This window comes from Apostichopus japonicus, chromosome 5 (assembly GCF_037975245.1).
Source record: "Apostichopus japonicus isolate 1M-3 chromosome 5, ASM3797524v1, whole genome shotgun sequence".
In the NCBI taxonomy this organism is placed as follows: Eukaryota; Metazoa; Echinodermata; class Holothuroidea; order Aspidochirotida; family Stichopodidae; genus Apostichopus; species Apostichopus japonicus.
The window spans coordinates 19,148,293-19,429,798 of NC_092565.1; the positions used below are offsets into that span (position 1 = coordinate 19,148,293).

Genomic DNA, 281,506 nt, shown 5'->3' on the forward strand with positions numbered 1-281,506 from the left:
GTGCGTTATAGGACTGATCGATCCAACTCATATCTCAGTATTCAAGTGGGCGACAGAGCCACGGGTACGTACCCGCCAGTTATGTAAAAAAAAAGAATAAAGAGTGCCCTTTTCATAAATTACAAGTGCCCCTTTCTGGTAGTGAAAGGAACCATATTTTAATTAAATCCTGTTATTAATTAAACTTGCCCTTTTGTTGAAATTTTAGAAATATGTAATTGAAAAAGTGCCATTATATTAAAAAATTAAGATAAATGAGTACTACTACTTACAATATGCTCTTTTCTTGAAAAACAGTCAATTACCAGAAATTGTGGTGCAAAATGCCAGTAGATCCAGCAAATTCAAAGTAATATATGGCCAACTGCCCCCTTGATTGATGTTTGTGGCTATCCAGATTGAACCCTCCTCCACCACCTGTGTATCCAAGAGCATTCTTGAGATATTTATCTTATTGATGATGCCCTCTGACCTATGCCTTACGTACCCCACACTTTAAATAGCATACTTTCTGGGGGAACCCTATCAACACCATGACCAGGTAAAGAAAGGCCACTTTAGCCCCTCCATAAGGTACTTTAAAAATGAAAGCACTGAGGATTCAATTAGGTTTCTTTATTTAGAAGAAAGCTTGACAATGAATGCCTGATATTGTCAATGCTCAAGTTCTCTTTATAAAACCTGGCGAACTTGCCAACTCTGTGTACTCCTCTATCACCCACTAGCTACCATAATATGGTGTTGGTAGTGGAAAATGCAACATCACACCAGAATAGCATGGGGCAAAGGGAAAATATTTTTTCCTTAGAGAGAACAAATATGCAAACAAAATCTTTAGTTGTTAAATTTTCTTTGGTTTATTCTGACTAAACATCAGTTCCAACTGTAAAATGTATAATAAATGAAAAAAAAAAAACTTAAAGAGTAACATTTATGTTGAAATCTTCAAAATCCCAACACACAGAATTAGTTCTCACATTTTTTCATCATTTGCAATGCACTTGTTTCAAATTCAAAATAGTTGTAAAAGAACATATTTTTTTGGTGGTCATAAACTTTTAGGTTTACTTTTGTATGTACCTATAAACACTTGAGCACTATTTGTACTAAATGTTGACATGATGTTTGGTCTTACCATTGTCAGAGCAGAAAACAGTTCAATTAAATTGCTAAATTCAAATGGATTTAGTGTCAAAGAAACCCTAGAAGTTATTCACATTTCATCAATTTACAAACATAAGTTAGTCGATTGGCTCAAAATAATGCTAAATATAAAGAATAAAACAAGTAGCTTCTGAATGAGTTCTTAAAAGGTAAACACTTCATTATTATTTAATAAAATAATTTTAAGTCATTGAAAGAACAAAAACAGATTGAACTTCATTCATATATTGTGGAAATACACAATTTGTCAATTAAAAATGTACGTAATTTGAAGTAAGGTGGATACATGCATTGAACAGTAAGATGCAATTTTTCCCACTAAAAAAGTAAAGAAAAAAGAACTGATCCCTTCACAATTGTTTAATGACATACTAAGTATTGGAATGTTATGACATTTTTTGTCTAATATTTTATATTAACGAAATGAATAATCCATTTCAAGACATGTCAAAGGTCAGTTTCAAAGTTTCAACAACATTTACATATGCAAGATAAAAAAAAAAGTTCTTGTTTAAAGACCAATCATAAAATTTAGTTGAATTCACCAACAGTGTTTCTTGAATTATGTATGACCAACAAATGTTGATTGCAACTTAGATATGGAAACAAATGAAATTTTCTCTGAGATGCTTCAACTTTATTTCAGGTCTTACATCCCCCCTCCCCCCCCCCCCCCCCCGAGAAAACAGGCATTTAACTAGTATGGCATAAATTTGATACATTCCACAAAATACTGACCTTCCAAAAACTTAATCTTAGAGATAAGAAACATTTGAAATATTCTAACAATTCTTTTCGTCTCCTTGTAGAGATATTGAACATTAAATTATGTAAGTTAACTATACAAAACAGGTCTCAATCCTATTATGTAATATTGTCAAAGTTTTAGCAGTTAAAAAAATGTTCTTTCTGATAATACAACGTTGGTATAAAAGTTATACATGTTCAGTTATAAATTTTTCTGAAGCATCCATAAACCCTACCAAAAATGCCTGGTAAAAAAGAAAAAGAACATCCTTAAACTTTCCATTAATGTTTGTAATATTTATTGAAGTACTTAATTTGTATAACATTTTTCATTTCTTTGCTTCCTCGAGAAGGAACACTTCTGTTGCTCTTGTGTCTTTTTTAGGTTCTAACAAAAATCGTAACTCCTAACTCTCTCTGGAAAAAATGAATGTTTATGAGCAACGGATTACAGTTCAATCTATCCAAATGGGAATCAGTCTCGTCTTCAAAGGACCAAAAGTTTACAAAGAATGTTCGGCCAGGTTTATAAAAGGACATTAAAATATTTCATCAGTCAAACCTTTACTCATGACATGAATAGACAAGGCTTACTGCATCCACACACTTGCCATTATAGACAGACTATTTAAACCTCCATGCGATATCTACGATAGATAAAAATATCCGAAAATGCCTTCGACTGACGGACGCTGATCAAGCCATCTTTAGCGTATTCTACGACAAAAATAGGGAGAAGAAAATTTATAGCAAGATTTAAAAAAAAAAATTCAGGTTTAAAAATCAGGCTAAAAAGGAATACACAACACTGAATATATCAAAACTAGACCAGTTACATATTTTAGTGGCAAAAAGCAAAAAACTTAAAATAAAGGGATCCCCATGCTGAAGTGTGCTAAATTAGTTCCAAAATAGTATTGGTAGACAAGGGCCCACCCCTCCCTAAAACTACCCCTCCCTAAATCTACCCATACAAAATGCATGAGGAATGCCTTTTTGGACTCTCAGAGGTCAAGGAATGCAAAGTAACACTACATATACATCTTCTTTTTCTTTATGGTCAGTTTGTATTTGAAATTCACAGGTTATTTTGGCCACACAGTTCTTGTATTGATCCCAGGATTTTACAAACAAAGACAGCAAGGAAAAATCCAGGAATGTTATTTTCAAATTACGCCCTCAAGCTACATAAGAAACAAAGTTGAGATCGTAACTCACCTAGACACGTTGCAAAAATTTTGGCCGCAACTTTTCTATCGGTGGATAACGGCACTAGCTCCTGAAATGATGTTCCCTCATCTCCAGGTGTAAGCTCTGCTATTTTTCTGTAAATATGAACACCAAGGTTATGTTTAAAGCAGGTGATGAAAGGATTTGACTTCCCCATTGAGATATTACATAAAGGAGAAGAACCTAATCTGAAGTTCATTAACAGAGCTTTTGCAAAATAAGGGCAAAGTTACAGGATGTTCAGGCAAGATTATTACAGAATATGTTACTAAATTCTTATATTCATGTAAGACCAACGTAAATTTAAATGACGGGATATTATCAAAACTTTACGTGATGAGAGAGACCTCGCATAAAAAAATAAAAACACCCATTTAATGTGTTGGTTACATTAATACATGATATTAGTGGAGTAGAGGAATTTTAAATCAAACCCTGAATGCTGGGTTAAATTGGTTTTAACATTCCTTTCCATATTGACAAATTGTGTGCCTCTCTAGTATGCTGCCTTATAAAGTTTTCATAACCATAAACTGTATTATTGTATGTTGCATCTGTCTCTATTCACTCAAAAGTTAAAAGTAAATATATCAGCTGAAACAACATGAGCTTATGCTCCAATGCATAGTAGTTTCTTGATTCCAGTTTCAGGTCTAAATAAGGTATATGGGAGGGGCCATTAATTGTTACAATTGCTGTGTTCAAGATGGTGCCACTTCCACTGGAGGGAAGAGTGTGTGTGTGGGGGGGGGGGGGGAAGGTAACTGAATACCAGTGACAGTTTCTAACAGTCTGCAAACTCACTGATATAGCTGTTCATGGGGAATTCCCTTGTCTTCATCTTCTGAGGTACTCATTTCCATCGCTCTCACATCAAAATCTTCACCTATCTGCACCGATTCTTCGATCAGGCCTAATTCCGGTCCTTCTGGAATCAAAAGCTCATCCAGCTGAGGCAGAGTCTCAATGAGACTGCCATCACGACCAATCAAGCCTTCCTCTTCGATACTCTCTTCGGCTCTTCTTAATCTTTGGACGAACAAACAAGAGATTTTGGAGGTTTAGGGACGGCTGAATTATCACCCATAATCCTCCTCCCCACCACAATTTTAGCTTGTTGATAATATGGAATGCTTTCAAAAACTGCATCCTAACCCTAAATAATTATTCCCAGATATTGAGGAGAGAACACTTGCAGCGGCGTATCCAGGATTTTCTAATCCGGGGGGCGCAAATTACTATCTAAGCGGAGCGCCACCATCGGTTGGCGCGGAGCGTACAAGAAAATTTCTGGGTTTGATACCCACCAGATCACCGGAAATGGCACTTCTCGGGTTTGAAAATGACCAACCAGATGTACATTTTTGCCTGAGAACCAAGTAGTTCCCAATTGTTTTTTTTTCCATCCATAACCTTTTGGAAGATTGTCACCAGTCACACATCATGTTCGACCTCATTGCATGTCCTGTGGATCATTCATTGCTTCTGTAGGTGATTCTACGTCACGGCCCACAATATCCGAAAGCCCCACTTTTCAAAGTTTTAAGCCCATTATTTGTTGAGAATTTGAAAATTCACATTTCTCGTGAATAAAATCACTTCAAAATAGACCCATAATGTTGCACAAAATGTCATCTATGGACAACCAATATAGAAAAACCTCCTTGAACCCCTAACAGACAGGTCAAAACTGCACTAGTAGAAGGAAGTATGATGAAGAATGTTGGTGAGGAAATTTTCGAAAATTCAGACACAGTTAATTTATTGGTGTAGAAATATTGCAACCTCTTATAACGGCTATTATAAATCTTGGTTGAAGGAAATGAAAAATAGCAGATATTTCCGATATCAGATATTTCGAAACCGAACACTACACACATAGGCGTAGGAGGCGGGCGGGGGCTGCAGCCCCCTCCCCCAACCAATTTTTCCCACTGAAAATTCGGGCAATATGCTGAGAATTTTCCGGGCACCTACTGAAATAAAAATAAATAGCAATAATGTAGGTTAAGGAAATGAATAGTATAAAAATTATCTCCTCGGTAATTAAAATAAAGTTCTAAGCTTGGCCGACTAATTCGTCATTACTACTGTAAAAGAGAGTTTTGACATAATTGGACCTGTATGCTTTTTTCTCCATCTACATAAGACATTTGGTTGTTTACATTAGCATCCCGCGGTACACTGCGCAACTTTCACGGACCGTACGGTACACGTTGCCATGCGATGTAATGACCGATGCTTGCTTATATGATATTGACATTAACATGTTGGATGCGCGCTTCGCGCGCGAAAAATTTTAGTTGTATTTTTCGGGCAAGTCGTTACAGCCCCCAAATCCAATTGGGCTCCTACGCCTTTGACTACGCACATAGACAGTTTTGAGGCTGTTCATCCTGGAACATGCATTTTCATGCTCACTGATATGATGTGATATCTGCTCTTTGCTTTAGAAATTCGAACAGGCGTGTAGCGAGTAATTTGCCAAGGGAGGAGCGAAGCCTGTAGGTAAACTATCTAAGCGTAGCGCCACCATGAGTTGGCGCGAAGCGTACAAGAAAATTTTGGCCGAAAATGCCTCCCAGATCGCTGGAAATGACACTTCCCATGCCTTGTAAGTTGCATCTAATCATTGTCTATTTTAAATTACTATAGCGATATCTTAAAGAAAATTTGCTCAGAGGGGGGGGGGGGGCGTCATGCGTCATGTTCCCCGACGACTCGGTTGAGTTCAAGACCAGCCACAGTTGGTTCCATAGCACAATTGCACAATTGTTTAAGGCGTCCATACACACACACGCGTTATGATAGACCATATATAGTATATATATAGATACATTAATGAGAGAGAAAAATTGAAACGTCAAAAATGGAGTTGTCGGTGTAAGGGGTAGGGTGAGGCGCACGTCCCCTACGTAATCCTCGATCTGTCACTGGCTACCCTGTGTATATAATAGCTATCAGCGCTGTTATTATAACTGTTCCTCTTTCTCTTCCCGAGGTCTTGGCGTTTATCTTTTACTCCCTCTTTTTCTCCTTTTTCTCTCTTTCTTCTTTTTCTTTTCCCTTCCTTCCTCTCCTCCTTTTCTTTTTCCCCCCCTTTTTCCCTTTTTTCTTCTCTTTTTTTCTCTCCTCTTTTCCTTACCCGGGGGGCGCGCGCCCCCAACGCCCCCCCCCCTGGATACGCGCCTGACTTGCATAGTCTGTGAGAAAATGGTCTGAGAGTAAGGCAGACAATTTACTATCAGTAAGTTACCAAAGCATCCTATTATCTATTTATGCATAGCCCCATCTATTACCATAACTTTCTTACCTATCTGCTCTGCACACTGAGAACGTCCTTGAAAGATTAAGTTCCAAATGACTAATTCCACTGTCATTTGGGTGAATAAGATCACATTTAAATAATTCTGGCAGGCATGTGACACTATTTGTACCACAAGATCTAGTACTAACAGTAGACTTATGTATGTATATTAGATCCTCCTGCAAGCAGGAACTCGCGAAGAAGCCTCATTGGCTTATCAAAGCCTCAAGCTGACCGAAGCCAGTCTCTTACATTCATATTTAACGTCCATGATTATGAATTGTTAATTGTCAACAACTCTGTAACTGGACGACATACATTAAACTGGGAGTGACTCGAACCAGGAACCTTATGATTGAAAGGCACCGGCGTTAACCACTGAGCTAATACTCCACTGTAACAGTAGACTTATTGTAATTTTTTTATCTGGTGGTGCACTAGTCATCCCAATCCTAATGTCACTGCCAAAAGTGTATTTGCTTCTCCAAAATACAGTGGTTATAATTTCCCAATCAGTTTAAGTTGTTCATTTACTATCAAAATTTAACCAGATAGATTACCTTGGCATGCCCGGTTCAGCAATGAAGCTACCCTGTCTGGACCCCTCTCTTGATTGAGAAAGTCTGGCTACATCTTTAAGAAAACAGAATAATAAAACAGTTCCTTTCAAAAAGGACATGCATGTTCTGATTTTGAATTTTCCGACGACGATCCTTTATGAAAGTACCAAAATTTGAGAGACTACACCTGATCACTGCATTTGCGATTGTAGGCCACCTACCAGTACTGAGAAAGTAATGAAGGAGGTTCTGTGCATTTATTATAACCGAAGGCATAAAGGGAATTAAAATAGAAAGATGTGTTGAATTTGGTTGAAACTGTTTTTATATTTCCAATTGATACTAGCTTATTTCTTAGCTTGACTGCACTTAAATTTTTAATGATGTAAAATAGAAATTCAAAACTACTAAATAACCTATGACTATTTACTAAGCATTTGAACACAAAAGCTTCAGGATAAAAAGGAACAATACATCATATAGTAATTTAATATTCATTTCTTGCAGCATTTCTTCTTGGAAATATATCTTGCTTGCCTTATTGCTTGGTAAAGATATTAGAAAAAAACTCCATTATGAGTTAAATGAACAGAATACAAAAGGCACATGCATCAATGCTTTTCCTCTGTGGACTAGTAATGATATCAGGGATGGGAGGGGGGGGGGTAGGGGTAATGTCACATATTATTTAACTAGTATACCTCTTCTGTACACATACACTGTTCCACTCTATTACTATCGGACTACCTGTTATATTGAGAGATGCATCAATGCTCTTTCTATGTGTAATGATAAAGGGGATGGGGGGGGTAGGGGTAATGTCATATATTATTTAACCAGTATACCTCTTCTGTACACATACATTGTTCCACTCTATTACTATCGGACTACCTGTTATGTTGAGAGATGCCGGTGTGTCATCCATCTTGGAAGACATTCGGCTGTCTTCTATCTTTGAACTGTGTCCTCTCAACTGTTCCGTACTCACATCTCCCCTTCCCAGCTCTGGTACCTATCAATGATAATACATCCAGAAAAAAAGTCACAAAAGTAGGAATGCACGAAACCATCCAAATAATCGCCACGTGCAGCAGAACGTTTGAATGAATTGAACTGACAAGAACAATGCTATTAAGTAGATGATTAATAAACGGGAAGAGTTTAGCGTTTCTTCTATTGAGGTAGTTGCTACAAATAAAGATGTTTGCATTAAGTATTACAAAACAGGTCAGAAAGTTAAAAAATTATGAAAAAATGGAAAACAAAAAGCAGACAAGTAGAAAAGAGCCTGTGTGCAATAATCCTGTTTACTTGCATCCATAAATGTGTCCACGAAGGAACTAAAGAGTACGTCGTTTTTAATCGTCAGCCTAATCGCTTGACGATAAGCACCTTACCCCCGGATATAAATACACAAATTAAAGCAATACATGAGAAAATATGACATGAAAATTATTGTAGACCTAGAACTTTCAAATATTTGCTTTTGAAAAAGTAACTGACTTTATTGCAGAAAAATTTGGATTATAACACTTTTTTCAAAAACTAGCAAACCGTTTTGCACTCGTGGATATGAATGGCAGAAAAAAAAAATTACCAACACAATCTGGTGTTTTTAAGTTAATAACTAGACAAGAAAAGGGATTGATTACTACTGTTCATTGTTACAAATTCTACGATGGAAGTGGTTTTAACAGATAAAGAACTTAATCGTTTTCTTTTTCAATAAAATGCCTTTTGATATATATACAGCATACCTCTGGAAGGTCATATTCTGGTGAGGAGGACAGGCCTGGCTCTGGTTCTCGAAGGTAGTCCAAACTCCAAATCCTGTCCTCTGGTTCATTGTCTAGGGGAGGGCGGAATTTTGACCCTTCACGCCATAACTCCACCAAGGTTGGTGACATCTTTGCAGCTGAAATATGTAACCATGTAACAGGATAATGAAATCCCTGGAATTTCATATTGTATATTTGCAACCGCTATCAGAAATTTGTGGGCACAAATATATAATAATAATAAATAAGTTCTTAATATAGCGCCAAATACTAAAAGGCCTCTAGGCGCATTAAAAAACCTAAAACAAATATAAAAAATAAGAAAATAAAAAAGTAAAAATATAAGAAAAAATAATAAGAAAAAAAAAAGTAAAAAAAATAATAATAATAAAAACAAGAAGACATCTCAAAGTTCATCCTGTCGTACTTCAACTCACTACTAACATATTTGATCATTCAAGTCTATTTTTATCCACATTTTCTTTTCAAATACACCCACTTTGTCCCCACTAGCAGTTAACTTTGATCATGAGTGACCACTGTTTGACCTCCTGGCACAACTGGGGACTACACTGCTGACCTCTAAAGCCCTCCACACATCACAATCCGACTCAACTTGACTGTGATGACCTTGTTTTCTATCGTCATAGAGCACACCTGCTGTTTGCTACTAATGAATGGAGCCCTTTTAGGCCTCATGAAAATTTATTACCCGGTGATTGGTCACATTTGTTGAAACGGTTCAGTTTTAGTCATGAACCCTGCCCGGCTACCCATCATTTCCCACCTAACCACAGATGAGTTGAGTCTGGTTGTGATCAGTTGGGCAGTGTACGACAGGCTTTAATGCTACAGTCTGCTCTAACTTGGAATACTGCCCGGCTACCCATCATTTCCCACCTAACCACGGTTGAGTTGATTTGAGTCTGTCTGTGATCAGTTGGGCAGTGTGCATCAGGCTTTAATGCTACTGTCTGCTCTAACTTGGAATACTGCCCGGCTACCCATCATTTCCCACCTAACCACGGTTGAGTTGATTTGAGTCTGTCCGTGATCAGTTGGGCAGTGTGCATCAGGCTTTAATGCTACTGTCTGCTCTAACTTGGAATACTGCCCGGCTACCCATCATTTCCCACCAAACCACGGTTGAGTTGATTTGAGTCTGTCCGTGATCAGTTGGGCATTGTGCGACAGGCTTTAATGCTACAGTCTGCGTTAGTTTCTCAGAAGAGTTGATACATTTTAGTTGAAGGACCAGAAATGGAGGACTTAATAACAAACCACACACAACACCAAAATGGGCTAAAATGACAGAGCCTCACTCATTCAATGACATAGTCTCACTCATTCAGTCATTCCTTCATTAATTAATATAGTCATTCAAGTGCATACCTTTTCTTCCTGGTTCACTAAACAGTTCCTTGACACTAGGCAGAGGATCTGGATTTGCAAGTATCTAAAGAAAATATTGATTTAAAAAAATTCCTTAACAGTCACTTTCAGAATGTTTCCATAGACATAGATAAAACTACATTTAATGCACTTTTTTGAAAGAGAAACATCTTCAAAAATGCTGGGAAAAAGTTGCTATAATTTTAAACATTGAAGTAACAAAGATTTTATCGATGTCTTAGTTTGTTATGTTTGGGGGAAATCCCTCCCCCCGTTCACTTTAAATTAGGGCCTATTACAAGCTACATGTTAAGAAACAAAACAATTCAACCCACCATAGTCAAAAAACATATTTAGAGGACAAATTTTAAGTCTTGCAAAAATCCTGAAAAGTTACATTTATGTTAGGCAAAATTTGCTGATAACTAGAAAATCACTTACCATCAAAGAAAAGACTGCAGCCAAAAGCACAACACCTGTCTGTAGTCAGAAACACTTAACGCTTTTGAGAAATAACAAGCAGAATTGAACAAACAGTGAAATAATAACGGAACACAATATCAACCAAAATTCCTTCTGTGGTGGAATAAATTTTGTTCAGTTAGTAAGGAAATGCTGCTCGGTCTCACGTTTATCTTCCAGGTTGGCCAAACAAATCAAAATAAAAAAGTAAAAAAATCGCAAAAAGTGAAGAGAATTTTGCAATGAACCTTTCATCAACAATCGTCGAAACAATTTCGCAAAATCAGCTTCATGAAATATGCCAGTGAAGAAGGAACAAAAAAATAATACAAAACAAAACAAAAAACACACACAATGTGAAACACTTCTCAAATTCTATCAATTGTGAACTAAAAATGGAACATAAGAGACAAACACAGCAATAAATGGAAGCAATAAGATATAGAGACAACACTACCAGGGGTAACCTCAGCTAGCTTTAAATGTTCAAGACTATTCTGTAGTTTTTATTGAGTTCTCTTTCAAGCCCTTTTCATTCTTTGCTCAAAATTTAACACCATTTGCTCTCACACTATAAAATGGATAAAATAAATCATTCCACACGGGAGTTGAAAATCCTCGGGGTGAAACTAAAATCAAACTAAAGTTTGTATTCTGCTGAACGTCATCATCACACCTTATTAGAAGTAACTTTAACACCTCACTCAGTCAGAACAAAATACGGCGGGGTGGGGTAAAAACATGGGATGAGGATGACATAAATGTCCACAGGGCACAAACTGGATCTCCAAGCCTCTGCCAAGGGGGTACAAAGGTGGCTTGATAGTATCTCATGCATCTTCTGTTTTGTATTAAGCTTAGTGCGCATTAGTGATACAAAACAGTCAAATTGTGCTTTAAATCGGACTCTTAGAGATGTAACACTCACCCCACATCTCCCCCATTTTATATCAAACATTTTTTTTACCAAAATGCATAAGAGAATTAAGGAGCTCAGTTGTACAAGCATTGATTTGAATTTAACACAAGTGTTATTAGAGTAACTTACATCTCTTTCGAGGGTTTTTTCAAAATCCTCCATACTGGACCGGATCTCAGTTTTACTCAGCTGGGTTTTCAGGTCCACAAAGAGCAATTGTCTCCTCCTCTTCCTCCCCCTCTTGGGAGCGGAGGGTGGGGTTTCTTCCTGCTCTCGGATAGCTGCCAGACGCAGGATGGGGACGTCCACCTGGTATAAATGAAAGGGAGGACCACAACTAGGGCATAGTTGGCAGAGAATGACAGACGTTGAACGATAAATTTATTCACCAAGGTCTGCATCCATAAAAAATAAAAAAAACAGAAATCAGCGAGGATAACTTACCATGACTACGCTGGCTGCACTGCCTGACTGAATGCAGAATGACTCGACCAACTTTAATGTGAGTAATTGTGGATAGTCGGGAAGTGAATGTGTGTACATGTGTGTTTGTGATATGACTAAGTTAGACATGAATATTGAGCCTGTTGCGTCAGCTAGCTTTAGTCGTGGAAAGCTTTGCAGATGTCAATGACCGCCATGCAGGGTACTTTTGACCGCCGTGCAGGGTACTTTTGACCGCTGTGCAGGGTACCTGTAAATTTCCTGACAACAACTGCAAAATTAAAACAAGCGTGACCAATTACGAGGGAATAATTTTGCAAGTGACCTAAAAATGCACTGTTAACAGAAAACAGTTGTTCAGAGTGGGAGAGTCATTTGTAGGACTATGTGGGTATTGACGATTACTGAAACCTATCTAACGTATTCAGTCAAGCTGAATCTTTATCATTCTTTTTCAGTCAAGCAGCGTGAGGTTAGCTTGATGAAACAACCTGTAACAAAGTACACCTTCACGGCTAGTTTGCCATTATTATAAAACAAAAACAAAAAACATGTTCTATGTCAAAGAAGTTTTCCCAACTGATAAACATTTCAAATCAATTTGAGTCATAAGAACAATATAAGCAGTTCTGGTTTCTAAAGCTGTTTGCAAATTTTTTTCGTTGCATGCTGATGTACAATTTAAACCAGGAAATAATTTCGGATCAAAAGTTTTGTGTACGTAGCAGATCTCAAGTTGGCCATTTGCATAGCATTTCGTTACAATACCAAATAAATAATATCCTGTTAAACTGCTCGTCAACACAGATCTTCATTTAGTTTAGAGCTAGTGATTTTTCTCATTTTTTATCGTGTAAAAATATCTATACTCTGTATTTTTCTGAAGAAAAATATCATGATACAAGCAAAATCCAAAAATTGTAACCATCTGTTTTATGTAACCATCTGTTTTATTGATACTTACTGCCTGACCAGAGGGAGACTGGGGTGTTTTGAATTCAGGTGGTCCTCCCTCATCGCTACTCCTCTTATCCAACCCATCTCTATCTGCATCAGGAGACAAGCTTCCTTCACGGGTTAACGATTCTTTGGTCGATTTTGCAATCCTCTTTGAACTCCTTTTCTCAATTGGGCTCAGGACAAGTTTTCCTGTTCCTTCTTCAATCGTCCACATTTCACCGTGTCTACTGTGAATTTGAAAAGAAGAAAAAAGAAGGGAATATAAAATACAGTAAATGAATACTACATACCTTTTTTTTTACAATGTTTTAATTTGAATACAAGAGACTATTAGGGCAAAATTCCTGCCATCACTCAGTAGATGATGAACACTAATTATATGTTGTTTGATTATAGCAAACAATGAATTTTACTAGACCCTGAGAAAATCTGTTCCTTTTCAAAACGAAGACTAACAATAAGCCCATATCTCTGGTTGTCCACAGACATCCTGGTCTAATTTTCTGGTTTTCCAAACAGCATCATTTTTTATCCTAAAAAAAAAGACCAATATGTATAGATGTGTAGCTTTGGTGAATAGAACACAAGCTTTTGGGTCAGTAACACCTCACTCTGGAGGATTATATTGTAGGCCTACAACTATATTTTCCCTTTATTTCAGTATCTTCAAAGTGATGGGAGGGTGAATACTAGTTTAGAGGGTGTGAAGACTGGCACAAAAGTGTTAGACACCACCATCGATCCCAGAAAATACAAACACAGCTTGCTACCGTCGGTAATTAGACCCTAGTGTACAGTCACTACATACAGCTGCGGTCAATACCTACAGCACAGTATACAAACGATACAGCGATGGACATCTCAGGTCCAGCTAAAGATAACAATTAAGGTCTCACATTTCATTACTGTCTGCATTTTGTAGCGACACAAACAAAACACCACTTGCAAGCAACAGAAAGTTAACTTTTTCAGATGGCCGCACGCGGTTTGGGGCGAGTCTTCAATGCCTTTAACATTTCACCTATTTGGGAGTATTTAGTTACAGTGCAATCTGAATTTGATGTATACAACTACTCCTCCATAGGACAACCACCAAAGCTGAGTTTGGTTGTACAAACAGAAATTTGTTCATCTCAGACGATCGAACTAGTACTGTTAATTATTTGCCCTGTACAAGAATCATGACAGAAGGTTATATTGCAATCACTGGTAAGGCTTAAAAAAAACAAAGAAAAAAGAACCACATTGATCTACTTAATACAGCTAAATGTGCGACTTCTATCCCAACATCTTGAATGTTATTCCTGATAGGGTTCACAATAGGTTCTATTTTGGGATCATTACTTCCTACTTTTTCGTTTCTAGTACTTCTTAATTTACTTATTTTGTGTTCTTGTTTCCTCTCAATGGTCACTATCTTTCTTGGAGGCCATTTTGTTTTAGTGAAGCCCGTCATATGCTGGTCACAAATAACTCTGTCTCAGTTAATCTTGATACTTCTTAATGATTTGTAAATATCTATATAAGAAGATGACTTTGAATCGAACAGCTATGAATGAACAATCAAGGACAGAGACTTACCTTTGTGGCGAGGTCAGAATGTTGTCGCCGTCTCCAATCCCAGAAAGGATAAATTCCTCGTCGTCAGGTAAGGGCACACTGGCTAAAGTCTCTTCCATATGATCTCCTATCAATCCAGTTAAATCGTCCAGTACCCCTTCCTGTAACAACGCAAGACACGGATATTAGTGGACTTTTGTGAGTTTGTAAGTGTACAGGTTTAATAAACATCTTATTAAATCATTTTTTACTTTCATGAAGCCTCTTCCTTCACGTTGTTGACTGGAGCACTGCATATTTAAATTATATTCACATTTATTATTAGTTATTTGCTATTAAAACAAAAACTCAAGTCCAAATATGTGTAACTTCTTGTATGCTTGCCATCGAGGAAGGAAATTCTGATTGTCCAAAAGTTGGTCTGGTGTTAACCAGAGTCTGTCGAAACACTCTGTATTATGGTTTATTATGGTTCCATTTTGGTCGGTTAGCAATCCTATCTCAATTAGCAAGATGAGTTGCTGGTAAGTGAAACAATTACTGCATGCAATCTTGGTAACAAGCATGCACGCAAATAGGTCGATCAATAAATAAATTAATAGATCGAAAGGCAAATCAGATGGGTAGGAAGTTATTAAAGTGGCATCATTTCTTTCTCCAGGTGTTAGATCTGTTGGAGGGTTTCATTATGTAAATTTATTTACAAAGTACTATCTGCCAGTGGACTTGTACAATACTCTGTATGAATGCTATCAACTATTTCTTCTCTGTCATAAAGGCTTATTACTGAGTAATTGTAACTGTAAATAACAACATAAACTGCAACACCAACTCTCCAACACGTACATGCAAAAAACAAAACGGAAAAAAAAAACAGGTGGTCTATCTGTTATGAAAATATTAATATTTATGATGATATTTACTTGAAAAGATCATGAATTTGCCCCCGGGTTGGTGATGCAGTCCTATCTTGTAGTAAGTGCACCGCACCTTATAGGGGCTTGGGGCTATTTTTGAGTGGATGAAAACACAACCATCTTGTACTCATCAAAAGCCACAGGACACACTGCAGATGCACGTTATGACCGTCATAAGATGCAAATAAGTGAAATGGCCTTGATGCACCAAGAGAATGATAAAAAATATATATATATAACAATGAATTTCCAAGCCTGGTAATGATGTTGTTTCCTACCTGAAAATCTACAGGAAGCAGGGGCTCCTCTTCTCTCAGTGTTATCTCGTTAATATTGGATACGACGTGAGGTTGCACGTCTGAGACTGAAAATGGAAACAGAATGCTGTGAAGATATTTCAGGTACACGTGTGATGGAACTAGAAGATGTATAGGCCTGCCATTTCTATTGTCTATGAATATATTATGTTTACAGACATCAGTGATGTGAAATCCATGGTTAAACAGTTTACAAGAACTAGAGAACAAGAAAACTCCAAAACAGAAATAATTGAAAGAGCGTCAGCTTAGTTCGCCTGCGTTACTGCTAATGATATCGAAAAATAAAAAGTAGGAAAATATGATGCCTGCACTTATAAACAAAGTAAATTCCTATGTAATCAAACATTTTAAGATTGTATATTTTGCAGTGTACTTTAACAATGTGTCAATATCTAACCAAGCAATTCAATATGCACACATAATTGAATACCCCCATCAATTTCTTGTCACCATCACTTAGTGGTTCCTAATGAGTAAAGCTATGACTCATTTTCATGGAATACAAAACAGAAAAAAAAAAAAAAAAAATGTCCAACAAATTTAAGGTATTTGTTTTGTTCCCTTTATAAACAACTTCTCTAATAAAATCAGTCTACTTTGGTCGACTAAAATACCAGAATCTGTCTTCTCAGATAATATCAGACCTTTAACATGGTTCTTGCAGTTGAAGCATATAAGTGACCAATGTATTTTGTTTTAATTTCTAGCATACTCTGGCCAGCTAATGTACTCACATTCCTCAAGTTCCTGGATTGGCGAGACTGGACGGTCTGGTGATTTGAAAGAGTGAGAACCCCTCATAGTTCCGCTGTAGAAATATTCCTGACGATAAGAAAGTGCAATACATGACAAGTTGTGTGTGCTGTATCAAAAGATATTAGAAGCAACATGTAGGCTACATGTATTTAAGATGTCTCAATCTTTTAAATGTTCCATGCTGTAATGTCAAAGAGTATAATTATGACTAACTGATCTTCCCAATGATTGAAGTTTAAAGGGTGTAAAGACTCGCGCACAAAGAAACGTCTCATGCCGGTAATCTGACCTAGTTTCGAATGAGGTGTAACAGAAGTGTTAGACACCACCATCGATCCCAGAAAATACACACACTGCTTGCTACCGTCGGTAATTAGACACTAGTGTACAGTCAATGCATACAGCTACGGTCAATACCCACAACACAGTGTACATAGCAGCGATGGACATCTCAGGTCTAGATAAAAGATAACAAGATATCACATTTCATTACTGTCTGCATTTTGTTGCGTCAAGAAGAAAACGTCATTTGCAAGCAACAGAAAGTTAACATTTTCAGAGCGCGGCACGCAGTTTGTGGAGAGTCTTCAATGCCTTTAAAGAAATAACGAAGGCAAGGATCAAAGACAATTTATATTATTCAGTTTTTCCTCTCTGACATTATCAAGATGAAATTTTAAGCGTATTACGTAATCAATGGCGGCTTACTGTGCATTGTGGTAAAGGCCTTAGGAGCCAATTTTCAAACATTTGAAAATCCGCCCTTTAGTAAGACTGCTGTTCATTTTTCTCCACTGGCCACTTCTGCACCTTTCAAGGTTATTAGTCTGGAACATTAGCCTGTGTGTTACGTAATCAATATGCCTGGCCTAGCAAAGGGAACGAGCATGGCAAAGTCACTTCCTCAGCACAAATTTACCCCGATCTACTGCCAGAGCCTATTCAAATGCCCGAGGCAGGTAAACTGTTATGGCAGTGATATCAAAGGGCGCATTTTTTAATGAAGCGAGTGTATTCAGTCATACAGGAAGTGGTTAAACTAAAAATCAAATATTAGAGAATATTGAGGTTACTGAACAATATAAATTTTCTTTGATCCCTGCCTTCATTATTCCTTTAATAGAATTCTTGTTATTATCTCTATGAAAGTTGATGATTTTCTTATATATCATTTTTAATGATTTTTATTTTTTATTTTCCAAGTCATATGTCACACCTCTCATAACATAATTTGCACTAGAACAGATATTTAAAAACATGCTTTAAAGTCTTAAACCAAAACTGAAGATAAATTAGGGGTAATCATGGTAGAACGGCTCACTATAGATAGAATATATGGTTTTGTACAAACAAACTGGGAAATCTTTCCATTGGTCCGATACTGCGGGCATAAGATTATACCTTGTATCCCCTAGAAAACCATAACTGTGTAGAATTGATGTACCCCAATGATAGTGCTTTCTTAAACAGAATATTAACAGTTTCAGAAATTTCATCATAAATCAAATCAACCTCCAAGTTGCAATGCCCCCCCCCCACCCCCCTCCCCTGGAGTGTTACAAGCACTCTTTTAAGTTTCTACTTCTGTACTTTTTTATTTTTAAAACTTTCTTTACTTTTTTACTTTACTAAAGAGCAGACTCTTTTACTTTTCTTTCTTAATTCCAAACTTACTTCTTCAAATACATGAGGTGGAGGCATCATTTCCTGGTGCCAGGCACCAGAAAAATGACCTAGGTCTGGCGATGGCAAAGTGCAGGCAGTGGCGGTTCTGGAATAAGAAGGAGAGAATTTAAACGTTGTCACCGAAGAAAATCATTAGCACAGATTGTAGCCAAATTTCTGATTATGATTAATACAATTCAAGAGAGTGGATCACGAGAGGTATCTTTGGTCATCAGTGCAAACTACATGCATCTTGCACAAACTGAGGTCTGTGGACCTTGAGTGGGCCTGTGAAATTTTTATAAGGGCGTTCCTAAGGGGCGAATGGGTTCAAAGGGGATCTGTGGAAAAATTGGGATCTGTGAAAGTCGAACTCAGGATCTACAAGACAATGGAATGAAGACTATGTCTATCTCTAATAGACAGTGATGATAAAACTTTGATTCCTCTTATTTTTGATTTCCTTATTTTGGGGAGGGGGGGGGTGGTGGGAAGGGTGGTGGGAGCAGCATAGGATTCTACATGCAATTCCACGACCACAAAGCCTCAAAGGTCACTACCTTAAAACAAATAAATGTCACCTTGTTACATAAAAAGACAACTGTTTTATTTAAAACATATGAAATTACCAGGAAGAAAATTGCAATCAATGAAATAGGTTCTAGTTACTTCTCTGACAAACAGACCTTGATATTAAATACAAGGACCTCTGTACTGACTTATAAACTGACCTTGATGTCTTTGGGAGCTGGAATGGATCATTGATAAAAGACTCGGACAACATGAGGCGAGTCGAACTGAACTGACGATGCAGCCGCTGTACCTCAACTGTCAAGATAAATATGGATTTCATGTTACTGGTTGAAACTTTCATTTGACAACTTGAACCCTTTTGATCCATCTTCCCAGTGGACAAAAAGAAAACTCTATCCATTTAGTCTGCATATTTTGCCCTTTTTGAAGGATACAGCATAGTCTACCTGATATAGTTAAAATACATCTTACAAATTTTACAATTATAAATCTCTGAAGTAGGTTAAGATTACTTTGAATATGTTTGATCGGCTGAGTTTACTGTTTTGGTTGAGAAGAAATACTACAAAGTATTCAATCGGAAGAAAAGGAGCTGCAATATAGTGGAAGCTAAGTGGATCTCAATGGGTAGTGCACATTAGCTGCTGCATGACATAATTAACTTTGCCAGCTCTCCATTGGCTTATCTTAATTTCAATCTTTGTACCAAGCAACTTCAGGGCTATGCTGTCTAATGGAATGCCTGCAACTATAATACACATTTAATTAAGGTAGATATGAATGGAAATAATTATATTTGAGATGGTTTACATAGAGATATTTGAATTGTAGTCTCTATTGGTGGGTTGAGGGGTGGGGGTGGGGGGTGTATATAATGCTCAGTGATATAGATATCCTGTCTATGTCCATGTTTAAACCAATGCTCTGAAAAAAACTTGGGTCATGATTGACCTTTGATTGAGTTTTAAGATAGGAAAGTTTGTAGAACCAGAATTATTCTCTTTGTGTGTGTGTTAAATTACAAAGGAGGTTGCATAAAACTAACTCATGCAACTCACAAAACTCTCCCTGAAACCTAAAAATTGAATGCTTGCAAATTGATAAAAACATAAGACACTTCTTTCAACCTAATTTGAGGAAAGATCTTTTCTTTTGCACCTATGCCTAATTTTCCTTGGTTATTTTGAAAAATTAATAATGTAATCGAAATGTGCTGTAAGATGAATAAAGCAAACTTAAACCAATATCACAGAACGTTCTCTTCAAAGATCTTGAAATCAAGGCAGTGAGTATGGTAGCATACCAGTAGTGAACTTTAAGTCCTTTAAATAGAAAGAAGTAACCAACAGAACACCTACTTAAGTACTATATTCAGACTGTCCATAAAAATTTCATGGATGGAACTCACCAAGCAAATAACTAGCCTGTTTTCCATGCACCTTGGTAATTCCAAACATGAGCTGAGAAGACAGGTAAAGTGAGAACCTCTGCTTGGCTCCACGCTGGGATATACGCAGCGTAATGTGTTGCAGTAGATCATTGCTACAAATAGGTAAAGTAGAATTTATTTTCCAAAGTCCAAATCATTGAAAAGAAGTCAGTGCTCTGCATATAGTATTTTCAAATATCTATTAACAGGATGAAGAATTTTAAATTGCCATTCATTTTCAACTGGATGGAACTTGATTGAGAGCCAGCTTAGAATGCCAACCTTTTTGTTAATTCTAGCCCCGTTTCAATAGCATTGTGAAAATTCATAAAATTTCCCAAACATTTGAATTTTCAATTTTTTTGAAAGATTTCTGTCGTTCAAATACAAAAAATAAGCCTATTTAAAGAGGCTTACGATCAATTTATTGAGCTGCAATGACAATCTCCTTTTAGTCAACTATTGTACATTAAAATATGCTCATCCACCCATTAAATGTACTGACATATCCTAAGTTTATCTCCTACCATGTATGACAAATATTAAGGAAAATATTCTGGCATTATTAGTACTCACAAACCTCCACCACAACCCAATTTGGAAATGTGTGGAAATTGATTACTGAACTTACCAAATTTTTGCAACCTGCACAGAGTAGTAATCTTTCTTGGTTAGTACAGCTGCTCTTGTTGCAGCCAACCTGAAAGGGCAAAATTGAATGACTTCAACTTTCATGTGTAATTATTGATATTATATTGCATCACCATGTGTTGGCTTTTAAAAAAACTGGAATATTCTGGTGTATTCTTTTATATTTTTATTAAAAAGTGTTTAGAGAACGACTTTGAGCTCTGACTGAGCAAGTCTACTTATATGCCCCTCAGTTTATAAGAATTTAAATAAATTTAATGCAATTTGTTATTTGGATGATGTTTGCATTGCTTCAGAGTTGAAAAATAAACATTAGTACGATGAACACATATCCTCCTTTAATGTTTCAGGTTATGTTATTTTTTTTATAGTTAACACATGCATAGATAATGAACTGGATAAAAAGAACTGTAATACTTCTAGGCCTAGCATATCCTATCCATGTTGCTTCACTCTTTCATTGCCAAAGCAAAATAGCCTATGACGAAGTGTAGCTTGCAGTTGTAGAAGTATGACTCTATCATACACAAAACACTAAGTTATGTCATATTATTACACTTGGCATCAAGCCTATTGTGGGATGATTGGTTAAAGAAATTCTTTTATTAATGTAATGGCAAGGTAAACATTTGATTTTGAGTTGCAAATAAAACAACAGATTGACTTTCCTGCCAACAGCAGCAATTTTCCTGATTATCCTAGCAGAGTTTTGAGTCTGTAGACTAGAGCCAGTAACTTGCAGTAGTATCAGGAGTTAACAGTGTTATCCCACAGAGGAATGTCATGCAGGGCTAGGCCCGACCTAAGTTAGGCCTAACTAGGCTATGTAATGCTAATGAGTCAGAACATCACAATTACAGCAGCCTAGGAGTAGGAGTCTGTTGTAGTCAAAGCCAATACCCAACAAAATGTCCACTTAGTTAGGCTAAGCCCTGACTTGTTAGTTGTATGTTACTTGTGATGCTTACCAGTCAAAACGTCCCTTTACCAAAACGTCCCCGTACCAAAACGTCCCCGCTTTTGGTCAAAACGTCCCTGTTGGTCAAAACGTCCCTGTTGGTCAAAACGTCCCCGTAAGTCAAAACGTCCCCGTCTAATACATTCATTCACAGTTGTTAATATATATTAATTTTAAGTTATTATTTGGCTAAGTTATTGGCATGCAAGTTGGATTACAGGATTACAGGCGCTAAATAAATCATGAAGAACTATATATCGTTTAGGACATAGACGGGAAAGGGGCTGGGGCTTTAGCCGTAGTCCCACTTCTAGACCATCAAAATATAAGAAGGCAAAGTAAATTCTGGAGAAGGGTAGCAAAATAGGCAAACAATCACGAAAATCAAAAATATAACGTGTCTTCAGAAAAAAAAATAAACGTATGTGCTGTATATACGAAAATATATATCACTTTCATCCAGTCCGTCTCGCACATTCTAAAAGTAACTTGCACATAAACAAAACAAAAAATTTTTTCCCCTTCCCTCAATATCGTATATATTCATTCATTCAGAAACCAACTCGTGTTTAAAAAAATCCTATTACCCTACAGCCCTCTTGCATTCCCTTTTCTAGTATCTTACCTCAGAAAATTATACTCAAAAATGTTTCCGCCCTCATACCCGGCACTTCCCACTCCTTAAAAACTGTGTTTTCATCCTAAACTATACCTATCCTTACTCTTTGATTTGAACTAGAAACATCCACACTTGCATTCCAACTGATTATAAAAGCGGGGACGTTTTGACTCACGGGGACGTTTTGACTGCGGGGACGTTTAGGTAAAAAGCGGGGACGTTTTGGTCTTAAAAAAGCGGGGACGTTTTGGTAAAGGGACGTTTTGACTGGATACCCTTGTGATGTTAGATTAGGCTAGACCATAGCAGTCCTCATAAAATTTCAAAGGCGTGCCTGTAGGCTTGACATGAAAACAATGTTGCCAACGCACTAGGTAAGGTATTTAAAAGTGTAACGTCTACATTGTTTATATTAGCCTAGGCCTACACCTAAAAGTTTCTTAGCCTAAGTTTGGCTAAGTTGATAAGGTTTAGCCTAAGTTAGGCCTATGAACAAAATAGTATTAGGCCTACCAAACGATTCCAAATTTGCCACCCCTCTTCTGAAGAATCTCTTGTGAGTAAAACATAATAGCTGGTGCTTCAACTTTTTCAAGTAAGAAAACTCAATGCCGGAGGTGTGGTTTGAAAATTTCGATACAAGCACAGTAGTAGCGAAATGAACGTGCAGTCAGATTCAGATGCGACAGCGAGACATCGAGTTTCAACGATTGAGCTGAGTTTTAAAATGATACTGCATCAGTGTATTAGGCCTAGCCTAAACACAGTAACGAAAGGCTTTGCTGATACACTTCTCCTTCCAGCTTTAAATATCAGAATTACGGAAACAAAACTGTTCAGTAGACTGCGTAAAACGCGAATTTATATCTTATCAGGGACTTCGCTTCCTTTGAAATATGGCAGTACAATTCTGTGTGCAAAATTAAAAATGCTTGGTATACAGTTTCAGGCAGGTGAGTGCAACTGGACGTGTACGTTGATGTACTGCGATTATTAGTGCATAATTTACGTGTACAGTATAGTAACTATACTAACTCTAAACTGCGAACGAGAGCATAGTGCCCTGAATATTTGACCAATTAGGTAAGGTGTTTACTTACGATTAATCGCTGAACCAATCACATTTCAGCAAGCAACTTTAATGGCGGGAAAAGTTTATGATCCCGTCACGTGATACACGGCATCACTTTGGAACGGGTCAAACTCAATGATCTCTAACCAAAGACTGGATCCATCATCTTTTGTTTCAAAACTGAAGCCACAGAAGATTCGCAGCGGCCATCTTGTTCGGACCACTTTGGAGACTTCAACACATTGTTTAAATATTAGTTCAGATCACTGTTTTTGCATGAAAGATAAAAATTGTGGGTAAATTTAAATGAAAGTCGAAATCGTTACAAGGTGTTATAAGTTTACGTCTCAGTATCCGAAGCTGTACCCCCCTCCCCCACAGGTTCAGAGGTAACAAATAATGTAATACGGTCAATTTGCAAATGGTTGTTGCAGTTATGCGCATGTGGCGTGGCGAATTCTACAATATTTTCGGGGAGACCCCACCACGATTCCCCCGATTGGGCAATAATACGTATTTTGGGCTGTTAGGTACCTGGTAATCGCATGTAAAGGTATTGAATACTAAAATTTCACGGTAGTCCACTTCCCCTTCCCCCGTCGGGAAATCAACGCCTTCAGTGCTTCGATTGTAAAATGTCCTTTCATCACCTCTAAAAGAAAAACCCCTTGTCCGGTTTGAGAAAGTTCCTACGCCTATGGTTCCCTCACCCCCACACACTCTCTGAAGACAAATCCACGCCCTTGCATACGATCGAAAAAGGCGTGGAGGAAGAGCTTCTTAAAATGTATTTTCATCTTCGCTGCCTTCACTGTGACTTCGACTGCTCTCCTGCTCTATAGTTTGCGTTTCTTATGCTTGCTGCATCCAAATAGCACAACACTGAGTCCCGTTCTTACCCATAATATAAGGCACTATATAATACACAGCTTTAGCACGAGAGTGGTCCCAACAACTTTATGACGCCAATCAGAAATACGCTGGCTTCAGTCCTCATGGGTCGAGAACAATAGGTTTCTCGATCCAGTCTTTATTTAGAGATCAGTGACCAAACTGCTTTTTCAACAAAATAACCTTCTTCTGACTGTCTTCCTGTTATATCCAGTGTTTAAATAAGTCAATGGATTTTTACGAGCACTTGGTGCTGCCTTGTTAGAAGTCAATAGTACTGCAGCTAGTTTTAGATGGGTAGGTAAAGAACATGTAAGCTCCTTACTGAGCTGTTTGAGGCAGTTCTCAGTGTTCGAGTGGTATAAGTTTTGTGGAATTCAGACATTATTTGTTAGCTCACAATTAATTATTGCTTGTTATCAGTTCTGGTTCCAAATTTGAGCATGCTAAACATTGCTAGAATTTTGGCAAAGATACTACTTTCCTAGAGGCTCTGTTGCTCTAAATATGCCCCTGACATTGAAGATTGTTAAAACAAACGATTAAATGTCTCACTGCGCATAACTTCTTAATAAATGACAGTAAAAAAGCGTGTTAAAATTTAAGCATGGTGACCATTATCTGTGTTTCTAGCATATTTGAGAGTAACTGCTACTGGACTTTATAAATATAAATTCTATACATAACTTATTACAGATATTGGGCACACAACACTCTAGATATGGAGTGGGAAGGGGAAAGGCTGGGGAGGAGAGGGTGGGGATCTAGAGGGGGGTAAGGAGAGATGTTGGGGGAGATGGCTTCTAATTTGCTAATTAGGAATATTCAAATGATTGTAACCATTAAACTAGATCCAGATCAGATGCCCTGATGTTATCAGATGATCATCTCTCCTTGGGGTAAACTAATGCATTGATCCAGACGCATTTACACTTGAGTCTTACTCTGATCGCTCCCCCCCCCCCTGCTATTCACCCGATGTTGGTGAAAAAAGCGGATTGGACATGTGTTAATGTGACATGAGGTCACAGGATATCTTGGGTCACTGTTGATGCGGGAACGTTCACATTGCCAAATTGATCCTAAAGTCGAGATCTGATCCGGATCTAGTGTAAAAGCACCCATAGAGTTATAAGTTATAAGAACGAAGGGTATGGAACTATGTGTGTTTATTATATGAATTAAGTTATATCTGTTTAATATTTACATATATAATTTACAATATTGAAGATAAACATGGGGTAGAAGTTTGACCATCATAGATGCCGTATACACAAGCAAGGACAACTATAACTTACTTGTAATATTCACGTTGTAATATGTATATTTATATTGAGCATTGAACAAAGACATCCATGGACACCAAGATCCTGTTTAGGTTTTGGGAAAACTGATTTCACCTGCCACTGTTGGAACTCCTCATTTTCCTGAAGTATATTATGGAAATGAGAAAATATTATTCCTTATCCCATATTTCCCTTGGCTCACCAATTGAGCTAAGGGTCAAGGGTTGTAGTCCCAATTCCCCCCCCCCCCTCCTCCCCCTAACTCTCCCACTCTCCACAGGCCTGAACATATCAACTAAGTCTTATCTTCAAAAACTCAAAGTTCAACCCATTTTTAAAGCAAAACAAGTAAAATAAGAAATAAAGAACAACAAAAGACACCCTTCAATCATATTTATCATTTTCATATTTCAACTTTTGAAATAAAAATGGGAACAAAGGTATGTTTGTATTTTACAAGAGGCCGATCCTAGCCAACTATTTACAAGAAAAAAAATATATATATTGACAAGTACTGTAATATACAGTGAACATTCAAAAGTCATTCCATCTTGGAAGAAAAATAAATAATAATCATAACCCAACCTGCTTAATGCAAACATGCATGTGCACTAGTCAAACACAACTAAAAATATGTTTTTTCCTTTTCCCAAAGCATTTGTGAGTTCACATACGAAGTCTAACAATTTACCTGCAAGCAATAGGGAAGAACACATTTTGACTGACTGTAATACATGGTCAAAGAGAGGCCAGCTTATGATAGCAGTTTAGAGAACGCAAAAATTGAGCTAACTGTTAATCCTTATGTAGAGACAGTAATCAATTGTGAACAACTGAACAGATGCTGAGCATATACTATGCCAACAGTTGATTTTCATTCTACCAGGGGTTCGTTAGTCTCATATTGTTCTTGTGATTATGACTAAGGAAACTCTGGAGTCCACTCAAAGGTGGCAAAAGGACTGTCAAATTGAAGAGATGTTCTAAGTGATATTTCTTCGGTTAGATTCCAAAGACCATCTTTTTTTTACTTATGCAACCTATAAATTATTTTATCCCAATGCAATATTACTTCACAAAACAAATGATATCACACAAGAGTTGCTTCGATTTTCAGTAGTTTAGCAAACAGAGAGACTAATAATAATGGCAAGAAAAAAGAAATGACCTGTTTCTTGCAAGAACTACTACTTTCAATGTCACATTTTATCACCTAACTACTACTTTCAATGGCCCCAATCATCAACTAACCCCCCCCCCCCCCCACTCCACCCTCCCCATAAATGATACAGCTTGGTTAATTATTGAAGCTAGACCATTCATCAGCTGAGACCAATGCTAAAAGTTAAGGAATTAGCAGAAAAGTAAAGCTTCTTTTCAGTTGTCTACAAATTTCAAAAAATATTTTCTGCAAAATACAAAAGGATAAACAAACGGAAAAGAAAATTAAACTTATAACAAGAAGACAAAAAAAAAACACTATGTCCTAAAGAAAACAAATGAAAGAGTCTAGTAAAAAAGAAAGAAAAAGACGTCTGAATGAAAATGGAATAAAAGTATGAACAAATAAATAAGAATGGCATATTGTTGTTAATAAGATACAATGACATTTTGAAATGTTCTACAAAAATGAGCTTCCCAATTTGGATATATGAGTGTGTGCAGTTATGAAGTTTGGTAAATATTGAAATAGTCTGGAAGCACTATAGAATACTTTTTTTCTGTCTTTAATAATGCTACTCAAAATGGCAGTGATTATAAATATTTATACCATCTTTGTTATATCCAACTAGAGTATCTGTTCTATTTTTTTTTTCTCTTATTCACAATTTCTTACAAACTCCTTATCCAGCACGGAAGATATAGAAACTCTATTTAAGTAAACATACCATACCTTTTTTGTCTTCCTGACATGAAACAGTGCTTTGTTTTTCGTAAAAACCAAACTTAGTTATAAACATAGAAACAAGATACACGGAGGTCATTAAGAGACCCATCGAAAATGCTAGATTTGCTAAAAATGATCATGTTTCAAATTTCACAAAACAACTCAGACAGAATTCAGAGACCTACTGAATCCCAAAAGAGGGTGATATGGAGATTAAATCTCTCCTCATCCCCCTCCCATCCCCCCCCCCCCCCCCGGGAGAATGGTTTGACCAGTTTAAGATGTTTTGAACATGATTTTGAGATGTGAGCTAGTAATAAAAATATGAGAGTTGGCAGGTAAGTCTACTCTGTATTTATAGCTTGACTAAGCCCTCCATTTAGAGCTCAGTCTTTCACCAAACTAAGCCACCATCATGCAATTGAATTGCTTCATTTTCCTTCTTAACGGTTAACCTCCAAATCATAGGTGCGTACATAGGATACACATCTTACAGTTAGTAGTAACACAATGATGATGAACAAGATCTGACCAAATCCTGTTTTGTCTTATTAAGCAATCTATATACTGAATTATCAAAACAAATATATAGTACTTCCACAAACTGCAAATGCTTGAAAAACCATCTTACCTTCGATCAAGAGAAGGAAAAAACATGCTAAATTTTTCGTCGGCAAGTCACAAGCTCTAACTGGTAATCAATGGGAGAACGATGTATTTACAACAGTTTTTACCATCGTTAATATCACAACGAATGAATTAATACTTTCAACATGGCATGTTAATTGGAAGACTTAATGGAAACCCCTTAATTAAGTTAAACACTGCTATATATTACAACAAGTCATACAGAAACCTTTGTGAATTTAGTGAGAGACAGGACTCTCATATGCCTGCTCACACAAATATTTGAGAATGCAATGGTATTAGCAGTAGTTAATTGAGATATCCACCCGTCGCAGAATCATATATATTCAAAAAATCATTATTCAGAAACAATATATGGAGCAACTTTTCAACATTTTGAAAAAGAGAGAGTGAAACACACATAACACATTCTCAACATAGTTATTACATCATTCCATATTTATGATGCTAATGTACAAAATTTCATTCTTTGAAACAGTAGTTTAAGTTGTTATTCCAAAATCCAAATCCTGTTTCAATATAAAGTTTCATTTGATATTTTGACTAGTGATATTTCACATTTAAATGCTCAAAATCGGGAATTCTTTATAATTCACATTTCACATGCGGTTGGTCAATGCTTACACGAACAAGTGTCTGGTCGACAAAATGATGAGAACCGAATGGAATTATTTAAATAAATTGGCTTGTTTATCCTAATTTGGTGAACGAATCCAAGAGGGCATCCTACCTTAATAAATTGCCTTACTTAGAGTAATACTATAGATTTGGAAGATTTGGGTAATTCACAAGGAAATGCAAACAGCTGGGTTTAGAAATAACAGAAGCAATTTTACTCCATCAGGCTTGAAATAATCCCCAGTAGGGATGGTTGTTCAATTTTCCAGTCTCATGTCTCTTCCTTCCCAAACCCCCTCCTCCCCCACCCCCCACAAAATTGTACATATACGTTCACTAAGTCCATGGAAAAAACCTAGCTATATACTCTTGACAAAGTTGTGACTTTGAATCCCTATTAGCCATTTGTCAAATAATTCTCCCTGTTATGTTATTACTAAACTTGCATTATTCAAGTTTTACAGTATTACCACAATAATGAAGATACTTAAAGCTTTAGTTTCCAAATTGCAATTTTTGATTAATATATATAAATATATATGAATTAAGTTGTAGAAAAGTTAAGTCACCCCCCAAAAAAATCATATTTCTTAAAAAGTTTTTGTAAAAGATGCATAATTAGTGTTGTCAATGACCGTAGTCATTCCATGGCAGTAAACTTCGTCTTCATACTGTAGATAAAAGTTTTCCAAAAATTGTGTGCAATGAGATAGATTATCTGAAATTATATCCAATCCATACTTTTTTAAATTATTGCTTGTCTTCAGAATTCAAATAAATTTCAAATGCAGTTTATGTTAATTTCATACACAAATTCGCCCACTTGCTTTATTCTACTTCCTCCTCAACCTATACACAAAAATATTACATTAACCCTGAAAACAAAGAAGAAGGGACCTTTTAAGGATCCCTTTGTGTGACCAGTGAAATTTGTCTATCGCCTATTAAATATCAAATCCCCTACTTCATGAATAACTAAAAAGATTGTCCAAATGAAAGACAACGTCTCAAAGACAATGTCTCCACATAGTTAAAGTGTTAACCCCATCTCTTCATTCCCCCATCTGGCCACCTCCACTTCCCGGGAGTTACTCAATTATTGTCATCTTGGCATATGAATCTCCTTGGGTCAACAGTGATTTGTCCTTGAATAATTAATACCTCTGCAACATTCCATTAGACCATACGAGAGGCATGGAATACATTTTTTTCGGATAAAAAATTGGAAAGAGAACCCTGAAAGCTACTTTAAGGCTTTTACCATCCATACTCCAAATCACTTAACATTATGTCCCTTCCCCACCTTACTTTGTTTATCTTCATCTTAGCAAAGAGCTCTCTGAGCCTTCTTCCCGTAAATTCAATTCACTATCACTCACATGCTGTTATTTACAGCGTTTCTTTTCACACATTAGATAGAATACACTCAGCAAAAGGTACTCGGTCCAAACATTCTAGTTGTAGTGATCTAAGTAAATTACTCTCTTCCATTAGAAGTTTTCGCACATTTGCACTCTGCTCCAAGGGATAAATATACAAAGAACTCACAGCCAACTCCAGTCTCAATAAGGGGGGGGGGGAAGGGGGGGAGGAAGCAGAAATGGTTCAATAAAATTATTATCAGAGTAATTACATTCCAATTTTAGTTTCAAACTAAAGCACAATCCAACACAAGAGTAATCGATACAGTATCATTCCATCTTTTATCCTAAACTTGCAGTACAAAATTATCATAAAATAACATAAGTAAATAAAGAACAATACAATAAAAAAATAAAATGGGTATCCTTCAGATGTTTTAATTGACAATTTTGGTTTACTTAAGCTTTTCCTATTAAAATGAAATTACCACCACTACAGATTTCAACTTTTCCTAGCCTTCTTTCTGAGTAATCACAACATTATCATGTTTTAATTTGATCCCAATAGCAAGGAAAAAGCTTGTTATTTTATCCATTTTAAATCATAAGTGGAAGTATATCCTTGCAGTCTATAGAAAGATCACCGCACATATCAGTGAGACTTTTACTAAAAGGCAACTTCTTGCTCACGATACATTCTACATTGTTTCCTGATAAAAAACAAAAACCACAACATTAATAAGTGATGATTTCTAGGGGTTTTTCTGTTTTGTTTTTTGGCCTTGTCTTTTTTTTTAAATAAAAAAAAAACAGGTTGTGTATTGCTTACTTTGCAACAACCTGACACAGAAAAAATGGCTTTACAGATCAAGTCACAAGATTTTTAATGTTTTATCATCACTTCACTTGTCACATTGTAGTTTTCAGCATCACCAAGTACTTGTTTACTACTCAAGTATACTTAAGTAGTACTCAAGTGTACTCAAGTTCTCAATCAAGGTTGGTTTTTAACCTTATCCATAACTCAAGCAACAACTGAAGAGTATTTTTCTTTAAAACACCTTCAGGTGCAACACGAGGACTTTCAGCAGTCAAACTATATCAGAATGTGTTACTTGTGTTGGAAACCGGTCATACAACACACAGACAGACGAACGAAATATCGACGGACGAAATTTCTTGTTTGGATTATGTGGTTTGAACTTGAGCAGACTGCATTCCTATCAAGCTACACCCTTTGTGATGATAACATTTTCAAGAATGTAAAAGCACATATAGATATGGAGGGAAATGAGAATTACTCAGTTAAAAGGAAAGTCCAAGAGAGAAACCAATTTCTGACCGATGAAGAAAGTGGAACGTATTCTAAGCATTCTGGTGAACTTTGCATCTAATTTCTACATGATGTTATTGAGATGTTGGTAATTGAAGCTGTTACAGTTTGTTCTGTAAGTGACAATCCTTTTAAGAATTCCAACAAGACCAAAAAAAAAGGAGGAAAAAACAAAGGAAAAACAACAGAGAGAAAATAAGGAAAGACGGCCATTTATCAACAGCATCTGCAACTTTTCTCAAATTATTAACTGTAGGAGGCTTCCTAAGAGATCCTGTCTTAGTTTAAAACACCTATCAGTTTTACTCCCATGACGAGCTTCTTTGTCCTTTGATAGTAGTGATACCAAACAATATCTTGGTAAAGGGACCTACCGTTTTTGCGATGCCCTGTAAACCATCCTACACTGCAACCTGACCCTGAGTTGTTAATTAATTAAGAACTTAACTTTACATCGCTAATATGTCCATTACCACTTCTTAATCCCAAAATAATTAGTCACTTACAAAGACAGCTGTTATTATGGATATAAATAGCACACATGAGGCAAAGTATTACACCTTTTGAGCAAACAGCTTAAAGCAAATTTGGAGGTTGTATTCCTTCCAATTTTACTGTGCCATGTTTTATTGTACTTCTCTGGTGTTTGCATGGCATGAATTTGCATGGGTCTACATTGCATACAGAACTGTTCTCAACAAACAATTGAGCAATATGTATATACCGCCCTCTTCCCCACCCCTCCTTCAAAATCAGTGTCATATTAGGACATGAATGTCTTCCAAAACCTTTAAGACTGGCCTTCCTTTCACTCCGTAGTAATATAAGAATGTGTCACAATCATCTTACGCATACACAGTATGCCTCAGATGAACAAACCTCGATCACATTTCAAGATTTTTTTATCACCCTGTTCCGGCCGCTTTCCTGGCGGAGACGGCATATTCGTTACTCCGCAGAATACTTCCAGCGTTGAGTGAGCTGCACTGTCTTAAAACCCGCTTTAGTGTAATTTATAACATCCATGCAATTCCTGAGATTTAAACCTGTAAAAGAAAAGACGAGAAGAAGAAAATAAAAATCCATTGACCGTTTGTGTAGTACTTTAAATACTTTAAAAGTTACATGTTGCTATGCATAGTAACTTTCGTTCTTCTTTTGTCACACACACATAGTCGGACATCTCTCGATCTAAACTAAGCAACCTACACGGTCACTACTCAGTGGCTTCTTACTCCGAATAAGTGAGGTTACTTAAACCGTTCAGTCCAATATAGAAAGGTTTGGTCCGACCAGTTTTAATGTAACTCTCTGTCATTTCAATTCAAGAACCAGTCAAGGGTATGATAACTTTTGTGTTGCAAAAAGCATCTAATGAATGCCAGGTATTCTCTCCTTTGGTGCCGCAGCTTTGATGCGATAAACACCAAATTGTAACACTTCACACAGTCCGGAATCTTATCTCTCTGCTTATGGTTGAGTTACTCAAGAATGGCACTACTTGCTTATACCTGGCAAAGTCAAAGCATAAAATAGCTTTAACTTCATCGCTCCAAATTCAAAAAAATTAAAGATTCAACTACAGAAACAGAATGAAACGTTATTTATACAATGACTTGCTGGAATTATCTTGTTGTAAATATCAGGTCACAAGGATAAAAAGACACATTGAACGACCGATGCAACTTGTCTCATCTCTTTGCAAACACGAAATGAGCTAATCTACACGAGAGGTTTTAACACACACATACACTGCAGTAGTAATGGTTAACGAATGATTATGAACAGAACTGTACCGTTTATGATCTGCATGTCATAGACTGCAGTTTGTCAAGTTGCCTGGAGCTAGATAGGACCCATAGCCATATATACAGCTCTGATAGGACGAGTACGACAGCACCCTCTTTTAATTCTGTGCGTGGCTGGACAGCCCCCCCCCCCAATTGGATATGTGCTTCAATTCTGATGTAATTTCAATCCCATGTAACACTTTAATAAACGTTAGTCTAATACGGAGAAGCATTTCATATTTTTTCAAAGTGTGACCAGGATTAACTCCACTTTCTGAATTAATACCCTATTCATTGCACTAGCAACAATATGGTTTTACTACATTAATGTAAGATTTGCTGGCTCTTCACTTCAACATGAACATCAAACCTCAAATCTGATATGGTACTGTATGATACACAATGCACACATTCACGATTTCCTGCATTCACCATAGCAACGGTAGATAAATTCAATCAGCGATCTGCTTTGTGTGTTGTTCACAATAGTGAAGTCAAACCAGGAAGCCATTTTGCAAAACTCAAACCCTATCATGGAACATCTAGTGTGTAAACGGATACTATCATCTATCCAGTGCCAGTCGGTGATTCTTGGCTTACATGAGGTCAACCGGATTGTTGTTCTATGCGTTCTATGTAACAGATGAAGAAAATGTTCCATAATAATTATGCCAGACCCTGCTAACACAAATGAAATCGGATCATTTGTACAACAAAGTAAGGCGGTACACCCAAAACTAAGCTAATATAAATTATTTGTTTAAACAGTCTTGACATAAAATCAGTCAGTGAGTCCACGAGTGATTTACAATACGTAAAATGGCATCACTGTGTACATTACGACTGTGTGGGCGGGCTATATGCTTCTGTACTATGAATCTTAAATGAAGTAACTATGTAAAGAAATAAACTGTAACAGGAAAAGGAGTGAGCTTGATTTGCTGAGTTGTTTCAAAATAAGTTTACAAGACTTGATATGTCATCATATCTGAAACCTGTTTTTAATAGCAACCAGGGTGGTCATAGAAGGAGCAAGGGATACCTATACAATCGACCCCTCCCCCCCCCTCAGCCCCCCATCCACCGGAGCAAAAAATACATATGTGAAGAAGAAAAAATTTAAGAAGGAAAAAGCAAACAAAAATGTTATAGGTGAGCTCTTGCTTTGGCATGGCATGTTTTATGCTGCTTTTGGTACATTAAATTGCTTCTGTTTTTGGTAAATTCAGAATAGAATTGATCAATATGCTACAGCAAATGTTACACAAATCATTTTTAAAGCAATCTTTTGTTTGGTTCATAGGAAAGTACAAGAATCTCAATTCAAATGCTTCCATGGATACCAACATCCTTTTAACAAAATAAACTAGCTGTGGTGACAATATTATTTATCCTACTCCAACAGGCAAATCTTTATTGATACTGTTTTCCAAAACCACATTTGTTATTTCCTTGGAAGGATGGGATTTGTTTATGCTCATGAACACATTCCATCCTAACCAATCAACAAAACATGACCACAACATTATCATTTTCCATCCACATGCTTCCTTTTATCCTTTGTACATCCTACAAAATCCTCTCTATGGGTCTTTGTTTCCTAACTAGAGCCCTGCCTATCCAAGCTAAAATCAATGCTACTTAGTTCACAACGAACACACATACAGAGTCCCATAGCCCTGTCCAGAGCAGCCTACACTGAACAGCACTCAAAGCAATAAGGGTTGTTGTATTGTGTTGATCATGCATAGTTTGCATGACTAAAGTTGACCTCAAAACCATCAAGGTCACATACATTGGCATAGCTGGCAATCAAAGTCTTTCAGCACAGCTCCACAGCAGGCATTGTGTCTCCTCCAATGATGAGACACTGCCAGGAGTACTAATAGCATTACATTTGTACTGCCTTGAGAATTAGATATCTGAAAACAGCTACCAGTGATGAATGAGGGAGCAAAGAATTAGGTCTGGACACAAAGAAGGGAGCCCCACTTTACTTTGAAAAATCAATGAAATATATGTTCTAGCATTCTTTTAAGCTAGTATGAGACCATGCGCAACTGTTGCTTTGCAACTTACAATTCACAAATAATGCATGGCAGCTGTGTTTACTGATTTTAATGCAATGTTTTCAACATATCTTTTGATGACATGTTTTTTGTCAGGACAAACACAACCGATTCATCTTCAAATGTGCCAGTATTTCTTTTCTGTCAAAGTTAACTTAACTCTTTTTAAGGCTCCCAGTGGGGACAAGATTAATTTACTCTCTCAAAAGATCCAACTCTTGTTCCTTGGTATTTATACTTAAACATTCGCATATCATACAACTGACATCACCCACGAGAGAATTCAGTTAAACTTCTCTACTATAAAACTGAAATGTAACATAATCTATTTCAAGGCTTTTCAAAGTAATATTTGTAAATGAGAAAAATATGTCACAAATTTGGCTCTTTACCAATTTTGCACAGTTTAGTAGAAATATTATGTCATATATTTGTAAACTGGAATAGTATTCCCACAAACCCTCCTTTTTATTATTCCAAAGCATAAATTGATTATCATATCAGTATCAATGCACTATGCTGTATCCTACACGTTTCCTACAAGATGCACTAGTTTCATCGGCTCATGTTTCTATATTGCTGCGTTTGGTGTTAAATTTGTCACAACCACATCCTCTGCTCATCACCAACAATTAAGGAAATATGTTACTTGAGAATAATGTCTTAGTTAAGCACGTCAAGCCACCTTTTTATAAATATTTATATTTATACTGGAAATAAATTTAAAAAAAAATAAAAAAACCAAATCTTATTTAAAAAACATTTTCTTTCAGGCCTGTGCTGTTGTACTCACACTACAAGACTTTTAGATATATATATATATATATATATATATATATATATATATATATATATATATATATATATATATCACTGTGCTATGTAAGATATGTGTACAAGTGAAAATAAAATTGTTAGCAAACTGCTTATCCACTAGAGAGCCTGTGTAAGAGAATGTTTAAAAGTAAGTTGGCCTGACGATTCGATCCTATCAGGATCTTCTTCAAAGGCTAAATGACAAGTAACAGTAACAGAAGGGACAAAAACACACACAGAATACAGATAGGTTAATGAGCATGGTGAACACAAAGAGATAGATGTAAGGGGATTAGTAAACTACCTCTACTCTTCCCCTGTTGGTTTCTTTCTTTCTTCTCTCCATCCCTATTCCCTTGTCTACTAATCCCCTTACATCTATCTCTTTGTGTTCACCATATTAATTACCTGTCTGTGATCTGTGCGTGTTTTTGTCCCTTCTGTTGCTGTTACTTGTCATTAAGCCTTTGAAGAAGATCCTGCTAGGATCGAAACGTCAGGCCAACTTACTTTTAAACATGTGTAAAAGTGAAGAGGACCTGACATTTCTATCCTAACAGGATCTCCTTCAAAGGCTAACTGAAAGGAAAACAAACTACAGGAAGAACACAAGAAGTGGCAGAGATGGACAGACAGTTAAATTAGATGATACGAGCAATGCATTCTTATTTATTCTTGTTTCAGTTGACCTCTGAAGGAGATCCCGCTAGGATCGAAACGTCAAGAGCTTTCGGCTTATACTTATTTACCAACACAGGCTTCTTGCAGTAGATGAGCAGTTTTGCTAAGAGTTTTTATTTTTCTCTCATGGAAGAAATGATGGACACATGCGCTTCTCTGCAGTATCTGTAAACTATGAAATTAAAGCAACATCATGAACTGAATCTGGAGAGCCTTCAAACCGATGCTACAAATCCTATAAACAATGACAGCTTCTTCACACTTCACAGATGTCAACTTTAATATCAAATCGTCACAAACTTATATATGTATTTGAACCAGACTTTCATTTAAGCTTGCGTGTAATTAATTCTATGTCGTGGCCGACAATAATAATATGGAATGAATACTGTCAATTACAAGCTAATTTATAGTGTGTGTTGAATGCAACGAAGCCACCAGGTGGTTGTCCTTCACAGTTTGATTAATCAGATTTGGATCAATACTGGTTATGTCCATTCAAAATACAACACTTTTTGAGCATTTGCAAAATGCTGCTGCTTTAAGGAACAAACAATTTGAGGAGATTGGTTTTGATAACGTTTTGGATGACTTCATATGTTTAAATTTTGGGGTCAATATAAATGTTCTTCAAACTATTTCACATGTGGATAGTTAGGAGCACAGTAGTAAATGGTAAGGAAATCCCCATCGAACATGATGCATGGTGATATTTCGAGGCTCGGCCCTTAACTCTCACTACCTTTGGAATATTTCTCATAGCAGGAGACAGTCAGGCCTGGTTAAGTTGAACATAGAACACATCATCACATGCATGTCGGTTCCATGATTCCACCTACTGTGGTTATTACACTCCAGATGTATGCCACATGGAAAGTATTTGTAAGTCTGTTGGGGTCACGTACATAATTTTCCACCCTATGGTTATCTGGAACATCTCACTGTTATGATAAGTAAAACTGTACAACAATGAGTAGTTTTCAAAATCCGTGCTATTATGTTTTAGTTGTACATACATTTAACGTTCCATGTTTATGGTTCGGTTTGAATGATGATCAGCACTGACTTAAGGAAACCAATTTTCTGTTTGAAAAACCACAACTAAGTAGAAATAAAATTTCATTCATAGTCACTACCGGTAAAGTCATCACTTGTTGCATGTGACGCATCTCAAAATACTGTATGTCTGAAATAGTTGCCATCTATGTTCAGACAAGCTCTGAAGCTGATTACGTGACTAAATCTACAGATATCACTTCAAGATTACGACACTAAATATCAATCATGTATTCAGAATCTAATCAGAATATAAGGAAGCAGGCCTACTTATTTACAGTAGTTCTAATGACTATTCTCAGTCAAATTATCTTTCTATCTATAGTGAATGCAGCTGACAGGATTTTGTGGGCAAATTTTTCTCCAGACTTTGACCCTTTTTCTCTCTTCTTTAATTATTTTGAAATCTTTACTTCCTGAACATATTTACTTTCCGACCTCAATGAACAGAGACACATCGGGAGCATCTAAATTTCAGAGCCCACAAACAAAGGGAATTGTGAATTTGTCAGAAATTGAACTTGCAGTGAGTTAATAGAAGTCTTAAGTACCTGTATCACTATCAACCAATCAGGGACAAGACTGTTAATTTGAATAATGCCAAGTCTGTACAAAGCTATAAAGATGGCAGAGTGCAAAAACTATTATATCACAACTTCATATAAATTTCTTTCCCTTTCAATGTTGTTAAGCACAAAACCCTGCTCTGCGGTATTTAACTTGGCTTAAACCATGCTACAGGGTACAAGGGATATTTTAATCTGTTTTTTTGGCACTGATATCTATGTAAAAGGGTCTCCCAAACTTTCTACGAGGGCCAGAGAAAAACATTGGTTGGTGCAAAGGGCCTGGCAGAATTGATTGATCAATATGGACAGTAGGCCAGTATTGTGGTCAAGCCCGAACCCCCAATTATCTGCATACCCAAATAGTGTAAGATTGTGGGATGGTCTTTATTTCCCACTGGCTAGGTGGAAATCTTTCGCTGGCCTAATTCGGCTTCAGGTCGCCAATAGAGAACCCATGGTTGATGGCAATGACTGATGTAAGTGATAAATAAACTCAAACTTTGTTACACTTTTGGAGTTGTCATGGTAAACGATGGTTACTGATATTTATCACTTAACATTAATCATTGACCATAATCACATAAAATTGATTAAAAACTGCCCAAAAATCTTGCACAAAATATTATTTAGAGGGTAACAATAAAGTTTTGAAGAATCTTAAAACACACTCTTCAGTGGCCTAAGTGTTTGTGTGTCATGTACCTAATGTTTAGCACCAAAACTACCAGTCCTTTACTGCGAAAAATGTCCCAAGATTTGTATCGTTGTGCAGTTAGTGACAAAATAAAAGCACTGTGGTTGTTTTTCTTTGAAAGATAAGAGTGATTGCACAATAACAACACTGCTTCAAGGAACAAAGGCCAGGAAATACACACAGACCACACAGATCGTTAGTTTAATTTTTTCCTGAGTGGTTTTGGAGTCTGCAGACAATGGTTATGCAACGTGAACACATTCTTATAATACAAATACCACTGGGTAAACTTAATACAGTGTCTTGAACAAAACCAATTTTAATGTCTGGCATTTAACTCAGTATCTAGCCCAGATTAAACAAGTCACAGTAAGTACAATGGGGGAGGGGGTGTGGGTGGGGTGAGTGAGTGAGTGAGGGAAATTATATATTTTGCTAAAATTCTACTACATCATTTTTCACATAATGCCAATACATGACAGGAATATGAGCTTACTTCACAGTCATCCAAGAAAAATTTAAAGGTCATCGAATACAGAGAACCGTAAAGTTACGAAAACTTAAGTCTCTGGCTCAAGTTTTGATGCACAATTTATGATTACTCAACACTTATTACAAATGTGCATGCTTTATCCTTATGCAAGAACTACTCAAACCACACAGAAAAAACTTCCACTACAAGAATCAACGCAATGAAATAGGACAGACCTATCATGCACAACTTTTAACAAGCACTTGAGCTTTTATATGGAACCCCGCCCCCCCCCCCTCACCCTCTCTCTCTCTCAAAAAAATGTATCTTAACACTTTTACAAACCTGGAGTAGTGATCCAATATGTTTGATCCACTGTGTTCCTGCAGGGCAGAAAAAAAAACAAACACAGGAAAGGTTAGGTAAGGAACAACTTTCTCAGACCAATATATCAAGATGAACAACATCAGCAATGCAAGCTAGTGACCAAATGGCCTATCAAGGAGGGCAATTTATAAACCAGAGACATGACTAGTTGATTGGTAATCAGCAGCAACAAAGTCAAGAAGACAAAGACTTAACAAATTGTTACTTTTTGTATTTGAATTTTATAGAACTAAGGTGTGGAATACTTACAATATCTGTAAGCTTCAGAGTTCTTTATTTAGCTTACTCTAGCTTACTCTATGGAATCATGTGATAATGTAAGTCCAGGTTTAACTTTAATATAAATCTAAATGATGAAATATATACATTTAAGTTTTCCATGAAAGTAACCATGGAGATAACCAGAAAGCCAGTTGGCTTTTTGATTCCAAGTATGAAGTTAATCCACTATGAACTTTTCCTTCTGCTTTGAGCAAGGATTTAAAAATGAGAACTGAAAGAAACAAATATTGCATGATGTCACAATAAGCACACACTCAGTCCAAGTCCTTTACACCACACCTGTAATCATGAGGAGGATGTTAAATGCCATTGCTTGGTTTTGTATTTCACCTCTGTATATTCCTCCCTTATGACTGTCACAAGTTCTGTGGGCCTGCTGCAACTCAGTTGTTAAGGTAAGGGTACTAGCCTGTGTTAAAGGGTGGGAAGACTCGCGCAAAAAGAAACGTCTAATGCCGGTTATCTGACCTAGTTTCGAATGAGGTGTAACAGAAGTGTTAGACACCACCATCGATCCCAGAAAATACACACACACAGCTTGCTACCGTCGGTAATTAGACACTAGTGTACAGTCAATACACGCAGCTACGGTCAATACCCACAACACAGTGTACGTAGCAGCGATGGACATCTCAGGTATAGATAAAAGATAACAAGGTATCACGTTTCATTACTGTCTGCATTTTGTAGTGACAAAGAAAAACTTCACTTGCAAGCAACGGAAAGTTAACCTTTTCAATGGGGAGGGGGGGCACGCGGTTTGGGGCGAGTCTTCAATGCCTTTCCTCGCTGTAGAGAAGATACTATTGTAACTAGGAGATTTGAAATATGCTCATGCAGGGAAATGTCTTTGAATAATATATTGAGATGACACAATTTTGGCAAAATCATATGGAAAAGTATTAAACGGGACAGACAAATAACCTACAAGAGAGACCAATATTTAAACATAGAAATTGTATACTGTTAACAGCAACAGAGTAAACCTTGCAATACAATGAAGACTTATGAGCAAGGCATAATCTGGCCACGACTGAGTTCTTTAAAGAGAATGCCACTGCTATTTATTTATGCAACTGTACAACTTGACTGATTAAAATAACTTGTTGCAAGTAGCCAAGATGAAAATACCTCAAAAATCATAAATCTGAACAATCATTTCAAATTTATGACTTTTAGCACATTAATCATCATAAAACACTGAAATTCATGGAAAGGAGGTAAAACCAGAAATCCGAAAGGCTAAGTGATTCCTTGCCCATAGGAAATATTTGTTTAAGTAATGTGGTTTCAAATTGACATGTTTTCATTGTGAAGCTGCTGTGTTTTTACACTTACTGTAGATATGGAATGTTTAAGATCCTTGGGCATTAATTGACACGTTTGTGAACCATGAATCACATAATGAGTCATCAAAGTTTTACCTCTGAGATATCATGTTTACAAGGCTTTCACAATTTGACCTATGATCTCCACCGTTTTTAATAGGGTTGTTGTACTCACCATGGGTCTTTATTAATAATTTAATGAGAGCAGCTCAAATGGATTGATGTCATGTTCATTCATACTTAGTAAAGATTCCTAAATCCTATTGGTCCATTCAGGTCAGCTGACCGTGGTTAATCCTGTGAGTAACGCACGGTAAAATTACGGGGCATCACTTTAATAAATCTTTGGTTATATGTAACCAAAAATGTTTTGTTTTATGATTTTTCCCCCACACAAATGGTAGTGTATGAATGAACGGGGTTAATCAACGGTCTAGCGTGCATTACTCACATGATTAATGCACTCCGGGTGTTAATGCTATCGCTGGATGCACTCGGGCTCCGCCCTCGTGCATCGCTTGCATTATCCCCCGATCGTGCATTAATCCTGTGAGTAACGCACGCTAGACCGTTGATTAACCCCTTATTAATATGGTCATTATTCAGCCTCTAGCATTCAGTTTTGGGCATTAAATGCCAGATATAAGTTCCAGAAGTATTTTCCTGCTTGATATATCGTGCTTACAAGATTTGACCTTTGGTGACCTCACATGACCTTTGAGTTCCATCAAAAACAATAGGGTTCTTCTACTCAATATAGTGCACCCACACACCAAGTATGAGATTCATTTAAAGTTTCCTTCTTGAGATATCGTGTTCACAAGGTTTTCCAGTTTGACCTCTGGTGACCCCAAATGACATTTGACCTCCACCAAAACCACTAGGGTTCTTGTAATCGATATGGGTCATGCACATGCAAATTGTGAGATCCTTTAAGGTTACCCTTCGTCAGATGTCCTCTTCACAAACAGCATCACATACACTTGCACACAGACACACACAAAAAACTGCCATCACAAAAAAAACAAAATCAAAGACATTTTTTGACACATTCTTCATAAACATAGAGATGATTGACTATGGCAATAACAAGTCAAAAAGATGAAATTCATGTTCACTGTTACCAACGGGCAATTTAACATGGAACTTTGCACTTGGTTTTATATGATCATATATTAAGGGGCATCAGTGAAAAAAATTCAACTTCTTTTTCAAATATATAAATCACTTTTCTAAACTTTCAACAAACTTTCTTGTATCCCAATAGACACGGAAGAACATCCTTTTTCTTTTCATCCTTCAAAGGTCTTCTGTTTTTTCCTAAGACAATGACAATCTTTAAAACATTTTTTCTACTCCGTTGTGCCCTAAAGCCAATACCAATTCCTTTCACACAAGCCATGCATACAGTGGGTGGCCTGTGCCTTCGTCAGTGATAAAATACTTCCAACATGTGATTGATCACAGACTTACATGTATAGCATGCCATCTTTAAGGATCTCCATTTTCCAAATGAATACTCACCCTTTCAGCAAATTTGGGAAGTTTCAAACATGGTATTGAGTTCCCGGACCTCTGTACTGACAGATTTGGCTTCTTCCATCGCCTCCGAGATGGCATTCTTGTAAACACCTCTCCGTTTCTTGTTGTACCTCTCTTTGAAATATGGCAGGAATGGGTAGAGCTTCTCTAGGGGCATATGTGATATGGTGGTGGCGCCCAACCAGCGGATCTGGGCCTCCTGTTGGAGCACGGCCCCGTTGTCTCGTCTGCTGACCACGATCTGAGATATTCTACCTGGCCACCACGGGAAGCCAATGATCTTACCCCAGACGATGTCCCCCAGACACATAGTTCTCCCATCTTGCAGCCTGTACTTTGTCACATTTTTCTTGTGAATTTTTAGATTCAGAGGCGGGACTTTCCTCAGCTGCAAGTTTTCGTTTGAACTGCTCAAAATGTCGCTTCTATCCGGCGGCAGGTCTTTGAATTCAATTTCCCTGTCCGAATCGTTCGTCTCTTGTTTCAAAAAGTCTGACGGGGCCACGCCGGTGTTCTTCCTCGATCGCTTTGAACTTACACTGCTGGAGTAGGAGGACTCGCTGGAGGTATCTGACAACCTCCCTTTCGAACACGGCACGAAGAGATCTTCGACCAGATGAACTTTGAGACTGTTTGTGAGAACCTCCTTTGCAGCAACTGCCGACAGAGAGTTCTCGTTTTCTTTCTCCTTCTCCACGGAAACTTTCAAAGTTGTGAATTCTTGCTTTGGGTGTAACGTCGTGGCGGGACCGATCGAGTGGACGTGCTTTGGTTTCTTGATATTGTGATGGAATCCATTAACTACCATCTTCTTCTCCTCCCCGATTTGAGGCTTTCCATTATCCTGTTTGGTGTGCTTAGCACCCTTGGGAATGCCGTTCACTTTCTTGCCGTTTGGCTGCGTGTTATTAACTCTTTTATCGTTACCCGAAGAACGTGGCGAAATCGTTACGTGATCTTTACCCTGAGGAGTGGCATACGAAATCTTGAGAGTCTTTTTCAGAGAGTGTATTTGTCTCTTTTTCAAACCGTGAGGTGCGTGTTTCTTCAGAGGATCTAACCGGCTTTTTTTCTTTGGCAGATTACCTCCATTTGTCAGTAATTTCCTCTTTGTCGTATTTTTCTTTGAACAGTCTTGCTTACAATTGCTACATAGAATCTGCCGCGGTCGCAGTTTCAACGGTCTAGTCCTTGTGGTGTAGGACGGTCCAAGCTTTGGCTTAGGTGAAGGCTGAGGTTTACCACATAGGAGTGGTCTTGGAGGAGGTAGGGGCATATTTTGAAAGTATGACTGCCGGTAGCTGAGGGCTGAATGTGGATCTCTCTTGACGATGTCGGCTTCGATTGTAGCTATCTCGTTTTCGGGAACACCAAATTTATCGTTGAGATCCCTCCTGAGGATGTCATTGCTTGGCAAGCCAACTGGGCAGGACCTGGGAAAAGAGATGGTTGGAAACCAAATGAGAAAAATATTACACTACAGAATTTAGTAACATGACTGAAAAATTGTCATAGGCCCAGCCTGGGCAGGACCTGAAAACAAATGGTTAGGAACCAATTAAGAAGAATAGTAAACTACAGAATTTATTAACATGATTGACAAATTGTAATAGGCCCAGCCTGAGCAGGACCTGATAAAAGATGATTAACTCCAAATTAGAAATATATTATACTACAGTTTAATTTGATAGAAGGTCAAAAATTAATTTCCCTCCGGGCTATCCTTTTAATACTGTCAGTTACATAACAGGGGTCGTCAGTTACATTACAGAGGTTAGCAAAGTGCAATAGGGCCTAGGACCTATTTTGCTGCCCCTTTTGAGTCCAACCTATTCTTCTAGCCATGTTATGTATGGTCCTTCTTCCAACATTCTTGTCTCCCATGGCATTCGCCATTCCGTAAATCTGAAACTTGAAGTTAGCTGGAAAGGCAGACTAAAATGTAATATGGAAATTTAAGAACTTAGCAGTAGAACAGTATATGTTTCATGGTCTGGGCTTGAAGTTCTTCCGGTAAGACTTGTTTCCTTTAGCTCTAGATTGACTAGACAAGACTAGAAAGGGTTAATAGGTCACTTCCTATACTTTATTATATTCATGTTTATATAATAAAAGGTTCCACAGGAATTGCACTAACTTGTGTTGTCTTAAAACACACCGCCTGTGCAAAGCAGTTTTCAAAATGATACAACTTTTAGGAGAGACCCTCCTAGGGCAATTTATTCAGCTGCCAAATCCTCATATCGAACTGACAAGCAATAAAATACAAATCTTCTCATTGCCTATTTGTATTTTTGGAATCTCCTCGACTTGACTGCAAAAATCGAGTTGGGTCAAGTTTTAATAAGATGAACTTTCATGACACGCATTATAACTCTTGTACTGATAGTACTAGGAGCACTATGAACAATTGAATATCCTGTTTCTATTATATAAAGGTTCGGGATTAATCTTACTCTCAGTATGCATACTATGAGATGACAGTATAGAGTGGTATGAGCATTAGAAAACTGTCCCAATTGGGCGGGGCTGGCATACTGAAGACATGCATATTCAGTTTTCAAGAATTAATATTCATGATATGACTAGCGCAGTTATTTGATTGCACAATTTATAAGAGGCATTGCTTTTCCTACTGACAATTTTAAACGATAAAAAATAATATAAAGACATTTTGCAGTGCAGTTCAAGTACACTACGTTAGCTCTCGGTTGCATTTCGTTACTAATGTTAAACAACACGGTTTACTCATTTCTCAATTATCTCTACATAAATGAAGTAGTTTGTCTTAAATCCAAAATATAATACACTATGCTGGAAGTAACTAACTAGTAAGTGTTATCAATTTTAAATCAGCTTCTTGAGTCGACTTGGAGACATTTATTTGATGCTTCCAATTAACCAAGATCCCGTAACAACGTAGTTCTTAAGCTTGACCAGTGAAGTCTCACTTTTAGAAGTGACATAAAAGGTGAAAATCTTGTTGCCGAACATATTTAATGTGCTATTTGTATACGACTTACATCAATATGAAATGTGTCTGGGTGACAAAGTGTTAAGAATTAAATCACATTTGTTAACCCCTTGCTTTATTAGACTTCACCTCAGAGAAATATATGCCCGTGGCTTAGCTTGATCAACTGCATACTTAATTTGTGGATTTGGTAAAAAAATTCAGCAAACATAAAACTCTGCTATAAGTAATGAGACTAGTCTACTGTAAACATCAACCCCTGCCTTAGAAATAAGGCTAGGTCGAGATGAATCAAAGCTCTGTGAAAGTGTTGAGTGTTTGAGCAGCTAGAAGTATACTTTGAAAGTTACACTACTGTCTGTTATCAAAATTTCAATTACCTAATTTTGGCATTATCATTACCTCAGCAGTTAACAATATAACAGACAAATTTATATTATGCCTTTCTAAGCAATTCAAACACCTTTTCACTCCTTAAAAAAGTAAACAAACAAGTTGGTTGTGTGGTTGTGAACAACATCAGATGCTGATAAAAACTCATTTGAAACTATCAGAGGCAAAAAATATCACTTTAAGTCTGTGATCAATACATGCTGGAAACCCCAATATTAGCTTTGTCAAAGCGAAGCCACTGTACATTCTAGAGACCTAATCCATCAAAAGTGGAAATCTCGTGAGAAAATTCAAACTCTGCTAGCCTGAAAGTAAACAAAGAATAAAGCAAATTAGACATGAAAGAGTGTTACACAACTAGTTAAGTACTGAATGCTGAAAACAAGCACTATAACAAGTTGCGACTTAATCCTCCGTCTTCCAAAATCAAAAGATCAACATAAATTTGTGAGGTTTTATTCCCAAAATCAATATATACGGCACAGTGAGTCAGAAATAAAAATATCTTGCAAGCATGCAATAAGGAAACCTAAACAATTGTCTTTGAGATATTTTCAGTCACAAGTTGTTTGCTTGATTGTTCAGTGGATGGTTTGGTATCACATTTCACAAGAAAACTTTGAGGTTTTTGGATTTGTATTAACCTTAAAAGACAGTGAACACTGACAAATAAATTAAAATTCATTTATGTTTTGTGTGCGTTGATTATGAGGTACTGAAAGCTTTGACATTTTTCTGTTATCAAACCGTCCTACATTACATTAGCTACAGTTCACATGCTTCTCTCATAGGAAAAATATCATGTAATGCTGAATGGATTTCCTCTCTTGTTTATGAGGTACTGCACACTTTGACATTTTCATGTTATCAAACTGTACTACTTTACATTAGCTACAGAACACATGCTTCTCTCATAGGAACAATGTAATATAATACTGAATGTATTTCTCCTCTGTGAAGCCCTTTTGCTGTGCACCATGCAGCTGTTATTTTACAATGTATCAAACATAATTCAGAACTGGTTGACCAACTCTTCTTTCCTCAAAGTGTCACTTCAATGTTTTCAGTTATTTACTTGTAACTAGCTAAGTGTAACAAAATGTTGATTTAGAGGAATGATGTAAGCATTTACAGGCAATCCAGACATGTTCCTTCCAGAGAAACTGCCTTTCATATAATCACCAAATGCCAGCTTAGCCTGTGACTTACTTATGCATAGGCAACTGTTGGCAATGTTAGACATCACTGGAGTCAGTTACTGTCACTTGTCAAATGCAGTGACATTTGACTTGTCTTTACAATTAACAGTAGCCTTGGCCCTACGCACATTTATTTGCAATAATAACTAGCTTTTTTTAACATGGAAACTGCCGCGACAATATTGTCTGATCACACATGTGTACGAATACAACGATCGCGCCAATACAACATTTAACCGATGCACTCGGTTGGTTTTGCAACGCATTCCGCTACAGTACAAGACCAGCCCCTGTAATCCAGCCCTGTTCTTTCCAACACTTCGAAGACCTGTCAAACCTACAAAACGCATAAGCGCTAAAAACTTATTCTTACACCAATTCTTACCCTTTGTCTGAATCGAGTAGGATGCCCCTTAGAGTTCTGCCTTCGTGTCTGAGACAAACCATGACGACACCGTCGAGGGCATCTTCGACTTCAACGTTGAGTATTAAACCGGGTTTTAAAATGCTCTTGTCCTCTGTGGTTGCCATTTTGTCATTTCTACACAAAGCATTATATATAATATGTTCACTCCTGCATAGGGCTATGCACTCTGTATGGAGTACATCATTGTGCATATGTACGTGTTTCTTGTTGTTGTCATCATCAATGCGTTTACTCCTTACAATGACGTCACGGTGTGGGGGTGAATGAAAGAAAAGAACGTCGTAGTAGTATTAGCAATTCACGTTAACCCGCGCTTCGGGCTCAAGGGTTAATTTTGTGCTTACACACAGCAGAGGATGACTAACAATGCATTGGCAAATTTCGTGGAAACAATTAGGGGTTTGTTTCTTTGGTTACCACCATCCGTCACTTATGAAGAAAATGATAAGCTGCATAGTGAAGATTCATGACTTTATCACAAGAAATTTTTCTATCATCAGAAGGCATTTTATAAAGGTTACTTTTGAACCTCAATTTGAACCTTATTATAGTGACAGTCCATTACAATGAAAGCAACTACTAGTAAATTAGTTTGGGTTGGTTGGCAACACAACTATGCATCATACTTTTGTTTCACACCTAATGATCTCTACTAAGATATTTAAAATTGCTGCAAAAAAAGAGAGAAAGCAGAAAATTATGAACTGCAATTAAAATATATTTTCTACAACCATGTATTTTTTTTTTTTGAAAATTATCTTCAATATGTACATATGTATATGTACAATATCACTTATTATTAAATATAAAACAATTCCTATTCCCAAAAACAAAATGACGGCATCTCAAAATCGCTTGTTTTTCATAAAACCTTGAACATTAAATTTATGCAACAATCACTTTTTATTCAGGCATAAATACATTCGATGATTATAATCATAAAAGCAACTAGCAGCAAATTTTGCTGACTACAATGTGACCATTAGTATACAGGCATTTTTCACATGGTATAAACAGGATTGAAATCAGAACATGGTCTCATGACGAGAGCTTCATCTGACCACGAGCCAAAAATTCCATCTGAACGAACGCAGAATCATGATCACGAACTTGTGACTTTATTAAGAAGCGACACACGATGCTTCTCAATTTCTGAGGAAAAGACATTAACAAGTCACACATGTATAGGAACATCCCTAGTGTCATGAGATCACCACGAAAACCTAATAACCTGCGGTTTTTGATAACAACCATGTTGTCCCTTGAAAAAAACAGTGTTAATTATTACTGACTGTTTGTACTGAGAAAGTCGACACCCATGAAAGAAGAAAAACAAAACACCCGAGCTTGACCTTGCAGGAATTGTATCTTATGTAAGTTGGCCGTATAGTGGGTGTTTTGTGGTTAAGACATTTGTAAAGGCGATCAATTTATAAAATTATAAGCATTTGGAATGGGCTTTCTTCTGCATTTCTATCGGTAACATCTAGATATTCGTCCACATTTCAGGAAGTTATAATCCTGATATCGATTGAGAAGAAATGTACACTAGGGAGTAAGTACACTGTTTAGAATTTCAGAACATGCTTGGCTCTGTCTTCCAATTACCTTCAAATATTAAATTATCTCACACATCAAGTCATCTTACACATCAAGTCATATGAACACTTCTGTGTAATCCCACCGAATTTTGAGGTAAAATAAAGGTATAATGTTATCGTTTTTAAGATTTCAAGAACAAATTAGTGACAACCTATACCCAGAACCCTCATCTCATCAAATTACATGAAACAAGGTCAATTACCATTCCTAAAAAGTGATTCCCAAAGCCGCCAAAACGTTACCAACTTCAAAACCAAATCTTTTATTTTCATACCAGATCTATCACCGTGCATCACCCTATCAACAAAACTTGATACAGGTGAAAGATGTTCAAACGTAGTAGAAAAACAACTATATGAAATAATGCAGATATTAATTGCATTCTGCTCTGAACACCAAGGATAATTAATGATTCACTGATACATCTGTTGTTTCATTAGTTGTTGATCTTTCCCTATTAATAACAAACTCATGATATATAGATATCTTGATTTAGCACCCGATGGGGCATCTCCAGCCCACCCTCAAATGTTGACCTGATTTACAATATTTCTGAACATGAGAAATGTGCAGAACAAAAGTATATTTGAGTTTAAAAGCAAACAAAGTATTAAGAATAATAATATGAAGCAACCAATTACTTTAAAGAAGTATATCGTGATGAGAAACTCAAATTTTCCAGTTTCAAGTTGAATATCAATCAAGTTTCCACTTTAATTACTCAATTTTTTTTATCCAAAGTGTTCAAATTCAATAAATATACATTTGTAAGGTCTTTATTTGGTTTGAATTCGTATGCAATTCTTTAGACCAGGACAGATACCACACAATACTTCTGAAAATGCAACAGAAAACAAGAATTAACTGGAAACACAGGATGCTCCTAAATTCACAGCCCATCAAAATAAGCATCTAATGTTAATATTAATTTATTCTGATAACAATAAGAGAGTTATATCTGTCAAACAAATCATGTAGGGGTGCATGAACAATGTAGGAATTTACTGCATATAACCATGTAGGAATCTACTGCATATAACCATGTAGGAATTTACTGCATATACCATGTAGGAATCTACTGCATATAACCATGTAGGAATCTACTGCATATAACCATGTAGGAATCTACTGCATATAACCATGTAGGAATCTACTGCATATAACCATGTAGGAATCTACTGCATATAACCATATAGGAATCTACTGTATATAATGACATGTGACATTAACCCTGTCTGTCTCATGAACAATATGAGGCTAATTCCCTCAGATAATCTGAAGCTAATTCTGTCTGATAACTATACGAAGATCTTAAAAACACAACTTTGTATTTCTGCCTTCTGAGGCTAACAATCTTTGGTTGTCGTAAAAGGCTTATTTTCTGAACCAGAATCTGAATCAAACTCCATTTCATTAGACACTACTGTTCAAGGCTCAAATTCCCTGTTGATCTCAGCAGGCGCGTAGCGAGGAATTTGCCAAGGGAGGGGCGAAGCCTGTAGGCAAACTATCTAAGCGTAGCGCCACCACGAGTTGGCGCGAAGCGTACAAGAAAATTTTGGTTGAAAATGCCTCCCAGATTGCTGGAAATGACACTTCCCAGGCCTTGTAAGTTGCATCTAAGCATTTTCTATTTTGAAAATACTTGCCCCCCCCCCCTGGCTACGTGCCTCAGTTAGTTCTCAGTTAGTTTAACTTTCTTCTGATATTGGTCATTGACAGCTGGACAAGATCATCTGAGATATAACTTCATATTTCGGCCATCAGAGGCTAATAATATCTGGTTACAATATGAGGCTAAACTTCTCCTCTCAATACTCCACAGGGTTCAACTCCATCTTATTCCCATCTGGTTCACTCTCCTCTGAATCTGGACTTAGACAACTGGACAAGAACTTGACACAAGTACTGATTGCACCTTTGAAGTATTCCTCTGTGTTTGGTATTTTGAATTGGAAGTCTCTCTGGCCAAAGTTGACGTAGTAGCGAGAAGAACTCAGGCAAGGCATCACTGGTATTGTCACATGGCCACCAGCAAACTCAAAGAATACTTCTAAAAAGATAAAGAGAATTTGACGTTAAGTTTCTTTTATTAAATAAACAAACAAACACAGACAAGTTGTAGATAAAAGCTGCATATTGAATAACAGATAAAGTGAATATTATAGAATCTCTTTCAAACGTGTTTTTTTGCGGGATAAACTGTAGTACTGTGCGACAGTATTATCTGCCCACATTTCGTTATAAAGAAAGAATAAAAATTCCATTTCCTGTCTTAATTAGGAGGTGGGAATGGTGGGGCAGAGTCTGTGAGAAGGCACCACCTTAGTTCCTGTGCAAACATCTTTTCTCTGTGAAACAAATTGTTCACCAAATTTAAACAGGAAATGCAAGTTTACAGTTGGATAGTAATGCATGAGAATCACAGAGAAACAACGCTTTCTAATCACTTCGCCCAACAACCATTTCGCCCAACTACCATTTCGCCCAACCAGCCTGGTCATTTCGCCCAACCAGCCTGGTCATTTCGCCCAACCTGCATGGTCATTTCGCCCAACCATCATAGTCATTTCGCCCAACCAGCATGGTCATTTTGCCCAACCGTGTTGGTCATTTCGCCCAACCTTATTTTTACTAATATTCAGTCAGAATAATATTACTTTTTCTATTCCACTAGTTCAATTTGATTTTTTGGGGTTAGGTTACTTCGTAATAGGTAAATAAAAAAGTGAGGTCCGCTCGATATCGATCGGAGTCTGAGCAGTTATTTCGGGTATAATGGGAGAATTACACTACTTTAGGCGTTTACGCAAAAAATGGAAGTTATATTATTATACAAACACAGGGGAATCGGTCTTCATAAAAACCTATCAAACCTAACCCCTAAAACACTGATCCATCCTACTGACTAACAATTCCCGAACGTTTCCTTATTAAATTGAAAAAAAAAATATATATATATAAAACCCGTCCGTAATATTGAATTACTATATTTAATCAATGTAACCACTTTATCAATGTAACCACATATGTAATCACATATGTAGGCCTAATCAATTTAACCACGACTTCAAGTTTCCTTAATACTCGGTTCGTATCCCGTAACGTTAACAATTCCCGAACGTTTATATCAAACCTATCAAACCTAACCCCTAAAACACTGATCCATCCTCAAGATTCCTTAATATTCGGTTCGTATCCTGTAACGTTAAAAATTCCCGAACGTTTCCTTACTAAAGTTATACAAAGTAAAGGACTTCAAGTTTCCTTAATATTCCTTAATATTCGAACGTTTACTATCAAACCTAATCCCTAACACACTGATCGATCCTCAAGTTTCCTTAATATTCAGTTCGTATCCTGTAACGTTAACAATTCCCGAACGTTTCCTTTTGAAGTATCATATTTAATCAAGGTTGGGCGAAATGACCAGGCTGGTTGGGCAAAATGACCAGGCTGGTTGGGCGAAATGACCAGGCTGGTTGGGCGAAATGACCAGGCTGGTTGGGCGAAATGACCAGGCTGGTTGGGCGAAATGGTAAGGTTGGGCGAAATGGCAGTTGGGCGAAATGGTTGTTGGGCGAAGTGTCCTGCTTCCGAAACAACCACAATCCATAGTTCTTTGCATATTCTCTAAACTGATCTTCAAACAATGCTTCCTGTTTGGTGTTGAGGACTATGGTTTCAGTGTTAACTGCTACATACATAATGAAGTGCACACAGCTATGTGAGGTATTTTGCAGTTGTTTGAAGAAAAAAAACACGTACATGTTGCAGCATAGAACATTTGGAGTTTGAATGACATGTTTTGGATTAATTAATTAATTCTCTGATCTGGGTGATAAACATTCCCCAAAATAAAAGATTGTGATTTTTTAAAATTTTATATTAATTTATACAAACTTTCCTTGCATCCTGTATTTATGACTGTAGTCTTGCACTTCTTAAGTGTGTACCCTTGAAAGGGTTGGAGTGGGGGGGGGGGGTCGGGGGGGTTGGGAGGAGGATGACTGAGTAGCCAAAGAATATGCCAAGGAAGAACACAGAATATGGAGGCTCCCATCTCCTCCCTCCATGGATATTTCTTTTTTGCTGTAGCACTGAAGATTATTGCACGACCAACCTCAGCGTGATTTGTTCTACATATATACGCACTTTTTATGTGTGATTAGAAAGAACGTAACCTTTTCTGTGTTCTCCTTCAAACAGAGTATTATTACAGAGTATTAACAAAGCTGTGTAAAAGTAAGTTGGCCTGACGTTTCGATCCTAGCAGGATCTTCTTCAAAGGCTAAATGACAAGTAACAGTAACAGAAGGGACAAAAATCATACAGAATACAGACAGGTTAATGAGCATGGTGAAAACAAAGAGATAGATGTAAGGGGATTAGTAGACAAGGGATGGAGAGAATATTATATTAACAAAGTTGTAAGATTTTGTGGAAAAATTCATTCTCGTTTGTAAAACTACCACATTCATGACATCACTAACTACTGCTTTATAATAATAATTTATAAAAATCAAAAGAAAATACAAAAAACGAGAGAAAATATAATTTTAAAATTAATGATAAATTCACAACGTACCTATTGCTTGGCCGTCTATCGTAAAGAAGACATGATTGGTCGAGGCTACGTAACCACATCCAATAACAACACTTCTTTCCACAGAGACCTGCAGGTAGAGAATGGACAATGTTATGGGCTGATATTCACAGAAAAACCACAAGAAAAAATGTTGTCAGCTACCTGGTCATTTGCATTCTGCAAACATACAAAGCACTCCATCCCACCCTACCCTACCCCACCTTCAATATACATAAATAATACAAAGAAAGCCTGCTCAGGTCAGTGGACAAAATTAAGATCCTGCTGAGATTGAAATCATTTCACTTTGACAAATCCATTAACAGCTAGTTTAATCATAAAATTAGTTAAATAAGTTTTATTTAGTTTATTTCCTTTCTTGAAAAGAGGCTGGTGGTATTTTATGACTAAAATGATACCACCTTAATTAATACTCTTCCTACCTGATATGAGTATGAAATAAAATCACTACAAAGTATTTCTCCCTGTCCAGAAATGTGCAATCATTTGATTATTAGCTTGATCAATTCAGGACAATACAGACAAAAAATTGTAAGCCTAGATAGCTCTACTGAGAAAGTACCTTTGAGACAAAATGAATGGACCATCATCTACTTTGGAAGTCAATATTTAACATTTTTTGCTTTTCATATAAATCACCCCAGCATCCGAAAGGGTGATGAGGGAGGCATAGGGTGAACCAGGTGCTTCCACAGAATTTTTACATTGTAGCCAAAGAACAGCTTTCCTTTACCCAACATTGTCTCCCAAATTTTGCTAATGAAAGTCTGCACCTCTGGGGTACTGGAACAGAGAAACACCCTTTGGTGACATCTTCTTCATCATACCTGTTTAATTGATAAATCTGGCAGTACTATTTCAGAGTCCTTTATGACGGCTGTAACCTGGTCAGTGAAATTCAATGTGTTGAATCCAAGGCTGACAGGCCTGTAAAACCATGAATAAAGGGAAATACTTTTAATACATCATCAAAAAATACAATAAAATAAAATTTGGTGAGATAATATCCTCATAGGTAATACCTAGGGAAGTAGGAACTAACACGGTGCTTGACGGTCAGGGATGGGGGAAGAGGGGGTGGGAGGGGCGGCAAGGGGGACATTTTTTTTTGGTGTGTTAAATTTATAAATGTCATATCTCAGATGCTAGAATTATACCTTACAGCAACACAATTCAAAAGTTCATATTTTTTGCTAGATTCACTAAAGTAATTTGTGAGAAGTTCAAATAGTCACATGAATTTTAATATTACATTTAAACACTTTTTAATTAGCAAGTAATTAGGCTTCAAATTTTAATGAAATCCAAACTTCAGACCCGATTCTAATATGCAAATAAGGCTGTATCTAGACTAGGTTAAACTACTCTGAAAATGTTACAGGTCTTTGCTGAGTGTTGATGTTGGTTTGGAAGAATAGAGAGTATTCTAAGGATTTAAACTTCTAGGTCAACATTCTTGGCAACGAAAATAGGGCATGGCAGTTGCTGACAAAGCATTGCACTCCAAGAGTTCTGTAACTTCTGTTGAATAACAAATAGTTTGTACCTGATACAAGAAACAAGCCCCCAAAAAACTGACAGTCAGCCAAACCCCCCCCCGCCCCCCCAAAAAAAAGAAAGCCCAGAATGGTCACACCAGACATCCAATCAACATCAAAATTTCAACCATACCCACAAACACGAGACAAACAAAATTAAACGCACCGAGCGTCATTAGAGTCAAGTTTGATTTCAAAGTAGAGAGATGGGAGATAATCCGTTGAAATAGGTCTAGCGCCCTCTAAAGGCAGAACAACGTTGGCAGCTGAATCCCCTGCCTCAGGTTGCCCTTTGACAGCACCCTCTTTCTCTTCTTTGGTATTTTCTTCATCTAAACTTTCTGCAGTTCCCTCTTTCTCGTTGCTTGTAGCAGGCTCATCCACGGAATCGATCAAGGGTTGGTTTGTGTTGCTTACTGGATACTGTGGTGGATGCTTATAGTAAGATATAGGCACAAAGCCGTCGGGAATGGACTCCGAATACCTGTAAGAGATCACACCATGGTGAAGATTTGTATCACAAGCTTGAAGGATGCTAGAATGTTCGATGCACCAATGACTGGTATTCTCCAACTCATTCAACGGAAAGCTGTTTTCAAGGATGTCTCTTTAAGATATTGCTTAGTGTCAGAAATGGGCACTTAGTCATACATACACACACACACAGGTGGGTGTTAAATTCAGACTGGTGTCACCATTGTTTTTTCCATTGTTAAAATCCAGCTTAGGAACAGCATGGCCACTGTGGAGGCCGGCTTTTTGGATTATCTGTTTCCCGGAAGGGTGGTCTAGCCAAATGTCAATATTTAACAAGTAGTGAGCTGCTCTACATGCATGTTACATAATATTCTTGAGCTAGGGTACTGCAATTATTAGATATAAAGCCAATTGTATGATAGTAAACAAGTTGTTTTGGTATAATTATGCCAGGCCTTTTGGATGTCTGCTGTGTAAGGATCATTAAGTTATAAACCAACATGTGCTATCATCTGTTTTGATGCTAATGATAAGCTTAAAACAAAGCACTAACCTGACTGGAGAGTCTCCGAAGTTAAATCTCGCCCACTGATCAGTACATACTGAACATGCTGGGTACCAGCAGTCTTGCATGTTAATGGCTGTTCATAAGAAAACCCAATATGTTATTATATAAAAACCTTTAATTAACATAACGAAACTATGATATCATGTTCAAGGATAGTAATAGATATAGATATAAAGATATATATATATATATATATATATATATATATATATATATATATATGAATGCTTTTGGGACAAGGTTCAGTTCAGACTGTGACTTTCCAATTTGCATGAAAATGCATTGAAGTGCCATCATATTTTCTTCATACTGTAATGTTTATGTTATATTATTATAATATACTTTTCAGTATATTATAATAAGCTTTTCAGTTGTACTGTTGCTTTTCATAGAGGCAAGATAGAACTGCCAGAGCTTTAAGCCAAAAAGAGCTTCTATGAGTCTCACATTTTTATTTTCTTTGCTTTTGGCTGTCAGCCGGTATGACATTTTATTCACACATATTAAGAAATCCCTATGACCTTATACAAAGAAAAGTTCAATTCTTCCCAAAGTGCAAAATCTCTTTAGTCAAATAAAGTGTGCATAGCGGCACACACTAGGAAGTAGAGTAATGACTTAAAGGTTGTCTCTCTTTCACAACATGAATGTAATATACCCAACCTATTAGAATGTCTGAAAACCATGATGCATAATTTGCAACTATTTCAATGTTAAACTTAGAGCACTATACCAGAGCACTATACCAAAGGAATTAAACCGAAATACCATTAACATCATTCATATTCAACTTCACTGGCATAACTCAGCAAATTGTTAAAGATATATTCTTGAAATTTGAAAAACAAAAAAAGACATGTGAAATTCTGCTTGTCCAAATATTTTCCTCAACTGAAGAACCTTTAGTATATATTACCTTAGAGAAATTGCCTTTTTAATGTATGGTGTGGATATGGTGTTTTCTAAATGTATGGTGTGAATAAATGCATAAATGCAAAATGTATGGTGTTTGTCTAACTGTATGGTGTGGATAATGTACAGTGTTTTTCTAATTGTATGGTGTAAATAATGTACAGTGTTTTACTAAATGTATGGTGTCTTTTAACGTATGGTCTTTTTTATGCATGGTATTTTCCTGAATGTATTTTTTTTTTTAATGTAGTTGTATTTTATTTCTTGGTGATAAATTAACTGCTGACTAGGGCCATATAGTATAAAAAAATGTTAACTTCAAGACATAAATAAACATCTTACTTAGCACAGAGCATAAATCACCGATATATCACAGACTGAAGATGGTACACAACATCACAAGGTCACTCCTTTATTGTAAAACTCTCTCATAAAATCTGCAAACTTTTCTTGGCTCTACTACAAATGAAACCTAACATAAATTAAATTTGTAGACATAACTAAGAGCTGGTACCTGCAAATGCAACTCCTAAATTCTTTCCGTTGTGATGGTAACTGATGTTGCCATGGCAATCGAGTAGACATGTGACAATATCACCTGACTTCCACAGCTCCCCATATACATTCTCCTGTAATGAAAACAATTACAAAAAAACCAAAACCAATGATCTCATTGTAGAATACGAAGCATAGTTGTTAGCTTTCAAATCGCCAGACTTAATGAAACAATGTCCAATGCAGGGCCCTGCTCTCACCCTGGAGATGTCCCATTCTCATTCCTACACCTAACCTACACCCCTACCTACACCTACCCTACACCCTTTCCATTCCCCACTCCCACTTCCTGCTCAAAAAATTGATATGATGAATACATAACGTACGGCATCAGTCTTTTCTTCTCCTAATGCCAAAAGTTGTGTACATGAGACAAAAACTTGGTGGAAAAAAAACCTGATGTTTTCCATTAGGTACTGTTGGTGTCTTTGTGATTTGAGAAAGATCAAATCCTGGCTATGCCACAAATGAAGCAAAAAGGGTGTCTCCATTTTCATCAGAGGGAGACTTACTTTCAAATGAAATATTTGAAAGGATTTGATTTAATTCATACCTCTGTTTGTTCTGCCACTGGGCCATGCCATTTTTTCTGCCGGACGCCATCAAAGGAGTAGGAGTGATAGTCGTCCCCTACGCCTATGCCTGCCCAGAAAGGAAAGAAATTTTGGTTAAATTAATTCATTAGCCTTCATTAATTAGCCTTAGTTTTCATTCCATAGTGAAAATGTGGGCAGCAAAATGTTCAAAATGGGAGTATATCACTAAAAAAGTCCACAACTTTCAAAAGGTTGCTGGATGAAGAATGTCTAGGATGGTTTGACGCCGAATCTTCTCGTGAGTGGTATTCAGCAGAGTTGAGTGAAATTGTGGCATCCAAGCTCAAAAAAGTTGCTTGTTTACAGTAATTATGTTACATGTCAACAACATGATCTGTTGACATGAGGTAAGCTGACTAAATGAAAACCATCTGCAATAATGTTATTTGTGGCAACATTCAAAGGTTTAACAAAGAAAGAATGTTCACCACATTATTATTCAGGTGACAAAGAGTTTCTCGCCATTCGACTGATTGGCCAATATCACGAGTCATGAGTATTAAATTGCGTAGTAAACAAAATGGATCTCCTTGTTAGTGTATGGGGTATTACAAGGGGGTCAAAATAACACCAATTTCTTACCGATGACAAATAACAGTTTTTCCTATAAATTCGTATCTGGAAAACAAGATGCACCCATGTATAACAAATATAAACAAACAAATAAATAATGGTCAAGACACTGGAGGAGATTTTTAGAAAGTTGTTTTCATCAAAATTACCTTTCTGAGGGGAGTACTGACATTGTTCACTACACCAACCGACTTGGATCAAACCATCTGAGAAAAGTTCCATCTGTGAGGAGGAAAAAACCGAAGAGACATTACCAAAAAGAATCTAGAAAGGGGTTAAGTTGAGGGACTGTTATTAAACATCTATTTAAGTAAATAAATTAAGAAGTGAGAGAGTGAACCAAAGGGGTTCTTTTTATAGACCATCTTTAGTGGTAATTTAATACCCCCCTCCTGCATGGGCTTACTCTAATCCCATCCCAGGGGTAGGCTAAGGGTGCCAGAGTCTTGTCCTACAGGGGTAACATATTTTCTTTCTTTATTTGATATCATCAAGCAGATGCAGAAACCTAGCCTCATTGTGCTATAGTGGAGTTATTTTAAGTAAAACATATGTTCTATATTTACGAGAAGATTAATAAAATCTCAACCTGTTAACATTTTGTCTCTGTGTTTCTTTGTTAAGTATTGATGGATTTCTTATACGGTTGATTCTAAATCTTCAAAATAAATAATTGGCTAACACTAGATTAATTAATGAATCAATCAATCTATCATCACTCAAAAGAGGCCTATAGTTGAAGCAAAAACACCTGGTCCTTAGCAAATGGTTGCTTGCTGTAGGAGCCCCCCTGGTCCACCAACTTAATTGTTTTGCCGCTGCTTAAACGATCATACCAGTGAGGTATACATTGAAAGCTGAATGTCTTGAAAACTGGAATAGCTATAGAATCATTAAAATACCAACACTCAAATGTTTTGTTTTTGACACTATGAACTATCTAGTCTAAAATGTCTGCTTATAGTCACCCATTAAAAGCACTACTGTTAAACGCTGTAAACATATTTGAATAACACGCAAACTTATCATGTAAATGCAACCAGCTGCATATCTGATTAATTGTTTCAGATTAGATGATTACTTTGATAAGCACCAGAACACTGAGCAAAGTTAATGACTCATAAACCTCACCTGGTAATACCAGCCCTTAGGATGGTCCGATGGGGAAGGGCTGGATGGCTGGGAGACACCAACGTTAGCGCGGACACTCTCAAACGTCCAGTTATAATTTAGTACCTGATTCAAATGATTCAAGCAGCAGAATGAAAAACAAGAAGGCAAATCATGGCATGTAACATGCAAAGATAAACTTAGTAAAGTCGAGAGTTGGCTGTATCAATGAAACCTCTAAACTAACATTCAGAACTCTTCTACACAGCAAACCTATGAAGAAGTCGAACAGTATGCTACTGCATGCAAAACTATTGATACTTCTGACAGGGTGGAGTTTGGTGTGAAAGGAATCTGGGTAGAAGATAAAGACCTTTGGTTTTGCTCTATTGGTTACATACTAGGGAGTATGATGGTATGCAGTAAGTTTGCGATAGTAAGGACAATGTTATTCTTTTAAAGGATTGCGGTGATGAAGATCTAGCTGATTTTGCTCAGCTGTTTAGATCTATCTTACAGCTATGTGATTTCGTTCACCGTTTGACAAGATTCTGGTGTAAATAGATAGAATTATACTTGTAAAGGTCAGGAGAGTCAAACTGCCAAAAGCAATGAAAAATTTAGTTATATATATTCGGCTAAATGTGTGAAATCATGCACAAAAACGATTCCAAATACAAAACTGATATTTCCTAGTTTCAAAGTGGCAATTTTGGCCGCTTCCATTAAGGCTTTGTACATTAAAGTTGTGACTTGACTTACGAACACAGAAACCACAATGTCTATCAGTGCAGATATATATGTATGCGGATTAAGGAAACACGCAAAGTTACTAAAGCACCAAACCCTTCTTTTTTGTGACCCTTAGTTTTGTGATCCCACTATCTTTCACAACATATTTTGATCTCACTTTTCTGTTTATTTATATTGTGAAATATTTTAGTATTTTATTGTGAAAAAGAGAAGGAAATACAAAGAAATGGTACAAACAAGGCTTACCTCTAAGTCATCAGTGCTCATGAACATCGTCCTTGTTACATCCTTACGATCAAATCGCACCTTTGTATCAAACGCAGTGTTCTCGGTAGCGATTGTTTCGGACAAAATCGTTATGGAATTTGCGATTGGGACCTAAAATGAGGACGAATGAAATATGTTAAGACAGGATTTAGGCAAAATGAAGATGGGTTGATATTACATTAAATTGAGAGATACTTTCTGGAAAGGTTTATAACTCAATATTTATCATATTAATATGTGTCATATTTTTAAATTTTGTTTTTTATAAAATTCCTTCACTGCAACTTCTAGGTCATATCAAACATAAAATTGGGTAAGATTTTTCAGTTACACAGTATAACAGGTCCTATTGCACAATGCTGCTGGGCCCCATACAACAAGACAGCTCACACCAATGGCCCTAAGCTGATAGGCAAGATAGCTCAGTTGGGATAGCACAGGGACTGTTATCTTGTGTTCACTGGTTTCAATCCATTTCTTGCCACAAGTTTTTTCTGCTCTCTCTCTCTAAATATATTTCTAATTTAATTTGTAACATGTGATTTATATCTCTAGATATGTGATTTGCCATTTACCAAGTTTTGCATCCAAATTATGCAGTACCTGTAATGCTTTTAAGTCGTCTTTCGAGGTTAACAGATACGACCAAAGTGTGTACACGGTCCCTGACGTACGTAGGCTAGTAGCAAATTCTTTATATTTTCCTGCAATGGAAACAGAAAACAGAAAGAAAGTCAGTATTTAGAATCTGATGCTCTTTTTTAACCATATCATCCACATCTTTGTTTGATTATGTCCTCTGAGAATCTTCTTGTTTGTGAAGGATATACGCGAAGGAAACGCAATCTTTTGCTCCAGGAAATGTCTTCTCTCCTTTGGATATATACTTAAATCTAATCCTAACTGTGATGAGATGGTGTGTTCATGCATAGTTATTTCTGCAGGAGTGTAAATTCGAATGCATAAATATTCATGAGGCTACTACAAAATTTAAAAAAAAAACAGTATTGCAAATCTATAGATCAACAGAGTACAGACACGGTTGCCTGATTGGTCTGAAACAACTAACTACAAATGTATTGTTGTTGGATAACCAAAACCATCATCAGAGGTTGCAGTACCAATAACCCAACAGTTATCACTGAATTTCTGGACATCAGACTGAGAAAAATAGCATTGGACCAAATAGCAGGGAGAAAAGAAAAAAAACTGCACCAGGGTTAGGACCATGCCGTCTGTAACACAGATGGAGCCTCAAAATACAACAGGTTAATAGCAAACTTCACAGTGAGAATGGTTAATACCAAAGGCAATATTTAAGTATCACAATTGTTGCATCCTTGACTCAGGATCATTTTGGAGTGGTAGTAACTGGCATGCTTGAAGGCAAGCAGAAGGCAGTAGAAGGGATGCACTTTTTCGTTAAAATTAAATTGCAGCATTGCCTGAAAAACCTTACGCTCAATCGCTATTGCCTCCAAACAATGTCTTAAAATGAAACTCCATTTACATGAAAATTCTCTCTAACTAGGTTAAGTGAGAAGGGCACTTTCCAATTCTCCCACACCCGTTGAAGGGGCTAGAAACAATACTTCTCCCCTGTGATAATGAACAATGAATATTAATTTCCTGATAGCTCCCTTCCAGCCAGTTGGGAGAATTTTGCAATGCTAATAGCACTCCATACTGTCACCTGATAACATGCTTAAAAGCACTTGTACTGACAGTATGAACAGTTTCTATGAACCTACTGATAGAAATAGGATATTCATACTGTCAGTACAAGTGCTTTGGAGTGGGACATGGAAGTACAGTTTAAAAAAAATAAAATCAATTAATTTGTTGCTCACTCTTTTGCTGGTGGTTGCCCTCTCTTTAAGTACACTACTGTTATATTGCAATTAAAAGACGGCTTGCAACCAGTTCTTTTCCATGCTCGAATAATATTTCTCTATTTTCAAACTCACCGTCGTTTTCATTGTGGTTCATTTTTCCACTTAATATTTTAGCAAGGCATGAAACAGCATTTTGAATGACGACCGATGTTGTCGGTCCTGTAGTGTTAGAATTATCTGTGAAAGAAAGAAAAAAAAACAGACCAAAACTCATTGTAAATACGTTTTGATAAAAAGAGCATGCTTTAATAAAAGCAAAGTATAGTTTTTTTCTGGAAGTATCATCTAAATCTAGTAAAATGTACTTTTGATGAAACTTGCATTAACATAAAGCTTGATACTTTATTCATTGGTCAACTAACAAGAAACATTGAACAGGGAAAATGTAAAAACAGCCAAATTGAACTAGATTCATAGTCATCAACATTCAAGAGTACTTCTTGCATTTACATTAGTAAAGTAATGATATGCCATTACTTAAAAGTTTCTTTTGGTTCATTCGATTTTTGTTTATGCTGTTTGATAACTAATATTCCATAATAACGTACTTGATTATCTTGACTACTCACCATCATTTGGGGAAAATACCTAAGAGGGTGTCCAAAATTAATCAGTTACAACCTTATTTATATAAATTGCTGACAGTTGTCCATTTATACATACAAGTTTGCCATCAAGGACTTCAAAATGTGTGCAACTTAGTTACATGCAACCTCTCAGAGTGTATAGGCCTTTGTGCAGCTAAAAATCTGTGTGGTGATGTAACTTAATTGGAACTGTGCATACAGTGATGTCATACATCACATAATGTAGATGTCTCTGTGCAGCTGTACAGATTGAACGTACACACTGAGGAATGTAACTTGATAATGATACTTGATTCAATATGATGATGATTGGTGGATGTAGTGATGTCATTTATCATAAAGTGCACAGGTCTGTGTGCAGCTGTACAGCTTCAACATGGACTGTAGGGTGTCTTTCCGGATTACGCTTTACTGAATATGACTAATGGTGGGTGTAGTGATGTCATTCATCGTGCAATGCATAAGTCTGTGTGCAGCCGTGCTCTTTACGGAATCTGTATTGAGAATGTCTTGAAACATTTATTTTGCAGTAAATATAACAGCATTTATTAGGAACAGAACCAATGGAACAACACAAGCCTTTTAACATGTAATATTCAACGTTCAGTACCTCCTTTTCTGTTTTCATTCTTCAAAACTTCCACAGCAGAAGAGACGGCTTCTTCTATTAACCCAGATAGGCTATTGAGGCGAACAGCCTCGGCCGTTTCGCCCGCCTCTGGAGCGATGTAACCATCCTCTGGTATGACAGGAAGAGGACCGTTAGTTGAGGATGAGGAAGCTTGACTTCTGTTGTGGGTGGCATTTACACTGCCATCATCCGTCCTCAAAGGTCGTGGTTCAGCACGGCTCTGTGGACGAGGTGGCAAGGAGCTGTGAGACGGAAAATGAGTTGGATAAATATTTTCGTTGAGAGGAAAAAGGCGATCAAATTTGAAGCGAAAGACAATATTCATATTCCGTGTTCTGTGATCACCGATTAAATTAGATAAAAAGATTAACTTAAAAGGGTCGACCAACTTGCCATTACAAAAGAGTGAAAGGTGTAGAATTGTCCATCTTTAAGATCGACCCCTTCCACCTCTGATATAAAATGGGAAATAACTGTTTCTAAGAAGAGAGGGAGTTACAGAACAATAGTTTAAGACTACAAATAGATAAAGATTTAAGACAAAACTTGTTAATGTACTTAAATTGTTCGACAGGTTAAGTGTACTGTGTATATTTTTCTTCTCTCTTGTCAGGGTTTCATTAAGGATAGACAGTTATGACGATTGTCACCATGGAAACAGTCAATTTACTTTATAAATGCTGCAACACTGGGAGGACTTACTTTATAATAGCTGCAACACTGGGAGGACTTACTTTATAATTGCTGTAACACTGGGAGGACTTACTTTATAATTGCTGTAACACTGGGAGGACTTACTTTATAACTGATGCAACACTGGGAGGACTTACTTTATAATTGCTGCAACCCTGGGAGGACTTACTTTATAATAGCTGCAACACTGGGAGGACTTACTTCATTATTGCGACAACACTGGGAGGACTTACTTTATAATAGCTGCAACACTGGGAGGACTTACTATATAATTGCTGCAACACTGGGAGGACTTACTTTATAATTGCTGCAACACTGGGAGGACTTACTTTATAATAGCTGCAACACTGGGAGGACTTACTTTATAATAGCCGCAACACTGGGAGGACTTACTTCATAGTTGCAACAACACTGGGAGGACTTACTTAATAATAGCTGCAACACTGGGAGGACTTACTATATAATTGCTGCAACACTGGGAGGACTTACTTTATAATTGCTGCAACACTGGGAGGACTTACTTTATAATAGCTGCAACACTGGGAGGACTTACTTTATAATAGCCGCAACACTGGGAGGACTTACTTCATAGTTGCAACAACACTGGGAGGACTTACTTAATAATAGCTGCAACACTGTAAGGACTTACTTTATAATTGCTGCAACACTGGGAGGACTTACTTCATATTTGCGACAACACTGGGAGGACTTACTTTATAATTGCGACAACACTGGGAGGACTTACTTCATTATTGTGACAACACTGGGAGGACTTACTTTATAATTGCTGCAACACTGGGAGGAACTGGAGCTACATCAATGTCAAAAACATCACCCTTAGGGCTCCCAGAGAGGTCTGTAACAAGGCGGTCCCTTTGATGGTTGATAAAGTTAACTAACACCAGGGGAGCTCCCAGTGAGATGAGATGGCTGCGACCAGATTCTGCAAGAAAATTGAACAAGTCGTGACTTCTCTCTTGTCATAAAATTGCCTTGCCTTGCCTTGTTGGCATGTGTTGTCAGCCAACAGCATGAACCCTGTCTCTCACATGGAGACTCTTTAAACAAAGACTCGTGAGACTAAAGATGTTACCTTTTAAACTTCTATTGGGGATTATCTGTGATAATACAATCAATATCTAAATTATCTTGTTTACTTATACAGCAAGCAGACCACAAAGTATGGTTGGGGTGAGAGGTAAAGCAATGTAGATATTTACTACATATTGTTTGGGTTAAACCCTTCTGGAGGGAGGAAATTTGCATCTTCAAGTTCTGTCCTACCAATGGCGATTCTGGAATTCCTGAGAAGAGGTGACCCAAGAGTCAATATCAGTAGATACAGGAATTACTACCCAAATAGCAGTCAACGAGGGAAAGTGAATTAAATATAAGGAATTCCAAATCACGGAGCATGCTAAATTCTTTCAAAATGTAAGTTTTTCTTTGAGAAAAATATTACTTACAGCTAATTCTTCAAAACTTCAAAGAAATATCAGGAGAGAGGGCCGAGATCCCCTGGGTCCGATTCCTGTATCTACCCCTGCGTCCCATTCCTGTATCTACCCCTCTGTCCCATTCCTGTATCTACCCCTGCGTCCCAATCCTGTATCTACCCCTGCGTCCCATTCCTGTATCTGCCTCTGCCTCCCATTCCTGTATCTACCTCTGCGTCCCATTCCTGTATCTACCCCTGCGTCCCATTCCTGTATCTACCCCTGCGTCCCATTCCTGTATCTACCCCTGCGTCCAATTCCTGTATCTACCCCTGCGTCCCATTCCTGTATCTACCCCTGCTTAATACTGGGGTTATGTTTTCTGTCTGTTTTATTTGACTACTTCCCTTCCCCACCCCCACCCCCCCATTCCAATCCCCCACTTGATATGACGATGTGTAAAAATGGAAGACATTTAAACATTCTAGGCGTTGCTGATACTCACCAAAGGTAGCCAGGGTGACAAGAACTCCAATGATTGATTGCAACACTGTTAAACTATTAGATGAAGAATCTCTGGAATAGCAAAAGAGAGAACAGTAATTTTTAACAGACCAGACAACGGTCACAATTGAACAAACTTTCTGTGGTTATTGCAAAAGGCACTTTTCAGATGGATATTAACTGGACATTTTTCTTTCCCACAGGATGTATATCCTTCATTAAACTCAACTGACCAGCTGTTTGCTCTTTTCATAAACTGCGATCAAGAAAAATAAGTGTTCCATCGTACCCAAAGGATTACAAATTTAACTACCACAATTAATTAGAAACCATAACTAGAGGAAAAGTTTGGATACAGTGGTTCTCTGGAAAAAACCATCTCCTTCCATGCATCTCAGGTGTTGAAACAATGAACCAGTTGGACTGAGTCACAAAGGACCTGCTGTATTAAATGGGGGTATTAATGCTCAAACTATTTGGGTTTGAATTTAACTTCAAATTCTGCAAACCCATTCAAAGGATGACCGAAGGCATAAATGGTCATTCTGATTTTTTTTGACATTCCTGGTAAGTTTTTTAATTGGCCTGAAGAGATAGGGAATGTTTCCAGGTACCTTTTCCTTGATAGAACAGTCGAATATGGTATCACAACATTGTTAGAAGAGAACACGAAAAAAAGAAATTTAAAGAGTTGAAGTGGCTTACTGAAGGGCCATCAGAAGGTTTGAAACTGCCGTTGGTGAGGAGATGAAATTGTTCAGGTAATCTTCCAGACACAGTAAAACATTTAAAACTTCTAATGCTTTCTTCTTCAGAGGGCAACCGTCTTGAGAATATTTTTGATTCAGAGGATCCATGATCAATGGTAATATCTGAGAAAATGTCCTATGTTGAAAAAGTTCCTCTACGGAAAACAAACATATTTATGTATAAGTTAAATCTTAAAATAAAACAAAATCAAACAAAAATAAAAATAAAAAAGACAGCCTCACTTTTGTGACAAGTAACAAAAAATGGGAAGTCTCCATATGGTGCAGATAAAAAATAGCCATGATCTCATCACTTAATTTACCCGGCATTATTAATTACTTCAATTTTCAAAGAGCGATTGTCACTTATATAATGACGGTCATTCATTCTCCACTATCCCCACACTCCAGCTATGTATGTCACTAACAATACTGATTTGTCTGTTCATGAATAACTGCATTCTTAATCACTGCCTCGTTTTGTCTAGATTTAAATTACTTTACTTGGCAGGAACCCATCATTATATAACATTTATTTAAATTTGATGCTTCAGTGTTGCCCATAGACAATAATTTTTAGCAGAATGTCCCCACCAGCCATAAACAGCAAATGCTCTGATCGACTGTGCAAGTTTATCAACCATATCCATTTTTCATCAAAACAAAGGCAGGGAAAGGTTGAAGGGAAGGGGAGGGGCTGGGGGAGGGTTATTGAAGATAGATAAAGGAGAGAACAATAGAGAGGAGGCTCACTGTAACGAATGCTGTGACTGGCTTCAGTTTCCGAAGATGCTATGCTCATCTTCTTCAAGTTTAAACAACCATCATTATCCACTTCAGCGATTAAAACCGCAATGTCATCTTCTGCAAGGTTCAGACATTGATCCTGGTCATCTTTCTTCATTTGCATGTACTTTAGTAAACCTAGGAGAAATAAGAAAATAATGAGCAAATAATGAGCATCAATAAGAAAATGAAGAGCAAGCAACCATCAGTAGGAAAATAAAGAGCAAGCAACCATACATAAGAAAATAAAATGCAAGCAACCATGAATAAGAAAATCAAGAGCAAGCAACAATAAATAAGAAAATAAAGAGCAATAAAAAAAAATTAGAAAATAAAGAGCAAGCAACCATCAATAAGAAAATAAAGAGCAAGCAACCATCAATTAGAACATAAAGAGCAAGCAACCATCAATAAGAAAATAAAGAGCAAGAAAACAAATTAGAAAATAAAGAGCAACGATAAATAAGAAAATAAAGGGAAAAAAGTAACCTTAATTAATGCCAACCAATAACAAAATATTACATGTGGAATTTCAAATTTTGGTGTGTTTACTCAGTGATGGAACTTAAAAAAGGGGTCTATAACCACAGAAGAAATTGATATAACATTTTATTCCCAATTGATAATATATTCACAGTATATACTTGCATCTTACCTATAGTATCTCCTAACTGTTTTTGGATAATTATTTCTTTGTTGGAATGCTCTACGGTGCAACAAAATATTCAATACTTTGATATTTCTTACAAAACATGTTTTTAAAGGAAGAAATAGAGGACTCTATTTCAACAGTTTTTTGTTTTAATTTGCTGGATATGTATTAGGATTGCATCTTGTGAATTCTCAAAACAATAATTATAACAATCTCCTACATAAAAACAATAGTATATTAGTCTGTCCCACAAAAAAAAAAAAAAGGAATATAACTTATAAGGAATTTAAAATGATCAGTAAAACCACTTCAAGGGCAATTCTTTTGCAGAAGAAATGCAAGGAAATTCATTGGTTCATACCTTGAACATACTTTGATCCTTCGGTCCCACAGAGGGCGACAAAAACTACCTCTCCTGAATTTTTAGCGCTCAGACTATCGAAACGAGAAACTTGGATGCTAATTTGATCTTTAGTGGAAGCCAAAGCTTTCTTCTTGATTGGAACGATGGTGATTTCGTTGACAAAGAGGCTATCCCAGTGAAATATCCTCAGCTACAAAATTAAAAAGTGAATATGTAAGATTGTGCAAAGAAAGGGGTAACCATAGAAACCAAACGAACATGTACTGAACACTTGTCAAGCATTCTACAGCTCTTTACATTACCTATAACATATTACCTCTGCACATTACCTATTGTGTGTAGGTATTGTATTCCACAGAGGGTATATTCTGACATTCACTGTATACACACAGTATCAGTCTAGGTGACACAAGATGTACATGCTGAGCTTACAACCATCAATAACCAAGGTTACATGAGACCGCAAAGACAAAGTAATTGTCTTTATTTTGTTGTTCCTTCTTCCAGTTTCTCTCTTTTATCCTTTGAGGAGATTTGTGGGGGGGGGGGGGGGTTGGGGGAGAGGAATGGGAGGGAATGGGTATTTGCTACATTCAACAAGCAAGTCAGTTCAAACTCAGGAAAAACATGACATTTTTCATAAATGAATGACAGTTAATTCATGTCTAGGGTAATAAGCAAAGGATTTTTGTTTGTCGAAACCAAGATGTTTATTTTCATTTTCGTTTTGTTAATGTTTTCTTGGTATGGAGTGGAAACATTGATAACTGCACTTACAGAACTGTGTTGTGTATCTGTGAAATGAACATCGCCAACATCGATCTGGGTTGTTTTACCATCTGCGTTGATTGAAATCTTCACCAAGTCTTCTGCAATGTATTAAACATGAAATGAGTAGGAAATGAAAACTCTAGACCAAAAAATGTCTGTTGGATAATGGCAGGAACTGGGTGATTACATGCAAGTAGTAGAGAGAAAAAAGAAAGATTGTTACTTTGTCCAAACCAACAACAAGAAATATTATTAAGCTGTTCTGTTGAACATTGACAGGGATTATCATGTCCAAAAGGGGAGGGGAGGGGAGGGGAGGGGAGGGGAGGGGAGAGGAGGAGAGGAGAGGAGAGGAGAGGAGAGGAGAGGAGAGGAGAGGAGAGGAGAGGAGAGGAGAGGAGAGGAGAGGAGAGGAGAGGAGAGGAGAGGAGAGGAGAGGAGAGGAGAGGAGAGGAGAGGAGAGGAGAGGAGAGGAGAGGAGAGGAGAGGAGAGGAGAGGAGAGGAGAGGAGAGGAGAGGAGAGGAGAGGAGAGGAGAGGAGAGGAGAGGAGAGGAGAGGAGAGGAGAGGAGAGGAGAGGAGAGGAGAGGAGAGGAGAGGAGAGGAGAGGAGAGGAGAGGAGAGGAGAGGAGAGGAGAGGAGAGGAGAGGAGAGGAGAGGAGAGGAGAGGAGAGGAGAGGAGAGGAGAGGAGAGGAGAGGAGAGGAGAGGAGAGGAGAGGAGAGGAGAGGAGAGGAGAGGCGAGGCGAGGCGAGGCGAGGCGAGGCGAGGCGAGGAGAGGAGAGATGTTGTTTTTGAAGTTATGACATTAATTGCTATACCTATCAAATGCAACATAACAAGGGTTTTGGTTGCAAACACTGCCACCTTCTCGTTCTTCGCATTTTTGATCCAGTCATATATGGTCGGCAAAACGTACATCTTGGCCAGCTGACCTTTGACCTCATCTATGGTTAATTAGAAAGAAAGAGTATATAAGCAAAAGAAAGTAAGGGGAAAGACATTACCAACAACAACAAGATTTGTGTACACATACATGCTAAACAAGAAAGTAGTGTTACCAACAACATTTAAAATTGGATTCTACTATGCAAGAGAATTCCTCAAGATACCTGACCACTAAAAATATTATTCCACTTAACCAGATCTCAGCAAGATCAAAGAGTGGTACCATCTTCTCTCATTATAAATTTCTAATCGCATATTTACCTTATGAATCATTTTAATTTCATGTTATTCCTTACCAGAGATCATGGCCATATCAATTAACATGGCCGAGCTGAAGAAGCTAAGGTTGTCCTCATTGTTCGGCTTGGCCAACACTTTGACAATATCTAAGCCACCATTTTGGACAATTCTGCTTACAAATTTTTCTGAATAAAAAGAAAAAATTGAAAATTGAATATAATTTTTTTTTAAATGGTGTTGATCTTAATCAGTATGGTTGTTTTGATCATTATAGTGGTTGTACAGCATCACAGGTTATTCCTAACCGAGATATCGGCAAGTAATTGAAACTTAACTTGAAATTGTTCAGCCAAAGGAATTTGAAGTCTTGCTGAAATTGTTGGTCAATTATATCACAACAACTTTCAATACAACATTGCAATGCTAAATCATATTTAAGGGTACCAGAGTGTTTGTACTGATAACAAAGAAGGGTGCAGGGTGAGGGTGGTCGGGGGAGGAAAGAATTGATCAACCAAATCATTAGATCTTCATTGAAAAGAGTGAGCCTGTACATGTAGGATCAAGAGGGTCCAGTGGAGGACCTCAAAAGCTGTGAGATATTGGTAAAAGGATAAAATCTTCTGATAACCACTGACATGTTTGGTGCTACTACAGAGCACAAGATATAATATTCCTATCAGATGGACGTAAGTGTAATGTTTTCAAGATGTGTAATTTCTCCCTGACTCCCTCCCTCTGCCCACCCCCCCCACCCTTCCCTATCCCACTTTACCATTTACTTATAAATCCTGTAAGAGAATAAGACACTTAATACCTACCACTCATCACAAACTCTGTTAATAATTCCGTCATCAGCACTTTGTTCTCTATTTGTCCTTCTTTAGCCACGTGCAACAAACCTTTCAATATTGAATAATCTGATATGTTCAATAATTTCTCAATAACCGAATGACCTGTGGACGTAAAGAATGACGATAAATGATATCAAAAAAAAAGGAAAATAAAGTTGCTTAAACATCTGCTTTACCAGGTTCCTGGATTCCAACAGACTAATCGACATATATCAGTGTTAGCACAGTGGTTAACATTGGTGCCTTTCAATCATAAGGTCCCAAGTTTGAGTCACTCCAAGATTAATGTATGTCGTCTAGTTAAAGAGTTGTTGTCAACTGACAATTCATAATCATGGACGTTAAATATGAATCTAAGAGACTGACTTCGGTCAGCTTGCGGCTTTGATAAGCCAATGATGGCTTCTTTGCGAGATCTTGTTTGCAGGAGTATCTAAAATACATACATATAAATACATACATATGAAAAGATATCTAGCACAACATGATATGATAGATATGACATTACATACAATTTAACAAAATATAACATTAAATAAGGAAACACAAGATAACATAACATACCATAAGATAAGATATCATAACAAACTATAACCTATCATAACATAACATACTAACATTCTATTGAATCAGCAAAGAAATTATTACATAGAATTTATCATTTTTTCAACCAAAGTATAAAAACGGATTATAACAAAGTTAGAAGGGCAGAATAGTTCAGTTTGTAGAAATAAAGGACATACATATAATACAATGTATGTTTGCAATGCAGTTACAACATACAACTACAGAGTAGTTTATCCCGTTTTCAAGCCTCTGGTCTATACGTGAAGATTCAAGATCTTGCCATGACCATAGTACAATCTTACCTCCTTGCATTAAGATCTTGAAGAATCTGATGCAGTAGTTCACGACGAGATCGTTCCGATTTTTCAGTGATTCAGACACCGTCTGGAGCAATGCTGTATTTTCGGTCAGGTCTTTCAAGAAACTTGCTAGAAATGAAAACGATAAAGCAAAGAAAATCCACCATTTCTTTTCTGTTCCATAAAATACACTTGCAGGTGAATTTGCAACTGATGCAGCTTTTTCTTTTACGACAAAGTGCCTTAGTGAAAAGTGAACAAACTTGAAAGAGGATTGGAATTTATATATATTGCAAGGCAGTGAGTTACCTTTAACCAAACCAAACAAGATACTGTATTCTAAATAAACAGAGAGATGCATTCTAGAAAGGACAAACCTATGAATGCCTTACCTCGTCTGTCGCAAAGGCCGCCCAGCATCTTTAGAACAAAGCTTTTGAATGCTCCTTCCTTTGTTTTAAGGATGGTGTGAAAATTTTTCACCAAGTAGGTCATTGTTGTGAGCTCATCTGTGCAAAGATCTGAAACAGTTTGAGATAAATTTTTTATTAAAATTAGCATCTAAAAAATGTAAGCACATAGTTGCTCTGTGGTGTCATGAATAATCTTCCATTTGAAAGAACATCATGACATTCATATGTAACCAGTATTTTACTGTTTGGGAGCCACTTTCATCATTTCTCTCACATAGGTTATTGACAATGAGTATAAAGTTTTAACATGTCTTCTTTAAGACTTTTTCCCTTCTACATAAAGTAATCTTCCTTCGTGTATGTGTGGGTGTGTATTAAATATATATATAAATTACACATGTGTGTTTTCTGGGTCTTAATCAATTACTAAAGGTTCAGCTTTGTCATTTAATAGAATCCTTCTTAAATATTTAGTATATCATTCTTTGTTCCTCAAAAAGCAATACAAAGCTAACACTACATTAAAAAGGAAATAAACAACATTAATAAACAAATAGGAAATAAATTGTCCTCTTATATATTCACATAGTTGATGGTAGTCACAACTGAAACATGATCATTCTGTTTCTTTTTTTATGTCAATAATCTCATTTCAGTTCTGTAATTTTTCTTTTTACTTCTATCATGCTTTTAAGTGAGCAGCAAATTCTCTTGTGGTTTATGCATTAGGCAGACTAACTGGTCATAACTATGATAAGAAATGTTAAGTCTAGCCAACACCTTCAGGTCAAAGTTCACTTTACAAGGCTATGGTCTAGATGTATAACAGTGTTTAAAAGATCATATTTACACTTTTCAAGAACCTTTTTAGAAACTTTTGAAAGAGTTAAAGATATTTAAGGATACTTAAAAATACACACATGGACCAAATCAAATCATGTTCCTTTTGATTGCATTTGTACTTGAGATGTCTTGTCAAGGAAAGAAGAGAGAACATGAAAAACTTGACAAATTTTGTCAAAGTTAATCAACACAGGGAAATGTTCTTAATGAACTGGGTACTTATTAAAGTACCCTGACATTTCCTAGCCAGAAGGATTGTTTGCTGGCAGATCTTTTATAGACAGACTGGTTGGTTTAAATTTGATAAAGCTTTAAGAAAGATCTGCATGAATAATAAAAAAAACAGGCCTTCTGTACTGACATAAAATAACAATAAATTTACCATTATTCACAAAATCTTGGATGAGTGCGAGAGACCAGAAGCTGAGTTCCACATCATCCGATATGCAGGAACTGACTACAGGCATGAGGACCATAGGCCTAGCTATTTCTGCACAAAGTGGCTTTGAATCTTTCGGAGAACGAAAAAAAAAAAGGTTAACAACTTTGGTGGAAAAAGTCATGTTCTTCTTCTCACTGAATTCACTTACAGGTAAGCAACTTATCTTAAATGTTATTTTCATTCCTTTTTTCATTGCTATATATATAGGGTCACCTATGAGTAAGCGAGTAAGCGAGAAAATCAGCTTCATACGATGATAATGGTAACAGCTTCAGCCCAGACTCTTATATGCAAAGTAGGTTAGGCTAGTTACATCTGCTATGAAAATGTTACCAGTTTAAACTGATTGTTCTAGAAAAGAGATCTGTTGGTTTGACATTTACTGGACGAGTTATAAACACATTGCATACGAGAACCTTTCAATAAGGAAAGACACTATGTTGAACAGGCAACATGCTACTTCAATATTGGCAGACCCTATTTTGATGAGATGGAATGAAATATATTCAAGTTATGACTGATTACCGTCCACTGATCCGATCAGAACAACAATGGTTTGGAGGGTGATCCTTTGCATTATCTGGTCGCCATGGAAGGTGATGATTCTACTTGCGAGGACTGGGATGGCTCCTGCCTCTCTTACTTCTAGTGTGGTTCCTTCAAGGAGAATGATTAATTATGAAAAAAAATACTAAGAATATGGAGAACGACCAATAGACAATATGAAAAGTAAATATTTAGGGCACTTCTCAAAAGACCCTTGTTAACAACCTTCACTATAGAATCACTTTAGCTCTACACCCACTTTCTAACCCACTCCCAGAAATACCCAAATCCATACAACGTTTCTCTTTCTCAATAGAATCACTTTAGTTCTAAACCCACTTTCTAACCCACTCCCAGAAATACCCAAATCCATACAACATTTCTCTTTCTCTATAGAATCACTAAGCGCAGTTAGTTCTACACCCACTCCCAGAAATACCCAAATCCATACATTTCTCTTTCTCTATAGAATCACTAAGCATTTTCAGTTCTAAACCCACTTTCTAACCCACTCCCAGAAATACCCAAATCCATACAACATTTCTCTTTCTCTATAAAATCACTCAGCACTTTTAGTTCTACACCCACTTTCTAACTCACTCCCAGAAATACCCAAATCCATACATTTCTCTTTCTCTATAAAATCACTCAGCACTTTTAGTTCTACACCCACTTTCTAACCCACTCCCAGAAATACCCAAATCCATACAACATTTCTCTTTCTCTATAAAATCACTCAGCACTTTTAGTTCTACACCCACTTTCTAACTCACTCCCAGAAATACCCAAATCCATACAACATTTTATTATTAATCATTATTTAACAGTGTAAATGCCCTTTTTCATGAAAAGTTCATGAGACTGAGGTTTCTGATGGACCTCCACCAAGGAACCTTATGAATGAACTTGACACAGACATTCCAACTCACTGGTTGCTGAACTATGGGTTGCAAACCAAGAATATATACAGTGCATAACTTACCAAGTCCTCTCTTTGTCCCTCTACTGTTTATCTCCCACCTCTCCTCTTCCCCTGTTGGTTTCTTTCTTTCTTCTCTCCATCCCTTGTCTACTAATCCCTTACATCTATCTCTTTGTGTTCACCATGCTCATTAACCTGTCTGTATTCTGAGCGTGTTTTTGTCCCCTCTGTTACTGTACGTTACCTGTCATTAAGCCTCTGAAAAAGATCCTGCTAGGATCGAAAGTCAGGCCAACTTACTTTTACACATTAACTTACCAAGACCAGCAATCTGGAAGAGGAGAAGTACGCTGTACCGTAGAACTTCCTTATTCTTGCCTTCCTTAACCAGCCGAATACAGACCGGAATAATGTCAGGGCAAGAAGAAACTAAGACATCTTTTCTGTTGACTAAATAAATTAAAGCAAAACCTGAAAGAGGTTTCTTAGATTTAAGTTAGTTAAGCTTTAGAAGTTTAAGGTATGAATACAAATAGAAAAGGTCACAATGAACAAATAGAATTTTCCAAAAGCTTAATCTGAAGATTTGTGCTAGAGAGACTGTAATTAATTCAGATAAGCCTAGAGGTTTGTTCCATTAAATGCTACATACGATATGGAATGATTGTGGTACTGTTAAATTAGCCCAGAAATACAAGAAGACAAGAACATTGTTGCATTACATAGCATAACACTTCTTGTTTGAGTTACTCACTTGCATTTGTGTAAATAGACACCGTGCTATGTGTCCCAAAATGGGTAATTTATCAGTGTGTTATTAGCCCCCCCACCCCCTCCCCCACAAAAAATGTTTTATAAAGAAACAGTGGTTATATAGACGCCTACATGCAACAAGGTTAAAAGTCCATCTGTACAGTTCCAACGCTAATGCTAATAATTGCTAACATCATTCATGAGTAATTTCCTGGAAGTTCAGATCTTCTACTAATCACAGACACTGTAATTAAATTAGAAAATTTAAATGACTCAGGAAAAGGGGAAAATGTACAAGAGCATGGCAGTGAAATATATGTGGAACTTTGGTGGGCTATTAATTCTACTATCTTAATGACCATCATATACCTTACTTGCATACATACAATTTCTTTATTCCAGTATAAATTATAACATTTACTACTTATATATACATATACTACTTATGTTCTTTTAAGCCCAGACAGTTCTGCTGTGAATGTCTTTCGGTCTTCACCCAGTAATGAAAGATAAAACAACTCTCTTAAGTATAGATTATCTGATGAATTACAAATGCAACAAACCTATTTTAATTTATTTTGCTGTTTTTCAAATTGAAAACATGACCTTGTTAGCATAATTAGCATTCTTAATTAGCATTCTTAATTAGTCACACTGTGATATGCATAGTTAACCCACTTACTTGAATCAGACAGGAAATCACAGATAGTAGCTAGAGTCATCCTTTGAATCTTCACAGAGAAGATGCTGTCTCGGCTTTTAGCTTCAGAGTCTGATTCCCGATCTAAAGACCTTTGAAGGCAGGAGGTTAGGAGCTTGACGATCTGACTCAGCGACAGGGGTACACTAAAATTAACTGAGAGGGTAAATGTATTACATTAGAAATAGAATATATCAATAAATGTTGTGTATTGATGATTTATCTCAATTTTTGCATTGCAACAATTTTGTATCTTTGCAACATGTGACTTGGGAGATGATACCAAAATTGATCATCATTAAAGGGTGTGAAGACGAAGAAACATCTCATGCCGGTAATCTGACCTAGTGTCAAATGAGGTGTAACAGAAGTGTTAGACACCACCATCGATCCCAGAAAATACACACATAGCTTGCTACCGTCGGTAATTAGTCACTAGTGTATAGTCAATACATACAGCTACGGTCAATACCCACAACACAGTGTACATAGCAGCATTGGAAATCTCAGATTAAAGATAACAAGGTATCACGTTTCATTACTGTCTGCATTTTGTAGTGACAAGAAGAAAACTTCACTTGCAAGTCGCGGCACGCGGTTTGGGGCGCGTCTTCAATGCCTTTAAGCAATATAACTTTCAATTGAGTGTGGCAGCTGCCACAGACAGATATATCCATTGGCATAAAGACATTTTCCTTCCTCTTTGGATAAAATTTATTCAGAAAATGAAAAAGAAAGAGTTTTTCAATTTATCTACCATGAGGATGTAGTCACTCACCTAACACTTCACTTTACACTTTAAGTTAAAACATTACAAATTCTACACAATGCAGTACTAGTGCTGTAAAATAAGTTTGGAATAAATGACTTCTGCCTTCCCATCAAAGAATCCCTGACCTTATTGAACTTACCACTTTTGAGGACTACACAAAACACAGAGCAGGCTTGGTAAAGTTTGTTTTCATCTTTGCTGTAGCAGCCTTGAACAACCTCTGTGAATGCTTCTCCTTTGGTAGAGATAGAAAAGACACTTGGTATGTACATATAGTTAAAGGCTTCAGCAAATAATGTCAAGAAATTCATGTTTCATTGTTTCTTAAATAATAAAAAGCGCATCCCTTCAGGATATTGTTTTCTGTTTTGCATAGAGACATGAAGACATTTTGAAGTGTGACCTTTAAAGGACAACAGTATCAAAGCTGAAGTTATTTTCAACTGCTCTTTGTACATTTGGGAAAAGAAGCAATCTATTTTACATAATTTCATTTCAATGCAACAACCTGCTAGACATCATACTTTCCTTCACAGTGTTCTACAATTGCACAAAAATTAATATATTAGCAATGAAATCTACCCTGGGCACATGATTCTTTCCAGTTCTGATGAATATATAGATGTAAAATTTGCCAGGCAATAAAGAGTCTATATGAACGTAGAGCACAAACTAATTCGGGTACTTACTCTCTAAGATTCTGTCAAGAAGCATTTGTTCTGCACTCTGTCTGAGACTCACATTAGATGATTTGGCCAAGACAGCCAACTGCTCATTTGAAATTGCTGGGAAAAGAGAACTATAGTTGTAACTATCGGGTGATAAAGCAAAAGAAACTTGAGAAGCAGTTAACAGCTCCATGTCAACAAAGGTAGGCGATTGATAGTGGTGAGTAATATTAAGGGCAAGCTTCTTCCTTAAAGGGTGTGAAGACTCGCGCAAAAAGAAACGTCTAATGCCGGTAATCTGACCTAGTTTCGAATGAGGTGTAACAAAAGTATAAGACACCACCATCGATCCCAGAAAATACACACACAGCTTGCTACCCTCGGTAATTAGACACTAGTGTACAGTCAGTACATACCGCTGCGGTCAATACCCACAGCACTGTGTGCAAACGATACAGCAATGGACATCTCAGGTGCAGCTAAAGATAACAAAGTACCAAGTTTCATTACTGTCTGCATTTTGTAGCGACACAAACAAAACGTCACTTGCAAGCAACAGAAAGTTAACTTTTTCAGATGGCTGCACGCGGTTTGGGGCAAGTCTTCAATGCGTTTAATATATAATTACTGAGTAGCAAATGTTGGGCCCGCCTGTATAGCTAGCCTAACTTGTTTTTGATCTTTTCCTAGCCTAGGTCTACTGACACTGTAACTGTTTGGCTATAGGCATAACAGTAAAACCAACAGTCAGCCTAACTACAGTGCTGGCTTACCTGTTGCAATTCGATTTGGAAACTGCTGAGATCTTAACTCTCGTACACGTTTATAGATGTAAAACGCAAAAAGAGCTCCACCAGAAGCAGAAAGTGCAGCAAATGCAATCGCCGCATTATTTCTTCCAGGGCTGGGTGCCATTGTGGGCAGTCGAATGTTTTCCGTTCGCGGCCTTTGACAGTCTACCTTGTGGATATATATCCTTTACGACCGTCACGCAATGCCAAAGTAATTTTCGTAGAACTAGTACCCTCTTGATCTTTGTAGTTTATTAACGACTTGTTACAAGTCCGTTTTTTTCGTAATCTATCAAAACAACGTAATCGAGGCTTGCATGGTACACATTGCTGTACACACTATCAACGTACATTGCCACTCGATGTGACAACCGAATAAACGTTGGATTTGTAACCTGTGGGAGTTAGATTCAGCTTTTTGAGAATTTTGCTTTTTGCCATTTCTTGACTTAATTAGCTTACGTAAGTACGCAGTAGGTGAGTGGAAAGAGCCTTATAACACTTTCAGTAAGCCATTAAGTGTGGGCCATATACAACTTAGTGTACTTCACTCAGTGTAGGCCTAACTAGTCTAGGCTACAGGATTACTATAGGTAGTTAGCCTAGTAGTACTAGTCGTTGTAGTAGTACACTTCTTGACTTGAGCCAAGGCAAAGTTCGACCAGATCAAGGATTTTGCACAACTACCCTTCACCTTGGTGGAACCAATCTATAGCCAATGTAGCCGAATCGAAATAGTCTAGGTCTAAAGTAATAGTTCTGTTTCACCGGGCCAGCCAAGGAAAGATATAGAAAATGTCAAAAGCATTCTTGACTTTCAGTATCTTCATTAAAATTTAGTCTAATTGAAGGTTTTTGTTCCTATGATTACGTTGTATCCTAATATGCGCTTAAGTTCATGTTTGCTAATAGTAGTTGTACCAGAGGTCATTGTTTTAAACTCCAAAAGTCACAAAGTTGGATTAATATTCGGCATAACATTTTTCCTAATATGGCTGTGAATGAGTGAAACGGTTTGCAAAGAGTGTGAATGGGTTTAGGAATGCTTTGGACAAGCACTTTAAGCATTGAAATCGGGTCTGAGTGTTTGTGTCTTCAGTTTTTTTCTCTCTCCTATAGGGTCCTTGATGGGGACTTGAGTGTCCCTCCTGATCATTTTTTTTGTACTAAACTAAACTAAGTCCATACTTCATTCTATGTGTTGCCTAACCTAGATGCAATACTGTTATGCTTGGTTTGCAGACAGGAGAACATGGCAGGGATGTCATCTATCCTGCCATCTAGGGCAGCAAAATCCCAGAATCCTCCAATCGGTAGCAATGAATCCAGGAGAGAAGATTGGAGGAAAGCTAAAGAATTAGAGGAAGCGAGAAAGGCTGGAACAGCCCCAGCCCTGACTGATGAAGAAGGAAAGTGAGTTTGGTTTATCAATTAAAAGAAACTGAACAGAGTGAAACTTCTGAATGATGTGATTAACTGGCCTGTTTTATTTTGGTAATTTTGTCAAATAAGGAAAACTGTGACCTATGAAGGCTTAGTTATATAATTTACAGATTTTAAAAGATAAATGGATGGTACTAAGATAACGTACTTCAGGTGAAGTGTCTGACACTGTTTCTTCAATATCAGTCCTTTTGTTTTCTCTTTTTTTTGGGGGGGGTGGGTGGGGTGGGGGCGGGGAGAATTGACAAACAGTTTGTGGACAAGTAGCATCTGTTATGGTTACATAAGTGTTGACATTGTTAAACTACATGTTTGAGTTGTGACTACCAGAAATAAAAGAAGCTAGTCTAAGCAGATCGGAAGGTAGTTATTATCCAACTTGTTATTACAGTAGCTGCATAACACCAACAGAGTTACGTGCTATAGTACTTGGCCATGCTATGTGTTCTTTAGTTTTCCATCAAAATGATGACTTTTTCCTACTTTTGCAAATTTGTTACTTTGTATGCCATAATTTCAAAAGACTGTAAATTGCTGTATGTGTAACACCTGTCCGATATATCTGATTATGAAAGTCAACTGTTAGTAGGGATATAGGAACTTTTGTAATTTGTTACATCATATGTGCCAACTGAGCACCATGTAACATTCATGAACTATGTGTTGACTTTTTCTTTTGGATTCACACATGTATTTGTGTATCCTGCATGAGCAAGAATATTGTAGTATGTGTCTGTTTCGTGTCTGTTTCCGTCCTACTTTCGTAATACTGTGTTTACCTTCGTAACACTGTGTAATACTGTGTTTATCTTCTCACTTTCTGTCTCACTGTCTCTACATTTTCATTCCTACATATTTGTCCTACTGTCTCCTATGGGGGTTTCTGCTCAGCGTGGACACTTTCTGTATGGAAGGGATATATACAAGCCATGCTTGAGCACTAAACTCTTTTATCAAGTTCTCTCAAATTCTCACATTTTTGATACAATCTTTATATGGTATTAACATTTGTTTCATTTCAGGGACATCAATCCTCACATCCCTCAGTACATTGCTACAGTTCCATGGTATGTCGGTATCGACCATCCTACACTCAGACATCAGCGGCAACCGGAAGAGAGCATTGAACATTTTAACAAACTTGGAGATTGGTATAAAAAAGGCGTTTCAGAGGTAAGCATTCCCCTTTTTATTTATTCTTTTTAAAAAACAACTGCCTGTAAATAGCAGCATCCTAAAGCATATAGCTAACAAATTTAAGTTCAGTTTTAATCACTTGGACTGCAGTTAGTCAACTCCTTATCTTTTGGTTTCTGCTCCCGTAGGGGCACATAACCTTCTTCTTCTTCACATTATTCTGTTCTTCCAACTATGTTACAATTTGTGATCATTTGTAAACCATTGAAATTTTGATGAAGGTATCAGTAGATTGAAATGTTTCTGTTTAAATTGTTATCAGGTGATATCGACAAAATTTCGAAAAGGCGCTTGTGCAAACTGCGGATCCATGACACACAAGAAGAAGGATTGCGTGGAGGTAAGGCTGAACAGCTGTTTATCTCTCGAAGAAAGTGATCATTATAACTTATAACTTGTAGATCAAATTTAATGTGTCAGATAATAGCCCAGGTACTGTACATATGAATGTCAAAAATAAAATTTTCTTTGTTTCTTGGAGGGGAGTGTGGGTTAGGAGGTTGTAACATGATTTACACAAGGGATGCTATCTTACTAATTCACTACCAATTGGTTGAAATGTGATGACCCAATAGGTTCAATCAATGGTTTTATGTTGCAAAATTCATATACTCATTTATGAAGCTGGAAACCATGTCACCTGAAAAAAAAGTAAAAAATTGTATAAAATAATCAAAACTGCTGCGGTACTATTCATCAGAGGCCAAGAAAAGTCGGGGCACGGTTTACAGGAGACCAGATTGCACCAGACGAACACCTTCAGCCAAACTTGCACCTGGATTACGACGGTAAAAGAGACAGATGGAACGGCTACGACCCTCAGGAACACGAAAGAGTCATACAGGAATTTGCCAAAGTCGAAGAGGTATGTCATCGTGTTACTTTCAAGAATAATTGATTCAATTTGCATGGTCAAGCATTCAGGTGTTCAATGATTCAATGTGCATGGTCAAGCATGCCTTTAATTAAAAGTTTTTATTTTCAAGTGGTCAATTGCATGAAACCTTGTGATTTATCCCAGACATGGAGACGTTCAGTTATACTTTTTTAGTAATTTTTAGAATGTTGTTACTATAAAAATATGGCAGATCTTACAGACAATTACCTCATGTCGATGCAATACTTCTTCCGATGAATAATTAGGGTTACCTTGGTGATGGATAATCTTATTTTTATTGTTTTCAGAATTTCATTACTCATTTGTCTTTTTTTTTGCCTTCCAGGCCAAGAAACATTTGAAAGTCAAGAAACTATATGACGATATGCTTTCGGGAGAAGCAAAAGAACAGCAACATCAGGTACGTAGACATATTGGGAAGTGAGAGCCACAGATCCCTGAGCTTGGACATAGTGAATAGTATGAAGTTAGGACAAGCTTTGCATGACCCAACACCTGCTTAAGTTACAACATTCATAATAATAATAACGATGACAACAATGAGGTTGATCATAATAATGATGATGATGATTATGATAATAATGCTCATGGTAATGGCGATGACGATGGTCATCATCGTAATCAAAGTAACAATAGAAGCAACAACAATAATGACATTTTAAGTAGCACCGTTATCTGTTCAAGGCGGGGTATAAAATACAGACCCCAAAGAAAATATGACACTAAAAATTTCATATTCCATATGAGCCGTTAATCTTTCTTCGTAAGAGCCTATTGAGTTTGCGAATCTGACATTATTAGGGAAAGAACTTGAAAGCATACAACATTTGGATGAAAAAGATAAATCACCAAGCAAAAGACCTGTTTTTGGCACCTTCTCTACACTAACTTAAAATGAATGTCAACATAAGATAAAACTGTTAGCAAACTGCTTATCCACTAGAGAGCCTGTGTAGGAGAATGTGTAAAAGTAAGTTGGCCTGACGTTTCGATCCTAGCAGGATCTTCTTCAAAGGCTAAATGACAATGAATGAATTACAAATGAATGTTGCAGCTTGCGTGAAGTTTTGCATCGATAAAACTAGAGTTGTAAATGAGTGGTTACACTTTCCCCATCATATGGAGTCATTATTATTAATTAAAATACGTTGGACTAGATGAAACATTTAGAATCCCCTTGTATGAATATTTAAAAAGCTTTTCGGTCTGGACAACGTTGTTTATTTTTGCTTCTTCAGGATGCTGGTAGCGAGGATGAGGAAGATGAAGATAAATACGCAGACAACTTTGACATGCCGGGGACAAACTTTGACAGCAAAAGGTAGATCTAGAACTCATCTTTTTTCTCTTGCCATTTTGTCTGTTTTCATCATTACTTGATTCCTCGTACCACAAAACTCCCCTGGAAAAGTCAGGGAAACTTCAACATCAGTGATTTCAAGAAAAGTCTTCAATAAGTGTATATGAAGCAGTCATTGAAAAATTCATATTTATTACATATATCATCATGGTCTCTGTTAAACGCCAACTTAAAAACTTTACATTGAGTAACTCAATAATCTCTTGACCAATCTGAAATAGAGGATTCTCTGTCAATAAGTTCTTCCGATCGTCCGGCCGAAACTTTTTCTGTTCGTAACGATAAACTGGAAGATTTTAGTCTTGCATGTGGATTTGAATACATATTGTGACATAAAGTGCAGGGATCCAATCAGACAAAAAATTCGCTCTCGTTTTACATGTTAATGCAATAATCTTTAATCAATTTCTTTTCTTTCTCTTTATCTGACAGACGGATTACAGTTCGAAATCTCAGAATCAGAGAAGATACAGCGAAGGTGAGAAATATCTAGAGAGCTGTTTGAGATTAACAATGAATTAGGTTTTGAGCCTGTGATATGCTAGAATGAACACAAAATGGTCACTGATAGTTGGTCTTTCACTCTTGCTGGTTATTACACAAGGTCTAAATCTGAATCAGGTTTTCCTGACTGGGGCCTTTAATTGATTATCTCATCACATATCCATCAGTTGCCCAGATGGCCACTAGTTATGATAATGATGATGTTATGGAAATTATACCTTCTGTTTTAGAAATTATTGTTGTAAACAATATTATTAGATTTGTTGTAGAGATGACAAAAATTCAGAAAATTTAACCATATAATGCATTTGTCTATTCAACAGTATCTGCGTAACCTGGACCCAAACTCTGCATACTATGATCCCAAAACCAGGTCCATGAGGAAGAATCCTTACGTAGATTTAGGAAAACCGGAAGAACAGTAAGTTGAATTTAATCGCCTCTGAAAGCTTTTAAAGTCTTTTTTTAGTCCGATGATTGTAGTATCCTCAGGATATGAGAATTACATGGGTACTTCTAGTTCAGTGATATTTTAAGTCTTTGTGGGGGGGGGGGGCTATACTAACAGTACTACTTTTAGAGTAATAATTGTGAAAGATCCAAAGTAACAAGAAGCGAAGTAAATATTGGAAAATTAAGACTATATTTTCTCCTAAAAGTAATACATCATTTTGACTGTTTGACATTTTCTTTCTTCGGGTAGTTAAAATGAATTTTGGTTCATTTTTATTTCAATGATTTTTCCACAGCAATATTACATATAAACATCAATTTAAAAAGTGGTATTACGTAGTTGTTGAAGGAAGTTTTCTAGGATCCCTTCAGGCTTAACAAGACTGGACAGTGTGCCACTCCCTATTATAAAAAGGATCAAGTGAAACAACAAGAAAAGGAAACAGAACACAACAAAAAAACAATTAATGAAGTTACAAAATAAGTTAAGGAAGGCTTATGGCGCTTACTAGAACATATTGCACAACAGTTAGGTAATGCCTGGCATTTTTCAGTGGTTAAATATTGTATAAAATATATGTATATTGATATTGTCACATGTTCAAGATGTATGATCATGGTTTCAAGTGATGGTATTGAGGTTTTTCATTTCTTGTTCTTAATTTTTACACAGTCTGGAATTTGCAGGAGAAAACTTTGTGCGATCTTCTGGTGACACCCTTAGGATGGCTTCTGCACAAAGTAAGGCTTTAAGATATATCTATACAAGATTGTTAAAAAGAATACTGATATATCACTTTCAACTTCAAAGATCTACAGCTGCAAAGGTTTTTCAGTTGCTGAGATATCGTCTGCTGAAAGAAATTTAAATTTGATTTGGATAGGTAGAACATTCTGCAGCAGTCTGTGATTCTACAAAGGTACTTCTCCAGCTCACTGAGGTATTTTTTTAATTATTAATGTTTATATAACCTTGGAAAGTTACGGATGGCAGTAGTAAGATTTAGATAAGTGGAATCATGAAGGAACATTACCCGAGGTATAATACAGACTATGATTTGTGAACGAGCTAAAATTACACTAAGTAGTACGGAGCATAACCAGCACAGGTTTTAATATCCCTTTAACCAGACATTTGCAATGTTGATCATGTCCATGTGTTTACAGCAGAAGATATTCATGTATGTGCACATTAGCAAAATATCACCATTTTGCTATGGACATCATATTCGGGAACCTTTTGGACATGCAATATGTGACAAGATATTTCAAGAAAGAAAATTTGAGCACGTGCATATTATCCATTAAGGATAGGATGTTACTGCCAATCCATCTTCACTGTTTGAAATCTTGATAAATCGTTTGAAAAGTTGAAGACTTTACTACAAATTACAAAAAAATGTTTATTGACTAGCCTGAAGAGCAATTTTCACTGTCTTTATAGACACAAGAGCGATTCTTCGAAACATTTTTGATGATCATTATTTGCAGTGTCTTCCGCTCCTCAAATGAGTAAAATTTATTTATTCTACTAGATTTTAGTACTTTGGTAAAGGAAAAGAAATATAATGGCTAGAACAGGATACCAACTTCCAGTGACCTCTGGGTTACAAGCCCAGGGGTCTAACAAATGAGCTATCCAGCCCTTAGATGGTAGCGATCCCTATATAAAAGCCATTTCTTTGCTGGGGAGTGCCATTCAGAAGCCACAGTACCTTGCTTCCTGTGTTACCAGGGATCACGCCCCAGTTTCATTCGATACGACCCAGCAAGCCGCAAGGGAAGGGATCTTCATGAGAAATTTGGCTTTTTTATATATAATTATATATAATTTTAGTACTAGTAAGTTTGAAATCTTTATCCATTTCCTTTGTTTTTTACAGTGTTTGCTTGGGATGCGGAGAGGAAAGGTACAGATGTCCATCTTCAGGCTGATCCAACGAAACTAGAGTTGTTGCAGACGCAATTCACCACAAAGAAAGAAGACTTCAAGGAGAAGCAAAAATCATCCATTTTAGACAAGGTAAACTTTTAAATCATAGTTAGTGGTCTGCATCGAAATGGGACTATAGCATGTTAAAATCTTCAGGTAGCAAAACACAAAAGTAGCTTCGAACATTAAATGAATACGACGAAGTAAAAACGTTTGAAATTATCTCTAGTTTTGAGACATGTGAATTGACAAGATTCCCAAATCCACTTTCATTGCAAAGAACTGCATTTCAACACAACTAATCAATTCTCCATCAGGCAGAATACACAAGTTGAAGAAGAAAGGTTGGCTGTCGTTAAAAGTTCGGTTTAGACTTGTATGGGATCAACAGTAATGTTGATATTTCTCTAACTTGTGTAAGTGATTTGACTGTTGTAATGTGTTTTGGTAAAGTTGTTTAGATCTTTCAAGGAAGGCAGCAGTTATATTTTGGTGATCTATCCTTGTTTTTTTCAACAAATTATTATCGTAGGACCTATTTTAGTTAGGGGATTATATTATCTGGTCCTATATTCCAAATGTGTCCTGACCGAAGAACTGACATGAATACATGGAGGGCAATTCATCCAGCCTTCTGAGGGTTTCCTTTATGAAACCCATCAAATATGTTTTATCCTTTGTTGTTTGAAGATGACTTGGAAAATTCTTGTCTACAAACAATCATATAGGTAAGGGTGAGAGCGATGTAGTCAAGTGGTTAAGGCAGTGGACTTAAGATCTAAGGCTTGCAGTTTTGAGTCCTTACCAGATCATTACTTTGTGTCATCAGGCAAGGCACTTTATCTCCATTGCCTCTCTTCACCCAGGTGTATAACTGGGGACTTGCTAGGTAACTTGTAAATATAGTTGCCTGCGCCGGTTTGTGGCTGCCCCAGTGGACATGTAGATGTGATACACCTGTAGTGCCCCAGGAGGGATTGTTTGAATTTGCGCACACTTTAGTGACCAGGGGTTAGTGTTGTAAAGCCGTGTGAGGGGGCCTTGGCCTCAAACAAGACTGTAAACCTTCAACTTCATATGAACTGAAAGGTCCTATTCGAAGCATTACTTTATTTAACTTTCAACTCATTTATTCTCCTCTCCAGTATGGTGGAGCAGAGCATTTGGACGCCCCTCCAAGAGAACTTCTACTGGCACAAACGGTGAGTCTAAAACAATTGTTTTATTCCATTAATGCGCTTAAGAACATTCCCTCATTTACATATCTGACTTCAATTTACTTTTGATTTGATTTATTAATCTATATTTCATATGTACTATATGTTAATATGTCATTACTTTTATAGGTTCTAAAATTGTGATGTTGAATCCTCATTTGATCTTACATATATATATAGTGTATACTATTACATATGTCAGAGTTGGAAGTTTTTGTGTTACTGATTTCCTACTACTAATTTATGCAAGTTTTCACATATCATACTGATTTTATTTTAGCAATATGATTATAATTATTATTATTATTAGTATTATTATTATTATTATGATTATTATTATTATCATCATTATTATCATCATTATCAGTATTATTGTGATTATTTTTTTTATAGTTTTAACTGTTTTAAGGAAATCATGTGATAAAGAAATGATTTGATTTATTACATTTGTCTGTCACATATCTATGCTCTTCTTATGCACTTTTCCATCCACCTTGCTAACTTGAGAAGCATTCACACTACACCCATCTCTCTGACCTCTCCTTCCTCTTCCTTGTAAAACTAATGCTCCAAATACATATGAAACATGGTATATTTATATATTTTCCCTTTTCTATTTTACATGAATCATCTTAGCCTATTTCTTGTTGTTGTTTCCATATCTTCTATTTATAGAATTAGTAGACTCTCTAAATCTCTTAATTCTCTTAATCTTCTCTTAATCTTCTCTTAATCTTCTCTTAACTCTCTAAATCTCTTAAATCTTCTTCTCTCTGTCTCTCGCATACAGGAGGATTACGTAGAGTACTCTAAGCACGGTACTTTAATCAAGGGCCTGGAGAAAGCCAAGGCCAAATCAAGATACGAAGAAGATGTTTACATCAATAATCACACGGTAACATTTATGAAACATTATTCAGCATTTAGTCTATCAGTCGATACTAAAGTATATTACTCAGTGCTTATCAATCGGGGTCGATGTGGCGGGGGGGGGGGGGGGGGAGGGAGGAGGTTACAGCTCTTAAGAATGGGGGGAACCTGCTTCGAGGGACAGACTCTTCTATTGTGCTATAAGGGTCCCCATTAATCATTGATCTGACCACTTGTAGCCCACTGTTATTATTCCATATCCAATGATTACAGATAAACATGAACATTTTATGTTGTGTATTGTAGAGTGAACTGTAACAGATAACATGACATATTGATCGAATCGTAATGTTCGTGGTTACAGTATGTGAAAGAAAAACCCCTGACATATCTCTCGAGCTTTTTCATTGGTTATTTCTGACGTAGAGCGTCTGGGATTCCTTCTGGAAAGATGGTTCATTCCGTGGTGTATTTGTGTCTCCCTGTAACCTTTTATGGTTTATTTCTATCGTAGAGTATCTGGGGTTCCTTCTGGAAAAATGGTTCATGGGGGTACTGCTGTTGTCACTCCATGGTTAAGATGAGTTACTGCGTCGGAGAGGCGGGTCGGAGTGCCCGGGAGTCATCAGCTCCTCTGGCACTGATGGCCCCGGGGCTGGAGGAGGAGGAAGAGGAAGAACCAGTCAAGTCATTGATGGAGGTAACATACTCTTTAACAACTAAGAACTTGTTGCTAGGCGATATAGCATCTCCCGCCATCCAAGTACATATCAGTTAGTTATGTTAGTTTTCACAAGAGTTGTTCAATTGGGTGGAGATTAAGAAGGACAGCAATAACATCAAGTAGGTCTTTGCTGTTATCGTATATCTCAAACTCACCTCTCGAATACAATATGTGCACTCTTGTACACTACATAACATTAGTCATGCATAACAGAAACAGAATGTGAGTCATGTATCTCATCATTAACTTAACATTAATAATAATAAATAATAATAATAATGAAGAAGAAGAATTAATGAATGAACCATTTCTGAAGAAATGCAAAACTTTGTACGTTCAAAAAAGTTAGTTGATTATAATGTGAATGTATCCAAATGGGAAGATTTGTATAATATGATCAATAAAATTTAACCAGCTGTTAATGGTATTTAGGAATTGTTTATCTCAAACTTTGTCACAAGCCCACCCAGTTCTCTTCAGTTTATACAGTTACGATGGGCATATCAGGCAGCTTTTTGGAAAAAACTGTGGAATTGATAACATTTTCATCATTTTCTGTCACTGATGCTGAATTGTAGCAACATAAAGAGAAGTTACAATCAGAGAGCTTAAAGAAGAAGGAGAAGAAAAACAAGAAGAAGAATAAGAAAAACAAGAAAAAGTCAAAGAAAGTTGAATCGTCCTCATCAAGCAGCAGCAGCAGCGAGAGTGAAGATGAGGAGAAGATACGGCAAGAAAAAATTCAAAAGGTAAAAGTGGAAAAAATGGTGCACTTTCTTCTCTCATTCACCCCTGTGACTTTACTTTGTCCACTTTCCCATGCCTACCCCTCCCTTTCATGCCTACCCCTCCCATTTATGCCTACCCCTCCCCTCATGCTTACCCCTGCTCTCATGCCTACCCTCCCCTCATGCCTACCCCTCCCTTTCATGCCTACCCCCCACCCTTTCATGCCATTCCCCCCATGATCAGAATGCTTGATGAGTCTTTACAAAAGCAAGCAATAAATTTCAAATATTATGAAATTCTAAAAGATGTTTGAAATCAGTTTTATCCGAGTCATGAAAACATCTCTTCTGTTATGCTCATTATTTGGAGAGCAGACACTTTTCCACATGGATCATCCAAATATTGTTTTATATGTTTTATATTGCTTATGGTTTTTTCATGGTTTACATGCATTGTTTATTTCATTGTCTTTTCCTGTGATTTTTTTGTGCTGATTTATACATATCATATACATGTCATGCTTGATTTGAAACCCATTTCCTAGCCAGCCACCCCAAGCCCTTGCCCCTTGGAAATATTCTAATTTCCTTGCATCAGGTTTTACGCCACAAAATTTCATAAAAATTTCAGGCAATCAAAGAGCAAGCCCAGCAGGAACGAGAGGCAGAGCGTCTGTTGAAGATTGACGAGAGGAAACGTCCGTACAACAGCCTAGCCAGCATCAGTAGCTTCAAGGAACCAACGGAGGAAGAGATGGAAGCTTTCAGAATGAAGAGGAAAAGATCAGACGATCCCATGGCTCAATTCCTTTAGCATCTCTGCAAACGAGACTTGGATTCAAATCGGGAAAACTGATCTGGATGAGTACGTAGGCGAGGTCATTTGGAGGATTGGAATTTCAAAATCAAATGCCAAAAACGACGAAAAATGTTTGACACAATGATCCGTGGTAGTATAAGAAGTGGAATATCGGACACAGTATCATTAATATGGCAATCACACGGAATGTTGGAACTGTCGAAGAGATAGCAGAAATTAAACAGGAAAAGGACATACGTTGAGCTATCGACATCTGGTTTTATATCTGTAAATAAATCAGGAGTAAGTCAGGCATAAGGTCATACATAAATAGTTTTACAGACCAAAGGAGAATTAAGTAAACCAACTCTCACAGGTAGAATATTCAAAAGTGTGTGACCCCTGACCCTCTGTATTGTAGCTAACATGGAATAGAAAAGTAAGGTAAATGATTTTTTTTAATTCCTGACTCGTTACGACCTTAGATGTGAATTAAGTTGTTTGAGATAAATCACAATTACAGATAGGTCATATGTAACAGACCTGACAGTCTCTCATTAGCAAAATACTGCAACTGGGGTTGGGTGGGGGAGGGGGGGTATAGATGCCACAGTCTAAGGAACCAGCAGAGGCCTAGGAAAACATGGGATAATGAATAACGCATTTTCATAATATACTTCAATGTGAACTTCCAGAAGAGGACCAAGTGAAATTATTTTCCACAGGGCCAGATCAGTTTGTTACTTTAATGAAAGGTACATAATATAATGTATTTCACTGTGTGTAATACTGTACAGTGCTTAGTATGAATTTCACTATGTGTAATACTGTACAGTGCTTCAGCATGTTATACTGTGTGTGTCCATGAGCTATTGTGTAATGCTGAACATTAGTTTGGATTTATCTAAACCCGAATAATCTGGAATAATCTGATCTGGATTGTAGAGGTATGGTTAATCCTTGCTGTAACATATTTGGATAATTGCAATTTGTCCTGTTAGTACAAACTGCTAGATAATCCAGAATAAGGTTTCAGTGGAGAATATTATTATTCTTTTAATCACTTAAATAAATTTAGTTTCAGCATTTCTGCTGCTATTTATTAACCTTTCTTTGTTTTTAAGTTTTGTGTGTTGAGTTTATATCACAATTTTGATCATATCATGTGTTTGAGAGTTAAATGAACTAGAAGAGACATTGCAAGCTTTGTAGGAGGTAAGTTAGGTGAATGCTACCCCTGGCATAGTAACTAACAAATATTATCAGAGTGTCCTTCAACGTCCTATCCTATAACAATGTAGCATGTTAGCTACCAAGCCTCACAAGGGAGTTCTTTCCTGTACAGACATTTCCATAAGTTATCTTAAAAGTTGCTTCCATTGCCCAAGTTTCAAATTAAATTCACTCCATGGTAGAAACACTCACATCCAAGTGAAAGGGAGGTGAAAGAAAATATTACCTGGAAAAATTGCTAAACTTTCCCCATGCAGCCAAGCCCCACTCCCTCCCTCCCCACCCCACCCCCTTAAAACAAAAGGGAGAAAGTGTTGAGAGAAAATGTTATTCTGATATTCTAAGCAATCATACTATCTTTCCTTCCATTTTCTCAAGGGTGTGAGTGTTCAGCTTTTCAAAGGAAGATACTTTTGTGAATTCCCCTTCTTTGGGTCATGTATGTAAGTCCAAAAATCATCATAAAAATGATGATGTCAACAAACAAATAACTGAGGAAAAGAAAATACACAATATGTAGAAAAATCCTCTATATTTCACTCTTATCCAGTTTTTTATATACACTTGTACTTTTTATGCAATTAATAATTTGTATAAATGAATTGTAAACTTTCAACTGTACAGTTTTTGTAATCATATATATAAAAAAAAACAAGATAACAAAAGATTGGCAAAGAAATTTTGTGAATTATCTATTTCATAACCAGAGAGATAGTCCACTGCCTCAAAACAGATATCCAAGGATAGCTAAAAATATTAGAAACTTATTTTCATCTTGGTACTCATTGATTATTAATGCTTCATCTTACTAAAAATGAAAAAGTAGGGGAAAACAATCTTTTAAGGACTCTATTTTCTACCTCATACACTTAATGATCTTTGTTAAGTTCATTCCTAAATTTCTTTGGTATAATCTTTATATATGTAAGGCATTAACTTGAAAGTTGTTTTTGCTTTACCTGAAAACAAATCAATTTCTTTCAGACAAAGCTGTTTCATAAATTAAAGCAGCAGCAAAAGTTTGAACCTTTTGATAATCATAAAGGAAACAAAATGCACCAATGGAGACAGCAATCTTGCTTCAAATTAGCCCAAAAACAAAAATAAATATGTATATTTACACCACCTGAATGTTAAAAAAAATGCTTCAATTTAGATTAAACTAGGTATCTGGCAACTGCCAAGTTAACTTCTTAAAGACTGTGCATACCATCCATCCAAGCAGGTTTCTCTAATTCCAAATGTCACCGCTCACCCCGTTTATGTTATGACTTGAAAGATTTTAATTTTGGCAGCAGTTTAATACAGCAATTCATTGGTTGATGGGAATGATCACAACAAATCCTAGGTTCTTCAGTTTCAGGCCTTGACTTTTTTCCATGTTCCAAAGGTGGCATTTGAATTCCTTTGGGGGAACATTAGGGGGACCCTAGATAAGTCTGTGACAAATGAACTAATTGTCACCTTTTAACCTCATTCTTTTCCCATCAGGAATTCTGTAGTCGTACAAATACTATTTCATCATTTATATCTTAATTTTTCAGGCTAGATCGTGATACGGCCAGCAAGTTTGACCAACAATTGTCAAATAGTTCAAAAGGAGCTGATACACAACCAGGTACAACTTGCAAGCATTTCAGAACCACGAAACAATGTCATGATTCATTTTCAATTCAGTGACTTTGTTTTATGGTGCAAACATCAAAAGTAGGAACTTATGGTCACTTTTAGTCCTCTTAAAATTACTTCCTCAAACACTATTTATTTTATTTATAATATTTAAGTTATTAGATTTAACAGTGGGACAAAGACTTCCAAAATGTAGTTAATTTGTAAAGCACAGGCTGACATTCATTATCTTTCATAAACTGAGTAAAATATTTTTTTGGGGGTGTGGGGGGGGGGGTGGGGGGAACTTGCATGGAGGTGATTTCTCAGAATCCCATGTATCTAACTCTGTATAGATTTGCAACATTCCACCGCATCAAAATTCGTTTCTGCATTATAATACTTAATAATATTATGAAAATCACATTGACATTTCTTGAATATTAAACAAGAAAACATTTTTCAAGAAAAAAAGAAAAAATAATTTTAAAAAAAGTTAAGAAAATTGATAATTTGGATAACTTTAATTCGTTTAAATTTTAATTAGTTAGTATAAAGTACTTAAAGAAACATAGCGACCATAAAAGGAAAGACTTTCTGTAGCGATGTGCTAAAAGTGACAATAAGGGTGTTTCTGTGATTTAGTGTTATATCCTATAAATAAACTAACATCGACTCAAAGCTACAACAGAACTGCTATCTCGATATTTCAGAAGGTATCTCACCACGACGTGCCCACTTAAAACATAAAAGAATTCAATTGAAAGGTTTGCAATATGCATGCTAAATAATTTGCCTTAATTGACAATAAGAAGACTTACATGCATCATTATTATGAAATCAAATCGGATGACAATTACGACCAAATAAATTTCCTTAAAAACCGCAATAAATTTTTCCATTTCTTTCACAAAAGTTCCGAAATTTTTGCCTCTCCTAGAGAGATGTCACCCAACTTTTGCCATTCTTCCAGCAAACTTATGAAAATTTAAATCATAATATTAATTATGAAAATTTCTATAGAATCAAATGTCTCTGCTTGCTTACACAATCTTGTATTTAAGAAACATAAAATTACCTCCTGTTCTTTGTTAAAATAGTAATTAAAAAATTAAAAGATAGAATCTGAATGTAAAGTGTAACAAAACTTATTTCTGATAAAACATAAATTATAAAACTATCTTTAAGAGAAGAATATTTGGGAGATCTTATGAGAAACATTCAAGACTTTGGTTAACAATTTCAGACTGGCCTCATAAAAATAATGTTCATCGGTGGTTTAAAATAATCCAAGTATTTCACTATATAGCTCCAAAGTCAAGGACCTCTTTTGCGACATTACCAAGTCAAACACTAAAATAAATTGAGAACTTGGGCATATTTGATTAGCAACTTAAAAGTAAGAAATTCTATTATTATCATATGTGATAAATATGTAAAAATTTATTTTTGGTTAAAAGGTTTAGTTTCGTCCAATACAAACTAAGAACCATTCTTAAAGGCAGAAAGAATGAGCCATGGATGAGGTCAACCAAGCTACCAGGCAAACCACACCCATACGTATAATAAGAGTTTAGACATATTAAGCTGTGTAGTGAGTTTATAAGAAGACAAGACAGCCCCTGTGTCTAACAGGGAAGAGAGCAAGAAAGGATGCCTGGTCCACAAGCCAGACATGGCTCCCAACAACTCTGGTTACTTTCAGAGATTTCACACCTTCTCATAAAGCTTTGAGGTATCAAGGTAGCACCATTTGATGAAGTGTGAATGTTGGACACAATCTCCCAAAACCAGTGACTAGAATTTGCTAACTATTTGAGGGCTTATTTTCTAAACTGCTGCATTTTCTTGAACATTGGTAAAAAAAAAAAAAAATTAAAAAAAGGTGCAACCAATTCAAGAAAGAGTATTTTGTTTACCATAGGTGACCATCTACATATGCACATAATATGTCAAATTCTGCTATGATTTATAACATTACCTAATCAAACCCTCAAATACTGAAACTTGTCTTTAACATTCATGAGTTTGCAATACTTAGTATGTATAATCACATACCTATCTACTGCATATCTCTCCTCTGCCTACTTTCAATCCATTCACTACCCCCACCCCCCCCCCCCACCATGGTAGCAGGTAACTCCACGCCCTTCACATGGAAAAGGAAATAGTGTCCGAGATATACTAACATTCTCACCACATAACTGTATTGGAACTTTGATCAAAAATATTTTTTTTTGTCTTGCGTGTTATCAAGGAAATGGCTGAAAAAACTCTTCTACCTAATCGTTTAAATAAACATGGTAAAATACTTGTATCACAGAGGTAAATGTTTTTATCATGACATTTTTATAAATAACAGAAAAACCGTTAAAATATGTCTTTGCAAGTAGTGTTAGAAAACATATATCATACAGCGCCACCAAACAGGCAATATTGACACACATAAAAAGAGTTATAACATTAAGGAGCACACAGTGTTCAAATCTATCACTTTCTCTTCTTACTTTCTTCCTTCCTTTCTTTTTCATTTTTGGTTTTTATTGAAAGGGAGTAATTTTTTTTGTCTTACACAAACTTGAGTATTGTTATAAAAACAAAAGGGTAAAAATGCTAGTTTGTAAAAAGCCCTGAATAGTAAAAGACTGAACATACAAAATCGGTTCAATCAGTAACAATTATTTGCAGCAACGGTGAACCAACTACTTCAGAAACTCCAAGCTGTGATGGAGTGGATTAATAACGACAAGTAGAACCGACCAATACCTGATTTACCTGCTTTATCAACTCTGAGCAGAGAGATTCAAGCTGACATGTGTAGCCATTATTTCACAAAATTTCACCAGCTATTTAAACAAACATCAAATCCCTTGTTTCCATTACATCTATATCTTTGTTCTGAACAAGACATCTTGCCTTGCCAAATGGCTGTTCCGAGAGTGTATTCTTAAAACTGTCAGACAAGCTAACACATAACATTTTGAAAACGTTTATTCCAAAATACTGACCTTAAAGATAACTTCAAGCAACAAGTAAGGTCACTTTTGTGGCAACTTACTTTGTCAGGCATCTTGTTTTTTACACACTATTTGGTCATTACATAGTGATAACGTATTACCAATGTTTTTAACATAGGACAACATCGTTAATAGGCTTGGTAAACGTTCCGACTACGATCACAGGAATCTACAAAATGTCAGTGTAATAAATTTATAAGAATTTGTAACCAAACGTTTTAAAATATGGCACTGTTAGTTGGAAGGCTCTCATCAGCAGAACAAGCTGTAATATCAACATCATGCCTGCTACGTGATATAAATAGAAACCTTCATAGCAGATAACTATTGTGCTATCTTTGTCAGATCTTCATTTTAGTTTTTCGTCAGAAAAAATAAACCAGGACTGCTTATTGAAATAGGCTGCAATATTGCTATAAATGACAATGATCCCATTACACATAGCATCATGGTATAAGGAAGTGTTCAACAAGCCCTTGTTCCCTGTATCCTAGCACACCAACTCCATCCCGATCACCATGGCCTCCTCCTATGACTTAAATTTTACAAAAATGCATATTATACAAAGGGAGGGGTAAATTGGTATGAAAATCAACAAGTTGAAATTGCCTAGAGATTAGGAAATGGTTTTACCTACATATTATGAAACTTTTAGAAAATTGCTCCCCCCCCCAAAAAAAAAAAAAAATTAGAAGGTGTCATGATCCTAGCAGGATCTTCCTCAGAGGCTTATGAAGACTTTGAAGAAGATACTGTTAGGACTGAAACATCACGCCCTCTACTTTTTACACATTTTACCTACACATGATATTTGTAGTAGATAAGCAGTTTGCTAACAGTTTCTCTCTCTCTCTATAATTTCGAAATGCATAACTGAAACACATCCAAACCAGACATTTTCTCACCAACTTATCAAATATTTTGTTAACCTTTTGTGACCCTTTTGTGCATTTCCATGAATTCAGAAATCTATAGAATGTTGTGGTTAGGCTTTGTAGCTAGGCTAGTGGTTAGGCTTATCACTTCCCCATGAAGTGCACATATAAGATCCATACTTTACTTTTACTACTTCTCATATTTCCTGAAACTGTTTGTTAAACCTAGGTCATGTATTAACTCCACACTCAAAGTAAACAATCTTTCTCACTTGAGGCACCTGTGGTTAGGCTACACTGGTTAGGCTTTGTGGTGTCACGAGGCTGTGTGGTAATTCAAATCAAATTTATGATAAAATCTTTCTCTCTGAAAAAGGTCATTAAAAATTCAGGTTGCCACAAGTTAAGATAATAAACTATTACCATCAACTTAGTTCAAGGGTAACAAGTAATGATCCCCGTACAAGACATACTGTAGGTATGGAGGCCATAATTACACAGACAGAAAATGCTACGACACAACAGCACTTTTGGCAGTCAAAAATAAAACTTCACCATTTGGACGTATCTTGGTTCTATGATTTTTTCTCCTTACTCAAATATATTCCTAGCTTATTTCTTACATCAATCAAGTTGACATAATTAAATGTTTAAAATCCAGATGATAGGATACTTCTTTCTTGCATCACAGACAATCATATTTATATAATTTTGCCAATATTACAAAAAGCTAATCTTATATGGTCATGGTAAAGGTTACAAAAGTGACCAAAAAAAAGATGAATTGCCTGATGGAATAGAACTTTAACAGCATGCTGCCTTTCCCATGCCAAAATGACATAACTGTTATCGCAAAGTTTCTCACTGAGATATTAATCTCATGCCAAAATGATATTGCCCAAATTACCAAAGAAAGTTTACAGTTTTTTGTGATTTTATGAATCTTTGCAAACAAATCTAGGCCATAGCCAAACATAGTCCTCTAAGAGTTGTTTATTTATTCTCAAGAGACTTTTCTTAAGCTGAAAAAAAATCAAGATAATATTAGAGTAGAGGGTTACCCAACTGCAGTGGAATGGTGACAGACAAGGTCCACATTTCCCACAATTTGAACTGAATTTCTCCAGCACCATCCAGAAATATTAAAAGGAAAAAAAATTACTAAAGCTTCTTCCCCTACCCCAACAACCATTTAGAAAACCATGGAACAGCCTTGCCATAAGACGGACCATTAATTTATTTTTAATTAATGATTAAAATCAAAGACGTAAATGTGTACATGCAATTGCAACAGGTAGGCCGTTAATTCAGTCAACACATGCTAAAAGGACCAAAATCCTCAAACATCACAATCACAAATTTAAACCTGTGTTATTTTTGTGATATTTGAATAATTGACTTCATGATTGCTAACAAGTTTGCTTTATAACTTAAATACTTAATTATTACCACTGTACACTTTTGGTAAATTTAGAATATTAATTATCTGTCAAAAATACTTCCAAACTGTAAAAGAAGTCTTAGAAAGGGTTGCCGGTGTAATGTAAGAGCATGGACGAATTCTGTTGGAATTATTTTTATAGATATATCAACATCACTTAACGAAGCCAGACATCACACACGCTAACGAGCCTGGAATTAAATACTTCTCTTTTCACACCTTGGATTTACAGATGGAAAATAAACTGGACAATTTTTGTGAACTTTTTCATCACTTAAACTGACCTTATTATTTACCCAGGTGCTTCTATAATGTGATAGACTGTTTAAAACTTGGCCACAAAGTTACCTTATGCTTTAAAATTACCAAACATTTTTTCTGTTTTCAATAGCACATTCTTCAAGGTTGATGTCTATCAAATTCTATTCAGAAAGTAAGAAGAAAATAGACATTAGGGAAATAAATATGTCAACAACAACAACAGCAAAATACAACAACAAAAATCCCATTAGTAGGCCTGAAAAATGGTGACTAACTTTTGTTAACAGGTGACCAATTCCTGGTCCATCTAGCATAAATAGTAATTCTGCTTGCCATTTAGTTTGTTTGCTGATTTTGTCCAATAAATTAATGCAGGTATTATATCGGATAAGAATCACTTGTGTAGTGATGAGCAAAATGGAGGATTTTACTACCACTTTTAAATAGTTAAAAAGATGTACCACAGTAACAAATATCCACTGCGAAGGACAAGGACATACATATCGTTGTGCCATTCAAGCAAGGTGCTCAGATAATCCTTCCACCGCAGCTACCCATACATCATACAGGGTTACAACCATGGAGGTGTACATATCTCTTACGACGATCAGACAAATCTCTCCATTCTTTCCTCCGGTAGGCCACGGTAGGCGGCCTAAACTGACCACTTTTGTCCCCGTCGCAATTCCACAGAATGTGAATTTTCTTCATCTTGATCCAAAATGACGAAAGATTCAACTGAAAGCTATTAAATGCACTTTTTGCAGCCTTCGTCAGATTCCTCTCCCCACACCCCCGACGGGGTGGGGGCTTGGGCTAGAGGCCGTAAATTTCTTTAAGTAGAGGCGGCGGCCCTGGATATTGGGGATCGTCCATGAGCATAAACTTTTGTACTTGTTGTATGTGCTCTAGCACCAGTTGTCTGAGGTCCACTAACAAGTGCAGAAGTCGAGGCAAGAGAATCCTATGGTTAGCGTGAGTCTGTCGAAGCTCCTGTTCCAAAGCCTCTAAGATAACTTCTTGAAACTTTTCCACTTTGCCTCTCTCTGCTAGATCGTCTCTGTCTGTAACCAAAATCAGATCGAGAGGAATCTTAGGTAAGTGACATGAACACATTTTAATATTTATCATATTATATTTAATACATATACCGGTGACGGTGGCCGAGTGGATAAAGGCGGTGGCATTTGAAGCAATGAGGCTCAGCAATCGGGAGGTTCAAGGTTCGATCCCCGGCCAGGTCATAGTATGGTGGGTGTTCCATCCAAGAGCAATCTATGTTTCTTCCCATCTGTTGAATTAAATTGTTGAATTGGAAGCCACCTAACGTGAAAATTGTAATCCATAATCCATAAGCCATTGCAGCCTTCTCCCTCATTCGTGGTCGCTAAGTGTATGTCGTAAAAATAACTGCCTGATTATTATTATTATATTTGTTCTTGTCATTTAACAAATATTTCTCTCATACCTAAATGGAGAATGGGGATGGGAAAAGGAAGATGGGGTGGGCAAAGGGGATGGAGTGGGTGGGATGGGGTGGGGTGTGGTGTGGTGAAGGCCTGCATAATGATTTTCCAGAAGTGACCTCATGGAAATGGTGTGAGTAGAAATATGACCTTTCCTTTCTTCAAGGGATTGTAACAGAATCCAACAACTTTTTAGACTGATTTTTGGGTGACTTCTGATTAGAACTTTATACTCTAATCTAAAAAACTACAATCAAAGTTCAAACAAAGAATCTTGTAGGTACATGAGCTATTGGGACCACCAGTATGTAGTTTTATTTACCTTTAATTTAATTAATCTCCACATACATTAATAAACAAACATGTTTATCTTAATCTTACAATCAGGTATAACACCAGCAGTCAACGACTCTAGTCCGTTACAAAGTTCAAACATATTCTACTTCTTTCAACTAATATCTCAAACTGTGTTAGGCGACGTGACATGTTCATGTAGACGTGATCTAGTCGGCTCACATAATAAACTCTACATTCAGAATTTCAAGTTTTAGTATGTATTCAACAACGAAAAACATTCACAAACTAACAATCTAACTTGCAATGACTGCCTAATCATCTCAGTGCCCAAAGGTTTCCTGCAAAAGACATTATCATTACCACGACTCCGCAAAAGGCAAATTTAAAAGAAAATTGAAGGCACAACTGACAGGTGGATACAGTTTTAGTTTGAAAACACAGCAAACGTGCCATTTGTTCTGAACACATATATATCAGAGAAATGCAATTAACCTTCAGGATGGGAAATTTATTTTACCAATCCCCCTCCCCCTTCTCCCCCCCCCGCAATAAATTAGACTAACAGAGTACTAGAAGTGAGAGTAGGCATAAAACTAGTAGCCAAAGACAATGGTTCGGTTTGTTTCCCCTTTACATAACTGTTGTGAATAATGGCTGTAATGATGAAAGCCATCATACAATGCATAGATCTGTGTACATCTGTGCAGCTTCTTCCAGGTTTCAGGCAGCACAAAATATTGATCAAACAATCAATCACTTTAAGTGTAATCTCACATCAAATTCAATACTCTCAGAAGTCAAAATTTCTTTGGGGAGTATCTAGTCCTGTTTGTATGCATTGTATTTTACTAATGCTTATTTGATGACATTTATATTAATAGATGTGCTTATCACAAACTTAGCAAATAGAGGAATCCATAAAAAAAAGCTTTGCAGAAGATGGCTCAGATGGGAGTTATTCCTATTCAAAGGTTTCCTTGTTTGATCACTCAAGTGATGCTGCATATCAAGTCTTTTATGAGATATAATTGCACTACTGTGTTATACTGTACATTGTCATTTCAAGTAATAAGATATATCACTCTTTGAAAAGAATGCACTGTACATGATCACATGGCAACTGGGATTATGGCTGTCGCATTTTACACTCTGTCTAAAACACAGTGAATTTTTCAAATGTTGTACTTTATATGATGGAGGGAAAACAGACATCAAATATAGCTCTCTGATATATTTTACCACTCTCTTGCATCTATCCGATTATTGAGAAAGTCCCCCCCCCCCCCCGATGATCACATTACTGGCAAATCACTTCAGAGTATTTAAAATGTTGTTTGTAGTCATGTCATGGTAATAATAAGCTGAAATGGGACACAAGTATTGGAACTGAGTTTACAAAGTGATTTAGATAATAGTGTGCATAGTTAAGTGTATAAGTGATGTGCTGAAATAATATATCCCATAACTGGCCCAAACTGTGAAATGCCCATGCCCACAAGAAAGTTGCCTAGTGATGGCACATTAATTGAAAGGTGCGATCCCACTAAAGCAGTGCCTCTCAAGGTTACAGATCCAGTCTGCTTTCCTTGTGTAAAGACAAATATACATGTCAACCTAGGGCAGAAATCCCCCTTCCTCCTACCCGTAAGAGTCCAAGGTGAGTGAACCATAGGTGACAGCAGACTGAAACATAAAGGATCGGGCTTGAGATAGGGGGGCCATTGATTCATTGATTAGATATTGATTAGTTATTGTGTAATTACAATACAATAGAGTCCAAAACAATAAAGTTATAAAGAAACGGTGCGGTTACAAGATTAATTTAGTGTGAGATCTTGTGAAAGGAAGCACCCTTAAAAAAAGAACCCAAGGGGTAATTTCTAGTAGAGTTCCCCCCCCCCCAAAATTTTTTTTTTTAAAGTAGGAACAGAAGAGTTAAAAGGTAATCACGTTAGCAAAGATATGTCAGTATTAATTAATTGGCAATTAACATATTTCATTTCCTTATGGTAAGAAAGAAAAAACTTTTAACCCTCATTGCTTATACTGACAATAGCGCACTAACAAGAAAAAAAAACACCTTTACCCTGAATAATTAGATCGACTTACCAGGAGCAGCCAAAGCTAGGACCGAGAAGAGAGCCAATTCTCTTTCGTTGATGTTTAACTTCTTAATTTTTTCAAAGAATTTGACCTTATCCTTCAGGTAGACGAGGTCTAAATCTTGCATGATCTGTTTCTTAATATAAACGCCCTCTAGTGGGAACCACATGGCATCTGCGATGTACCTCGACGAAGTAGCGATCATGGCGATCTCGAAAGCAGCATCTCGAAGCAGACAAACCTTCCAAAGACAAAAATTGAAAATGTGATCACAATAAATTTCTTTCATTTTCTTCCCCCCTTCAACTTCCTCACCCTGACCTAAACAAATCACTTAACTGACAGAAGTACATTACTTACCACTATTGTTGAATACATATTCATTTCTGAGGAAAAGGATGCACTTTCAATCAAAGGAAAAACTGCATGTCCCAGTTGCAAGAAGCTTGCAAAGCTTGAGTCTGTTTTGGTGAAATTAATATTTAAGGGGCATATAATGATGGGGAAAGCATTTAAAGGATTGGTTCAGTTGTCATTCATGTTTATGTTATATGAAAGAGGACAATAAAAGAAACACAATGGTGAAAAAAACTGTTCAAATATCTTTTTCGGTTAAAGAAATATTCAAGTGTAAAGTTTTATCAGATTGTGTAGAAACTGCTGAAATCTGACTAGCTGTGATGTCACATCCTCACATTCCTGAAAAGTCTTTGTTTTTTTCTCTAAATATTTTGTGAGATTTCATGACTTTCAACCAAAAGATATGTCAGGAGATCTCATATTTGTCAAAGGAAGTATTTGAGATTAAACATCTGAAGAATTTTTTATTACATTATTTTCAAATGTGTTAAAAGTATGAACTATCTGGCTAAGTAAAGCCAAATGAATGACAACAGGGGACAATTATCTGAATCTGTCTTCCAGTTTGGTTCTGATACCACAAAAATCATTCATTCATGTAAAGGATGATCATATTCTTTCACTGCATCTGAACTTTGACCATGCCTCAAATTCAGGAGACTGACAGCTAAATGCCAATATTCTTAACATGTAAGGATTCAAGGCAATATAAACAACAACAGTTTGACAAGGAAAACATCAAGCCTTTGGAAAACTTTGATGACATGTTGACATCACACACCATCTACTATCGTTTATCTCAAATGGTCTGAGAGGTTCTACCTGGCACTACCCAGGCTATCTTCCAAACAGATTTACAAACAAGATACTGACATAGGGAGTGACCATACTGTGGAATATTCTACAACACTGTATATCAATTTCAAAGGTTATAAATTTTTTGTTTACGTGCGAGTAAATCAACAACGACAAACAAGGAATGCAAAGTTATATGACAAAATTTGACAAGAATAAAGAAATCATTGACCAGAATGAGATTACAGCATTACCTGGTAATCTTTGGGTCACTAGTCTGAATCCCATTATCATTCAAACAAAACTTTACAATTTATATCATTTTTTGTTTATTATAATTTACTAGAAAAAAATAATGTCTTATGCATAAAACTACATCACAAGTATAACAAGTTTGCCCATTTTTCATACCAGTGTGCTATGTAATACCAGATAAATTGTTGCCCGGAAATTATATCACGTCCCCTGAACTTGTCGAACTGACTGCCACCAGACTATTATATGCTAGTAAGTCAGATAATGGTCACTCGTGTTAAAACGTCCAAGCATTTACTGCCACCCTTGGGACAATTGCCCCTTCTCTTAAGTTATCTAAATTGACAATTCTTGTAATTCTGTGTATAAATTTGGAGACCCAGAACCTCAACCAGAGCAGTTCTGAGAAAAATTTTGCATTAATTTGATTATATGCTCAACCTGGGTGAGGGCAACACTGATCAACTTAGGCCGGATTGTCTTGATATATAGATTCGTAACTACCTGCATCGCCCACCATGAACCACATGACCTCTGATCACAGAAAATATTTATATAGGGTAACTTTCAGTTTAACCCTCTACTTGATCTCAAATAACCTTTGGCTTCAAAGAAATACATTAGGCAACCCTCCACTAGTATTAATTGGGTTTTAATCTCTATGAGTGGGATACTAACAAGCCAACGAGGAGTCCTTGAGCTATTGTTTCGACCATTCACTTGACTTGTTTCTGGCATTTCGGTAATTTAGTACCGTGTGCTGGGCTGGATCAAGTTCTCAATTTTCATATGCAATTGGATTTCGTATAAAGAGCTCGTATGCTGGAGTATGGTTTCTCTTAACAGGAGAGACATTATTACAAGATATGTGACGTTAGTATGTTAACGTATGTTGAGGTGCTGTATCATGCATGCACCAGTTTTCATGCCTGTTTTCCTTTCATTTCCTATCTCGTATTTGAGCACAATGGGAGCGATAAAATTACTGGAAACTAAAAGGGAAACCTCAACAAAGAACACACAAAAATACAAAGAGAAAAGGAGGCATAAAAATGATGAGGCTTTGCTAACTACAGATCCAAATCACTATGGGGAGGAAAATTATTTATCCAACGGCCTTAAGGCCATATGATCTCAGACAGTTCTCCATAACAACCAATGTGCAATGGATAGGATATAAGCAAAGTCAAATTACCTATGTCTAATCCCAAATCCCCAAACCCCTAGTCTACCTCACCCAAACATCATTTCTTTAGCCTCCATTCACTCCAAGAAAGTCACATTTGCAATCTTTACCTGGTCATTAAGGTCTAGGTTTCGAAACTCGGCCAGTTTCTTTGCAAATTTGGCTAATCCTTCGACTACCGCGAGCAATGATTCTGTGCAGTATTTTGCAATGTCCTTGGCTTCTGTTAGTTCCTGCATTGGTTTTGTATCTTCGATGTTTTCCTTTAACGAAAAATTATGTGAAACAGCAGTTACGTCGGTGATTTGAAGGGGGAAACTAAAAATGTATGTATAAATTAGAATAAGTAGCATTGATTTTCTGAGTCTGCAAAGGATGCATAATTTGTGGAAAAATTTGTATAGAAAAGGACTATCCCATCCTCATCCCCTTTTCCTACCCTTCCCCCCCACCCCCACATACAGTTACATACTTTTAATTGCAAATCTTGCAAATTTCAGCTTTTTGTTATTTTCCTCAACCTGTTTTCCAAAATAAGATAAAACAGTAAACAGCATAAAACACTAGTGTGTACAGGAATACAAATATTCTTAATGCATGTCAATTTTTTTTTTTTTTAAGTACAAGACTAAATGACATTAATACCAGTTTTACATCCATCATCTATGTTAAGACTTGGTATGTGTGTTCTTACATCAGTTTTCCGTATTGTTTAATGACAAGTGCCTTCCTTGCAAGGTCATATCTAATTCATCATGGCTAGTTGATTGATGCTCTAGCATTTTCAAAACTCTGCAAAAACTTTCCACTGATATGAACATATACCAATCAACCCCAAAAAGTTGGCATCTATAGCCCATTGTCTTAATCTGTCCATATAATCACAAATTTGCCAAAATAAAAAACCACTCTGTAAGATCAACAAACATGTGACTACATTGTTCTCATTTTCTCATAACAGACATGGTTACGTAGTTCTTGTCAATAATTTGTAAGTTTTGTCACTTTTAGGACACAAAGTAATTCCACTGTCAAAGTAAAAATTTGGCTTGCAGCAAGTCCCAAACAGTGCTTCTAATAGAAGAAATGGTTGTTTTATAATACTAGTACTACATGCATAGGCGTAGGAGCCCAATTTGATTTGGGGGGGCTGTAACGACTTGCCCGAAAAATACAACCAAAATGTTTCACGCGCTTTACGCGCGTTCAACATGTTAGTTTGCATATCATATTCGTGTGCATCGCATGCCAATAACATACAATCATTTTCCGACATAGTACCCTTCCATATTGGTTACAATTATTGGGAAGTCGTTACAAAAATAATGATCCTAACAATATCAATTTAATGTTGTAAAACACATTGCAAATTATTTTTCTTTCAGTAGGTACCCGAGAAATTCTCAGCATATTGCCCGAATTTTCACAAAAATATAAATTGGTTGGGGGCTGCAGCCCCAGCCCCCCCTCCCGCCTCCTAAGCCTACATGTAGCCTACACAGTGATATAGTATTATATATAGTACTGCATGTGGCTTACACAGACTCTGTCTATTGGGAGGACGTAAACAATACTACCTCAAAAGGTTTCTCTTCCATAAGATTTCCCACTTTCATGGTGTAAATCACTTCACAGCCAACTGAATGTTCATATAACCTTTCTGTCTGGTAGGTTAACAGATTTTATGTTTTTTTCTGTCTCCCTTAGCTTAACAAACATCGCATATATCCCGCCTATATACTGGTATATATGCCACACTGTTGTAAACACATTGTACAATAACAGCTCAATGAGCTCTGAGTGCAGTTGAAGATTTTTGACTTATCATCAGGTGGTTGTTATTACAGATTCTGATTTGCTATTTAATATCAATAGCAGGAGTGCAAATTTAATGGAGGAAAGAATTGACTTTTGCAACTTAATAACCGTCCTTAGACTGCGAAACCCTTTCGTTTGTTCAAAGCATACTAAAGGAAAGTTATGTACCAAAATTTAATGAACTGAATATTACGTGGTGATTCTGTTTTGACACTTTGCAATATTAATACTTATAATATGGAGATAACTGTGAAGGTGACGTTACCACAATAGTGGCAAGAGTCTAAAAAGAGGTTGGGGGGGGGGTTGGGGAGGGTTGGGGGAGTGAGGAAGGTTCTGTAACGGTAGTAAAACCTGAAACTAAAAATGTTTTTAGTCTCCTACAGCCTTCCACCACCCTCTCCCCTTCCTTCCCTGACAAATTTGGTGGGCAATATTGTACATATAACATAGATAGGTTACAAACTATGATCAACTATGTAATTCCTGTACATAAGAAGGAAGGAAGTAGTGAAACTTGAAGTTATCAACCAGATACAGCCTTCGACAAAGGAGATGCCTGAATGAGCTGTGTCTGTATTGATTCAACTTCAAGAAAACATTTCATTACCAACTCTCTTTCTATGAAATTGTTAACAGTGACCAACGCAAAGACTCACCTGTCCATCCTCGGTCTTCACCCTGTACGTAGATTTAGCGTGAGGTAAGAGTGTAAATTTCTCCTTAAATATATCGGAAAAAGCCTCGTGTACCCTGTCTGTGAGTTCTCTGAGTTCAGCTCTGTGTTTATCTTCTTCTGTGGCGTCGTTCTCTTCCTCTCTAATCTCTTCAAGGAGTCGAATTCTCTCCTCTCGTGGCATACGGCCGAATCTTGAGGCTGCCAATGTCAACAAAATTAGGACGGAATTGACAAAGATTTAATAGATGACGGATACCTTACAACGAATTAAATAAATGAGCTGAAAATACTGACTATAATTACTGAGATAATCTGTATAAAACCACATACATGGTATTATTAGATATGTATGAGAGGAAAATGCAAGAATTCAACTCTTTATCCCAGTCCAAACTTTACCAAATGACAAGCTTAAGTGTCGCCTCACAAACCCAACATTCTCACACTGCTGTCCCCTAGGGATATCTGGTAACTGTTTTAGCACTGTCACTTATGGTCAACCACAGCACCTGTGCTATGGTACCCACAACAGGCCAAACAAGCAATGGGAAAAGCCCAGGAATTATGGAAATCCCAGCCCCAAAAATCACCCAAACTGGAAAAGCATACTTATCAGGATGATAACAAAACTTTTCATAGATGATTATGGCTTAAAAAGAAATAACTATTACCAAGAATGACGATAGGTAAAGAAAAATTAGTTCAGTTAAGAAAATGCAACTGAACACTTTGAGTGGTAGAAGGGAGGCAGCTGGGTGACCAGTTGCCAAGGATGTGTACATATATATATTTATACATAAATACATATATATATAGAGCTAACATGTTATCAGAAGGAACAGCAAGAGTGCTAAAGTTGTGAGGAAAAGGTAAGTGAGGACACAAAGTGCATGTGTAAAAGTGGAATGCTTTCTTTTAAACCTAGGCCTACATCTCATTTTCATACAAAAAATTTCTGGTTCATAATGTGTTCGGTTCTATTCATGACAGTGTTGGAAAGGCTATAATATACTTGGTTTTACAATGGTGCATTATCAATGAACTGATAACCAATTGGAACTGGATTAAATGGTGCCCTTTACATTGGTCACATAGAAGCAGACCCAACCATAAACATTAGCTCATATGGTAGAGATGTTTATGACAACGACAACGAATAAAAACTCCCTAAAATAGTCAAGAAAACTCTTCTTCTTTTTAGGAGATGCAGTGGCTTAAGAGTGATGTCTGGGAGCTGCCATTTTACCATTGAAGTGTGATGTCATAGTGCCATAACGTACAGAAATCTCTCGTATTCTAAATCTAGTTTACCTTTTGCTAATTCCTTGTCACATTTTCATGGTGAAAATAAACAGTATTGTTACTGACATCCATGCCAGTACAAAGTAATGTTAATTATTAAACTTTATCATTCTGGAAAAAAAAAACTTTTGCAAAAGAAAATAAACAAAGTACTTACAGAAATGAAGGAAAACATTGAAAATTTAAGCACTAGCCGTTCTGTCATGTCATGTTTAGACTTGCTCAAGTCTTTGACCTAATCACATGACGGAACACTTAAAACTAATCTCCTAAATTGAAAGTTGGAAACAGATCATATCTTAGCAGTTTGGAGAACTTATCCCTCATGATTAATGGACGAGCATGCCTATCGCCAGGGTAATAGTGACGATGGTTCGGTTTTCTTCTGTCTCCTTTAAGTTTGCCCAGGTTTATAAACGTCAGAGAAAACCCTAAAACCTAACACACGCACAACACAGTAGAACATACCCAACCCTAACAACACTAGAACATACAGGGAAACATACAAACTTGGCATACCAATGTTCCAATTGTGCATAATCATGATATTAATTAACTCATCAGTAACTTCTATTCTTTCCTGGCTGATAACGAGTGTCATTGTCATGTAAAACCTGTTGATAGCTAATACTTGTTTCCTTAATAGTGTGTGATCAATTATTATTCTACGCCTATACTGATAAAACAGCAAACACCTCATGCATAGCTTAATCAGCTGCAAACGCAGTAAAACCCACTCTGCTTGACTAATAAGTACACACATGCCTAATTAATTCTCCACTGATTCTATCAATCTATTTCAACAAAGTTAAAATTAAAATACAAATAAATATAAGCTTTGTATTGTTTATCTTGCGATTGGTTTTCAAATCCTTTTGTCACCTCTGAGATATTAATCACGGGTTAAGGGAATTGAAACGGTTACACTTTGATTAAACCTCAATATCATGCGACCTCTATCATGTGAGAATGTGACCAGCTTGAATAAAAACCAATATGCCAAATTTGCCATGAACCAGGAAAAACTAACTTCAAGCTCCCCTATCTTCATGAATGAATCCTTCCACATACAAAACATGCATAGGTATACACAGAAAAACGCTAAACATAGATCAACATAGTCCATTAATAGATATTGAAACGGGGTATCAAAAACTCCCATTGAAAGTAATTTACTTTTATATCTGTTTCTCAGCATAAATATTTACATGAAATGAGGACAAGAGTAGAACCAATAAAGCACAAAATATTTTTTTTTATTGAATCAAAAACTTTTTATCACTGATATATTATCCCATTTACAAGGCAGCTGATTAGCTTACATTGTCCATTTTGCATTATGAATATTCATAAATGTGTTTCGAGCATTTGAATGTGTGTTTGTTTGAGCTTTCATATTTGCAAACTACATCCATGTCAACTACTTATGAGCTATATACACCAGACTTGTAGTGTCCAGAGTATGAGTACAATGGTCAGTGTATGAGTACAATGTTCAGCATATGAGTACAAAGCCCAAAGTACAAGTATGAGTACAAGAAGTTTGCAAATTTGGGATACAAGTACAAGTTTGAGTACAAAGTCACTATAGTAGGAGAACAAGTACAAAGCACAAAGTACCAGTAGGAATACATTAAACTTGCAAACTTGGAGTACTTAAAAGAGTTTTGAGTAGGAGTACAAATTCCTGAGTACCAGTACATGTACGGAAAAGCTTTACTCGGGTACGAATAAGAACTCGGGTACTTCAAGTCTGATATGCACTTTATCAATGTAAAAATCTCCAGATGTACAACAATCATGGCACTCAAACTTTATGATATCAACTAGACACACATATATTCTACATCCAATCACAAAACATAGATGTAAACAAAATCCATGTGAGCACGCATATGCTGACCCCCTCCCCCCTACACCCCCATGTACGCTTAAATCATACATTTTCATGACACCCAAAGACAACAAATTTTGTTGTAGATGTGTCTCATGTGCACTGTATCTTTATTGATCCGGTTAGGTGTAGCTTTCAGTACTAAACTAGTGTTAGGCTACTAACTAGTGTTAGGGTATGACTTACCATCATGTGACATGCCAACCATCAGACACTTTTGAAACCTGCAATACTGGCATTTGTTCCTAGTTGTGACATTTATCTTACATGGCTCTGTCTGCAGATACGGGCAAGGTTTGTAGGTCAGCTTCATGCGGTAAGTCCTTCGGAAGAAACCCTGTTACGAATAGAGAATAAGTTATAGCTATTACACAAAATGAAAGCAGCATTACACATAAAATAATAGACAGTATACAAAGTTTGGGATGAATATAACGACTTCCACTACAGTTTACACCAACACTTGTCGGGACGATAGATATTTGATCCAAATTTTTAATTCTAAAAGAAGAAAGTATTAAAGTGTTTTATTTCTGCAAATTGTTCAGCTCCTTTGAAACTACAATATTATAAGGTAAACCACAAAAAAAGTCTTTGTAATTGATTTTTTAAACTTACTTTTTGATTTGTACAAGAAAAACAAAAGAAATACAAGATCAAAATTCCACGATGATCGATCATTAGTAATAACTTTGCAAAAAGTACTCTAAGTTTGAATTAGCCAATCAGAAACCTCCTCTAGATATTTAGTTAGCCAATCGAACCTGGCGATTTTTCTTGCACTACAAGGGTTGAACACACAAAATATCACCTACAGGAGGATTTTTGTTGGTTGGATATGTAGATTGCAATAGCATTTTTAATCAATCCTTCCAAAAGATATATCAAAACTGTTCCATTTCATTCTATTGACCACTATCCGGGGTATTTGATGCAAGAACTACAGAAATTGATGGAAATCTTACGTGATGATGGAAGAACAATATGCTTGAGTTTATTTCCACCAAATATTAATGGTACAATCGCGTATATACAAATAAATACAAAAGGGGCGAAGAGGACTGAAGGAGAAAGGCTTTTTTACGAGCAGGCCCACCGTCAAACATAATCATAAAAGACCCACAATGCATCTCACCTTACAACCCTCGCAGGAATGAACTCCGTAGTGAAAACCGGATGCCTTGTCACCACAGACTCTACACTTCATCGGAAGATCAATGTGATCGGGATATTTGCTGTTATTAGACCCTGAAATAACAACAGGAAAAAAAAAGTAAACAAATATTAAAATAGCTTTTCCCTATGTCTCAGATTGCCCAAACCTGATAAGTTAACCAAAGTTTATGTGTATTACTCCTTGTACGTTCATTTGTTTGTACGTTCGTCCATTTGTCCGTTCCTTCTTTCGTTCATTCTTTCTTACTTTCCTTTTTTCTTTTCTTACAAAGGTTGGCATAAATGTGAGCAGCTAGAACAGCGTTCATCAATGAATATGGCCTCTTCAAGTTCAATCTGATATGCAAAATATCCAGCTTATGAAATAACTCCAAAGCAATTAATTTTTTATTTCAAATTTTTGACTCGCTGTTTTTCGAGACACTTTTTAAGTTTTGGTCTTCTTAAAGGGACTTGTAATCATCAATTCAAGAAACCCTTCCAGAGCAGTACACGTGAAGAAAGGTAAAAAGACAAACTTTATGAACGAAACTATTTTTAGTACATGATGGCATATTCTATCAATAACTTCCACACTATATTAAATGTCATAAAGTTATCAATAGCCCTATCCCACCTATAAATAGGGTAGACTTTGAACAAGCAGACAAGTTGTTTCTGCCAAATTTGAAAGGTTTACATACTTTTACGACAGAGAGCCCTTCAAAATGAGTGCCCATTTGACGAGTTTATATGAGACGCATTTAAATATTGTTTGAATTGGGGCTCAATCATCCCGTTTTATAATGTACAAGGGTTACCGGTTGTACTCACTACGGATATGACGAAGCTGCCTCGAAAAGAAATAAACCCGGGCAAGCCACGTAGAAAGTATCAGATTTAATTTTTTGCTACCAGGCCAATGATAGTTTATGCCAAGCTAAATCCAAGTCTTGGTCAGGACAACAGGACTTGGTCAGGACAACACCTTTATGTTCAGGTTGATGTTATCTTATAGCAGGAGCAGTTATCATGCATAATCCATTGAAACTGTCCGACCAATTATGTTGTGTTTATGCCTTATTCCCACTAAATGTCTTGATAGCACATTGTGATAATAAAGATGAGGCCTAGGAGAGGGGGAGGGAGAAGGGGAAATTACAAGGTCCAAATACTAGTTGTTATATTGGTAAAAAATGTAGTTTCTTCATGAAGTAAAATGGCTGAAATCTCACATAAATGTGTCAATATCACATTATTTCTCAGAGTTAAACTTTGTAGCTAATGAGCACGGTCCATTCCGAGAGTGGTTCCGAGAGTGGTTCACTGTCAGGACAGGGGACTGGGGAGAGCAGGGATAGGAGAGCGGGAGGGAAAAAAAGGGGGGAGGAAGGAGAATGGATATATGGGAAATGTTGGAATCAAAATTTACTCAGAGTCTTTACATCCTTTCACTCTTAAATTACTTACAATAAACATTAATTGAAATCGTTAACAAAGGGACGATTAAGAGAAGCGAGTGAAAATGAAGGGGAATGAGAGAGAGGCATCAAGCTTGGTGGCACCTACTCTATTTTAGAGGTCGAAATGGTACCCTCAGTTTCAGATAAACCAGGAAAGAAATGATGAAAAGTGCACATTATCCAATATCTATTAAAAACGTACTTTCTTAACGATAGAAAAGTTGGATAATAAATTCTGGAGCTAGTTCCAGACAACCTCGGACCATGAAATTACTGCAGTTAATTTCTACCCAACCGCAGAGTTCTAGAATCATTTTTGAAAGGTAACCTTCAAAATTTAAAACATTTTGTGGCATCTGTAATATCCCAATCTGACTATTTGACCTGCTTTTTTTTTTTCCTTCGACAATTGCAAGAATTTTTAGTACCACCATATAACCGTCTTCCTGCTACCAAAGTTCTTTTTTGTTGACTTTCATTTGACTGACTTTACATAGCCCTTATCGAACGAATAGAGCGCTATTTGATGGAATAGACACACAGATGTGTATCTTTGGTAATCATATTATAATATTTCCTTGCTTATCCTTAGTAAAACAACTTTTGGAGAAGATTTATTGAATATGCCTCAACTGTTATCTGTGGTTCGTGACTACTGTACAATTTCTTGGTAAACATCTTTGCTTACCTAGTCCTGACCTTTGCTCATAACTTTTGCAACTGGCACCACTCATTACACCTATGAATTTGACCTGGGATAAGCCTTTTAATAGATTGGGACTGGCTCCTAAAAAGTTGTTAAAATTTAGTGGACATGTCTGGGTACTAGGGTAAACGTACTTCGGTGGTGATGATACAACACAATCTTTTACCTTAGGATGCCGGCTCATATCAAGTGCGGGTAAAGGGGTTAGATAGCGTTCATTTGATATCGTTACCACGGTGACAATGATAAACAATAGCAATCTATTTATACGTGCAATGAGTGTATGACATACTTTATATTGCTCTGATCATTGGTTGGTTCAACAAATATTTGGTGCATTCATGTGCAAAGTACACAGTTAATTATTATACAAACTGACGGGGACAAAATGCAAAGGCGAACAAGATGTTAGGCTTCAGGTTAGTATATGAAAACCCTGTACACTAGGTAACAAAGGTTTAAAGAATGCACGCACAGTAAAAAAGGAGTTTACGTTTGACTAGGTTTTATCAACAACATGACATGTGCCATAAAGATAATTGTCAAGCAGCATGTTATTGTGAATAATCTTACTCTTGCAGTTATTTTTTTTTAGGGGTGGGGTGGGGGGGGATAGTTTCAAATTCCCTCAAGACGTGAAATGCAAAATATTCAACCTCATCATCCCTGCTGCCGGTAGTGTGCAAAAAGGGGAGGGGCCATGGGACACCATGCCAGTTATTATAAAAGGTTACCCATAAAAGCTTGAATTTATGCTGACAGGATTCGCAAACTATTTACCCATGAAAGAGTAATTGTTCAGTTGAGGATGAACTATTGAACAAGTGATGTCACCAGCCTTCCTAACACCCTCCCGTCCTCATAAACCTCCCCTCCTCACTCCCTTCCCTTAACTCTCTCCTCCTCGCAACCTTCCCTTAACCCTCCCCTCCTCACACCAGTATCTTAACCCTCCCCTCCTCACACCAGTATCTTAACCCTCCCCTTCTCACACTCTTCCCTAAACCCTTCATTCCTCACACCTTTCTCTTAACCCTCCCCTCCTCCTCACACTCTTCCCTAAACCTCCCTCCTCCTTCCTTTGTTCATGTCTTACTTCTCCCAAACTACTGCAGCTTACAATATCAACTAATTAAATGTTGTCATAATGAATTCTGATGTGTTGGTACGTGAATTAAATGTAATCATACATGTATGATGTACAGATACTGTAACACAGAATTCATAAGATATTATATATGTGCAACAGATTTCCACAGAAGATCAAAATCCCAGACAAACTGACTGAATGTAATCACAACTAACAACAAAAAATTATTGCAGACATCATATGCACCATTGGTAATTAGCCTAAAAACAGAACCAAAACAAATTAGAAAGTCCATTTTTTGGTTGAATAGAAATACTATTTCCTTCTGTGACTTACATATTACAAAGAAACTCAAAAATTTATTCAAATCAATTTTGCTGTTGCCAGATGTATTCACAAATGTATCACCAAACTTGTCAAAAAAAAATTTTAAAAAATTAATTTCTTTGCCATGCAAAATGCTATGAGGATGAGGCTTTGACCTAACGATTTAGAAAATATCAAGCATTTGTTATACTTCACACACTAGAAGTCAAGAATATCTCTCTGTAAGCTAAAACAGAGGCTAGGATATGATGGGTTTTTCATTTTATATAACATACTTATTGCCACTTACAGGATAAATAACAATATGTTGCTACCCTGTAAGCACTTAGCAGCTTAGGCTAACTTCCACAGATTGACATAATTATCTTCCAACAGGACAAAGTTTTCACAGTTTTATGTTGTGATTATAGAAATGAACAGTAATCTGAACAGCTATAACCGAGTTCAGTCGGTAAAAGAAAATGGCTGCTGACTTCATTTGCTGACATTCCATTCAGATATCAACAATATTATTTAATCACACTATTCTACATGAGTAAATACTTCATGAATGTTTTGTTGATAAAAAATAATCATCAAAATAATTGATTAACAAAATGAGAGAGACAGAGAAACAAAGAAAAAGATAAAAGCAAAAATTATGCCCCACATCTCTCTTAGACTGAAACTCCATCCAGATAGACAAACATGCATTGGGATGCTGATATGTGACATAGCAAGTTAATTGTCAATATCATACAAATATATACCATGCTGTTTTATCATAGAATACACAAGATGCAGACACAGTTAAACAAATAAATCTCCATTTTATAGAGTTCACGCAAACTAATTTTCCTACAGTGGCTGTTTTCAAAACAAACTTTGCCGAGAGAGAAAAATATCACTTATATAGCTGGAGCAGCTCTACCATGCCTTCCCACTTACCCTCCTTCATCCAAAAGTTTCCCTTCCCCTATTCCTTTACCTCCCCTTCTCTGTCCCTTCTCTGTCCCTTCTGTTACTTTGGTGTGCATTCCATTTCTGTTCCTTCCCTTTTGCTTTCCCTCTCTTTTTCTCCTTCCCTTCTCCTTTCCCTAAGTTTCCCTTCTCCTTAGGTCCCATTCTCCTTAGTTCCCCTTCTCCTTAGTGTCCGTTCCCCTCAGTTCCCCTGTGGTCCCATCAGTACCCCTCCCCCTTAGTTCCCCTTCTCCTTAGGTCTCCTTAGTGTCCCTTCCCCTCCATTTTCCTCCCTCCCTTAGTTCCCTTCCCCCTTAGTTCCCCTTCTACTTAGTTCCCCTTCTCCTTGTGTCCTTCCCCCCTTAGGTTCCCCCCTTCTCCTAGTTTCCCTTCTCCTTCGATCTCTTTCCCCTCAGTTCCCCTCCCACTTAGTTCCCCTCCCCCCTGAGTTCCCCTTCTCCTAAGTTCGCATTCCCCCTAGTGCCCCTTCCCCTTCCCCTTAGTGTCCCTTCTCCTCCTTAGTGTTCCTTCTCCTTCCCCATAGTGTCCCTTTTCCTTCCCCATAACAAGGATTAAGTTACTGTTCAAATTGTGTACAGCAGTTTTGAAGGCTGTGAATTGTGTCTCTCATAAAATACTATGTGTTCCTGTGTACAATCCTGTCATCCATCTTTGGACTAATATACAGCAATTTGACCATTTTGCATAGCATTCTCCAATACCGAATAAATTATTCCCAGCATTCCATTTCATGAACGAGCCAAGGATACAGAAATGCTAATGACATGTTACATTCGCATCTTTTGTACGAGAGACCGTAATTACCAGTAGCGGAGCCAAAATAACAACGGTTTTCCACTTAAGTGTTTGCACAGGTGAACTGAAGTCTCCTGCAGTGTGACCTTTGACATAAGTATTTCAGGTTTTTTATCATATATCCGCGATTCATTATGATAAACCAAATGACTGTGTCTGACAAGTACAAGTAGAGAGATCGAGATCCAGTCCATTAATTAATTATGTTACTATAGCAATGTAAACATTTGTATTTGTGATACAAGATATTATAGGATAAAGTGTTTTAAGAAGTGCTTTTCAGCTTTTCAATGCTACCAATTTGCCGTTTAGAAGGAACACTATTCTTCCATGTCGTAAGACAAATGGAAGAGGATCAGTGGTATATGTATGGTAAATTTACAGTGAATGCAGAACACAAAACAGAGAAAAGTAAACACCAGAGCCATGTCAAACTATCAGACTGTACAGCAAACTATGTATGATTTACTGTAAAAGCCAAGAGCACTATATTGCATGAAACTTTCTTATGCAGATCTTTTGCAACTCCAGACAATCCCACATCTAGTGATATATGTTATATTATGTTATATGATATTTTGTTATTCTATGTTATGTTATGATATATTTTGTTATGCTGTCATTTTTATGCTATATTTTGTTATGGTATGTTATGTTATGATATATTTGTTATGCTATATTTTGTTATGCTATGTTATCTTATGCTATATTTTGTTATTCTATGTTATGTTATGATATATTTTGTTATGCTATGTTATCTTATGCTATATTTTGTTATGCTATGTCATCTTATGATATATTTTGTTATGCTATGTCATCTTATGCTATATTTTATTATGCTATGTCATCTTATGATATATTTTGTTATGCTATGTTATCTTATGATATATTTTGTTATGCTATGTAATCCAATGATATATTTTGTTATGGTTTGTTATGTTAGGTGATGTAAGTGAGGAATGAGAGAATAGGTATAATAATGGCCGCTCTTGCAGGGGCTTCCTACAATCCTCTTGGACGTGTGAGACACATCACCTGGCTAACATCTAACATCATTTCATAGGCACTGAAAGTTACACCATCCAACCCATTCACCTGCCCCCCCCCCCCCCCCCTCTAATATCAACTCATACAAATGATCAACAACATGTAGGAACATACTTCCCTTGGATTTGGAGAAGGTAAAATTAAGGCACTGTTCACTTCATATACAAAACAAACAACTTCTCGTATGCTGGGTAAAAACTGCATGGAAGACTTTTATGGCTTTCCACAGGTTTGGCTTACCTCACTGAAGTACACATTCATGTAACTAAGGAGGATGATTTATCACTCTGGCATTTAGAATTTGCTTAGGCAGCTGAGACAATAAATGATTTATGTTTAATATTTTATAGCAATATTAAGTTTCTCTGAACAACAATTTGAAACTTTCCCATTAAAATTAAATTATTCTACTAAATATAATCAGTGGGGTCCACTAGTTATTTCCACCTACTATACAGAGCATCAAAATTTGTTGAATGAATAGATTAAACCAGAGTGAAGACCCTCCCACTGTTTACTTGCCTTGATAGTATATGCAGAACAAGCTTTCAAATAGTTTATTTATTCTCTACTTAGTTGAAGGATAATAACACAAAAACTGTCAACAAGATAATTATTAGTGACCCAATTGCTCTGGAGCAGGGATGGGCAACCTTTTTGAATGAATGGGCCAGATATAAGGAGTGAAAATTTACTGCGCCGCACCTAACCAACGACCTGCTGTTGATTTCAAACCTTTGATTTCGAGGACTTTCAAGCAATAGATGTGTGTTCTTAATCTGTATTCACAAAAACATAATGTCAATACAGTACAGTTGATAATTTATGGGGATAATAGGCCTACCTGACAGCATCATTAGTGTCGATAAATTCTAAGCAGCTAGCTTGTTTTTTGTGATGATGTAAAATAGACTGATTTTTTTCTTTTTCTTGAGACATCTCACGGATCGCAAAAAAAAACCCTGGCGGGCCGCATGTGGCCCACGGGCCATAGGTTGCCCACCCCAGCTCTAAAGGAACCAGTTTACTTCCTAGAGATTTTGTCAAATTGGTCAGAATTGGTTAACACATGAAGCCTGCCACCAGATTGGACATCCCATTTTCACCAGTAAGAAACTAAATTGTGACAATTTCTGTCAATACATCTATAGATTGACCTGTTGTTAAGGTCAAGTGGTGAAAATTTATAAACTGACTTCAGCTTACTGTCTGTATTTAATGGTCTGAAGGAAATCACCATTTAATGGTACTTTGCAGCTATATCTTTGACCTCTCGGCCAGCTGAAAGTAAGGAGGGATTTTGTTAGTTCCATCATCTGTTACCAGTTTTGAATACTTTGATCTGCTGAAATTGAGGACAGCAATCAACGAGACCATCAATGCCCTAGAATTAGTACCTGCTGCGACGATGATCAACTCACTCTCTCTTTGTGCACTAAACTTATCTTCCATTAATCACACAATTCAACTACTAATATATGATTTCATTGACTTTTAACTGACATAAATAAATCTTGCAATTTCATTATAATTCTCGAACAACATTTCCTTCGAAAATTATTGATACTTTCCAAAACACATTTGTACATCCCTGAAACCCTCGGCATTCTCACGTTTCGAGGAATCTAATCGAAGATATGAAAGGAATTATTAAAGGATCGTCTTCGCTTAAAAACGTTACAGTTCTCAAGAAGAAGCTTGACTTTGTGTATATCTCCTTCTACAAAACAGGATTGGTGATCAAAGCAACAACCATCATTGAAAGAATAGGGAGACATTTCTCTGTCACTCTGCAAAACTTTATTACATATTGAATATTATAACAGTAAGTGAAGCTATACCCTTAAACAGTACTTCTTCTAATCCTGTAATATTGTTGATATTTGTTTAAAATATCAAGCATCATTAACGAAACCGTTCAACGATCAATTAAAGCCAAATTAAAGTATGATTTTATTGGCGATTATGACTGTCATAAATTGTCTTGATGACTCCCCGTTGAAGTATTCTATTTACCTACAGTACGATATTGCCAAGGACTGAGTACCACCATGGCATATCTCTACGGGTTTTATTGCATGTGTGATATCGTACTAAATGGTAAGGCAAAGAAAACTCTGAATGGGTCCAGTTTATTTTTACATTCTAAATGATTTAACAATATTTGATAGACAAAGATACAGTGTGCAACTTTTCAGATGACTTTTGGATCAACTTTGGCCAAGTTTAACTGCTGTTGATACTGGAGGGAGGGAGGGAAGGAGGGAGGGAGGGAAGGAGGGGGATTTCAAAGTGTTTACCATTCACGTTTACAATCTCCTGGATGCTCTTTTGTAACAAAGTTGATGGCGGAATTAGCTCTACTATTCTGGTCCAACTAATTTTTAAATTTAAATGAGTTAAATAAGGTCCAATAAATACATCGACAAATGAACTATGCAGGCAGGGAGAGGTGGGGGTGACATTCACCAGACACTAATGGAAGGTAATTTGTACATAACTTTGCCTCAACATGTTGCCATTTAGCCAAACATACTTTTAAAACATTTGTTTTTTTTTGTACATATTTAGAAAATAGCGAAAAGGAAATATGTCATTATGCGGAAATCTCAGATACATGAGGAAGGAATATAGTAAAACTACTTTCTATCAATACAAAAGATATTAAATAGGACCATCAAGATAAAGTTTACACTTAAACAGTTAAAAGTATTTATTGCATATTCCAGAGATAATTATGTCACAAAACTTTTGTATTTAAGGACTTTCCTTCTCACAAACTCAATAGAATAGAAGCGAACATGACAGCAAGCTGCAAAGTAACAATATGATCGACTGAAGGCACCAGTCATATTCATGAGGAAAACTATATTATCTGTTTATCAATTTTGCTCATGGCACTGTGAGGATGCCTTTGAAATGCCCTCAAAACTTGAACTGGGCATTAAGGCAAAGCACATGTTAAAGGGCAGCATATATGTCATGTGATATAGCAAGAACAAAACAAGGCAATGCAGATATAAATTGATGAAAAGATTGTGAATTGAGAGCACTTCACCTGAACAAAAGTTGAGAGTAGGTCAAAAAGCAGAGAAGGCAATCAAAACAATGAATATTCTTGAAAAATTCTTTCAAAAAAATCCTCAAGATCCGAGTTGTTTCATTATGGAATTGCATGAGTAACTGTCAAGCTTTGAAAAATGTTTCCATGTGCATATGGATAAAATTTGAGACAAAGAAGGGGAAAATGATGTTTGTGCTGGTTTATAATGTTTACATAATTTACATAATGTTGAGGATATTGTATATATGGTGCATAAGTGAAAATGAAAAATGGCAGATGCAGATAGTGGGGTGTCACCATTGGAAAAGGAGAACCCACAAAGTAAAATAATTAAATAATTCTGCGTTATTATAAGGCCTCATTCATTCCTCTCCTAGACTGGTATTAATATCAAAGTGAAAGTGAGTTTTACAGTCCTGAAGATTTTACTCGCAGGAATGTAAGTGTTGTCTCTTGAAGCTGTGGTATTTGGTTGGTAGGAGCTTTGTATCATTTATTAATGAGCCATACAATATTCAATGGGGTTCTCCAGCGTTTCAATAGAGGGCGCTCTCTATCGGTCCTTATGGGCTCATCTGTACTGACCGACATGAAAGCGCCCTCACTATAACTAAGAAATACACTAGTTTGCTTACTCCTGATCGGCCAATTATTTGTTTAACTCAATAAAACATATTTATGATTGTTTATTGTTTTCCAAAAGATAACATAACAAATGTTGATTGTTGGTACACCTCTTAAGTTTTATGGCATAATTTCATTATTTATGATTGGCTTTTGGTGGACTTAAGTAAAGGATATTCGTCAAAGTCACTTATTGCTCCTTTACCTGTTCAGTATGGCACTACCAGATCGTGGCAACTTGCAGCCTCAATATACCAGGAAAACTAGCTTCAGCATAATTTGATAAACATTTCCTGTTATTCAATAAACCAATCCTGGATGAATAACCAAAAGTAATAAATATTAGAGATTCAATTTTTGTTTTTGTGAAAATAGTTGTAAAGACACTTTGTGGTGGATTGGTCATGTCGAGAAGACAGAGGTAATTACTTCGAGCTCTAGACATTGTAGAGTGAAATTGTACTTGTTGTGAAGAAAATACTATATAAAAAAAATATACTGAATGTCATCTACTATACACATGACACCGAAGTGACATTGATAGTGGTTGGGTTGAAGTAGATTTGGATGAAATCAGTGGTGTAACCAGAGGGGGGGGGGGGAAGTATCCCATTCTAAAGCAATTTCCAGGGACAAAATGGCAAAAAAAAATTGACAAATGCAAAATAATGAGCTGTGATATGCATGATAGGCTACTGGATAGGCTACTTGTTGTTATTACACTGTGTGATAGCCCCATGTTGCATCTAATCCACGGCCTTTACCGAAACGAAAAAAATTGCTATCTGGACACAGATTAACCGCATCAGTTTTGACAAATAGGTCTTGTGATGTTGCTTGCCCCCTCTAAATTTTCTTCTGCAGATGTCCATGCTAGTCAAGAATCTTCTAAAAAGTTGATGGATCCATGGTTGTTGGTACAGTCTGGCATGACTGCCATGCTTGTATATATGCATGGCTGTAAATTCTTTTCATTCCATGATTGAATCACAAAATAAATTTTCTTGAGTTCTTGAGTATGTGTGGCCATATTTATAATAATAACAATCAGCATTTATTTTTATGACGCTTACGTGACCACAAATGTGGGAGAAGCCTGCAAGGGCTTATGGATTACAACTTACACGTCAGGTGGCTTCCAATTCAACATTTCAACTCAAATTTTGAATCTTTTCAATTTCGAAAGTCATTTCAGATGGGAAAACTGTAGATTGCTCTTGGATGAAAAACCCACCTTACTATGACCCAGCCGGGTATCGAACCCGGAACCTCCTGATTGCTAAGCCTAATTGCTTCAAATGCCACCACTTTTATCCACTCGGCAACAGCACCGGTACAATTATTTATTTTTGTTTATGAATGCTTCACATCTGTGTGGAGAGTTTGAGTACCTTCAATGTATGCACTGTATACAGTATATTCCGAGTGTGAATGAGTTGTTCGCAAGATGCAATGGTACAGCAGATTTGACTTAATATTTCCAAGATTTGCAATACAAATGTTGATCTTTCCCGTATGATCGGTAAAAGACTACGAGCAGGAATCTTCAACAGTATGCAACATATTTATACTCTTATGGTTCGGTAGGTCGTGAGATGTTTGCGGGCATGAGAGGTTTGCAAGATGAATGGTTAGGCTATAGTCTTTAAAGTCCAGAACTACTACAAAAACCTTAATCTTTCAGTTAATTGGTAAACATTGTGTGGTCAAGCTTCATAAAATGCTGTGTTTATGTTGACATGGTCAGGTATGGTCAGGTAGGGTAGAGTGAAATGCTTGGGAGATGCTTAGTATCATATAGGCTTGTCTTATTTCCAAGATGACTAAATAAGCACTAAATTTTCTGGTCGCTGGTAAAAATGTTCGATCAAGCGTCAAAACAAAAGCAATGGTTTTATGTTGAAAAAATTCAAATGATGACTTTGAAAGATCGAGTGAAATGTTTGAAAGATGTAAGGTTAGACTCAGTCTTATCTCCTAGAACTACTTTATAATATCATTGGCAACAGTGTGTGATCAAGCTTCAAGAGATGAAATGTATTTATTTATGTTGACATGATCAGGTAGGGTCCAGTGACAAATTGTATGCGAGATGCATGGTTAGGCTCATCTTTACTTCCAGGACAATTTTATGACTGGTAAACTTTCAGTCCCGGATCATTTGGCAACAATGTGTGATCAAGCTTCAAAAATTGCAACATATTTATGTAGGTCGACATGATCAGGTAAGCAGTCGAGTGAGAAATGCTTGCGAGATACATGGTAACATAGGCTCATCTTACTTATTGCAATATATCGTGTGACCTTTACCATGATTGATCAAAGTCTGTGTTATGAACCATCAAACAGGTGATGGATGTAATTATGCTGATATGGTCAGGTAGGGGGTCAAGTGAGGTGTTTGTGAGATGCATGGAGGAGGAGGAGGCGGGGGGGGGGGGGGGGGGTGTAGGTTGCAATGGTCTTACCTTGGGGGAACAACTGCAACATGATTGGTGATCAGGATGTGTTTCTGATGAGAACTGTTTTACTTGTAAAGAAGAAACTTACATTCTGGGACTGTGGAGACTTTTATCGCAGTAACGGAAGATTGAGGAAAAGGAATGTCTTCTGTGGCGTGAAGTTGAGCCGAAAAATTTTTCTCTAAGGTATGCAGTACATCCATCTTTATTCCATCTGTGAACGAATCCACTGTGAGTGATAAAAGAGCGCTGTTTTAATTGCGGAGGAGCAACCTCCCTACAGGAGTTTTGGAGACGGAAAAAGAAAACAAAAGTTGGATGCTGCAGTCTGGAAGTTGCTGATTTCCCAAAAATTAATCCAACTTCTCGACAGACAACTGCAACCGATCCTTGTGAAACAGTTTCTGTTTCTCTTTCATAAACAGAAGACTAGCGAGAGCTAGCTAGAGCTAGATTAACAAGACGTAGCAGACAATAGATTCAAGAAATTCAAATGCGAAGTATATACGCTTGATATTCTCCTTGATATAAATCTTCTTCGTCAACTCTTTCGTGGTAGGGGTCGCACAAACCGTATACCAGTGTATACTACAAGAATCCTACATACATACATACAAACACAAACATACACACTGCAGTGACTATACCAACTATGGTGTCAAGCAAAGGTACAGTTAGCATACATGTGTTATCTTCAAGTGGAATTAGATTAGAAGCCCACAAAAACCATTTGATTTACTGCAGATATACCAAGAGCCTCCAACTCCTGAGCTTGAAATGGATGGTTTGTTTACAATACGGTCACAGTCTAGCTTCCAGCAATATCCTTAAACACACAAAATGCTAAGAAACGACTTGGTATAGCTTGCGCTGCTGCCTGATCACAAAACACACACTCATTTGTGGCGGGTGGAACTATATTAATCAAAATAAGGTTCTCATATACCTGTCACATTGCTTGATCTGACTACTGTAATACTTGCTACTGTTAGTAAATTCAGCCTACAGTATAAGCACAGCATTGTCTATATTGGGTCCATACAGAAATTTTGAAATATTTCACAATATTATTGTTCTCATTATTGTTCTCAATTATACAAAGCTGCCATGAATTCATGCGGGTGGGTCCGTTAAACACGTTCATGGCTTTGGGTGGTGTAAGAGGTGTGAGGGGAAGGATGGGGTAATCAAATACAGGGTGTAAACAACACGGGAGGGACATCACTGCTAATATAGCACATACTCAAAATACTGGTTTTGTCAGTCAAATTTTGAAACAAGATTCAACACGGTTGGTTTTTCTTAGTGCATCAAATTCAAGTTAATTGGATATAATGATCTTCTATGGGGAATAAGCACATGTGGGTGTTTGTGTGTATGTGTATGCATGTTTGTGTAGCTGACGGAGTGGTACTGCAGAATGGCTGATTGAATTTGTCATCTAACCAAGCTCATAGAAACTCCTTCACAGTATGGTTAACTCTGTTTACTTTATCCTGTTGTGGTTTTCATTCCTAGAAGATGCTCCTTTGGTACCCAATACCACACAGACTATAATTTATGTGCTTGAGAAAAGGATCAACCATCTTTGTGGTTTCATAACTCTCTCCTCTCTATATCCCAACCCCCTTCCCCTCCCCTCTAACCTCCCAACACCCCAACCCTCCCCTCTACCATCCCACTCGATCCCTCTCCCTACTCGGCAACTCGCCCCATCTTAAGTACATGAACTGAGCAGAAGTTGAGCACATATCTCATTTGAACCATTTGCAATTTAACTATAGAAACTTAATGGCAATAGAAATGATGCTCGTTAAGATGGTAACTCTTTCCTCATCATTAGTATTGAACAAATGTTGAAATATTCAAATAATCAATGACATTTGGCACAACCATAAAAACATGCTAACTTGAAAAGAGATTTTGTTCACTCTGGGGAGCCAGTAAAATGGGAGATTTGAAAACAAAATTGCTAGACAAATTGCTACCAGGTAGCAGCCTTGCACAAACACACAGGACCAAGGTGAATTTAATCACACAACCTCAGTCAAATACTGTAAGAGTCCGGAAAATACTCAAGCCATCACCATAAATCTCTTCTGACAACTCCTGGTACAAACACAGATAATTATCAGGTGCTAAAACCATCAAAGAATGTGTTCTTAGAACAAGCAGGGCACAACAAGCTTATCTCGGATTTTCTTAATCCTCAGACACTTACAGGTTGCCACCTATGACGACCAACTAAGAAAGTCTTTAAAGCAAACCTTACCTACAAGATGATGGTGGGAACAAGATGATAGTGGGAACAGGAAGGAGGGGGGGGGAGAAAAATGATAAATATTGGCTAATATAAGAGGTAACACCAGGCTTAGGGATTATGCAAATTTGTCTGAGTACATAGCGTAATTGGTGAGGAAAAATAATGTTTCATAGTTCGCGGAATAATCTTTTTGTTTGAGCAGCTGTTAGCTCATGGTTGCCAGTTTTTGGCAACGTTACCTAATCATTACTCAAAATAAGATGGCAACTGATAAAAATTTAAGACTTCATTTTTGATTTATTGATTAAATGAACAGTAAATGTCAAGAGAATAATCGTTCTGTTTCATTTCGACCGATTTTTTTTTAAGCAAAAATTTTCTCAAGAAAACAAAAGTTGAGGAAACATGAAAAAGAAAAAGAGCAAGCATGATCGAACAACCTTTTCAAAACTCACATGGAAACGGCCAACTGGAAAATGTCAAAATTTGGATCTTTTCATGTAAAAACCAGTCAAATTAATGAAGTGTATCGTAACGGGAAGAGAGTATTCAATCTTCTCGTAAAGTTAACGTTTTACAGAACTTTAGCACAAAAGGTCGCTTTGAGTTTTTTATTTCCTATTATTTTCAAGGTGTAAGGGGATATTCAATAATCAATATATGTCTACTATACTAATTGTTTCTTTCTAAAGCAGGGCTTAATTTATATGTGTGTCGAAGGGTACTGAAAAACACAGTCATTCCTCGTTGCGTACTTGTGTGCCTAAATCGGCAGCAAATCTGATGTATAAACATTCTATGGCAATTACTTGCTATCTACTAAGTATTTGTCGATCCAGGTGGGGTGTATGCGGGAGGGGGCTAGTGTCACAAACCTGAGGGGCACATGAAACCTTTTGTGCCATCAGTCTTTCACAAGTCATAAGAAAGGTTGACATTGTTTTTTGCTTTTTTTTCTCTCAAAAGAATGGCAAGAGAAGCGCCTGCATTCAACAAAATATGAGCTTTTGTCACAATAATTAAAATTAGAAAGAGGGGGGAAAAATTCTCACTTCAGGAAAATGTCACACATAATTTAAGGAGATAAGTTTGACCTATCATACCCCTAAGTTCTAGGTCAACATCATCTTGTAAACCATTTAAGGCCAACGGGGTTCGCATCTTGACGTCATCTTCCCCACTCTCAATCTGAAGGGTTAACCGTGATGTCAGCAGGAAAAAAGTACTTGTAACATAAAATGCTTTGCTACCAATAACAACTTCATTTCCATGGAATCTCCTGGTTACCCCCCCCCCCCACATTACTCAACATATTTGACTGACAGCCTTTCCTCCACTGAGAAAATATAGCCCAACAAAATGTTTGTTGTTGAAATGATAGAATAGATACTGCTAGAGTTGTTAATCACGGTTAATTCTTTGATAATTAAGCGACACTATAAGATCGATCGATCGAATCATATTTCTTGGAGTGTAGTGATTCAAGTCAGGTTAGTATGTATATTTTTTGTATTTTAGACCCTCCCTGCGAACTCGCAAAGAAGCCTCATGGGCTTATCAAAGCCGCAAGCTGACTTAAGTCAGTCTCTTAGACTTTTTTTTTTACCTACAAAATTGTATTGTTTGTATTTCCTACAAATTTTTATTTCCTACGTTTTATTTCCTACGTATTTCCTACGTTTGTATTTTCCTTCAAAATGAAAAAAAGAGACAGAGCTATACTGATCTCCTAATGTGATGGAATAGGCAGTAACAATAGGTGGCAGACATTGGTTTATCTGCAAAGTTCTGCAAAACTTGTGTTCTATTTTCTATTCATATTGATCATCATTTCCCCTAATATCTATTATTACTATTCTTATTATTATTCTTATTATTATTTTTAGTTATGATGCCAGTAAATTCACAATAGCCCTGGTACCAAATATGCTTAACAATAAACTAATTAATGCAACAATCAAACTACTCAATCTTTTTATTTCCTCATCTTGGTTTTTAAACTTCCACCCTCCAGACATATCTCTGGGAGTAGACAAATTATTGAGCGATATGACATTTTTACGTTACCCACTAGCAACTTGGACTTTTTAAAACTCTCATTAGAATGCTCTTGGACAATACTGACAAGTTTTCATTCCTTCCCCCTTTCCTTCCCTTCTCCACTCCCCCTCCCTTCTCCACCCTCCATTCCCCTCCCTTCTTGATCCACACTCCATTCCCCTTTCCTCTCTCTACGCTACCCTTCTCTACACCCCACATCCACCCCACCCTCACCTTTCCTTCCTCCCCTTCCACTGGCCCCAAGCTGTCATATAGCCTGTTAACATACATACTCACCCGACATGGCAGTCCAGTTGCTCACACAACCAATTCAAGTGAACCTTAGCCTCCCTGGGAAGACCTCACAAAAACCAGACCTCTTGTATTTAAATGAAAACCAGTTGGTAGTTTTGGTCATCTAGCAGGTGCTAAAGGTGACATTCTGGTCATCATAATTGATGTTCAAGGAGAGGAAAAAACGAAAGGCTGTCTGTATCCTGGTGGTTGTACGTAAATTTCAAGCACTTCCTGAACTTGAGAGATCAAAGAACGGGTGTATCCTGAAAGAGAAAGATCAATGTTTTTATAGATCGGATTTTGGACATCGATTATAATTATTATTACATCGATTATAATTATTTCTGATGTGATCAGCCTTGTTTTTTTTAATACTGTGGATACCAAATAGGAATCAGACCTCAGGAGTGGGACGGTGAGGGCAACAGCCCTAGGATTCTGAAAAAATTCAAATAGGTAAAATGTAGACATATTTAGCCATATTTTAAAATATCAGAGAGAACACGGGGAAGGTTCAAACACTGGTCCTCACTTCATTTCTATAAATCTGCACCACCTTTGATCGTCAGCGAGTTCTTGCATATTATCATTTCTCCTTCTGAATATTCATAAACTTATAAACACCAATGCTGATTGGTTGATTGTGTCCCCACCTGCATGCTACAAGTACACTGGGAATGGATGACCAATCAAATTCTGAGATACATCACCCAACTGAATATGATTACCCTATCACAAGACCAGAATAGAAGAATACATTTAACATGTACAGTACAACTAAATAAAATATCGTTTTTCACCTATCCCCCAACCCCCCCCCCCCCAACCTATCTTTTTCCTTCCCAGAGAGCAATTTGTAACTTAAAAATTATCTTTGTTTAGCTTCACAGGAACTTAAGAATCCATCATGTATCCCACTGGCAAACAATTTTGACTGGTTTGGCAAAATTTAAGACTTAATAACGACATCATTTGCTCCCCCCAAAAAAAGAAAAAAGAAAAGACAAATCACATACTTTTTGGCTAAATTTAGTCAAAAACCTAACAGAGAAAGGTGAAGGGTTCCTCTTTATCAAGAAGATGGATTTGGTCATTCATCTTACAGGAAACGTTGCCAACATTGGCAAACTAAAAGCCCTGTCCAGTCAGACGAAGGATAAACATTTGGGCAGACAATTTGACTCCAGGTTGGACAGTGATGCATTAACCCTAGAACATGGCTATACCAACCCTAATATATATATATATAGCAGACAGAACAAAATTAGAAAGTCACCACCCAGAAAAACATTTTTTTTTTCCTTGTCAAGTTGGGAATTTTTCTTCATAAAAACAATAGAGACGGAGAGAAAGATTAAAAAAAACTAAATTAATATTACATTTATATTACATAAAGGGAGAATAAATCCTCTCTGTAAAATATCTACATGATTTTAAATGTAATCAATATTGTTTAATAAATGATAAATATTAACTAATAATAAACTACTGCTAGATGTGTAATTTACACACTACCAAATTGGTTAATTTTTTATTAACAAGCAATGCATCAAACACTGTTTGTTGACAGAAAATTATGATGAAACGATACATCAATTGAAAAAAAATTACCACAAGTTGACATTTGCGGTGTTTGTTCCTTGTTTTCAATTCCAACAGAAACACTGTGTCATGCCATAGGCAGCTGGACTGTAAACTGAAGGTTGAAAGATTCTGGCTGGATTTCATTGTGAAAGGTACAGTATGTGCACCCTTCCATTGTTCTTCCTCACCTCCCCCTCACCACCACCCCCCCCTGCAGATAGTCTTTACCTTTTGCACTCAAATGCATAGACATGTGTATTACTTTTCACTAACGGACATAAGGATAAACATGTTTGCAAGACCATGAAACTTCTGGTGGTCAGCTTGAATGGTGAATCACTTCACAAGGCCACAATGTCAGTTTTTACAGAGTATTTTTAAGTAGAGATCTACATTTGGTTGCCAATCATCCCCTTCCCTACTCCCAACTATTATTCAAACCAAGTCGGCTATCGTTGTTCAAATTAAGACATACCGTATCTTACTAACTTCCTTCAGCAATTTATGTTGTATATTAAAACCAGTGATTTTTTTATGAAGTTCCTTATTACTAAAGTTTCTATGCCTGGACATATTGACATAATTAGCAGTTGGTTTGGTGTTTTATTCCCCTTTATTTTTGAGGATGTTATGAACCTCAGCTCCTGTAATTGGGCTGTTATTCCTGTTTGTTCTGTAATTTCAGTCAGGTTTTTAAAGTAAAGCTGTTCTATTGGATGAAATAATAATTTTACCATAGATAAAACCTTCAGTAGTGTTATTACAAGAAATCATAAGGCCTACAGGAATATTTATCCTGTCTTTCCTTGCATTATGAATGCAAAAACTGGGAAGCTTTGTTAAATTAAATGTGTGTGGATGTATCTTAATGGAATGTCATGGATGTAGGAGGTTAAAATTGTCAACTTGTGGTCATCATATAAATACTTTAACAGCTGGCGATACTGCAAGGAGTGGAAAACCTGTCGTAGACCGAATTTTAATTTTATTTAGTCCGTACCTGTTTTCATATTATTTTATACAGTTTAATACCTGTATTATGATGTTTAATTAGTATTCATGTTGTTATACCTCTTCTACAAGTATGAATACTAAACTCACCTGTTGCCAAATTTCTTGTCTGCAGATTTGAATCGTCACGGTAATCGTTTGGCACCCTGTCAAGCACAGATCCTGTTTGGGATGGATGAAAATGAAATTTATCAACATTTCTTCAAACAAAAACAACCACATCTGAGAAGTATGGTTGGTCATTGTCCATAAAATAAAACTTTCTGATGATTTTATTATCTTTGTACTGGCTGCAGATGTTCCCCCTGCACACTTCAAGATCCTTGGAGTAGGGTACATGTCAAAATGAAGGATCCCGAAAAGAACAAACACAACAGGCAGTTTTTCATGGTTTGTTCCATGTTTCTCTTCGTACATTAGGAAAACAACATACCAATTGGTTATATCGCACAACATGGATGACATATATACCAAAAATATTCTTCCTTTTTAGTTTTCAATTTTCACTTTTTGTACTTTTTAACCACTTTTGTTTACCATGTTTTGTAACAGGTTTGCTTTTATTTGGCAAAACAAATAATTTTTAACCCTATGACATAACTTCCTAGAGAATGATGGAATTTTCATTCATAGGAATACTTCAGAATATATAGCAGCTCACCCCTTGACATTCCCAACAAGATTCATATCGCAGACAGTTTTGTATAAAAAGCATTTGTGGAACATATCCCACAAAAAGAATATCCCAGGATGGATGGCAATTTGGCTCATTTGGAATGTTGCCAAAAGTTGGAAACCTCAGTAATGGAGGTAAAAACCTGTGACATGCTTTTACAAAGTTAAGGTAAACTATCTCTTCTTGATAGTAGAAAGGTTAACCCAGGTGGGCTTTTATGAACCTTTGGGACAGGCAATATCTTATCTTTGCCAGAAACAGTCTCTCCCTTTATGGATAATTGGGTGTTATTGGTCCAAGAGGGCAGTCTTCAACAATACAGCCACTTCAAGTTATAACATTGAGCTAGAGAATCCATGCATACAGTTCGGTTTGCCTGGATTCACAACCTTTTTGCCTCCCACCCTTGTCTACTCCCAGGTGCTACTGTACCTTAAGTAGATATAGGACACAGACCTGCCTTTGGAAGTTCATTCACCCACCACTTTGTTGGGCAAAGTTGGGGAGGGGGGGGGGGGGTCGGGAGAGGTGGAGGAAATCCTGAGATTCTTGCTGAAATTGCTAAAATCCACTGTGAGACTGGAGCTTGAGAAATCAGAAAGAAGATGGATTATGTCTTTGTAATTAAGAAATCTGAACCAGATTATTTCAGCAATAGAATGAGAGGGGGGAGGGGGTGGGGTAGGGGAGTGGGTTATAGATCAAAATTGGATATACTACAGTACATGACCCTAGACAGAGTAGTACAAGATTGTCAGAGTGGTGAGTCGACGGGTAAGTGGGGCACCTCCCAGGTTTTAATATCATATTATAAGAATTTGTCTGCATACAGTATGTAAAAAGAAGATTTTCAATATCATTTGTATTGCCTTCAAGACTGAAAAATATTCAAATGATATTCCATTTAATACGAAATAAAAAGGTTGTGGTTAATATCGACAGGTCTTTTTTGCTTTTCTGGAAAATAAATTTTCACCAATTTCGATCTATGGTACAACACTCTGCCTGATAAAGTCTTTTGCTGAACAGAAGGTAACCTTCTGTATATTCAAAGACCAAATGAAAAAGCAAAATTACATTTGAAAAGAATTTTATAGCTTTTGATGGTGTGGAGGGAAGTACGTTGCATACACAAGGAATTTGTTGTTTTTGTGTAAATATCATTGAAATTTTTATTGCACATATAGACACACCTTGTTACACAACTTTGTAAAAGTTTATGAAACCCTTACCACATTTACTACTTATTACACTAACTTTACTAGTGATGTCTGACCAACAGGAAGTTAAGAGACTTGGCTAGTGTTAAGGGCCTCCCCCACCCCTATAGGCTGGTAAACTGGCTTTGAAATTGATGGTGAACCAAACAGTTCATTTAAGGACGGAGATGCAGAGAGTGGAGAAAGAGGTTTATTTTGGGAAGGGGTGAGGAATGTGTTCCTTCTTTCTCTGGGACCATACAATGCAGGAACAGTATGATTGCAGTTTCCAAATCATCCCCTGTTCAGGGGGGTAGGAGTCGGGGGGCACTGGGGACACGTGTCCCCCCCACCACGTTTTTCCAAAGTAGCAAATGTGCCCTACTGGCAAATAAAATGTGCCCCTTTGATGAAGAACTGTCTTTTGGATATCTTAAGCCTTTGTCAATTTTAATTTTTTATTTTAATTTATTCACGTGCACCATAATAGTATTGATAGCATACTAACACATCATATATATATATTTTAATGAAATGGCTGGTGTGCATCGGTTAAAAACATAACAAGTGGTGGTTGTGGAATGAGAAAGTGCCCCTCTGATGTTGTGCCCCCCACTCTTTGTAAGCTTCCTACCCCCCTGAGCCTGTTTCAATCTTTACACAAAGGAAGAAAAAGTTGATCTCAACAGCATATAAACAGGGCTAATTTGCATCTAAAGCAATATTCCATAAAATAAAGCAATTTAGTTTGTAGTTAAATGCCGTACCTGTTTCATCTAGAAGGTCATGTCGACATGTAGTTTAAATATAGAAAGCTTAATATATGCACTAAAGTCAGAAGAGTAATTAAATGTCACTCTTTAAAGTACATTCTATATATGCCCTATAAAATAATGGAATAAACTGCCACATGTAATGCACAAAGATACTGAGCATAAAACTGCCTTTTAAATATCCTCTGACATAATTACTATAAGATATTTTAACATTTCGGCCATTTTTTTTTTTTTTTTTTTTTTTTTTTTAAGAGCATATTTAATATATACTGAAAATTGTCACTAGTATACATGCTATTACATACATCATTCTCCACTATTTAATTAAAAAACTAAAATTTGAACAACAGTGACTGGTATAAATAAAAACATCGACAATGGGTGTGTCCACCTCTGTTTATATATTTACTCGTCACTGATCATATTCCAAAATGTAATTTCCTGAACCTTCTTTTTTTTTAATTTCAAGATTTATACCTACAAGTAATAAAACGTCATCCTCACCAGATGAGAGAATGAGAGTTTGCACATTTTATGATATAACCATCTTCATCGATGGACTGGATGTGCTCGGCACGGTTCCTCTCTACCGGGCTGTCAAGATGACTAATTGCATATACTCTTTGCACCTTGTGAGCAGCTTGAGATAATCACCAGTGACTAACAATTTTTGTTTGTGAGGAAGCTAGTGGTCCATGGAGACAAATTGTCTGAGATATAAAGCCCAACTGGCTAAAGCAGACACTGTATGCTTGGAAAAGACAGTTCACACTGGCATTCAAATCTTTTCTCTGAGAGTCATGTTAAGTTTGATGAAGTTTCAGACAACCAGAGTATCTCTCATTTGATATACAAAGTTACAGTAGGTTGGTCGCGGCATGCTATGAACAAGTTGCTAAAAATTGCAAAAAAAAACTTGATATCAAAATTGGAATTTCGAGGAATGGGTCCAAATATTCAAAAAAAATATATAATAGTCAATTAATATTTTTCAGAAGATTGTAAATTGGAATTAGCCATCGACTTTCGTCATGTGTACCTGCAGCTGCTTACCATAAGTTTACTACATTAATAAAAATTTGTGGTTAAAATTTAGGACCAAAGATTAATTCCTGCCTTCCCAAATTAAACCTAGATCACTGCTGCCAACTGCTACCGGCTTCATGTTAAATATAATATGAAGAATATTTTCCTACTTATGCGTAATTTATGGTGATAGATCTCTTTCCATTTACTGTTGCATATGATATGGATTCTGACCTACTTTTTTGCCCATAGCTAGGTTAAACCAGCTTGATTGAGCATATTTCTCTTTGCATGAACGCTTTCTGATTATTTGATTCATTTAATTTTTATTGATATATATCATAAAGCACATTTTTGGTAACCTCTGGTAAGTAGACAAATATGAACAAAATAATTTTTGAAAAATGTTTTTAAAAAAATTGCCACATTGATCATGAAAGACAAAAATGTAAAATCGGTCTCGGTTAAGTAATATACAATCCAGTCTGCTTCTCCTATAAATATTTCTCATTTTATTAATATAGCCGAAACAAGTTGTTGCTAGGCAACATGTCGGACTATATTAAAAAAAGAGAAAATAGAAGACCAGAGAGATACTGCCCAGTTAGAAGATCATCTTGTTGCCAATTTTGCCACATAAATTATTAGCTAGGTAATTGTCGAGATGATCTCTTTCATAAAACTCCCTGAACCAGAAACTTACACTGCTTCACATCACAGAGTATCACATGAAGGTACAAATAGGAAAACTGGCTAAAATAAAAAAAAAACTGAAATGAAATGAAGTGAAAAAACAAGAGACAATTTACCTTACATAAATAACAGCTATAAAGGTGACATTTATGGTTGGCAACCTGCCACATCTTTGAATTCAAGAGCTCACCCCAGAGTGATAAATGAAATACACATAAAATATAATGGATATCCCTTTTGGAAACGGGCAAATAAGTCACAACCCGATGAAAATTGCAATGAGATACACAATCACAAGAAACATGCACGGACAAGCTTTATATGACAAAATAGAAAATACCAGAAATATGATACCGATAAACATTTCACTTATTGCTAGACTAGCATCAACAGAATCAAGCATGAAGTAAAAACTGGATGCTGATTATTCTATCTTTGTTCTAAATATAGATATTGTGTAATAGTTTCTCAATAATGTAAAAGTTGTACATTTTCCTTACTTTGAACATATTAGTAAAGGTGAATATCCAAAAACCTTGATAGCTTTTCCTTTTGCTTGGACTATGACATGTATCAAGACTTACATGTATCTGCCTGAAAGCTGGATACAGTATAAGCCCTAACAGTTCAGACTGTTTGTGCCACCCAGTTGGGACAATTTTTTCTATACTGTAGTGTCAAGTCCTGCTTCAGAGCACTCGTATGGTCAGTACGAGCAGTATGATTATCATGTTTCTATCAGATCAATGTCAGGAACTGTTTGTACTGACAATACCAGTGCTTTGTAAGCATGATATTGGAGTACAGTTTAGAGAGGTATTAGCATTAGTACGAGCAGTATGAATATCATGTTTCTAACAGATCAATGTTAGGAACTGTTTGTACCAGTTGACAATACCAGTGCTTTGAGAGCATGATATTGGAGTACAGTTTAGAGTGGTATTAGCATTAGGCAATAGTCCCAACTGGCTGGTTTGTGCAATCCTCATGAATAATGAATATTCATAAAGCCTTCATACATGGCACTGACTATGCCTCAGTGTTAGTACATACTATACATTTTGCCAAAAAAATCAAACAAATAGGAGTAGAACATAGAATGTGACCAATCTGAGAATGTTCACAAAACTGTTTGATGTATAATTTGTTAACCTTTTATTGCGAGTAGTATACGGCATAACTCAAAATCAATTTGTTGAGTAATTTGTGACAATCACTGGAGGCATATTTTGTTGCCATACTGGTGATCTTTGTTGCTGACAGCTATTTAGCAGACTTCTCTAGAGTTGTCTGACATTATAAGTGGTGGTTGAGGTAACTCTGGTGTTACCCACGGATCATCGCTGATCATTGTTGGAACGAGTTATTCCCGAGTCCGGGACTGTCGTATATAAATTTGAGATCTAGGAGGTGGTGCCTCTTACGATTAGTAAACACAAGAGTTTGATTACAAATAGCTGTGAGCAATTAATTTGCACTGTTCGGCAGTGTATAGCATCCACTGTGGTGTAAGAATTAAGGGACATATGTACGTATACAGTAAACTTGACAGTCACTCGCACCTCCAGCATGAGGGCATCATGAACCGATTGTACTGTACAACCACTCCCTGCCCCCTCACCTGCCCCCTCTCCTAGCATTTGCAATGCACAGAAAACAATGTGAAAATAGTTCGAGGTAGAGGAGGTGTTACAACAGAAAAGCAATAGGACACATGGGATAATTTAACTGTGAAACATTTTGCATAGCAATTTTTAAGGCTATGCAGCTTTGCCTCTTATAAAATACTATGGTTCTGTGTACCAAACCTACTATGAATCTTTGCACTTGTAGAGCAATTTGCCCATTTTGGATAACATCTTGCTATGCGATACTAATGGATAAATTAATCACTGGAATATATAACATTGCTTGTATTCACAGCCACGGCCTACTAGGAAACAGGACCCATTCACTTAATACGAAGAACTCTCTACCATTTATGAAAAGATCTGCAAAATCATGTTCCCATTGCTTTCTCTCCTTTATTGTCCGATATCAATTTTGAAGTGTTTCAAATTCGATTGCAAGAAATGAAACTGTATATGACTTTTATGTTTATAATAGATATATTCCAAACAATAAAATTGAAAGTGTTAACCATGCAGTGAAACCTAATAAAGCAAAAACCTGCTTCATATACATTATACAGTATAAGAGACTAAATATGATGCACAGTTGATGGGCAACACGATCTGATGGGAAGGTTTCAAAACTACTGTACCAGTACTGGCAAGCATATATACATGTACATGAATATGTACATCAATATGTACCTATATAACAGATTCGTCACATTGGCACATCGTTATGACAACTATTCAATTTCTTCCATCGACTCATTGATACGTACAGTGTACATGTTAGAAATATTAATTTTGCAAATGTATACCTCAAGGTGCAACCTAGCTCGATCAATTAGATATAGATCTTAAAGTCAGAGTAAGATCACAATTTTCACACAGTATTGTCAGTTTTCTATATTTCTAGAAAATACTCAAACGTTTCAATATTATTTTGAGGCTACATTTCGAGAAAATACTTAAATGTTTCAAGTCATGTTATGAGGCTCAACAGTTCTAAATCCATCTTTCCAGCCACGCCAAAACTTAACAGGGGTCGCTGCCATATTGGTCCTAACGGTTCCGCCAAACTAGGCAAGCTGCAGCCTCTTAATGCAAGTCATATTAATCCCACGAATTGATGACTATTATACAATTTCATTTGTAATTATTGAAACATATCTTTGAAGTTTCAAGTCAAACTAATTGTTAAAGGTGAACCCTTACAAGTGATCGTGTTACTTTAAGTCAGAGGCAGACCTGAAAACACTATTGATCACACGCATAATTTAGGACCGAAAAATGACAGCGCCCTCTTTGGAATTACGAGAGAACCCCATCGACATCACAGTAGAATTATATCGAAGCTATCCATGCATTGTTGTATCTATGCCTCTTTAATAGCTCACACATATCTCAAAGGTACAAATCAAATATTCACTTCTTTTAATCCTTCTTTGTTCTGTATACAATATATATACCTGGACCACCTAGACTACTCAGTGGGATGTCTATTAGTGGTCATTTATTTTCGCTATAAATAAAAGAAACAGGTAAAATGAATAATTGTCTATGGAACATTGATAGCCGCATGCATGGGCGACATTCCATCTTGACTTCTCTTGCAGATACATTAATTATCAGATACAGTAGTAGCTGCATACGCCATTATAGCAGGGGTGACAACGGGGGGAAATGACAAAGTGCGCAATTAAGTTGCTCTGAGAAACGTTTCTACAGGTGAAGCCAACCCAGTATTAAATCCAAAAGGTAGCTCTGTTTCCGAGCGAACAAAGTATTTGCCAGATAGCGGAAGATTTGACAGTGAGCAGGTATGACCAGTGTTGTATATAGATAGCATGGTAAGCTGAAAGGTTATGCCAATTAATAGTTACTGTGACCAGGTATCTATTGAATGGTTTGAGATGTATAGTAAACAAGTCTCTACATTTTCAGAGAAATTTTGCATCAAAACTATTATCAATAATTATGACATTATTTACAATTTGAGGGTTCTAATAGTCTGAGACCGAGCTTATAGTGAGCCAAGCAGATACAGACTTCCCTTTCACAGTGCATGAAATTTCATATCATTTTTAATTAACATGTGAAACAAAATTCTCTTCTGTTTATTACTTTACATGAAAAGAATTTGAATGTTCAGGTTGTAACGATCGACACTACATTGTTGTGGTGATTAAAGTAACAATTTACACCTTTAAATATTTGAGGTATTATCACTCAAAAATATGTGTCAGTCACCCTGTCTGAGGTTACTTATACATGCATGGCGATGATTATATATGTAATTAATATGTACCTCATTTGCATAATTAGCTGGAGTACCAAAATAGAATAACATGAACAGTAGAATCTACACTTGTACATTTCATTATAATAACCCAAGCCCAACATGCAATCAATGCTTGACCACAATCACATATAAATATATTAGAAACATAATTATTATATTTAAGTAAATGTATAACAGAATGCTGATTGGGAAATTTTAAGACAATTGAAAAGAGCAATGCATCATTATTCACAAGACTTTGTTTAGCTTCGCTGGTACAGTAATATTATAACAACCAATTTACAGCATATCACTTTTAATAAGAAATTTGATATAGGTTGCATCTTTGACCAATAAGGCCATAACATATATCTGACCGACAGAATGGCATCAAGTTGCAAGAATCAATTTTGAAAACGACCCTCGATAAATAAGTCACCAAATTCTTTTTCAGACAGTTGTCATGGCTTGTACACTGAATTTCAATATTAAGTGGATGCATCAGCACTCATATTTCGTTGGTATCACCTAACTTAACAAAGATGGCCGCCTTGTTGTGTACAGTAAGTTGAAATTGTAACCAATCCAATGTCTTTACATAGTATTCTTTACATAGAGTAGGTCATCAGTATCGACCTCAAATTTTGTATGCTGAAAATGGAGCTATAAGCTATCAAAAGTTCCTTCCTAGAGGCTTTGTTCCTCAAAATTTTCTCAGAAATTTGAGGATTGTAAAATTAGACACTCAATGGTGTGCATTAACTAAGCTCTAAAATGGCAGTACTTGCAATCAATGCTTGTTGAAACTCGAGCATGGGTGACCATTTCATGACATTCTAGCCTATTTGGTGGCAAGACTGGTAACCTTCAAATAAGACCAATTTTTTTCTACGTGAACACAGAGAGTACTATAATAATGTCAACTTATGTGAACGCAGCTAAAGTGAGGAACACTGTTATTGTAATCCCATACTAAGTTTTCACCGATTAACATTTTGTTGCTACCTACATTGGTTTTCTGATTGAAGTTTACTGTTGAAATGTGTTGTCTTAGTATTCCATAATGGAAAAGTAACTTGCTAGTAAAAATTTAAGAATGTCCTTTAAAAGTAAAGTTCTGGTAAACTCTACAAAGAATATGCGACTTTCAGTGTAACAATGTTGTACTCAAAATTGCTTCTAATAATATTGCATCCACTCCACTCCATCTCTGCCCTCCCCATCCCCAATTTGTTTTTTTTTTGGGGGGGGGGTTACTGGTATACTACACTATTGGAATCCAACTTTGAAGAGAGTACCATTGCCCAACTGCCTGTGGCTATGCATCTTAATTATCCCCTCTCAGTTGCTTAGGTGGAACAGCAGTTTGTAGATGGACGCACTGAAATTGTTACCTTTCCAAGCTTTTTTTGCACTAATGACTCACACTAATGACCAGTTTGACACATTTGGGAGGTCTAGATGTTATTGCACTGCAAGTTCTATAACTTCAAATCCTCTCCATTGAGATCTACAAATTCATTAGTAGTTTTATGGGGGTACCCACCCTCTATAAAACCCATGAGGCAGAACGTATCAGCACTAAAAGAAATCAAAAGCTCCGGAACAAGTCCGAATAAACACCGGATCACAAAACAAAAGGTTTTAAAGTGATCGATTCCACTATTCAACTTATGAATGGGAAAGGGGCAAAATTTGATCAACCTATAAACTTCCGAGATCTACCTGCTACAAGAGCTGGGAACCAAGTGGTACCAACACGAGGCAATACAATAAGAGATCTTTGTTATTTTCTGTTGCTTGATACGTACAGTATGCAAGTGATAGAGACACTTTTCAGTTTAAAAGTGAGTTGGACAGGTATTCACTAAAAGGATTCAAAATAACAACCGATGGATTGTCATGTTTTGGTTAGGGCATCCCTTCATTTGTTCCATATGGGACATGTGCAACTTTGTATGTTATTCACATAAACCGAGCCATTAAATTATTTCATATCAGGGACTCTCCACCAAAGATTAAAATTGATGGGAGGATGGGGGGGGGGGAGTTATGAGTTTGACCACTTTACCTGCATGAAAATTACCTGCCATTAAAGTATTGGTGACCATGGACCCCAGCCCCTCCTCCCTCTCCTCTCCCTCCCTCTCCACCCCCCCCCTGCTGTGTCAGGGACCCTGCATATATCCGGATAAACACAATATGGAAACAAAATATGGTTGTGTGACAACAATTGTTTCGCTGCTAGTAATATGAATATCAGTTCCTAACCAGCAAAACACCACACAAACTTTTGTGTCCCTCACATTTAGTGTAATGCTTTGTTATTATGATTTCATTGGCAAACATTTTGAAGGTTCTGCCTCTAATTCCATCAATTCTGGTGCAAATAGTCAGTGGACTGAAGAGATGGATGAGATTATCAGGTAAATTAACACATTAATGTTTCTTCTAACCAGTCTGTATGGTATTTTAGCCACGCTGTTGGCAAAGATAATGGCGAGTCCAAAATGTAGCTTTTACAAAGACAACAGGTTAAGGTTCATTACAATTGATAACTGATACAAAATTGACAAACATTGTGACTTGATGATGTCATATTTAGACTTACTCAAGTCCTCTGCTTTGCATATAGTGAAGAAACATTGGAATCTGTCATATCTCCCAAATAGTGTAAGAATTGTATTAGGTGTTTGTGGACGTTGATTGTGACAGTTAGCTCTATCTCATAGATCGATAATTTGATGCTTGGGATTGTATCTCAGTACATCAAATTAATGGTTAACCAAGCTTAAATGAACATTTAAAGTACTGCACAGTTAAAAGGATTTCATCATGTGATATATATATTAATAAACAAGTTCACTTTTCACTTTCATACAGACACATGACAATATGCTTAAATTGTGAAACTACCCCCTCCATATTATACACATCTATGAATAAACAGTAGCTCAGAGAATGTACAGGACAGCTAATAAACATCTGAATTTCCTGAAACATGAAACCCTTTAAATTGCTAATAACAAATTGTAGGTCACTTCAGGAAAACATGTATGTCACTTCAGAATGGTAGATTGGGAAGGAATAGAGAGTGGGGGGGGGCGGATGTAGATAGGGGTGCGGTACTCAAATGTACATGCTAGTACAGTGGGTTAGGAAGAGGAAAGTGCATAAGTACACTGGGGTACAGGTAGGAGAGGAGCAAATTAAATACCTGAAATGAATTACTGAAATAAGAAAGCCTTTTAAATTGCCAATAATAAAGCTGGTGTGGATCTGGTTCTTCAATTTGCACATGCTTGCATGATAGATGTGTGAAATCACTTTATATGGTCTTGTCTGTAAGCATAGGAAGTACATTACGTACACACATCCACATAAACACATATATACTCACACAAATACATAGACACACACACTTAGTTTACATGTATGTATATATAACGAGTCACAACATTCCCTTCACTATTCGTTTTTGCTTCCCTATCCAAATTTAAGGGTACGCAACATCCGATATGAAACCTCAACTGTCTGTTTGTTGTTGTTTAATCTGGTACTCAAATGTTGCGTGCAACAAAAACCTTTCACTTTTTGCTTGTACGTTTCCCAGTCACACGAGGTTCACTGGTTCGTAATTGTCATAGTAGACACCGTGCACGTATGTACCAGCTGAGTATTTGAAGAGTCGCTATAAACTCTCCTTATCCAAATACAATCCCAATATTACCTAGTCACTTTTCCTTTCACTTTCTGAGACTCTTACAGGATTTCCTCTTTGTTTTAAAGCAGACACAGTTAACTTGGGAGGTTATTATGATGAAGAGATAAAAGCTTCCTGGTAATTGGGTAACTGAAGAAGCCAAACTTGACCGCTCATGATACCAACTACATCCGGCTAAAAGTGAAGCAATATTGTCCTCCAAAATATAAATGCTAAAGAACGGAAAAATAAATCACCTTCGTGTCTTCATAACAATTTTGCCTTTCAGTTTTCAAACTAGGTACAATATGAGCCCCCCCCCCCCCCACTCTTTTCTTCTTTCTTCCATAACTTTCATAGTCATATATTCCAATTCCAGCAATGTACACACATATACTGTAAATGCTGGAAAATATTCCATATGTAAATATTAATATCAATAAGTCCAATATACAAGCCTAATGTTATTTTATGTCATTATCTATATGAATAGTTTAATAACTTTGACTGCAATAACAATTCTCAGTCCTACCATCTTATATGCAAATTGGGCCCAAGAAGCTCTGCAAAAGTAGTACGCCGAGTACGGGCCTCTTCTAATAACTCAGTGTTCAAATGTTCTGTCGCAACTCAATTTGGAGGCTCTGGTTTTCCAATTTATTACCTCAGGAGGTTCAAACAATCTCCCCCCAACCCTCCACTCCCCACCCCACGTGTATGAGAACTGCTATATATGCATCTTTGCATATAATACTTGCCCAACTTTCATGGCATTTTACTATGCGTGACACCCGATACAAATATTCCCTTGGCCGTGGCTGAATATTAATGCGGCTGATGTGTTACTAGAATATAATGTTATAATTTTGTAATTTATTTATCCTATTTATCAATTTTCTGTAAATTTATCCTGGAATAATGATGAATGATTGAATAAATCAGATATTCCAAAGTATCGTTCGTCTGAAACTGTCATACTGTTCTATTAGACTAATCATGTAACAACATATTTTGTGGCCATACATGTACAGTACTATATTGCATGGTGGACCATATTTTATATTTTCAACTTTTTCCATGGTGTCAAAAATAAAAGACGATCTTTGGTTCGTGCGATTAATGGGGAAGAAAAGCGCAGTGAACTCTTTTGGAATTACGATTTAATTTCTTTGAAGATATCTGAATCTTTGCAAAAAAAATTGTGTTCATCGTCAAATAAATGTCAAAATACATGTTTTTCATGTTTAAAATGCTTATGGAACATAAAATAGTCAACAAACCATGCATGAAAACAACTAAATGTCAAAATGGTTACATCAAAATACTTTTATAGTTTGATATAACTATAACCCTGTTTCGTACTGACGGATCCAACTGAATAATTTGACAAGCAAGTTTCACAAAGTTCCCACGTACTAATGTAACATCTTATATTTTTAAAGGACTTATCTGGAAAGCAAATCTCAATAACAATGTTTTCATCAGTTATCTAGGTCGGTAATGGTACCATGTCATATGCAATGTTAGAAACTGACCCACTTTTTTTTTTTTTTTGGTTAATAGTCTGTATTGTATCTTAACATCCATTCAAATCCAATTTGAACCTGGTATTGAGTAAACGCATCACTAGATGACACTAATGATAATATTATTAATCATCCTATCTTGTTTTATCTTCTCAAGTAAACTAATCAAATTGTACATGACTCCATTTTCAGTCAAAAATTTTGCACCATTATCCATCAGTTAGAATTACTGCCAACATGGTTTAGGCATGAAATCTGGAAAAAAAACTTTAAAGAACAGAATCTAGGCAGACCAAAAAATGCCCAAAATGATGGTCGTCAAATGGTGGAGAGAAGAAAGAGTGGTCGAAAGAGAAAGAGAAGTCGGTAACGAAGATGGCCAGATGAGGAAGTGGCCTTTAGTTTTACGGCTAAAAGTGGCCATAATTAATCTGATCATGGAAGAGCACTTAGTTTAGCATATACATTATAAGCTAAATAGTTTTCAATTTTTACCCTTTTTGAGTAAAAATAAGAAACAACAATTGTCATGTATCTTCCAGAGTCTATGTCTATGATTATTGTACACTGATTTTATCTGCTGTTCAAAGTAGATTTGGACAAATTCTTTTATTAGGTGGGGTGTGATGTTGAGCTGACTAGGGGGACCAGGCATGACATCTGACCACACAATCCACCACATAATCACTGACCCATCATCTGCCGATCATTGTGGCCAGGTTTCAATCACGTCACACAGAAAGCCTAAGAGACAAGCTTTTGATATGGTAGTTTCCTTTTTGGACCTCTCTTGACCTCTTTAGAACTTTGACCTCAAAATTAAATACAAATTTTGTGACCCATCATCTTTTGATTACTACAGTATAACCAAGTTTGATCATCGAGGACAAACATAAACTCTAGGAGGAGTGTGTTCTTACATGATTTTCATAAATTAACCCCCTTTTAAATTGACCCAAATGACCTTTGACCTAAAAAGTAAGTACACTTTTTATGACCAATCATCTACTGATTACTATGACCAAGTTTGATAAAACAAAATCAAACATAAACCATATGAGGGATTATAGGCTGTTCATGATTTTCACATTTTGACCCAAACAACGACCTTTGATCTGAAAATTAAGGACAACTTTTTGACCTGCTGTAACATCTGCTACACACAATGACTAAAATTAAACATAATGCTACAAATATGCTTTTGCACAGTTTAACCGTTTCAGCTTTCATTATCCCAAAGGACATTTGACATACTAATTTTATGAAACTTGTACTACCCCCACCCGCTCCTACCCCCCCTCCTCTGGGTCCGTTTCTGTACTATATTTTACAACTTCACAAAGTTTAATAAAAATTCAGCAAAGAACCTGAGAGCAACAGCCATTCAAACTACTGTTGAAGGGCAGACAAGCAGAGGAACAGACAGACAGAGGCATTGCAATGACAGTAGAAACTAGTTTAACTTAACTTAGCTTAACTCCAATCATAAGGGCCCCGGTTCGAGTTACTCCAAGATTAATCTATGTCGTCCAGTTACAGAGTTGTTGACATTTCATAATCATGGACGCTTAATATGAATCTAAGAGACTGACTTCGGCTTTGATAAGCCAATGAGGCTTCTTCGCGAGTTCCTGCTTGCAGGAGGATCTAAAATACATACATACATAGTTGAGCCAAAATCTCACATATTGAAACTACAATTCCAATATTTCCACAATTTCAATATTTCTACTTCATCAGAATAGTTACAGAACCCTGCATTCTTACAGTGTAGAGCCTGCCAGCAGTTTCTCTATATACCATAATTCACTCAACAGACAATTGCATACTTTTTGGGGTTTAGTATTTTACATCACTCACTAAAATTCTCTCTCTGAGGTCTCTGGAATTTTAATAGGGACATCAATTCAGATAAAAGGGTGTGAAGTGAATGTTAACAAGGGCAAGCTTTACACTAGTTGGTGCCTTCCTTGACTGATACAAAAGGTGTTTCAGTAGAGAGATTTGGCATGTCATTAGTTACTTACAATATGTATATATATATATATATTTATATCATACAAATATGATCCCACTTCTGACACCAAAAACAGTTCTGACAGGTTGGGAAGTCAAACTGGCTGAAAATGAGCAAGTTGCCACAGCTTTTGTATGTTGACTTTGTTTAAATGTTCGATCTTATACTGGTAGCAAAAATATCCCTTAATTAACTATTTAGTTAATTAGCCTGACTACTTGTTTCTTATTTCAAATAATATGTGCAGGAAACTACAAACCTTTAAAAAAATTTCCTATTTACACTTTTTATGTGATAAATACTAATTTCTCGGAATTTAATGGAACCTCTAATAGCTCGTTAATTAACTTTAATGTGGTGCAAAACAATCAATGTGGTAGACTTTATTTGGATAATTTGAAATCTCACTTTGGGCAAGGTAGTTATTGCTATGGTCATTGATTTGATGAAAAAAGATGAAGCATAAAGATGTGCATACCAAACTGTCATGGTACAATCTTTTCTTAAGAAAGAAGATGAATGCAAGGAAGACATTTTCTTTTAAATTAATGTACATTCTTGTTCCATTACTAAAACACCACCAAATTTTACTAATTTGAAATAGAATAGAAATATGACAAAAATATGAATAGTTACCTAGCAGTTCTCTCCCATGGTATTATGGCAATTTTTTTATTTCTTTATCATTTTTATTTTTATTTTTTGTGTTTTTAAATAATTATGTTTTACTTAAATATTTTTCAAGACCAAACCAGAGCACTCACCTTTGACTCAATATTTCAGTGACAGCAGCTTAAAATACAGAATCACTTTACCAGAATTTTCCTCGATAAGGTAAGTATAAGAAACGATCAAACACAGTAAAGCATTAGCGATACAAACAGTAAAAGGACTGGAATATTTTTTTATAGACTTGTTTGGTGGCGTACACCTTGAATATCATGAAAGAGCATCGTTTTGTATATCTACCAATTAAGCGGAAAACAGATTTATCCAGTTTAAGGAGCATTGTTCTTTTCCATCATCACATATGCTGTGGCTGAGTGGCTAAAAGCTGTGGCATTTGAAGCAATGAGGCTTAGCAATCGGGAGGTTCTGGGTTCGTTACCCGGCCGGGTCATAGTTAGATGGGTTTTTCATCCAAAGAGCAATCTACAGTTTTCCCATCTGAAATGACTTTCTAAATTGAAAAAACTCTTAATTTGAAATAAAATGTTGAATTGGAAGCTGCCCTACGTGTAAGTATAAGCCCTTGCGGGTTTCTCCCACAATTGTGGACGCTTAAGCGTCGTAAAAATAACTGCCGATTATTTTTATTATTATAATTATAAGAAAACAATTTTGGGGATTTACTAGGAATCCTACGCAGTTACTTAAACTCCATTTTGTGATTCATAATTATCAGAATAAAAGGTCATCATTTTCATTTAAAATAAAATAGCTTTGGAGTTTCTTACTTTTGATTTTAACATTTAGCCAGGCTTGTAACATTTTGGATTTCCCCTCATAATTTGATCATTAAGAAACATGGCAGGTTTTATCACAAAATGCCAGGCTTCACAGGCAAAGGCAGAATACAGACTTGAAACATGAAAGAGAGACTGAGAGAGTTTCAACCCATCATTAATGCTCCAATGAGCTGAACATAATTTGTACTACTACTACTACTGAGGCTTTGAACTGTCCTGACAAACCTAAACGCACCTGCATTAATTAATTAATTAATTAATACCCATTCCCCCACCTTCACTCGCCCACTTCCCCTTCCCCCTTCCTCCTCCAACTCCTAGCCCTTAATAATCATTAATAGTAGCAGTGACACTAAATGGTACATACTATCTTGTTTGTAGAAAGCAAATCATATGTTCGAGTAAGTTTTTGTAATACCCGTCGTTAAACGTGCGACAATCAGCACATCGTCTCAATCGCTGATTGGAAGGAATAACAAGGAAACGAGATACAATTTGTTTAGACAAGGAAGTGGATCGTAGCAGAAGGTTTACATGTCTGTCGGAGATGATAGCAGAAACCTGGCACGGAATGGTAGACTGACTGCCTGCAAATCTGTTCTTTACTTTTTATATAACACTTTTGTCTCAATCATTTTTTTCTGCGATTAACAAACGAAATTAGAGAGTTTTGAAATCGAAGTGAAAATGAAGCCTTAGTCTCTGTATGATGTATACATCAATTTGCCATTTCTCTCACAAATATCACAAAGAAGACGTACTGTAAATAACAGCGTTCTCACCTTACCCTCTCCTGATGTAACTCATATGTTAAGTCTCCTCATTGTCAGAAATGCGGGTACAGTCATACTGTAAGGTAACACACATTAACACACATAATGTAAGGACACACATAATGTATGGGACAAGCAATCAACAATTAAATTTCAAAATAAACAACATTCATTCTTCACAGACTTCAGACATCCTACCGACGAAACCGTAACAGATTTTCAAAGACATCCTTCAACCTATTAAACCAAGGATCTATTACCCGATTATTTGTGTCCCACAAATTTAATGTAAAATGACACTTTAATTGTGACATATATGCCAAACCTTTCAAATTTAATACTGTACAGTTTGGCAGTTATACTGTATATACAGTACTGTACATGTAGACAGTGTGGTATCATATAAACTGTATGCCAGCAGTTCTGCCCTAGTATTATTCTCCAAGTCGATGAATAATTTCAGGTTTGAGCTTTTTCAGAAGAGACTTTCATCTTCTGTTTGCCCAAGGCCCAAATCTCGGACATTCCAGTACAAACAAATTTCCCATTCAGACACAAGAATGTTTGCTTAGCAGTGCCATTGGTACACTAAATCTCCGCATTTGGACAGGTCAATCAAAAGGAAAAGACCGACCCCATTTTGAAGGTAAATATTGATAGTTTCACTACACATTTGTTGGGGTTGAAGCCTTTTCAGAGTATATGCTATAATGCCTGCCACGTAACCCACTGGTCAGTCTTAGCCCTGAATGAATGCAGTTGACATATCAAATTAGCCCATCTATGGGGATTCTTTGTCGAGAGTTCAAATAATTTCATAGTCTCTTAATGCATTGATTAGATGGTATCTGGGATAGCCACTGACAACATTTACATGGGAAGGAAATTCTGTGTTTCCTCTACATTTCAGTCCCCTGTGACCATCAGTGCCCCCCCCCCCACCTACAGTACCCCTATCCTCCCACCCACAAATAAAGAGTATTTATATACCATAAAATAAAATATGTGTGATGAGAAAGAAAGTCCAGTAAGCCAACTGGCTTAGTGATTCCTTGTACATTGTGTATTTGAGAACATTCTACAATAGCACTGCCAACAAGATAATGTCTTGATGTGCTGACCAATACTCACTTCAGCTGGGTTCTTGTACTTATACAGATATATTGTACATATCAGGGGCAAAAAAGAGCGAGAAGCTACTTATTGAAAATACGCACTTTTGATATGCAAAATACATCTAACACAGAGTTGTGTTACTTGGGACATTTGTTTTATTCCCTGCCCTCCCCCCTTTCTTTGAAGCTTTCTATTCCCTACTCACTTTTATGTACCCCATCACTCCCCACCCCATTCCATCCCTGCCCCCCCACCCCATCAAGACATATGTGCACATACAGCATGCTGATACTGTTAATGCAAATTGCCACCAACACTGATAGTCAACATGGCCGACACTAGTCTAGAAGGAGTTTCAAACCATAGATGTGCTTGCCATATATCAGTATAGTAAATGTTTGGAAGGTAACTTTTATATGAACATTGGAGATCATTTGTGCGGTTCTACGAAACAAACTAACTGGACTTGTCAATTGGCTTGCAAGCGGTATTATACTTGTAATAGGTCTTATAAATACTGTAGGTTATTATGTTTATTTACATTATATATTCAAAGAATGGGGAGAGGGTTAATGACAACAAATGCATTAAGAAGAACTGGTTGAAAGAGATGTCTGAGCACGGACACCATTTCAACAAACTAATATTAGCACCCTTTGTATTTTACTTTAGTGGAGGGACACCTTACTGATGGCTGGAAACACAGATACTAGTTGTTACCTGCCAGTCAGATGGACTACAATCATTCCAAAACTGTACCCTCTGGTTGACCTCCAGCCCTCCTGATGAAAACCAGATTAACCCTAACTTAGCTAAAATAATTCTTTCCCCTCCACTCCCCCCCCCCCCAAAAAAAAAAGAACTGCTATATTTACTGCCCACCCCCAAACTTTGTTATATTTTGGCATAAACAAATATACAATATTTATTACTGAAAATATGCTGGATAATATCCACTTGGAGCCCACTAGCCAAAACAGAAGCTAGAGAAAGGGTTGGAAGAAAGTAATTTTTGATTGATGAGTTTTATGGTCAGGGCTACTACTGCATAAATAACAAATATGCCCAGTAGCAGAACTGATATATAGTGTCTTTACAAGATAGGTAATTTGACACCCCCTGGAGAAACAATTGCTGAGCTCTTTGAGGAAAGATTTGCACAAATGAGAGCAATACTGAATGACCCCACTGACCGAGGTCAAAATGTTTAAAGTACCTGTGTCACTCATACAGCATGTGTCTGCCTGACATAAGGTTTCCAAGTCTTGTTGAATGATGAATGATTAATGGACCATTAAAAATGTGTTGACATCTTTAATTAATTAATTTGACAAATTTATATCTCCAGCCAAACAACCTCATGCTATAAGCATGTTGTTTTGACATGAAGATGCAGAAGATGCGGACGGAATATCAACATGGCCAAATATTCTAAAGAAAACCACAAACATTTTCAGCTGAAATGCTGTGATGACATCAGTCGCACTGCTGTTTGCCAGATGCATTCATGCTCAATGCCATGTGACAGATGTGACATATGTGATTTGACCCAAAGATGCTGAAACTTTGCAGAATTTTTATGATGCAATCAAATTCAGCTACTAGAAATTCTCTTTAAAACAGCACATGTGGTGATTGATAACAAGTTTGCCAAACCTACCAAGTATGCCTTGAAAATTGATTGCAATTGATTGTACTTGATTGATTGATTGCAATTGAAAGCAAGATTGCTATTGATCAAACTAATTAAGACAGTTTCCAAGGTTTTTGCAGACAAATGAAGTTTACTGAGGAATTTACATAGATTACTTATTCATTCTAAATATTGCCAGACGCTTTTTCACTATTAACATGTTCAGTACTGGTTCTTCAAAACACAGCTGAAAATTGTCAAAACAAGTAAGATTCCTATTAAACGAAGGAAACTGTTACCGGAATAACGAAAGCTTACTTACTTTGCGAATGGTTAATTCGGAAGGAAGAGGTGATGGGCGTCGACGAGGAGGGTCATTGAGGGCGCAGTACTTAAGTCTTACCAGTTAATTAACTAGTAGGTTTGGGAAAGTGCAATATAGTAGATTGAAATCAGGTGAGAGAGAATTTGGAACATAATAGATAGAATCCCAGTACACGGCATGCATTTGCGGAGGTTCTTCTTCCGAAACATAACTCTAGTCAAACTTAATAAAAGCATTGAAGACTCGCCCCAAACCGTGTGCGGACTTCTGAAAAAGTTAACTTTCTGTTGCTTGCAAGTGACATTTTGTTCGTGTCGCTACAAAATGCAGACATAATGAAACCTGATACCTTGTTATCTTTAGCTGGACCTGAGATGTCCATCGCTGTATCATTTGTATACTGTACGTGCTGTGGGTATTGACTGTATACAGTACTGACTGTACACTAGTGTCTAATTACAGACGGTAGCAAGCTGTGTGTGTATTTTCTGGGATCGATGGTGGTGTCTAACACTTCTGTTACACCTCATTCGAAACTAGGTCAGATTACCGGCATTAGACGTTTCTTTTTGCGCGAGTCTTCACACCCTTTAATGAACGGTAATATTATGGGAATTCGGCATCCAACATCTTTGAAAATTTACGAAAGTGAAGTCCCGATGCGGTATTTAATCAAGTGTCGAGTCAAGTGCACTCCCCATTAGATATACACAAGTTTCACATTTAGCGCATACTTTTCAACGTCAAGCTATATGATAAAATCTTTGTAGAGGTGTAAACTATTTGAAACCGATCGTTAGTAAAGGTTCATAAAAGATCCTAGGGTTTTTTGGCCTCACTTGAATAATAAATTCCTCACTTGAGAGTCAAATTAATAATTTCAAGAAGTACTTTTCAGAAGTATATATCCTCGCACAAATTGTTTATCCAAATTTCTGGTGGAAGATTTCCAAAAATATCTAATTTTTATAAGGCAGCAGGAACTTGAACAATTTTTTAACTGCATTATAACCTTACGCAATTGGGCCATCGCATACTGTATGTAGCGAAACTAATCAAAAACTTCAAACTGGACATTAAAAAAATTACAGCATCAAAAACTTCAAACTGGACATTAAAAAAATTACAGCTTTGAGTAATGGAAAATGAAAGAGACTTTTGTGTGAAAATAGCATTTGAGGCTGTGAAAGATTTGTCTAGTACATGTATATAATCTGATATCCTGTACATTCTTTTCCTGTGCATGGCAAACATATAAACAATCTACCAGGAAATAATGAAATAGAGACTTCCTCAATTAAGCGAAACAGTTGACCGTTCAATACAGCTTCATTCTTTAAGACTTTACAAATACAATTCCAAATACAGGGGTGGAGGGTGGAGAGGGGGTGCAAAAGGTTCTGGAGAGAATTGGTATGTGAGAGGGTGGCATATATTAACTGTTACTGGAACATAAAGCCATCAACATTTAAAGCGGAGTGTTAGCTCAGTGGTTAACGCCAGTGCCTTTCAATCATAAGGACCCCGGTTCGAGTCACTCCCAGATTAATGTATGTCGTCCAGTTACAGAGTTGTTGACAATTAACAATTCATAATCATGGACGTTAAATATGAATGTAAGAGACTGACTTTGGTCAGCTTGCGGCTTTGATAAGCCAATGAGGCTTCTTCGCGAGTTCCTGCTTGCAGGAGGATCTAATATACATACATACATACATACATACATACATACATACATACATACATACATACATACATACAAAGTATCAATATCCCAGGCTTTTTAAGTTAATAATTTAATATACATAATTACACACATTGGACGAATATAATATAGCGTAGTGCCCTCAATTACCCATCCAGCCGCTGCGTGAAGACGAAAAAAAATACCAGGTACATTAGCTGGACAAAAGATGTAATTATCCAGCATGTTGAAAGCCACATGAATCAAGTATATATAATGCCAATATTACAGGCCTGATAATCTGTTATCTGCAAATGCAGACAAAGGTAGGGTCTGGAGAGGTGTAGTGGATGATCTATGCTCTATGTGGTCATGAGTGGAAAGTGTGTACTCTGCACTCTGATTGGTTAGAAGTTATCTGTAAGATGAATAGTGGCTAATACAGTACCAGTTGCCAAGCAAAAATAACCAGAAAACTGTTTAGCACCCCATTGATCATCTTAATTTTGTTAAATCTACAAGATATAATAATGCATGTTTTTGTCCCTTCTGTTACTGTACGTTATTTGTCATTTAGCCTCTGAAGAAGATCCTGCTAGGATCGAACCTTCAGGCCAACTTACCTTTACACATTCTCTTACACAGGCTCTGTAGTGGATAAGCAGTTTGCTAAAAGTTTTATTTTATTTACTTTAGACTATCACGGCAACCATTCAGGCACACCCTTTCCATTATTATCTTTAGAAGCAATATTTCAAAAAAATCTCTTATGGTATTTAAGTTCCAATGCAGAAATTGTTTTGGGGAAAATGTAACCAAATTTGTCAGTCGGATCGGGGAGAGGTGGGGGGGGGGGTGGAATTGATGTTTAAGAGGTACTGTATCAGATTTTGATCCGTAGGAATTTATTAGTTAGACACTATGAACATTTTACACTTGTAGGGGGAGGGGAAGGAAAGTGATGAAAACTTAAGTAGTTACCTAATTGTTACCCCACACCTCTGTGGCTTGAAATGGTGTGCCAGTACTACTGTAGCTTGGTATTAACATTATAAACTGCTACTAGTACTACGAAGCAAAGTTACCCTTTATACATAAGTAGAACATGGCCTAGCAACCAAAGCTTTAGACCATGGGAACACTTTTCAAATGGCATGAGGCTTCTTCTTCTTTTTATTTAAAATACATAATTTTAGTCAATTTTGTTTTTAGCCTGTTCATTTTTTGTCTATTTGTAAAAATATGAGGGCCTGATATTTTGATCCTATCAGAGGCTAACCATTTGCCTAGAACCTGCTTGGATGGAAATGTCAGGCCTATGCACGCATATGTATCTTGACCGTGATTGAAGTCATTCCAAATGCCTGTTTAGTGCTGACAAACTACAAAACCAATACTGGTGTAACTTTATTGGCCTAGCCTAGCCTATGCATACATAAACTTACCATAGACCTAGACATAGGTCTCTGTTAGTGTTAGACTAGAGCAGTAGTAGTAGTAGTACTAAGTCTACAATATCGCAGAATTGAACACCGTCGTCTGCGAGCAACAGTCTTCCTGAGACTAGGCATAGAATCAATCGTTGGAGACTAGGCCTACTGTGTGCCGAACTAAGGCCTGGCTTGGTCACATTTACTCAGTAGTACTTTCTTTGTATACCGTCACTGGGCCCTGAAGTCGCTTCAGTTCTGTTGTACGTGTTGAACATTTGTTCGGCAATCCTTACCATACAGAAAATTGTGTTATTTTTTTTACGTTAGACTTACCTCCAAGTTCCAACGGACGCTCCGATTTACAATGTATCCCGTTGTACAGTACTGCTTGTCCAGTAAATTGCAAGATTCGTATCTCGTGGAATTGCTTCAGTTCACGTATTTACGTTTTTCTGCCTGACTGCGTCAGCCAAGTTAACAGGTACCGCAATTGTTACAGTTTACCTGTTTCGTCTATTACTGACTTTAAAGATTAACTTCATCGATCAAGCTTGATCTTTGCCGCCAGCTGCTCGTACAGAAATTTTCAACACATGTTTACTGTGTAGCTGAAGCACAACCCGGAAGTAAAAAATCAAACTTACTATATTTTAAAATGACGTCATTGACTAGCACAGCGCCTCAGGTGAAACAACAAAATATAATCGCCTGGAGTAAAATCGAGGACGCTAGTTCTGAATGTTGCTTTTGCAGACCAATGTCTTTTCCAGTTTATTACGTCATTGTTTTGATTGCAATTTCTGCATCACCATCATAAAATACTTCCTGATAGAATGCGTTCTTTCATGATAAAATTTTATTAAATGTTACTAAAATAATGTGACTGTATCTATCAACTATATAGAGAACGTGATGTTATTACAACTCAGCAATAAAATGTGTATTCCTTCTTTTGGCTTACAAATCATTTACCAATACAAGAGTAGTTTAATCGTCTAAACCGGGGCGTAGCGAAGGTTTTTTTGTTGGGGGGGGGGGGTGTGGAGAATTTGATTTGCCGACGGATCTGGAAGTGGTGACTGAAATGGGGGAGGGGTCTAAGGGGAGGTGGTGTCCCCCTCCCCTTTGGAAAATTTTTAGTTTTGAAACGTCCTTAGATGCAATCTGGTGTATATTTTAAGTTAAATTTGATTTGCCGACGGATCTGGAAGTGGTGACTGAAATGGGGGAGGGGTTGTCCCCCCTCCCTTTTGGCAATTTTTTAGTTTTGAAACGTCCTTAGATGCAATCTGGTGCATATTTTAAGTCAAATTTGATTTGCCGACGGATCTGGAAGTGGTGACTGAAATGGGGGAGGGGTCTAAGGGGAGGTGGTGTCCCCCTCCCCCTTTGGAAAATTTTTAGTTTTGAAACGTCCTTAGATGCAATCTGGTGTATATTTTAAGTTAAATTTGATTTGCCGACGGATCTGGAAGTGGTGACTGAAATGGGGGAGGGGTTGTCCCCCCTCCCTTTTGGCAATTTTTTAGTTTGAAACGTCCTTAGATGCAATCTGGTGCATATTTTAAGTCAAATTTGATTTGCCGACGGATCTGGAAGTGGTGACTGAAATGGGGGAGGGGTTGTCCCCCCTCCCTTTTGGCAATTTTTTAGTTTTGAAACGTCCTTAGATGCAATCTGGTGCATATTTTAAGTCAAATTTGATTTGCCGACGGATCTGGAAGTGGTGACTGAAATGGGGGAGGGGTCTAAGGGTAGGGGGTCTACCCCTCCCCTTTGGAAAAATTAGTTTGAACGTCCTTAGATGCATATTTAGGTGCATATTTTGAGTCAAATTTGGCACGGAAGAAGCTCCCGTTCTCCTTTTTCTATTCAGCTTTCCTTCTTTCTTCCCCTTCCGCTCTCTTCACCTTTTCTCCTTTTGCCGACAGACCCAAAATTTGCCGACAGCCACCAAATTATTGGGGGGTGTGACACCCCCCCACACCCCCCCCCCCCCGCTCGCTACGCCCCTGCGTCTAAAACAAAATAGACATTCGATGAAGCCTTAAAATCAGAGTACCTTGACAGCTAGCCAAACCGTTTCAAGAAGAACTAACAAACGAAATATTTATTAAATAGCAACAGGAAACTAATGAAGAAAATTTGTACTGGTGATATCACAGACCACCGGTACCCAATATGAGAGAACTTCCTTGAACAACAACTGGCTTTGTAACAGGAAGTAACTCAGAAATACCACTGATTGCGTCTGTTTGGGGCAAGGAAAGATACCTCATACTAACCGTGTTCAACAAGTGCATAAATTAGCTGGGAAACTCTTACTCGAAAATCGAGTGTATCCCTGTGTTAGATCAGAGTTACAAAATAATCATAGTAAAGAAACGAAACCACATTTTACATATCTTCTCGGCCTTTTGGCTAATATGATGTGTAGTATTTGTTCCTTTTCGAGGGGAATGGTGATACACACCCGACGATGATCACACAGTCATAGGCGTAGGAGCCCAATTTGATTTGGGGAGGGGGGGGGCTGTAACGACTTGCCCCGAAAAATCATGTTAATGTACACATCATATAGGCATGCATCGGTTATTACATCGCTTGCCAATTACAAACAATCATTTGCAATGTTATTACCCTTCCAAATTAGTTATAATTTTTGGGGTAGTCGTTACGGTACAATAATAATATTAATATAAGTTTAACCATTGAAAAACACATCGCAATTCATTTTTCTTTCTTTAGGTGCCCGAAAAACTCCCAGCATATTGCCCGAGTTTTCCCAAAAATATTTGGTTGGGGGCTGCAGCCCCCCTGTCCCCCACCCTCGCCTCCTACGCCTATGGTCACAGTCCCGATGCAAGGGGACTGGGGTTGAGAGCGGATCAATCGTTCGGTAGTTTGGTTTTCGTGCCCAGGTTCTTTCCTGGGTGACTTTTCTTAAAAAGTACCACATTTTACATATCTAAGGGTTCAACATTGGCGACAGAAATAACTTATAGTCATAACTGACCCATGCACTCTGGTCTCCGCTACAAGATAATCGAGAGGATATGAATATGCATAATTTATAGCCCAACATAGATATTTTGGTGTCAGATAAGTTAAACTTATGCTATGCAGTGAAACATTTTACACCCCATCTCAATATTGTGACGGGGTCCTGTACATATAGTCCAAAACAAGTAAATAAGTCGTGAACAGTTTATTCCTCCTCTCTCTTTCCGTTTTCCCTCTTAACTGCCTTTCTCAACTCCCAAAAACAATCTAACGCAAAAATCCATCAAAGTAAAGAATGTCCCTCTATAGTAAGGGTACAAAACGCTGAATTAGACTAACAACAAGGGGACACTCTCCATGCATGACCAAACACAATAGGCACCCGAGGTGCAGGAATTCGGCCATGCAAATACACGTTGTCACCCAATACACATGCGCAGTCACCCCAGGACATGCGCAGTCGGCCAGAGAGCGCCCCCTGCAACACGGATGGAAGAACCATATAAACAACAAGCAATCAACAGACTGTGAAAACAGGGGCGTAGCGAAGGGGTTTTTGTTGGGGGGGTGTGGAGAATTTGATTTGCCGACGGATCTGGAAGTGGTGACTGAAATGGGGGAGGGGTCTAAGGGGAGGGGGTGTCCCCCTCCCCTTTGGCAATTTTTTAGTTTTGAAACGTCCTTAGATGCAATCTGGTGCATATTTTAAGTCAAATTTGATTTGCCGACGGATCTGGAAGTGGTGACTGAAATGGGGGAGGGGTCTAAGGGGAGGGGGTGACCCCTCCCCTTTGGAAATTTTTTAGTTTTGATACGTCCTTAGATGCAATCTGGTGCATATTTTAAGTAAAAATTTGGCACGGAAGAAGCTCCCGTTCTCCTTTTCTCTATTCAGCTTTCCTTCTTTCTTCCCCTTCCGCTCTCTTCACCTTTTCTCTTGTATTGGGGAGGGGGTACGTCGTTCAGGCTAGGGGTGTAATGGCAGTCTTATTTTGGGGAGCCGTATGTGGTTGTGCCCCCTGCTTGATTGAATGAATCTACAATTGTCTGGCTAAACTTTAAGTTTTTTGTTATTATCTTCTTGAAATGCGACACATTTGAAAAGTTAAGGCTTAGTATAGCTGCAAATAATCACTGTATTTAAAATTTCATCAAGATCCAACTTTTTATTATGTAAATTAGCCAATTAATACTTTCAAGAAAGAACAAAGACATTTTCATCTCAAATGACTATGATAACATAACTTATTCTGCTTTTGTCTGCTTCGATGGAAAGTTTGAATAATTCTTATCTTCGCCATACAAAAGGCTCTCAGGGTGTGGTTTTGACTAACAGAAAATTTCCAGCATATTTTTCTATGCGAACTAAAAAAAATTCAGACACCAAATTACCCCTTTAATGGTATACTCACTACGTCTATAGGGGTCTAAACATTACGAGGGTCAGTCTAAAACAGGACCTAATCGATATATAGCCTATACATATATAAGGAATCCTTATAACGTTAGAGACCGTGGTCTTAATACCAAAACGCCATTACTCTCATCGAACAAGGTTATGCCCATATTGATATTCCGTTGGCTGAAAATGATCGCATAATAAAAATTGTGGAAATTTTCTGCATCTTTAGGTCAAAACGACTTCCTCATAGCATTTTAATATAGAAATACTGAGATGGAGATATAGATGGAGACATAAACTGGTCAAATTTTGTGGTATTTTGTGAATATATTTATATTTTGTGAACTGCAGAGTGAATGATGTCATCACGGTAAACAGACTTGAAAATGTTTTTTCTTTCTATTCTTTTCTTTCTTTGTAATATAAGTCACTTATTCACAGATGGAAATAACATATTTACAACAAAAGTTGCATATTGATGAAATTCTACATACAGAGAATATGACTGCTAGGTAAACATTTCAAATTTAATATCATGCACATTTTAAGGGGGTGGGGTGGGGGTGGGGGGGAGGAGTAAATCAAGAATGATATGATGACATCACAGACTACCCACTATGAACAACTCCCTGGATAAATCGAGGTCTTAGCCATTCCAAAAAACAGGATTTATGTTCAAACTGCACAACCATATTTCGACTTAGGAACAAAATATTGACATGCATGGGGTTTATAAGTATCGGTGTGACATATAATATTTCTGTTCCATCATGGAGGTAAAACAGACTGTTTTACCTCCATGGTTCCATATAAGGTTCACATACTCTGCCCCTGGAATATTCCTTGATCAACGATCCCGGTTTTTCACGAGTTGCACCGAGAGGCCCCTCGAAGTTATATTCGAGTTTGTGACAGTGAGCGTTTACCTAGACGCCGGGTTGAAGAAGCACATTGTAAATGACAGCCAATAGGACATGCCGAGGTGCCTTATATTTCAAGGTGAATCATTGATAGAGGTGACAGTGGGTCGGCGATGGGTAAGAGTCATTGTAGCATGTATAAATCCTGTCTGGTTTTCTCATTATTATCTAGGCTCATTGTTTCACGTGAATTCCTTTGAGCACGAAATTTTAACGGATGTTAGGGCTACTAAGTAACGTTTTATTTTTAACAACATTGTTTTGAATTTCCAACGTTGTGAAAGTTATAGGGAGAAGTTTTAAGTGGTTCCAATGAAATACATCTGTTACTGTCATTATTAGTATTCTTTTTTTTTTAAACAAATTATGAAGAACTATACAGTACATTTACCTGTCACTACACAATGCATCTAAAAATAGAAATGATCTTTTAAACACTTTAGGCTCATAAATACGGCTTAGTGTATGACAAACCATAGCTCAGTTCATCAGACACAACACAAAACCTATGTGGGAACTCCATTACTGACTTTGATGGCCTCAAATCAAATGTTTAAAATGATCTACAAATTGCTCAATGACAGTCGAAGTTGAATGAAAGAGTTCTCAATTCTTTGTGTGAAAACCGAAAAAATATAGAAATATTTTTTTATATTTTCGGTAGGACATATGAAGACCAAAATTTCTGCATAAAGTTACCTTTAACTTTTCCCGTCATTTGGTAAATACGGGTAAAACTATGCATGACACAACACCGATGGTCAAACTTTTAAAAAGTTCGTCGTTATTTGACAAGATACTTGACGAAAACACATTTTCTTGACAAGTCAATTATTGATTAGAAGCTTGAAGAAATGATACAGTGGTTGGATTTGTAGCATGCATGTGGGATGTGTGACAGTTCTCGCAAACCAGGTCAATGGAAACTGATTTCGCAGAAACAGAGCCGTATATAGCCGTATATTAGAGAGTGTTAGCTCAGTGGTTAGCGCCGGTGCCTTCCAATCATAAGGTCCCCGGTTCGAGTCACTCCCATATTAACGTATGTCGTCTAGTTACAGAGTTGTTGACAATTGACTATTCATAATCATGGACGTTAAATATGAATGTAAGAGACTGACTTCGGTCAGCTTGCGGCTTTGATAAGCCATTGAGGCTTCTTCGCGAGTTCCTGCTTGCAGGAGGATCTAAAATACATATATAGACATATATATATAAACGGCTCTGTGCAGAAATTGAAGATAGCGCCATCACTTTGATATGACTTTCTTTTCTTATACGGGATTTTCTAGCAATTGATATGTTTAGAATTTGAAATTCCAATTTATTGTTCACATTATCAAACAGAAAAGCATAACATACAGTACAGTAAGGGACAACAATAGTACGAAGGGTACTATAGAAAACAGAGATACTGTTAACAATGTGAGTGACCATAAACAAATATTATTAACGAGCAAGAAACCCTTAATTACACGAAAGAGTAATTATAATAATGAATTTTAACCTCATCCAATTTATTAAAGGTGCTGGGTTATCCTTTCTTAACCTGTTCAAGAAAAGCAAAGAAAAAACAAGACTACAAACAAGGCAAAAATACAATAATATAGGCCTATATCTTTTAATATCAATTTATTTCTTATTCAAGCATCCGTGATCTGATAAAATTTGATTGATTCGGTTGATATGAATCGTGAGAAGAGATTTTACTTTTACTTACTTGAAATGAAACTATACCCAAGTGAATCAATTCAGTAAAACATTGCAAATTATCTTCATTTTACTGACTTAGTTAATGATCAGTGTGTTAGACTAAGTTGTCCAGCCACTTTAATTGATGAACCTCAAATGCTAAAATGGTCAATTCTCAAAAAAATAATATTGTTCAAGAAATAACATCTCATTATTAACGTGATCTACAACATATTAACATATATTTGTTTCTGCTAAATACATCCTTACAATGTTCTGTTGTTAAGGCTATATGAAGGTCAAAGAGATAATCTAAGTGTTTATACTTATTAACTTCAACTATATCAGTTCTGAGTGAGTTAACGTCGTGAAAATTGTGCAAAAAAAGAAAGAAAGAAGAAGCCATTCGAAAGATATTTAACTGACTTTTCTTTTATTAAAAAAATATGAAATAAATTTGAATTTTTTAGTAGGTTTAATGTCTCTAGTAAAACCTCTTTTTCCAAAATGAAATGATTCGTCTTAGTCGGTTGTTCTCTAGCAAACTACCAACATAGTTATTAATCCTTGAGACAAATATATATTTCAAGAAATATATCAGCATAATTTGATAAGTTTTTTCCCCTTTATCCAAAACAGGGTTCTTGTTGGGGACTATTTCCCCCTTTTTTCTTTATCTTCTACCTAACTGAACTGGTAAAGGATTTTGAAAGGGAGGGAATATGACTTGAGGTCATTGACGTTGACCCATGTAGGGGGTGGGGGATGCTGGGGGTCCCGCTCCTCAGACTGAAACTATTTTAAGTTTCAGACGAAATGATGCCCCGCGGGGTATAAATTATGTGTATAATTGGATCTACGAGCAATGTTGGTCTACTACTCTTAATTTTTTTTTTTGTGAGGGGTGGAATAGAGTATGTGTATGTGTGTGTGGGGGGGGGGGGGTTGTACACACCACCTGACCCCTGGATCCGCGCCTGGTGCACATCTTGAAATCTGAATACTTGCACTTGATTTTATCGTTTTCGTTTTACTATGGTATGGCTTATTAAAAATGTTCAGTAAACCAAAAACGGTCTTTCTAAAACCATCCGTCAATAACACTTAAACCTGATCGCATTACAGATGTTAAAACGCTAACTTTCTTATCTTAATGAAAAGTCTGTTCGCATACTTCGTTTGTTCCTTGGCTATTCTAGCGATCAGTATACGATACATACAGGTTTCCTTTCGAGGAAGCTAAAAAAGTACGTCGATCGGCTATCATTAATGTACGTCATGTTTGAAGCATTGAGAGGCTAACATAACATGAGGCTAAATAGATCATATCGAATAATCGGTAATTGTACACTCATGGATTCATTTTATTGTGAAAGGTCATGATTGTAGGCCTAGATAATCTGTGCACAATATGATTTATGCGATATACCTGATATCCTGCAGTCTTTATCCATTTGATCGAAATGTTGGTATCAGCATTGCACATTCAGGCGTTGCATTAATAAGTATATAGGCGACAGGGGAAGGGGCAAAGGGTGTATAGTTAAGGATCACATGACCCTACTGAACTGAACTTTTCTCATCCCTCACACCGGAATTGAAACAATGACGGCGCGTATAATTGTGTGTTTTCTTCATTATGCAGGTCAAATTTAGAAGTGCAGTGATCTTCTAGATGTCAAAGAGACGATGTGTGCAGGGGCCAATAAAGGGATCCCAGGAGGGGGAGGGGGGCCGGAAAGATTTTTGGAAAGAGCAGTTATGTTTAAGAAAAATGTGACCTTTCTTTTGGTTTCCATTACTGTAACATGCAATATTTGTAAGTTTACTATATAGTATATGTGAATATATTATGTTTTGCTTTTCTCAATAAGAAACGAAATAAAACTCAAGAAAGCTTTGTAAAGACAAGGGTTCCTCGCGTATCCTCAGCGTAGGTTTCGCAATATCATGTTTGTTCTAGTTGTCTAGGTTTATGTGCGCGTAAACCTACATTTGTATGTGAGGACAAAAGAATCAAATACGCAACTTGAAAATCATATAGATGGCTTTAAGTTAAGTTGCCTGTCCTTTGGGAATGCCATAGACAAAAAGTTCCTCTGGGATATCTTAAACTTCAAACACCTTTATCTCCAGGAACAAAGATGAGGAAACGATCACAGTCTTAGAACATAAATGTCTTTTGCGGCACATTTAGTTAATTTCCTTTTTTACACATTACGAAAAGAATTGGAGAACCTTTACCGGAAAGTTCCAATTGTAAATAGTTCATGAGTCATTCTTATAAGGCTCGCGGATACACTATACAGTGGCTTAGCTTACCATCATATATTAGTCTTGAAAAACTAATGTCATCACAAACGGCAGTAACCATGAATATACATCAACTCATCTAACAGTTACCTTCGCAGTGATATGATGATAAAGACGATTAAAATAGTCTCGTTTGTAAACTTTGTTTTTGTTTGTGCTTTTGTTGGCAGAGAATGAGAACGGACGAAGCCTTAGGAGAAAGAACATTTCTTGCCCCAAAATACAGGAACTTCCTTAAAACGAATAGATTATTAAGAATATTATTAAGTCTAATCTGTTGCACAGTGTAGTGTACTGAAGATCCAGTACAAACTTGATCAGCAGCCCCCCCCCCCACCCCCTTCTCTTGTCTCAATCCATCCCTTCCCTTTAAATAACAATAATATTTGCATATATATTTTTATATAGCGCTTTATACCAGCGATAGGTCTCAAAGTGCTTTACAGACGTTTTATTACCCCTGGTCAATGAAACCCTGTCCCAGAGACAATCCCTCCAGTCGGCAGCAGTTATATACTGCGCCCAATGACAAGTTACTTCACAGGTACCCATTTAACCCCTGGGTGGAGAGAGGCAAGTGAGATAAAGCATCTTGCCCAAGGACACAACGTAATGAACTAGGCAGGAATCGAACCATCAATCCTTGGATCACGAGTCCGACGCCTTAGCCAATTGGCCACCACGCTCTCAAACATCTCAAGTTCATTAATTAAAAGTGACTGAACTACTAAGGTTAGAACACGTGACCATTCAGCCAGTTGCTCAACTGCACACCTTAACTCATTCAGTCATTACAAAAACATCATATTTTTTTTATGGCAGCAAAAAAATGTGTAAAGGATGAATGATGATGGATGTAATTCAAGGTTGCTCTTTATAACAGAACATGATTATGGTTGAGTTAGACTTTGTAAAACAATGCATAAATATTAACATTTTAGGCCAACAAGACTAGCCAACATCATCATCATTTTACACGTAAATGAGCATTCCGGAGATGATGCACATTTTAAAGATAAATATCTTGAAAACTGCTATAAAAAGCAATAGAAAACTTATTACCGCACGAAATTTCTTCTTTTTTATCTTTCTTTTCTTGTGTATATGCCATATCAAGACTAAAATCGTTCTTATACAGTTTCCCATTAATACATCATCTATCTACAGCGATATATTAATGTTCGTTTACATTAAGAGTAAGACTCTATAGCGGATATTTTATGCCAAAATGATGCCTCCTGTTGGCAAATTATACATGACCGTAGTGTAAGCAAGTGTTGGCCTGTCTGCTAACAAAATGAATGATAATATTTTGACGAAGTAAAAGTAACAAATGCAGGCGCTCGTGGTTATGCATGACAACAGAAGTGGGACGGAGGAGAAGGAGGGGGGGGGGCTTCTTAAAAACCGATATTGGGGTGGGGAAAATTGATGAAAACGTGGGGGATCTATCGGCCTATATACCATCGAAACGTTTCTTTTTATTTAAAAAAAGAAGAATTAATGCGGTAAGAAAAGTGTACCTCCGTTCGTATAATCATGTCAAAAATGTTTGCATATTCATTGTGCTTGACTGGAAGCGCAATTCGTTAAAATAATTTGGTACGTAATGTCGTTGTAACGTGCCAATCATTACTTCCTAGCATGCGTCTAGGCCACGTTTCTGACTGTATGCTGACCTTTAAAGGCCAAAAATGTTCCCCGGAATAAACGGGACAAAGAGAATTTGATCACCTTTGGTGAAACTTTTCACCCCATTTACTACCACTCTCATGCACAGAGCACTATTCCAATATAAGAAACACTTCATATTATATGTACAAGTTTACCCAACTCCTCAATATCTTGGAAAATTTTGAGAAGCGGACAACAGCGATGACAATAAAACACTTTCAACATCAATGTCCTATTACAAATTGAACAGAATGTCATCAAGGTCCGGGGAAAATGTTCAAAAATTTTAAAAACCATTCAAGAATTGTACTCTCTTTTTGATAATTAAATTTACCGTACTTATTGACGTTTAACCGTCGACTTGTCCAAAACAGCAGACAAGTTTTGTTCACCTCCTTTCAGGGAGAACAGCTCAGGGATACTTACAAGGCTATAGAGATCACCTAAGAATACTGGCTTAAACTGGCAGTCAGCCGTAACTCACTGACCCCCTCGGCCGAAAAACTGTACCAAAGATTCGAATCACCCATTGAGTAGTATTATGTGAGGTGGCGTTTGTATTGTCAGTACGGTAAAACGATTGACGATTTAGTGAAAAAGTTACAGGAACTTTCATAGCAGTATATCGTTATTCTAACGAGGAAGACGGCACCATTCGCATTGTTAAAAGTGAATTGCCGCCCTCACTTTTGACTTTAGTCTTGCATAGGTCAGTAACTATAGATAAACGGAACATAGGTGAACTTTAGGCAAGGAAAAACCATTTGGTTCTATAGTTTGTCATGGTTTTTCATTATCATGATGCGTTTTTACAATAATGAATATACAATGATCAAGTTTAATTACATATGGATCTGAGCTCATTGATACCGGTAGCAGAACATTTCTTAATGTGTAATAATTAATAGATTACAATAACACATGTCATGAGGTACGGTTTCTGTTAAAGGGAGTGAAGACTCGCGCACAAAGAAACGTCTGATGCCGGTAATCTGACCTAGTTTCGAATGAGGTGTAACAGAAGTGTTAGACACAAAACAGTGTACTTAGCAGCGATGAAAATCTCAGTAGGGAGTTGTTATGGAACTCCCTGATCTCAGGTCCAGATAAAAGATAACATGGTATCAAGTTTCATTACTGTCTGCATTTTCTAGCGACAAGAAGAAAACTTCACTTGCAAGCAACGGAAGTTAACTTTTTTTCAGAGGTCGGCACGCGGTTTGAGGCGAGTATTCAATGCCTTTAAAGATCGGTGAAGGGTATACCGTATAAGTTTTCATTAATGTCGCCATGAATTTTGTCGATGGGTAGAGGTAATAGGTTGCGGGAGAGGTGGGGCTGGGGGAGGGGGACGGGGCTTTGGGTTTGATAGCTTTTTAATGATCGCATAATTTTATCGACAAGTGACCCGGGGTCAAAAAAAGACCCCCGGAAAGTTTAGGGAGAAGGTTCCTAGTATGTTTGACCATGTTTTGACAAACTATTTTGACTATTTACGAAATTGATACATTGAAATCACTTTCATAAAGACATTTAATGGACCGTGTGTTACAACTTGGTGATCGTTAACCCGAACTAGAAAACGAAAGTGATTCTCAGAAAACCTGAAAGATAAACATACCATTAAAATCGACAAGCAATAAAGGAAAATGGCTGACAATGGATTGCCGTATATATATATATATATATATATATATATATATATATATATATATATATATATATATATATAGTGGAGGATGATATTGACGTAGTATAGTTTGGTTAGCAAACCTGAGAACCTCTTTGTATGAGATGGCGGTTGCATCATTAAAGTAGGTATATATTTTGTTTTGGCTACTTTCAAGGAACGCGAATTTTTGTTAAAAAATCCATTTCAGTAAATCGAAAAGTTTGCATTTTCTTGTCATTTCGTGTTTTCCATCATTTGAATAGAAACATGGTCATTATATATGGGGTAAACATGATTTAATGGATATGTATTCGAATCATATATATCAGACTATACAGACTATTGAACAAAATGTTGTTTTTATTGTTAATCCAAAGCGGAGGTCAGTCACTCCATTATTAATCAAGGTAATTTTAAATTATGACAAATATGGGTGGGTCTCTTACTGATATCATTTAAGTGACTAAAACATTGTTCTAATTTGTACTGCCCAAGTATCAGCACACATGTATAAGCCCCCCCCCCCCTCCTCCTCCCGCCAATTGATGATGATCAGTAATGCGAGGAACATATTTTATGATACTACAAGTAACGTAACATATAAAGGACAATAGGGCCACTTGTGCAGCGATGACTACCAAATAATGATGTATGTCCATGTTTGGAACTTGGATACTAAGCTAGGGCAAGGCGGTGGATCGGGTGGACGGTATTTCTGATTTGGGTCAATTATAATTAGCTGGGGTATACAGAGGGCAACCAAAGGGAAAACCGAAATTCTGTATGGGGTTCAGGAGGGGAACCCCCGGAAACTACCACATTTTCTTGTTTCTATATGCGTTTTCTTGTTTTTATTCGTCAATTCCTATATAGTATAGCAAAGGTCATCAATTTCAAGACAGCGCAACCCGAATAGTTTTGTTTCTTTGTGCACATTTGAAATTGCAGATATAGGAATGAATCTCATCAAGCTAGTGTTTTGTATGCCTAGGTTTCCTTCCAGTGCCTCACGTGCTCTATGCAGAATGGATAAGCCAACCAGGATCATGGGCATCATTTAAACCCAAAGACACATTTGTTCCAATTTGCGAGAGAGCTGGACCTGCCATGTTTCAAAGTCACTTGTGACATTTGTACGTTTTCATCTAACTCTCTTATTACAATGTAATAGTTTATCAAGTGTTTACTTGAACAAAAGAGATTACGACAATGGTAATTGTTTCAGGAGACGGAAAAGTCACACACAATGTCCATATCTAGTAAAAAATAATATATATAAAATATAAAAAATATCGAAAGGGGTTATATATTATGGTTCCACACTGGTTCACTTCGGGTTGTTGCCATTCTATTTTTGGATTACATTTTGGTCTATTCAGTGTCAAAGTTCATTTGTTCAAATATGGAAAGTGTTGACAATGCTGCTTCACCCATCCCCGTCCTCTTCCCCCCTCGTGTTTGAATAGAACCCCCCACCCCCTCCCACTTGCTTTGTTACTAAATTCTAGTTCAGTCATCGTCGGTACAAAATATATTTTCATGCAATGAAAATATAATGCTGTTACTATGGGAGCCCTGACAACGAGGTTTTAGCTGTAACTCTTTATGTTAAAAATATGTCTGTGGATTTGAAACAATTTTGGAGATAGAAAATGAGTATTCACATACAAATATTCATAACTTTCAAAGTACAACCCCCCCCCCCCCACCCCCATGACATATTACTTGTAATTGACAAACATTCCGAAGGTTCTCTTAACTTCTTCTACAGTAACTTTGACGCGAGAATTTTATTCTTTCATTTCCTTAGACAATTCATTCCATGCATGCTGTACGCACCATTCCACATTATATGAAGCAGTGTCACCATTTTATCCACAAACCCTGATAACAAACTGCAACAGATTTTCATACAGGAAAACCATGGCTTCCGTTGATATCTATGGTCTCTATCCGGGACGAAAGCAGTTGTATAGTTGCTTTGCTACCGATTTTTTCCCGTTTTGTAAAGAAGGAAAAGGGGACATTTTCACTGTACGGAATTGCTGGTACGTTGCACAAACATGAAACCACAAGCCATTATTTCTTTCTTTCTTTCTTTTGTTGTTTTGAAAAACGCACAAAAAGGAGAAAATAATGAAAAGAAGGAAGAATTTTATGTATAATTTCGCTTACATATACAATAACACTAACCTACGAGCCACCACCATTAACTACGTTTCTACACAGTGACAAAGTAATGAATTATCGAACATGAAAACTAATAATTTTTAAGAAAAGAAATGCGTCGCAATTGGAACGGATTAGAACAGAGATGTAACCTAGTTGGCCGCATGTATGGATGACGTCAAAAGTATATTTCTAGCCTATATATCTCATACTATGGAGTTAATGCAAGTTTGGCCTGCCAAGGATGACGGTGGACCTGTTTTGTTGTACTTCATTGTGTACAGAAGTCGAAGCCTTTGTTCACATGCTAGGGTGTTACGGTGCATCAGGAAGCCATTTCTGTTGGATGCAGTATCATGTGATGCTGACAAAGTCATATGAAAAAGCAGGAAATTGAGCTGAGCTAAACCATTTTTTTCTTATCTATTTTAGGTTTTCCATAAAATAAAATAAAATTGAAATAGATTAAGAGCTTCTTGGCATATCTAACGACAAGGTTAAGACATGATTTATGCGTTCTACTTTTAAGTCCACCCCTTCCCTAATACTACCAATTACACTTCAACATTTACATAAATAAATACATTCAGGAAAAATTGGACTTTCTAAGTTGTAACAAATTGTGCGTTAGCTTCTACCCAATAGGTGTCACAATATACAACGAATCAAAGAGCCTCCCCATCCCCACCCACCCCCATTAGTATGGGAAAGCTAAATACTTTCATAGTATAATTAATAAATTTCTTCAGATTTGTTAGAGCTGGGTGATAATCAACAATCAACTAATGTTTCCTTACTTTCATTTTCGCAACCAAAAAAGAAGCACAAAAAAATAACAGGATGTTGCCAGATATTTGATCAGCGTTGCTGAGTTGCCATAATTCATAGTCTGCAACTCATATTCCTGCTTAACTAGGTATTTCCCCGGCTTAACCAGGTATCATCAAGGTGTAACCAAGTATGAACCCGGGTAAACAAGGTATCATCAAGGCAAGTATAATACCGCCTAACCAGGTACTATCCCAGCTTAACCAGGTATTATATACCGACTTAAGCAAGTATTTATCCGTCTTTTACCGGTATTATTCACGCTTAACCAGATGTTATCCCGGTTTAATGTAACCAGGTGCCATTCCGACTGAACCAGGTGTGACCCCCGCTTTACCATCAAGTATCATCCTGGCTTAACCAGGTACTATCCCAGCTAAACCAGGTATTATACCTGCTTATCAAGGAGGTATCATCTCGGATAACCAGGTGTTATCCCCGCTTTACCACCAAGTATATCATCCTGGCTTAACCAGGTACTATCCCAGCTAAACCAGGTATTATACCTGCTTATCAAGAAGGTATCATCCCGGATAACCAGTTTTTGTCACCGTTGAGCTAGGTACTCTTTTGATTCAGCAAATGTTTGGTTAAAAGGGACATATTTTTTTTTTATAGGGGAGCCTTTTATTTCCTGTGGTATTTAAGATTCGAGTAGGGCCTACAACTACATTGTCTTCAATACAGATGGTAATCTGTTCAATATCCAATCTACGATACCATTGTTCACGCAACATGACCAGGAAAATATCCAGAAACAGTCGAAAAGCTTTGAGTCACAGGTATACTGTGTTGTCCTGTTTTTTTTTTCAGTTTAGAAAGTGCGGTTGGCTTCTTTTCATAATATTTCTCTCAAATATTACTTTGAAAGAATACTTTACATATATTTTTGTACTTAAAAAAAAATGTTTTCCAGGAACATTCAGTTTTGGGCCAATCCTTTTTTGAACATGCGTGCATACGGCTACATATACACATGCATCAAAGACAATAGTTCTCTTGTCCTCAGTGTTGCTAATTTGCATATACTTTGAAGTCGATATACAAAACTCTGCAGAGAACGACCAACTATAAACGCTATAGGTCTCTCCGGTTATATTGCCCTTTGTCCCAATCTATTAGCGACCATTTACAACACTGAATTGCTACTGTTTATAACTGAATTGAACAATAAAAGAGGTATTAATTGGTTAAATTTAACAATATTGAAAGACGAAAGATACACAGTTCGATGATCGTAAGTATATAGTCTATGAGAGGTTATTCGCTGTCATAAACTTCACTGCATGCATGCAGGCGTGTTTAGAATTGCCGGTAATTCTAAAGTGATAAGCAATAAATTATATGTACAGTGCGGCTATGTAATTTATTCGATACAATCTGTACTCATCAATAAAATGATTATACAGCTTTATTATTTTTTATTATTATATTTCATTGCAGAACCAAGTACTGGGTTCTTAGTTGAACAGTCTGCGTAAACCTTTGCACATAGCTATATGTTGCATACAGTTCTGGTATACGCTCTACCATAAGGTAGCATACTCCATATAAATGCCCCATTAGGCTAAATCCTACCCATCACTGAATAGCTAACACGTTGGTCATTCATGGCATCTTTAGTTGGCCGTATCATAAACAAGCCTCTTTTTATAGTCACCAATAAACAATTTTCCTGCGCTGCTCCGAGAAGCCCTAAAGGGGTCTAAAATTGCCACAATCCCCCCCCCCCCCCCTGTTTTGCACCACATGTACTTCCATTCATGTCCTTCACAAGCCAAGCCACAAAAGGCCATATCTTGATGAACAACATGACGAAAAAATGTTCTCCTGTCGCCTTTGGGCACTTTTCCTATGGGCGGATTGATATAGACTCTACATGGAAGTATGCCACAATAAACACGTTATAGGCTGTGTCAATGTAGTTCCGCGACACATTTTGCGACTGTATACGCTATATTATCGCAACTATAAACTGTTTGTGATAGTAACAATGTCATATGAACGGTTACGTTATGTATAGCGTTAGACAAGAGCCTGCTTTTCAAACCGTGGCCCTCCCTCTCCCATCGTCTCTTTATCGCCTTCCGACCTTTTACACCCTCCCGCCCCTTCTTGACCCCCTCCCCACCATGCACCCGTGACTTCATTCAAATTGGAACGCTCTCATTACGCCACCATATTACGCCCAATGGTTATTATAATACCCCCCCCTACTCTCCATTTTCCCCGTATACGTGTATGAAAGACCACAAAGTGGGTCAATTCTTTCAAGTTTAACCCTATATATCAAATGAAAAGGGAACTTAAGTAAGAGAGAGAAAGAGACATATAGAGAGAAAAGTAGCGAATTTCTTCAGACTTGAGTCACTGACTTTACGGGACTGTAAATAAGCGAATACTTACCTCGAGATTTAGCCGAAGGGGCCAGGAATTTCAAACCGTAAATAAGGTCAACCCATCGAAACAATTGAGGCCCTTTCTTTCTTAACTGGACATTGTCTCTTACTATCGTAAGTAAAGTGTTTTCCCTCTTTTTCTTCCATTTAAGAGCAATTGGAATGGCGTCAATTTTGATGTTTTTATAACAATTCACTCAACGTAAACATGAGGCAAAACTCGCTTTATTATGCAATAAATAAAGGTTAGCTAACATTAAGCTTTGTGGATATTGTGGCTTTAGAATTTAAGATAAAAAGGAAAGACAAAAATCTTAAGTTAGAAGTACCCACCCAAACAAGCGATTGGATTTGCTTGTCTTTAAACTGATTAAACCAATTAAAAAAAGCCTCTTTTGCTTTCTTAGGTTTATAAGATGCCCGATACAGGATGACTTGTTGTGATTATCCAGTGAGGTTCCACTAGGGATCAATTCCCGAAACCTCTGAATCGTCCGAATGACGACAACAACAAAAAGGCCCCGGATGTATGCTGCACTCTAATAGTGTTCTCTTCATGGGAGCGAAATTTGATACAGAAAGACCAAGACTTGTTATTCTAGGGGGTCAACGTTTAAACGTATACCCCACCTGTATACCTATGTGGTAACTTATCATCTTCGACCCCACCTCCTCCCCCACCCCACCCCACCCTCTCCCCGACCCCTCCCCTTGCAAATGTGCTGTTATTAACAGATTGAAAAATGGTGTATTAATTGTCTCAAAAAGTATGAAACATAGATCATGACATGGTTACACAGGGTGATACTGTTTCCTATTGAGTACCAACCCCATGTATAACCCTGACCCCTCCCCCACCCAACCCCACACACACGAATGTCAATTAAATTAACATTACACAATTCGCTATGTCGATCACTTGTACCCGTCCACATGTCGAGCTAATAACAAGAGTTCATTCTGTTCTCAAACGTTTTTCACATATTTCTTGTCATACGGACCACAAAACACTACAAAAACCCTTGAATTAAACGAACATATACAAATTAATGTGGTATATTCTTATCAAGATGAAATCAGTAACCGTATGAAACAGACAATTGAATCTAAAACTTGAAGAAAAACAGAGCATTGTGGGAACATTTACATCTCTGATGTCACTTCCTCATTGCTATAAATTCATCCTTGGTATACAAAACATATCACAATTTTAAATTTCTTAGTTGAAAGCAACTTTCACTAGGATGCGTTGTACTTATATAGCTACATCTCATGTTGCAGTATCAGGGGCGGATTCTGGGTGGTGGTGGGTGGGTGGTGGTGGTGGTGGGGGGGGGGGCGGTTGAGTGGTCTTGCCAATGCAGATTCGAAACTGTTGAAGTTAAAACATTAAGTTTCACATATTTCATTAGGATTAGCACGATGATCGTCGAAAGCTATACTTGTTTAAGAAATTATTTCAAAACAGATGTAATGCATGTTCAGAGTGATTCACAAAAAGTAGGAAATGGAATTTCTTTGTTAAATGCTAATTCGTTTAATAGAAAGTGACCTCATATGATAAACACAGGTCTGTGATGAGATGGGTGAAGCGAGCGAAGGGGGGGGGGGCAGTCACTGGGCCCGGCATCAATTGGGGGGGGGGGGGTCTCGCGGAGATATGAGATAAAGAGTAATATATTCCCATTTTTCATTTTAAACAAAAAACAGACTTCCAATAAAGTGGGAAATGACCAAATTTTTACCCTGTTCCCGGCCTGGCACTCCTCGCCCCTGCCATACCCGTGATATTTGTCGTGCGGGTTAACGTGCTTTGTGGAACGCCACATTGGTGCACGTACGTGTCAGCAGCTGGGTTTCAAGTTTTTTTTTAGTTGGTTGTAATAAAGCAACATTACAGTTATACATTTAGAAGACAGTTAGAAAACTAAACAGTCTACTTGTAACTAACAGCTGCATGGTCCAACAACCGGTTAAAAATGTCCCATTTAAACAATTATAGAAACTTTAATTTGCGCGGAAAACTGCTCAAGTCACTTGATTGAATTTGGGTGAGAAGTGCACCAGGCTTATGAAAGACCAAGGGCGCGGAAGGGGTAGGAAATATACTCCAGCATTTACAAATTTGGTCAAATCATTTTGGAGAATTCTCCAAACATAAACTTATTTTAATTAAAAGTAGCAAACTATGGCACCATTTTGCTTGCATAAAAGCACTGCGAATCTTTCAAACTTTCTTAAGTGGTATTATTCCATCCCCTTACATCCTCTCAATGACATATATTGTTAACGGATTGTTTTGACCTTTCCTATAGTCTCTTACCCCACCAACATCAAACTCTTTCTGGGTGCCCGTGAAAGCAACCAGCTATATACTTCACTTATGATTATTATTGTTAATATTGTTTTAATGTTACGCTAGTTGCCCTGTAATGGGCTGTAGCAAACCTAAACCTAATCCTAAACCTAATCCTAAACCTTACCCTTACTCCTCCCAGTTTACATCTTTGACTGCATAAGTCTTCTTACGGCTTTTCTCTTTTCTTTTAGAACATCATTAGTCCTCTTGAAGTTAAAGCTTTATTGACGCGTGGTAGTCATGTATTAAATTTTTATAGAGATATAAAACAATAATGCACAAAACAGTCTCAAATTCTTATAGTTTGTAGTTATTAATGGCCTTATTTTATTATAATTATTGGCCTTCTAGTTGAGAAATTCTGAGGGGTCTATAAGGGGTTCTATACTGAATGGGGTGGGGTGGGGTTGTAGTGGGGAGTGGTGGGCGTGGGTGGGGTGAGGTGGTGGGACACGGAGACTAAAGCAAGTAGGGCTTATAAGGTATGCTGCCGTAGAAGGCTTTTCCGTGCATTTCTTTTGTTTCTGGATCCATCTAAGGGGAGGCTGAAACTGTTTTTTTGTGTATTATATTAAAAATCAAAAGTCACAGAAGAGGTTCATCTTGCAAATCATAACGAAATGAACAAAAGAAGAGGCAGAGAAGACTAGAAGACAGTATGGTACAATACGTATTTACAAGTGCACACTTGTTTCATGTTTCTAGAACACGGAGACTGCACACATATAAACATTACCAGAGTCAATAAAACACCCCTAGTTGGCACAATTTTTCCTATACAGTACTTTCATGTCCCGCTTCAAAGCACTTGCATGGACAGTATGAGCAGTTTTTTATTCTATCAGATAAAGGTTAGGAACTTTTAATACTGTCAATGCCAATGCTTTGAAGCATGATATAGGAGGACAGTTTAACGAGGTATTAGCATTAGGAAATTGTCCCAACTGGCTGAACAAAAAATAAGAAGTTCATGTATATATTCAATGCAATGAATATGCATATTTATGGATTTCCATGACACGCATGCAGAGGACAAACGTTATGATGAAAATTTATCAAAATTATCAGATTTTCATTTATGTTTGAGTAGTTCGACGGTTCAATTCTTAAACATGTCCCACTTTGGGCGGAAATTTCTCATTTTTCACAAGGTTTGTTGACTTTGACTTCATATTATGACAACAAAAATAAATGCACAAAATTTACACATCACAACAATTATAATACTATCAGAGGCCTAATACTGGATTCCCTCGTATTGTGTACATTTACCCCCCCCCCGCCCGCCCCCCTGGAATATTAACTCATAGATACGCGATAACAAGAATCACATACTGACACATGTGGATCAATCGATCAATCGATGGATTGATCGATTTATTAACATACAAAGGAGTGTGCACAACAGGAAGTGCTGGTCTAAGAAAGGCTCACTCGCTCGATTGGGTTTGGGATTGCTTGTATTGAGCCCACTTACCCTGAAAAGCAAATCATGGGTGCTAAAAATAGGGACTGAACAATATATTGATCAATCGATCGATCGATTGATGAGTAAAATAAGTACTTTAACTACTAACACATCAGGACATCAGGCTTTCATAAGTAAGAAAGTTGTCACCATACGCAGGGTTTCCTGAATTATTTTTACATACAAAATATTTTTTATTATGGTTGCCCCAACAAATGAAAGGAGGGGAGGGAGAGAGTCGGGGTGGGGGAAGGGGGTTAATACATGAGCCAAGGTTGGTCATTACTCTCATCAAAACTTCAAACTTTTATGTTGTAATTGTTCTTGTTAATATAAGACACAGAATTGCTGAGAATTCTTATTATAGATTACCGATAGCTTCTTAGCAACTACTTTAATACTTCTAGGCATGAGAGAGGGTAGGAATCTGCGACCTTCATAAATGCATCTAATAATACCATGAGCTTGACATATGTAACATATATTGACTATTCAAGATTTTGAAACAACGTTGGTTAGCATACAACTGAATTCGTGGACAAGTTGACTTCAATAAGAAATATTCAAATATTTCCAGTCATCAATAAACATATGTCAGCTATCAAAAGAACTACACCTCATATATGTATATAATAATTTCCCCATTTCATTGCCAAAAATTTTGACCGAAATACTTGTTCTTTGTGAGACAAAATGTACACATGGTTTTCTAAAGTAACACTTTTATATGAAATGACTTCAAAAATAGACTATAATAATTCCCACCCCCCCCCCCCACTATTTTCTTAAATAGTACAAAATTGATACCCACATTGCGTTAATTAAATAAAAAGAACAGCTATTAATTTTTACAACCTTGTCACAAGAAAGAAACGGAAGGACTTATCAATTGTTGAATGCCAATCTTGGACCCGATACAAATTTTTCCAATCTGGCTAAAAACGGGTCAGTTCACATTTTTCATTAACTACTATACGGTAGGCGCTGTATATCTGTATTAAGTTCATAGTACTTTACTTAGTACATGTAATTCAACTCCAAACCTTAAGTCTGAACTGCTTTCACACACTTAATTCCAATTACTTCTGTTTGCCATTAAAACGCCATCTCTCGTCCGTACGAGCGTTCTTGTTTTATTCGTCACGTCATCAATCAACCCCCCCCCCCCCGTTTATGATTAACCACTGCAGCTGTGATGCCTTACATTCAGTGACAAGACTTAAGTTTTACTTAGCTGAAGTGAGGTATAAAACAAGTGGTTTTTCGGTAAATATTTGGTACACATTTGGTCGGACTTTATTTCTCGTTCGATTTTCATGCAATAGCCCATTTATGTCATTGAATGCCTGTCTCAAGCTATTCATTTTCGAAAGAATTACCAAGGTAACCACATTGCCTGTAGCCAGCTTGGTGTTTAAAACTTTCTCCCAGTTTGTTCTCTCCCGCTATTTCTGTTATTTTGTTCTTCCCAGGTGAATTAAGGGGGCAGGGGGGGGGGGTGGGTTGGATGTCACCTACATGAGCAATGTTATCATATATATTACCACTGAACAAAACGATGGGCGTCGGTTAGGGTGAGGTGGGGAGGTATTGGGACAGTCAAATTTGTCTCAGCATGTGAGTGTGGAATTTAAGATTATATTATGTTGAAACATTCCGTTTAGGTCTGGAAGTGAGGATGTGTGTGTGTGTTGAGACAGTGACGAGGTCGAAGAGTGGGGGGGGGGGCGAGGCGGTCAGGCGCATCCGGGGAAAGGAGTCTCAATATTTATCCCGATCATCTCCCCAGTCGAGAGAGTAGTATTTTGTAGATTTATTTCAAGTTGAATGGAGCGTCCTGGGAGATGGGTTGGATAACAGCCCTGCATGGTGGGAAAGCTATAATTTGGTGACAAAGGACCCGGTGTTATATCACATGCATGACATCAACGTGGTTGAATTATTTGTTACATTGAAGAACATAATATTTGGGGAATTTTGATGCATGGTGACAACGATTTATGAACTCCATGGTGACAGACACACGCACACAGGCACACGCACACAGGCACAAACAGAACGTTAAGTAATTCATGGCTTTCATCATTTACACTGCATGGTATCAGTTATGCTAGTAAGCAGTGGTAATGTCGAAACCATTACTAATATATAAGGCGGGATCGAGGTTAGTTCAAGAGTCATTTCCGCTGAAGCATACAGTGCATGTACCACTCAAAATCAATGAGTAAACGGAGCCTGAGAAGTATTCCTCATGCTGAGAACTTTCCGTTGTTATGCATGCCGTGCTGGTGGGATTGGGATACTGGTTGCCAATATCAGTGGATATTTCGGTAGGCATTTTGAAAAATTCTATCTTTACGTCATTTTACTCTGATTTCTTTCTTTATCTTTTTTTATTGTCCCGTCGAAATATTACGTAACACCAAAGAAATGTAGACTGAGCAAGCCACTTTTCCCTTGGGCTATCCGTGAATATAGCCTAATTGAGATTTTAATGAGCATGAAGATTATTTTCAACCACATGTTTGTTTTCTTCGAATTAAGTCGTTCACTCATGTGAAATTTACATTAAAGTTGACTGTAGTCATTACCATACAAATTCAGCTATACATAATTATACACAATCGTCCAATCACATACCGAGAACTGACCGTCTGCCAATTAAAAGTTTTACATTTACATCCATTCTGTACCCGATTCACAACGTTTGTTATAACAAACGGATTTAAAAAGAAAAATGATTCACATATTCTTGCAACGTCTATTACCATTTTGTATTTACTTAAATAATTTACGGGTGAACACTTCAATTTCGCGAAACTGCTTCATTGACATCCCTTTTCAAATAAGCCGGATATTTCGATTTCAATGGGTTATACTGGATCACTATATGCCACTTAATGCGGACAAAAAGTAATACTAATGCTTCAACCTTTTTCTTATTGTACTCTGCATCGAGTATAGATGTAATGATCATGGCCCTATACGGTAGGCTAGAAGTAACAGGCCTATACATGTGGAAGATGAGTTACACTGAGATGACATGCCAACCTACTCAAGTTCTGTTCCCGTTTATTGAGTTGATGTATCTACAAAACATCCCTGTTTTCTAAAACACCGTTCTCCATTTAAAGACTCGTGAACTGGTCTTGGACTCTTGAACGCAATTCTTCACAAGGTGTGCATTAACGAGTGACTTTATTGTGCGGCTCCGTTGTAGTTGACTGCCACCAATCACGGTTTAACCATATCCATCGAACGTAGAATGTCTTTAATTCTTAAAAAAAAAATGTGCTGCTGGGCTGGACTGGACTTTTTCAAGATCTGATTTTCATATGAGTTACTGCAACCAAACGGTACTTATCGGGTGAACAGATCTTTCTAGATAACACTCCATCCTGCATTTCTCACTCTGAATTCACCTTGAACCTTCACGTCAGTTTTACGAGATACACTTTCGTACCTTCGTAACAATTTGGTCAACAGTTGCGCTGTCACGTGACCGTGACGTAGAAAGGATCCGCTCTTGAAACAATCGACCAAATCCTTAGTTAATTCAGAGATTTGGTTTAAGTAATTCTAAATGTTTTTCATGGTCAGAGTCGAGACCTTCATCTAACCCATCATTATTGCGAAGGTCATCTTCGGCTTCCGTCGTTTGTGTGTCAGTATTTCCATCAGCCTCTTTACCATCTGCTGGTACTTCCTATATAAGAATAAAACAAAAGAGACAATAGGGTATGTACATTCATGTTCATGCGATATGAAGGTGTAATATATAAATATATGTCTATGAAAATGAAAATAGATTTCGACATAATTACTGGATAATAGTTACGAAAACAAAGTAAAAAGAGCAGTGTTGTGTGCATTTGGTTTCTTGTTATTCTCTACTGATGTCAATTTTAAGCCATTTCAATTATGAAATAATAACGTATAAAAGCTTGACTTTGTTACACAATGAGATATTTCGGTAATCGTATAGCCCAGTGACGTCTGCGCATTACATCACAAAAAAACCTATTCTAGTCTAAGGTACAATACAGAGTTTGCGCAGACTGATAATCTTTAATATCAAATCGTTTGCTAACTAAAGCTTATACATAACAACGTGTACAAACTTTATATATTTTATACCTATGCCAAGCATCAATATCATTCCTTCTTCAGTATAACCTTCTTTATATTTAGTCATACTGTCCGACGCTGGAATATATTGGTGGGTATTTGGCAGTTACATCTTCATCTTATAAATCCAATTCCTGTTTTAAATTGCTCCTAAAGATGATCGTGGATGCGAAGCGAACATTCGATTTTCTTTTTATTATTAGTACTATTGCTTGTTGCAATTGAGAGCTATTCACTGTTGTTCAGTAAGAGTTTTTAATGACAAACTCTATACTTGAGGAGAAAGCTATTAATTGCCTATTTAGTCATCAAAGTCCACATCAAAGGGTTTACCCGTTTTTCAATTTCACCGACAGGAAATTGTCTTACACTAATATCATTAGATTGTTCCTTTTGAGTTTTTGTGTTACCTCTTTTTCTTTTTATACCATAACAACTTTTATTTTTTTGGAGAGCTTTTTTCCCCCTTCGGAAAGAGGTGCTTCACTACTGTGCATGTTTGACAGGTAACGTTTAAATAACTCCAGTAGCAGTTAATTTATTACCAATTTCAACAGCTTTTACACCTCTCCCGCCATAATGAAACACTTAACGTGAAAGCTACAAACCAATTGATCGTCTGCTTACACGCTCTTGTTTTGTATACGATTTATGGCGGGAACAATTACGAGAAAGACAGAAAGAAAGAAAAAAAAACTCTTAAAAGTACTTTTTTTTTTATTCAATCGCAATTTGACGCAATGTTGGGTCGCTTTTACAGCCCACTTCAGTCTTAGAGGTTCAATAGGGTTGCTACGTTATCAAAGTTGTCTTTAAGAGGGACTTAAAGCGAGAACCCAAAAATTATGACCTCACTCTGAAAACCATTTAAAAAAAAGAACCTGAAAGCTTGGAGGGCCTTATGAAAGGGAATGAGAACTCATGGGTAATAAAATTAAGAGACCATAGTTTCTTCCGGTGAGGAAGGCTGGGGTACAATGGAAAATCAGGAAGTCCTTACAAAATATTTTGCAAAAGAGTACATCTGAAGATGTTTGGAATTATGAGGGGGAAAAAAGTAGATTCCACTAAGTATAGAAAGTAGTACCGCAACATTCCAGTGAAATATCGTTAAATGGTAATTTTAGGAGGCTTCTGAATAGTTTCACGAAACTGTTTTGTCATTACACTCTTAACGTCAAAGAGTGAGAATACACTCTTTGAAAGTCTCTAGAATGATCACCCTTTTAGATGGGGTAAAGTCACTCTCATTAAAGAGTGACTTCACGTAAATTTTAGCTCTAAAACAAATGAGTGCTTTCACTCTATTCACTCTAAAGGGGAAGACCGGAAAACTCCTCAAACTGAGAGCGATAGTCTTGGACATTCTAAACGAGTGAAATTTTACTCTGTGGAATTAAGGGTGTAGGCCTACAACAGAAAAAAGAATACTCCTTTTCCTTTGTGTCTTGTCATGAGAATTTCTCTTCGAATTTTGGTATTCTTTGTATAGAACTTATATGATTCATTTTGTCAATATTTGGGGGGGGGGGGTGGAGGGGACGGTTGGATGAAATACAATTTGAAAGGTTCATTTTGTGCTATGAATGTGCTATATTATAACTGATGATGTCATTCTCGACCGATACGAGCCTTTAAGGTACTTGCAGCATGGATATATATATATATATATATATATATATATATATATATATATATATATATATAAATACATATATTACCGTCATCAAATAATGAAATTGACAAAGATCTCTAAATGTAACAAAACAACAATGCCTTAAGAATTTGTACACTTTTACATTTACTGAGTAAGTTTATAACTCTTATGAAATGATCGCCAATTGGGAGACAACACGTGGATATAATGCACAGAACGGGTCTCTCAAAATGCGGCCCGAGCCATTTTATAGCTCGTTATAACAAGGTTAGGCTCACAATCTCGCACTATAGTCGGGTATGTAAGCCCATGTTAGGTTATACTGGTGCTCCCTACCTTTACAAACCTATACCCTACATATTACCCAATCTAAGCGTATAGTGACAATTTGATTCTACATCGATGCTTCAACAAATGTTATTCAATGATTAATAACCTGCATGCCAACAAATTCGTTGCAAAAAATTATCGTCTACGATTGCATTAAAAACGCTTGAAAAGGGCAAGACTATTTCAGGCCGACCCACTTTTTAGATCCTGAATCCCGTTGACCTGATGCAGCGTCTATTTGGGCCTTTAATAATCAATTGCTATACATCCGTATATTGGGCCTATTTCTAATCTAAAGTTTCTTTTTTGCACATTATTATAATCGGGAACTTGTTACGTGTTCTTTTTGTTTACAGAAAAATCAAAGCAAGATTTTATCCCTATATTTAATTACCTTGTTGATCTCATTAAAAAGTTTAAGACAATGTCCTATTTCGTAAAGTTTAGTCTTCGAGGCTGAAATTCTTGCCAAATCTTATCGTCTAGCCATAGCGACATGGGATTCAGACGATCTTTTAATTCAAATTTGTCATTTTAAGGTGGGTTTACCTAGCGTCTCTAACAACAAAACCTTTCCTTACAAGTACAAAACTACTCTTAATTGCACGGTTGCGTGTTTTCCTAATACAAGGCTTGAAATTTTAATGGGGCAATTTGTCAACCCACGCAGTGGCCGTGTGCTCAAACATGTGACGTCACGGCTAAACATTTTCATACTCATTTTTTATGTGTCCTATTCATCTTATCCCCCCTTTTCCTACCAAATAAACAGAAGTTTTTTTTTGTTTTTGGTTCTTACCTGTTTCAGTCTTCTCCATTTGGCTCTTCTGTTTTGAAACCAGGTTTTTACCTGTCAGGAAACGAGAGATGAAAGTACAAGCGTCAAACCAACAAACGATAATGGAAGTGTCGCTATGGTACTGTTTTCACGGAATCAACACAACCATACACACAGACACGGGCTATCATATATACATAAAAACATATATACATGGTCATCCAAGGGGTAACCACCACTAATGTGAATATAGGGTCTTTCAAATATATCTACAAAAAAAACAACAACACAGAATTGTTAGGACTGTGGGGAACGAGGATGGGGAACAAACTCCGGGAGGGTGGGGGGGGGGTGCGTTTATTACATGGCATCTCCACCCTGCTGTTACCCCTCAATCGATGCACACAAAAAAAAATAGTGGTCCCTTTCAATTTGAATGTAAATGAAATATAAAAAAATAAACGATTTTAAACTTTTTGAAGTATTCGCTTTCCTTTAAAAGTTTTGTCCATGGTTTATTTGATTTTTAAATATTTTCAAACAACAACAAGAAAAAAAAAGAAGAAAAAAAAAGAAGAAGAAATTCCATGGTGGTTGCAAAATCTCCATATTATCTTTGAGCAAACTATATCGAGCTGCCGAGGATTTTCAGTCAAGTCAAATTGAATATTATTAACCATCTTAACCGTGTACGATGTTACCTATAGCACCCGATGTTACACAAAGAGAACACAATTACGATACTGTACCTACACATGTTAGCATGTTGTATATAGGTAACTGTATTTGCTTTATATAGGTGTATAGCCCTATCTTTGCTGAAACATTGATTCCTTTCTAATGATTTTTTTTGTTTATATAGATTATGCTAAAATAATTTGACCAAACCCAATTGACCTGTCAGAGAAGAATATATAATTATTGTAAGTCAGTTGGGCTATTAATTAGTTGTTAATTAACAATCTGTGATTTGATAAGGCCACCTGGTTTGTCTGATTATGTCGTTGTTAAACGTTGATAAGTAAACACGGACTATACACCTATACACCGTCAAGTGTTTTCGAGATAACTTTAATCAACTGTTTTTAAGTTGTGGTTGTCGTTTTTTAAACAAGTTACCATCAGTAATTTTCATTTTCTAGCGAAACGTATAGAACGAATCATACAGTTTGTTTTTAAATAGTTTAGACAGTTTGCGGTCGTTTGGTTCTTGGCTACTTTAATGTCGCGACGACGAAAGCAAAAATGTCTATATGTAGGAAGGGGGAAGTGACATTCTGACTTAACTTTACCAGCTCATCTTTTTTTGAAATAACTTGAAATAACTAAGTCTGGAGACAATGAGCAATCATAAATACAGACTAATAGACTGTCATGATTGGCTAAGCCTATCCTTCAGACACTCTATCGTATGGTACTTATGCTTAAACAAACAGATCTTTACTTTTGAATTCCTAATGAAACGGTTCTTCCCAATGGTTATGATCTCAGTGGGTAAGTTGAAGTCCTCAAGAAGTCGGTGAATAGTCGCCGTGAAGTACTAGCTGAGTAAAACGTCAAACATTACAAACAGATTAAATCTTTGCTTGATGGGCTACTGGTATCTTTATCTTTGAAAGTGAGACATGCGATCCCTCAAATTATTTGCTTTAGAATAGCTTCAATTTGTACCGTTTCGGGCACAGATAGAGAAAGTGCGGCCTGCTTTCCGCATGTAGGACTCGAGTCAATGCAATATGCCCCCCTCCCCCCCCCCCCAGATCCACTTCTTACCAACACATATTTTGGGTGTTTATGGCAGTAGAGGATTAGATTAGGAAAGAACACCACACAATCTTACCAAATTTATGATTTTATGGATTATAACGAGATTATTTCATTATTTAGTCAAAATGGATTTGTCAAATCATCTTTCTTGTCTTCTTTCAAAAATAATTTTTCTAAAATTGTATTTAAAAAAAAATCAACATATAGCCTGATACTAAAATAATACAAAATAATGGTAACTCATATATATCTTGAATAAGCATTTGACTGCAGCCCCCCCCCCACCCCAGAGCATATGTTCGTCTCTTAGACATTTAATAATTTGTCTAAGTAAACCTTCCACTCTCTACCCTGGGGAGTACCCTGGGGAGTCAGAAACACCAGGAAAGTACCTCTGAAAATTTTTAGCAACTTTTAGAACGCTACAAAATGGAGGTACAATAGATGGCCTCGGATATTGCTATATGTTAATCTGTTTATCTAAACCTGTATTCGGCTGGTGCATTGTTTTACTCCACGCTTTCATTTGCATAATAAAGGGGTGAAAAGTTCTCGTGGCACTCACAAAGAGTGAAAGCGTAGCAGAAAACAAAAGAAACCAATATGAACCATTTGAAGTGCAGTCATAACCCCGTAGGTGCATGTCAGAACCACATGACCCAGACTATTTATACCTTATACAAATACAACATTTACGTCGAAACTAAAACCTACCTGTCGTTCGCTGAGTTGCAATAATTTTGCCAACTTTTTCCTCTCTGGTGGAGATAAATATTTCTGGTTTTCGAATTTCTTCTCCAACTCCATCGTTTGATCGTTTGAAAAACGTACTTGTCCACCTTTTCGTTTATGGAGGGGTCTTTGGATGAACGGACTCCATACAAATGGTTTGCCATGACCTGGAGAGAAAAAAAGAACAAAAGACGTGAATATCAATTGTTAAAGAAAGGAACAAAAGATACACGATGGAAATATAATGTAAAAACAGGGTGGGTGGGGTGGGGAGGGGGGTGTGACTACTCCAAAGACTTACAATTAATTGTATTGTAAAGGAGAACAAAATATCAAACTTGGTGACAACAAGAACAATGCTCTGCAATCAATTGTAAAGCAAGAGACAATGTAGATGACAATCGTTTTAACAAAGAACAACAACAAAGAAATAACAATACAGAAGGAATCTGTGACAATAAGAGCAGTACATGTCACTGATAGAGAAGAAGACAATAGATATATTCCATTGTAATAAGAGAGAGAGGGGGGGAGGGGGTGAGGTGGGTGATCTGTGACATTAAAACCAGTGGATGACATCATTTGTGGATTTTAAAACAATGGATTGAAATCACTTTACAGAGAACAACAGATGAAAGACAATTTTAACAATAATAGATTGAACTTATTGTAAAAACAAGACATATGTGATTTCAATTCTTCTTTGGAAAATTGTCTGAACAAATAACGCAAACTTAAGGAAGCGATGAATTGTTTCAAAGTTAACAGCATGCTAAAAACGAGTTCAGGAGATAAATGTGTTGGGATTGATAAATGATGTATTGATGATGTATTGATGATGTATTGATGTATTGGGATTGATAAATATATCAGGAGATAAATTCAGGAGATAAATGTATTGGTGGGATGAGGGTGGGGTGGAACGGATGAATGGTAGTGGAGCGTCGGGGCATAGCTGATCCACCCCTGTATATTATATAATTTGGATCTATATCAATGACGTTGCATATTGAATCGACATTACAATTAATTATCACAACATCTATGTTTATTAATTTGGTTTTATTCTTAAGTGGTCTGTTTATAGCTTAAGTGCTATGAGTAGTGAATTTTGTACTTTGACATACGATGACAATTATGAGCAAACATAACACAAACATTTTTCTTCACTGAAAATAAAAATAACGAACGAAAATGAAATAGGGTAGAAATAATAATGAAATAAACATCAAAAATCATTAATATGCGACAAGATTTTGTTTGATGTTTCCCTTTTGGCGTTCTTGTTATCAAACAATAAGTCAACGGCAAAAATTGCAAAGATTAGAAAATGTTACTAAATCACATCTTTATATCCGCGAAAATATTTTGTGATCATCTTTCGAATAAAAAAAAACTTAGACAGAATTAGATCCCCTTTCGAAAAAGGAAGTACAACATGTGAATTTAATTTGAAACCTTTTTGTTTTATAAATGAAGAACTAAATTTGCTTTGCCAATTTATCTTTGGAAATAGGAGAGGGGCAATACAATATACGCACATTATAATCGTATATACATATATCAATATATCACAACTTAAAACTAAAGCCAAACAAGGAAATTATATTAAATTCCTGTCTATAAGCTGTCTAATAGGGAAATTAAAAACATCTGCCAGATAGGAAATAAAATCGAACCGTACAAGGATTATTTTGATATATTGATATCGATATGCAATCACAATTGCTTAAAGCAGTATGGTGTGTGTTATGAAGTTTGTTAACGATCTAATGATATAACATATAGACGTCTGTTAAGAAGACGACGTACTTACAGGAGCAACACTATTATAGGAGCAATGAAACGGTTTTTATTTTATTTAACTTAATTATAGGCCGATACGCTTAACAAAATACCCATTTAAACAAATATTCCTACCCCATCTCCACCCGAATTTCATTCCCATATTTTTCTTTTGCCTACTATATACTGAATATGATAAAGCGGATTTTTGCATTTGCTCAACAATTTTAACAAAACCTTACGAGTTTTACTCAAATATAAGAACACTGACTGTCTCTATAGACTTTTTTCTACAAAGTGAATATTAATAACCGTTTGTGTGTTTGTTTGTTTTTTTTAATAAATATTTAATTCCATATCCAATATTTCGTCGCCCAGACAATGTTTCATATTTGCAGTAGGGAAGAAGATGAATACACATCATGCCTTGCAATGAAACGCTATGGACTATAACAGTATATCATTATATATCAGTTTGTACTAGGCGCCACATCGTGTCCTGTTATCAATACACTCATTAGTGTATCAGGCGAAACCATTAACACGACTCTTAATGACTTTGAGTCGCTCTTTTCATAGGCTTGTTTACTTGAGTGAACTGGCTATTGGGCTCTTATGATTTCCTTGTTACAACCTGTAACTATATATATATATATATATATCCTCATTAGTTAACAGTACTATATTAGCAATGGCGAATCGCTTTCCCTGTTAAATAAACATTAGTATCTTCGCTCTAAAACACTCTCATGCCAAAGCTTTTTTACAAAAGATTGTAAACGAAGGTATACATTTGTCAAGCATTATAGGAAAGACAAGCTCGAAAAAAAAAGTTTCAACTAAACCGAGAGGGTTGATATGGTCTTTGTTTTACGGGGTAACAAAATTGTTTAGTTAGTCCACAAAAACATAATGGGTATGACACAGATTGAGTCGTTTAACGTTTAGTTGTAAATTGGCATGTGTATTAGTCGATAAATGTTTGCTTTCTTTTCATGTCTTTGTTTGAGAAAAGAGACCGTACCGATTCATTGAAGTGAAGTGGTTGGCTTGTTATTGCCATATGTTACAAACAGGAGTCAATGGTATTGATACAGTAAATACAAAGGGATTTTCACACACAAAAGTCTCTCTGCATAGACACTCGCAACAATAATCAAATTGAAGTTCCTATTTTGTCAAAGGAAATGGAGGGGGGGGGGGGGGAGATGGAGGGGTAAACAATAAACGGTAGATTGACCACTTACAAATGCATGCTTAAAGCAAACTCGGTTGATGTTTTCTATTTTAAACGAAAACTTATATCGCATATTATCGGGCTTAGATTTTGGCCTTTTATTTTTGGCTGATTCCTTTCTCGTTGGTAGCCTTAGCTCTCTTTAAAACCGTAATATAGTTTCCCCATTAGATCTTTCGGACAAATATGATGTGATATTTGTTCAAAATGTTTGAACGACAACTGAACATTAAAAAATAAAGAAGGTTATGGAAAGGGACGTGGGGAGTGGGGGGGGGGAAGGTGGGGATATAATTTGATTATAGAACGCAACCAACTCTTTTAAGATGATTTTGCAATTTCATCTGGGCGAGACACTGTTGTCGATTTATATTTACAGTGTTGATAGGTGTTATTGAAACGAAACCGAATTTTGGATATCGCATCTGCATTTATACTTAATGCAACGAACATCTCTTGATTATGTCTGGGCGAGACAGGAAACCACTGCACACACTATAGCTGCACACTTCTTAGTATATAGTCTCGTGGTTTCACATTAATGTTACAAATCATGACAATGACATTACAATGAAGAAATAATTTCTGTTATTCTACGATTTTATTCTGGTGTTCTTCGTCGAAATGACGTAAAGCAATGCAAAACATCAAAGAAAGAAAGAAACCAATTGATTCTATTTTCGTTTATGTTTTGTTAATTTCAAATTTGTTTTCGATGAGAAATATTTCCCCTTTGGTTGATTTCAAAGAAATCCTGGTGTGATTCAGGAAATGAACGTGTTAACGACGAAACCAAGTCTTTATACCAAATATTGAAATATGTTACTATATGTACTGATTTTTTTTTGATGACGTAAGATATGTCTACTATAATAATTGTTGCAAAACCTTTGTTGACATTAGAACGAAAATGAGAGTGTAATGCTACAAAAAGTGACATGTGATCTAAGCATACATATCAATAAATCAGACGAATTAGTTTCCGTGTTGGATATAATATATATATATATATATATATATATATATATATATATATATATATATATATATATATATATATATATATATATATATATGAAATTCAGATAAAGCCTAGAACTCCATGTAAGAATAGAGTGCGTCAAATTCGAGAACCTGTAGCCCTCCAAATAGCCAATCCAATTAAGTATCTTCGAGCTTTCAAAAGCGTGAATGACACCAATAGGGCCTTTAAATGTTTTATATGTAAACAGGTTATATAAACACATATCGTACCTATGGTTAGCACTAATGTGAGAACAACATAAAATCAAACCGTGGATAAGAGTAGACAATATGCAATTTGCTCAAGATGCTAGTATATAGCCTATATATATATAGGCCTATATATACTTATAGGCCTATGTATATATTTATCTATATATATATTTATCTATATATACATATAGGTATATGACATAGTTTTTTTTTTTTTTTTTGATAAGTCAATTGCTCTGCTGAATATTCTCCATTTTTTAAAAATATTTTTCTTCCAATTGCTGTCAAAAAATTTCTTCTATGTCATGCACGTGTTTACTACCAGAAAAGCGAGAACTCTAACAGTCGAAAATAGTCATAGAAAATACTTCTCAAAACATCCGGTAATGTGTAGAGTGACAAACTGACGAACAATTGTGTACTCTAACTTCGACACAATGGCATGACAAGTTAACACACGCCGTCACCATTGTGTTAGGTGTGATTTCAAGCGTTCAGAATCAAGGTCTTGGCGACACCGAGCCCCATGGTGTCACTCCTTCAAACTTGGGAGAATGATACGGTATATTTGTATGACCACAAAATTACAGCAGAATTAGGATTATCGTCTTGGCGGGGTTAAAGCGGTCTTCGGTAGAATTCATGTCATAAGCGTAGGCTACCTAACAGGATGAAAGTTAAATTAGCAGACCGTGTGTGACATTCGCTATATACATTAACAGGCCAGTAGCCCATGGCAGGAATTCGGAATAAGAGTCGGGTGGGGGAGGGGAGAGGAGAGAGAGAGGGGGGGGGTGGAGAGGGATCACAATATTTGTTTCCTGCAACTTGAGAAGTTGTTGCTGCTACGACGCAATACCGTTTTAACCTACGGTGAAACAAATTCAAATGGTGTTTCACCATTCGGCAAGCTATAAAGTCTGTTATATTTGGCAACGAATCATAGATTATAATGTAGTGTGGTTTTATAACTTGGTACTCGTATGTGTGGACAGCATTGTACTATATACCTGCCAGATCATTGCGAATGAAATTCTTGGAAGCAACAACTTTATATGGAAAGTTAGAGGGGAGGAGACACTATAGTCTGCAGGAGGGTGGGGGTGAGAGGGGGTGGCGATCATGTATGCCAAGATGGCTATGCGCCTGTTTTTAGTAACATAACCATACTTTCATTCAGAAATGTGCACAACTGAAATAGTACTAAGCCCTTACAATTTTAAATATCCAATTTTAAATTGGTTATTTTTACAATATCCACTTTTCGCGCAGAAAAAAATTTATGCATGTTATTTTAGATCTAGGTAATTATATTACAGGGCATCGCTATAAGTGTCGACAGTTGGTTTACATATAAAACGGACTCTCAATGAGTTATTAAACCTAGCCTGAAACATACTCTAAGCCACAAGCAAACATAATCCTAATTATAATGTATGTACCAACCGGTAGATATAACAAAAACAAACCCCAAATGCCATATTTTCTCTCGGACTGTTTCGCACGTTTCCAGCTATATTCTTGATTTTTTTTTCTTCAAATGGCTTTATCTAACATTGGTGTTTCTCGCTGATTCTGTTAATGTGTAGCTATTTCCTATATATGCGCAATGTGAGCTGAACGTTTCAAATTTTATGAAGAAATATTTAGATTTACCGGATTAGATCAAACGTCTGCACTGTCAAGCGATAAGGTAAAATGCTACGATATAGGCTATATATATATATTTTTATTTCTTTTAACAATTTTGACGTACTTAAGAAAAATATCAAGTTGAGAAGTGAAAGCTGTTAGAAAACAATATATGCGTGCATGTAGTCATTCAATGAACGGTTAACTCATTTCAGACTCGAAAAAACAAAATACACATTTCAAATACATAAGGCAAAACCAACTCAACAACGAAATTTACGTGTTACATAGCATCATCCCCACCCTTAACATCACCCCCCCCCCCCAAATGTTAAGAGAAATGAGACAAACATTGTCATATGAATAATTGTATGAAAAACTTGCAAGAAATAATCCTAATTTATGATGTCATTTTTCTGGGAAAATGAAAGTATCAGTTCTAGGTTTATGAAAATATTCACCAACGTGTGTCACATATTTGTGTACGTAAAGTTTAAGGTCACAAATCGGCTATACAATATATGACATGATATGTCTGTGCCGTACGTAGTACGTGATGCCTACGTCAGAATGAGAGATGTTCTATTGTTTTAATGAAGGTATGACAGTTATTCTACTAATTTACACTTTTGCTCTAAACATGTTTTAAAACGCCTATACTCTTGAAGAAATATTACACAGTAATATGGTATATATGCATATACTTCACTTATACCTCAGAAATCTAGCGAACCTAGCCTATATATAGTTTAAACGCGTTTACTGTACCTAAGTGATACTACACTAAGGAAGTAAACAGTCTAAGGTATACTTGAATAAATTGTATGAATTGAATAAATATAGCCTATATACTTGAGCACGATTACCTCACTTCAGTTGTATTAAAACATCATTTTTTTTTTTATAAATTACACTTGGTTTGAACAAGCGCACTGTATGGATATTTTATTAAGACTGTACGTTAAACATGCTCTATATGTAAACACATACACTCTACTGAAGCATAGTGTTTCGCTAACAGTCGACTGACCATGGTACTGTAAGGATACTTTATTAAGTCTGTACCTTAAACATGCTCTATATGTAAACACATACACTGTACTGAAGCATAGTGCTTCGCTAACAGTCCACTGCATGTATGAGCAAACGCCCTGTAGTTTATCTAGGCTACCAAAATTGCTCTTTTGTGTTAGTACTACATTCATATGGTCTTCAGTTGAACATAACAATTGCATTTGACGGTATAGAGCTACGGTTAAATATATGTTTGAACATGTATTTACATGAGTTATGCGGTAAAATTTTTGAACGTATTTTACATGAGTGATGCGGTATAATGTTTGAATATTGATTTGCATTGAGTTATGCGGCGGTATAAGACATTTTGTATGTTTGAACATATTTTACATTAGTTATGCGGTAAAATACGTTCTATTATGTTTGGACACGCCCACCATGCTTGTAGAACAGAATGCTATAGTCATAAGCCATGATTATAAACGAGACGACGTGACACCTTTAAATAGGTTGATTCTTGTTATAACAGGACTACACAAGTGTTCCGTAGAACAACCTATACGTCTGACGTCATCATAGCAGACGGCTCGCGTACAGAGGTCGTTAATATTTGTACAAAGGTGTCTACATTTGCCTTTCATAAGACCCTTTACAAAATCATCGTGTCTGCGAGGTTGTGAAAAACGCCCAATTAAAGATGTTTGGACCGAAAGGATTGCGTTTGCACAACTTTTTTGATGAGGCTATACCCAAACAACAAGATTTCTTTTTTTTACATATTTTTTTTTTTTTAACTGGTTGTTGTTACGATCAAGTATACAAACGGTTTAACAAAACGACGGGAGAACTGGAGATAATAAGGCATTCAATCGATGTTGAAAACATAATACATATTAACCACAATCGGATCAAAATTGTTTGCGATTCATATATATATATATATATATATATATATATATATGTATGTATATATATATATATATGTATGTATATATAAATATGTATATGTATATGTGTATATATATATATATATATATATATATATGTATGTATATATAAATATATATATATAAATATAAATATATATATATATATATATATACATATACATATTTATATATACATACATATATATAAATATATATATATATATATATAAATGAAAATCGTAATGAGTTCATATATATATATATATACATATACATATTTATATATACATACATATATATAATTATATATATTATCTATATATATAAAGACGACATGACTAACTGACTGTAGTTTATAACGTATATTAGTTTATATAAGGCTATATAGGCAATTAAACAAGCGTAAAGCAATATATACAGAATAAAGCCTCTTAATTAGATTGTTCACACTGAAATATTGTTTCAATCCCTATCATGATTGTTCAAATGTGTCATGTGTTCGTCAAGCCCAGTTATTTATATAGCAACGTATAGTAGCCTAACCATGATAAATATATTTCAACGCTTGACCAGAAACCTTCAAATGTCGCATTTCATACATGCCCTTTTTGTAATTAAAAGAGTGCCCTTCTCCATTTTTGTCATTGAAAGGTGTCCTTTTGTTAGATATGAAGTGCCCTTTAGTTGAAAAATGAAGAACTTTCTTATACTTCGAACTAGTTTTACGGAATTTATAAAGGAGTCATTTTGTCGGAGCCTTTGAGATAACTTCGTGGACTGCGCCCCTCAAATCAAAGAAGTCACATGTCCCACTTCCCCTCGATGTTTTATGACGCCCCTCCACCTGGTTGAACCCTATTTGTCCCTTCCTAGTCCCCCCTCCGATCCCTTTGAGGTCAGTAAGAGAGATCACAGAACATGTATTCAACAGAGGGAGGTTGATAAAGAAGAGGGATAGGCAAGGGGGGGGGGGATGTTATAGGATATTTATTTATAGGGCTTTATTACCGAGGTAATTAAGCCTATGTCACGGTGATTGTTTGGATTTATTTATTAACAATTAATATCTATATTGATACATTAACAATGAAATTGAAATGCCAGCTAATATCCGTCATGCTGTATGTCTGTATATGCTATACATCAATATTGCTTTGTAATTTGAGACTTTAAAAAACGAGGAACTAAAAAACAACTTTCCCGATACTGAAAGTAAAACACATTTTCCAACAGGTCAAGCAGAGATCATAATGTGATAACGTTGAACCAAACATTTTGTTTTTTCCATATTTCAATTACATCCCCAGAATTCCTTAACTTGCAAATTTTACTGTTTGGATACAGAGAGAGTAATGTTCTAAAGATCATGGGGGTGGTGCTAGGGTGGTTTGAAATAACCTTAGATTTTTGGAAATCAAGATTTCACCTTTAGAAGAGGACCGTCTTTGTACTTAATGTACGTGCATTATAATTGTAATGCGATTGTGCATGCAATTGACCGAACCAAGACGTACCAAAAAATGATAAAACTTTATACTCTATAGAACATCGTGCTAGTATACTTTATTCTAGAAGCACTTTCAAACGTTACTTGTTTCTTCAAACAGGGCATACCATATGCCAATCGGAAGTCCCAGTATAGTTTCTATGTTCTTTTTGTCCCTTGTGCTAAATAGGCAATAAACTGGGTCGTTCGAGAAAAATAGAAAACGAAATATTAAATATATTATATATATAGATATAAAACAAAGGAGGCTATATGAGATGTTTCAGTCGGTAGTTTACGGGGTTAAGGTTTTCGGAAAGAGGAGGAGGAATAAGATGGATAGGGGTCAATTCTATTCGCGTCTTGTAAATCAATTAAAACCATTTACTTCGGCAAAGAGGAAGGTACCCCGTCCGGAGAAGAGAAATAAATGGCGTTCCATGGAGCACCTGTCCAACCTACACCTGCGGCTAATCCACTAAGACAGTCTGGTAAATAACATCAGAAATGGCGAAAACATATGTCTGGTCAAGATTCGACCAGAAGAAGGATGTCCTAGCGATACTTGGGGTCACGTGATATTTCCTTTTCATACCGTGGGAAAGAGTCCAATTCGAAAGGCCCACGACATCTTTGGCGTTCATTGCTACCAATCTCAATATCATATAGGTGTAATATTATTTAATTGAAACAAATAGAATTTAAATTGCTTGGCAAATTTTGCACATTTGGTTTTCGTATCAAATTGTTTTGTTGATTATTTCTTTAAATGAACGACGCCCAATTTGAGGGATATTGTAACTGTAATCGGAAACTAATTACAAGAAATTGTTTTTGTAGAAAACTCAAATGTATTGCACTGGAGAGTTTATCTGGTGTTGTCTTCAACTTATTCTATACAGTCTGAGAAAAGTATCATGATAAATTTTTCATTTTCTGGTGTGACACCATTTGAACTGTTAAGTGTATGGAAACGTTATATAGTGTTATCGAAATAAAAACCATGGAAACTGGAGGAAATAAAACGAACGAACTCAGAATATTACTTAATCTTGACATTGTAGCGATTTTCAAGTAAATGACAATATAATGACTTTTCACGTATACTTTGCATTTCAAATGGGTCAATTAATCCGTTGCAGAGGTTATATAGCAATTTGAAATTTTGCAGAAAATTGATTGATTTTGTTTAGTTTTTTCAAATTCACTTTTCTTTAAAAAACAAACAATTTTAAGCGAGTTATTTATTAATTGACAAGATGCAGACATTCGGTGTCGTATAGAAAATTGTTTAATTTTTTAATCATTTTTTTTCTGCAATAATTGATCACGCTGATGTGTAATGTTCAATTAGCACAGCTTGGTTGAAGCAATAAGATGTAATCAATATAGAAATAATTTTTTAAAACATTTTTGCAGTTTAACAGTCAGTTAAACTTGCATATTATGAAGGTATAGGGAATGTTGATTAAATTTGTTTACAAATTGTTAACACATTTACTACTAAGTTTATACTTTTGCAGAAAACTGATGAAACTTGCTTTGCGGCATCTGAGCGTTTCCATGCATGCATTCGAAAAAGTTTGGGGGAAAAAAGACACTTTAAATTGCTCTGAAATATACCACAGCATACCAAGGAAAAAACTTAAAATATCTAGAACGATTTATATAGAAGCTAAAAAAATGAGCAAGATGTTGGAAAGCAACCAATCACTCTCTCGGGTACAGGGAAAGAGTTCGGGTGGGGGTGGTGGAAGAGGTTTGTATGTTTCTTGTCCTTTTCGTGCGCCTTAATTAGAGCCTCCTTTCTCCTCTCCCACCCCACCCCTCCGCTACCCTAACCCACCCCACCCCTCCTCTACCCTACCCTTCCCCTACCGCTGGTACCTCTTCCTGTTCTGGTACCATATCTGCCAAGCTTTTTTTTTAACACAAGCACAAGCGCATTTTAAGATGCTTTACAAGAGTAGTTTCCTGATGATTGCCTTGCCTCGAATGTATTTTATACCGTAGCTCTCCACCCCCCCCCCCCGCCCCCCCATCCCCTTCCCCAGCGCCACCATTCCCGTCCAGTGTCAAATCACCTTTCTACCGGAGTATAAGTAATACATCGTTATATAGAAGAAACATGTCTTCATAATCGCCGTTCACAAATATCAAAAAATATATCATAAATATGTGACATTGTTTCCATAGAGTTCTATGTAGTTCAATTGATCTTATTTTATTTCCTTGAGGTTAAAAGATTTTATAAGATGTTTTGGCGAACGCAAATAATCTGGGTAAATACCCTTAGAGTTGCCGTTTGAATATCTATGACTTTGTCATCTTTTATCATTTTGACAATATCAGGAAATATATGGGAACGTTTCCTCTCTACTTTTGTTCGACTGTTTTCATTTAAAACAAACTTTTCCTCCCCCTTTATTTACTTACTAAATTAATCAGTTTAAAATTACCTTTAAATTCATGGATTTTTTTTTAAAGAAGAAATAAATAAGCAGGATGTGGTCAACAACTCATAGTCTGTCAGTTGTTGATGTAATATGTAGAATGAATCGGGGAGGGGATTGTCGCCGAGGGAGGGGAGGGGAATGGAGGGGTGGGACCTAAGATGCATCGGCGTATATATAAATCAGAACCGACTTTGTCTTTTAGGAGACGCGCCAAAAAAACCTCCCAAAAACCTGGAGGTTCATGTGACGTGCTATCTTGTAGCACATAACTCTTATAGTACGGTACTCTTTGAATGTGTATCCTACCAAAACTAATGTCCTGATCTCATAGCTACCACATTTCTTGAAAAGATACGCGAACAATGCAGGAATCTAGCTATGTGGTACATTTTTCCAATGTTTACTGAAATTTCATGCTGGAGTGCACGCAGCTTATCAGTACACAATGTACATCATAGACACGACAAGCAGACGACAGAATTCGTTGTTCCTTAGCAACAACACAAAGTCTCTTTGACTTTTTTTGCACGTAAACAAGCGCGTAGGATATGATAGGAGTGCATGACCGCCGTACGAAATCTGTAAGAATCTTTAAAGTAGATATTCGAATAGTTGCCATAATCCATGTAGATCCAGCATTTTATGTGGGAGAAAGTAAATTTCAACAACGTTATCATCCCAAAACATTATTCTCAATTATTTACGGTAAATGACCGTTCTGTTGTCTACGGAACGCTAATCACTTGGAACTGACAAAGGATTATATAAGATGTTAAAATAAAACAAAACTGGTAGCAAACTGCTTTATCCACCAAAGAGCCTGTGCATGTAAGAGAATGTGTACAAGTCATCCTCTGAAGAAGATCCTGCTAGGATTCGAAACGTCAGGCCCTCTTACTTCTACACATATATCAAATGTTAGTAGCACATGGGGAACGCCACACATCCCTCATTGGTTAGGTAGGGGTTCCTACTGTGGGCGCGAGCCTTCCATGTCATATAAAATTCGATGCTCAGACGAAGTTGGGGTTGCTTCATGTGTCTATCGATTCTCCCATTACTTCATTTTGATTATGGGACACCTCTTGTCATCATTGTGATGCATTCATAATGTCCGGGTCTCTGAGGTTTGTGTACGTCATAATAAAAAAACACACATGATAATATACCTCACTGCAGCAGTAAATTCCAACGGACAGAATACTAATAACTATGTATACAGGTTCATATATTGGCAGCGTTTGCCACCAAAGAGAAAGCAAAAAGAGAGAAAAATAGAGGGGATTTTTTTACGATTTCTACCCCAACAGCTGCTACATTATTTTGTCCAGTGATTTATTTTGTAAGAGAAACTGCTCGTGGTATGTCATTATTGCGCAATTATTGCGCAAACTGTTGTAGCTGGACAAACCGTGTGAGGGAGATGTGTCGGGCAAAAGGGTTTACACAAATTGTTAGGCAAAATGTTGGTTGCGGTGTATGCAACGAAAGAAATATCAGTCTTATAGAATCTACTGAACAGGTCGATTCCTCTGACGTCACAATAGATAAAAGTGTCTAATGCTAAGACAATATCACGTGACTTGATGACTTTACAGTTTTTCAATCCATTATTTTCATAGCTTACGAATTTTAATTTTGTGGGTGAGATAACCCAAAAAGTAAATAAATATATGATCACTTATTACAAGGTTGTAGATAGTCAACTATTAATCTAGTGCGCATTTTTTGAATTTATTTCAAAGCTGCACTGAACTTTTAGTGAATCGAATTTCACACATTTTTTTCACCTTTTTCCATTTTATTTCCAAAATACGCATGTAATGGAAGATCAAATAGAAATATCATATGTATTCGGTTCATTTCATAACCGCTATACCACGTTGAACGGAAAACATTCTAAGTATTCTGCAATTTCAAAGGTCACTACTAAACACAGAAAAGTACATGGAACCATATTACACCTCTCTAAGATTTGGTTAATATATGCTCATGCAATATTTTTTTCCCTCATGAAAGTAATTTGACCTGTCATAAGTACAAACTCGGTAGGTCATTAAAAAGTTTGGTCTTCACACCAATATAGTACAGTAAAGCAGGTTCGACATTACATTCTCAGGAATGAAGCCTACTTCCGCAGATTAGCATTCGCCTAAATGCGCCTCTCCCACGTACCCACATTGACTTTGACCTATGAACTTCCAAGGTCTTTTTTGTTCCAAAAGATAATTACAGTTAGTCAAGTGTCTTTTTCTTTCATTTTTTAGCTGAAAATATGAAAATAATATTAAAGATTACGAATACGATATGCGGGGAATCAACTGCTGATGGGGTCGGGGTGGTAGTTAGGAGGGAGGGGAGAGGGGCGGCTTTCTAGCTCAACGTATAATAACTTAGGGGAGCAAGTCATGTTACTGGTATGTATACTATATGTAATTGAAGACTGATCTCATCGGGCTAATCCATTTTTCCTATTTCTTGATACATTAATGCAGATATCTATTGTCTAATCTATTCGTTAAAACAGTAGATGGATTTAGAGGACAGATGAAAATGGGCCTTGCGGTTCAACGTGGATTTTAATAACATGTCGCCAAAACATTAATGAAAAGTTCAAAAACTATGGATATTCGGAACAGTAACGTCACATACAGCAATATTTGCATGCATGATCCGTTATGAATCAGATTTTTCAACTATAAGGAGATTTATCACTACGTCATAATCACGTGACCATGATCCTTGCATACGAATGCGACTCGGGGGCTGAGAATCGGGGTCAGTTTGGCCATGTTAGTTTCCTTTTCATTCCTACGTATACTCCTGCACAGTCAATGAAGTCAAGTATATTGAAGAAACTAGTGTTATGAATATTCATAGAAAGTTCAAGGGTCAAGACCATTCCATATTTTTATAGCGAAATAACAGCCTCGTCAGTTTGTCTGGTGATGTCTTTATGTATGTAAGTTGTGTTGTTTATTTATTTAGCTAAATTTAAAATGTTATTCTCAAATTTATAAACAAATTAGCTTGCATTTTTAATTATCATTAGTAAGTCTTAATTAATATATACTAATCATTTTGATGAACTTCAAATCCATAATAATTAGCGGTTAAAACTGATCAACTTTTTCTTGTTTCTCAATAACATATTACATGTTTTTTTATTAAACATATTTTTGGGGTTTTTTTGTGTGTATAAATCTTATGTAGTCGTCTATATCAGAAGAACCATTAAAATAAGGAAATAAATAAATTTTAACTTAAGCTTTCATATTTTCACAGGTCAATTCTAATTTAAAAAAGTACAAGCTTTACACAAAAGGAAGTAGAAAGCCATTTCTGGTTTCAAAATTTCCTGATTTAGGCGCTATCTGTATCCTATCATGTTTTGACAGTCTAAATACTAACGTTAAATCACCACGGCGCGAAAGCCGTTCGACCTCCATGCTATCATTTCCTATTCTTCGCACCAGCCGTTTCCTGTGTTTTGTTATCGTGTTCAAAATGCTACACTAGAGTCTTTAGTGCAGTACGTATATTGATTCGTTCGTATTTCAGTTCCTGATTGCTATGTTTGTGTCTTACTGCTGCAAAAATCCGATTGAAAATAGAGTAAATATATGTATGATTGAAATGCTTCATTTTTGAAGAAAAAATAAATTTAGTGGTACATATATATTTGTCGTGTACAGAACTAATTTGGCAGACCGCTGCGTTTAAATGTTTCGCTATCAGAAGAAAAAAATGGGCATTAAATGAAATTAATTTTGCTTAGGTTTCCATTTTGAGGGGCACATGTTTAACCCACAGAGAAATCATAACGAAGCACGTGATCGATGTATGAGCCAAGTGAACACCCACGCGAGGGATTTATACATACGTCGGCTATGAATTATTCAATAATATTATTAATGACTATATTGTATCGATTATTTTACACTTTGACACCTCAAGAATGACTTTTGATTTGTTATTTTTACACTCCAAGCAATTTCAATCAGAGCCATGCAGTAACATTACATTCAAAAGCCTTTCTTTTTAAAGTGAGTTTAAAGAAAACTTACACATAAGCCTACTAGAGTAAATTCAATCAAATTGGCTGGACTATTAAGTCTAGCATTTTTATGTATTTGATCAGTCTGGCTAACAAGACCCACAAAAGATTCAAAGGGAGATCATCAAACTCGATAAAAAACCGAGCATCGATCTCATCTTTGATTTTGGATGCATTTAAGGTAGAAATCAGGCATTCGATATATGTGAAAGTGAAAGATAATCATTTCTAAATGTATGAAATCTTGAAAACTGATAAATTGATATTGCACTCTATGTTGATTATTCTCCACTAAATATTTTACTCATATAACCTTCATCTTTTCAAATCTTTGAACAATTTACATATATGTGGTACGCTGATGGAGTATGCGACAAGTTTATCATATAAATGCTTACAAATGAAATTGTCAATTAATTTAAGCCCGGGGGTAGGGCTGGAGGGGATGGGTGAAGGAGGTGAGGCGTGTTGGCGGTAGGTCCAGTCAGAGGCGTTACTAGACTTTATTTTTTAAGGGAGCTCAATGCTTTTCTATATGGGTGCAGGCAGAACCTATTTTCTCAAAAAAAAGGAAATTTCTGACATATCTCTCTCTCTCTTTAAGGGAGGGGGTGGCCGTCGGAGTGATGATATACGTTTCAAGTGGGCTACTATCTTTATTATTTAGGAAAGGAATAAACCCATTTTTGTTATATTACATTCATTTATTTATTTACTCTTATAAAGGATTTCTCCTCCATTTTTATATTATGTACACTATATCCGCACTAGTATGTTGTACAAAGGTCCTTGTATTATCGAAATTAATTCTTCAACCCCCCCCCCCACCCACAACCCTCTCCCCGAAGGCAAAACGGTAGCTTCCCCTCCAAACATTGTTGCTATATCAGGAACCATATAGAGAGTTAATGTTAATAATACTTGATTTCGTACATAAATAGTTTGCAATAATGAAAACGCAAACAAAGTTCTACTACACTACTAAACTGGTTTTAAACAGAAGGCTTAGAACCGGGATGCAAGAAAACTACTGTATTTTAGTTGTGATTTCAGTATTTCAATGTGTGCATATGACACTGTTGTTTTAAGGACAGGGTAAATGTCAGCGGTGAACAGTTTTTTTCTCTTCTCACGACATGAAGCGATCGTTCCTTGTACAGAATTGTGTAGTATATAGACATTACAAACACGTTATATATATATATATATATATATATATATATATATATATATATATATATATATATATATATATATATATATTCAGCAGTTTAGTTTAACCGATTTTTGTTTTAACGATTTCTTGGAAAGATTTCCATCAACAGACAACTGGAGACGACTGTTATAAATTCTGAAACAAAGGATTACTTAAGTGACGACGAGAAATCCGGTCGAGTAAAGAAGAAGAGGTGGAAGGGAGGGAGCGACGGGGTTGTGGTCAGTGTGAGGGGGTGGGGGTTATTATCTTCTTTATCTCATTTGAGGAAGGAAACTGGATTCATGTTAGACGAACTTTGTGCCAAACAAACATGGCAATTTGTTATATAGGAAATTGAATGTGTTAATGTACAACAATTAACATTTAATCAAGAGATTAATTCGTTCCTTAATATTATTGTCCTATTTTGTGAAAAATATTATTGTCATTTTAACGTTGATCAAGGTGTCTGTTCGATAAGGTTGTAAGAATTCGAATGAATAACCAAATTTGATTGATAAAGCATCACTTTGGTACAAACCAATCATATTTTATCAGTTTATTCTAAACATGCATTTTTTATTGAACATTAATTATATGCTTACTTACACGTTAATGTTCTCCAATACACAATATGTATAACGACTGTAATTACAATGGAAGAGTATGGGGAAGGGGGGGGGCACACATGTTCTGTCGCCGAGGAAGGGTCTAAAGTTTGGTGAAGGGGAGGGTGCTCAGATATTAAATGGTTTTGTCTTGCAACTTATAAAACATTATTGAAGAATTTTCGCCTGTTATGCTGTTCCGCACATACAGGTTGTATATATTTATGTACTGTGTGCACTAGGATACTATTCGTAATATTCTGTCTGACTTTGAAGGAGGAGGGTGGAGGGGTATACATGGTTGCTCCTCTGAGGGTAGGTGAGAGGTAATTTATTGCTGTCATAATCAAGTATATAGCTGTAAGGAAATATAATATACCTTGGAACAAATTATTTAGGCCTATCTCGATTCACAATTTTTTTAAAGTCGCGCGCGTTTGTGTGTGTGTGTTGGGGGAGGGGGGGGGGGAGGTTAACCCTCCCTCTGTATAGTTCTATACGACATACAGTTGTCATATTTTAAATCGTTTTGTTACTATTTCAATTTCTCACTTTGAAAGACGTTTCTGGCAAAAGGTAAAGAGATTACTAAAAAAAAATTATCACTCTCGTTAAGACAATCAAAAGACAGGCTTCAAATTACGTCATTATTGAGATTACGTAAATAGCGGTGAAGTTTAACAATTACACTATACGAGTTTTGTTTGTTCAATTGATGCTATAGAAACTTAATACCGCCCTCATTCATAATCATAAATTTCATTCGTTTTCATTTTTTACGTCACATTTCGATTCCTGTATGTATACGATTTACTCAAAGCCATGTGCACGTAGTACATAATAAAAAAAATTCTAAGGTTTCAAATATTTCGCTTTTCAAGCTTAGTGACTTTCTATTTTTTGCCCGGATAGGCTACCCTTTGCCTGACCTGTAATGAGTATTATTTTATACAGTTAACACCGCCTATACAGTATATATCCTTTAATTTTCATTCAGTATTATATTTCATTTCGGATTTCGATTGATATGACATTGTATGATACTCGTGTATTAATACCGTATTAAACTTCCCTAATTGGTCTCAAATAATCAACAAGCTATATCGAAGGTGGAATTTCGGTATTTTGCTCGAATTCTATATAGAAATATACCCTTTGATTGACCTAATAATGGTTGTTATTTTATTTAGATGGCATCACAATAACGTATCCTCTACAACATCATTACAGCATTATTAACTGTTTTCAAGTGACCACTACAAATTCAATCAATTAGTTGTTGTTATTTCGGGAATATTGAATGAATTAGGTGCAACAATCGTAAAGAAATGTTGATCTATTGGCATTATTAATACCGAAACCCGCGGAGAATCACTCAATTTTAAGATCTTCTTTACGCCTCTATTGGGGGTCATAAGCACTTTATTGTTTCCCAGTTCAAACTCGTTAGGATTCGTATTGGGTTCTATTGCAATCGTTTCTGCGAAAACAATTTCCTTAAAGCAGGAGCTTCGCTTTATTTGTTTCACAGTGCCAGTCGCTTCCGTGTCCACTTGCAATAGTTTTACTGATTACTCTCCCAACGAGCGTTTCCTCTTTGTCTGTGTTAATGTTTCCTGAATAGGTTTATCTGGACGGCCAGCCCCCTGACACAGAGAAATGGACCCCAGAACGGAAATCCTGCCGAGAGATTATAAGAAAACAATGCCTAACGGAAGTGAGCTGGGTAGACATGTTAGCGCCAAATAGTGCGCGGTTCCCAAGCTTTCTCGGCACAGCTGTTGCTGACGGGCCTCGACCTCAAATATCCATGCCCTTATGTGTAAACAACTGGTGCAAAAAAAAAAACACAGTCAGCCATTTTTTATTTTAAGGAAAAAGATTGAAAGGGAAAACAGCGCAAAATAAAATGTCTTAGAATTACTGTATATAGGGTAGCCCACATACGTGTGTGTACACGAACCACATATTATAGTGTCTTAAGAATCGATGCCAAGGTTTGATGCCCATGAGGTTCGAAACCAAATTTCCTATCAGTAAGCTTGTCTGCAAGCAAACTTGCATTAATCACTCCCTATAAGACAACCATGCACGTAACCTACAAAAAGTTTCTCAAATCTATTGTCCCTTTGGAAAATAGAAATCTTACGATTTTTTCCTTGTAAAGCAAAGTTTAGACAGACGTATGAGTTGGACAAGAGTCAACAGACGAAATAACAAAGCACAAAGAAATGTATGCTTTTGTTTTATGACACTCTCCTATAAACAACGCCGAAAATTTAAAAATAATTCACCAGAATCGATTTTTAACTAGGTTTCAATTGTCATTTATGATAACAAACATTTCACCAGTTTTATTGTTGTGTTAGTGTGGCTTATATTATAATACATAAACATCTTTTTTTTTTAAGCAAAATGGCAGTATGGGCCTTGCTTGTCCTTTTTAAAATGATCGAATTTCAGTTTTATACCAAAAAATATACCACAAAGGTTGGCATTTCTTAGAGTGCTAGCAGGTGAGTGGCCCAAATTATGGCTAACAGAAAACGAGGGTAGTGATGGGTCTGATATTTATATTAAATCTGTTTCTTTTATTTATATTATTATTTTTTTTTTTAAATTACATGTCAATATCCAGTTATTTGTTCCTTTCATGTCTGTGTATGTCATTTGGATTAATGTTTTTGTCAGGTTGGTCAGGCAAGAACATAATAATGCGATTAAGTTTGAGTTTCAATTTCTAGTGACACGGGAATTGATTTATTATAATATTTCATAAGATCTAGGGCCTAATGTATGTAATTGCACAGAAAATTTGGGTTTTTAATTTATTAAAGGTGTGTTAATTTGTGAGAAGCTACCCCCCCCCCCCCTCGCATTTTTGTTTTAACTTTTAGTACACACCGTTTCAGAATAAAAAGTTTAGTAACAAAATATAACATTTATGATTGTTTTTCTTTATTTGACCCTTCTTATCTTTATGGATACTTTCATTCTGATGTATGCTAGGCTTCGCATAGTTTTACCAGCTAAGTCAATTTTCTGTTGTACACAAAATGTTTAGACAACTTAGGCCAATAATGACTGTTGATATGGTTTACTATTCAATTGGAAAGACTTTAAAAGCTTTTCCGATTTATTTTAATCATGGATTTGTCATTTGTATTGTCAATAAATCCACGATTTCCTATCGTCCCATGACAATATATAAATATATATATGTGAGTTAAAATCCAACTCAAAATGTTTCTTTGATCAAATTTATTCGACCTTTATGGTATAATTACATTCACTGTACGTTAAAGTTCACCAGAGATGAATAGACCACGTATAATCCTATTCATGAAACTTTATGCTTTATTCAACCAGATACCATGAATATATTAAACTTTAGTATTTATAAATAAATCTCGCTATGCATGCTTAAGCATATCTTGCTATTATAAACGTATACAACCTATACTCATATGCGTTCACATTTTTGTTAGTGTGCCAGCGAATACAATGACTATTAATTTTGTCGACATGCACAACCTTGATTACGTATGTATACTCACAATCTTGAGTTGTGTATAATTTCAGGGACCCAAGTTATTGTACTCACAACTACAATACGAATGGCTACCAGTCTCAGTAACGATAATATCAGAATTCAGATTCTGTATTTAATTCCACAAGGAATCTCTCTTATTTGACTTTGAAATGAGATTTATTGAATATTGATATAAAAGGTATTAAAAGTATATAGTCAAAACTTTTGTCAAACTAAAAGTTTCATGTAACTATTGCACAAGTTACCCTTATACAAAAAAATGATAAGCACACATGTCATGAACTTCCTACATAACTTGTTTCATTTAAACTCGAATATGTCCATACCTGTAACTTCAAGAAAACAATTCCTGCGATCACAGCACAGCACAGAAAAAAAAAGTTTCGCGACATCATATTTCTTATCTGTACCTAAAATTATACTATTCAATTATTGTCTTTGTCAATTTCCTGACGGTGTGATTCGGTTAATTAACCACAGAAATGATTTCAATACCTGAAATCTTTCGTTCTCACTGTACGAGAAAAAAAAAATTAACTTTGTGCTATATATACTGATTTGGGCAATCACTTGTTTTGATTGCTACAACTGCCGCTCACGACATGTGAAAATTTCCGATAAGCCATAATTCAGTAATGAACGATTTCCACGTTAGATTTTGATCCCGGATTTTATGAGTCTTCGAAAATCAATTCAGGAAGTATACACTTGACAAGTGAATTTTAGGGTGGAGGAATTAAAGTTACTGCCTATACTATAGAATTTGGCCTATGAAACACAACGTGTACTAGTTCCACGAACCGTTAATAACGCGGTATCACTTTGAGCGGTTTTCAATGGGGTTAATGGTTGAACAAGTTAATTGAAAGCTAGTATTATTGTTATTAAATCCTCAATGGACGAAATAAGGTCAGGATAACCTGGATATGATCAACAATTCTCAAACAAATTGAGTTTTTTGCCCAATTCAATCTCTTTAAATGTCGAACGCTAAGGGGTAAGCCCAGTTTGAGAGTGAACCATATATACAGACAATGACTATGGATGAATCATGTGTAAGGGACACATACATCAACAAGGCGTTCCTAAATGTTACTTCACTTCACCGATGACAAGGCAGAAGGGACCTCAACAAGGGGTCGTCGATCAAAATGATTAACGTTACAATTGCATTGAAAGAAGATTGTACATGTTATACAACAGGCTTGATTTACGATCATTTGAAGTTATTTATATATATAAATTTGAAAGATATATCGGATATTAAATGTACTGTCCATAACGTTACTGTTTATTTATCGGTTTAATTGCATGAAGATTTCTTGCGTGACATTTACGTCGTTGAAAGGGTAATGGATTGACTGTAATCAAAAGGGATATAAACATACGTAAATATACGGTATGTTACGATGTTTAGCTAATGCAGTAAATAAAGGCCAACTTTTTGTGCATGCATGCATGGAAAACACGCGCTTTAACATGTAGATTATGAAACAAAACAAAAAATTAGGAAGAAAAACAGAATCGTGCTAGGTTTAAGTACTGTCGGAGATATTTCTTGCTGTCATGGCCTGCATTCAAGTTACCCCTCCAGGTATTTTCCCTAATCCTTAGGATTAAGAACAAACCACAAAAATAACATGATTTTGCAACTAAGATAAGCAGATCGGATTTCGTCGAAAAGTCAATGATATAAGAACTTATTTTTAAGGAAACATAGCCTTGGATTAAAATCTGTAAGTCTTCCCACACTTTTCCGTTTGCCTAAAATCCAGAACAATGACTAACGCCTACAGTTCTATTTTACAAAGCTTAATTTTTAAATCTAGGGCGTCATAGGGTTTTCTTTACTTTAATAGTGTTTCACAGATCAAGATGTAGACGTGAACTAATTTTAGCCCTAATCGTCCGTGTTCAGTTTGCTTTCACAGAGAAATTGATAGATTCATTATAACTTTTGCCTTCATTAATCGGATAACACGGAAAGAAGATAGGCCTTAAAGATCGGTAACACATGTGCTTGTTGAGTCATATAGCAGTGGTATGGGTCCTCCTTCTCCTTCAGTATACTTGAAATGCACGCCAACATTTCTACAGTTTTGGGAGGAGAGGGAGGAAATGAAAATAGCTCTCTTTATTTGAGTGGTGTGTTTGAATGTTCTGCATGTTACTATGAGGCAGCTGTTTCATCTTGAAACTATGCAACAGGTGAAACGTAACTTTTTTGAAGTGCTATATAGAGTTTATTGTATGTGTGAACGAGAAGACGATTACGAGATGGCTTGTAATTTCCTTGATGCTACAAATAATAACTTAAAATAGCAAAAGCTAATACATAAACGCTGAGCATATTTTATTCACTGGTTAATAAAGCTCATGGACAGATTATGGTTATGTTGTTTTATGCATACTTCGCCACGTTACATTAACAGTATGAATAATCAACGTAGGGCTGCCATCGTGCACACTAAACAATTACTTGGTGTAAACAGTGTAACTAGTGTAGGCCACATTGCACATACGCATAACATGTTAGGTTATCGTGTCGTTATTACATACTGTATGATCAACGCGTTTATATAGCCTACTGTAAATACGTTTGTCGCACAGTAAACCGAAGTAGAAATTACATATTAAAGTACACAGTGAAAGTCAGCTTCCTTTTCGTTATCGGCTTACACTATCACTTTGCGACTATACATATATAGACGAGATATTACAATGAATATATACAAGTTGTGAACTACGGTACATGAACGAAGGACTACGATGTAAACATCGAATCGGTTTCATATTTAATTCTGATAGAAAAATTCAGGAAATATTCGAGGCAATGCGTAAGAACCATCGGAAGTTCTGATTTAGTATAATTCAAAGCACTACACAACCATAGCTTCCTGCCGTTTAAGCTATATCAGTCAGAGTTAGTAATATCAAAATGATAACTAGTCACATATCCTTGATCAGTATGAGGTCCAAGAGATCATACACAAAACACCGATTATACGCTTATAGTGTAGTTATAGGCTACGTAGAAAACATTGTAATCGTAAAGAAACAAAGCACGAAAGTAAATATAGCTAGGATATAGAGAGGAAGCACTGTAGTATATGTATGGAGGTCAAATCCAGCTGCGAAACCGAAATCACAATCATATATTAATACACCAATCAAAACTTAAATGTGGGCATCGATGTATCATTATTAGGTAATGTAGTTACGAATATGAACGCACTGTAACCAATATGGTAAGACGCGAACCGATACCGCTTAACTAACTTACTACATGTTATCAGAACATGTATACCATGTTAATAGATAACGTTACATCATCAGCCGCTATTTTCACATTGTATGTCAATGTTATCAAATGTTGCAATGATGAAGAACTTTTGTTCATTTCACTAATGTTTTTTTGACATTTATAATTGTGGTAGATTCTTATCTATAGGACGTAAGTCAGGGATAGTGTTCAGACTGTCTCGGTGAAATGTTATACTGTATACATTGTTATGATTAACCATAGAATTATGTTACTGAAGACTCAGTACAGACAGTGTATGGAATCTAGTTCGTCCTATTCAATAATTTAATTCTATGTCCATCCATTGATGAATATGTGTTGACTATATATAACTGTCGTAAGCATTAACCCATACATATATTAATTAAAAAAATATGGAACTACTAAACTATCAGAACATATATCTTTATAACATTCGGTCATTCAGAAGGCATAGGCCTATGTATGATTTATTTTATTCATTTTTCTGAGTCTTTCTCAGGCGCACTGCAGTAGTGCAATTAGGGACTTCTATGTTAATAGGTACCGTACCTCTAGGTACACAAAATGCCCGGTCATGTCTGTAACATGTTTAAACATACAGCTGTCCAACAGATTTAAATGCTCTAAGAATTCCATTTTCGTAATTACCATTGCTGCTATTAGAAATATTAGTTAGCCTTTGAAAAAAGTTTTTGTAAGTATAGAAATATTATCAGTTTATTTATTAATGCGGATTCTACAAACGAGAATAGTTATTTTGTATGAAAATTATGACATTTATCACCTTCGAACTATTTAGCCTACAAAGAAAACTAGATTTAATGAAAAGGTCTGAAAACCATCCGATTCGATCTGTTTTATCAGTACTTTTTATTGCTATTTGTAACAAATAAATGAAAGTATGATGAAACGGTTATGAAAAAAAGGGAAACGAACTTAAAATCTGTTTTAAAATCTTTTCGTCATATGACTTTTAAATTTCACATTTTACACATGTTGACATATAAATGTCTAATTATCATAATTATGGTATTGGTGATATTTCCTGGAAATGTATGTTTTGCTTGTTTTTCAGTTTTGGATCGCAAGACACAATTATTAACAATGGCCAGTCAGAAACGAGATCTCACTATACCCTTGGCCCGCGGGTCGTCTATTGAGACCGTCCCCTACTTGAAAGAATAGAGTGCATTCGTGGACCTACATATATATATATATATATATATATATATAAATTTTGATTTTTGCAACCAAACCTCTACTCAGAGTTTCATGCCTACTAGCAATCGTCAGGAGGTGTACACTCCTGACGATTGCTAGTAGGCATGAAACTCTGAGTAGAGGTTTGGTTGCAAAAATCAAAATTTACATTACGCTCTTCTTCATAACGTGGAATTGAGCACTCTATCGTGTTATACTTGGAACATTTTATACACTTCTATATATATATATATATATATATATATATATATATATATATATAATATATATATATATATATATCTATATTATTAATTAGCTCCAAATTGTAGCATGCTCCAAGATTTCTAAACGTTTTCAGTATTACATGAAATTTGACCTTTTGAAATTTTCCGGAGACATCGATGAGTAGTCAATCAAACCAATAAAGTCTCATGCGGGGGAAATGCGGCAGTATAATATTGTTGAACTTTCAGTAAGAGAGACACCATTCCTTGACAGTCTAGAAAATTACAGGGTAATGCGAACTTTTGACCTTTTAATTAGCATAAGTATATTGGTATCAAGCATTGGTATGTTTATTACGTATATTGTTATGTTTATTTAGTTTGTTTTTTTTCTACTTAGTATTTCGTTTTCCATTTTGTTTAGTTCTCTCTGGATATTCTGTGGTCAAGTGACTTATTAAAGTGCACATATACATTGATAAAAAGATCAGTGAGACATTTATAAGTTCGCCTTAACATTCATGAATATGCATGCATGCTCTCCTATCATGGACGTGCTGACAAATTGCCAGACATTGGTTTGAAATGCGAGGAGATACATCGCTACACAAGCATATAGAAATGGCAAACATTCCTTAGCAAAACTTTGGAACCATCACGTCAATCTAATTTAACAAATAATGAACTTGATTTCTGGAGAGAAATTTTATTAGGCCCACTGCTTCTTCAAAATGGTTAAAGCGATATGTTTCTGATAGTAAAGTAAAGTCAAATTTAACGTGTGACGTGCATAATGTTACAACTCAATCACGTGTTATATTACATAGTTTAGACAATTGCAAAATGCAATTCGAAATCATCAGATAATGTTGAACCTTATACAATTTCGTTTACTTGATATTTGAAGCCATAAGTCAAAGTCATATAAGAAGTTCACGTAACACATACCAGGTTCATACATATATACAAGTATAAATGGAAGATTATGGCTAGACTATATTGACACTTTGGTATATGTATAAACACTTTTTGTGAGTATACGGAAGTTCTATAGTCTCCAGTTTGATTTTATCAACTAAATAAACCTTTATTTATATTAATTAGCCATTTCCCTACACCACATTGTTTATAAATTTTCTTTTCACATTATAAATACAAGATTCAAAATCGCTTAAATATCATTTTTTTCTCCTTAAGATTTCAAACCATTTAAAATAACAATCGTTGAACTGTGAATTCCTTGTTCTCTAACACTCTTAGCTGCTGGAGAGTAACAAGCCATTTCGCTACATACAATCTGGTTACCTGTTACATTAACTGAACTCTTTGACACTATTGCATACACACGATACCTCAATATTCCTGCCTTCACGCTCGGCTTGTCTGAAAGGCATCGTCCCGTAACAAACCCGCTACTAGGCATGTATTTTCAAATGTTTTTTTTTTCTTCTTCTAATTAGTCAGTTTCTCTTTTGATTTGAAAGTGAACAAGTTTTGCTTATTGAAAGTAACAATCATACCTATTTATTCTTAGCTACACAAACAGTAATACCATTAGTAAACGTATCATATACAGAGACAACACCCAAACCGAATTTACATGTCTGTATTCTAGCACTGCACTTTACTCTGTGTGTACATTGCCGTTGAAGTCAAAACCGCGTATTGAACGCCTATATATAGCCACATTTTTGATAAGGCTCCCTACTTTCGAATCTACTTTGGTTTTGATTAAATATGTTCGAATAGAAACTTTTTTTCTTCTGGAGCTACATTTATCTGTCGAACAAAACATGTACCACTTATTGAGCATTTAACACATAAATTCGACTAAAATTGAATGATGAAGTACGAAATTTGTAGTCAATTTTCCCCAGATTGTTTTAAGATTGTTGCCTTAACTTTATTGCGAAAGTTTTGTTCTGTTTTTTTTTGGTAGAGAAATTTCGTTTCATGAAGTTTTTTCGTATCTTTCAATGTTGTCAAACTTCGTACCTAAGTCCTCTTGTAATCCATGTAGCTTACCTATATCACATCAAGAAAGTGAAGAAGTCAGATTTGTTAGGGTGAAGGGGTGGGGGGGGGGGTTGCAGGGTAAAAGTTACACAACAAAATGTTATCCATTTTGTCACAGCTTAATATTGTATATATTACTGTACAAGACGAGACGGAAAATTAGTAGCATATATCGTACATATATGCATATTCATAGCTTTGAGATTATTCATAAGTTTAAAATGGTTACATATAAAGCTCACAGTATCTACAATACAACTACCATTCAATACATAAAAGTTTTCTGATACATATCGTCCGACCTTTCGAAAAGTTTATGCAACATATTACCCATCACAAATTGTATTATCTTTAGTCCAATTTTATTCACTGAACAATTTGTGAAACTATGGTTATTTATAGGTATACAAATATTAGGACAGATTGAAAGTGAAATTCCATTGAAAAAAAAATGAACTAAATAAATTCAGTAAAGGTGCTAATTTGCAAAGGAGTAATGATAAATACTATATTTTTATCATCTTTGCAATAACCATACATCTGCTGCGCATGCTCCTAATTCCAAGCAATGAGAAGTCACTTTTTGAAAGTGTCCAGATTGATCAGTCTTTGATCGATGTAAATGAATCCATAATAAATGGCATTAATCCATATCAGAGTATAGAGTAATTGTCTGTCAAATTCTTTCTAGGAACTAGTGAGAAATTTCACTTTACTAAGGGCTACAATTTACACACCAAAATCACTCTGAGAAGACATCTGAATTCATTCCTCAAATAAATGAATTCTCGCTAATTCTGAGAATTAAGAATGTGTAAAAAGTAGCTTAGGATGGATCGAGGCCTTTATGCATACTTATAATGCAGGGTTCTCGATACGAATAAATAAACAATTATCATAAGTGAAACTGCATAGGAAGTAATCATATTTTTCCAATTCCAGTCAAATGAACGTCCAGTGAAACCTCACAGCAATTTACAATAACAACAGGATTGCAATGTAATAAAAAAAAAAAACAGACTACAAATTGTATGCTTGGTTTGACCGCCATTTTAAAATGTTCTAAGTGTTGGAAAGAAACCTTCTTAATTGAAAGAAGTTAAGCAATAAATTTTGGCGTTATTGATTTTGTTATTATAAGAGATAAGGGGTAACCGAACGTTATGAGGACTTTATGAAAATATATGCATAATTACTGGTATACTGGTCACAAAGTTAAAACATAAATTCTGAAAATATTCGGACACTTTTCGGAATATCTGTTCAAGTTTCCTACTCTTTCTGATCACAAGTCCTCACGTGATATAAAAACTGATCAAGTAGATTTATCTGAGTTTTGTGACCATCAAGGAATCCTTCCTTTTTTTCTTCACTTTATAGTCAAGTTAATAAGAACAAAAAGTTTAAAATTCCCTAAATTTAGCTCGTATAGACAAGTAAAAAATTGTTTCTCATACCCGCACATGTTCGCTATCATGTTTATATATAGCCATATATATCAACTTGTTGAATGTACAGAAACAAAAACAAACATGCAGTACCATATCAGTTTTTAATCGATAATATCGTTGAGGAAGGACAACCATACTACAAATAGGATAGGATAACATACAACAGTATGCACCCTTCTTAACACTACTGTATGGAGCAATCAGTGTTCAATATATGATGGTATCAGTAAGGCGAAATACCTTCCTGAATAAGTAAGAAAATAATACATTTTGAGTTCCAAGTTGAACGCAACAACTATACTTTTACCCTCAAAAATACAACTAGATTTCATACGTACCTTTTTGATAGGGGTCGTTCCGGTCCAAGAAGCCTGTGGTATAATCATTTCTAGGGTATGGGTATAAGGGTGGAGCCGAAAATGGTGGTCCTCCGAAACTGTGCGTCATCGGTGAAGTAGGGGGTAGGCCCGCTGACATGGGACCATCGTAATAGCCTTGACCTGCGCTAGGTACAGAATGAGAATGATGCATGGTATTGTTTTGTGCGGGCGCAGGGTAGCTGCCATTTTGCATGGCTTGGTTACTATATAGGTTAGGGGGGAGAGTTGGGGTAGGTCTGGTTGGCATACTCGGGCTGGTGGGCGTCACAGGGTCTGCTGCGTGTTTACCCTGTCCAAGAATGTTCTCTATTGAAAATGGCGTCGCGGAATTGGCGGAAGGAGAATGCGGGTTGATATGTTGATTATGATGATGATGGTATTGCATCGTGTGTCCATTGGGTAAATGTACAGGTGTGGGCTGAACGGGCTGTAACTGTTGGTACGTCTGGTTGGTTGCCTGCATGGGCTGGATAGAGGCTGGCGCCATGATGGGCGACATCACGTGACTGTTCATACCCATCCCGCCAGAAGGGAAGGTGCTATGAGCTGGTAGTGAGTACTGGATAGACATCCTTGTGTCCGGTTCTTCTCTGCTTTTATACTTATGCAGTATATTTCATAAACACGTCTGGTCAGTCGATGTTTTCTTGTTTTAGTTTTTAGTAATCCGTAGCAAAAATAGATGTGAGCATTATAAAACAGTCATACCCAAAAACCTTTCCATTCATTTCCTTGCATCCATATCAAAACAATGTAACGAAAGACAAATTTCCTTGCGAATTCAACGTTTCGTAGAGAGAAGTCTTCGGAAGCTGATAAGGAAAAACCTTTACCGTGAACAAAGACGGAGACACATACACACACGCACAAACCGAAACTTCGAAAGGAATAAACCTAGGCTATATAATGTTTTGTTTTCCTCTTTTTGACAGTGAAAACTGACAAGAAACCAAAGAAAACTTGCTTGAAACTTTGTTAAAATGTTCCTATCCTAACGTGAATCAACACATGAAGTCAGCATAACGATGATTCTATCGCAACTTCGATCCTTTAGGAGAACAAAACCATTGTGACCTTCTCTAGTAAGTGGTTTGAAAAAAGTTTGCGTTAAGTGTTCAACTTGATTAAAGGGTAGTGCAAATATCCAGAACCCGCTGAAAGTAGGCGGAGTTTAGACTTTGTGAGTTACATCCGGGATGTTCGACATAGATAGTAAGTTTGACTTGTGTTGTAGCGCACACACACACTTCACAAGAGATAAGGGAAACCGAGTCGGTTGGTTTATTGATACACTCTCAGCTTAGTGTATGTCAACACTAGATAGATGGCCGATTTCCGTCCGGGGAAAACCAGAGCCAATATGGCGGCAGATTTCTGGTTTTCATTATCAAATATTGATAAATTGTGTGTGAGTGTGTGTGTATGTGTTAGTGTGTGATTATCATAGAGTTTAATTACCCATACACAACGAATTGCAATTCAAACGGCTTAGAATAACTTCATTCTTCGCAACGGTTGATGTGCGATGAAAAAGGTGTAAAGAAAAACACTTTCTGAACGCATAGTTTATTGCACAATAAACTGTACACGGGAAGTCTCCAATAGTGTATATGCAACAGGTTATCAGTGTATATATATATATATATATATATATATATATATATATATATATATATATATATATATATATATATATATATATATATATATATGAAAATCGTAATGAGTTGGAAAATCAAGAAAATTGAAATTGTAGTGAGTTGGAAACTCCAGAACAGTGAAAAAACTTTCAGCCTCCACCGGGATTCGAACCCGGGCCTCCCGCTTTATATGCGACACCCTAACCAGTAGGCTATGGACGCTGATTGTATGTTCAGAGGTTCGAAACCGGCAAGGAAGGTCGTAATTCCACTGTAGGCGATATATATATGCATATGACAAAGACCCATGCTTAGCGTTATAAGTTCTTGAGCACAGAATATCTATAGTAGCATCAAACTGAAGCGTCGAGAGAGCAACTGTGGTTGTTGTTGTCATAGACTTTTGGCTTACACATGTGTCTAAGAAATGGTCACTCACAACAATTCCCTCTCCGTTTTAAACTTTTGCATTTTATAGACCACTAAAGTTGTCGAAGTTATTACACCAGTTGCTTTTGTGAACCATTTTCAAAAAGTTCTAAAAAACATACCATTGGATAACAATTAAAATATAACTAAAAGGGAAACGCTTTGGGCTCGTTTGGCAGATTACACATATTGCAAATTATATATAGTTCCTATATTTTGGGTCTTTGAAAACGTTCTCTATAAGTTACTTTATCTATAGTAAAACGTATACCATTGCTCTTAGCAAGTCGGTCGGTTGGGTTACCCGGAATAACACCCTTTGAGACCCTATAAGGTACCATAGTTTTTTCTACAGCCCCATTATTAAGTTTTTGCAGGCAAAAGTGAAAAGTAAATTTATGGAGTTGCCTTCCAGTGTTCATGGAGGACCCCTTGACTTATAGGGTCTCATTACTATGAATATAATGTTAATGTTTATAGCACCGATTGGACATGATGCAAAGTCGATTATATGATCTCCATGATTTGACAAATTAATATATTGAAACTAATATTTGTACACTTATATGTTGTCGGTCATGTTAAAACAACTGCTCTTATAAGTGGTTCCTCATTTCGTAAATGATCAAGTTAAGCCTCATGTACCTAATTTTTTTTCTCCTCCAAAAGTGAAAGTTCATTAGCGAGGTAACGTTGATGGTTTCATTCGAAACTGACAAGGTCGTCGCCCAGGTACCTTTTTTTTATTGTGGAATCATTGCAAACAAAACAAGCAAAGTTACAAAGATTTATAAATTAATATCCAATAATGCAGAAAATAATACAGAAATCTACCATGTCATTTGGAACCTGTGAATCCAATTCTTGCTACCAATTGATCTCATTATAGTTGGTTTTGGAGGTGACAAAATATATAAGAATATTCTGCAAGCCAAAAGTGTGACCTATTACTTCTACTCGTTGCTCTTCGATCAAGGATCCACCGCTTGATTCCGTGGGAATGCAGGTCAAAATTTCTAGGGGTATTTTCATTATTTGCTGAAAGAATTATGGTAATATGTATAACAAGTTATCTGTAATGGGATATATATATATATATATATATATAAATATATATATATATATAAATATATATATATATATATATATGTATATATATTTATATCTATGTATATATATATTTATATATATATATATATATATGTTGATACTAGATGAGACTAGTGGAACACTAGTAGTTGTAACTCGGAGTTTCACGCTTTGTAGCGATCTTCAGACAACTGTTGTCTGAAGATCGCTACAAAGCGTGAAACTCCGAGTTACAACTACTAGTGTTCCACTAGTCTCATCTAGTATCAACATATATTCCGCTCTGTCCAATGGACATAGAGCACTCTGCGCCAAGATAGACGCCAACCTACTCTATATATATATATATATGTATATAAATAAATACATATATATATATGTACATGTATATATATTTATATATATATATATGTGTGTGTGTGTGTGTGTGTGTGTATATGACATCTCTAGTCACGCGAACCATGCAGGCCATTCGAGAGGGGGTATGTGTAGGATAGTACACGGAGCTACTGCATCGGATCCCGGGGCAATTTAAGCACCCTGGAAGGAATGGAGAAAGCCCAGGAAATTAATGGAAGAAAGCTTAAGCAGACAGAAAACAATTTCAAAGCAAATCGTAGTGCTCCCCCCCTCCCGTTCCAAAATGATGGTTTCTGCCCAGTTCTTTATTGTCTTTTATGCCGTTGTTTTTCTTTCTTTCTTTGTTTTGCACCGTCATACATTATAATTATTGTCTCGATGAGCAATAGATGTTTAATCAGAAACAAGAGATGACTGATTAGATTGATGTTAAGTGGCATGTTTTTCATGTAATGATTTACTAATTAACACATATTTTATCGATACGAGTAAAGACGATTATACACAAGAAAATGATAAAGAGATAATCAAAGGTCATGTTGGCATGTGATATAGTAACATGAAATTCGATTAGATTTTTCAAGATAATTTAACGAATCTAAGCGAATCGTTAATTGAAACGAATATGAGATATCCTGTTATCGCACAAAAGGGGCTTAGACCTATATATATATATATATATATATATATATATATATATATATATATATATATATATATATATATATATATATATATATATATATATATATACACAGTTTATTATTCTTTTGTCCGGTACAAGGGCACGATTATAATCGTACAAGTCCGTGTCACTAACGGTGTCTGTGGCTCTGCCGGTATTTTTCCGGTTTCGGTGTTAGTGTTATTGACAAAGAGGATAGGGTTTATGAGATTGGTCCCCCCCCCCCAAAAAAAAAAAAAATCCTACACCGTCACCATTATTCACCAATGAGAATTAAAATGCTGAAAGTTCGACCACAAACCATGGTTAAAAAAAGGGAAATATAATACACAATTTTTCTGGCTTCGTAATCGATTTGCGACAGGGAAGAGGGAAGACTCCCCCCGGTCACCCTGATTGTTTTCTAATAAACCAAAGTTTAAATTATTATTAAATCGATAATTTTCAAATGAGTGAGTTTTGACCAACAATATACTAATTAGAAAGAATGTTTGAGAATTCGACACTTTGCAGAAATAAATAGTCTAATTAATTGATTATACCCAAATATTTAATCCATAAAACTTTTTCTATATCAAGAAGAAGATGTAATTTTTCAGAATTGTTTTGTAGAGTTTCGTCGAAATTGTATGATCCATATCAGATATTTTGAAATAAAGTATACAGTATTTTTGTTTAAATCGCTTACATTGTGTTACGAAAAATTCAAGTTACAATTTTCAGTGGCAAACATTTTGAACAATTTCCTTTCCAAGGGCCACATCGTATGATTCCAACTGAACATGCCGCTGAACTAAGTGAAAACGTCAGAACTTAAAGAATCTTGTGTGTACATCTTACCCCCCCCCCACCCTCACCCATCGTCCCCTCCGCTACCTCTTCCAAAGACGAACACAGATATATGCAAAGAAACTTTAAAAATAAGAAAGACAATAAAAAAGGTCGACCATACTGAAACAAAGAGAAATGATGGCGCTGTTTACCAAATGGCTTCAAACCCGCGGCGTGGTAGTGTATATACACCTCGCTTAGCTTTACATTAGTAAGATCATGTGTATATTCAATTAGTGCGACGAGTTTGTTTTTTCCAAATATAAATTTCACAACAAACGGTCCGGTTCAGGAAGTGGCATACATTCACAGAACTATTCAGTAATAATTTAATATGTCAATATGTTGTTCGTGATTTGATTTGTTCACCAAACTTGGACAAATGGTCATTAATTAGCATGTTCTCAGTGATCTTTGAGAGCGAAGAAAGCAGTTGCGTGCGCTTAGGGTGGCCCCGGGGAGGGGGTATTCCCCACCTCCATGGGAAAACGGTTTAGTCGGGGATTTTTTTACAATTCTAGAATATGTAATTGAGATTACACCTAATTTATAGTCCAAATATGCTTTAGAATACACCATTTCAAGTTTGAATCTTTTATTTTCTTCGGGCGGGGGGGGGGGGGGGTGAGATGGTAGACCTTCACAACCCGTACACGGTAGTCGGCTTTCACGAATCCAGACATACAAACCCTACTTTATGCCCACGTACAGATTTCGAATATTAAACACAACATTTCTTTATTTACAAAAGCGAAGCTACAGAGTTTCATGAGTTGTGCACGCTAAAATTCTTACTCCAGTCCAGTAATCTCACATATTTGAGACTTAAGATGCTCTTCCAAAACGCGTCGTATTCGTACTATATCCTTTACAGCAGGGTTTCCCTAACTTTATTCCCCCACCCCCCCCCACGAACCCCCTGTGGATGTCAGAGTTGTCCACGAACCCCCGAATTTTCGTCATTATTATAGTATAATACGCATAACAGTGCTGCGTAAAAGATCAAGTTCAGAGTGTAAATATTGTAATGAAAAAAACAAAGTTTGTTCATATGAACGACTTGTACATCACTAAAGTATATGATATATTAGATTTCAGTTCAACAAAAGTACTCTAGTTTTGACTTTCAGAAACGTCTCACGAAACCCCTGGGATGGACTCACGCACCCCCTGGGGGTTCATGCACCCCAGTTAGGGAACCCCTGCTTTACAGTGTTTTAATATACACCATACCATGTATGTCAATGTAACTGTTATGCTTATTGTCTAGTTAGTTCTGAGGAATGTTTCACCCACTTGAAAAGGAGACACTATATGTGACGGACAACCTTCCTGAAACAGCTAAGGATAAACTAATTCAAGAGACATCACAGATTTAATGTTCATTCACGCTAATTGCTGAATACTTGATCAAGTTTAAATATGACATCATCGAGTCATATGTGCTTCATTTATTGTTTTTTTTTTACAACAATGTTTTATTTTATGTAATGGAGATATGTTTTGTGAAGAAAAAAGACTGAATCTAAAATATTGAACCTCCGTACATGAGGCATTGATTGTCAGTGTCAACACTGTTAACGTTCTACTTTGAAACATGAGCATCAATTGTTTAGTAAATTGATAAATTATCTATATAACAACAAATACCACATGAAGGTATTTTTTTGTTCCAACCACTTTGGCGGATTGAAATAAACTTTATACGGGAATGGATTACTAAATAACCGTCAGAAACAGAAATCACGAACTTGTTAGATCTGAAATCAACCAAGGCGCTGCATCTATCACCATAATATTCAATTTATCATTTTTCTTATCTTCCGGTATATCTTATTACACTCCAATTAATTTTTCTTATCTATACGTCAACGTCAATTGGCAAATATCTTGTACAGAGCTATTTGGTACACTTGAGCCCCCCTTGTGCGATACGCAATTGGTTAATGTGTAAACAGTATTAAAACAACAAATACTTAATAGAAAAGGTGCAAAGTATGAAACCACAGTGCACTCACAAAGTGATGATTAATTCCTTCGAAGAAACACTTGACTTACCAAAATATTATCGTTATAATTATACAGCAATAGAAAAACCGCGAAAGTAAAGAAATATCCATCAGGTGTTAGCCATAAGTTTTGATGGCGCTGGTTTTGTACCCACAAACGCAGCAAAGTATATATATATATATATATATATATATATATATATATATATATATATATATATATATATATATATATATATATATATATATATATATATATATATATATATATATATATATATATATATATATATATATATATATATATATATGATTCTTAATACTTGGACAAAGTATCCTCTTCACTTTACACTATGAAGCCTTTAAAGGTCACCAGTATTGTCACGAAACGTGGCCATGTTTTATTTTTTAAATACTACTCAAATGTTTATAAGGATTTTCACTCCTCTTCTCATCCTCCTCATGTGCACATTAACCCCTCCTTCCGAGATCGAAGTGTAAACATCAAAATACAGAAGCCAAATACACACAAACTTCATGCAAGGGCTAAATCAAATTTCTGCACGTTTTCGAGATATCGACGTTTCAAGGACACATTGTTAAGGAATGATGGAGCATGATTATTTTATGATTGTGAAAAATGATTGTATGTAACCGAGTGTCAGTGGGATGGACTTTTCGACAAATGGTGTTAAAAATTGTGCAACGGAGCCTTTTTGTTCTAAATTGTTAAGCAGAATTTTCCTTTAAAGTACATCTTAAAGATGGCAGATCGTTTCTTATTTGGGGTGGGGTGCCGAGTGTGTGTGTGGGGGGGTGGGGGTGGGTGGGTGTTATCTTAGTATATGGGTTCAGCCGAAGACTGGGCAATAACAAGATAACCTGAATACGTATAGCAGAGATGTAATACGTCTGTACACTTACTCATACTTAAAGCATAGTTGCCTGTATTTGAACTCGGATTTGTACTCCTACTTGTACTCGAGCCATGTTGGAAATCTAGTAAAGATAACAATGCAAGACAGCGTACTCGTACAAGAAGCCTAGAGCCTTGCAGGGGCGTATCCAGGATTTTCCAATAGGGGGGGCGCCAGGCATGAATGATCGCCGTCCTGGGGGATGGGTCTAAGGGGAGGGGGTGTACAATTTTTGCTTTCAAAGAAGGGATGAAATGCAAAATGGTGTCATATGCATGGGCGGCGATCCGTACTTCCCAGTGGGGGGGGGGATATGACCTTGTTGACTATCTAAGCGTAGCGCCACCATGGGTTGGCGCGAAGCGTACAATAAAATTTTGGGATTAACAAACCCTCTAGATGGCAGGAAACGGCACTTCCCGAGGTTTCCAAGCGGCATATACCCAACTTTAAAATAGGGATGTCATGTCCGAAATATCTCATAATCAGGATCCAAAATACTTTTTTTTTTAATTTCGGGTGTTATTTTGGGAAAATTGCCCCTGTCAATCTTGTTTCAGGCGCAACGTTAGAATGTTCGAGAGCTCTGTTATATTATTCGATGAAGAAAATGGCCTCATGCAGGCTATTATAGGCCTATACACATGCAATACACAATTACACATAGTTACATTCCTATGTACCGATTGCTAGGGCATCCAGGTGAAACGTGTATTAAGCATTACCCTGGTTACATGAGATTCTCAGCTGTTCGAGGGAACATGTACGTGTGTAGGCCTACTATAGGGCCTATATGAATACTATGAGGGTGCATATATGTACTATATCAATACCGTGGGCGCAATAATACATTTTGTTGTTATAGGGCTAATGAAGCCTACAGTCAACTATTTTTGCTTTATAAAGACGCTTTATTTGAAAAGATCGCACTGCGTTTATGGTAGGCGAGAAATGAAGCTAAAAAAGAGCCGTACATTTAACGAAGATGCATAAATGTAGGCATGAAAATATTCTTATCCCTGGCATTTGGTGGGGGGGGGGGGATATGGTGCATTACATCCCCTCCACCCATTTTCATGGGGGGATATATCCCCCCTCCACCCAGGATCGCCGCCCATGGCCATATTTGATCCATTTTTCGACCTTAATAATAAGCAACATTTCCAGTAAATATGGACACAAAATGCACAATTTAGTATGGCTGGCATGTCATTTAGTGTTTATAGTGATAATACAAACACAATTACCATCTATGTTTCTAAAACTATTATGCCGCCGAACTTCGCCAGAACCTTTTTTTGGCAAACAAAAACTAAAGCATACGGGAGGGGGGGGGGTTGAGCGATCACCGACATCTCACATAAATGTCGTCATCAATTTTTTTTTTTTTTTTTTTTTGCTAAACTTTTTTTTTTTTTGGTGACGGCCAATAGGGGGGGCGCGCGCCTGTTGCGCCCCCCCCTGGATACGCCCCTGGCCTTGTACTCGCATTCGCGCTAAACGCATATAGTACTCGAGCTGGTACTCATACCAGCTAGGAAGGAATACTATTGGTACTCGTGATCATGGTGATGTACTCGCACTACAACTCTGACATATCGACTAATTCATTGAGAAATGTGTATACTTCCGGGTCATGTCAAATACAAACATAACAAGACACGTTCGACCTTTTCAATTCAATTCAACTTTACTTTTCAACCCGTAATAATGTCCAAAGAATTTACAGTGATGTGTTCATACAAAAGACTTGAAAACATGATCTATGGTTGAGGGGATTACACAAGGAAGCTACTAAAAGCTTGTGGGATGTAAATGACCTTAACACAGAGAAAGAAACACATGCCCAGGACAAGACTGGAAAAGAACAATACGTTTAAACATATAATAAACATATAATAATAAACACATAATAAAGGACAAAACAATAAACAGAAAGAAAAGGGGAAAGACATGGCTAGATAACAATATCAAAATGTTAAATGAAATATAACCAGATAGCAAGTAGAATTTGTAATTTCTTTTAAAGCTAAGTATAGGGAGGGAGAATTTTTGATCGAGTCTTGGAGAAAATTTCCAGGTGAACAGTCCTAAATATCTTATGTTACGTTAGCTAATTGCGAGTCTACAGAAAGGGATGGTGTAATCAGAACTATTTGTGGTGTATTAACAATGAATATATGAGGAGCAAAACTACCTTGCCGTATAGTTAAGATGTGCCTATGAAGACAAGATGCAGGAGTTGGTCTTAAATTTATGGCTTTCGTTGTTGCTTTTTATCTTGGCATTTTTATGCGTCTTCATATTGTCAATTAAGAATTCAATTTTAACATCGAAAATTTACTGTCTTTTCTTGTTTTGTCGTATTTAAATTTGTCCACTCGACGATTCATGAGAGTCGAATTACATCACTATTTGTATATGATGTGACCAATTGTTAAGAACAATCTAGCATATTTTGAGTCAATATATCATTCGAATGTCAGTATAATAAGCTAATTTGGCTTACCCCGTGATGGATTGTTCTACAACTGGGACCAATTAGTTCACAAACAGTAAGAGATAAGTTTATCAACTTAATTCTTGTCCTAAAGTATCTATTGTGTAAACCCTTTGATTGGTTATGCACGAACTTATGTCAACAGAAGTATCAGATATTTTTATTAAAATCAACACATCTCGGCGCCTGTTATTGTTTCAATGTACACAGGGATTAAACCCATTACCTGTCACCCTATGCCCCTCGCCTATTGTCTGTTTGAAATGAAAGTCGAGTTCGTTGTGAAGAAAAAAACAATACTTAAACCGGTTTAAACAATTTAAGCATACTCATTTTCTTTGAAAACTTAAGTGTGAAATATGAAAAATGACAATACTATCTCATCGCGAAAAAAAAATGATCTTCCATTGAAACATAATATAAAACAATATTTTATTTTTATACTTTTGCTCAACGAAAATATTGTTTTCCTTAAGACGGAGCTTTCCAATTTTAAATTAATCTTAAATCCTTCAAGAATGCAATTAAATCTACTGATATCTCATTTTGAAATTACTGAAAAAAAATGAACTATTTGGCATAACTTAAAAAAACATAATAGGGTGCTTAATATCTTCCACACAACCGAACGGAACCTTTCAAAACTGAATTGCTACAAAATCATTACACATGAGCAAATCCATAAGCTCATCAACCTTAAATTGTACTTTATTAGCAGAAATTAAATAAACCGATATCTTTCACTCAAATCTGAAATCATTTAATAATAACGATGTTATTTCTGGTGCAGCTAATTTCATTCTCCGTCTAATCCTCTAATCCTCTAATGTGAGATGTCAATTCTAGTCCTGTTGCATGGATACCAATACAAGCTATATTAAAGTATTGTGACTTATGTTAAAGCTGACTTTTAGTGACTAGCAAAAAGAGCTTTCATGGGATGGCATAGGTTCTATATCGGTTTCACCCAGTTGGGACAATGTTTTCTATACTGTAGTGTTATGTCCCGCTTCAGAGCACTCGTATTGTCAGTACGGGCAGTATGAATATCATGTTTTCTATCAGATCAAGGTTAGGACGAACTGTTTGTACTGTCAATACCAGTGCTTTGAGAGCATGATATATGGGAGTACAGTTTAGAGAGGTATTAGCATTAGGAAATTGTCCCAACTGGCTGATTGGTTTTATATAGCATATGAATATTTTTCAACGCTAATGAACTCCAATCACGACCTTTCTTTCTTAGTTTGACCATGGAGTTGTAACCACTCCCTGGTTCGACAATGTGTAACCAGGGAGTCGTTCCATAACAACTCCCTGGTGTAACTATAGAAATCGTGTAATTTAGTTTTGAAAACATTGTTAGCGTAGTGGCATTCTTTAAAGGACTTTGTTAATGGGTCACAAAATTGGTTGCGAATGAACTGTACCCCCTCTTCCCCGCCACACACGGCGAAACACATTTTCTCGACTAACCTCCCCTGTCCCAATTCCGTACTATAATTTGGAATTCATATCCTTTTGTATCATTTGTTTTTGTTCAAAAGTTCTTTAATATTCTTCCCTACAGTTCCTTCCTGTGACAATCATTTGTATCCCATGGGACACATATGTTCCCCGCCTCGCCCCTCCCCTCGCCCCTCCCCTCCTCACCCGCACATTCCACACGAAGATATACATCGCACATGACCACCTATCATAATGACACTATTGCCAAGCAGCCTCCATTATCACTCGACACATTACACAATGACTATCCCATGGGACACCTATGTTCCCCGCCTCGCCCCTCCCCTCCCCTCGCCCCTCCCCTCCCCTCCTCATATGCACACTCCACACGAAGATATTCATTTTGAAGAGAGACACACATGACCACCTATCATAATGACACTATTGCCAAGCAGACTCCATTATCACTCGACACATTACACAATATAGGACCATATATGTTCTCGACGACGTTATGTCTAGAGAAATATTACGATTTCCTGAATAGATCCCACACACACAGACAGACCGACACACAGACACATGGTCTTAGCCAAAAGGGTGGGAAGCGAGATAAACAATGCCTCCAGAACTGAAAGGCTAATGCACTATTTAAGTAAAAGTCAATGAAAACAAACCTGAATGGATGTTTATTTAAAAATAGCAAGGAATTGAGTAATCAATATATTGATACTAAAATAAGAATCATTTAAAACAGCTCTCTGAGGTTTGGGCTGCAAATTTGACCAACTTTTGCGAATGTTACTGAAAACAAGATTACAACAGTTGATCCACCCTAGCCACTCATTTAGGTTTTGTTTTTACAATGAATGAAGATTAATGGTGACTGAGGAATTCCTGAATTTGGATTCTATTCCCAACATTTTGTAACCCAGACATTGTTCATGGTAGTATTTTATCACATGTAAATATCAATTTCAAAATTTCAAAAGTTTGACTTTTATTGAAATATATAAAAAAATTGAAAAAATATGACAAAACAAGCTTGGACAGTAAATTTCTATGGAATTTCAGTCTGGAAACGCATAGACTAAAATTATCTAAATAAATCAGTCATCTTCTTAAAAATTAACGGTAAACAATTTAAACACCTATGATTACCCTGGGCTTTGCGCATACACTCCATGTAATCCTGTATGCAATTCTTACCCTCCCTTTCCCTCTTTACCTCCTCTTCAGCCCCTCTTTACCCTTTGCTTTATTCTTCTCCCCCCCCCCACCCCTCCCCCTCTCGAATTCATGCTAGGTTGCAGTCCACAATTGATGAAGAAAATATACTACTAACGCTGTGTTTTGTGTTAAACTGTACACAATTATGTATCAGTTTAAGCTTTCTACAAGTCGTTTCACTTTCCATTTGGACTCCGAAACAGTGATTGTGTGTACTTTATCTGTTCAATTGGTCATTAATTGACGTTTAGTTATTAAATCCAACGATAACGGTGTCTATCAGGCAGTCTGTATCAATAAGCCAGCAATAAACAAGCAGGCACTTATACAAACAACTGATAACGTAATGTGCTGGGGGTTTGTAAGGCCAAAATGGGTGTACTGAAATATTAACATTCATATTAGAGTTTGCTGTCACTGGTCTAGTAACTTATGGCCATTGGTCGATATTGTTGTTCGAGTATTCGTTGTAAATGTTGTCACGCGCCCTCACTTGATAACTGGGTATTTTTTTGTGTGTGCTCCCCTCGACCCAACTTCATCTGATAGTTGAATGAAACATCTGGTAACACGAGTAATAATATAAGGTTACAACTTTGGAGTGAGGCCAGTATGAGCTTCCAACATTTTGGGATATAAGTGTGAATCAATCATCATTTGAATAAGCAATTATGTGACCTACTTGCCATGCGATTATCTGTTGAATCTTCCAACTTGTTCTTTTTCTTGCAAATCAGCACAAACAATGTTCCATTTTATTCACCATCCCGTCACCTAAGGTAATGTGTTTCAAGAATGGCCTGAGATAATTAGGTATTTTACCCCCAATCAACTTGTAATATCGGCAAAAATGATATAGCATGTGCTGCGTGCGTGTGTGCGTGTGAACGTGTGTTACCTTTTTGCTCACTCATTAATTCATGCGAACTCATTCTAACATTGAAATATATGTGTGTGTATGTGCGTGGGTGGGTGTGCGTGGGTGGGTGTGCGCGTGCGCGCGCGTGTGTCTGTGGTTATGGGAAGTTACGTTCTATTCTTACGGGTACATCCGCTCGAAAGGTTAACCATTGTCGGAGGAAAGAGCTAAAAGTACCTAATATAATGCTTGTTTAAGCATATTATTAGTTAACATCATTGTTTGTTCTGCCTTTATGTAAAAGAGCATAATTTAAAGTACAGATGGTGTGAAAATAGGGAGGATAAAAGGAGATATAAACCATTTTAGAAAACCTTTGGTTAAATGTTGATATTACTCCGAGCGAGCTTATGGAAGGGTTAGGGCTCAGTATGCTAAACTTGCTCCTCTTCTAGCTCAAATTCTAAACTGTCATGATATGGAAATTTGCAAGTGCAATGATAGGCCAAGATCTCAGCTATCATATGGTGGGTAGGATATACCATGCAGTTGAAAACTTCTATCATATGGTGGGTAGGATATACGATGCAGTTGAAAACTTCTATCCATGCAATGCTTTGGCGGTGTCTTCAAAGTGACGAGTTTAGTGTGTAAGTCAATGGTACAATTAATTGTGGTGTGAGACCTACACTAATATACCAAACCACGGTTTAACGTCTGTCGTCTGAATTTAGTCTCATTTATATAAGCAATTGCGCGGTAATACTTACACAGTAGTAAATGCTCTTATCTTAAATAATTGCTCTAATGGGTATATTTAGAGTAACAATACTTCCCTTTGACATCTCAGTCATCATAAAGGTTAAACTATATTTGTTGACATTCATATCTTTATAAGCCAGCTTTCGAAGATTCTACTACGCTATTTAAATTGGCTTACACACATATAAAACTCGTCCTTCAGTATCTAACTACCGTTTGGGTATACTTAAACACGACTCGGGGTTTTATATTTAAATATTGCCTTATTTTATTTTTTGCATTTATTGAAATCGTTATCGTTATCGAAAACCAATCTAATTTGTGAGTTCAATATTGACAAACACTCGAAGAGACGGATTGAAGTAACTTGATAGCCTTTATCGGTGTTATTTGTTGATATTGTCAACTCCAAAGAACCATCGAAACAAAATGGCCGCCTACAGTGGCAGTCTCTCCTGGTAACCTTCCATTATCCTATGATAAGTACAAAGTCTATATTGTTTAAATGATACATCTGTTCTTTACACACCACGAAGAATTATTGTCCAGTGTACGATCTTATAATTCTAATAGCTTAAAATCGAAGACAAACTGTTCAACACTTGCAAAATTAATATTCATATGTTGAAAAACTTATAAGGGCCAATGCTTGCTTGTACTTTTGGAAACTTGTAGCAATTATTAGCATGCTAAAATGTGGTGCGAATACTTAAAACATTTAAAGTATTATTTTTTTTATAGAAATTCAGCATATACATAAATATATATATATATATATATGTATGGGAAATTGTCAAATCGTCGGGATTCGAAGCCGGGCCTCCCCTCCCGCTCTATATGCGGACACCCTAACCAACTAGGTTATGGACGCTGATTGTATGTCCAGAGGTTCGAAACCAGTAAGGAAGGTCGTTATTCCACTGTAGTCACTTGTCACCTGTACCGACCAATACTAGTTCTCTTTTGGTGACATACTTTGCCTTTCTCTAGAGACCAATTATGATTCTAACCAACTCGAAATCATTTGTGAATCCTAAGGCCGGATCTTTTTTATAACTATGAATATAAATTTAGATCAGTGTCGTGTTAAATAAAACATAATTCTTTCTATTATCGTATTTTTGATGTTGTTGTTGTCGTTGTTAATTTGTTTCTGTCTTATCGATAAAGTCGTTGTGGTTATCCGTTAGGGAAAATATCACCCAACCATTTGTAACAAGGGTTTTGTTTTCAGAGATAAGAGAAAAAGGTCATGCGCCCCCACATTAAAATAGCTATTCCAACCTATGCTGTTTATAAATCTGTGCCAGGCAGGAACCGAAGATAGTGGGGTAAGAAGAACTTAAACCGCTTTGAACTTTCACTCAAGCCTGTGCCATCTATAACAGAAGGATGAATATCCTCAAGCAATTATATTTTATTGATCACTTTTGTTTTTACTCGGAGTATGTTTCCAACACAATTTATACAATAGCCAGCAAGTTTTTAACTAACTTATTTCAATTTGGTGGCGCTCTTATTCTTCGTTTCTGGAGAATTACACCGTTTGCACTACCGTTAGTATATGGCTCTATTTTGTCCCATAGCGAGGGAAATTATGACGTTATCCAAACCAGTTCAAATTTGTATGACTTAAATGATATAAAAATGACCAAAAAAATGATGACGTCGAACATATGATTTCATTCCAGTTATCGTATGGTCACGATATGTTTTGCACGTCTTAAAAATGTACACACTAGCATTAACATGCTTGTACGGATAGGCTGCTGATTATCACACTATTGTACAGTCCATGTATTACATTGTTGGATCATCGAGTCGAAGGTTTCAAGTGCCAGGTCGAGCCCAGGGGAAATTTTGTCACCACCCTCCCCCGCCCCCCCCCCCCCTTTCTTTGAACTCTCTCCGCCTTACGTATATTAAGAAAATGAAAATACACATATCCATCACCCCGTACCGTATTTTCCTAGGGCCTTTCCATTTCCCCCTTGGTTAGGGGTATTGACCCTGTTGTCCGGGGTCTATACCCCTGACCCATTTCGCTACTGATGTCTGCTCGAGTTAAGCGAACGTGTTCTCTCGAGTCACGTGACTGCTAACGGTCACCCAGTTTCTTAACCGGCCGTTTCCTCCGCATCTGGTCATATAGTCCATAAAGTCCATACTGTCCATATAGTCCATCTGTCCAGGAGTGTTAACTCAGTGGTTAACGCCGGTGCCTTTCAATCATAAGGTCCCGAGTTCGAGTCACTCCAAGATTAATGTATGTCGTCCAGTTACAGAGTTGTTGACAATTAACAATTCATAACCATGGACGTTAAATATGAATCTAAGAGACTGACTTTGGTCAGCTCGCGGCTTTGATAAGCTAATGAGGCTTCTTCGCGAGTTGCTGGATCTAAAATACATATACAAATATAGTGAGTTTTAAGATCGACATAACTTGTCTATTGGACCATATTTAGTACACTTAATAATAATCTGTGGCGTTCCCTGTATTTCAGAGGTGTTTTGTGGTGGGGGGGGGGGGTGAGAGGGGGCAAATTCAAAATTTGCCCGACTGATTACGGAACTTTGGTGGTAGGGCCAGAAAAGAATGCAGTATTTTGAAAAGGAGGGTGACTTACTGGGGTCATTGAAGATGACTCCTGTTAAGGTGGGGGGGGGGGGGGTATTCCCCAGAAGAAATCAACCTTTAAACGTCAAATGGCGCATTTTGAGATATATTTGGACAAAAATGTAAGTATATGTAAGGAGCTCTTAACGCAATAAATATTAATAAACACTACGGTAAATGCTGAATGCAAAAATCCCCAGACTTAACCGTTTTTCCCCTACTGACGATAGGAAGTGTGGTTTGTGATTAAGAAATTATAAAACAATGGATTAATATTTATACCTACAAAACAGTCAGGAGTCAACGTCACACTAAGTTTAGCTATAAAGGAGTACTCCAGAGGTTTATAGTATTTGAAAAACGAAAAAATTGGGAAAAACTGGGAAAAACCGGGATTAATAGTACTCGGATTGTCCTCTTATGTTTTATTACATTTTGACTCATTTGAAGTCTTCATTTAACTGTTATAGAGTTCCTAAATTTCTAAATATTCGAATGAAGTCTTTTGATGCGATTCCAAAAATATCTAAAACAATGCTTTGCAATGCAGAGGGTAAACAACTTTCTCAGAATTCTACGAAATATTATTTTATGTCTAATTATCTATCTTTGAGTGAAGAATAAACAAAATCTTGGTATTAAATATAGAGTATACGATTTGAAATTTAATTAATTTCTATCATATTTTGCTTAATAATACTAAGTGTATATGTGTGGGATAATCAGTCACGTGATTAATCAGAACAAAACGCTCGTCTCTCTTGTATGCCGTCTAAGATGAGACTCGGTGCCTCTCTTCTCCTTGCAAGAGCAATCCTCTGAACCAATCAAATGCCTTTCATTTTATGATGACAGCAGTACACTTATAAGAGTCACATTCGTTAATTGTCGAGAACAAAAATGAGACAAGATTTAAAGGAAGAGGGGCTTGAGTAGGGGGGAGGGGGCACCACATTTATTATCGACCGTCGGTGACACATTAAACGGCCATCACTGATTGTTAAATCTTTCCAAACGAGGGGGGAAAAAACTCAAATTGCCCCAATCATGAGTAAAATTGGCCGAGGATTTTTTGTTGTTAAACAACGTCTCTTCAATAGTTGAGGCATTCTGCAATAAACGTCGTATATTTCGAGATTTATGTGTTACTATTGGGGCGTTTGTGTCTTAAAACGAGGCTGATTGGTAGCAAAAGAGGTCCATGTCGAATGGGAAACGTTCACAAAGCTTTCATGTAATTCGGTTGTTTTTTCCCCGTGATTTGTAGTTCGGGTTCTTACGGTTGAAAGAAAATCGAAAATGCTAAAAGATTCCTTAATGGGTTTTAATTAATGAAACAATGATGGTAGGGGGTTTGTACTTTATTTTAATTCTTCAAACACAAAGAAGAGCTAATAGAGATAAAAGGGCCTGCAAACCTTATAATACCATTATTTTAGCCCCATAACACAAGCAATTATATAAACTATAGAGTCTAGGGAAGGAAAAGAAAAGCAACAAGGAAAAAACACGTTTTTGTTCAATTTGCCAGCGACCTGATTCCAGTTCTTGATATTAAAGGGTTATAGTTAGATGAATGATCTAAATATAAGCTACTTCATGAGTATACCCGAAATAGCTTTTCTTGTTTTGTTAATAGTTGCAATGCACCAAAATACATACTTTCAGATAATGGTATATATCTTTTTGCATAGATTCATGACATATTCATGTTTTGCTAATAGTTGCATTGCACCAAAATACATACCTTCAGATAATGGTATATATCTTTTGCATAGATTCATGACATATTCATGTTTTGCTAATAGTTGCATTGCACCAAAATACATACCTTCAGATAATGGTATATATCTTTTGCATAGATTCATGACATATTCATGTTTTGCTAATAGTTGCATTGCACCAAAATACATACCTTCAGATAATGGTATATATCTTTTGCATAGATTCATGACATATTCATGTTTTGCTAATAGTTGCATTGCACCAAAATACATACCTTCAGATAATGGTATATATCTTTTTGCATAGATTCATGACATATTCATGTTTTGCTAATAGTAGCATTGCACCAAAATACATACCTTCAGATAATGGTAAATATCGTTTTGCATAGATTCATGACATTTTCATGGTTACATAGTTGCTATTTACAAACAATGAAGAAACAACTTTTTGCCGTATAATGAGTAAATTATGTTAATTGCATTTGAAAGAAATTTGCATAAAGTTTAATGGCATCACACAATGAGGGTCATAATGTATGTACCATTCGTGTTTCTAAATTGGTTAGCGCTACCCGCTTGTATAATTTTCTTAACTTTTTATTACAGGTTTAATATTTTACATGTCCAAATGGATTATTATCCATTCCGGGTAATACTTAACAAAAAGTGAGAGGCATTGTTGGAAATCCTCTAACAACAACAGATTTTCCATTGTACATTTTTTTTTATTGGAAATGCGGATGCATGAATGAAAATAAGTGCCCGTTTAAAACAATCCAGTTTTTGGCACTTTGTCATCAAATTTGGTGCGGGTTTTTAATTTTTAATCAAATCTATACATATTAATAACCAAATATAAGACAGTTTTCAAAACTCTATTTTACTCAAAAAAGAGGTATCATCTAAAGTTTCCTCTCATGTTATTCCCAGAAATCGGAGAAATTCTTCGGTGTTCGCTGCAAACGCTGTGAGAATGCCAGTAAAAAAAGATGTTAGGAGTGACCATACTTGACTTTCTAGCATATTTGGCATTAATATGCATTCTCTCAATGTAATAAATTACCATAAATCGTATCGTGAATTACGTATCGAATAATAATAACGCCAAACCTAGATCAAGATCAAACAAAGATGGTTCTTTTTTAAACTATAAAGATTCGCTATGCCAGTGTTCATTTGGAGATATTTGCATAGAAGTATTTCTATGATAGACCTATACGTATAATCTTGTTCAATATTGTTCACGAAACAGACGGCCGCACTTCTTTCACTTTGGCGCCCAAAACAAATTTTCAATTGTTCAATGTCTTATATACTCGTGTTTGGGAACAGTCCTCATTGTCTAAATTTTTATCATGGATATAGCTTGTACAAAAATATGCTAAGTGTGGACAAAATATTAAGCAATATGCGAACCAAATGAAGCAAAAAATTTACTTTAAAATGATGAGAAAACGAATATGGGGATTCAAATATCAAAATACAGCATTTTTTACCTCTTTGCTTTATTTTCTTTTCTTTTTTTAGTCGATCTCTTTTTGAGCTTAAGAAAGAGGATGATGATAAGAAATCCTTTTTTTACGACCCTGCTCATGGAAACAGTTGTTGCTTTTACACTTTACGAGCACATTTACACATCAATCTCTCCTTATAAGAGTCTTTTTTTCATGCTCTCTCTCTCTTACTTACTTTCTTCCTTTCTTTATTTCTCTCTTTGTTAACTTTTCTTTTAAGATCATGAAAAACTGTCTCAATGTTATTCTCATTCTGTGTGTACCGCCCGCATGGAACATGAATGCTTGAGCTATTTACATCAATGCGCAAGAATATATATATACACTCACAAATTATATAACTTTGAATGCCTCGGGGCTGCCAACGGTTCCTGTAAAGACTGTCAGTTTTAGATTTGATCAAACGTATTCCAGATAAGTATATCGGCATTTCCAAACACAAATATTGAGAAAGTATAAGGGGCCATCGTAAGGAGGGTTGGTACGGATTTGGTTTCAAAGCCTGTTGTTAACTGACAGCCATGTTGTAAATTTAAGTTCTTAGTAACAACGGCGCCATCTTAGCGATGAGATATACCTTAGAAATGGATATTACTATTGTGAATAATTACCATTTTAAGAAAGTAAAATGTTGAGATTTTCAGACTTTTTTTTTTTAGACCCAAAAAAGAAAAAAACGGCTTGGACAAGCACTGTAACTCAGAATAGTTTTAAGTATAAACATGTGGTTAACATTGAAGATTTATACAAGCACATCATGCCGAGTGAAATCTGTAATAATTTATCATTCAACGTGTATCATTTTGATGCCAACATTTTATACGTACTTGTCAAATTAAAGGGACTCTCTCCCTATCTCTTTCCTCGCCGCCCTCTCTCTCCCTTGATGCTGTATGAATTACCATAAATACACAGAAGTACATATTGTAAATGCGTCTTACGGTCAATGCTTAAGAGGGCGTGCTATACCAAGAACGTTATGCCTTCTTTTAATACTAATACTGTGGCACAATAAACAAAAGAATGTGACTTGATAAATCATGAATATTCGCGATGTTAAAACATTCATGTAGATAGACCAGCGTTTCTTTAACCTGCACGCAACCATGTGGATGGTGCGAGACAGGTACACACAATTTTGGAAGGAAAGAGATACTTCACTACAGCTGGTTCTGGAGGGTGTCACAATTTTTCAATTGCTACGGGGTGCGAATAATTGAAAAGGTTAAGAAACATTGATGTAAACCTAACATGAAGAAACATGGTCTTTAATCACAAGAGACAATAACACCAACAGTGTAAAGCTCAAAACTGCAGATGGAGCATTATTTTGCAAGGTCTCAATGTGATAAGCAGCAAAGTTTCAAATATGTTTAAAGTAAAAACCACTTGTTGCTATAGGACTATATAATATTAATACAAGTCTGTCTAACTCTCCATTTATATGTATCGATATGTGTCTTTCTGTCGTCTATATATATATATAGTAATATATATAGTAATATATACATATAGTAATAAATATATTTACAGTAGTATACATATAGTAATCATATAGTAATATATATAGTAATATATATAGTAATATATATATATAGTTATATTTATAGTAATACATATAATTAAATTTTTAGTAATATATATAGTAATATTTATAGTAATATATATAGTAATATTTATAGTAATATATATAGTAATATTTATAGTAATATATATAGTAATATATATCATATTATTTTATCACACAACCTCAAACTCACGCCAAACAGTTGCAATTCATATTTAATTAGATCGTTTGATCATTTTTTCTCTATCCGTCTAATAAACTTGACCATCTTACTTAAATTTAAAATCAGTTTTCATAAATATTTCGTTGCTTTTTCATATGAAAAGGTTCCTGTTTAACCACCATCGGATCTGCTGACTATACCCTCTGGTGCTTAAATCTTGACTGCTGGCAAAAAGAATCTTAGACACAGAGAGAGAAGAAATATGATCAGATGTGTAATGGAATGATTCCAAAAATGAGAAAAACTTGTTCGAACCTAACAAGTCATCAATCATTTCTTTGAAGCCCTGTTATAAAAGATAAAAAATTAAGAGAAATGTTTTATGTCTCGCTCCAGGTTGAATTTCTGTAATTGCCTCCTTCCTCTTCCTCCACCTCTTACCCCCCCCCCTCCTCCTCCTCCGCATGAGCCTTCCAACTATAACACGCCTGTATAGCCTTACCAATCATCTTGGGAGTAGTTCGCTTTTGCCACGGATTACACTAATAATTATAGAATGGGTCTCCTGCCATAAATTTCCACGCATCAACTCAACTAAACAATGTTGAAATATATAGTTTCCTTCATCTCTACTCACTTCACGCTCGATTTACTGTTGAATTTCGCAACTATCTTCAAGATGCCCATAACACCTTAATGTTTTCCTGTGTATATTTTCCCGCCATCGCCTATAATCACTCGCCCAATTGATGTGAGATTGTTTCATGATTTATGCACCTAATTTCGAAAATGTTTCATGAAAAAAAAGGGGGGCAAGGCAGATACCATTTTAAAATAGCACTTAGACACCCATTTGCAATAATACTTAACACGATATGTTGGGGAAACCTAGAAGTTTATTCCCTGACATTACGTGGCAGAATCATTCATTCGCAACATGGTTTCATCATGCTAAAATTCTCGCTGGTAAAGCTAACAAATCAATCTTTTCTCAGCCAGTTCCCTGCCTACGTCAATTATTTACTGTGCTAGTGAAGTTTATCCGCTGCCATAAAATCTCTAAATAAACCAAAAATAAAGGGAAAAAATGGAACATATTTTCATCATTTGGGCTTGACGGTTTTTGGTTTTTGGTAAGAAGTTAGTGTGACAGGGCACAGGTTGCACCGTGCTTATATCAAGCTCATCACTTTAAAAAAAAAAACAGAAAATGGCAGAGACAGGGAGAGAAAAAGAGACAGAGAGGTGGGTGGAGATGGAAAGAAAAAAGATAAAATCTTTCACAGCTATATAATAAATAGTTTGCATTGTCACGGTGGGCTGGTGAAGTTAATTTTTCTTCTACCAATGACAGATTTAATGTCATCGCCAACTCTTGCTGCAGAATACACGAATGAAAATTTGTCTAACTTCGACTTGGCGGCATAAACAAAATAAAAGAGAGAGCGAAAGATAGAGAGGGGTGAAGTAGAGAGAGAAGAAAAGTTAAATGGGTATTTCTAATTGGATGGGTTATTGAGTTTGATAGATACAATACTAAACCTGATTAATCAGTTCTAAAGGTTACTCATTCATTGTAAGAATATCTTTCCTTTGCAACTTGGAATCTGATTTTTTTTTAAATAAATTTCTGAACACTTGTTGAACGTTATTTCTTAAGGCCTTGCCTGAAGCACGGTTATTAAGCCTATGTGGTTATTATTAACTGTTTACATACAAAAGATAGGATAAAAGGGTGAACAATATAGAGGGAGGTGGGAAGCGGGAGGGAGGGGGAGGGGTATGGGGTGGTAGTAACCATGTTTATTCAGCACGACATTTCGTTTCGGTCAAGTGAGGAGTTTCGAAAGCATTAAATCGCATTGATATGCATCAACACAAAAATTGCAACATAGGTTTTGTGTGAAATTATTTTCATATTTATGTAAGTTACTATTACATTTTCACTCCTGCCCTTGTCTTTGATTGAAATTGCTCTGACGTCACAATAGACAGCGGTATAGTAAAGCTATGTATGGCTATGATATGCATATATACCTGTATATGATGAGATTCTAAAGACATCTGTCTTCACTGAACATATATAGGCGCCGAGATTCAGGTTAGGTTCAGTGGACAATTATGTCATCGAACGCCCTTTGTGCACTATTCATTCCCATTAGTATAGCCTATTATTATGAATGCGAATACAGTATTCTACCCTACAATTCCCCGGACTCCTCCATATTTTTCCCAGGCTCCCTGATCGACTCGGATCCACATCGGATACCCTCTCTGATTCTTTCTCAACCGCCAGGTGTGTCTCTATAGATCAAATCTGCTCGGGGTGTCAGTTTGGCAATCTAAAATGTAAAACTGGACAGCAGTTCTAAGCATTTGTTTGATTAAGAGCTAATTTATAGCAAATTAAGAGTTGTTCGTAAAATCAACAATTTATTTCCCAATACACACGATATGTGAATAAAATAAGTCATGGTTGTACTGTGACTTGCTTAATGAACGGCAGCAGGTTGTGTTTCATAAGATAAAATTATATATATATATATATATATATATATATATATATATATATATATATATATTGAAACTCAATTTATCGTTTGAATTTAATCGATGTACACTGTTTAAGCGTCTATTGTTGTTACGTCATCGTCTGTAATATAATTTTGTTCTCAATATCTTCAATTTAGAACAATGGCCGCCCACTGAGTCCAGCTTTAGTTAGTGAGAGGGAAAGATGTAAGGTTAAGCAGAGCAATTCAATAAATAAATAAAAAACAAACGAAGAAATATAAAACGAAGGCAATTTCATTTCATTTCCACACGTTTACCTTTTTAATATACACGATATATACATATACAAATGAAGGCCTATTACCCATGAGTATTGATAAGCCAATTTGACAACAAAAAATACAAATTTCATGTTGTTCTTCATACGGGCCTATAAATAAATAGGCCGAAAAGTAGCTAAACGAAATTAAATTTGTCGATGTCATTATATTGCACAAAGTTTCTTGATGAATAAAAAATATTTACTTTATAATAATCTCTCGATACGGTTTCATATTTCCGCAATGACAGAAGGAAAAAAATAATCCGCAATTTCCTTTTAAGTGCTAAAGGAAATTGGGTTTGGGATCACCTTGGTAACCTAAATCGAATAGCGAAGTATAATATTTCATCAAATCGAATTAATTCTTTTCTTGAAATAAATGTTTTTAGTAATTAATAAGATTTACTGTCAACATATAGCTGAGAATATTGATTCAGTGCGTGTAAGCTGCACGCCTTCCCACGTACACTCATGTACTGAATGATCACTGTCTTGATTATCCTTGACAGAAGTTATGAGTGATGGCTGTTTGTGACGTCATGCATTCTCGACCAATGACAGTTGGTGGCATCTGAAGATATATAGATATAACTGAATATATGGTTTACAGTCTACGCTAATGCATTGTAGGTGTTAGAGAGTTAATTTCAATCTTTGTAACATTCTTTGAGAACAAACATTTTTATCATTCTTGGTTCCTAGACCAGTCATCGTAAATAATGAGAAAACAATGACATGCAAGACACATTTGAGCCTAAATTATGTAAATTATGTCAATATCAACTCACTGATATCACAAATTGATATGATTGGGTACTCGTGCAATATGCAAACAATTGTTAAATCAGAAAGTTTCGAAGGAATTAAAAGGTATTGCCCTTAAAAAAGATATGATTAGAAACACTGTTAAACGTTTTACAAAGGTATATATACTGCAGTGTCAATTAAAGCCATCCGAATATATTCTCTAGCAACTAGACATCATAAATTAGACATTATTTTGCTAAGACTTTTCAAAGGGTCAAGACGCTCCCAAATCAATATCTGTATAGACAAAGATGTGTGTGAAAATAATCCGAACATATCATTTAATTTTGTGTTTTTCTGTCAAATTTGGGATATGAAATCATTATTGGATTTTTTAGCATAATTTTATGCTATGCTGATGATTTTTAAATGCTATCGGTCATTATGCAAATACATATTAATAACCTGTTACTGTATACAATGACCAAAAGTGCATGTTGTGAACACCAAAACAAGTACGGTTACAACTTTGGCTTAGAAGGTGAAGCATATAATTTTTGTTTACTCAAAATATTCAAGACTTTTACATTAATTGTTGACGAATTTACTCTTCATATGTCTGACATCATACTACAATTTTATCTAATGATGTTTAATAATTAATTTTTCAAAAGTGTCTCATCACAAGATAATCTATTTTGCATAAATTTGCATTCCTTATCATCAGGCAAGTGTTACAATTTAGCATAGCTCTCCACCTCTCTCTCTTTCTTTCTGACTCTTTATCTCAGTTTTTGTAATGCTTCTTAAATGTGTGTAATGAAGCCGACGACAGTGTTTATCAAAGTTCACTTCTTAATAAATGACGTTCTCTGTATATTTCCGGTGGGACGATTCTGTGTATATGACACTTCAGACAAAGTTATTATAAAGGTCTTCGCAATGTGCTCCTGTCGATCAAACCACAGATTTATGTTATAGTAGAAGTAGTCAACGTTGGCGCCAGTGAACTCATCATTCCGACAGAGAAAGGGACGATGCCCGGGGCTCCGGGATACACTCCGAGAGATTGCGCGTGTTTCGGACTATCGTGGTAAAGTATAGGCACCCTGACTAACCTCTGGTGTGGCAAAGGGGTAGGCGCGGGTCTCCCTTGAGCCTGTGCGTCGGCTTGTGCGCGCGCATGAGCGGCTGCTGCGTGCGCATGCGCGTAGTTCGCTGCTTCCAGTTCTGCAGCCATTTGCCTCTTCCACTTATTCCGTCGATTTTGGAACCAAATTTTGACCTGAGTTTCCGTCAAATGTAACGTACTTGCTAGTCCCGCCCGCTCAGAACTGGACAAATAACGCTTGAGATCAAATGTGGATTCCAACTGAAAGACTTGACTTCTAGAAAACACCGTCCTGGTTTTCTTCTTCTTCTTTTGATCAGATTTTCCGTCGATGTCTTTGTCGTCGTCGTTGTCGCCGACATTTTCGTCATCTTCGTCGACGTCGTCATCTTTTCTGTTTATATCTCCTTCTCCGTCCGAGTTCTCGTCATCTCCAGAGAGTTTGCGCTTCTTCCCCTTTGATGATTCACTGCTGACAGTTGTGCAGGACCCCTGTGAAGGCTTGGTTGTGATTGGTCGAATTGGACTAAAGAAACGTGCGTTATTGGACAACGGCTGTGTGACAGGCGGGGGCGGAGATACGCCTATTAAAATAGAAAGAGAGAAAAAAATGTATTAAAAATATGTATGATGACAACTGAAAAGGGACAAATTGTGTCCCTCATTTTATCCAAAGTAGAAATAATATAGGTGCAGTTTATTCTCCTAAAAATGTTCTCTCGATATTTTTTTGTCATGAAAATTACCTATAAAATATGTTCAACAACGCAAAGGTTGATGATGATGATGACGTCAAATCCTCATTCTTGACCTTATTCGGAATGACTAATCCATTTTTAAAGTAAGTTTCTGAAAGGACTTTCCAAGAGTTAATATCTTATTATCTGGAAGTATGGATCATAAAAAATTGTCAGATTTTACGAATAAAACAAAGCATAATTGATTTACAGTTTATATTAATAGTCTATGTTACGATAAGTCATATTAGGCCAGTAAACGTTTCGTTGTCTTTTTGTGACATTTCGTTATTGATAAATTTGGTCAACTAAATTTTGCTGAAGTTTGAGTCGGAACATTTTTTGTTGGTTATAACCTGTAGAGTACCAGTTAGTCGTACAGATGAGGGTAAAAAAAGACAAACATATCCAAAAAGGAAGTAAATAAATATGAGTATAAACTATAACAAAAATCAAAGACACAGCGGCACCAAACGACAATATTCAAACACAAAAAACAATCGAGCAAAAAGAGCTTTGCTAAGGCTGTTTTTTAATATTTTGTCATCCAACACTTTTGTTATGGAAAAAAAGGGGGGGGAAGCCAGTTACTCGTTTTGAAAGAGTCGATCAATGTTTGAAATGAACCTTTTCAAGAAGAAAACAACTATAATTAGATAGATTGCTGGCTTTAAGTATTATCGTTCGGTTTATATTTTTCAATTGATTTCGGAAACCGCATCGGACGCTGAACGGGTAATAACAATACCCAGACAGACCCCGGAGAGGTGCCAAGTCGGTGTGTTCAACCTAAAGTGTCTATTGTTTGTAAAGCCCTAAAATTCTTGTTAATTGCGAGTATAAACGGTTCATTCAATTACCAAGAAAATTTATGATAGCTTCCTTTGGATAAATATTTCATTTATATTTTGAAACGGAATTGTATAGAACTTTACAGATCAAACATCTGCCGCTCATCAAAATTGCAATCCACAACAACTTTATTAGTGTAAAGGACATCACAATGCATAGACGGTAATCACCCAAGCGTTAATCATTACTATTAAACTAATGGTCATAATAACTTGTGTAAAAATTGTGTGTGTATATTCTGTAGAGGCTTATATAAGAAGAGTCCTAGAAATATAGATATTGATGTATAAATATATATATATATATATATATACATCATTATCTATATGTATATCCATATATATATACATCAATATATATCTGTCTATCTATATGTCTATCTATCTATCTATCTATCTATCTATATATATATATATATATATATATATATATATATATATATATATATATATATACTTTGTGGTCTAAATGAACTGTTCTGCACTGTACTGTACAGTATAGGTAAACGCTGCAGTGCTTTTACAGTAAATCTACAGTTAAATATAAACCAACTATGTAGTATACTGTTCAGTAAAACTATCTCAAGAAATGGTTCCTTTAATTACATATATCAGAAACAAATTAACTCTGATTTTTAAAACCTATCTATTCGAACGTAGCTCTATATACTTCAAAGAGATACAAGAAAGGATAAAAGACTATCCACATAAAATCTGCTTTATCAGCTGATTCATCCAGAAATAGAAACTTCCCTTCTTCTATGAGCATTTCTTTTTCATCCATTGACGATAAAATTAAGGTATTTTTATGAAATTTTTCTAAATCCATACTGTCCTAAAGCAAACTATTTAACCTGAATAGTTTCAATGGTATGCTTAATAACCCTTAAGTTACCACTCGCTATACACTATTAGTCCAAACGGCTGCACAAACAGTTCATCATTTTAAATTTAATTTCAGAAGATCAAATATAAGTAAGTTATTCAAGTCCTTGGAATTCTTGATCACCAGGGAATTTATCTGTCTTTTTTCTTTATGTCCTTGATTAGATTAACTGGCATTTAATACAATGTCATCTTTTGTCTTGTAAGTAGTGAATCTTTGACATATTTTTCTTCTTAATGACTTCAAAAAGATTAATGAGAAAATCCATTCCTACGCTGTATCTATAGCACTTAATGTGGATCTTAATAATAATAATGATACCCGAATAAGCTTATTTAGTTATTTGCAATTGCTTATTTTCAAATGAAAATTTATATGAATCATGATTTTAGTTATCTTATTTCACTTTGGACAGGCAATAACTCCCCTCATTTTGAAACCAAACCACCTCCCCCCCCCCGCCCCCCCCCCCAATAGAAAGCAGAGAGATAAATATGAAAGAAACAAGGAGCATTTTTTAGTAACAAAGTAATATTTTACTACCATGAAATCTGGAAATTAACACTTGACAAAAAACTGATATTGAAGAAGCAAGGATAAAGTATTGATAAATTATGTCAAACGGTTGATTATTTTAAATTGTGCAAAATTGGCTTGTTTGATAACCAGTTTATTTGAACTAAAATAAGAAAATTATGTTCTTTCTTTTGCTTCAGTAAACCGATACTAATTTTTCCCGGATGATAATATTCAATTTCACATTCAGAATTTTAATTTTCAATTTAGCTGTCGATCATTAAAGTGAACTTTTTGATAAATTATCAACGATTGCATTTGTGATTTTTTCTTATGGAAGAAAACTATTTAATTTAATACACCATATGATACATGCTGCATGATTGAAACTATTTTAACATTAAAACCAAAATATGATAAGTTGACAAAAGTCTCTCTAAAAGAACTTTTATCTATATTTTAAAGTGCAAAACAGTGTGTACACTGCCTTTCTTAAGTTATTGCTTTCCGTCTATATATCTATCTGTCTGTCTGTCTATCTGTCTGTTCTATATCTATCTTCAACTATAGATTTATAGATATTGTAATACTTCTTCTATACTCTTCCATAATTTTATTTAATATTTGGCTGGAATGTTTTCTAAATGGGTATATAAAACTAAAGCATCATAATAATTGTGTTTTACTATACTCCTGCCGATATGTGAGGTTTTTAACTTAGGTATATACATTCCATGCAGACCAGATATATTTGTAAGACTAAAATATTTCTAACCATAAACATTTACATGTTAGTACCGTGGGTTTGTTACCACAACACAATTAATGTAAAACTCATACGGCTGTATATGAAAGCTATGCCTATACTAGAACATTATACTGCCTGCCAAAAAATGTTTTATTTATTCAACAAGTGGTTGAATATCTCTAACATTCTAGTCAACACAAAATTATTCTCAAAAATAACTCACAATTTGAGATATACAGTTATAATAATTCAACCGATTCACACAGAGATTACCAGTAACTACTGTATATCTTAAAGTTTTGTAAATAATTTTTTTTAGAAAATGTTGAAAATCAAATATCTTGGTTACTTGAACCCATTTATAGTCCTACAAAATGTTCTACGAGAAATTTCTCCTGAATGGACATTTGATTGAAACTTGGAAAATATTTAAGATACAATTAAAATTGTATTATTTTAACCAAATTACTTTTCATTACTTTTGACATTACTAATTAAATTTCCATAGGTTTTCATTTATCTCCAATGCCAATTTTTTTTTTAAAAAATCTTCTGAAATAAAAAACCATGTTACCCGATTTATTCAATACCACCTCCACCCCGCCCATTAAATCACCAGCAACAAAGAAGCTATTACGCGAGGTATAATGTGATTATTTACAAAATTAGTCAACACTAATTTAAATTATTTTAACTTTTACAACAGAATAAAAAGTTCATTCCATTTCTCTATATGGTAACCAAACCATAAATACCTTTGCCTATAAACTAAGGTTTGTACTATACTGTGTATTGTAAATTAGCAATTTAAGCTCAGAGGGCAGCTTGTTTTATATCGAAGTAAATTTAAAGAGAGAAAGAAATAATGAACTGTATGGTCGTTTTCTTCGTTTTTTTGTTGTTTGTTTTGTTGCGTATAAAGCGGAATAAAACATCCCAATTATCACTGACAATGAAGAAAAAAAAATATCCTGGAAAATGTTGTTTTGATTTTTATGACGTAATAGTGTAATTGAGTGTCTCTGTTCCTAAATTTGTACCATTTATTTATTTTAAGGTGTGACAATAAATTTACCACTCACTTAAGTGAAAACTTAATCAACTGTGATATGTAATTTCAAAATTCAAGTATTTGCTATTTTTCGATCAGAATAAAAAATTCACTACAAGTGTGTCAATATAACTTCTAAACTTTTGAAATTAAAAGCCTAAAATTAGAATAATGATTATAGAGAATGGGCAAACAAATATTTAAATTTCTATCTATTAATTATCATTTTTAAACTTCACTAACAATAGTCAATAGTTCTTTTAAATCTTACAAATTTATCAAATAAATTTTAGAAATTTATAAAATAATCCTAAATCCTTTTATGTTTGATTCTTAATCATATACAAGTGGACAATATTTTGTTCTAACTAAACTTTTCATTTTAAGTTATTCATTAACTTTCCCTTGAGTGTTTTCAGTATTAATAAGGATTTATGTTAAATAATAAATATGCATAAATTTAAAGATTCCTTGAATGTTGTACTTAACTTTCTTACTGAATCTATCTTCTTTTGTCTTGGGCGAGATGGAGTGGGTTGGATGTAAATTTCTATTTAAACTAGCATTTAAATTAAAGTTTGGTTATAATTTTACTAAAGGCTTTTCAAAGTGGTAGTTTTGCAATAAATATTAGCAGTCAAGATTATCGAAAGTAACCTCATTACAAAAGGAAATAATAAAAAATAATTAAAAAAAAAAAACACCGCAACGAAATGACTGTTGACAAGCTTGATAACTTGGTGGAAAACCTTAAATAAAATGATGCAAATATATTTCCAAACTATAAGAGAAAGTCGAAATCAGTATCTCTGTGATGATAAAACACACACATATACACACAAACAAATATATAACAAGTTTCTCCTATAACGTTTATCAATTACTTGTACAATTTGCATGAGTTTCACTTTTTACATTTTTCTATATTTAAGCCCTGTTCTCTTGTTGTTGGTTTTTTCTTCCTAAAAATTAAAAAAAAACTATTTATTTTCTCTTTCCATTGTTGCCTTCTTATTTTTCTTTGATATTTTTTTTTTAAAAGGTAAATCGTTATATTTATATTTTCCTTCCCACAAAAATTACTCAAAGACGAAAAATTCTTACCAGTGTAAGGGAAAAACGACCGGCTGTTGATCCAGGGTGAGGAATACCATGGGTGGGTACCATATGGTGACCCGAAGGGTACAGCTACTGGTGGTTGGCAAAGTGCACTGACACGAGCGAAATGTCCCGTTCTCGCAAATTCCTCCTTCCCTTCATGATGGTGAAGAAGATGGTCCCTATATACTATATCTGTGGGTTCTTTCGGGCTGGTTTTCTTCTCCGATAATATACTCTCGATACTGAACGATTTAGGCGCTGTCGAAACTGTTTTCGAGTTTGTACATGTCGTCGGAATCGGCGACGACACCCTCGGGTAGATCCTGTCGTTAGCTGTAGTCATTGGCGATCGCACCGAAGAACCTGATATGACGAGCGGTGACGAATGAGTTGGTGTGTTAGGAGATGATGTTCCCATCTTGAAAATTGTTCAACTCCAAATTGTATATAGCTTCAAATATTTTTATCGTTCTTGTTCTCGTTTTTTATTTCTGTTTTATGTCGATTCGAATTTTCTTATAGCTATTTGTCTTTTTCGAGTTGTAAATACGATCGAAATATTTTGATTTTTCCGATAACAGAGTTTCCAAATTTCCACGATACCAAAATTGGAAAATCTATTGCTAAACTTGCCACTTGCTTTGGCCAAGCACTTTTCGAAAATGAAAAAAAAAACCACGAAAAAACAAATAACACAGAAAACGGAAAAGAGTGACGAAACACGCGTCCTATTGGTCCGACTGCCCACCCTCAATTAGAATCCTTCTGCTAACGAGTAAAGAATAATTACCGGGGAAAAAAAGAAAAGAAAAAAAACCGTTTACTAAAACTATATAATCACCTTGTAATTAAGATATTATCTCAAAACGACACAACAAATGTCACGTCTACTCTCTATAACAAGTCAAGTGCAACTGTGAACTGAAGATTAACAGTCAAAAAATCTGTTTGTAGTCTGTCTAGTTCTGTACTAACCCCAGTTATTGTTAAGAGTAATTGCGGCAGATAATGGACACAATAACACTTAAAGTGAACAACACAGTATACAGAGAATCATAACAATAGTTTCGAATAAGCACTATTTAAAAAGCGAACAAGACGAGGGGTGACTCGCTGAGGCTTATCGACTGCCAAAAGGAAGTTTTTTGTATATGGTCTATATACCCGTAGTTCATAGTTGAGCGCGATTTAGAATTTATAAAAAACCAGCCCAAACAAAACATACACACAAAAAAAGACGACTTGATTCAGACAGGCGCCCGCTCTCACAGGTTCGTACAAGAAAATTATCCGTAATGAAGATACCTTAGAAAAGTCAAACGGTCTTTTTTATGCTTTTCTTCTTGTCTTGAATGGGCTAGGGAGGTCTCATCATTGCGCAATAACAATGGATTATAAGATTGCAGAGCCCGATAAAATGGAACAGTTAAAGGAGACAAGAAATGGATTCACCTTATGTAGTATTATTAACTTCGATGTGGTTGATACTCTGGCGCCGATCGAGAAGGAACCCTTAAAATAAATGACTATATTGGTAGGGTGTCATTAAGGGCAAACAACAATATTCGGAATAATCGGTCCTCCGACTAGTGGCTAGACCGGACTGTGACAGAACCAAAAACGAAAGAGAAATAAAAAGGAGAGGGAGGGGGGGGGGGGGGAATAATGGTTTTTCTTTTTAGTCTTCTTAGTGATGCAAAAGAAACAATTAAGAGTAATTGGTTTCATTCGAAATGGATGCAAGATGCGGAGTGTGTTATGTACGTCAGTATAACCTATAAATTGATATGCAAAATAGGCTATGACGTCACGTGACGTCACTTACAGTTTAAAGAGATTATAATTGAGGGCGAGATGCTGGGATATATTAGGTTTGTACATGTTCAGGGGCGTGCGTGGCGTACTGTATAGAATTTCTTGATAGGAAGTGATAAGAGATCATTGTGAAAAACTATTAAAGGAGTTTTTTTAGCGTTTATTTATTTTATTTTTATTCCTAACATTATGAAAACGTATTGATTCATTAATCTATTTAGTTAATAACAGCCACTCTTTACAATTTTTTATTGCTATTTTGTATATAATTCCAAATATTAGTTAGCTGTTTTCAAATAAATCTACATCAGGATGGGAACGGTGTGGATTGGAGTGCATAGCGGGTGGGGGGGGGGGGGGGTAAGAGAATATACCTCTCTCATCAGTTTGGCACAAGATTCACTTTTTTGTCGGTAATTTATAAATATCCCATCGATAAAAATGACTGCACTTTTACTACAATGAAACGATAACCTTGTAGTGAATAACAAAATAATGATGAAAAAAAACCTAATTTGTTACACATTCACGAATTATATATTCCGGAAATTTGGATGAATTTAACAGTATACAAGTGTAAATCAATTCCAAAAATAAGATGAATACTTCTGTTAATAGTAGTAATAATAATAAAATATAACTAACGTTAAGTCGGTTAAATATGGATTGCAAAATATTATTTCCTTCCATACAAGAATATTCAGCAAAATATAAAAGAATGAATAAAATATTTCCTTTCTTCCTCCTTGTTATTTTATGTCCGCTCTGAGGTATTCCAATTTATTTTGTTGTAAACTATATTTTAATTAAAACTAAAAAATATCAAATGAAACTTAGGTTTACTTGCTCGTTTGTTCCCTTCTAAAATAAAATAATTTTAAAATTCTCTCATTTTTTGTGTCCCTTATAATGTGATTAACCATCAAGCTTAACTGAAATTATAATAACGCATATTTTATCGATTTTGAACCAATATCATTGAGAATTAGCAACATTTCACATTTTCTTGTACTAATTTATGCAAAGTAATTCATCATGCGATTATGAAGAACAAAACTCGTAAGGTTTCTCCGTGATTTTCAAATTTTGAAAGCTGCAGTATTTACGGCTATATAAATAATACTAATGAAAAATGACATGTTTTTATGTCCCTATAAATTTCTAAAAATGAATTATTAAATAAAAATGGGAAAATAACAAAACATAACCATGGTAATAAATAACATTGTCTATTCGTTTAAACTTGACATAAGGGATCTGTAATCGGTATAAGAGGTTCGATCAACAGAGGAATTGTGCTACTATTGTCGCAACTGCCCTTATCCAACCAACCCCCCCTCCCCCACCCCGTCTCTCTCTCTCTGTCCTACCTATTACATATAGGCATGATTGGCAATATCACTCAATGTGACCTCATTATATTTAATCGTTAAATTTGGAATGTTTCATAAGTTGATACAAATATTACAACATTTAGATATTGGGATCAACATAATAACATTCACAGATACCCTGCCTGTTGTGACGTCATAAAAATTACGTAGAACACTATGACATCATAATTTTTTGGCGTAGAACCCTATGACGTCACAAGCCGTCATTCCACGCCGGTAAGTTCACTTAATACCAACACCACATTTCGATATACCATCTAAAGATTTCGATATACCATCTAAAGTACATTTTAATATTAACAGCCGCATGCGTTCCCATGTAATAGTTCTGTATTGAATTTCTTCAACAAAACATTTATTCGACTTTTACATTTTAACTGATGACGTTAATACTACTTACATACGGTATGACTTGAATACATCGCTTAATAAAGACCTATTGAAAATCACATACTTCCATTGTAAAGTTTTGACGTGAATTTATCCTCATATGCCCATTTAAACCCCAGTTAAGGCATCATGCCTTCAAACCAAATTAGACAAAGAGATGAGGCGAAAGCATGTACATTAACTCTTTACGAATCCGTCTGGTTCTTTAAAGCAATAGAGACTAAATGTTATCAGTTTTCATGGGCGGGATCCATGAGTTTATGAAATAAAGGTGAGGCCTTAGGTTCGTTGAATTCGGATCCGGGCTTGGAGTATCCTCCCCAGGTTAAGCGAAAATTAGCTTACATTTCCAATATTAAAACGCATCTTTGTTTATCTTTATTCAATTTCTGAATTTATTAATTTAAATACAAACTCGTTTCGTCGTACATTCTTGTTACCTCATTTGGGAAAATAATCACTGCTAGACTCACATCTCATATTTTATTGTTATTACTATTATTATTTTCTGTTAATCAAAATAATGTTGGTGAATGTTTTTTTTCACATTTAAATATTCAATTGATTTGATCCAGATTTGGAGACTCTTTATTTTATTGTTAATTTCTCGTGATTTTTTTTTTTATTAATGATGTTTTCGGAAAATTTAAATATGCTGTACAAGTAGAAAATACATTAAAGATCATTAACAACATTAACAACGTCCAATTTTTTATTCTGACAAAAATGAGATAACAATATCTTCAATAATTATCAAACTCTAATCGATTGGTCCTCGATCAGTCGATCAACCTTAAAATCTCATAAATATATTTTGATAAATATTTCATTTCATTTATTTGTTTCTCACGTCATGCATTATTTTTTTGACAATAATCATAAGGTAAGAAGAAAGAGATAACAGAGACATGATATGCAGGAAATAGAACAATAAACCCCCCTCACAGGCTTGACGAAGTGCCCTATACAATTAAAGTATCAGAAATAAATATTACAGTATATAATAGCAATATTAAAAAAAAACACAAATAGAACAATACCCCCACCCCCTCTATACTCAATCCCAACACTCAAATGCCCGATTAAAAACTACTCATCCACCACTATTTCCATCACAGCTGAATATCTGCTTTCCATGACATAGAATCAAAGAGTGTAGGGTGTCTTACAATCTAAAAGACATTATATGTATGCTGACAAAATGATGCTCGGTATGAATAAGTACTGAGGTATGATTTAATCAAGTTATATCTAAAATATCTTAAAACCAGGTTTATCAATAAATGTCTTGGTGGTATAGAGAGTTCCAAAAAAGGTTAATGGCACGATATCGAAGGTTTCAATATTTAAACAATATATTTATTTCTACATATACTTCTTTAAAGACTGACTTCTTTAAACTACTTGTTGGGATTACTGGGAGCAATCATTTTGAATGGGATGTTTATCGCGATGAATAGAACATCTACAGACAGGCCGGGCTTGCTCAACCAACCGAACATACAACATCTTAGTTTGCGAGCGGGTCTTTTGTCTAGCATGTCATGTTGCTTTCTTTTAGACGGACGGACAGACAGACAGACAGTTTGAGCCCAGATCAACGGGGTATTAAAAAGAAAGAAATAGAGACAGAACAAGGTTGACGATCAATTATGCCCTGTCTCCGGGCGGTGGTCCATCCAGAGATGAATATAGGTGTCGCCAGGTCTTTTACCCTCTTTAAAGCTCACCATCATTAAAGCGATCAGTGAATCAGATGGGGTTATATCCCTAGTATAGATTCCCAGCTCTCATGGTGTATATACTGCCGGGCTGGGCGGGCACGCGTGATGACGCGATATTGATCCAATTTTCACATACTTTTTCAACATTTTTACAATAACGTAAACTCTGCAATTATTGATAAATGCTTTGAAAGTAATAACGACAAAAGAAAGAAAGAAGGAATATTGTTTTGAAGTTATTTAGTCTGATTAGAGATATGTATATATATAAAAAAAATTAGTTTAGAGAATTATAAAGGGTTATTCGTTAGGAAAATGCAATGGTAAAAAGGGATTTGGGAATTGGTAACGTTGCGTTGCATTTTACTGAGTATGAGGTACAATTGGGACAATATTGATAACATTGGACAATTTCGGCCGAGGTGATCACCGGCGGGCTGCATCTGGCAAAAATAGTGATATACTAGTTTATTATCTTATGTACTGATATATCATATAGTAGTGTATAGCTATACACTACATCGCCCTATGCTATATTATGCTATGTTATGCTTTTTTATGCTATATATTATATATAGCCTCTTATAGCATTATAGTACACTAGTATCCTCAAGTAATTAGAGGCCAATGTTTTACAACCTCCTTTCGTTTGGATTCTTTCAATTTCATAGAACTCACTCGGTTGGGTCGGGTCGTTAACTTTCCATTTCATTTGAAATTGCCACGGTCACAAAATAGTTGTATACATCGCCAATCCACAAGTAAAAGCACATTTCTTAGATTTCACCATCATTACATGCAGCTTTCAAATAAAATGGTTCGTTTTTAAGAAAACAAGATAAAATAGAAAATATATCGATTCTTCTAGTAGTGACTTTGATGGGGTTTCTTTATTTTTTATTTTATATATATCGTACAGTTAAGTAGCTTTTCAATTATAAGAATTTAAAGTGTGATTAAAGTGTAAAACCGACTTGTCAAACAACCGAACAGCTATTATTATAACGCCACGTGTGTGAAATAAAAGGGTTCCTCAATCAATGGGACTTTAAATCTTGCAAGTAGTAAACATCAGACGGTACAATTAATCTCCACATCTTTATATCAATGGGGTCATTTCACGATATCAAAGTGAACAGTCGTTGTCCTAAACTTATATAAATGAAAGGTGTAAAAGGATAGTCCAGATGAGTTTTTTTTTGTATGATGTAAGAGAAACATATTCTAGGCATCCTTGCCAGTTTTTTATGTAATCCATACATATCCTGTTCTCGATATATTGTATATTGTCATATTGTAAGGTACATAAAAAAAAACACACAAAAAAAAAACATAGTGGGCTTGAGGCAAATATGACTTTTGAAATACAACAGTTGCAAATTAACCAGAATACATAGAAGAATTATTTGGTCTCTCGGGAGTCAAACATAAAGCTTGGCACCTGAACTAGCCCATTGGAAAGGATGTTTCCTGGTCGTATAACGTCATACGTGAGTTAAGTTGTAGGACATGTTGTATAGTTTCTCCCGTGACAAGGGTGTTGCTTTGGTAATGGAGAGGTGACGCAACGCGTCAGCATCTGCGCGCACGTCCCTGAATTCGTTTGAACCTTAAAATGTTTACAGAGGTATATTACAACTCTATTCAAAATTGTTGACGGTGTATTCATCATAAATAAATCAATGATTTATCTATGGTATTCATACATTGATAATATCAGAGCCTATCTTTGGATGTGCGCAGATGTCTGCGTATGGCGAAATAGCAGTCACCCCTCCCATTCACCCTTCCACTGGACGATATAACCCCCCCCCCTACGCACACACACACACACTTACCAAATGGTTGCGCCCCTGTCTCTCCAGACGACATGTCTATGAATTTTTTCTCCGAAATTACCCTTTTGTTTGTTTCTGTATCTTTTTTTTTGTAAATTCTATGTTCTGCAACTTTTGTATTATCTGATTCTTTCTTGTTGTTTCAACTGTTTGTTTCTTTTTAGTAATTCTAGCCTTGCGAGGTAGGGGGAAAGATATCCCCGAATCAAGACAACCGAACAACAAAACAACGCCACCCCCAACTCCCACCCCCCAACTCCCCCACCCAAAACAAAATGCGCGACTATAGGTAATTGTTAATGATATCATTGAATCTTTGAAATCTGTGTTTGGGGTGAAGTCTTTCTTGGAGGCCCGACAGTTCTATTCATCTGATTCTCTTAACGAAAGCTCTTTGTATATAAAAAATTGAATCCTTTGTTATCTGTTCCTTTCTGGCTCAGATTGCTTGCAAGTTAAACGACGTATTCATGACGTTTTTCCTCTCATATAAAAACACACATGGTTTCCCTTCCTTTTTACGTTGAAGAATCATTACGTGACTCGTCAAAAATCGAAGAATACAGTTCAACAAAATTAAACGCATAAATTAGAAATCCTTACTGGCTATTGTTTAGTATGTATGGTATCATTCAAAACATCAGATTTTGAATAACTTTGATCATTTTTCATTTAATCTATACAAAAGTAAGGATTGATAGTTTTAATTCCTTTTTTTCTGAGGGGGGGGGGGGGCTTTGTTTTGCTTTGTGTTGTTGCTACGGTTCTTTAATTATGCTTAACCGGTAATCCCTATTCCAACAGACAACCGATTCTACGCCCACTCCGCGTTTTATTTTTTTATTTTTTATATATGCACAACAAAAGAGGGAAATTAAATCAAATTATGAAAAGGTAGCACGGTTAAACTGATTTTATACACACACACACGAAATTGTATTGACGTATGATTTACCAATAAAGGTTGTTTTTGTTTTGCCTTTTTGAAAAACAAATAGTGGCAAAAAAATGTAAAATAAAGAATGAAATGAAGTATACAACACTATATACGTCGACATTCCTTGATATGTAAACGACTTTATGACTCGATAAGAAAAACCGCGACAAGTCATGACGAGTTCTTTGTAATACGAAATACAATAAATGATGTAAAGTTTACTAATAGCATCTTACAGCATACAATATAGTATAAAGTAGAGAATATATGATATATACAATGAAATGTATATTAGAGCATACAATATAATGTATAGTATAGATGGTATACAATATACACTATAATAATAGTATATTACAGTATCAAATATAGCATATATTGTAGAGAATATATAATATATACAATAATAATGGCATATTACAGTATTGTAGATGATATACAATATACACTATAATAATAGCACATTAGAGTATGCAATATAGTATAAAGTAGAGAATATATAATATATACAATAGAATGTATATTAGAGCATGCAATATAATGTATAGTAGATGATATACAATATACACTATAATAATAGTATATTACAGTATCAAATATAGTATATATTGTAGAGAATATATAACATATACAATGATAATGGCATATTACAGAATATATATGTATAGTACAATATCAGCATATTACAATATACAAGTAAAAAGTAGAGAATATAATATCATACAATGAAATGTATATTACAGCATATAATGTAATGTATCTTAGATGTTATACAATATACACTATAATAATAGCACATTACAGTATGCAATCTAGTATATATTGTAAAAAATATGTATTATACACAATGATAATAGCATATTACAGAATATATAATTTATAGTATAATAATAACATATTACAATATCAAAATTAGTATATATTGAAGAGAATATATAATATATACAATGATAATAGCATGTTGCAGAATATATAATGTATAGTAAATAAATAGCATATAACAGTATCAAATATAGTATATGTTGTAGAGAATATGTAATATCCACAATTGTAATTGTTTATACTACACAATGCACGATAGTACAAGACAGTTCTTTAAAAACAGTTCTTGAAAGTACTACGATTTAAGTGAAATGAAATGTGAGCACCAAACCAGTGGCGGATTAGCTAACCAGTATACAGGCTGAATTATTATATTATTTATAGCTTTGCCCATACTAATTATCAATATTTTATGTCGTTACTATGTTTTCCTAAATAACGCAGTAAAATATAAAATAAAAAACCACGTTGATAGCTAACGAATGTGGTGTCCCTTTAATGTGATATTTCTGCTCTCGTAAAAAATCTAAACACTATAGTTTAAACGGAAATGAACATCGCATTGGCTATTGTCATGATCTAACCGAAACAGCAGACGGACGATAAGAACCTAAACAGGGAAATTGCAAACAACAGAATTATATATTCCCCGCTTTTAGAACAAAAAGTGTCCTCAATTAACTATCAAGAATACATTTAATGAGAATTTAGAAGTCGTAAAATTTGACTTAACGCTTGCCAAACACCTAATAGGGCCACCATTCTGGGAACCAATTTCCTCATCAAAGATCTTTGAAAAGAAACCAATTTTAGAGATAATGATTAGAGATCGCCTTCTCAGATATAGAAGAACATTTAAAACTAGGTGTTACTCTTCGCTATCAATGGTCCTTATTGGTGACATTGATTACGTAATCTAAATTAAGATATTTGATTGGTTATTCTTTTTCGGGAAATGAAAGCAATCGCGACTTCCGTATAAGTGATTGCATTGGACGAGAAATGTCTGAAATTTTGTAGGAGTATTGTTGGCTAAATTACCCAGGTATTTAAACCTTTTGGCTGTGTGACCCCAATTTCCACCTTAACCATTTTGGTGACCGTCCAGTGGGGTATGTTATGGCCCAGAAAGGGGTCTAGGGAGAGGAATTATGCCCATTTCCTTTGAGAATATTTTTCTGTGATTGGCGGTGATTATAGTTGAAAAATGGTGTTATATTTCGCAACTTTGTTTTGATAGATTTTCAATATTCTTACACTTTTTTTTCCAAAAATATCGGGAGTAAATTTTTTTTCGATCGCAATTTTTTGGCCACCCTCCATAAACTTTTCGCAACCTTAAAAAACGGTCGCGACACCCACTTTGAATAACAGGAAACTTCAAATATACCCTCGGCAAACTAAGATGAACGTTACCGTCTTTCATTGTTTCCCCCGGGTTTCCTTGATTGTATAGTACGTTTGTAGTTCTCATTTAATATTGCATTGTGTTGATGCATGTTGTCTTAGCTAGACAAATGTATCGGACAAATGAAGATTGAAATAAAACCCAAAAAATATACAAAAGAAAAAAAGTGTCATAAAATGGACCAAACACAAAGTCGATGTTGTTTTAAAGTAGATGAGTAGGTGATTCATGTTATTAAATAACAGCCATGTTGCACATTTAAATCATTTTAATGTTACGTATATAATTAGCACTTTGTTATCAATGTATGTAAAATGGCGTGAAAATGACCACTTGTAACGGTGATTAGTCCAATACGTTTTTACAGACAATAACAATAACATCCACAACAAAGGCACAGTTTATAATAACAAAAACAACAACAATTCCGGGTTGTGATCAAAAAATTCTAAAAATTCATGTACCATTGATGGCCTATATAAAGGCAAACTATAATGATATTTGTTCGAAACTGGATTTTTCTACCTTCGAAGAAAGGTTGTTGCACGTACACTGTAAACTGAAATAGAAATTTATGTCCGGTGTGTCGTGAATGTCTATAGTGGCGCTATTCAAACCAAATATTACGCTATGAACTACTTTGTAAACCAACCAAATGTCCGGAAGAAAGATAGCATGGAAGAATTAATTAGGGTATCACTTATAATTATCTTTCTTTCTGATATGAACAAGATCAGTCAATTTAAATAGGAAATACAAAACTATGTTTGAACAGCTTTCATTACTCATCGCTAATTTTTGGAATTTTACACAATGAGGTCGTTAGGGTAACCGATCATGTAAAGAACAAACAGATTCCATGAGTGATGATATGTACACCGCCCCCCTCCCCGCCCTCCCCGCTCCTTGCAATTATTTAATTTTTCTTTCCATTGCCTTGCATATTATACTTGTCTTATACAAGTGCTGTTAGAATGATACATGGTAGCACCCACTTTGCATCTCAGTTAATAACTTTCTTAAAGGGAAGGTCACGTTACTCCACTAAGACCCCTTTCCCTACTCTCCACCCCCAGGACGGACTAAACGCAACAGTTGTGCCACAAAATTAGAACTCTGACTAGTGGCTGGAGAGAGGGCGGAGGGTGGAATTTCAAGCACACCCATCTGCCTTGAACGTTATCTTCATTTCATCGATACAACTGAATACTTAAACGGAGCTAAATATATTCAATAAATATCGTCAAATGGACATTAAGTAGAACAAATTTCTTGATTATCTCTATAGTGACAAGGAATAAAAGTATAACTTATCTTCTGCTTTAACGTTTACAAATTATAACCGCAAAAGAACCTTGTTGTTGTTACGGTACACTCAAAAAAGGTTATTTTGAAACAGCCAATTTGGGGGATATAACAATTTAATATATATATATAAATATATATATATATATATATATATATATATATATATATATATATATATATATATATATATATATATATATATATATATATATTGTGTTCTGTTAGCTTTGTGATGCACAACAATAACTATTGCTCGTTCTTTTTCGTTGTTGACTTTATAGGTCAATGTACGATAGTTGAAACGTTAATACTGAACAACTGCATGTATACACATATTATAAATATTTTTGTCGCGGCTTTTGAAACAAACAAAATTCCCAAAGCGACTTTATCAAAGGCTACAAAAAAGAAATGGCAAAAAAAAAAGAAAGAAGTTTGGTCGATTGGGCTTGATTTTTAAATTCCTAGTTGGCAGGCGAAAGAGCAACTTAGCAAGCTTCTTAGTACACGCTCAATTATCGTAAGAATGGCAATCTAGTGAACAATAGCGCTTAAAGACATGTACCACAAAAGGTATTAACTGTGCTGTGCTGTTGTGATGCCTTGTTGTAACCAGTGGCCATTGTCATTAAACAGTCCCAGGCGACAGCTAGCTAAGGCCCTGGTGGTTCCCAATGGTGCGGAGTCCTGACAGGCGCCGAGTACTGGCGTCTAGCTCCAGTGATTATCCTGTGTAATACAGGTCTCATTTCGGTAGAGAGTTCGTTTGCAACTGGCTTATAGATACATTTACTTGACTTTTCATTCCCAATTTTCCTTTGCGACTTTTTTTAATGTAAGAGCACAGTGGGGACAATGGGCAGTATAAGAATATATATATATATATATATATGAAAATCGTAATGAGTTGGAAAATCAAGAACAGTGAAAAAACTTTCAGCCTCCACCGGGAGGCTGAAAGTTTTTTCACTGTTCTTGATTTTCCAACTCATTACGATTTTCATTTATATATATTCATTTGCCTCTGTCGTTTACCTCCATTGCATTATATATATATATATATATATACTGCCCATTGTGCTATATTGCCATCACACCACATGTATTGTTTTTTCTCTTTTAATTAGGGTCACGTGTCATGCACAGACAGACGGTGATTGAAAATCATTTCACACTGTGTGTAAAATATATTTCTATTGTACCGTTTTTTTTTTGGCTCCATGTTTTAAGTTTCGGTCGGTTTAGTAAAAAATACGACCTGTAAATCAGACTATAGCACATCGAAAACGATCCAGGCGCATGTCTGACTCAAATAGAACACTTAAGTAATTAATAGAACCCTTTCCTCTCGCTGCATATGAATACCTTGAAATCAATAAAATATTACTCATAAGAGATGATCCCCTTTCATGGGTAAAATATATTTTATGAGACAAATTGCTGGAAAGATTTACAAGTGCATTTCTTTTTTCCATCTCATTTCTATCTCTTCGTCTCTCCTGTTTTGCGGGAGTGAAGAAGAAGTGTAAATCCATAACACGTCATTTTGATTTACATTTTCTTTGAAATTTGTAAACAAGTGACCAGTAAGGAAATAGTATCTCCACAAATCTATAAATAATCCCGTTTTTTCCCCCTGCTTTTTAGCTCCCATTTTTTTTTTAATCGAAAACGAAATAGTTGACAATGAGAACTGTGAATACAAATCACTAGGAATAAATCTATATATTTAATACTTGTTAAAGATTATGGATGGAAAAGAGTGTTTTTTTTTTCTCCTTTTCTCACCGAATCAGATAAACAAAGCAAGTCAGAAAAATAGGGAGGGATTATAAATATTGTTTTTTTTTCTTTGATTGATTGTACGCACAGAAGCAGTTTTGCCCAGTGGTTTAATTTTCAACGGGATCGAAAGGCCATTTTGTAGAAGTGTATATGAATGAAATCAATCTTATTGAAGAAGAACAAACAAATTATTTGCTCTTTTGAAATTTGTTTACAACTTCTCGGTAATTTTTTTCTTTCTTAATTCATTCTTGACTGAAATAAATCTTGGAAAGTAATAACAACAGGTTTATTACTACAGAATTTTTTTAAACAAACGGAGGCGACGTAAATGAAAAGAAAGAATGGTTATAACAATTAAGTAGAGTTTTTCAGGTGAAAGCGGGGGTGGGGGAGGGGTTGGGTCTGTGCGGGTGGGTGGGTAAGGTATATCTATCTATTACCTTCATCCTAGCCCCCCCCCCGACACAAATCCGTCTATACTCTAAGATAATCAAACAATAAATAATACCAGCTTTCTCAAACAACTCATTTACTAATGGTATAGGAGTTTTAAAACTCTTTTCACCGTTGAAGTGAATAACAACTGTGTGATTCTAAACTACTCAGTGTTTCAATATATAGAGGTCTGTCTATATGACTAGATGGAAATAACGAAATGTGTCTTCTACATAACGCAAATGTGCATTAATGTCTTTGGTGGAATAAACAATCATTCACAAACTTCATCAAATATGAATCAATTATTAAAAAATAAAAAATAAATAAAAATAAATAAAACAATATATCCAATGACAATATTATTAATCAAAGATGTATTTAAAAATATATACAATATTGGAATAATCACATTGCCCAAATCACCAGATCTTTCTAGTTATAAGTTCCATTCGATGTATGAATTCGGTGAAGTTTCTCTACATTTGTAAACATCAGTCCAATTTTTGTAGTCAATGAGGCCTAGCCCTAAAAGTAGATACAAATAAAGCGTGTGGTAGGCCTATATAGGGTAATGCTTTGATCTGTCAAGATTATAAATAATGCAATCAGCAAAATATATAACCTCTGGTATTGCGTATTCAGTCGTTTGGTTATACTAGTTAGCCCCCATATCTGTGAAGTAGGTTAGGCTATAATTAAATACTATATAAAGTGTGGTAGGTCTCTATGGCTGTGTGCCCGGATGTGTCTCATATAACCATTGAATAATATTAATAAACAGTGTAACCTCTGTTCTTCCATATGCAATTCTTGATATACTAGCTTCGAGAGAATACCTCAGCTGCGATTCATATTTGTATATTAAACATTTAAACAAGGAGAACTCAATTGTACAATTTTTCTCCCACCCCCTCACCCCCCCCCACCCCTATAAAAAATGAGTTCCATCGAAACTATACTTCATTTCCATTCGACAAAGAAAACAGGACCAAATAAAAACACTTGATCCCGTTGTCTCTCGTTCTACTTCTTTAGTATTGAAACTCTACTCGGAATGAATTAGTATAATTCATTGATGCCACCACCACGATTGTGCTGGCTGGCGCTCGTTATGTCTCATCCCACACATATACTAGTCATATACAGGCGCCGTATCTAACAATGAACGTCCAATTAAAGCCCGTCCCTTAGTCGTTAGTATTAAGTGTTGGGATCAACTAAAGCCTTTGTGCAATTGACCAATAATCGACCGCGTCATTCTACAACGTAGTCTGTCATGGCACCAATCATCGAATCCATTCTCTTTTCCCCTTTCGGCTTTTTTCTTCAAAAAATAAAATCCGTAACAATCCTCTAAGGTTTTTTTTTTTTCGTCTCTCCTGCTCCTCCTCCCGCCTCCTTCTTTTTCTCCTCCCTTAAGTTTTGTTTATTTTCGTTTAAAAGAAAAGAAAGAAAACAGAGGTTGTTACAGGATTTGGACCGTTTAACTACTTGTTGCAATTAAGAAGAAAATGATTAGTTAAGTGGCGATCCCCCAGAAGTGTGTGTTAAATGTATAGAAGGTATTATTAAGACGCATTGTAACGGTATAGTCTAGATAGACGGTTGACTCTGTTTATTACTTGTTAAGGGGTGTGATACTTATATGGAGGACACAAAAGTAAGAAGACTTGTTTAATTCTTTAGTTAATTTGGTATGTTTTTAAGAAGAAGTCCTGGGTTTGTAAGGAGTATTATACGCATATATAGAACTCGCTTTAAACTTTATAGCCTTTGCTTAAGTTTTCGAGTTAGACGGCCACCAATTCCAAAACCAACAGAATATTCCAAGAAAATAGCAAGTGGTTAAAAAAAAATATATATATATATATATATATATATATATATATATATATATATATATATATATATATATATATATATATATATATACTCTATTGTCAGTGTCGTATAACGTTTCGATATTACATGTATGTTTGGTTGCATGTTTGGTGGGAAGATCTCAAAATTACAATTCCCAAACGCGAACCATAACGTGACCATAGGAAGGGGAAGGAAAGGGCGAATGAAATATCTCAATCGAGGCTAATAAACCAACATATGATTGCATCATTAAGAATAGTACACATTTTGACTTTTATTCTTGTTTGAACTTCACACCGTCCTAGTTAAGTCTAACAGAATTGTATGCACTATCGTGACCTTGGGTCCTATTCAAAGCCACATGTTTACAAATCGGACGCTTATTAACAGTCCTTTTATATATTTAAGAGTCAAAAGGAATAGAAGGGGAAAAAAACAGAACAAGCCAAAATTATGGCTAATAGCCATTTTTTTTACGTTTTCCTTTAAGCTTCTTTTATTGTCATACAAGAATTAATCAAGTTGTTTTGCAGTATTTGCTTAGATGCTAATAAAGAGTGTTCGTAAGTACGAGACAATTAATTGTGGTTCTGTTTTATTATTGGTATATCTCGGTGGCTACTTGAAGTCAAAGTTCATTAGACAAACACAACCGTTTGTCTCGTCTTCTTAAACCTTTGCAAAAGGGGAAAAGGTGCCCTCGTGGACAATTAGTTAGAGTAAAAATGGTAAAAAACAAATTGTTTAAATGGTAAACATAAAAAAACAGGGGAAAAAAAACAAGTTTGATCGGTGACTGACTAAGCACAGTTAGGTTAGAGTCCCTGACCTATATGTATGACTAAAGCTAAAAGAGAGAGAGAGGAGGGGTGGGTGGGGGTAGGGGGGGGGAGGGTGGAGAGAGAGAAAGAGCAGGCGAGAGATCTTCCTTCGTGGTCACCTTATGCAGTGTTTTATTCTTTTCTTCACCAGCACGGGGCACCAGGGCAACACACCGGAATGGGCAATCTCTTGCTGTGAATAAAGTTTTTTCTTTGCCAAGATTTGCTATAAATGTTTGATATTGAGGTATATGGTACACCATGTTTAAGCAGTACACTCATCTTCTTCGAGAGGGTCGGGGGGGGGGGGGGCTGAGCGACAGGATTAAATAGAAACACCGATCCCGAGTAAACGGTAACTATTGTCGGGTGACACGCGTAAGCACGCACTTCGATAATACCATGTTACATATCATTTATACACAACACGTAATCCAATCAAACATTTCTCTAATTGGTCGCTATAGTTTTAACATTGTTTTGATTGAAAGTTGTAGGCTAGTTTAGACTGACGCTTTCAATCTGTGAAACTGCATGGGACAGTATAAGCTGAAACTTACAGTGCAAACTTATATGTGAATCAAACTTTGTTTCGCAAAATATGAAAGAAAACAACATAAAACACACACACACACACTCACACACACACACACACACACACAACATATGACACAACACAACATTGGACACAACACGGCACAATGCAAACCTAAAACTACGGCGCAATATACTTCTCAACATGAACATAAACCACACACATACAACGCAACATGTAACACGACGCACAACATAATATACAGCACAACATGACAGTAAAAGCTAAACACAAAACATACCACACAACATACGACATAACATGGAATACAAAGTATTCAGTAAACTAACTTAACACGTAAAATATACACAAATATCGCAACATGGAACACGACGTAAAAGACGACAAACAACGTATCAAACAAACTAAATACATACAACAACATGCAACACAGAATACAACACAACATACATAACACAACACATAGTTCGAAACCACATGATATGCATTTCATTGTTGTAACACAACATACACATATACACTAACAACGTACAACATAGAAAACCAAACCAAACAATATCGTATACATTATATTCTGTGTTTATTTACAACAGATACACTTCTTGTACTCTCACTATGATAAATAACGTTCCGGTGGCATGTTTGAAGTCATGTGGGCGGCCATATTGGATCTATTATCTTTTTTAACTCAAATTTGAAATCTTTTCAATTTTAGAAAGTCATTTCAGATGGGAAAACCGTAGATTGCTCTTGGATATAAACCCCACCTTACTATGACCCGCCCGGGTATCGAACCCGGAACCTCCCGATTGATAAGCCTCATTGGCTTCAAATGCCACCGACTTTTTCCACTCGGCCACAGCACCGACAAAGTTCAAAGTTCATCATTTTGTATTTTTCTTACCAACTTTGAGTTTTCAGATATGCTCTTCAAGCAAGAAGAAGAAGAATTAGTAAATAAATAAAAAATTAACTAAAGCGATTAGAAGGAAACCTGTGTTTCAATATGAATCCTGCCTTTTACTTATTTAATATTAGGATGACTTTAGCATTCATACGTCTGTACTTAGATATGACGCACTTTTCATTTTTTTCGCAAAACATTTTTGGCCTCCCGGTAAGATATATATATAGTTGTAAAACAATTAAGAAGAGTACAGGCAATTTACGTCATCGCTTTTCAGTATACCATTGCTCTCTAAAATAAAAAGTGGTTTGCAAGCAGCTTGCCGAAGCACACCTATACATGCATAATGTACGTTCATAACATTTTAATATGGTCCTTTCCTCCCATCTCGCGATCCCCACAACCTCCCCCTCCACATGAACAACCATAATCACCCCATATCTGTTACAAGGAATGTAACAGCTCCCTGACTTTATATAGCGCTTTGTCGCCCTTTTTCGACGAGACTTCAGTTTGTATAAATATACATCATTTTCGGCCACATCAGCTGTTTTCATTCTTAAAAAATTACGATTTACTTTCAAAATAGCGCCATCGGACGTAAAAAGTTGCTTTTTAGTGTCCAGGAAGTCAGTTTATCGAAAGAAATTAAAGGTACTGTTGAATGATTTGAACAAGTAAACGTTTATCATCGAGCATATGTGCAGTCTATTGTTAAATTCAGTGACTTGCAAACACACAACCATAACACATAAACATAGAATTCAACGTGTAATACGGCGAATAAGACGCCATTCAGTACAAATAAATAGCACAATACATTTTTATAATATTATCGGTATATTTATTACATTATAAATTGGAGAAAATACATGAACAAAAAAAGTAATTTTTTTCCAGCCTCAATGATTCTTGACATTTTTCATGTCAATAACAATAACCTGGAAAATGAGAACTTAACCATGAAAAGTAAACATGACGGCCAGCAAAATTGTCATGGTGACTGCACATGCGCAGTCTCAATATATTGTGGGCGTTCCCCAAAGATAGGGGCTCGGATTTGCCTTGGTTACCTTTATAAATAGTAAAAATATCAATAACGCAGAATTCGTTGCCAATATGACAAAAGATGAATGAATCCTCACCATTGACTTTCAACCTTGGCAGTTTAAAAACATGCCACATGTAGTGGTCACGCTATTTGCACTCTGTTCCAGGGAAATATAACGATCTTTTATATGTTTCTTATCGAAAGGTTTTCTTAAATGTTAACTGGGGAATTGTTTTCTCTCAAAGAAACATAAAAGAAAGCAAAACTAATTAGAGAGAAACCTGTGTTTCAAATACGACAATTAAGTCTTCCGGCTTAGTAAAAGCGCTTCGTTAATATAGCTAAATAAGTATTAAAGGATATACGAGATTCTTTATAAAGTACGAAATTAGTAACTTTTCTTCAACATTTTCAAATATATTTACACCCCCTACAGTTTATTTAATACTCGTGACTTATACCGTCATAGCTGGACCTTGTGCGGCATTTACGTTTGCTTAATTTGTTTTCTTTACTTTTGTTTTTAATTATCTTTTGGTAAAATGTGTTACCTCCCGTAATGATGTGCTAATCTGGAAAAGGGTGTAAATAACAAGTAAATGATGCTAGTTTTGGTATTTTGTATTTAGCTTATATGACGTACTTTGTATTCTGGTTGCAGAAGATGTTAACTCCAGTCATGATATGCTAATCTGCAAGCTTTTTATACAGAGACTTAAAGCATTCAGGAAGACTTGACGGGTGTTATGTTAGATTTAATACGTTTGTATTTAGCTTATATGAAGCACTCTTAATTATGGTTGTAGACTATGTTATACCTAACACCATGATCTGGTCCTAATCTGCAAGCTTTTTATACAGAGACTTGAAGCATTCAGGAAGACTTGAGGTGCAATGTTAGATTTAATACGTTTGTATTTAACTTATAAGTCGCACTCTTTATTCTTGTTGCCAATATGTTACCAGCGTTGTGGACGGCTTCTTTCATTGGAGTATTTTCGAAGACTTGAGGTTCCGAGTACCAACTACTATAGATCAAGTACTGCCTTTTACGATCGCGAGTACCGAGTACCGAGTATCGAGTACCGAGTACCGAGCACCGAGCACCGAGTACCGAGTACCGAGTGCAGTACCGAGTACCGAGTACGTTTGTGTCATTATAAGGCTCTGAATATTACCTCCTGCTATCAAATAGTTAAGCTGTAAAACACGCAAAGGAGATTAAATAAAGGTTATTACTAAAGTTCTATGTTCATTTGTGTACTCCCTCTCGCCGTACTCTATGTGTATCCTCCTATAGGTGTACTCTCTCTCTTAGCATAACATTCGTTAGATCCGAAACTGTCTTACAAATACCCTCGGCGTACCTCAAAAAACCCAAAGTGTTTTATACTTGCATGATGTTGTAGACAGATTTCTCAACCAATATTTCAAGACCTCGAAAACGCTCATTCTGTTCAAAGAAAGGGAAACAACACTTACTAATGAGCACATCAATAGCACTGCAACACTGGTGTATTTAATGCTACATATACGCCTTTCCCAATGTGAATTTAAAAGAGATATCGTGATTACAAGATTATCCGGTTTGAAACTGTTTTGAACTGAAACTATATTCGATCACCACCAAACGTCGATGGACCCAACCATGATACATAAATCCCCCAAATCCCCTAAACTGGACCTCATATGTTACATCACGCCTCTTGCCTGCGGCAAACGTTGTTAATCTGAATAAGTAGCTTGAAAAATTTCAAAATTGTAAAGCAAACAGTGGCTAAAAGGTGAGAATAACTTCTAACACAAAGTTTATAAATATTTAATGCAATTTTGAAGAGACATCTGGCATAATAGGCATATGACGTAATTCATCACAATTGTTCAATGACACGACATGGCCTTCGGAGCAACTTGACTTGACACTATGTATGTTTATAAAGTCTTCCCTCCCACCTCACCGTTCCCCACCCCCTCTCAATCCTCATCGCCCAATTCACCCCTATAGGCTGTACCAGGGGGATGTTGCAGACTATATCGCTTTGTTACCATTTCAAGACGAGACTTTTTGTTTCTAATTCAAACCAAATCTACTTGCTCCCCATTTGTTTCAAAATAGCGCCATCGCATACAATGGTGGGCTGAATAACTACCAACATTCCTAAATCATCGTTGTTTTCGGGTTTTTTTTAAGCAAACAATTTCTCTTCTATTAATTCCACACAACAAAACATAACATCACATAGAAACAATAGGAAATACATCAATTAGTGTACTGGTAATGAAGCATGGAAACGCCCAGGCAGAAGGCGGGTACTATAGCTAAAGAAACCTTACAATTTCATAATATCCCATCTATGGTTCCACTTTTGTATAGTATTGTTCTTCAGAGCAATAAACTTTTCTGTTTCACGACATCATTTTAAAATATTCAGTAATGCATTGTAACTGGGTTTACTATTCTTTCCATTTACAGTTATAAATATACTATTCAGTCTGCACAGAGAATCACAAAAATATAATCTGAAACATCAGGATCCAAAAGCCCAAAAATAATATCCCTGATGGTAAGAATATACATGCATTCTCATGAAGATTTGACTGGAACTGCCTCCAAAGAGGAGTTATTTCACGTCACTGCAATCCCAAAGAATATGTTAAATATCTTCAGTTTCATCCTAACGAAAGGTGCAAAGATCCTAGGTTCACAATGCTCATCTGAGCGAGTAATTTATTAACTACAAGATATCTAAGAAGGCTCTGTGGAATAACATATACCAGTGAGAAGTAGTCCATAACGTTGGCATGGAAGTTATACTTGCCCTTGAAAATTGAAAGCGATAACAAAATTGCCATTTTTCTGATAATATATCTTTAAAATACTTCAGACCTTTTTCATACTCAATTTTCCAAAATACAACACGGTTGTTAATTATAATGGCAAAATTATTTTGAATTATTTAAATCGATTTTCAGATTCGAAGTGATCGTTCGGATTAATTTCGTATAGCGTTGGTCCTCATTTAAATTTCTATGACTGGGTCATATAGAAAACCGTGGTTGGAGCAGGGAGCTGCTACTCTAAGAAGCAGCTCCCTGGTTGGAGCAAGAGGTCAAAATATATATACTTTACCTAGGTTCAGCAATGTGTAGAGTAGGCTGTTAGCCTAGGTGTTCAAGCTGAAAGCCTTACGTGCCTGCATACCCAATTAAGTGAAAAGCTGTGGGTTGATTTGTGTTTCGCGGACCGGACGGCAAACTTTCTCGGCCCTTATTTGGCTCACGGGTCGCTTTTTAAGAACCCTGTCTTATAGTGTAGAGTTCATTTCATCCGACTGATGACCGCATTTCTTTCTTTAATCACTAATCTCGCGTAAACTTGTTCAAAGTGAGGGCGTAGTTTCTTATTAGCTTAGCGTTTGCGCTCGGAAATGGTTTCACAACGCTGTTTTGAGAACAAATTTTTCAAAATAGCACCACCACTTTGAGATCTAGTCATTTTGGGAGGAATAATAGGATAATTTCATCTTGAATAACCCCCGGAGGGATCAGGAAATGGAATGGGTAAGGAGGAGATTGTCGTGGGTATTTGGGTTTTTTTTTTTGCTTTGTTAAAAGTGCTGCCCCTATACCGGCAATGATAGCGTGAATGCAATACTCCATTTGAAGTGTCATAAATTAGCGTAATTTGCGAAATGAAACAGGAAGATTAAAGTGAATTATATGACTTCAAATAAGTAACAAAGAAGTAAAATTGTTACCTACGACCAATTCGTTTGCGAACTTAATGACACATTGGACATGCACATATATTCCACAATGCCTCAAATTTGCCACGCGTCCTCAATTGCCTCCATACAATACCTCTAGAAAAGTCTTTCTGCTGTTTAAGACACGACCATGCACACCCTTATGAACGCCGGTGAGATATACAAATATGTTTGAAAGAAGGGAATAGTCTTGTTCGATAGGTTTCGAGACTTATGTGAAACTGCGCCCTCCTTCTACTGATTTGGCTCCACTGAACGTGTGTCCATTGTCTATCAAACCCCGTATGTTAGGGCATCCGCATGTAGATCGGTATGACCCGACTCATTGCCGCTAAAGGTTGATATATTGACCGTTTCTTGATGTCGGAGGGTAAACCTTTGACCAAGTATATCATCCATCAGAAGAACCTCTTTCTTCCATCCTACATATTACTATTGACCATGCCTATCCCCCGTTTTTACATTTCATGTAGGGTTCGGTGCCTGGGAGCAGCATACTTAGTTTTATTATGGACGGGGTCTCTGTGTCACTGGTTGATGACACGGCATAATTTGGGCGGTTCATTGCTTTCCTTACAGAAATGCAATGATAAAATTTATAGACGAAGATCTGATTTGTTGTCGCCAATTTTTTATTTGTTTATTTCCGAAACTAACGATTATTCTTTGCTTCGAATACAAGAATGAAAATTGTTTAAAGGCCGCCAAAGAAAAAAATATTGTTTCGGTAAACAAGTATTTTCCATTTTTCTTGTTTGTTTGTGTGTTTGCATGAATAGATCCGATACATGAGGTAAGAGGATGGTCGAGTAGTCATAACAATATTTTTTTATACGTTGTAGACTCTTATCAAAACGGCTGCTAGCAGTCTAAGTTGTATTTCTACACCACTTTTACTTTAAAAATTTACACATAAGAGGCTCGTCAATTTACTAAAGTGGATGGACTACCGAGTCTAACGCACCTTTCATTAGGTAAGCTAATGAGAACGAAAGCACAATACGAAACCTTAAAAAATATAAAACAAAATGGATTCCTTGAGTAACATCTTTACAATTTTCGCGGTCACGTGATGTTGGACATCATCAATGCATGGCTGCTCTATTGTTTGTATTAAGTCCAAGGAACGTCTTATGGTCGTTATTAGAATCGGTAAAACAGTGGATTATTTTAGAAACTGACGTCATCATCGGTTTATCCCGTCCAGTGATTCAGCATATTTTAAAGGTAAATATCTTGAAACCCAAATAGCCATAAAGACCTAATTTGCGCTCCAAATTTCGCCTAAAATCCTGTTTTTTGCTCTTTCCACAGACAGTGACTCTTTCCTTGACCCCGACATAGATTTATTTTTAAAACAGCAGGGAAAAAATACCTTTCTGGTGACGAAATATGAAAAAAAATGTCTAATCCCCCGAGAAGTGATTTCTGAAATTTATAAACTTTTCTTAAAAACATTTCTTTTATTTTTTCTCGGTTCTTTCGATTTTATGACCAGAAAAATATTCACAAGTTTGGAATACCCCAGTGATACCCTGGAACCTGACCCTCCTCTACACCGTATCAATTCATTGGTCACGGAGTACTCCAGGGTATCACTACAGTTGCTAATCAATCAATTAACACTTTTGAGACGATCAATCGGGCAGTCCATGTAGATCGTAAAACTGTATTTAACGTGAATTTGGCACAGGTTAGTCGATGGTAAGCTGTACTGAAACAGCAAACTTTATAGTCAAAGAAGATATCAGTCACATAAGAAGATGAAATTTTGGCCTTTTGGCCTTTTTGGCCTCTATGGCACATTTCTTAATAATTCCAACAAAAAAAAGAGTTTTCACACTTTCAGAGTGTCACAGGTGATCGCTCATTTAAAAGGACTGAATTTCACTTTTGTAAAGAATGATGACTTCAAATCAATATAGCTCTAAAAACGAGTGACTATTTTCACTCTACAAGGGCTAAATTTACTGAACTTCACTCTGAGGAGAAGACGGAATTCACTTTTCTTATTATAAAGATGATTTGGGTATCTTAGTCTGACTTTATGAGATCTTATTATGAATATGAAATTTGGCTAATTTCCAGGGAAATAATGGCGACCAGACGCAGATAAACGCTTTTAACGGAGCATGAGCCTTCGTGTGACCTAACCGGCAAGCAACGGTCAACTTTCTAATGTGCTATCCATCCACTTCCAACAACTCTCCCCATCCACCATCCCCACCCCATTCCCACACCCACATTTACTACACTACTGGCATTTTCACACTGACCGGCTTTCTGAATGGCGATTAATATTCCTTTCCTTCCCCTCCCCACAAAAAAGGGCAATAAAATGAGACAAAAAAGGAGGAAAAAAATGATAGGGGGTGGGGGGTGGGGGAAGGTGGGAGGTATAAAGAAATATTACCAACATAATATATATATATATAATATATGTCAATGAAGGTATTAGCTTACTTTACACTAACCTGATACCAAATAATTTGAGTGAAATAATGCCTTTTGTTTTGTTCTTTAAAAAAAAAATCTTCCTGTTTGCTTCTTTATTAAAAATAGCTGATATAATTGAAAACTTTCTTCTGTTTAAGTGTTTCATTTCTTATAAAGTAAATGTGACACTTTGAAAATATTTTCTCAATTCCCAGACGCGATTAGATTAATAAAAGTCATGTGAAACCAAATTGTTTTTAATATACCATTAAAGTTTTTCATCTTACATCGACTATTAATGAGTTTTGACAAATATGGCTGCAGAATTTTATATCAATTATAATAAAATAAGGCCTCTTTATGATGGCGGATACTCTCAGTATAACCTTCTGACTTTGACGAGTGTTTTTATAATCTCTTACTTTACTCATCGAAAGCCCTTTTCATCACTACTCTGACAAATAAGATCATATTTTCATAATTTTCGACTTTTTGACGATTTCCGTTAATTAGCCACTTTGAGGTGACAAAATACGGTTTATTTATCATCTTGTGTCACAAGGAAAGACCAGGAATGTTGAAGTTATAATGCGATGATGATTGATTCGTTTCCAGGGTATTCGGGTCAAGGTGGAATGTCGCCATATGCTAGACGAAACGCATTTTTTTTCTATACTCTGAGCAACTTTTGCATTTATTCGTTCGACAATTTATAGGAAACCAACAGAACTTATTTGTTGTGAGTCAGTACTCATTTACGTACTCGCGGCAACTTAAATATTTAAAATATAAACTAGTGAAAAATTATGTACTCGTGCTGGTGCTTAGAGCCTATAGTTACAGTACTCTGTACTGAAACTGTTCAACTGGTACTCATATACTGTTGTACTCTACTCATACTGTTGTACTCGAACTAATGCTGTTGTACTAGGACTAATGCTGTTGTTCTCGGACTCCTGCTGTCGTACTCTTACTCATGCTGTTGTACTCGTACTAATGCTATTGTTCTCGTACCCATACTGTTGTACTCCGTACAAATGCTGTTGTACTCCGTACTTATGCTGTTGTACTCCGTACTCATACGGTTGTACTCCGTACTTATACGGTTGTACTCCGTACTTATACGGTTGTATTCCGTATACTCATACTGTTGTGCTCGTACTACACGTCTGCTATAATGTATTACCGTAAATGAGATGTATCAATCGAAGACCCCCCCCCCCCGCAATGATTAATTAATTAGCCAGTAATTAGAGATTTCATTCAGTTCTGAATATTTCGTTCCCCAGACCCTTTTCTTTCATATAGAGGACTAAAATATACGTGAAGCGTTAACAGGCAAATTTCAACTTTTAAGTTTCGGCCTATGACATGAAGTGAAGTTTACTATAGTCAAACTTGCGTTACTTTGGCATTTTTAGAAGGCCAAAATAAAAGGGGGTAGGGGGAAATAGAATAAGATCAATCTAATGGTTAATTAGCTTGACAAAATTACGTTTTTAAATTTTGCATATTCAAACTACAGTGCATTTTGCATATGATTAAAGCTAAATATAACAGAGGTTCCATGTTGTTAATTTTTAGAATTGACAGAGGTTATTAAATGTATAGGTATATTTCTTATGTGTGTTCCAATTGCAATATATATGCCTCTATATATTTATTTACCCTCTAAAGTTTTCATTACAGACGTAATTTATATCATGGCTAAACCACTCTGTTTATATCGAGATCTTCTGGCGTTCCTTACGAGACAAGGACACATCAGATATAAAGTTCTTATATTGATTCTAGTTTGGCATTTAAGCTGAATGTCTCTTTTTCTCTCTATCACACACTCTCTCCCTCTTTTTTCATAAATATTTAGTTCTTTTTTTTGTCAGCCAAAAAAAATATGACTTCTTTGTTTGCATGCGGTAATTGCCGAAAGGAAAGTTTGTGGACTTTACATTTCATTGAGATAATTAGCGAAGGTTGATTGTCATTAAGAGTTAAAACACTGCCGAGCAAAATCCGTCCTCACTTCAGTATATTGGCATTGAAATTCCACTCGAATGTGTAACGCTCGTCGATTCGGTGTATTGGTTAAAGAAATAAACGGTTACAACATTGCTAGTAATCAGCCTACCTCGCGGGGTGCCGAATTAAAAAACTTCAAATATAAACTCGCTCCTTCAAAATAGGCTGTATAAAGCGTCATTATTGGTAGCCTTTAGGCTGTTTTGCCTCATAATAACTCTATTTGTGTCTTGAATACTTCGGTAAAAGATTTCTTCTTTTTTTTTTACTTTTCTTTTCGGTTGAAAGTAAAAGAGAAAGGAAGAAAGAACATAACAGAAGAGAAGAGAATAGAACACAAGAAGAACCACCTGAGGGATCGCGAATGTGTAAAGCGAACCGCGGGATTGTCGCGGGTAACTTTGATCTCTTTCTCCGCAGCTCGTTAACATGAGAGCCGTGATTAACAGCGATAATAGTCAAGAAATGGTTTTAAATTTTGTTTTGATTGGGCATTGAGAGCTCTGTATTCCTCTCTTGGGGGAATTGGTAAACTTATTTTGACATGAAGAAGGCTTATGTTAAATCATATAAAAAAGCGCCAATTTTATGTCCGAGTTATTATGTTTTATGTTTTAATCATACCGCCCTACTTTGCAACTTAATCTACTCATGGAGCTATATGCTCCATGATCTACTCGAACAGGAAGTAGAATTCCCCGTGGGATTGGATATAGCATATTTCTCGCAATGTAATCTGGTCAACTGACTACGATACAAATCATTACATAACTTTTCGGCGATATTAAAACAAGACAAGGTTACGGGGGGGAAAAAAGTTATGAAAATATTTGAATTTGATTGCAAAACGACGTTTAGAAACGTAGGAATAAGTTGGTTATTGCCTCAGACGTATTGTGATGAATGCAGCAATTCAGTGTTGCTGTGTTTCGTGGTCCAATTAAAAATAAATATAATAAATGTTATAGTGTCGGTTGAATGTCGCTATATATTATTCATGTTCTCAGTATATTCACGTTTAAAAATACGTTTAACGTTTAATGCCTGAATTACTTCCTTAAGGCCAATGCATGCTGATATATATGCTATGTTAAAAAATATTATATAACACTATATACCCCATAATGTTCATTTACTTTATGAAAACATTAATAAATCCAATTGATAATTTCAAGAAAATATTGTCGACACATTTTTTTTTATACTAGAGATGAAGAGATGTTTTTCAGGGAGCTGTGAGTTTTTTTTTTTTTTTGGCTAAAGGTTACTGGTTTTGTCTTGCTCTACAGATACCCCCGTGCTATTACCACTGCAGATATTCAAACATTTTTGCTTGGTGACCCCAATTTCCACCTTCGTCATCTTGGTGACCTTACAGTGGTAGATGTTGTGTCCTGGGGAAGGGGTATATACAGGGAGGTGGTATTCCCCTCCCTTAGGAGAAATTGCTATATGAGTACGGTTGCATGGCTGAAAAAATAGCGTTATATCTTGCAAATTTTTTTCAAGATTTGTATCCACTTTTTGTCCCCACAAATATCGATAATCGCCTTTTAGTTTCCGATTTTTTTTCTTTTGCGATCCCCGATTTTATTTTGGCGACACTAAAAGTGGTCGCGTCACTTATACTAGGAATAACAGTGTGCGAGACTACTTGTTCCTGTGGCCGATTTGATCAGTGAAAAGCCTTCACCCTTCCATATTTACAGTAGCATGAATTAAGAGAAAAAATACAAATAAATAAATATTCAAATTAACAGAATAAAAAATAAACAAATTGATATAGTAATGCAACATACAAATGATGCAAATTTGTGTTTTCTTTGAAGATTTTTTTTTAAAGGTCAGTCACATATATAACACATATGTTACATCTGCGGTGACATAAACATACAAGAAAATGTACGGTATCATTTATATTTATATATATCTGCGTGGCAATGTTGCTTTAAATCAGGGTTGTCCAACCTTTTGCAGAGGAGGGCCACATGGAATGATTATGATGAAGGAGGGGGCCGCATGAAACCTACGCTCGATTTTTCGATTTTTTTGCGCGAAGCCCAAGGCAACAAAATGTGAGCAGTGCGCGCGGAGCGCATTGATTTATTTTCCTTCCTGATAAAACAGATGAATAAAGTCCAGCCGGCACCCCCCCCCTCCCCTCC

General features: G+C 36.2%; 7 protein-coding genes across 11 annotated transcripts; 1 reads left to right on the plus strand and 6 right to left on the minus strand.

Moving 5' to 3' along the window:
- Positions 1-1,845: 1,845 nt before the first annotated feature.
- On the minus strand, positions 1,846-23,376 carry LOC139967944 (meiotic recombination protein REC8 homolog). 2 transcript variants are annotated; one of them, XM_071972177.1, is made up of 17 exons: positions 22,886-23,376; positions 20,776-20,844; positions 20,124-20,257; positions 18,913-19,009; positions 18,191-18,287; positions 16,495-16,582; positions 15,719-15,804; positions 14,545-14,684; positions 12,968-13,190; positions 11,689-11,868; positions 10,179-10,242; positions 8,766-8,923; positions 7,900-8,020; positions 7,009-7,081; positions 3,946-4,170; positions 3,130-3,236; positions 1,846-2,628 (listed from the first exon to the last, which is right to left on the minus strand). In XM_071972177.1, exons 1-17 carry the CDS (start codon positions 22,939-22,941, stop codon positions 2,540-2,542), a joined length of 2,007 nt encoding a protein of 668 aa, XP_071828278.1. In that variant the 5' UTR covers positions 22,942-23,376; the 3' UTR covers positions 1,846-2,539. The 2 variants fall into 2 exon arrangements, with proteins under 2 accessions (XP_071828278.1, XP_071828279.1); XM_071972178.1 differs by having other exon boundaries at positions 1,847-2,628; positions 12,968-13,187.
- Positions 23,377-26,009: 2,633 nt separating this feature from the next.
- Positions 26,010-48,396, minus strand: LOC139967947 (PWWP domain-containing protein 2A-like). The gene is made up of 4 exons (XM_071972180.1): positions 48,107-48,396; positions 43,138-44,588; positions 39,962-39,999; positions 26,010-32,515 (listed from the first exon to the last, which is right to left on the minus strand). The coding sequence occupies exons 1-2, from the start codon at positions 48,337-48,339 to the stop codon at positions 43,142-43,144; spliced, it is 1,680 nt and encodes a 559-aa protein (XP_071828281.1). The 5' UTR covers positions 48,340-48,396; the 3' UTR covers positions 26,010-32,515; positions 39,962-39,999; positions 43,138-43,141.
- Positions 48,397-48,870: 474 nt separating this feature from the next.
- On the minus strand, positions 48,871-80,719 carry LOC139967946 (uncharacterized). The gene is made up of 31 exons (XM_071972179.1): positions 80,515-80,719; positions 79,763-79,858; positions 79,213-79,308; positions 78,284-78,457; positions 77,167-77,298; positions 75,906-76,037; positions 75,321-75,449; positions 74,075-74,203; positions 73,686-73,811; positions 72,784-72,918; positions 72,019-72,147; positions 71,596-71,721; positions 70,783-70,874; positions 70,003-70,195; positions 68,957-69,127; positions 68,160-68,358; positions 67,456-67,526; positions 66,292-66,457; positions 64,801-65,063; positions 63,676-63,780; positions 62,312-62,412; positions 61,688-61,819; positions 60,710-60,814; positions 59,728-59,800; positions 58,963-59,051; positions 58,369-58,483; positions 56,928-57,015; positions 56,064-56,381; positions 55,187-55,286; positions 54,339-54,426; positions 48,871-51,803 (listed from the first exon to the last, which is right to left on the minus strand). The coding sequence occupies exons 1-31, from the start codon at positions 80,654-80,656 to the stop codon at positions 51,562-51,564; spliced, it is 4,257 nt and encodes a 1,418-aa protein (XP_071828280.1). The 5' UTR covers positions 80,657-80,719; the 3' UTR covers positions 48,871-51,561.
- A 137-nt stretch (positions 80,720-80,856) lies between these two features.
- On the plus strand, positions 80,857-94,423 carry LOC139967948 (pre-mRNA-splicing factor SLU7-like). Its single transcript, XM_071972181.1, has 16 exons — positions 80,857-81,009; positions 81,775-81,945; positions 82,998-83,148; positions 83,435-83,512; positions 83,873-84,037; positions 84,396-84,470; positions 85,309-85,391; positions 85,863-85,908; positions 86,258-86,355; positions 87,061-87,128; positions 88,271-88,410; positions 89,466-89,522; positions 90,328-90,432; positions 90,922-91,107; positions 91,710-91,880; positions 92,491-94,423. The coding sequence occupies exons 2-16, from the start codon at positions 81,785-81,787 to the stop codon at positions 92,671-92,673; spliced, it is 1,767 nt and encodes a 588-aa protein (XP_071828282.1). The 5' UTR covers positions 80,857-81,009; positions 81,775-81,784; the 3' UTR covers positions 92,674-94,423.
- LOC139967949 (peroxisome proliferator-activated receptor alpha-like) lies at positions 94,407-158,694 on the minus strand. Of its 4 annotated transcripts, none has more exons than XM_071972185.1 (10): positions 158,413-158,694; positions 134,227-134,298; positions 131,542-131,804; positions 127,030-127,155; positions 114,384-114,496; positions 113,435-113,585; positions 110,033-110,250; positions 107,666-107,818; positions 104,966-105,200; positions 94,407-102,157 (listed from the first exon to the last, which is right to left on the minus strand). In XM_071972185.1, the coding sequence occupies exons 3-10, from the start codon at positions 131,546-131,548 to the stop codon at positions 101,910-101,912; spliced, it is 1,251 nt and encodes a 416-aa protein (XP_071828286.1). In that variant the 5' UTR covers positions 131,549-131,804; positions 134,227-134,298; positions 158,413-158,694; the 3' UTR covers positions 94,407-101,909. The 4 variants fall into 4 exon arrangements, with proteins under 4 accessions (XP_071828286.1, XP_071828284.1, XP_071828285.1 ...); XM_071972183.1 differs by having other exon boundaries at positions 127,030-127,170; XM_071972184.1 differs by lacking the exon at positions 158,413-158,694 and adding an exon at positions 158,092-158,371 and having other exon boundaries at positions 127,030-127,170.
- A 20,478-nt stretch (positions 158,695-179,172) lies between these two features.
- On the minus strand, positions 179,173-220,237 carry LOC139967950 (hematopoietically-expressed homeobox protein HHEX homolog). The gene is made up of 4 exons (XM_071972187.1): positions 219,083-220,237; positions 189,353-189,537; positions 186,893-186,943; positions 179,173-183,684 (listed from the first exon to the last, which is right to left on the minus strand). Exons 1-4 carry the CDS (start codon positions 219,693-219,695, stop codon positions 183,535-183,537), a joined length of 999 nt encoding a protein of 332 aa, XP_071828288.1. The 5' UTR covers positions 219,696-220,237; the 3' UTR covers positions 179,173-183,534.
- A 24,035-nt stretch (positions 220,238-244,272) lies between these two features.
- LOC139967951 (homeobox protein Hmx-like) lies at positions 244,273-253,196 on the minus strand. Its single transcript, XM_071972188.1, has 2 exons — positions 252,063-253,196; positions 244,273-246,753 (listed from the first exon to the last, which is right to left on the minus strand). Exons 1-2 carry the CDS (start codon positions 252,475-252,477, stop codon positions 246,029-246,031), a joined length of 1,140 nt encoding a protein of 379 aa, XP_071828289.1. The 5' UTR covers positions 252,478-253,196; the 3' UTR covers positions 244,273-246,028.
- Between the last annotated feature and the right edge of the window lie 28,310 nt (positions 253,197-281,506).

Excerpts from the sequence above, each read along its gene's own strand:
- LOC139967944 (XM_071972177.1), bottom strand. The coding sequence starts at position 22,941 with ATGTTTTACTCACAAGAGATTCTTCAGAAGAGGGGTGGCAAATTTGGA. Across the intron at positions 18,288-18,912 it reads CAGCTCCCAAAGACATCAAG|AACCGCCACTGCCTGCACTT; the intron begins GTCAGTTTATAA and ends TTCTTATTCCAG. Across the intron at positions 11,869-12,967 it reads AGTCTCCCTCTGGTCAGGCA|GTGGACGTCCCCATCCTGCG; the intron begins GTAAGTATCAAT and ends CATTTATACCAG.
- LOC139967947 (XM_071972180.1), bottom strand. The coding sequence starts at position 48,339 with ATGCACAATGATGTACTCCATACAGAGTGCATAGCCCTATGCAGGAGT. Across the intron at positions 44,589-48,106 it reads CTACTCGATTCAGACAAAGG|GTCCTGCCCAGTTGGCTTGC; the intron begins GTAAGAATTGGT and ends CTCTTTTCCCAG.
- LOC139967946 (XM_071972179.1), bottom strand. The coding sequence starts at position 80,656 with ATGGCACCCAGCCCTGGAAGAAATAATGCGGCGATTGCATTTGCTGCA. Across the intron at positions 73,812-74,074 it reads CGGCCTTTGCGACAGACGAG|CAAGTTTCTTGAAAGACCTG; the intron begins GTAAGGCATTCA and ends TTTCATTTCTAG. Across the intron at positions 58,484-58,962 it reads CAGTGGCAGAACAAACAGAG|GAGAATGTATATGGGGAGCT; the intron begins GTATGAATTAAA and ends TTTTCATTACAG.
- LOC139967948 (XM_071972181.1), top strand. The coding sequence starts at position 81,785 with ATGGCAGGGATGTCATCTATCCTGCCATCTAGGGCAGCAAAATCCCAG. Across the intron at positions 83,513-83,872 it reads AGAAGAAGGATTGCGTGGAG|AGGCCAAGAAAAGTCGGGGC; the intron begins GTAAGGCTGAAC and ends ACTATTCATCAG. Across the intron at positions 85,392-85,862 it reads ACAAACTTTGACAGCAAAAG|ACGGATTACAGTTCGAAATC; the intron begins GTAGATCTAGAA and ends TTTATCTGACAG.
- LOC139967949 (XM_071972183.1), bottom strand. Across the intron at positions 110,251-113,434 it reads GGTTGGCATGTCACATGATG|CCTCAAGATTCGGCCGTATG; the intron begins GTAAGTCATACC and ends TGACATTGGCAG. Across the intron at positions 105,201-107,665 it reads ACCTAGACCTTAATGACCAG|GTTTGTCTGCTTCGAGATGC; the intron begins GTAAAGATTGCA and ends TGTCTTTGGAAG.
- LOC139967950 (XM_071972187.1), bottom strand. The coding sequence starts at position 219,695 with ATGTCTATCCAGTACTCACTACCAGCTCATAGCACCTTCCCTTCTGGC. Across the intron at positions 189,538-219,082 it reads GAACGACCCCTATCAAAAAG|GTCATGGCAAACCATTTGTA; the intron begins GTACGTATGAAA and ends TTTTCTCTCCAG. Across the intron at positions 183,685-186,892 it reads AATGGAGAAGACTGAAACAG|GAAGTACCAGCAGATGGTAA; the intron begins GTAAGAACCAAA and ends ATTCTTATATAG.
- LOC139967951 (XM_071972188.1), bottom strand. The coding sequence starts at position 252,477 with ATGGGAACATCATCTCCTAACACACCAACTCATTCGTCACCGCTCGTC. Across the intron at positions 246,754-252,062 it reads GTCGTTTTTCCCTTACACTG|GCGTATCTCCGCCCCCGCCT; the intron begins GTAAGAATTTTT and ends CTATTTTAATAG.